Source organism: Aulonocara sp. 'chitande type north' Nkhata Bay, linkage group LG1 (genome assembly GCF_057382095.1).
Source record: "Aulonocara sp. 'chitande type north' Nkhata Bay isolate Kocher_YH1m ecotype deep benthic linkage group LG1, A_spYH_male_GT1.1, whole genome shotgun sequence".
NCBI classification, from domain to species: domain Eukaryota; kingdom Metazoa; phylum Chordata; class Actinopteri; order Cichliformes; family Cichlidae; genus Aulonocara; species Aulonocara sp. 'chitande type north' Nkhata Bay.
This window is the reverse complement of record NC_141344.1, coordinates 29,230,623-29,518,980: the sequence shown is the minus strand read 5'-3', so window position 1 is coordinate 29,518,980 and position 288,358 is coordinate 29,230,623. Positions and strand designations below refer to the sequence as shown.

Sequence of the window (288,358 nt, the reverse complement as noted above, 5' to 3'; positions counted from 1 at the left end):
GTTGAGAAGCAGCTCGTGGTCTTCTGAGGCCGAGGCAGCCGCCGCTGCTGCCATAACCATGTTGTAATGCTGAAAGGAGGCAGAAACAGAAGCAGGGAGGGGGTGTTAGTGAGGCACAAAGTCCTGAAAGACCCAGATGTGGGTCAGTTTAAGTCTGAGAGTAGTTCAAATATCATTCACCCATCTGCATATCCTGCTTTTATGTTTCTCATTTACTAACAACACATTCAAACAGCGAGAACATAACAGAAGAATAAGAGAAACATAAGAGATTACTAAACTATCCCAGACAAACAGACAGAACTCTAACAGGCAATCATTGTGCATTTCACGCAGGTGAGCTGTTCTGCATAAGATACAGTTTAATAACAGACAATGTAGTGCTCTGTCATGGTGAAGAGAGAGGTGAGTGTAAAAGCAAAGATGTGCCTACGCTCAAATATGGTCACAAGCTCTGGGTAGCGACCGAAAGAATGAGATCATGGATACACGTGGTGGAAAAGAGATTTCTCAGAAGACCTCCCTTAGAGATAGGGTGAGGAGTTTAGCCATTTGGGCAGGGCTCACAGTAGAGCCACTGTTCATCCACATCAAAAGCAGCCAGCTGAGGTGGCTTAGGTGTCTGACAAGGATGCCTCCTTGGCATGGTGTTCCAGGCATGTCCCATTGGGAGGAGGCCTCAGGGTTGCCCCAAGACACGTCAGAGAGATTCCATCTCTTGGCAGGCCTCCGCTGGCCTTGCTGTTTCCTCAGATAAGCTGGAGGAGGTTTAGAGGGAGGCTGCTGGCTCCGTGACCCAGCCCCGGATCAGCAGAAGACAATAGATGGATGGCGTTCCATTTTACTAAAGTGTGTATAGTGTGATCTTGTTAGTTTCACTTCACAACAACAGTCATCTATCTCAAGGTTCTTTGTAAGGTAAGGTAATACCTAGGTATGGTAAGATAAGACTTAGGTATACCTAAGGGGGGGCACATACGGCGAGCTCTCCAAAAACTCTTTAACTCAAATCTCACGTATTATACTGCATGTACAGTCGCTGTCACAGGTATGGATACATGCAGTTGTGAAGAATGTGTAAAACTGACCTACGCCTGTAAGTCATTACAGGTGACCACTGAAGCACAGGTGTATTTAAAACTTTCAGGAAGCAACGAAACCGCTCTCCAACAAAAACTCCTCACTGTGAAGTCTGTGGATTCATGCAAAGCAATACTGACTCTTGATGTGCAGTTGCTGTTGAATTTTAATACTATTTTAGACACATATGGCATCCCATTCATCCTCACTGGCAGAAGAAATCCCAGATGCAGATAACAGCTGGATATTGCACTACTGAAGCTATGCAAGACACTCTCATTTGGCAAACCTTCATCTCTCCTTAAATAACCAGTACAGACTACAGCCCAGAGGCAGAAGAAATAAGAACACTCGGTAACAGACACATTTTATGAGAAATAACACAAAGAGGGCAGCTTGTTTCTGAGGAGGGCTAAAAACAAAGCTTTTGCTTTCTTTTTTTTCCATAAGCACGTTTTGAACATTTTGTTCTCACAGGCTTCCAGGATTTTACTGAAAACAACAAAGTGTTTCAGCTGCTAAATTCAGCCACGTTTACACAATATCAAACACTGCTGTACGTACCGGATGATTGTCCCCTTGAAGAAAAGAGAAAAAATTCAACTCTGGAAATAAAGTAGAGAAAAAGTCAGTGATGAATATCACAAATGCAAATACATATTGTATGGTTTGTTTGTTTTTTAAGTTAAGAGAAGTCAGAAGCACAAATCTGTGAAATAGGCAAGGTCGATTCATTAAAAGTTAAAGAGTTAAGTTCAGTTGCAATTTTAAGCTTTTTGCCTTTTCCATTGTGTTTTCTTTCAGAATTTACTGTGCAAAAGTCTTGAGCCACCTCCTTGTCAGAAAAATGGGAAATAGGCACAACAATATATTGAAACACCTGCAATCATACATGAAATACAGTGCTGTTATTGTTAGAGTTTATGACCATAGCACCCTGAGCATGCCCAGTCTCAGCTGAAGTCAGAAGCTAAGCAGGGTAGGGGATGGTTAGCACTTGGATGAAAGACCGTCTGGGAATACCAGCTGCTGTAAGCTTTGGGGTGGCTGTAGCTCAGGAAGTAGAGCAGGTTATCTACTATTCTGTTGGTGGTTTGATCCCTGGCTGCTCCAGTCTGCATGCCAAATATCACTGGGCAAGACAGGTTGACCCAAGTTACTCTCCGAACATCCATCGCAGTATGAAAGTTTGTCCTTTTAATGCATTTGTAATGTTTGGGATCATTTTCAGCATGAAGTTGTTGTAAATGAGACGCTTTCCACATGTTATTGCATAATGAATCAATGTCTTTTCTGCATTAATCAAAGCGAGGCTACAGTTTGTTTGTTTTTTTTTTAAGCCTGACATTTTTTGGTCTTATCACTTCTTTTGTCCTCCACTTATGCAGTTTCTTCAGTGTTTTTAAGGACACATTGCACACTACACTGAGATCAGTTAACTAATAGCTCTTTAGGAATCACTGTGTTAGAGCAAAAATACTATTTTATATCTGTCAAACTGTGTTAGCTCTGGCATTTTTCATCTGATTCAACTAAAGAAAGTATGAAAATGGCAAACTTTTGTGTCAGGCTACTACTAACAAAGTGCTAAAGATAGAATTTAAAATGCGTTGCTAAATTGTCTGTTATGTGTAAACACAACACTGCTTCTTCTCTTGAGTTAGGAGCATTTATTATTAATTATTACTTCTACTGAATGAGCCACGATGAGCCAAAGACCTTCAGAAAGCCTGGAGAACTGCTGCACTTTGAAAAATGACAACAAAGCGTGGCTCACTGGAAGATAAACAGGAAGAAATGAGAGGTGACTCAAGACTTTTGCACAATACTTTTGTTATGTTAGAACAGTGTGGCTCTTTGGCAGAATTTTACATAAAGTTAGCACAATTTTAACAAAATTTGGCTACACACTGTGAATGATATAGGTTATAGTTAGGTTTACATAAATGCACTGTACACAACAGTATCTTTACTAATGCACATGTATTCATGAATACTTGCAAAGCATCCTGTATGTGTGTCATTACCTGAAAGGTCATTGGGGGTGTGGTAGTAGGGCCTGTAGTCCTGGATGAGAGGGGGGACAGGAGGGATGTAGCTGGTGTCTATCCCGGGCATGCTGGGGGTACGGCTCACAGGAGAGGCCTGATGGTGCAGGTTCAACACGCTAAAGGCAAACACAGAGGAAGAAGACGAAGAGATAAAGAACTAAAGAAGCCACGTAACTTCTAATAAGGCTTTTATGATGTGTCACGTGTACTGGGATAAACCACAGGGCCGTCCTGTCACCTTCAATTAGAAAAGTAACACTCACAGGATTCATTAAAGAGAAATGGGAGCAGCAGATGCACCTAATGAATTTTGGATTGGTAGAAAAGGCAGCTGTTTAAATTTCATAGCCATACTAAAGCTGGATTCAAGACTTCAGTCGGGTCTGTTTGTCGGCAGTGTTGAAATTTTGCGACAAACTATGATTGGCTGAACTTTGATTCCTGTTTGCAAAAAAGGCAAGCGAGGCGAGTTATGGAAAGTCAATCGGGTCATCAGACACAAATGTTTCGTCGACACGCTCGGGCACCGACTGCGAGCGCCGATGTGAAATGTCAAGAAGATGCTGTGCTCATGAATCATTTAAGCAGAGAGACAAAACTGCCCACGCGAGCGGCTAAAACGAGCATCAATTTCACATTTAATCAAATTCAACCTGCCTGCGGAGATTAAATCAGCATCTAGGGTGTGTGCTCGCCTCACCCTTTGTTGATGACGGGTGGCGAGGTCGGGGACATCGAAGGGCACGCTCTTTTGATAGGAGGAGGCAGCGTTGGGGGCGGCGGCGGCGGCGAATCCGGTCCTTCATCGTCTGAGGAGCTGTCCAGTGTCAAGTCGATCACTTCCACTTTCTTGCCGTTGCTGCTGTCGCTGCCTCCGTGGCTGGATGCCGAGGAGCTCCGCTGATCTGAGCCTGCGGCGGTCCGGCATGAGCCTGTAGAGCGGCGGTGATGTATCAGTTTGTGCAAATGTTTTTGCTTTTCAGAGACTGAACAGTTAAAAAAAACAAAACACAACTTCTCCCAACAGATGCCTCGCCTAATTAAAGCTGGGATCACTAAAGGCAGGCTTTCAGGCTAGCATTCCCCTTCCCTCCCTCCTTGTTTATCCCTCATCTCACCATCCAGCCCATTGTTATAGGAAGCAGAGGACACCTCCTGCACTTCCTTCTTAGACCTCATGGGGGCCCAGCTGCCATCCTCCTTAAACTGGATCTCATCACAGTCCGTGCAGCTATTGAGGATCTCTACAAAAAGCCTGAGAACAAACACACATGTCATACAGCAACCAAGAGAAAAAGACTTCACATCCACTTTACAGTTTCTCTCTAAAAATCATTCCACAAACGGTTCTTTTATATTGAGCAAGTGTTTGGAAGATAAACCCCCCCCACTACATTTATTAGAGTAAATCCCTTATGCTGTATCATTTTATTTGTATCCCATCATATATATATATATATATATATATATATATATATATATGTGTGAAGAAGAACCACATAGCAAGCATTGAGTAACAGAGTAAATAAAGAAAACAATACAACGCTCCACAGAGCAACAACAAACAAACAACAACAAGAAAAGGAGAGACGAGGTAAATTGTTACAGTGTTCTGGGACTTTAAACATAAAGGCTGTTTTTTGCTGCAAAAAATATAGTGTGGCACATACACTGACCAGCCACTTTATTGGGTACACCTGTTCAACTGATTGTTAACACACATATCTAATTGGCCAATCACATGGGACCAACTCAGTGGATTTTTGGAATGTAGACAGGGACAAGACGACCTGCTGAATTTCAAAACGACGCATCAGAATGAGGAAGAAAAGTGATTTAAGTGACTTTGAACGTGGCATTGCTGTTAGTGTCAGACGGGCTGGTCTGAGCGTTTCACAAACTGCTGGTCTGCTGGGATTTTCCTCTATAATCATCTCTAAAGTTTACAGAAAATTGCCTGAAAAAAACCAAAGAGAGAAAAAAATCCAATATCCAGTTCTCTCTGCAAAAACAACCCATTGATGTCAGCGATCAGAGGAGAACGGCCGGGCTGCTTTGAGCTGATAGAAAGGCAACAATAACTGAAATAAGCATTTGTTACAACCACGGTATTTAGAAGAGGACCACTCTTGGCACTATTTGATCAAAGGTCACCGGCAGGCCACAGCGACCTACCCATCAATGATGAGATGCTCGTACGGCGCCTTCTTGTCGCAGACGGGACACACCCAGGTGGGCTTCTTCTCATTCATTTGGATGTAAAGTGTGGCGTCGAAGCACTGCAGGTGGGAACATGTCAGCGCCCGGCACGGGATCATCAGCCGCATCTTCCCCAGCTGCGCGGTGAGCACATACGTAGTCAGGCCACGAAGGAAGTATAAGTGACACACAAATGTCACAAACACAACAAACCCATATAGCAAAACAGGATAGGGGCCAGAAGACAATAAGACAGGTGGTTCATGTTCACATACATAAGTTATGTGCGAGGGCATGTCGAGTCACATACAAAGTAAAATGAGAGGAAAAAGAAAAGTAAAAAGTGGAGCAACGTGTTTGGGCATGACTGAACCTCGAAGAAGGGCCTTAAATTCATGAGGAGCAGGGAGCATGTTTACCGGGCAGAGGAGCGACACTCGAAGGCTGGTTGTGGCTATTTCGCTGTCTGGGTCGGCTGTTAGCTTCTCTTTTACTGCAGGGTAGAGGAGAAGGACAAACACGTGTCAGTGTCAGAACCAAAGTCCTGACTTCTCCTACCAGATGAGCCTCCTGAATCACTGCCTGACTGCACCTAAATCTTTTTATGCAACTTGCAAAACAGCATGCAAGAAATATACAGACAGCTCCCATCTGACTGGATGAAAACATTTCAAAACAAGAGTTCAGTCTTAAGCCTTTTGCCCTGTCCCACACCACAAATTCAGCCTTTGATACATTAAATTACAGTGGAAACAGAAGAACAGCATTAGCTGATACACTGGATAGGTGCTTCTTTTAACAAGAGGTCCTTACTGAGTGCTCTGGAGTGGTCTGGGTTTCTGATGCCTTTAGCTCGCAGTCTCTGTAACAGCACTGTGGACGACTGCTGCTTCACCAAGTACACCGCCATCGAGTAACTCTGAACACACGGGAAGACACGACAGAGAGTGACAGCACGTCCTTGAACATGTTACTCAGTATAACTTTCAATGTTTGCCTCCACAGTCTCAGTGAAATCGATCCATCTGCTGTGACACTAATGTAAGTTGTGCAACAGTCAGCAAGCTCTTCTGTTCTCAGACCTTTCCTTTACCGCCCTCTACTGTCCGTCTGCGGAACGTCGCGCTCCACCCACCTCGATAAAAGCCAGCAAATATAAAGACAGAATTTTCTTAATCACATTTATGACGCGTTTATCCTGAAATCCTTCATCAAACGCCTCTGAATCCATGTATTTTAAAGGGAAATCTTCCCCTGAAGTTGTAGTTTTTATCCAATTTTGGTTTTCTTTTACAACGTTTGGCTGTAAAAAGGGAACACTGTGCCCCTTCCTGGGCTTCGCACCAATTTGAAAGCCTCTTTATATAATCAAAGTATTCTTTAAGTCTTTTTTAAAATAGGCTCTTCTCTGCTTCTTCTTTTTTTGTCTGTCATCTATGTGAACACAGTAAGTTAAGAACACCGTGTGATGTGATCATACACTGAGGAATGCGCCAGCACCTCGTTGCATAAATGGGGACATACATTAATCAAGATTAATGCAGATTTTCAGGACCTCTATTTAAGACAGAAAATTCACATTAATAACACCTGCGGATCAGCTCCAACACCAGATTAATTAACCGTGTTGTATCTGGATAGAGCACACAATAGAATTTATTAAATTTTTTTAATGATCATGATGCCATTAAAAAAAAAGTCAAACCGTAACTTGTCTCTAGTCCCTTATGTTGTGTTACTAAAAATAAAAAAAGACTATATTGTGATTCAAGTGCTTGGAAGTATAAGGAGTGAAAAAGTCTGCAGAGGAAGTAAAGGAGCAAGAGTGCAATGAGTTGAACACAAGACATTCACACATAATATTTCTATGTCATTTCTTTGTAAAGCCAGAATTAGCTTCGTCTTATTTGTATTAAGCTTGTTTACGTGTTTGTCTGATGGAAGAGGCTTAGACGAGGGTGGGGGAGCTGCAGGAAGTCAGATATCTGCTTTCAACTTCAGAACGACACCAAAGCTGAGAAAAGCAAAAAGTAAGCCTTCGTATTTGAGCAGCTGCAAACCAGCAAATGTTTAAATTCATTCATTACGCATCTAAAGTGTCAGTTATTCACACACACTGCAAAAAGCTTTGGCTCCTACCCTTCCGATCTCAGCGGTCCACGACACCACGATGGTATTGGGGACTGTGGTGGACAATCTGACCAGTGAGGTAATGTTGATTGGGCGGCTGGGCCGCTTGGGCTCGACACCGTTTTTGGTTGGAGGAAGATAACCCTAGAAATGAGAAGCGAATATCATTAATGTCGTTTTCCAGGTGGCATTCTAACATTCTTTATTAAACGGCTGAGCGCTTCTCACCGGCAGGTTGCACGGCTTCCCGTTTACTTTCACACACAGATTGGGGGGGAAATGGTCTTCCTGAGGACAGCTGGTCTCCGACAGGCAAAACCGCAACTGAACCTGAACTGAGAAGTCACATTTGGTCCCCGAGATGTCCCTTTGAGAGCAGAAACACATTTATCAATGCGCAGCCGCGCAAACCCTGTACATTTCTGAATTATTCATGAACAATTCAGCATCCTGCGTTGACGGAGCGGCGTTAAATTTTACATTGAGCTGCTGATCTGCTGAACTTGCTGCGGCGTTAAAGCGAAGGCGAAACATGTCTCCTGAAACCGCTGGCTGTTGTCTGACGCTGCAGAGAGACAGAGAGAAAGCGGGAAAGGACATGTTTAATAGTTGAGGACATTACATATAAACCTGAATTAATAGTGCCTGCTTTCTCACATTACATGCATCTACTTTTAAACCCTCAGACATAAATATAATAAAAAACAACGTCTGAACAAATAACACGCCCCATACATGAAGCAGGTGAGGAAATATGTGCACAGCTGTGTAGCAGAGGGGCTCTCCTTCATAAACATCTGCATTATCAGGCAGGGCTCGCACGCATGAAATGACTAACTGAGAAACACCTGGACGCCAAAACCAAACCTCACACTAAGGTGAAAACGAAGGAGAAAATGTGTGCGTGCTATTTATAGGCCCACCCACAGGTGCGAGCTCGAGAAAAGTTTGAGCTGGATTTGTGTAGGAGGTCAACATGAAACTACGAGTCACGAGGGTTCAAACCGAGCCCTGTTTTGCATTTGGACTTTAACGATGTTTCAGCTTCTTAGGAAACTTGCTTAAATATCTTCTGTCATAAAGTGAAAGACAGACACCGACAGTTAGTTTCTCTTGGCACAGATGGGTATCCCATCGAACCAGTGGCAGTTCAGGGGTTTAAAAAAGAGTTTATATATTCTATCATCCCTGTGAAAAATTCATTAATATGTTTGAACATGTTCGTTTGATGATTTCAGATGGAAATGTAAAAATAGCAAATTATCATTTTAGGGTTATTACATTTTAAACTGCAACTACACAAAAAATAGCAGCCACAGAGGTCGTAGTGAAACTCCAAACGTGACAGTTTCTCAGGTCCTTCTGTTTGCACTAATATTTATACTCTCACATCTTTGGGAGCTCACCTTTGACACTACCTTCAAGTCTTTCGTTCGGCAAGATAAAAGCCCCGTGGGTCATAAAAAATGTGGTATGGGAGTTACAGACATTTAAGTATTATATTCAGTACTGTGCAAAAGTCTCGTTTCTTTATGTTGTGCTTCTGAGGATGGCATCTCTCAGTGCAGTACGTTCTATATATTTGAGAAAACTGATCTGAATGTTGTTGTTAAGAAATACAAACATTCAACAACGACCTGACAAGGGACATGTGGGATACATCTGCACTTGGTTTAAAGAACGATCATGGATTGGCCTCCCCAGAGTCTGGGCCTCGACTTTATTGAAGATCATCTGAACTGAGAACAGGAAAAAAAAGGCAGCCAACATCCAAAGAAGAGCTTTGAATGTCCTTCAAGAAGCCTAGAGAACTATTCCTGAAGACTACAAGACAGCTTCCTAAGGCTGTGTTGAACCATAAAGTTAGAATAATAATGGATTGCATTTTATATAGCGCTTTTTGAGACCCTCAAAACACTTTACAATTAAACTATTCATTCACTCTCACATTCACACACTGGCAAGTTACAGTTGTAGCCACAGCTGGGGCAGACTGACAGAAGCCCCTCTGGCCATCACCAGTAGGTGAAGTGTCTTGTCCAAGGACACAACGACCAAGACAGAGAGAGCAGGGGATCGAACCGGCAACCTTCCGGTTACAAGATGAGCTTCCCAACCCCCTGAACCACGGTCGTCCCCTGACTGACTGTGCAAAGTCAGTTTTTATCTATATGTTGCATTCCCGTGTCACGCCTACATGTTTCAGTAAATCACTGAACCTACTACACCTGTATTCATGTGTTCTGTACACACATGAAATCAAACTACACTTTAAATTGGGTTGAGATGAACAAACAGGTAAAAAAAAAAAACAAAAAAAAAAACAACAACAACCAAAAAAACAAAAAAACAAAAAACATATTTAAAAAGAAATTCCAGCTGAGATGTAGAACAGGTGATGAACTTCTTAGTTGGAATGAAACTGAAAAATGAAAGCAACTAAAATCTCCACTGAAAAAGATTTTCTTAAAAAAATCTTCATTACAAGTTTTCCTTACGCAGACCACTATAATCAGTGTTAAAACACTGTTGATGTTTTACTCCCTCTGCGTGGATGTTGTGAAACAGATAAATCTCAGTGGGAATGTTTTGGTCTGCAGGTTGTGTAAGTGAGGAGCGAGGAGGAGTTGTTGCTTTAGCTACATAAAATAATGCTGAACTGTGAGTGTGTGAGTTAAAATGTGTCTCTGTACACACACACACACACACACACACACACACACACACACACACACACACCAGCTTTAAGAACACAAAAATGCTTTCCATATATGGCGCGTGCGTGTGTGATAGGGGGGTGGGGGGCAGTACAGTTCCTATGGATGATTACTGGACCAATCATGTACCTCCTCTCGGCATACCAAACAGCCATTAAATTTTCCAGTGATGACCCGTCTCATCACCAGCGTGGTATATAATTTGTTTGACATGTGCAGTGTTTGCTGTATGTTCCTGTGTGTTTTAAGCAGCAGCCTGTGCACTGCGGAACAAAATCATGCGCGAGTGTGCTTTCGAACAACCATCTCCCTCCTCTCCGGGCACACAGGTTATAAATAGAAAAAGCTCTCTCACTCCCTCACTCTTGCTCTGCCTATCTCCTATCACTCTATAACTCCCTCTCTCTCTCTCTCTGGTGCTGGATTTGTTTCTGGTGTTTCAAAGTGAGTGGTTGGGAGAGATATGAAAGAGGTTGAAATGGCCTTTGATTGATGTCTTCCTCACTCTCACTAACACAAGGCTGTATTTTTACCCAAGCACAGTGTTGGACATCAACTTTAACATATTTTCTTTGTTTTTCTCACTAACTGGTCTAAAGTAGCAAAATATATATCTGCTTATATCTGAAAGCAGATGCAAGCTGCTCATTAGCCCTTTACCATTAATCTTCCTTGGGATTTCTGTCCTGCTTATACACAAAATTAAAAGTAGCAGTTTGAAACTAAACTTAGTCTTCTCACCACAGATCATATTTCTCATTCAAATCTACAATAGTCAACTTTTGGTATTATAGCGGGCACTGCTGCCAAGACACGTGTTGTGCCATATCTCATCACTCTCCTGTTTCCTTGGTAACCAAGCAACTACCATTAACACAGCACATGGAGCCCAGAGTCGATGAATGGAAGAGTCGCGTCATCTCCGTTCACTCCAATGATCCTGATAATGCAGATCTTTAGCAACATATGCTAGCTGCACCATAGAGATATAGCACAGCGTGGAAGTTTGAGATGCATTTTTACAAGGTAATAAATTAAAAAAAAAAAACAACAAGTCTGTAATGTTATCAGCACACAATCCAACTGCCCACTAAGCACTTGTCAGAACTATTCCAAACTCCCGCTGATAGGACTCTGATTTAGTCAAGGGCTCTGATGAGCCTAGCCTAGCGCTAGCCACAACCGGGTTTCTTTACTTTGTTTTTACTGAAAATCAAAAGCAACACATCTATGGATGTTACACAGAACAAATACAGTTGATTTATTAACAAAAAATAAAGGAAAATCTAAAATCTCACTGGAAACAGGGGAAACGGTTAGCCTGAGTTTCACCAAAAGTACAAAATGCTACCTCAGGAGGCGCTAAATCCCACGAAACTATGCAGACTTCCATTGTTTACAGAAGAACAAGAATAAGAAGCATAACAGCTGCTTAAAACAAACTCAGAGATTTGTTACTGTGGTGATGCAGCAGTTTGGCCCACTGATATCTGCTGTTGCGATCACTCATGTAAGGAAGGCAAAAGATATAAATAAATAAATCTTTTTTTAAATCATAGTTTTACTTCTGATTGCAGCCCAGTTATTGGCTGCAATCAGAACATGTGTTCAGTGTGTGTGTGTGTGTGTGTGTGTGTGTGTGTGTGTGTGTGTGTGTGTGTAATAATATACATGTAAGTGGTAAAAATCTTTTCACAGAAGTCTGTTTAGTACTTGGGACAAACTAAATATAACCAATGATTCAATAGCTTCCAAAACCAGCTTCAGCAGCAATATTTCAATGAAATTATTTTCTGTGTGACTTTATCAGTCTCTAACATCACTGGGGAGGAATTTTGGCTTACTATTCAGTTCAGTGAGGTATGTAAACATTTGTTTATGCACAGCTTTCGGTCCCACCTCGACATTTCAGCACTAGGTTGAGGATCTGGACTTGGACACCTTGATTCTTTTCTTTTTCAGCCATTCTGTTCTCTGCTGTACTTGAGATCACTGGCCTGTTACATGACCCAATTTCAGCCAAGCTTTAGCTGTCAAACAGATGGCTTCAGATTTGACTAGAATACTAGAGTGGCACAGTCTTCTGTGGTTAGCACTTTTGCAAGCAAGAAGGTCCTGAGTTTGCATTTTGTGCAGAGTCTGCATTTTCTGCTGTGTTTCTGTGGGTTATGGCTTCCTCCCACAGTCCAAAGAGAACCAATGGGCAATGTTAACTGGTGATTCTAAATGGGCCGTAGGTGTGAATGCGAGTGTGAATGGTTGTCTTAATGTGTTAGCCCTGCGACGGATTCCCCTATGACAGCTGGGACAGTGGACAAACAGTTTGGCATACAGAGGACTTGACTCAATGACTGTAAGGTGCTCAGGTGGTCCTGTAGCTTTAAAATGAACCCAAACCATCACCCTCCACTACCATGCTTTGAAATTGCTTTTGACGTACTGTACTGCTCAGTGTCTGACCTTGAGATGAAGTTCCTGGGATGTACACTCGTAATAAACTGTAAAATGCCAAAATAGCTGCTTTCATAGAGGTGCTCACACTTGCTGATGATCAGTTACTGACCCTCTTAATTCCGATGGAGTGAGTAAGGGTGGACTTGGGTTTTCAAAGGACTGCAGTGAAAAGTCTCCTTTTCACATGACTGCAAGTCGCTGGCATGGTGGGTCTGTCAATATGTAACTTGGTGATTAATCAAAACCCTCAACCTTTATTTGTAACTCAGCAGGTCAAAGTTACATGCAATAATGCTAGACTGAGTGAGATTTTCCACTTCAGCAGAGTGAAGACTCTTACTTTATTGCCAGTCAGCCGGCTCCTGTTGGTTCAGATGCTTTTGGTCTTGATAGCAAGATTAGGTGTATGCTGGCTTGACATGGGTGGACAGTACAACTGCTGGTTTATATTTAAGAGGAGATTTTATATTTGTTTGCAGAGTGGACTCAGATCCTAACAGAATTTAATGCAACAGCATCCTCTAATTACCCCTTAAAGCGACAGATTCTGCTGTTTAGCAAAAGTTATAAGCTCATAAAATTGACTACATCATATGCAGCAGAATTTCTATAAACTGAGCTTCTACTTATTCTCACTGAAAGAAGCAACAGAGAGCAATGATCAAGAGCTGGAATTACAGTTCCCGGCATAGCATGAAATCTTATTTCTGACTAATGGTGCTTAATAAACATAAATAAATCACCGGGACATTAATTTTGAGGCGCAAGCATAATCACAATAAATAAATAAAAGCTTCTATTAATACAAATCTCCAACCATGTGTCTCAGAGTACCAGGAGATTATTCTGAGTAAATGCAGAAGAAGAGAGGAGGACAGCTGAGGTGAAATTTCTAAAGGTCTAACATGGGTATTACAGATAGCACAGGCTAAAGGATTTTTTGCAGTTTGTGATAGACTGTGTGCTTAATGTCGAGCTTTTGAAATCAGTTCAGCACTTCTGAAGGCAAAAACCTGCAGACTTTCTGTCCTTCATGGTACGCGGTTTGAGACCCTTGCTGTACCTGGCACTGCGCTGCATTTTAAACTGTTTCTAAACTGTAAACTGTATCTAAGGCAGATGGTGGGAGGAGTGACAGATGGGAGAATGACCTCCAATAGGTTGATGTTTACAGTACAGAGGAAATAAACCAAGCGGGAACCAAAATATACAGTCAGCTGCAGTTTTTCTGAGTATATAGAATCACTCAGAGATGTATTTCTATTTTTTCCCCGTGCATGCCTAATAACAGAAGAGGCTGAAATGACACTAACCTAGCTGTAGACCTAGTTTCTACTGAGCCTGAACTGCAGCGGCTATATTAAGAATTTGCTCTAATATTTTGTTGTGCACTTATTAATATAAATGTGGTGGACAAAAACAGCAAAGGTTCAAGGAGATCCAAAATAACTAACAACTACTTAGCCACTGTGGGAGTGTGCACAGTGCCCACAACAATGAATATGCACATACACACTGGTCTCTAAAAATACATAGGTTATCTGATTAATGAGCTCTAAAGGGAGGTGAAAAAGGGATGTGACTGGGTTGGGATTCCCACACGCCAACGAGCCAGCCTTCCCAAAAAGGAAACGTCTGTAAACCTTTCGACAAGCACACAACTGTGAAGAAAGAAAAAAAGTTTTGCGGCTGACATATTTATGTTTGAACTAAATTTATGTTCCAGTGTGACCACATCTGTTTTAAACCATGCGATTTAGCTGTTATCGGCCCATTTAATGGCTGTTATCAGTTGTTATCAGTACAATACATATTGCCAGTAGGCGCACTCCCCTCTACCTTCGAGCTGGCTCGGTAAGCCTCTACCATCCATTGTAATGAGAGATAAACAGAGAGCAACACAGACGTCTACTGTCCGTGTATAATCTCTGCTCCTAAGTGCTGTGCTAAGCTAGCAAATGTACACTCTTTACATGGTAAAAAGTGGGTTAAATAAAGGAAGTGCCAACGTCTAACCTTTTGTTCCAAAACAAAGCTAAAGACTGAGTAAAAACAAGAGTTTGCTCGCTTTTGGTGGCAAATTCATCTGTTGTGGTTGAGAGCTGACTTGATTATACGTCAGCCACTTTTAATGCCGTTTTAACCTGTGAACCTCCACTCAGAAGGGCAGAATGAGGTATAACTACCCACTAGTTGAAAGCGGAGGCCACCTACTTGGGATTGATACCAAGAGATAACTGCCATTCAGCAGGCTCATAACAACTGAAATCAACGTCTAAAAAGGTGTTAAAATTGGCAGCTGATAAAATAGAGTGAAATAATAAATTATATTTCACATTAAAAATAGGGGTGTAACTATTACCAGGCTCTTTACAGCAAGAAAACGTAAAATCTGGGTTCGGCTCTGCTTTGAAAAGAAGAAATGTGAGCTAAACATCAGAGAATGTGCTCGAGCTTCATAGCCACTCTTCAGCACAACAAAGCCCAGCTGGAGTTTATTAACTTGTTAGTGGCCTTGCTACTTTTTCTCTGGTGCACCGCATGCACGGGCGCACCGCGCACACAGAATCAAAGGCAGTGCCACATGTGCGTGCACAAACACAACATGCAGCAGCGTTCACAGACAGAACAAAGACAAAAATCCTTCCAGCGTCACTCAAACTACAACGCCAGAATGATCGGCGACAAAAAGGTCGGCTCTAAATGTCACACTCACATTCATGCACAATGACAACTTTCCAGAAGTGTTTCTTGCCCCCCCTGCAGTTATTACCTTTTATTATCCACATGTTGTAAAGTTACATACTGACAGAGCTCATTTAAGCATTCCAGCGTGCACACAGCACTGCTCAGGCTGGCATTAAAGTTTCTTTCTGGTCCTGCAATCCTTGTCAGCGTGCACACTGGAGCACGCGTGTTGCTGTGTTTTCAGAGCTTGGCCTCTTGCCATCACCCACCACGCCCATGTTAGTATAGAATCAAAGACACCCAAAGATACGACACTGTTCCTCCTCTCTGAGACCAGCTTAAAAAAACAAAGAGGAGGAGAGGAGGAAGCTACAGATGTTTAGGTTTCTTATGAGTTGGGTCTGTCTAATCAGGCAGTTTGTCGAGATGATGATGCACCAACTCAGACAGAAGAGGAAAATAATGCTGCTTTAATAGGCTCTGAGAGATGGAAGCCATTTTCTGCTGCGTGTTTATAGCCGAGTGCAGCCAAGGCTCCTTTTGTTGATGTTCGTTCGCTGTGAGAAGTCTGAGTTGTTTACAGAGAAATAAAGATTTCGCACGGGATCACACGGAGGTCAGAGTACGAGCTGGCAAATCTCTGGTTGTGTTTTGATGCTGGGCGACGAGGTCGGCTCGCGCTTGTTGGATGTTTTGGAACATTGCCGCCATATTCTTCCACGTATAGCTGATAGTGTGTGCGTGATACAGTATCTTTACTGATTCTTAGAGTTCTTGATTTGCTCAGCAGAAACAAGACGTACGGAACATTTGATTTGTGGCGATTAAATGTGCTTGCTCGAGGACACTCCAGTAGGGCGGATAACTGTGACAAGAACCTGAACGCACTGATTTGCAGACATCAAGTGTTTCATTCCGATTTTATTAAATTCAAGTTGTACAACTCTTTGTGCTTTCAAACTTTCTTTCGTAGGGACTAAACTCAGCACTTTCTACTGATGTTTCAAAATTAAATCTTTTAACAGACATGAACGCATCTGATTTGAAGGAAGTTTTTCACTTTAAAACAGTACCATCAGTTAATTAAGACATTAAAAAGGAGCCAATCAAGGAACATACAAATCCTGTGTGAAACACAAAAACATGAAGCCAACAAGCTAACAAGAGCCTTCTATTGGATAATCACTGCAGAGAATAATATGTTTGACCTGGCTACAGGTTATTTCCCCCAAACTGATGCAGTGAGCAGCTTTTCATTTCTTGAACTGTGTTAGAAGAAACATCCTATGGTTTTGGAAAAGATGTCATTCCCTTCTGAAGGGACAAATTATTGACCAGCATCAAGCAAAGAAATCAACTCAGGAGATTGCTGATAGCAATAAAACTGGATTAAGGTTAACGGATTATTAAAATCCATAAGGATAGTGGTGAACCATTATCGTGGAGAAGAAATGTGTGAGAGAATGATCGTAATCAGCAATCACTTAGACATTTGGTGAAGTCACATCATATCAGAAGACCCCCTGTGAGCAAGCACTAGGCGACAGTGGGAAAAAGAAACCCTCCCTTTTAACAGGAAGAAACCTCCCCCAGAACAAGGCTCATGGAGAGGCGGTCATTTGCAACAACTGGTTGGTGTTGAGGGGAGGAAGACAGGACAAAAAAAAAAAAAACACATTGTGGAAAAGATGCCCAGATTAATATTAACAATAATAAATAGTATAAATCACAGCCATGGTTAATATTGAAAGTAAGAGCATTTTCTCATGCACAATGCAAAGAGAACTCAAGGGACTGGGATTAAACAGCGGTGACGTGAAATCCACTTATCAGTGAAGCTAATAAGAAAACAAAGATTCAGTTTGCAAGGGAGCAGAAAGCTTGGACTCCAGTGCAAGGGAAAAGGTCACGTGGTCTGACGAGCACAAACTTCCCCTGTTGCAGAGTGATGGACGCATCAGGGTAAGAAGAGACAAGCGGATGAAGTGATGCACCCATCATGCCTAGTGCCTTCTATACAGGCCTGTGAGGGCAATGCTAAGGTCTGGGGTTGCTTCCAATGGTCACGTCTAGCTTCAGCAAAGTTATGTGTCCAAAAATGAGGTCAGCTGACTACCTGAATATACTGAATGACCAGGTTCTTTCCATCAGTAAATGTTGATGGCACAGACAGGTTTCAAGATGACAATGCCAGGATTCATCAGGATCAAATTGCGAAAGTGTTGTTCAGGAAGCATGACATCATTTTCACACATGGATAGAGTCCAAACCTTAACATCACTCAGAACCTTTGGGACGTGCGGGAGAAGGCTTTACGCAGAACTACAACAACACAAGATCTTGGTGAAAAATTCATGCATCTGTGGATGAAAATAAACGTTGTGACATTTGAGTCTCTAATGACGTACACTACCCAGCTGTTTTCTTTTCATTTTTTGGTTAGTGACTAAATTATAAAATACCACACATCAAACAGCCGCTGTGATAGAGTACTTGTCTTCCCTTGGGGCTTCCCACCAGCTCTTATCAAAATTAAAACTGGGATTTCATAAAACTGCTTTATTCGCAAGGGGTCGCCAAAGCAGATGGATCCATATACTTGGAACACATATGGCATTGGAAAAAAAAGGAAAGGACTAAAAGGACTTTAGCACTGGAAAAATATTAGTGTCTCAAGGCTACAGTCACAATGTAGTGCTAAATACTGCTTAACAGCACACTAAACAAAGGAAAAAACACTTAATGTGTCAGGCTAACACAGAAATATTTTTGGGAGAATCTTATCACAAAAAAGCAGAAATTCAACATTTCGATAGAAGTTTCTAAAGAAACAAGCACTGTGTGAACAATGTGCTGTGCATTACTGGGTGATTGTTGCAGGGATTGCTCAAATATTGTTGCTACCACCTAAGGTAAAAGGTATGACTGCAGACCCAGAGGTTTGGAGGAGTAAGTCTAGGAGCATTGCGAGTAAGTCTAGAAATACCAGCAATGCTGCTATGACATACCTATCCATATGCTTCAAAACCTCCAATATATAAAATGCCTTTCTCTTATTTTATACAAATGCATTCTCATATACATCACAGTCCATTTACTGACAAACTGAGACTCAATATAAAAAGGAAAAAAGCAATAAAACAATGAGCAGCCCTTACTTGCGCACTGCAACCTGAATGCAGAAACAAATCAACTCAGCAGGTGAGTAAGTGAGGGAGCAGGTGAGTAAGTGACGGAAGTGAGGACAAGGTAAGCGACTCATGTTGTAACTGACGTCAGACGCCGGAGATTTTGGCGGAAAATTAAAGCAAATGGTAGTTTAGATTTGAACAAATTCATTTAAGCTTCAGCATTACCAAATACACTTATCAATTGTCTTATAACTAACACTATTTGTCTAAATAATCTCCAACACCCTGGAGAACAACGAGGAGAGTTTAGAGACTCTCCAAGATTACATCGATCAGTGCTTTCAGGATCTCGTGATGAAGAAGACCCCGTGTGCAGCTTCCCCGGCCAAAGCTGAGACGCCGTCGTCGAAAAGACAACGCCCGGCAGATTCCCCCGGCTCAACATCGCCAGCCGGCAAAGATATTGCCGACATATTGGAGTCAATCGACAAGCGATTGTCCAGTTTCGACGCAAGGCTGTCCTTGGTGGAGATTCTTCACCGAGAATTTAAATGCTTGCGAGAATCCCTGGAGTACAGCCAGCAGCAGGTGGAAACGCTTGCTGTTGAAAATGCCACGCTAAGGGAGTCGGTGAAATGTCTCACAGATAATGTTACCCAGCTCAATAGAGAAAATAAAAAAATAAAAGAAACAGTTATCGATCTACAAGCTCGTAGCATGCGTGATAATCTGGTATTTTCTGGTATTCCAGAAGCCGCTGGAGAGGACGCGGAGACCACGGTAAAAAGCTTCATCAAAACCCACCTGAAGCTGCCGGAGGACACTGTGAAGAACATCGTCTTCGATCGGGTACATCGCCTCGGCCCCATTCGGGCTACGGCCGGGAGACCACGTCCTATCGTGGCCAAATTCGGCCACTTCAAAAGCAACATGTGAAAAGCCGCGGCAGGGAATTAAAAGGAACGGACTTCAGCGTGAACGACCAGTTCCCCAAAGAGATCTTGGAACGACGCAGGGTCCTCTTCCCAATCCGACGCGGCTTCATCCAGAAGGGCTCCCGCGCTGTCATCGCTGTGGACCGGCTGTACGTGGACGGACAGCTCCACCGCGACCCCAACATCACTCCGTGGCTGTATTAACCTCACACCAGATAAGAATCAGCTACACCATTTCCCTATCCACTCACACTAACTTGCATTAACATCTGTTTAACTTACCAGTATCAAATCGCATCTTAAAGTGTGATTTCATAGCAGAATTAACACCGTCACTCTCCGTCAGTGATTTAATTGGAATGTTTACGTTTTGTTTTTGTTTTTTTTTCTTCTCGTTTTTTTTTTTTCCCCCTCTCTTTTCCCCCTCTTGGTTTTATGCTGCTCACCCCTGTCCTTGGTTTCTTTCTTTATTCCTTTCACTGCCTCGATCACCTGCTTCGACACTCATCCACAAACATCCTTTATTTCGACACATACGCACCATGCGCTCAACGGCAGCACATTTACATCAGTCAGACAGCGCACACAGTCATATAAGATACACACACACTTAAGCCAAGCCTACTCATATTAGTAACTATGCATACACAAAGTCAGACTCAGAGAGCATCTCGCCACACATTTTTTCTCTCTCTCCTTCTCTTTATTTATGAACAAGTGACGTATTCTCTCCACCTGTCTAAGCGACGCACACAGCATACATCCCTAGTTATACACAAACATCTATGGGTACACTGAGGTTCATTACATGGAATATAAATGGAGCTGGCTCCAGAGAAAAGAGGTTAAAAATATTTAACCAACTCAAAAAACTACAGGCAGATGTTGTCCTATTACAAGAGACCCACAGACCTCTTAGAGGTTCGAATGAACTTAAAACACCTGAGTTTCCCAATGTGTTCTCAGCTTGTTATAATTCTAGACAAAGGGGAGCAGCAATTTTAATACATAAAAATATTAATTTCACAGTACTCGATACAGTTATAGATCCAGAGGGCAGATTCTTAATCATTAAACTATCTATACGTGATAAAAAGCTATGTATTGCAAGTGTATATGGTCCAAATGTTGATGATCCCTCATTCTTTCACGGTTTTTTCAGTGCACTCTCTGAACACTTAGATGGCACACTTGTTCTTGGAGGTGACCTCAACCTTGGACTAAATGAAGACATGGATAGGCTCAATACAGCGGGAACTCAGCGTAATTGGCAGTCCACAAATATAATCAAACAGTATATGAGCGACTTTGGTCTTTGCGATACATGGCGCTCCCTTCACCCCACCAGTAAGGAATATACTTTTTTCTCACATGTCCATCACTCCTACTCTCGTCTGGATTATTTTTTGGTCAGCAGCTCACTGCTGAACGACATTTCAGACACTGAGATTCACCCTATAGCTGTCAGCGATCATGGTCCTGTATCTTTAACACTAATGCACAAGAATAATACTACGCCAAGAAAAAACTGGAGATTTAATATATCACTACTTAAAGATGAAGACTTTATTAAATATTTTAAAAAAGAGTGGACTTCATATTTGAACTATAATGACACTCCCGAAACATCAGCTTCTGTTCTATGGGAAGCAGGGAAAGCTGTGATGAGAGGTAAAATAATTTCTTTCTCATCACATAAAAAGAAAAAAGAAAACCAAAATATTCAGGAATTAGAAAAAAACATCAAATCACTAGAAGAAGCCTACGCGTCCCACCAAGATCAGGAAACATTGAACAAAATACGCAAAACAAAACTAGAATTAAATGAGATAATTGATAAAAAAACAAAATTCTTAGTACAAAGACTACGCCTACAAAATTATGAACATGGTAATAAATCCGGTCAATTTCTAGCAAACCAGCTAAAAATAAATAAAGAAAAAACAACTATATGTGCTGTTCAAGATTCATCTGGGAACACAATATATGAACAGATACAAATAAACAACATTTTCAGGGATTTCTATAAAACGTTGTATTCACCACAAATAAACCCATCTAAAAAAAAAAGAAATTGATCAGTTTTTGGACAACATAACTCTTCCAAAATTATTGGACACTCAAGCAATGGCACTGGATTCACCACTGACACCAGGTGAACTCCAGGAAGCCCTGATAAGTATGCACAATAATAAGGCTCCAGGTCCAGATGGCTTTCCTGCAGAATTCTACAAAGAATTCTGGTCGATTCTAGCACCAGTTTTCTACAGAACGTTGTTGGAAATTAAAGAAAAGGGCAGACTTCCATCAAATATGAATTCTGCAAACATTAATCTCCTGCTAAAACCAGGCAAAGACCCTGTATATCCCTCAAGCTATCGTCCAATATCCCTTATAAATGTAGACCTTAAAATAATCTGCAAAGCTCTCTCAAGGAGACTGGAGAAAATAACCCCCCTCTTAATTCATCCTGACCAAACTGGTTTCATAAAAGGTCGGCACTCATCAACAAATACACGTAGATTACTTAATTTGATAGACTACTCATACAGTAAAAACCTAGAAACTACAATATTCTCTTTAAACGCAGAAAAAGCATTTGACAGAGTTAACTGGAAATTTCTATTTGCAACTTTACACAAATTTGGTTTTGGATCCTCTTTCATAAACTGGTTAAAAATATTATATAATTCCCCAACAGCTTGTGTTAGAACAAATGACCAGACATCCTCCAGCTTCTGTCTCTTGAGGGGCACCAGGCAGGGATGCCCACTCTCCCCTTCACTATTTGCAATTTTTATTGAACCACTAGCAGCAGCAATTAGACAGAATTCAGTAATTAAGGGCATAAAATGCAAGAACGTGGAACATAAAATCAGCCTTTATGCGGATGATGTGTTACTCTTTCTCCAAAATTCACAAACCAATATCTCTGGGGTGATTGAATTGATAAACTCTTTTGCAAGAATATCAGATTACTCAATTAACTGGTCAAAATCTACAGTCCTACCAATTAATTGCTCCTTCCATAATTCCTCTTCTACACCACTGCAATCGGGAAATATAAAATATTTAGGTATTAATGTTTCTCCCAAGCTTGCAGATCTAACTAAATTAAACCATATCCCACTTTTAAAGAAGGTAGAAGATGATCTGGCTAGATGGAAATGTCTACCCATATCACTCATGGGAAGGGTTGCCGCTATAAAAATGATGGTCTTACCAAAAATAAATTATTTATTCTCAATGATCCCAACTAAACCGCCACAAGATTGGTTCAGATCTCTAGATTCATGTATGTCCAAATTCCTTTGGAAAAATAAACCCCCACGTATAAGCTTAAAAACACTACAAAAGACCAAGGATAAAGGAGGACTAGAACTACCTAACTTTCAGCACTACTTCTTAGCCAACAGGCTTCAGTTTATCTCAGGATGGCTAAAACACACCCTCTTAGATGAACCTTGGCTAGATGTAGAACAAGCACTCTGCAATAATCTAGAGATCTCAGACCTACCATTTATCAGCTCAAACATCCAACAACATGAATGCTTTAAAAGCATCAACATCAGCTCTTCTCTGACAGCATGGTGGGAGTTTCTAAAATTCACGGAGTCTTCATTAATCCCATGCAAACGTACACCTATCTGGAACAACCCTGACATATTACAAAACAATAATATGATAAACTTTTCAGATTGGAGTGATAAAGGAATCAAATATTTAGAACATATACTAGAAGGAACAGAATTTATTTCATTTGACGGACTAGTTACACAATATGGGATCAACAAGAAAAGATTTTTAGAATATCAACAAATTAAATCCATAGTAAAAAAGAAATTTAAACCGGGTCAAGTTGAACTACAAACACCACCAAGTGTGGTTCAATTTCTTACTCTTAAACCCCCCAAATTACTATCCAAAATATACAGAATGCTTTCTAAAACAGATGAATCAATATCACTTCCTATTGCAAAATGGGAAGCGGATTTATCAGTTAACTTAGACCTAAACTTCTGGTCTCAGATTTGCTTAAAAACCTTTCATCTAATTAGAAATCCCAGTCTTCAATTAATTCAATACAAAATATTACATAGAGTGCACTATACAGGTCATCGGATGTTCAAGATGGGCTTTACGTCTACCAACAACTGCTCACACTGCCAAACCAATTCACCGGACAATTATATCCACGCTCTTTGGTTCTGTCCACCAGTTCAGAAGTTTTGGCGCAAGATATGTGAAGACTTATCGAAGTGTCTGAAATGTAACATTCCAACTTCCCCCTTAGTGTGTTTGTTGGGCAGCTTAGATAATGTCACTTCAGAAAAGAATATCGCCCATATGGTTTTCACTGCCCTATGCATAGCCAAGAAAACAGTCCTCATGAACTGGAAAAATAAAAATAATCTTAATTCTTACCAATATAGAAATTATCTATTAGATTACATTAGTCTTGATACAGCCTCTGCCACCACATCAGATCAATTGCTCTGGGCTCCTTTGATCAGCTCCATCACCTAGTGGGGGTGGGGGGTCATAGTTTGGTCCCGCCTTCACTGTTGTGATTGGTGTGGGGGTAGAGACAGGCTTAGGGCGTCGGGGGGTTCCCCGGAGGCATCTTCCTTGGGGGGCTCAACCCGGGGTAGCGGTCATGTCCGGTTAGGGGCTCTGTTGGCTCTCCGGTGACTGTTTCCTCGCGGCTGCGTGCAGCGGGGCTAGGGGAGGGTCTGTGCTGACGGACGTGGGTTACTGACCTGGTAGCCTGGCTGCCCCTGGGTGGGTCCGGGACAGGCGTGAGGTTCTGGGGGCGCTCCGTCTCTGGGCTGGGGCCTGGCTGGGCCTCGGGGACTGGGTCCTGGTTGGTATGTTGCTGGGGTTGTGGGCGGGTGGGTGTATGGGGGCCCGGCCCTGGCGCAGGGTGCCGCCAGTGCATCGAGACACCTGGGGGGCTCTTCAACTGGTGGGGGGGGGGGGTTGTTACATCTTGCAGGAGCTCTTCTCTCTTCAGGAACTCACTCTGCAGGAGGGGGAGATACAGGAGAGGTGGAGGAAGATCTCAGCCTGGGTGTTTATTGTCTTATGTAGTCTGGAAGATGAGTGGATGGTGGGGTGGGTGCAGTTTTCTCTGTGGTGGGGTTGGGTGGACTGTCCCGGGCTCTGTGGGGCCGGGCGGCGCTGCTGCACTGGGCCCGGTCTGGATGGGCCTGGGCCCCCTTTCCCTGGCGGGTCGCGGAGTATGGGGGTGCCTACTGGGGTCAGCGGGGGAGCTGGCCCCAGGGAGGGGTCACTTGCCCCTCCCTTCCTTCCCTCCCCATCTCCAGCTGCCTCCCTCTTCCCGCTCCACCACAACCACCCACACATGCAGGGCCTTGGAGTAGGGGTATGTCACCAGGGTGCAGAGGAGGCTACCCCCCCCTCTGTCCCCTTCTGGCTGCCTCTGCCTCAATTTTATCCCACAACTTAGACATTCACATTACTCACACTCTCATTACACATACATATAGGATCTTGGGGGTGGGCACGATACACGGAGTCCAAAGTACCATCAGGGTGTACACCCCACCCCTGGCATTGTTGCCCACCTCTCAATTTTAAATACACGTAGACATTGAGGGCTAGCAGGAGGGACCATGCGCTTACCTGCTGCTCTCTGGCAGGTAGCTCCATGCCCTCCTGGGTTTTAAATGCACCTTAGAACACACATGCATCAACATTACAATGAGCGGGTGGAGGGAGGTTTGGAGTCTTCTCTCACCCCCGTTCTCTGCGACCTGCTGGAGCAGGGGGGCTAGGACTAGGAGGAGGAGTTGGCCGTCCGACTGCGGTCTGGAGTGTGGAGCCTTCCTGCTGCTGCGGAGTCGGGGCGGTCTGCCTCCCCCCACCGCAGGGAAAAGGGAAACACCACCTGGGTCTGGGTGCAGTCCCCCCCTCCAGGGGCGGGGGCACCTAGACCCGGTTTGTAGAGTACGTTTGGGGAGTGTGATCGTGTGTACAACGTCTCTTTATGTCTGTCTCCACGTTGGTTGAGTGTGGAGTAAGTGTATATGAGAACATGAGGGTGGGAATGGATGTTTGTATCTGTGTGTGCCTGTATGTCTGTGTCTATATGTCAGGTTGGGTGTCAGGCGCCACCTCTCTGGGGACATCTCAGGCCCTCCAAGGTTTGGAGGCCTATCTCCCCCTACCACCACTTCCCCTGCCAGTGGCGGACCCCCTCAGACATCGGTGCGTTGGTGGTTCTTTGTGTCCGGGGATGGGCGTCCAGGCTCACTCCTTGGCGGCCGCTTATCGGGGCCTGGAGCCTGGGGCTCGCTCGGGCCACTTCGGAGGTGGGGTGCCCCCGGCCTCTCGGCCTGGGGCTCGGTCACTCAGGCGCAGCTGGCTGCCGGCGGAGCTCACGGGCGCGTCACTGCAACTCCCCTTGGCTTCTGCTCCGCGGCTGCTGAGTGAGCCCTCATCTGGGACTCTCCTCAGCTCTTTCCGGGACAGTGGCGCAGCTGCCCCTCTGTTGGTCTTCCTTGGTCTCTTGTGTTCTGGGGGCCTCTGGATGTCTGGAGTTTTGATCTCCTCCACACCTGCTTCACGCCCTGGAGGACGGGGCTGTGGCCCCCCCACACCCTCTAGCAGATTATTACATGAAGGAACCTTTTAAAAAAACAAAAAACAATCGCGTCCATGCTCACAGGTGTACACACGGGTGATCACACCCACAAACTACACCCTTTTTGGCTCCTACCTCAAAGCACACTGTGTTCTGTTGATCTTATGTGCTGCACAATAATGTTTAACATTTAGTATTTACTGTCATATTCCCATATATCATTGTGATGTTGTTTATTCTATTACTCTTGTTCTCTTCTGCTTGCTTTCTTTTTTCTTTCTCAGCAGGTGATCCAGGTGATTGATATATGCATTTTTTTTTCTCTGCCCGTTCTGTTGGTTTTTGTCTTTTGCCCTTCTCCCCCGTCCCTCTTCTCAGCTGTTTCTCTTTCCCTCTTTCTTTCTCCCCTTCCTGCTGCTGTGTTCACACAGTGTTCCCGTATTCAGTAAGTGAAAATAAAATAAACAATAAAAGGTGAATCAAATGGACCATTACGGCAAGGCTGGGATGGTCAGTTTGGTAAAGTAAATCCGTTGGGCATCTTTCTTTGCCTTTAGACAACAATTCTGATGGCAAAAGAGCCAAACGGGACAGGCCGAAAAAAAAAAAAAAAAAAAAAAAAGAGGTTATACACACACAATAAAAAAAAAAAAAAAATAAAAAAAAATTAAAAAAAAAAAAAAAAAAAGAAACAAATCAACTTTTCTGTGGCTGTATTTATGCCACACTACTTTGCGTTATATGTGAAGATTATGATAATCTAAATACAGAAGAAGGAACAAAAATGAATGTAGGTACTGGAATGTAGGAAATGTTTAAAAACTCTGTAAACATGCGCAGTCACTTCATTCAATCATTTTGTGGCTTTTAAAAAGCCTCCAAAGCTGCATAATATCAACTATCACCATAAACATGACATACTGAGCAATGCTAGTTATCTAAATGCCATTACCGTTACTAAAGAAGATACTGATAAACAACTTTAAAGCAAAGAAACTGTTTTTTCCATTTCCACTATAAATACTGTAGGTGGATCTTTGCATCTAAAAGCTCCTCTCTAACAGAAAGTTAGAGGATAAGGCATTTTACAGGATGAGTCAGATAAAACCAAGGAAACTACAGTACTGTGCAAAAGCAGTTGCCAATCTAACACTTTCCAGATGGTACTGCATGGTGGATTCAAATCTGACAGACAGCCCTAAACCAGGACAGAGCCTCCACTATGTTTTACAGATGGCTATAGACCAGGGGTGTCCAACTCCAGGCCTCAAGGGCCGGTGTCATGCAGGTTTTAGATATCACCCTGAGTGAACACTCCTGAATCAAATGATTAGTTCATTACCAGGCCTCTGGAGAACTTCAAGACATGTTGAGGAGGTAATTTAGCCATTTAAATCAGCTGTGTTGGCTACCTCTCTCCAGACCTCTTCCTTGCATAGAAGAGGTCAGGTAGGCTGATGGATTCATCACTTCATAAGACCGGCTGCCACCGATTTTCAGTTCACTTCTTGTGTAATTTGACAATTTGGCATACTTACATACTGTACACCATGCTGAGATATACCAAGTAAAAATGAGTGAAGAAGCAGCCAATGTCTAAAGAAACACCTCTAGAAAGCCTGAAGCGCTATTACTCAACAGCACTTAAAAAAATTACATCTGGTTGCTTAGAAGCAAAAGGGGTGACTCAAGACTTTTGCACAGCATTGTACACGCAGATGAATAAACTGCGTAAACATGTATTAGACCCTTCCATCCTTCAAAATGTGCTGAATCGTTTTTGGTAAAGAAGTAACTGTTTAAGTATAGAGTTCATCAGCCATCATTATCCACGGTTTAAATTGGTCTCATCAGTATGATGATAGGCGTGATGGGTTGCAGGAAATGTTGAATGCACAATGCAGTGGCTGCAGAATAATGATCAGTTTCACTTTACTGTGCAACCCTGACTGCCGCTGGGCACAAAAATCTTGCCGGAAAATGGGGGCTCAATTGCACAATCAAACCAGGAAGAGAACAGTGATTTAATTTTCCTTAGAATTTGTAGCTTTCCGTAGGTAGCTGAAATGGTTGATTCGGGAAACTCTCTCCGCCAGTAGAGTTATAAGAAAAACGAAAAAAGTCCTGTTGCTGGAGGAAGCAAAGAAGATGATGAGGAGGAGAAAAAGAGGGAATGTTGGACGGGCATTCACTCGAAGGAGAGAGCTCTGGGGAGTTGTCTATTGCCACTTTAATTGACAGGCAGATGGCACCATGCAGACGTGATTCATGTCCTGGCACCTGGAGTCCTGCTGAACTGTGTGCAATGCTGAAGGTTGACTTCTTTTCCCCCTTCCCCTCGTGACCTTAGGAAATGTACTGAAGGTAAGTATGACAGCGACCTCCTAACAGATAATAAAAAAATAATCTTAACAATAAAATAAGTTTTCCAAAGGGGGTTTCAGGATTCAGTATGCAAAGATATAATCATGGGCTGACTCATTTCTAAAGGAAGCCATCCAAAAGAAAAAAACAAAAAAAAACCTTATTAGATATTTTTTTCCACATGCTTTTCCTCTACTGCAATCTTCTCATGTAACAAACCATTATGCACAAAGTCCTCATCAAACGCCGAATAGGTTTGCATCCCTTTTTTCCCCCAAAGATATGGTAATTAAATCATGTATAATGCATGTGCTATGATATCCATAATGAGCTGTGATGTATAGTTCTCCGCGCAGCACGGTCAATGATGGAGCACAACCAGTGGGGTAAGATGGGAGATGCTGGTGCAAGCCTCAGTGTTGACCAGTAGGCTCTCAGGTCTACACTGTGGGCCAACCAACCTTTATTCTCCACGCTGACAAAAGTCAGCAGAGAGCACAAGGCTCCACAGGAGGGAGGGTGGGGGCTCCGGGTGAAACGATAAGGAGTGAGGCCGAAGGAGGGGAGAGGATGGCGAGAGCGTGATAATAACTACATTTACATGCGCACAAGAAACCCGGTTACTGAAAGAAATCAGGTTAAGGCCGGAAATCGGAGAAGACGTCGACACGCACCGCAGTTCCTCGGATACTGTAGAGACGAACATAATTATGCAGCTGATCGGCTGCCATATTCCTCACCAGTCTCTCTCCCGTATGCGTGAACCACGGATGTCATATTTTAATCTTATTAGGGATACATATTCGACTGCAGCAGAGTTTTTAGCATTTGGACTGATTTTGCAAAGAGAGATTTGGTTATGGAGCGTAAGGCAGCACCGTCTCCATCTCGCTACGCATACAAACTGTTTCTGAAATCAAGCTTCATCAGAAACGTGACGTTTATGGTGTTATATACTTCCATATAGGATGAGATGAGTGCTGCAAATGCGTAATTCCTTAAATCCAGTTCAACTTCAAAAGAAAGCCAGAAGAATTCGAAATGAACCCCACTGCCTGCTAAAACTTAAGACTTAAATTTGAAAATAGCACACATCCCATGGAAAGTCAAAAATAAATTGCTGCCTTAAAGCGTCCAAAAGTTGTTAAAAATGAAAGGAAGCCAACAAGTTTAATTAATTCTAGTGGAAGAGGTGACTTTGTTGGAGCAGTCGCAGATGGAGACAGAGAAAGAGCAGCATCGATTTTTTAAATTAATTTTTTTTAAAGAAATGCTTAAAAAGAATCGAGATCTGCAAGTTATTTAATCAGTCTGCTGCATATTAACACAAAAAAACAGCTGCTACATGGTCTGGAGGCAGTTTGAAGAAAAACATAATCGGGGAAATTTATCGAGGCACTTTGATAAATAGTGACAATATTTTTATCAGTTATTTTTGTACATGGACATGATTTGTGGTGCTTCCAGCACATCAGTTAGGACATTTTTAGACATTTGTTTTGCTTTTCCTTCCCCGTTTACTCTTCTATTTGCCTGTTTGGTTTCCCCATAAGAACTAGCTCATCATTTTCTGTATTTTTTAGTACATTATTGCAATTTTGTGCAATTTAATCTTGGTTTCACTCGTGGTTATTATGTACAGGTAAAAAAAATATATATATAAACTGTGTCTGAACTTCCTAAAAACCTCAACCCTGGCTATGACAATAGACTCATTCGAACTTTAGAAACAAGTACATAGCAAATGAGTAAAAATCCTGCCTTTCACTCTACTGTCTTAAGTCTGTCTGCACATGTGCTCTTGTAAAAAACAAAAACAAAAAAACAAAAACTGTCAGAATCCTGGTTGAGCACATAAATGGCCAAAAAAAAAAAAAAAATCTGGCAAAGCAGAAGAAGCAAGCAAACAAGTGGGGGAAGGGAGGGAAAAAATGAGAGGGGAACGGGAGGCGAGGCGAGAGGAGACGCAGCAACAATAGGAAGGAGAGAGGGAGAGAGGGAGCGAGCAGTAATCAGCAGATCAGAGAGGAGTACACAAGCGGAGAGGAGGGAGATTATGTGGAAGAGTGTGATCAGTGAGTGAAGAGGGAAAGGCTGTCTCAAGGCACGAGGGGGAAAAAAATTAAAGAAATTCTCCCAGTAAGAATCAGAGATCCTCCAGTGAGAGGGCAATTAAAATGAATCGATTGCTTTCCTTTCTGCCTCCGATTATTACAAAGAGGGTCGTCACCTCAAAGCTGCAGCTTAGTTTCACTTTCGGAGGCAAATTCAAATCTTCAGCTTCACCTAACGATGCCAGACACCCTCCTCCGGGTTTCTGCTCCTATCACTCAGGCTTTTGGCTCTCTCAGTTTCCCCAGAACAATGAGGGACTGAGCATTTATTATTTATTGGAAAAGATGTTTGTGTTCTTTCGAAAGCAGTCTGTGCGCGAGAGCAATGTGAACGTACGATTCGGAGTCGAATGGAGGGAGGGTGTGTGGCACAGGTGTAGGCCTGTGCGATTTCATCACTCTGCATGCAAATTTTGACCGAGGACGGCAGCGGCGACAGAAGACGGAGAGGGACACAGAGCGGGAGGAGAGGGATGAGGCGTGTGCAGGAAATGGATCGAGTGAGGAAGCGAGAGGGAAGAAGAGGGAGAGTGGGATGATAGAGCTGTAGGCTCGCTGTTTGTGCATGCATCTGCAGGCAAATTAATCACGAGATGGTCTTCTACTCCATTAAAATGCTAATGTAGGAAAATCTAGACATTTCCATATATTTGCAATATATCCCAGAGCCCAAAGAGTCTTATTATGCTAAGTGCAGACTGGGTGCTGGAGGTAGATGTAATGCAACGACAAATCTAAGCGAGATAAAGGCGAGATTAAAAGTTGGGTATGTAGAGAATTAAAGGGACGACAGGGCACATAACACTGGGCATTATGAATGTTGGAGAACATTCTGGATATTTGAACCTGAAGGGCTTAAAAAAGCTGTTTTGTTTTCTGTCACAGTTGAAATAAATATTATTTTATATAAGTGACTAATGAACTTGTACTTTACTTACTAATCTAAGAGAGCCATTATCTTATAATGTCACACAGACACACAAACGCATATTCAAATTCTGACAGTTGGCGGGTTTGTTATCGCAGCCAGTGTCAACAAAGAAGTGATCAAGCCACACCAGCACAGCCCGATGAAGCCGAACGGGGATGTTGCTGTCCGCTACATCTGTAAATAATCCTTCAGAATGATTCATTTCCAAGCTTGCATACTTATTCCACCACTGTGATCTCCTCTGTGCACAGAATTAGCTGCTATGCAAACTAAGAACAAAAAGATTTGATTCGAAGCTCTCTTACACGTTAACGATCCTCAACGCTCGAGAGCTGCGTGTCGTCACATGGCAAACAAGCTGAGTTTTGTTAGGAAGCCCGAGATGTGACGGTGTGAAGCGCGCCGTGTGCAGGACCGTTTTCACAGCAGTGCAACAGAGCGACGGCTCGGCTGAGCAAACACGGTGCGGCCGACATACAGCGCTGCGGTGTTGATTGTTTATATCCACATTAGTGCTACAGTTAGAAATATAAATGTACAAAATGAATAAAAGTGCAATTCATAATGTGGCAGCGTCGCTGGAGCCACCTGACACAAATTCCAACAGAGTGGCCTATGTGACAATATAATAATAATAAAGAGAACTGGACTGACATTTATACAGCCGCACACATTCAACACATATTTTATCATCAGGTATGCCCATTTAAATGCTTGTAAACTCAAATATCCCACCAGCCGATCACATGGCAGTAATTCTATGCATTGAGGCAGTTCTGAAGGCAAAAGGAGCTCCAACCCTGTACTGGGCAGGTGGCCAGTGAATGTGTGTGCATCTATTCTTCTTTTTTTATCTCGTGTTAGTCACCAGTCACAGTGTTTTCAACTATATAGTATCATCAACATTTAAGACTCCATGGCAAACCTCTCAGCAAATAGGTGCTTTACTTGTGGTCTCGATTATGGACTGTATATCAAAGATGGGTGTGGCCTCCAGGTCTAAAAAGGTATGTGAGGAAGTGCATTAAACCTGTGGTCTTTGTTTGCTCCACATGGTTTACAGTGTCTTATTTTCCTTGACATCAAGTGTGATTGGATCATTTCTAAACTGGTCCTGCCTTTCCAAACAACTTCCCCCCGGAGGAGAAGTTGTTTTTCTTTGTTGACAAAGACATCAATACATTTCATCGTATGTTTTTATCTTCGTGCTTAGTTTTATCTAGTTGTTATCTTGTTTTTGTCACAAAAAGGAAAGTTGTCCATGAAACCTATGATTAAAAGCTATTGATCAATGAAATTAACACTGCTAAATCATGCTGTACACCATGGATGAACTCTGGAGCCTGATGAGTTCATCGTCAGTCGCTGGTTTTTAAGTCTTAATTCAGCAGCAGCTTAATTCAAGCTCACTTTGTAAATTTAATAAAGCAGGGTATGATTTTCACTATTGTATGGCCGTGCTTTGACCGTGATTTACAATACAACTTTATTTGTATACCACATTTGATTTGTCAGCTGGATCCACCCACAAAGGAGGATTTCAGCCAAAATGCTCAACCCATGACCCCATAAACTAATGACGTAAATAGTGGCTATGTTCATCTTCCATAAGCTTTCTGTGGTCTCTACCAGCTACTGAGAGTAGTAACTGGTTCACTGGGCTGCTGAATGCTTTACCATCTCCCCAGCTAGTTACCAGTTTGGTTTGCCTGTTATTTAGAGCTGAGCCGCCTGTGTACAGTGGATTTATATGGCTTTGTTTGTTGAAAACAGATGCCTGAGTGTTTGGGCCAAAACAGTAAAGCGGAGGGCCAGAAAGATAAACTGCTCCTGTAGATTCTAAAAGGTTTGCTTTCATATTGTCAGCTGATACAAAAATAAAAACATATAGAAAATTAACACAAAACGTATTATTTGATTCATGTTGCAGTCACGTGTCACACAAAAGCCACACGTACACATGTCCTCACCTAGACTCGTGGGCTTGATGAGTTCGTCCAGCATGTCGTAGAAGGGCAGCCTCTGGAGCTTAACATCTGGATGCACCGGATGCAGTGTCGCTGAGGAGGCCAGGTGGTGCGTCAGCCCGGTCAGCTCGTGTTTCCCAGGACCGAGTAGCGAGAGCGGCAGTAACGCAGCGGGCGATGGGGCTCCACCGTGACCGGCGTGACCCTCGTAAGCCAGCTGCGTCAGGCCAGCAGGCAGCGCCGCGCCCCCTCCCCCGACCACTCCAGCTGTGGCCGGGTGGTGCGGCCCAGGCAAGGCCAGCTCTGAGTGAGAGACCATTTTGGCCGGGAAACGTCTTCGGTAGAGCTCTTTGATCTTCATGTGCACGGCGGGGCTGCAGCCGGCTTTCAGCAGATGCAGCGCCTTGGTCAGCAGCTCGTGCTTGCGTCCGTGCTTGTTGCGCCCGGCGTAGCCCAGCAGTACCTGGAGCTCCGACACCCGCAGGCTCATCACCATTTGCTGTGGTGGAGGAAGGGGTGAGAAAGACGATGAGCAATCAACTTTCAAGTTTCAATACCAAATATCTAAAGTAAGTAGTTAAAGCATGTTGTCATTTTTTGCCTGTGGCTTTACAAAAAGTAACAAAAACTGAGCTGCTGTGCAGCATTTAGCGTCAAACGCTCCATCGACCCTTTGAATTCAGCTTAACTGACTGGACTCTCGCTAACACGGTTGCCTTACATAAAAAAGATCCCGGTTTGAGGCTGTGAGGAGACACAAACCCAGCCTTAGAGGCTTACAAGCCGGTCTAATCCTTGTGCTCGACCCAAGCCAGGATAAATGGATGGATTCTGTCGGGAAAGGCAACTGCCAAATCAAATATCTGGATCTATCCGCTGAGGCGACCCCTTGGGAAATAAGGGAGAAGCCTAACCTTAAATTGAATTGCCTAGATCACAGTTTGTTGTCTCATGATTACTTAACTTAAAAACAAAACAAAAAAATCTCCACAGAGAAGAGGATATCTAAATAAACCCTCTGCCAGTTTAACACTGACGCATTCCCACAGCAGCAGAGTTGTTACTGTGTCCGGTGCTGGAGTTGGGGACTGTTTTTAACATGAGAGCAGTGTTACTCTCATTTTGCCTTGGATCGCTCGGGACTGCCCACGGAGAGAGGCGGACGAGGAAGCTGCTGCGGACGAAGACTTCTGGCTGATTTATATTTCTACGTGTTTACATTTTTTTAAATACAGATCCAAATTTGAGCTGAGTCTGCACGCTGATGTACTGTAGCTTAGCACAGCTAACACTTTGCCTCACAGATGTTTAGAAAGAACACACACACACACACACACCATACAGTTTCCCTCCTGGCACTGAGGTGCATACAATAAGTCAGAGCAGCTTAATTTCTAACCTGTGCATGAGAACAGCACCTGTCCAAGCGCTGCAGAAAACACTCACCCTGGGAAGCAGTGCACTGTACTGTCCATTTTTTTTAATAAAAGAGAAATATAAGCATTAACCAACAAAGGAGTCTTTTACTAGCTCACAATGTGAGACTGAGGCTGTACCTCCCAGGGGGTAGTGGGATGGAGTAGGTGCAGGAAAGCATGGGGGAAAAAGTGCCATTCAGTTTAGCTTCAGAGCCAGCAGCACTAGCAGTTCGTCATCTAGCAAAACCGACTGTACAAATACTGAATAAGATTCTCACTGCCTTATAAATCCACGGGCTTTAACTTAAACTCTCAGCAAGTGTAACGAGTACATCCATAACCTGAGATAAATCCATCTTAAGTATCTGCAACTAGCAACAACTTCCTCGATGTGACAACCAGTAAGCTTTGGAGGAACCTCAGTCACTTCAGTCTTTGTGTGTTTGAGGCTTCGGCTCCTTCACACGAAACTCGAAGACACAAAGCAAGACTTTGTCAGATTGTTAAGAGCAAACAATGATCGGGGCAAAAGAGCTGAGCGCGTGCTCTTTAATCTAAAGATAAGGAGTGGGCGGATGAAGACGTTTAAATGAAACATCAGCTCATTAAGCAGCATCCATTATACATGAGGAAACCATATAGCACAATCGTAGCACAATCCTTAAAGACACGCACACCTACAGGGTACACTAAGAGTGCCTTGGATAAACTTCCTCCCTTCATCTCCTTTAATGACAGAGGAGCTAAAAATGCACAAACACACACCCCTTAAATGACAAAGCGCACAGATCTGCTGGTGCCCAGTCTGTCAGCTTTGATTAAAGTAATCCACACACACACGCACACAGAGTCATTTTTAGTTTTATGTACAGAATCTGCATGCGTCTGCAAAGGTTTTGACACTTCAATATACAAGATTTAAATGAGCTTTTTATACTGATGCATATATATCGATGCAAACTTACCCCATGGTTCCACATTTAATAGACATTTAAAATGTCATACATGATCACTTTAGGCTACTTTTAAAACCTAACCACAGAGGGGACTTTTTACACATGAAAAACAAACAACAAACCTCAATTTGTACTGCGGAAATAGATTTTCTGTCCTTCCACCTAACCCACACAATCTAATTTATCTCCTCCACAGTAGTCCATCAGGAGGATTCGGAGACATGTTTCAACAACAAAGTAAATTCCATTAATAAAATCTGCTAATTGCATTTCGCAATCATCAGGAGGGGAACTGCCCCGTACCTAGAAAATTTTTGTTTCGCTTCCTCCGTGCAATCCTTCCCGACTTGACCAGAACGCTGCCAAAGTCGTGGCGTGAATGTTGAAGGTGAAAGAAGTGAAATCGGATTGCTCTTGAATATTATGTACATGTTAATCTCACTTCGTTTTTAGCACGGGGTGGCCCAGGTGTGAAAGCAACCTCTGGCTCTCATTCGACCACAGGACTGTAGTGCGTAATTAAAACAGACGCGCTATATTAACGGGAGTTTTGAACGGAACTGAAACCCCTGAAGTGTGACAGTTTACAGTAAATCTTCTTCCACTATTGCACACGAAGGTTTCAGAGCCTGCAAAAGGCAGCAAATCTAATTTCTACTTCAAACAGCAGGATGACACTATTTGAAACCAAACAAACATTTTCTGATAAAATGAGAGGCAAAACAAGTCAGGAGTTGTGTTGTGCAAAATCTTCGTCTAAATCAAATCCTTTCTAGTATAAAAGCAGCAGCAGCTAATGAGAGCTGGACTTCAACCTATGACCCACTAACTCAAAGCCCTCAAGGTAGACATCAGTTCAGATCCTTTGTTAATTTGTCCCTCAGTGTCAGGAATTCAAGGCTGCAGTTCTGCTGTAACGTCCATAGATGTCTGAGGGACAGCATCTACTTGAGGTGACTGCTGTTGTCATCTGGCACTATATGAATAAAAGTGAATTGAATCTGCTGCAAATGATCTCAGTGGTGGCACAGTTTTGTTGCCCAAAACAATGCAATCGCTGCTCACCATCTGCCCTGCTCGCCAGGTTTGCTTTTTGCTTTTGTCCTCTTTCCGAAAGTAAAAATTGAACTTGATTTCCACGAAACTGGGCAGCAGCACTTCCAGGAAGCTAAAAATCTAAAAATAGCAAAAGAACTAGAAGTGGAGCAGAGACTAATGACAAATCGGATATGGTTTGCCTTTTTTTCCCCCTTTCAGGTGTGCAGAAACTTTTTGAATAAGCACTATGCCGGATATCTATGAACAACTACATCAATATTTATACTACTCGATAATGTATTTGGCCTGTAATATGTCAGTTAGTATATTAAAAAAATGCACCAGTATGTCTTTTAATGTTGTTTGTAATTTAAACAAACACATATCCAGCCACTTTATTAGGTATACCTGCTCAACTGCTCTTTAATCTCAATGTCTAATCAGCGAGTCACATGGAAGCATTTGGAAGCTGGCAAATCTGCAGCAACTGTGTGATGCTGTCATCTCAATATGCAGCCAAATCTCTGTTTCCAGCACCTTGTTGATTCTGGTACAAGGAAGGTGTACTTAATGAAGTGGTTGGTTAGTGCATTTCACGTAGTGCCAGAAGTTACCAAATATTTAGATTTAAAACTACTGAATTAGAACTTTGAGCGAATCCTGATTAGGAATTTACTGAAACAACAAACTGATTATCAATTTTGTTACAAGTGAATTGAAGTTGACTGTCACAAGGTTCTTAAAAGTTAGTGTTTTGCGATGACCCAGTTTATGGGGGTTGTTTAGTGCCTGCAGGAAAAGGAAACCATTTTACACAACCTGGGCTCCAAAGTGACAGAGCACAGGCTGCTGTTTACAGACCAAACACTGCATCTTGTGTACAGCTGCCACATATGCATAACCATGCACATCCGCATTCATTTGTGTTTCGCGAGCACTGATTTACATTCGTTTCTTTCTTCCCTTAACTCTAACCACTGCTTGCCTAACGCTAACCACACAGCAGGTCTGCACCCTAAATCGGATGATTTACGTTACGGGGACTTTCTTTTTGTTCCCCAAAATAAAAGGTGAGTCCCCACCGTGTAAATAAGGCGTGCAAACAAATTTTACCAGTCAGAATATAGATCTGTCCTTTGTTGCTGCACAGAGTCAAGGCAGAAAACAGAAGGCAGACGACCATATGTGAATGTAATTCTGATGCCTCTGGTCTGAAGTGCACTGCAGTTATAAAAACACATCAGTCAAAGACAGACAGCTACTACAGCAGAAAGCTCAATCACAGGTGCAGCACACAGCCAGCAGCTGTCTCTTGATGGATTTTTCAAAATCTAGATGTCTTTAAAAAAAACAAAAAAAAAAAACACACAAAAAAAATCCAGGAACAACCATTTGGATTTTAATCCAGTATCATTTCTTTCAGTATCCTGAGACAGACAGATATCGGGAGACCCACAGTTTATTGGTTCGATCCAGCAGCTCTCCTGCTGGCGACACAAACGACCACTTCAATGAAATATGCATGTGCACGACAAGTGGGGGGAGGGGGGAGGTGGAAAAAAAGGACACCGGCCTCCCACTATTTCATACCCACATGCTAAGCCCCCTACCGCCACTAAGCCCCGCCTCCACCCTCTCTCACTTCAACGCAAACACACACAAAAGACAGGCAAATACGGACAAGAACAAACATCACCTAACATAAACTGACACACACACACAAACTTCCAACACACTGCGGATGTGTAGCATTCCTCTAGCTCCCAAAAGAGAGTGAGAGGGAAAGAGAGAGAGACAGAGAGAAAGAGAACAAACAGAGGAGAGAAAACACTGGCTGTGGAGGTGTTGGAGGAGCGACAGATGAACAGATCACAGCCCTCACTCTCTTCCCTCTGTCAATCACTCTTCTTCCAGGACAGGTGGCCTCCATCGGGCTCCATCTCTTTGGGTCAACAACAGATGATCGGCATTTGCGAGTGATTTATAAGACTTTTTTTTTTCTTTTTTACCTGCAAATCTACTAAATTAAAAAAAAAAAAAAATCTACTGCATCAGCTTATGGCTCTAATCTGAAGGAGCCTTGTGTTCTTCTCACACAAACAAAGCTAAACCAAGCGGAGTTTCAAGCAGAAGGAGAACAGCTCAAAGAGTAACATCAAAAAATCTGTGTGTCTGTGTGATTTTTCTTCAGGTGAAACTCTAATTTTGTGACTCTTACAGATAGTGCCGTACAATACTGCAAAATTTGGTGCTGAATTGATACCAATAAATACAGGGCCAGTACTGCCGATACCAATACTTTTAACATTTAATGAGCACTAAATCACTCAGATTTTCAACAATAATTCGTTAATACGATAAAACACACCGTTCAGCTTTTCGTGTATTTTAGAACATTTTCTTTTTTTTTTTGGAGATGTTGAATATAAACGCGCCTGTCTCTAAAGCAGTTGAGGTTCGGGTGTGAAATTCATGGTTTTCAGGGTCTTTATCGTTAACTCGGTTTTCCTGGGTCTTTTCCCGTGTTGCAGTTGTGTGTCTTATTTTGAAAGAAATGTTTACGCGTTACCATAGCGACCAGAGAGCATAAAAGGGAAGAGAGGAGGATGTTACTCTCAGCATTGTTGGCGCATTTCAGGAGGACGCTGCTAATAGAGATACACAGTTACACAGTGAATTTGCGTTTATTAATATAATTACAAAATACCACAGTTTTTGTCTTGGTCGTATCACTTTATTTTGTTGTATTTATCCACGACACCTTGACAGCCGGTCCGTGAAAATATTGGTTAAACCAGTTTGTGGCGCAAAAAAGGTTGGGGACTACTGCACTAAAGAAGTTTGGGTCAACTTATGTTGTTTAAATGTGATGTATCTGGAACCTAGAATAGGTTCATAGTGCTGAACTGGACTTTTAAAATATTTCAAAGGGTGGAATCGTCGAATGTTGGGTGCTTTTGCTGGAAAAACGCCTTTAAATAGTTGAAGATAAGGTTTGTATTCGACAGCTGATGAATGAAAATAGATTAATCCTTCGAGGACTACCCTGTTAGGATATTACAGACAGCTATAAACAAAGCATTATTTGCCTGTTAATTTGTGAAAAACTCTAATGCACGCACACACACACACACACACACACACACACACACACACACACACACACTTCACAGAGAAGCAGTGGCCTGACGAAACAGCTAACCTGTGCCTGCTTTATTCATGACCCAGATCAAAGCCTCAGAAAAACAATGTACTGCTTTAAAGTGATATCAAAGAGGTATTTTGACATTTAGTGTCACAACATTAACAACCAGTGTGACATATGTTGCTTGCTGCTCTCCTGACGACATGAAAGCAGAAAAACATTCTCACTTTATTAGTCAGAATAAGTCTGAAATGCGGCGTTCAGCCGTGCGTCGTCGCTGCTTCGGCTGCGGCGAAAAGCCGCCGGTTAAACAAAGCTCGTTTGTGGGAGAATGTGCTCCATTGTCTTATTTCGGTGAAACAACTTGACATGTAGGTGCGAAAGGAAGCTGCAACAAAGAAAGGAGAGCAAAAGACGGAGAGAGGATACAACACAAAGAGAGTAGCTAGTGGTGACAGGGGAGTTCTTACACACACAAAAACACACAAACACACGCACACACACACACACACACACACACACACTGGTGACCAGAGCAGAGACGTTTCATTTACCAGTCTGTGGCATTTTCAGCAAAGCATGCTGGAATTGAAGTGCACAGTTTTGAACTGAAGTAAAGAAATAAGATTTTGATTGTTTTATTAAATTTGCTAATCTTGAGCTCGCTCATAATTGGTTACATAATCAGACTCCCCTGTGAACTCATGTTTCCACTTTGCACTGAACAACATGCAGCATCCAGTGGGAGCTGTAAGATGTGTATACTTAAGTTATTAAATTTGGAAAACCAGATTTTACCTATGTAGATGATCTTTTTACCTGCAGAGCTCGAACCGGATCCTGATCGGGGTCCTTTAAATGTAAACCATGCCATGTAGTCATAAATGGTCTGCTGCTTCTCGTCTAAGGCTCCAGCAACACAAGTCCAGTTTTCCTCAACCATTTAGCAACCAGCTGTGAGTTAGTGGGGGAAATTGGCCGCGTTGGTGGTGCACTGAAAACCTTTGTGAGATTGCTCAGGTCACAAGCAGACTGGCAGTCTGGTAGTTTGCACGGAAGACACCAACGTGAATGCAAATACTGGCTGAAGGGTAGAGAACCTGCAAGAAATCTGACGTAGAGCGGAAACAAATACAGTTGCCTTCAAAAAAAGATGTGCCTTTTAAAACATGCTGATTTACTTTGAAGGCAAACACTCTTCCGGTTTGTGAAGCCCTTTTCAGATTTTACTCCGTGAGATGTAGCAAGTGTTTGCAAAGAAGTCAACATCTTCCAAGCAAGCCACAGACGACTGTGGCAGTCTGCTGGTGACTGAAGCAAATCTCATAGAGGGCTGTGGTCCAGCCCCCTCTTTGGGACTTTTGGTTAGCAATAGCCAGCAACCTCATGCAACCACTTGCCAAATGGTTGGGAAACACAAGGAGGTCGCCAGGAGGTTGTTAACCAGTCAACCTTGTACTGCTTTGTGATTTTAGTCTATGTATTTATTGTGACCAACTCATGTTGCTGGGTTTTATGTATTTTAATATCTATTTATGGATGGACCTTGCAGATGAACTCGGGTTTAGCGTACTGTGGTGTGTTGTTATTGCAACAACCTCTTGCTTATATAAACAAACAATACAATAAAAATCAAACAGAAAAGCCTCTAAATCTGTCTGCTCAAAACATGGTGTTAAAACTGAATCTCACAATAACCTAGGATGATGAAATTCCTTCAGGTGAGTTAGCAAGAAACAGCATTAAAAATCTTTTCAGAGTCCGCTGACCTAGGGCTGTTCGATATAACAATATATATCGGATGATGATATAAAAACATCTATCGTTTCATTTTACGCTATCGTTTGTTTTGTGATGTCACAAAATAAACTGTTCGCGGCAATATTTTTTCATCGTTTTGATGGTCACTGTAGTGGCTATATTAATTTCTTAAAGTTCTCTCTTTCTCTTATATTTAATATAACCACACTAGCGACTGTTTTTATGCGTTGTCGTTAGCAACAACGACGGTAAAACCATCGCGTGTCCGCTTGTTTATGTTCCACATAAACCTTTCACAATAAAGCTCAAGATCCTGTTGAGACTTTTCAAAATAAACTGTGAAAAAGTGAAAGAGTATGCAGCGTATTTACGGATCAGAAGCAAAAAAAAAAGAGCCGTCAGGTCCTAAAAAATAAACCTTAGACTCAAACGTTAGAACAGGCTTTTCCCCGCAGCACGCTGCGTAATAAATACTCACAAAGAAAACGGCGTCCGTTACAACTTATGTCTAAAAATATATCGTTTTATGCGTCGGTTAAAACACTCGACTCCAGGTACACGACGCCGAGCTGGAAACACTTCACTCAAGTTGAGCTGCAAGAGATTCACAGAATTTACAGAAAATATAACATTTTTGTGATTTATATCGTTATCGGGACAATAGATGTCTTATATCGGGATATGAGATTTTAGTCATATCACACAGCCCTACACTGACCATCACTCGTACAATTCAACTCATAATCTTTCAAAGAGAATCAATAGAGACATGGTGCAAACCACTGAAGAACCCACAGAAGGCAGCTAAGATTAAATTTGCAGCTTTTGGATAAGCGTTATTTTTGGATACATCTGACTTGAGCCTCCCTGGATCTGTCGGTTCATGTGCAAAAATCAAACCAAACTGGACTGATGCAAAGTGAAGCATGACGGTAGGAAAACAAAGTCAGGCTCTTTTTCTTACAATTGTGCACGAGTACTATAAACCTTTAAATGTACAGAATGAATTTCTAAGTTAGTATGATTACAGCAGTTTCTAAACGAGCTATTATCAAGAGATAATGGAGCAGCTTTTATATGGACAATGATCCAAAGCATAAATGGTAAATCAACTGGTTCTTACATAGTGGTTTTCTACTTGACCAATCAAAGCACTCACTTCATTCACCCTGTTCATACAAGCACTTCTTTCTACAGCTGAGTGCCATCCAACATTCACGTGTTCATACTCTGATAAAGGCACTGGAGACCAACTTGGGGTTTAGTATGTTGCCCAAGAAGACTTAGCCATGCACACTGCAGAACCTCCAACTTTCTGATAAGTAGATGACCCGCTCTACCTCCTAAGGTACAGCCACCAGTATCTGTTATGATTAAAGTCTTAGAATCCTGACCTCAGTGCCATGGAGTCCCTTACTTAAATTCAAAGTCTGCAGCTCCAGAGGACATTAAGAGGTTCTGCCAGTGAAAACATTGTGAACATGATCCTCACTGCTTGGTCTCCACACACTTCTTTGCCTTCATTAGAGCTGTCTATCTATTGTTTTACCTACAGAAGAAACAACGTCACAGTCAGCAAAGGAGCCTCAAAAATGTTGCTTTTCCACCAAAAGTCAACACGGTCGAAGATTCCACGAATTTTAAGAACAGATGGAACCATGCGAAAATTAATCTGCCTGTTTAACTCCACTGGCAGAGAACAAACACTGAAACATCAAGGTTCAGCTCGCAGATTTATTTTTCAGGTGCAGAACAGAGGCGTGCTGAGCAACAGGTCTCACAGACCAGCGTGAGATCTGTTCCCAGGACTTGAGAAAACAACTGGACAAAGAGTTCAATTAGATCTACACCTCCTTTCAACCTCTTTTATCACAGAACACACAGATGAAGGCATACTTTCCGACTCACCAATGACCAACTAATCTCTATAAACCACGTATATAAACATGCGGATTCGAGGCCAAATAAAGGACAAAATTTTAAGTAGACTTTTCTGTCAGTGGTCTGCTTCCAATCTGACTGCTCTTGGCCAATCAATCAAGGTTTTTTTGTTGTTGCTTTGTTTTTTTTCTTAGATTTCCACAATCATAACCAATGACAAGCAAAGCACGGTAAGGTTTGTCCCGGATATCCACTGGCTTTACAGAGAGCCCTGAAAGATGGAGGCCAGTATTGCAAAAGGCTGACAGGATCCTGAAGAATAGTTAAATCAAATGCCAATCATCAGACTAGCCAGGCTTCCCGCATTAAATAGAAAAAAATATATATAACGCATAACCTAACAACCGAAAAAAACAACAAAAAAAGAGATAAGAATAAATTGAGAGTCTCTGTGTTTTTGGAGACAGTACCAGTGATCACAGAGAATAGGAGGGAGGTTTAATGAGCTGAGACTCAGCAGAATAACTGAGCTGATGTTCCCTGTGATGTACAGTTTTGTTTTTGTTGACCAAAGGGGAGCAAGATGGCATTCAGCCATACCCCACTGTTTCATCATTTCAGTGTGGATGATGAGCTGTGCAAATTGGGCACTGATAAATGGCTTTTAAAAGGATTTGTTTTTGCGTACACCTCTTTAGTGTTCACTCGGAGCTTGACTTAAAACATAAAAAAGAGAACGCACTGACATCATCTCTCCCAATAGGTCTTCAGGGCTGGGGGAACAAGAACTTCATGACCTTTTCAGGGTTTACACACAATGAAATTTAATTCCTGTATTGCTTTCTTAGCTGCGATGTAACAATTATTTATCATTATATCATATTTAAGTATTTTTCTATCATTCTGCAGTCCCAAATTCTGCGCTATTTAATTAAAGCGACATGAAATGGATGTTCTTACAAATTAAAAATGCTTCGTTTCATTTTGATTAAACTGGTCTATTATGAGCCAGTGAACTTATTTGATTTAGTAGCAACACTTCTAAAAGATCTAATGCGCAGACTAATACTCTGCAAAAAGGATTTAACCGCCTCCTGCAGCACAGTCCCACATTTAATTTATCTAATGTCTCCTGACAGCCAGCAATCACATACAAAAACACTTTACAAATAACGTTACTGCCAATGCCTGTGAGAGAAAATACTCACGACTTTTGCTAATTTAATTGCAGACTTTTTTATACCATCAGAGGCCTTTCTGAGGACACTGCGTTCAAAGCTTTTTTAGACTTTTCATACCTGCAGACACCCAGCAGATTCCTGTCAGACTGGAAAGCAGTTTGTGCGGGGGTAATAATTTGCTGTGTCCAGAGCTGTGGAGAATGATGGATAGAGGGATGATGGGGGATGGGGAAGAGAAAGCAGCTGAGCCTCCAAACCGAATGAAATTCTCCACAGCTCCAGTAAAAACACAGCGGGGAGGGGCGGGAGGGAGGAGGGTGGCCATGCTGGAGGTACATGGACGCATTAGCTGAACAGATTCACATTTACTGGTCACCACGCTGATATTGCACTGCTGAAACCCCAGCTAAGCTCTTTTGTTGGGGACATGGAAACATGTTCAAATGTTGTTGTTCTTTTGTGATTTTTAGAATATGGGTTTATTTTGCAATATTTGTAACAGATTTCAGGATGCAGCTTCTCCCTTTTGGTATGGATAGTAACATTCTTTGGGTGCAATAAGTAAAATAAAACTCATTTTATTTCTTCTCATTAATCATCATCTTCTTCTGCCTTTGGAGCCGATCCACCTAAACCTCTACGGTGAAAAATGTTAAAATTGAGCCCCTGACTGGAGACTGCCTCCTGATTCTTTTCATCATGCCTGTCCCTCAAGAACTCTAGGTGATCAAGGTTGGAGGTGTGGTCATGCACATGACTTATGAACCATACGCCTAATTTTTTAAAGCAAGTAATTTATCGAATTAAGCCAATTTCAAAGCGCCTCATCATGCAACTTCCTGCCATATTAGGTTATTTTAAAACCTTTTCACAGGAAAGAAATTTCCTCCACACAAAATTGCTCTACATGGCCTCCAGAACACACTCCACAAAAACGACCAACTGGATTCACGACTTCCAAAAGTATTTGTTGAAATCTTGCAGACATGAGAAAAATGAGTTAATGGTTTTACAATGATCATGAAATAATTTGTTCAAATACTCACACTGAAAAAAGATTTTTCTCTTCGCACTATTCAATCATTTCATGTAACCATTGTTAACTGTTGCAGTTTTGGAGTAGTTTAGTCATTTTTTTCACTAATATGCACCTGGGAGGTTGTAGTTACCATCCCTCAAGCTTTATGTGCACACAGCGCTCCCCACAGATATACTCAAGGTTACTCAGATGATTCAACTTTCAAGCCTTTCAAGCCTTGAAATAGATCCAAATGCCAGTCATCTTACACTTAAAACCACCAGGACTTTAACATCCAGGACACCTGAAATAACACCTCCTGCTTTTTAACTCCACTGCAGCATCAGTTTAAAAACACAGCTCTAAACTGAAAATAGCATATTCTAATGCCTGCATGCAGCATACATGGTACACGCTTTGCTCACACACCTGTTGGTGCTGCTGAGCTGCAGTAAATGCAGCGGAGCTATTATGAAAGGAAACAGGCAGCACGGGGGTCTGTCTGATGAGGTGTTGGAAAGTGGTCAGTGCCCGAGCTGCCCTAAATAGGCTGTTCTGTCAGGAGAGCCACCGGCCTCGAAAACTGCCGACTTTGACAGGCAGTGAGTTCTGGTTACTGAGAAACTCCTAATCGGTACTAGTTATCAGCTCCACGTATGTTTGAATTTGCTATTTTGGTGATAGTACTGACGTCAACTGCGTTTTCACATCATCTTGATAAAAGCTCGCTTGCCTTTTGTCTTGCTCTGTCGTCTGCGCTTTTATTTTTCTACCCAAGGTGAGAGCAAAGCAGAGGTTCTGAGTCAGAATGATTACTCAAAAACTACCGATTGAAGGAAGCATGATGGTGAAGTAGAGTGCTGGCAATCAATAAATAAGATTTTTAAAGAAACAATATATTCAACTGTTTCTAGATTCGCTCTTACTTCAGACTGCTAAAAAGTGGGCAAGCAGGGCTGTCAGACTTTCCCTAAAACAAAGAAATAACAGAATAAAGACACAAAACTCATTAAAATCACCGTTTTCTTTTATACAAAAAGGTACACCTACTGAGACCTGAGCTAGGATGCAATTTTAATTTTGCCCAGCTATCTGGGATTATTTAGACCTGAAAAGGATGCAAACTAAGCATCAAAGTAATTTTTTAAATGAAGTGCTGTATTTCAAAGTGGAGGCGTTTATTTTACAGGACAGTACAATAAAATCACCATTGCCCACTAAAGTATAGAACACAATGACAAAAATCCACAATGTAATGTCTCCATATGATTATGCAAGAGGAGACGCGCCATTCTTACTGGAAGCGTTGACATCATCGAGGCTTGTCTCGACCAGTGTGTAACATTTGTTCTGTGAGGGATTTTAAATAATGTTAATATCTTTTTGGCACTTAAAAGCCTAAAGCTCATTAATGTCTCTTCACGTTATTTGAACTATAATAATCTTCTTTTGGATTTAAACCAAACAGAACCAGCTTTGGGACTAGCTGAAGTCAACTTTTCCCCAAATTTTTCAATCATTCGGCACTGCTACATACATTTGTAGCACTCATATTTATGGCTGCCATTAGGTATAAATTGCATCACAGTAAAGCTCAGCATTTAAATGTACAGTTACACATTTTCATCCTATTCAGATGTCCCAGGTGTCATGACAGTGTAACAATGAGCACGCATATGCAACACCAGAACAAAGTGTAATTCAGCCATCATAACTTTTCACCTGCAGCTGTGGTTTTCCTCCTGTGAAACGTCTACGTGTAATTGTCTTTTTTTTCTCAGCGTGCTTTTATCTTAATTTTAATCACACAATGCTAAAAGAGAAAGTAAGAACAGGTGCAAACAGGAAATTAGAAAACAAACACACACACACTCATTTCAGTTGTCATGCAAAGTACTTCAGTTCAATTGAGCACACACGCAAAGGGCAACCACAAAGACGGGAAAAGCACACCGCAGAACTGGCACACAAAGAGTTAGCATGTGGTGTGATGAGAAATGATGCATGGGAACTCAAACACACACTCACACACACACACACACAACATCAGGAGCTATGCACAGCATGCTGATGCAAACCTCAAATGCACTCTTCAGCCGCATGACCGTCATATGACATGCACACACCGACACTTTGCTCATGTGTACTAGACCAAACCTACACAGCAGCTGAAAAGCCACAACCGGCTCAAAAACCAACATTTCCCAGGAGCTGATCAAAGACTCAGAGATTTGTGATACCACTGATTAACTCCACTTGGGCTTAAGAAAAGATTGGGTGCGAGATTGAAATAGCCTGCTACAAATTTAGCCTGCACAGGAGGACAAATTTAGGCTCGCTTTTTTTCCATTGCCTGAGGTGACACAGAACACCATAAATATTTTCCTTCCCGCATGACGACACCGAGACTCAAGTCGCCAGACCACACCTTGATACTGAGTTAAACTTGAAGCTTGCAGCATTGGCATTAATCACTTCACACTTTGAAGCTTCGGATTAAATGTTTTATGGAAAAACTGCCTCCCAACTGAAGACGAGCTGATGTACAAGAAAAAATCTTAAATCTGCCAAATTAATATTCAAATCAGACACATTTGATGCAAGCTTGCACATTTTGATAAGCAGCAAAAATCCCAAGCGCTACTCATAGGTTTCCTCAGGCTCTGCATTACACACAGGTGAGTTCCCCATGAAAGCACCAAATAAAATCATTGAGAAGAATAAACTGTAACGCCCACACGTCCCCTTCTTTCTCTCTTCCCCTCTCATTGCTGTGCGTTTGGTTAAATAACATTTAAATGTCAATATGATCAAATGAAATTTCCATCCCCCAACAAAGATGCCGTGTTCACCGAAGACGAGCGATGCCCGACAAAAATTCAACCCAGAGTCACGACCAAAGGTCAGCTGACAGCCACAGACCCATTCATGCTGCCTTAAACCTCTCCGTGCAGGGTTGACTGGGGATAACAGCTTTTATTTAAAGAAAATTGAACATAGAAACAAACAGAAACAGTACAGTGAAACAGCAAAGTGCATAAGGTGGGTTGTATGTACCACTCGTGATCGGCAGTCTTAGCATGTGATTTTTTCTAATTGCATGTTGGGTATGATAAGAGGAACTGACTCTCTCTTTTCTTAAAAAAAAAAAACTGTCACTTTGTTGTTTAATATTGAAGTTAATTTCTCTAAATCTGCATGATCTGTTAGCAAACTGAGTCATTTATTTATTGATGACTCATTTTGTTCTGTCTTTCCAGTTAGGTCACATTGGGTTTTTTTCGTGGGTTTTTTGGGCAGTGGCTATTAAGGATATTAAGTTTGGGTCAATGCCTTGTTTTTACATCCAAATCTTAATTATCAATGAAAAAGTGCGTGAAGTAATTTCGATAAATGTCGAGAAAAACAAAGAATATGCAGACAATCAATCACTGATTTATGAGGTCTACAGTACAGTGGTTTGTACATTTGCCTCTCAAGTGAAAGATCCCTGGTTCGATCTCAGGAGGAGATGCAAAAATCTCTATAGGGTTGCTTCAAGAAGGGCATCTGGTGTTAAAAGAACAAAGAAAAATCAAACATGTGGATCGACCTGCTGTGGTTGCCCCATGTGAATAAGGAGGCAGCCAAAACTAGATGCTTCTTCTTCACTATCGCAGCATATAATCACCCACAACACAGACTGCATTCATATGTGGCTTTCAAAATAAAAGACACCACCAGATTAAGCCGAAGCTGCTAATGATCAAACTGACCACTTTAAGCTTTTCTCATTCAGATCTTGGTAAGAATGATTTCAGCGTGTGTATCACTGTACGCCGTTTCATCTCTAGCCTTTATACGACACCAGACCGGCGTTAGAAGCCTTGAGCAGCCAAAATTGTTTCCCTTTGAGCTCTGTTTGCTGGCAGAGCTAAAAAATTCACTGCAATATACTTGGTTTTGAGGAGGTGAACAGTAATGCAGTGCTTTGGAGTCCCTGGAGACTGGGAGATGGTGAGGCTAATAATGTTGTGCCAAGCAGTTTCTGCAAAGGTTTCTGCAGGATGTGTGTGTTTGCGAGTGGTTGTGTGGAGGCTGTGTAGGTGGATTTGGTGGTGGTGGGGTGGGGAGCGAAGGATTTTTTTTTTTTTTTTTTGGGGGGGGGGAGAGAACTTGCACACTACCTGGCCATTATATAAAGCTCCCACTCTCGGCATGAGGGCTCTATACTGAGTGCCAGCTCCCTCCCCATCCTCCACGCCTCTTTGTCCTCCCATCCCCCCACCTCTTAGCCTTCCAGCTTCTCTGACTCAGGCTTTAACTCTGAAATACCTCCGCCCTTTGTTTTCTCTCCCTCCTGCCTCTGTAGTATCAAAACCACTGTGTGCTATATGGATCAAACAAAAGATGGTATTTGGGTCAAAAATATGGATGAGGCTATTCCTTTACCCCCGTAGCAGGATCAGATGAAGCCGCCCAGCTGGACCGACTTCAGTAATACTTCTCTTCTAATCATTAGCGCATTAAACGCTGTGCCACCATACCTGAGGCTACTGAGGTCTAGTCCCAGCATGCCATGGGCAGATAGCGGATCTAAATACCAGTCCCCTTCCACGCTCAATGGCACAAGTTGTAATGGGAGGCCGTTTGTGATCTGCTGCCAGAACGTTGCAGGTACATGGTGCTGGTAGCAACCAAAGCACACAGTTAAACTGTAGCTGTAGGTGGACGCAGACAGCTGGCACGAAAAAACTGACAAAGCCGAGGGACGGCAAAGCAATCCAAACAGCTGAGCGGGAGGGAAACGCCTGTTGATTTTATTGCTGGCCTCACTTCTGTGTTAAAGAAATAAGGACGCAACTAACACTGTAAGGCTGAGAACGACAGCACCGAGTCCCGATGTGTTGCTCTGGTGAGAAAATGAAGAGCGGAGCTACGAGGAGTTTCCTCTGGCCCTCTAGTTCACCGTTTTAATCCTGTGGAGTTGGCAGAAGTCGGCGCGCATCGAGATGAAGGGGAATAGTAGAAACGGTAGCAGGAGACAGCAGGCCGTGCAGAAAACATGTTGCTGGCAAAGAGCACAATGTCTTTTTCTTATTACGGTGGCTTCTCCAGTGTTGGGAATCCAATCCCGAGATTCATTCAGAGAAACCCAGCAGCTTTAACGGGTGCAAGGGCCACGTCTGCACCGAATGAAGCCTCCCGATTCAATTTCTCCACGGCCTTACATCTCAAAAGATACATCGCACCGATGATTTTAAACGAGCTGTCAGTTCAAAATGAGAAAGACAACACACATCAAACCTGAGCTCGCTTTAATCCCTACACGTGCGCTCCTATTGTTCCAGCCTGTCGTCTAATTGAATTTGCTTATTCACACTTGATAGTACGGGGCGTCCCAAAAGCCCAATTCCTAAGTAACATGTTTTTGAAATTACGGCTGTGGTGTCATCAGTAACAACCTGTTTGACAAATGAAGCGGCTGCAGAGCTCGCAACAGTCCCGCCAGCCTCACTGAAAACTGTAAAAGCAATTTCTGTAAATACTTTGCCTCTGAGGTAATACTGAGCCACACTTTTACCATCATGATACAAGACTGCGACGCGAGACAAGTGAAGGAGCACCGGACATTGAGTGCCCGTGAGTATGTGCCATTTTTCTATCTTTAGGTGACTGCATGATGAAGTACTGTGGAACTCCCTTGTGGAACTTTCCAAAATAACCATTTGGCAACCAAATAACTGCCACTACATCCTCACATTTTCAATCTTTCAGAAGAGAAGGGGTGTTTATTCTAAGTCTAAGTGCATCACCTAGAAAAAAGAAAATCATCTTTCACTCTGTTCATTGCACCTTCACGATGGACGCGAGTTAAACTCTCAGCTAGCTACTCGTCAGCTGTGAGATCCCTCTCTGTTGCCCCCGGGCCATTTTGCATAAAGTGCACGCTTTGCCGTTTTAAAAATAACTGTGCGAGAGAATAGCATATCTTTTGTCCAGTACGTTCCCATGATTTTGTTCTCACCGTCTTTAGTGGACACACAAATGCGTTGGCGATTCCAAGACGTGACCGTGAGCTGCTAAGCTAGGCCTGGCAGTTAGAAATGACAGCTGAGCAACTCAGGTGAGATGGAAAAGTGAGAAGCAGAGACAGAAATGTTAGTATACGCACAACTCAGCATGCATCCTCTCATTGCCCTGAAGCTAGTTAGAAAAGATGCTAACGAAGGAAAACGTCAAAGTACCAACTGCTTTTCTCGACCAACAACTGCATCCGTCTCTCCGTCTCTAGCATTAAACATCAGAGTTAGAGTAAAGAAGAAGAAGAGTGTAAGCGTATCACACCAGCTGATATAGAGTTACAACTTCACTTCAACATTAGAGGCCGTTTGTGTATTCTAGCAGGAGTTTCTGAGCACAGGGAGCCTGAAGTCATGTAGAGAGAGGGGGAGGGAGTGCACCAGGTGCTATCCAGGTTGGGTGTATGTTTACCTTCCAGCGCAGAGCTTCTAGACAGCTGTTCTGCACTGGGCCAAATCATTAAATCGTTGTGCCGCATGTGAGAATTTGCAGAAATCTATTCCTTTATGGGCAATAACTGTAATCCCAACCCAGAAATCCCAGCCCTCATTCTAGAGGTAAGAGGTGATCCACTGGATCATCACTGCAAGTTCACTGATTCAGTCCTTCAAGCAAAGAATGATTGATTGGGAGAATGACAGCGAAACCCTGATGAATATTATAAAAACCCAGAATTATTACCGCCTGGAGGTTATGCGCCTCTGGCAATGAAAGGATTTAATAGGAAGGCACCACAGATTAATGTTATCAATTCTGAATATCTGGAATATCTGAAATATGTCAGCAATAAAGGCCCCAAAACAACCAAAAAAACAACAACAACAAAAAAAAAAAACATGCATTAATTAAACAAAAAAACTTGTTTTTAAGGTCACAGTGTCCTTAGACCAAGAACGAATCTCAAACATTATGCCTCTAGCCATGTTGAGCGCTGGCACAGATGAATTAAAAACTTGTGCCACACTGCAGCAAATCATGGGTGAATTATGAATCACAAATTGCAAAGTGACAGCATAACAAACTCGGCGCACAAGTTGCACAAAGCTGCGGCTGGAGAGATTTATTAACTCCAAGGCGAGGGTCTAAAAAGCACACATGACTCCAAAAAGCCTGCAGCGGGATAACAAATAAATTCTCGCTGGAGACAAAATTCATTCATCCTCTTGATTCACACCAAAACATCTCTAATACTCAAAGATATTTAAAAAAAAGAGAGCGATATCTGCCTCTGTCTCTCTTCCAGTTGGAAACACACAATCGAGCTCCAAACTGCTGCCTACCCATGTCCATCTCAAATGTGACATGTTTCCACGGCAACAGGACTATGTAACAGATCACCACAGGAGTAATGAAAAGCTCAGTCTCGGCAGAGCAGCACAAAAAATAAAAAATATTAAGAAAACAAAACGGGGGACAAAAACAAAATCGATAACCGCATGACGGCGTGTTCTCATTGGTGGCAACATATCAGACAATAATTGAGCTTAAACGCAGGTTTTATTGGACTGAACGATCAGTCCGCGCCTCACGACAAAGTACGCTTGTTATCTGGGAGTAAAAACACCTAAACTTCACCGAATTCAGAGAAGCAGCAAAAAAATAAATAAATAAATAAAATAATTGTCCTTCTGCAGCCGTCTGTTCCTGCTGGTTCACTGCAAAGCACCTCTGACATCTCTGTAAAAGATGAGACGTGCAACATCTGGCGCACGTTTCACACTGTGAGATTTACGCCATCTGCTCTGAGCTGTCGTGCGTCTTCACCTATCACAGCTTTTGTTCTTTTTTACATTTTTGCATCTGGGATGATGCTATGAAAAGTTTTCTGGCGTAAGAACGCAACTGCGAATACCCGAACACGCGAGAGCAGTCATCACTCACACTTAGCCCCTTCCACGTTTACGTCTGCTCCTCTTTAAACTGGAAATCAGCTGCAGTGATAATGACAGTGACAATGAGAGAAATAGGCAGGTGCTGAAAGGATGTAAGGGAGCAGAGAAGAGTGCCTGTATCATTAGGGATTAACCTAGCCACAGGCTCTACAAATAGACTGTCTCCACCTATAAGCCGCCAGCGCACAGACAGTTATTTGTATTGCCAGGTTGCTGCTGCTGCTGCAGCTCCTGAGAAGAGAGAAGACAGTTCAAAGAAGCCGAGGAGGATCGGGACTCCTGTGAAACAAAATGCAACGCAACAGGACACGTTTCTTTTTTCCTTTTTGTGTGTGTGAGTGTGTGTGTGTGGGGGGGGTGTCTGGCAACATCAGAGGCTTTCACAAGCGTGGATTGCGTCTGAGAGTAGATGCGTTGCAGATTCGTGCGGCAGTTTGCCACACAAAGTATGATAATAAACAGCCTGAGGCCTCCTGAAGGTAACGCGCAGCAGTGCAAACCAATATACAGTGACGTGCCAGAACAGCATGTCCCACCTCTAATGCTGTTGGTCTTTTGCCAAGGCTTGGACAAGACCTCTGAAGGTGGCTGTGATATCTGGCACTCAGACGTCAGCTGCGGATCCTTTCAGGTCCAAAACAATCGCACGGCAATAACGAGCTGGCCCTCAGGTCTTTGCACCTGCCCATTTCTCCCATACACTACACGTCCACTCGAAGATGTTCGCTGCATGTGCATGATAACTATAACATGCACTTCATCTGTAGATTAGCTGTAATACTGTGGCTCACGGGTGTGTAGCAGAACTAAAAATGACAGTTCTGGGGGGGTTTCTTAGAGCAACCCAAAACAAATGCATTTCTTCAGCACACTGTATCGGAGACTGGGTTTTCATCTGAAGAAGTCACCTTGACATTTAGGAACACTGCAATAGATATTTCTCATTATTTGGTGACATTCAAAACAATCCAGCAGACACGTCCAAACTGTGGCTGCCGTTACAGCTCGATCCACTAACTCATTAAGGAGCAAAAATAACCAGCGACTCATTTGGAAATAAATTTAAAACTTTTAATCTCTTTTTTTGGTCATTTTTTTTCCACAGGAAAAAAGCCAATTACTTTCTTTTTCAAGTTCCCTCATAAAAGAATCTGATTATTTCCCTTCTTTTTTGAACCAGCTCAATTTGTCCTCATTCAAAGACACTGTGACAGTTATTCATTAATAATGAATATTTGTCTCCCCGGCATAAAAATAAAAGACAATAAATATTCACACTGTTAGAGCACTGGCTATCAACCAGATTCTTATTTTAAACATCAGAAAGTTCACATTTGTTGCTCGACTGCGACGATGGGAAACCATTTGCTGCAGCGGTACGTCTCGTACAGCAGAGAGCTGTGCTTAAAGATTGCCAGAGCGCCGATTTTAACACACTTTCCTTTTCATTAATGCCGTTCGCTTCTTTCACACACTGTGACAGTTCCACACTTGCACAAAAAGCTCAGAAGTAGGACCAGCCAACCCAGTGCACAACATCTCAGCTATCTGATGCCACCCAAAGTGACAAAACCACAACGTGGTGTATAAGAACAGAAGAGACCCTCAATTCGTTAAAATAACACTTAAAAAGAAAATCTCAGGTGTGAAGGAGCTGCTGGAATTAAAATGGTGATGTCCTGGAGCTCATCTGATCTGCTCACATCCCCGTGAGCGACTGGAACTTTCTGACATAAACACTAAAAATCACTCAATGAAACATAAAACAAATCACAGCACATCATCCTGCAAAAATGAGTTTAAGTGAAGCCTTAAAGTGCTGAAAAGCGTATAAGCTTAATTAAAAAAACAACAACTTCAAATCCAGAAAATGAAACATAGACGCCTGTCTGTTAGAAAAGCAGCCGTTTTGTGCTTTGCCACTTTTCAATTAAAGATTTGAAACATCATCAAATCTGAATTGCAGCTTGGCCTAAACAGAAAAATAAATAAACAAATAAATAAATAAAGATAAAATTACTTTGGTTTTATTTTTAGCTGTGTTAAAATTATCATGGGTGCACTGTGAATCATCCCCAACTGTGAGCTGACTCTATTTTCACACCCGTCTTATAAAGTGTTTTTCAGTGTCTATGTCACTTGTTTAAGGCAGGGGTAGGGTATGATTTTGGCTCTGTAACCTTTCAGCAAACTGTAATTCCTGAAAAGGAGCTGAACCTGCACCTCCTCTGGGCTTTGTTGGCCAATTACAGGTCTATGATGCATGCCCACACTCTGCAGAGAGCTGTGTGGGAGCTCCAGGAGCAGAGATGCCTGCTTTATTATTGTTTTTGTTTTCCCTTTGCCCAATTTCTGCCTAATTGCATTCATTTTTGATGGGTGCTGAAATCTTACAGCGTTAAAGCAGCTGTTAAAAAGTTGCCACAGGTCTGAGATGTGATATTAAGAATAATAATAATGGTTTGCATTTATATAGCGCTTTTTTAGGCACCCAAAGCACTTTACAATTCCACTATTCATTCACTCTCACATTCACACACTGGTGGAGGCAAGCTACAGCTGTAGCCACAGCTGCCCTGGGGCAGACTGACAGAAGCGAGGCTGTCATATCGAGCCATCGGCCCCTCTGTCCAACACCAGTAGGCAACGGGTGAAGTGTCTTGCCCAAGGACACAACGACCGAGACTGTCCGAGCCGGGGCTCGAACCGGCAACCTTCCGGTTACAAGACGAACTGCCAACTCTTGAGCCACAATCGCTCCGGGCTTCACTTTTTTTTTTTAAATTGTTTTTCATTTTTTGGACATACTTTGGATTAATAGCAAATTCCAAAACTGCAGAATCTGCGCTGCTCAGCAAGAAAGTGCATCTTTCGGAAAACTCTTTGTTCACGAGCCATTTGATTAAAATGCTTCAGGAATGGAAGGAATGCACTCTGAAATTTGCACTAGAATGATTCACTCTTACCTCGGCATCTTCTAAGAAAGACGCAATTAAAGCCCCTCAAAGTGATCAAACGCTTCCTTTCACGCAGGAGGTTTGGCAAGCAACTACTCGTTTAACAGGTGAAGTGCACCTTTTTTTAGGTTTACCAAGTGTAACAGCATACTGGGCTGTTATACTGAGCTCAGGTCGAGCATTTCAAACAAGTTCACTGCCTTACTTGTTTGAGCAGAGCTCTAGAAACACACACTTAGGACAAAAAGCAACCATACAGTTCAAGAAGTAGGGGGCAAAGAAAAAAGTGTTGTTTCTTTTTGTTTTTTTAATGCCATTGCTGCATAAACCCTTTTTCCAATTTTATTTGAATTTCTGAATACCACAGATCAGCTGAGTTGTCACTGATCTGACACTGTCCACGGGAAATCGTAAGTGCATGACCACTGTAAGTTTAACACTTTCAAAGACCTGAAACTGTAACCAATAAATCACTTTCTCAGATTCTCCTCAGCACCTTTTATGGCTCCTGTATGATGCTGCAAATCTATAAATACTCGGTGTGAAGTTTCATCAGCATTTCATCATTACTGAACAGTCAGCAGCGATCAATGCAAGAAATCCTCACCATTCTTTTCGTGCATATCAGCAGGTGCAGCATTGCACAAATCTGTTACCCCGTTCCAAACATGATGCTAAACACGCTCATCACATCGTGCTAGAGCTCAAATTTTATTTGAAGTACAATCCAAAAAAATCCACAAGGAGGGCTAGAGCCATGTTTGTGGGCTGACAGGTAATCATAAAGGCAAATCTAAAGAAAAAAGCTGATCATCAGTTCACTGCCTGGGTCTCTATGTTTTAGACAGTCTGTTTGCAGGTGATTTCTTAGATTAGGCTTTCGCACTCTTTCCCACTGGGAGATCTAGAAAACTATTTGCTGATTAAATGACAATGAAAATAAACAGCAGCTGCTGCCCTACTGCAAGCACTTAAGAAAATAAAAATGTGGAGAAAACACGTGTCTCAAAAAAAAGAGCTGCACACACACATTCATACATATCTGAAATATGAACTGCAAAGCTTTATATTAAGACCACACGTGTGTTTTCAATATAGGCAGAGGATGTATCTACAAACCTGTTCATTATAGTGAGTGCAGCTGAGCAGCAGCTGGCACAAAGGAGCATGTATAGATCCACAGATCCCGGACAGGCAGTGGAAACACACCGGAGGGGGGAGGGATCTAAAAATAGCCCAAGACTCTGATCAATAACTGTTAGATATGTTCAAACTGGGCTCTGCCACGCTGCCAAGGCAATACAGCGCATAAGGTGCGCGTCGGATGCCCTGGCGAGGAAGCCGCACCTGGTGCTGATATAACGGCAACCAGCTGCAGGAGCACCGTTAGGCGAAGCGGTGCGTCTTATTGTGCGTGTATCAACAGGTACGGAGGAGTCGCTGGTATTACTGAGCAGGCGGGATAGTGTTACTCCGCCCGCGGCCACACTCGGCCTCTGCCCGGACACCACGCACGACAGTTTCTAATTATTAATAAGTGCTCATTAATCCGGAGGGGACTTATTTCTAACGTAAACCAACAGGCGTGCAGCCGCTGTCATGTCCACACACACACTGACAGTCTGGAGGCTGTCGGCACGTCAAAGCCTGCAAACCGACATTATATTCTCCGAATTTACGAGCCGAGCGTCGGCACGGAGACAACTGCCACTGCCGCGAGGAGAAGAACCGTCTCTTTCGGGGTTAAAGAGGAGGCAGAGACTGGTTGTGAAGTGAATACCGCCCTGCCAGCATCTGGTGTGCCGAAGAAAACAGTCAGTTCAGCCAAACCAGCGCGTCTCAATATCAACATAAACATGCTCGTGCGAGCTTTGGCGCTCGCGGGTTCAATAAAGTTCCGGCAGTTTTTGCCCAATAAACACAAAATCTGACAGGATCTCTGCCCCATGAGACTTAAACCCCTGAAGAACTGTGTGACCCAACAATCGATCGCTTCGCAACCGAGTAAATTTATAATGATTTCAGGCTGCGCCTTACCTTCAGTTCCGCACTCTCCGCCATCTTGTATTTCTTTGCGCAGGCGTGGTGAGGTGTTGTCACATGACTGGGACGCGCAGAGAATCCGCAGGAGCGCGCACAGCGGTGCGTTTAGGTGCACAAATTTAAAAAAAGGAAAAACAGGAGCAAAATGAGTCTATAGAATAGACTAGAATAGTCTACAAAAGAATCGAATAGGGCAGAAATCAAGTTAGCAAATTTAAAAACAACACAGGATGACCAAAGTGCTGTACAAACTGAGAAAAAAAGAAAAGAAAAATAATAAGATAAGACACAAAATCAAAAATAACTCAATCATAAGCTAGGGAGTAAGATGTGCCTTCAGATGGGTTTTAAAAATGTTGAGTGTTGCAGAGGTAATAGTGTAAAAAGGCAGACTGTTTCAAAGTTTAGGTAACCGCAAAGGCCTGGTCTCCTCTGTGTTTTAGTCTGCTTCTAGGAACAACCACAAGCAACTGATCAGCTGACCTTAGACTGGAGTATGTTAAACTCAAGTTGAAGATAGTAGAGCAGAATGTCTGTTTCAAAACATTGCAATCAGTAATAAAACTGCTTTAATCTTTTTAAGTTAAAGATTTCAACAAAACTCACTGCAAACCTCCTTTGTGCATGTAACAGCTCGTGTCAGTCAAGTAAAAACAAAAAAACACTGCTCTAAAATGTTCAACATTTTAAAAAAAAAGTTTGGACCTTTTTCAAATTTAAATGTTGAAACAAATGAGGATTCTTTTTCTTTTCCTTTCTTTCTTTTTTTGAATATATACTAATTTCATATACAATACATAATTTCATGCCAGCAAGATATTTTTATCTTGACATATTATCTTGATATATAAGATATTTGTTTATAAAAGCTGGGGTTGCCTGGGAGAAGGGGTCTGATTATTGAAAGACCCGAAACCCCAATGACCCCAGGTTACATCACTGATGATTTGTCCAGGGGCACCAGATGATGTATCATCAGCTGTTTTCTGGAATTACCAGTGACCACCAGGTTGACCACCAAGAATAGATTGGTGACAGTTGGAAAGACAGCAGACAGCTCGGAAAGACGGCACAGGGGCAGCAAGGGGTGGCATCCCAAGTTGCATCTTGCAAGAGGAAGATCCCACTAAAGCTACAAGTCAACCTACCGGGGGGTGGAAGAGAATCCTACCAGATGGATCAAAGAAATACGACTCTTGGCAATGGAAATATGAGCAAAATCTTGGTCTGTGTCAAGCCCTGATTAACCCATCTGCACCAGAGCAGGAATTTGATTGGGAGGAGTACCTTGCAAAGTTTATAAGAACTGTCCAAAGCTACTGAGTAGTGATTTGGAGGAGGGGCAAGGTAGCAAAACAGTGGAGACAAGCGGAGGGGGGTGTGGATCCCAAAGGAGGATAAGTCCAAATACACTGATCAGTGCACGAACTCGCCCATCCTTTTTGCTCTTGCCATGAACATAACGATAACCTTTATTAGTCCAACGCGTGGGAAATTTGTTGGGTTAAGGCTGCCGACCTTTGCCAACCCTTCCGACCATTCATACATTACAACATCACATGGGGAAGACAGGTCAGAGAGGTATAACAATGGAAAATGCACAACATGAGGAAAGACGGAGAAAATAGAACTCCCCCAGACTGAGCTCCAACAGGGAGATCAGTTTGAGGACAGAAAAAAAACCCACCTCAGCACATAGCACTTGAATCAGCACATCTCACTACATCTCTACAATCAAGAATTTTTTTGTCAGGTGAATAAAACAGAACAGCTTCTATTTATCTTTATACACTACATAGAAGACATAAGCTTCGAAGGCGTTTGGAGGGGGTGAGTGTAGGTCTGTGTCAGTGTACGTGCGTATATGCGCGTGTGAGTGTGTTCCATGTTCAGCCGAGAGAAAGGTCATGTCCAACTTCATGGGCTGCATCCTCCTGAGGACCCGGCCTTCACGGTCTACATGGGCCGGGTCCTCAGAAGGTCGGGTAGGCCGGAAGTAAACGGCTGGGGAAATTGGACTAGCCTTCTGATTAGCGTCACCGCTGCACAGTTCAGAATAAATGTTTTTCAAAAACCATTGCGTCTTTTTAGTAAATGTTTTTTTCCAAAAGAAATTTCTAGAAGTTCAGAACAGTAAAATTCCCGCTTTTTAGAATGAATTAGAAGATAACTCTTACGTAGTTAAACTAAAATACTCTTTGAGAGTTAATATATAAACTCTTAACACCAAGTGTTAAATTATCAACTCCAGACAGATTTGGTGTTTAACACTAAATCAGAGTTAACGTACCAACTCTCCAAAAAGAGTTAAATTAACACTCTCTGGTGTGGACCCATATAGACACTTTAATAGTGTTGAAATCAAATCCGACAGTGTTAATTTGGACATGCTGGATTTGCTGTGTAGCTGAAGTCCGGGACAAACTGTGTTCCTTTTCACCTCAATACAAAACGCGTAATATTTTCTCTGAATACGAGACGATTCCGTTTTTTACGGGATGGTTCGCAACTCTACTAACTAACCTTATGAATAAAATAAAGTTCAACATCAGTAACATAGCACCCACCCAGCTGTATAAAACCCCGTCATGCTAGCTAGCACGCAGTACGAAAAAGTCAGCATAAAGAAAACAAACTACACCTAAACTTGGTTTATATCTGATCCAGATAGACTGCAGGTCATAACTTCTTACCTGAAGTTCAGTTCTCCTGACACTCAGACTGGCGACCCGCCTCGGGTCTCTGCTCCTCCTGCGTCCCCTTTCCCTCATCCACCTGCTGGCCTCCACCACTTGCTAATGTTACTGAATCTGTGGAAGCTCCACGATAGCCACCGCACGGAGTAACGAATAACGACCCTATCTAAATCCCAGTAATGGTTAACGCCAGGGGTGTCACTAGGTTTTAAGGACAGGGGGGGCTTAGCCCCCAAGAGATGCACACGACATGAACGAACGTAGTGAATGAGCACAAAATTTCACAAACAGAAAACAAAGACTGAGAAATTGTTTTCCTACTTTTTTGGACAGATTAAACATCCTAGGCCACCAATAGATCTATTGTTTTATTTCAGTCTGCTTTATAATACAGTACAACAAAAAAACAGAGGAAATGTGTTTGCTGCATCAATAACAAGAAAAAAACTGAAAATAAAAAAGTACATTTTTCTGGCTGCAATCACCAGTTACTTGGTGGGTGGAAGCATCAAAGAATGACGTCTGTTTTTAAGAGTGGCAAATCGGTCAATCACTCTGTTGTGACTCAGATGCTGAAGCGTGTCTTTTTCAATAGACATGACTGCAAGACTGTGAAGTCTTTTCTGACCCATTGTTTGACGCAGCCAGGAGTGCAGCCGACGCAGTGCACTAAAGGACCATTCGCACGAGCAGCTGCTGACAGGCACTGTTAGGGCAACTTGGATGGTTGCCTTCAGAGAGGGAAACATGTCTGAATCAAGGAGGTTGTACACAGACAACATATTTTTGGGTGGACATCCAGCCTCTGTTTTCCGGGTAAGAAAGTTTCTGGCCACCAGAACCTCCTCTTTTTTCAGGTCAAGTCTGTAGTGCTTTGCAAGTTCATTCAAGTGTGGTTCACTCAAGAAGTTCTCAGATTCAGGACTGCATGCCTGGACGCCTTTTAGCAGCCCTGCATCTACACTGCAAAATCTTTGATCAAGCTCGCCAACCATCCGATCCACACAAGGGAAAAGTAACTCTCTTTTCAATGTGTCTGAGTTGTTCAATTCAGTGCGTGAACCCACAGTTGCCTCCAGGACAAAATCCTCCATTTTCCTCTGTTTGTGCCTTGTCTTGGCACCTGGTTCAGGGATACTGTGGGTGTTACACAGGGCCTTGGTTTTCTCATACAGCTCTGTAGCAAATGCATCTGAGTGTTTGCCCTTAAGTGTGTCACACACAGCTTGTTTGCAGATAAAAGCTTCTGCCAGGTCTAAAGTCTCTTTCTGCAGGAATTTGTGGAGTCCTTCGGTTACAGACAGAATCGACTGAAACATCAGTAGTGCATAGACTGCTGAGAACTTGTAGAGCTTTGCTCTGAGACCAACAGCTATGGGGGATCCAATTGCAGATAGGCACTCCAAAATGGCAGGCAATGTCTCAAGAACTGCACTGATTGATCGCAACTGACATGCCCAGCGAGTGTTTGAAAGTTGCACAAGCTCAGTTTTTGTCAATCCAAGCTTTGCCTGAGTCTCCATGAACTTATGATGATTGACTAGGGAGGTGCTGAAGAAAGAATACACACACTCCAACAAGCTGAAAAGCTCCACAGCCTCTGGGACAGCCTTGCAAGTATTGCACAAAACCAGGTTGAGTTGATGAGCATAACAATGCACATCGATAGCCTCAGGATGGAGCCTTCTAAAATGTGCTTGTACACCTCCAGTGGAGCCACTCATAACGGCTGCACCATCATATGTTTGTGCTACACACTTAAGCTCTGCAAGACCATAGTTTTGGATCTGCTGCTGAATCTCATTTGCAATGGACTGGGCATCAAATGATTTTATCTCTGCAAGTGCAAGGAAACGCTCCTTCACTGCCCCCTCTGACACGTACCTGACACAAACAGCTAACTGCTCTGCCTTTTTATCCCTTGCCTCATCCACCATGATGGAATAGACTTTAGACTTTGTCATTTCAGATACAATGACACTAGTAACTTCCTGGGCACAACAGTCAATCATGTCATTCTGGGATGTTGGTGAGATATACTGTGCATTTGATGGGGGATTATGTTTTTGAAGAAAAGGATCAAACTCCTTCAAAAGCTCCATGCACGCAAGAAAATTCCCTGTTTGGGCTGTCTTCACCTTCATCATGACCACGAAAAGGGAGTCCCTGTCTCCCTAACATAGAGGTGACTGCAACAATTCGTCTGAGATACTCTCTTCTTTCGACTATCTCACTCACATTTGCAGTTGCTATCATCTGTGCAACGTTTCCCTGTTTGCTAGTTCCCTGGTAGCTTTTCCATGTAACAACACTGTCCTTATGTGTTTGTGCCATCTCATGCTTGCCAAAGATGACTAAAGCTTTCTTCCAGTTCTTGCAACCGTTACTGACCAAACTATCATGTTTGATGTTTTTGCCAAACACTCTACATGGGAAGCAGAAAGCTGCATTCTGGTTGACTGAATATTCTAACCAGTTGTGCTTTTCAAACCAGCTGTGGTTAAATGCTCGCTTCTGTGTACCAAAAGTATCATGTGGATAGCTCTTCAGCTTCACCTGTCTGGGCCCTGTGTCTTTGTCACCTAAATCAAACCCTGTAGTAGAATGAGTTGCTGCAGCTGCTTCATCATTTTCCCTCTCTTGGCCTGTTTGCTCTCCTCTCTCTGTAATAACTTGATCTTCCTCTGCCTCTCGATCTATTTGCTGCAGCTCCTCTGTCTCTCCTTGCTCTCTCTGACTTGAACTTGCCTGTTGACCTTTTTCTCCCTCAGCCACTCCTTCTGCCTCACCCTTCAAGATACATTAAAACATACTGAATTGTAGTGTAAATTGCTAATATCATGACTTCTGCTCCCGCTCCACAGTAATTTGTTGCTCCCAAATATTTTGAAGTTACAAACATTATATTTTGAGCACGCATGTGACTAAAATGGTTGCAATTTAAAGCCCTGAAAAATATTACTAAATTACTTGAATTGAAGTAATATTAAAATAGAACCCTCAAAAATATGTGAGTCAGGCTAATTTGACTTATATACATATCTCTCTCTTTGCTCTCTCCACTTTCTAACCTTGACTCTCCTAAATAAAAGCTCAAGTTAAACAGGTCTTATATGTTGTACCGTGACTGAAATGTTTCATATTTCATATCCATATTGAGTCCCATAAAATTCTAATCAGACTGTCTGCATCACAAATGACTCCATCCTTTGACTCACCTCTCCAGCAGACGTCTCTCCCCTCTGCCTCTCTGTGCTCCTCTGCCCTGACTCCTACAGGTTAATGGGGATGGAGTGATTATTATTATTTCCACTGATGATAACCATACCTGAATGAGCTCAGCTGGATTTTTCAGAGCTAAAACGAGTGACAGAAATTAACATTATGCTAACAATTTAACTTAGTGCGCTAGCCAGGTTTTTATTTACAAAATGGGGAGCACCTGGTTCATTATTTACATGGGATTCTCTGCTGTTAGCTGGAGCTAACTAATTGTTACTACCAGCCAGTGATGAAGACTTACTTTCTTGAAAAACTTGCGTATATCCATGATTTCTTGCCGTTTGCCACATGCACGCTAGTGTTTCTGCAGGTGTATACGAGCGGAGTGTAAAGTAGCAGTGAAAACGAGGACTGGATTTTCAGTCATGTGGATGTCCCCTGTGAACAACTGGAAGGGATTGGATAACGAAGCACTGACGCTACCTTAACAATGTAAAGCGAAAGGGACCAACCGAGTTATGATCATATTTGTGTGAATAGCGACAGGTTTATATTATTATTTCTTTAAACTCATATTCCTGCATCTTTATATTGAATTTGTCTGCAAGTTCTGTAAAAAAAAAATCGAATAAGTTAAAAAAAAAAAAAAAAAAAAAAACACCAAATTATTTAGGGGGGCTTAAGAATATTTTAGGGAGGCTTCAGCACCCCTAAAATAGGCCTAACGACGCCACTGGTTAACGCATTCCTGATTTTGGCATAATAACTAGTTACTGTGCTCGTTACTACAATAATAATGTAGTTACTGTAACCCGTTACTTAATAACGCGTTAGTCCCAACACTGCCTGAATCAGCCTTCTGGGATTTCACCTGGATTATTGATCTTGAATCAAGACATGTGACACCAGTGTTGCTAATTAATTCAGTTAATAGGTAAATGCTCCACCTGGAACCAGAACCAGCACTGGTGTGTTTTCCTGTTCCAGTGTTTTTGAAACATCCTGCCAGCATCAAATTCAAAATGAAGATATAGTTTTCCAGATTCTGTTTTTTTTTTGTTTTGTTTTTTTGTATTTGTTTGTATTTAAAATTTTACACAGCATCCTGACTGTGTTGGAAACAAATGTCAAAGAGATTGACTTTAAATTCAACCTAAATTCAACAGAGTTTATCCATATGTGCTTCATATTCAAGTCAAATCACGTGTAAATCAAATTAGTATAAAGAATGAGAAATGTAGCTTGAGTAATGAGAATAACCCTAATGTCTGGATTTGTTTGCGTTGGTGTGAGTCACCTTCGACTTTGGCAGATTAGCGTCTGTGTGTGTGAGACTGGCTGCAGGAATGTGGAAGATAAGAAATGTGTCTCCAGTCCATCATTCATACGATGCATGGTGCAACTGATAAACACAGAATCATAATTTACATGTGATTTTGCTGATAGTTATAAATCAGACTCATATGTCATACTCTATACTAATCAGAATATAGCCACGTATGAGTTTAACCGATATAAAGAATAAGATCAGAGTAATGAAGTGATTCTAATAACAGGCCTCTCACTGAGATTAGGTATGGAGTGGCTTGCTTGTGCTAAAGATGACCTCGGCTCTTTGCGAGAAGGATGGGAGGGGGGAGTGAGTGACACACTAAGGAGACGCTCATCTCAGAGAATCTCAGACTTTGACGTTTATAATTTAAAAAATAAAATGATATTGAATATATTGTGATTGACAAACAGAGTCATGAAGAGAACAAGTGAGAAAAAGTATTCTTATGTTACTGAGTTAAAAAGAAATTATGTCTGAATCATAAAGAGTCATGATATTCATTTGAGACTGGGCTATTGATAAATCATGAATGGAAGTAAAACAACATGTAAACTGAATCAGACATAAAGGAAACTATATTCATGTGATGGAGTTAATGACAGATCATGTTGAGTACAACACAGAAAATAAAAAAAATGTAACCACTGTAATGAAGTGATTTTAATGTTTGAACTTTAGTTTAAATCATGTTTGTGAAAGGAGAGAGAGAGAGAGAGAAGCAACAGGGTGTGATTTAAAATAGGGCGATGTAGATGTCAAAATCTTATGATCATGGACATCAAGGAGGGGATGAGAGAGAGGAGGAGGTCTATATGAGAAAATCAGTACAAAATGTGGCTCCTATGAACACTCAGGGTTGATCTTCCTCCAGATCTTTGCATAAGTAAGAGGTCATCATCCAAAGATCCGGCCCTGGGAGTTCACAGTTGGAAAATACAGCAAGATTGGCTTTTTTGCTGCCGCGTTGGAATACAACTTCCAAGTATTAGGCTCCCTTTCTATGGGAGTACATCAACACAAACAGAGATAAGTGCATCTTCAGGCCTGGATGTGCCCATTCTCTCCTCTAAATTCTCTCTTCTCAAGATCAGAAGAGGAAGATTAGAAACCAGCATTAGTTCAGAGTACATTAATTAGATAAGTATAATTCAAGTGATTTGATTATGTGATTATTATTATTTGATTTGGCTTTTGCTTTGCTCTAAAATGCTTTAATAAAATATCCTGCATTCGAAAAGTCTAAATTCACCTTTTGACCCTTTGTGAAACAGTAAAGGTAAAAAACGGTGTATTATTATAACATCACCCAGAGGGTTCTTCCAGGTTACTCTAGCCTTAAAAATGAATGAATTTTAACCCAGTTAGTTACTAAAGGCACAAATTTAGAGGTGAGCTGCTGATAACGGGTGTGACTGATTCATGTTTAACCACAAGGCCACCCTGGCAAACACACGTCAGAGGGAGCAGGATGAGGATGAGGACCAGAAAGCAGTTAGAGCTGGGTGAATCTCCTCCCCAGCTCTATCCAAGCACCATTTGTCTACTGCGTAATGCTCATAGGATGAGAGACTCTGACTTTTTAAACAAAGAGCCGGTTCCACCCCTCTGTGTATCAGGGGTGCCCTGGTTGTGATTTATCAGACTGTTACCAATTCCCAAAACTGGTCACATTAAAAATGTAAAGATTTTACACTTAAAAAGCTTGTAAAACGTGATAGAAATATAGATGATGTAGAACCACACATTGCAGAGTACATTATTGAAAAACTGTTTCTTCTCTGGGAATAACATGCTTCTAATCATCCAGAGTATCTTTTAGATTTTTTGCACACTGTTACAAAAGTCATTACTGGCAGCTCATTTTGAGGAAATTATATCCGTGTCATCAATTGGAAGGTAATTCTTAAAATTTTGATGCATACAGACTCAGATGGTACAGTGATGAGGAAGAAGTGAGTTTGCTGCATGTATAAAACTATAAAACTCCATGCAGTGAAAAAGCTTAGTTTTACTGGTAAAGCATGGGTTTTCTACTGGGGCTTTAATGTCAGCATTAGTTCTCAAAACAGGTTATCTCTTGCTAGAAAAGGTGGTCCAAACAATCAGATCTCATCTCATATGTAGAAACTTGTATCTTGTTACCATCTGTAAAACTGTGCTATCAGTGCCAGTGAACTAGAGCTGATTAAATTCCAGTAGAAGCAACTTGATTACAGATCTGGTCTAAACTGGTCTGCTATGTGGGTATATATATATATATATATATATATACCTACCGCAGACATGAGCGAGACAGATAAATATGAAGGCATGCCGGCTCGGACGTCGCCCGGATCAACAAGGTCCACGTCAGGTGTTGAGGAACCAGGGCACCCTGACGAAAAGTGGGCTACTGGAACAAGAAGGCATCGGTGGGCAAGAGACGAAAACAGGGCGTTGTTGGAATGCTACTACGCAAGTAACCCCAGCGGAAGGGGCTACATGAATAGGATGAGGGACCTATGGATTCTTCGATACCCAACATCCACAATGACGGCGAAACAACTAGTAGCTCAGTGTTCCAACATTCGAAAGAAGGGACTGCTCTCACAGCTAGAGATTGACGAGGTACAACACAAATGCTACGGCAAGGAGGAGTCAGGACGCTAGGTCAGGGGGGCGATATCATCACCCCCACCCGAGATTGGGTACATAGCCCCAAGTGCGATAGGAGAAGGATCGTTGAGTGCGAGAGGAACTGACCTGAAAAATAGGATCATGGCCAAGCTTGAAACCTGGATCCCCCGTAGCCGGTTACCAAGATTACGTGAAATACCCTCAAAAGGTCTGCTAGATGATGTTAATGCAGCACTACGGACAATACCTACAACCACGATTACCGACACTAACAAGCTGATCTACAATACGGCAGCAGTGATCAGTGAGATGCTTGGCTACAAGTTGAACAGCGACAAGGGGCAGTACCCTCCATGGAGAAGGCGGCTAGAGGGCAAGATCAAAGTAGCACGGAGGGAGGTTAGCCAACTAACGGAGTTGCAGAAAGGTGCGACAAATAAGGTGCCTAAGAAATACAGCAAGCTGTCCATACCTGAGGCCTTGGAAACTGCCAAGCAAAGACTCACAGCCTTGGCCAGCCGCTTGAGGAGGTACACCAGAGAGATAGAAGGCAGGAGAATAAACCAGCTGTTCTCCACAGAACCAGCAAAGGTGTACTCTCAGTGGCAAGGGAACAATAAGAGAACAGCACCACCAAGGCTGGAGACGGAGCAATACTGGAAGAGCATATGGGAGAAGGATGCAACCCATAACGGCAATGCTCAGTGGCTAGAGGATCTGAGGGCAGACCACAGCGACCTCCCTGAACAGGGTCCAGTAACCATCACAGTGGCAGATATCCAAGAAAGGGTCTCCAGTATGAAGAGTTGGACAGCACCAGGGCCCGACATGGTTCACGCCTACTGGCTGAAGAAGCTGACTGCACTCCACGAGCGTCTGGCAGCACAAATGAACCAGCTGCTAGTTAACGAGAGACACCCGGAATGGCTAACTGAAGGCCGGACGGTCCTGATCCCCAAGGACCCCAAGAAGGGACCGGTCCCCTCCAACTACCGACCAATAACCTGCCTCAGTACTACATGGAAGCTCCTGTCAGGCATCATATCGGCTAAGATGAACAGGCACATGGGTCAATACATGAGCGGGACACAGAAAGGAATTGGCAAGAATACCAGAGGCGCAAAACACCAGCTACTGGTAGACAGAACAATCAGCCGAGACTGCAAGACCAGACTGACCAACCTGTGCACTGCCTGGATTGATTACAAGAAGGCCTATGACTCAATGCCCCACAGCTGGATACTGGAATGCCTAGAATTGTACAAGATCAATGGGACCCTAAGAGCCTTCATCAGGAACTCAATGGGGATGTGGCGTACAACACTAGAGGCCAACTCCAAGCCCATAGCACAAGTCACCATCAAGTGCGGTATCTACCACTGCTGTTCTGCATAGGCCTGAACCCCCTCAGTGAGATCATTAACAAGACTGGCTACGGATACCGACTACGGAACGGAGCAGTTGTCAGCCACCTCCTGTACATGGATGACATCAAGCTGTATGCCAAGAGTGAACGAGACATCGATTCACTGATCCACACTACCAGGCTATACAGCAATGACATTGGAATGTCGTTCGGACTGGAGAAGTGTAGTCGGATGGTATCAAAGAGAGGGAAGGTAGTCAGAACTGAGGGGATTGAACTACCAGAAGGCAACATTGCAGACATAGAGGACAGTTACAAGTACTTGGGGATCCCGCAGGCGAATGGGAACCATGAAGAGGCCGCTAGAAAAGCTGCAACCACCAAGTACCTGCAGAGGGTCAGGCAAGTCCTGAGGAGTCAGCTGAATGGTAAGAACAAGATCCGGGCCATCAACACGTACGCCCTGCCCGTGATCAGGTACCCTGCTGGGGTAATAGGCTGGCCAAAGGAGGAGATAGAAGCCACTGACATAAAGACAAGAAAGCTCCTTACCATGCATGGAGGGTTTCACCCCAAGTCCAGCACCCTGAGGCTGTACGCTAAGCGGAAGGAAGGGGGCCGGGGACTGGTGAGTGTCAGCACCACAGTCCAGGATGAGACAATGAACATCCAAGAATACATTGGGAAGATGGCCCCAACTGACCGAGTGCTCAGTGAATACCTCAGGCAGCAGAAACCCAAGAAAGAGGAGGGAGACGAGGAACCGTCATGGAAGGACAGGCCCCTGCACGGTATGTACCACCGGCAGATAGAGGAGGTGGCTGATATCCAGAAATCCTACCAGTGGCTGGACAAAGCTGGACTGAAAGACAGCACAGAGGCACTAATCATGGCAGCACAGGAACAAGCTCTGAGCACAAGATCCATAAAGGCTGGGGTCTATCACACCAGGCAAGACCCCAGGCGCAGGCTGTGTAAAGATGCCCCAGAGACAATCCAGCACATAACAGCAGGGTGCAAGATGCTAGCAGGCAAGGCATACATGGAATGCCATAACCAAGTGGCCGGCATAGTGTACAGGAACATCTGTGCCGAGTATAACCTGGAAGTCCCGAGGTCAAAATGGGAGATGCCCCCAAGGGTGGTGGAGAATGACCGAGCTAAGATCCTGTGGGACTTCCAGATACAGATGGACAAAATGGTGGTGGCTAACCAACCGGACATAGTGGTGGTAGACAAACAGAAGAAGACGGCCGTAGTGATCGATGTAGCGGTTCCGAATGACAGCAATATCAAGAAGAAGGAACACGAGAAGCTGGAGAAATACCAAGGGCTCAGAGAAGAGCTTGAGAGGATGTGGAGGGTGAAGGTAACGGTGGTCCCCGTGGTAATCGGAGCACTAGGTGCGGTGACTCCCAAGCTAGGCGAGTGGCTCCAGCAGATCCCAGGAACAACATCGGAGATCTCTGTCCAGAAGAGCGCAGTCCTGGGAACAGCTAAGATACTGCGCAGGACCCTCATATATATGACATGACCCCGGGTCATGTCATATATATATATATGACATGACCCGGATGTCACCTGAGGTTTCGGCATGGACGCATTAACATAGGGCTGCTCAATTAATCGAATTTTAATCACGATTACGATCTGGGCTTTCAACGATCATTAAAAATGACTGAGCCGATTATTAGCCCCTCCCTCATTTATCCGTGACACCTTAAAGGCCGGTCCGTGAAAATATTGTCGGGCATAAACCGGTCCGTGGCGCAAAAAAGGTTGAGACCGCTGATTAAGACGACCCGAGGGAAGCTCGGAAAGCTAAGCAGAAGTTATTTGGAGAGGAGAGTGACTGCCGTTGGTTGAAAAGGGAGGTAAAAAAAAACAAAAACAAACCTTCAGTGGTGTTGCACACTATTTTATATTATTTTTTAAAGTCATTATTCAATACATTGTTATTGTTAACCCTTTAAAGCCGGTCAGAGCAGCACGCTCTGTTTTGTGTAACTATTTTTAAATCCCTGTAGAACCTGAACCGTGTAAGCTAGCGCAATAATTTGTTTTGCATATGAAAATTACATCTTATGCCATCAGCTTGTCCTCGGTCACGGTTTCCTTCCACATAAATTGCATAAAAAGCGCTTGCAGGAACAAAAACATAATATTCCAGAAACACGCTTTGCCGATCCGATCAGCTGTTCGTAACACTTTGCACATTGAAACAGACGTCACCGCTAACTATCACATGTCCGCCATTTCCTGCCCGAAACCGGAAGTGATGTCATTTTCGCGGAAAATGTAGTTTTTGTAGGCCTTAAAAGCCTATACTGATCATGTTTGACTTTTCTGAATAGTTTCTGGGATGCTTAGAACTCGAATTGCACTGCTGGAAATAGTTTATTTTGATGCACCTGCTGTTTTCTTTGCAAATCTGCATCATAGGATTGTTTTTGTTTTTCCTGCAGTATATAAAAATTGCTGTATCTCCAAAATAAAACTATGAAGACACTCAAAATAAATTTCCTGTTGTTGTAAACTATTTTTTGCAACTTTTTTGTATTTAACGTTTTGAGGGATAAACCTCTTAAATTTCTCCAAGTAGAAATATATGTTAAAAAACAAAAACAATTTTCAATTTTTTGTAGTTTATTGCACTTTTTTGCAATTAATGTAGTTACTATGGACTTAATGCATACATATTATTAAAATATGGGCTATAACAGTTGTATAGCAACTTGAAATGCTCCCACAAATGGCACTACAACATGTAAAAAAATAATATAAGCTCTGGCGGACTTGGTTCTATAGTAGGTCTGAAAGGGTTAAATAAATATCGTCAAATAATCGAGATCTCAATTTCAGTGAAAATAATCGTGATTATCATTTTTGCCATAATCGAGCAGCCCTACATTAACACACCGAAAACAAGTTTAAAACACACTGAAAGACGTATTATCTAAATACATGAACTACAAAAGAAGACCAGGTGACCAGAAGACAAGTTATAATAGGACAGTTTGCTTGTCTCATTGAGTGACACACACACAAACATTTTAACAACACAGGACAAATATGCCGCTGGTAAACTATTTATAAGGCTGATTCTTAATTTCCTCCTGTGAACATTTTAGTGTCACATGTAAAGTAATAAAAAACCCACACAGAATAAAAAGGCAGATCACAGTTAATAGAAATATTTTTACAAATATCTTTAACAAATGTACATAACAAATCGCAAAGGTGTCTTTTATGGCAGCAACTTTTTTTTAAACATACATTTTTGTTTATGTTTTGTTTATTTTTGTGCACACTTCTTCTGTATGCCACCACATAAAAACACTGCTTAGTTAAGTAATACAGGGAGTGCAGAATTATTAGGCAAGTTGTATTTTTGAGGAATAATTTTATTATTGAACAACAACCATGTTCTCAATGAACCCAAAAAACTCATTAATATCAAAGCTGAATGTTTTTGGAAGTAGTTTTTAGTTTGTTTTTAGTTTTAGCTATTTTAGGGGGATATCTGTGTGTGCAGGTGACTATTACTGTGCATAATTATTAGGCAACTTAACAAAAAAACAAATATATACCCATTTCAATTATTTATTTTTACCAGTGAAACCAATATAACATCTCCACATTCACAAATATACATTTCTGACATTCAAAAACAAAACAAAAACAAATCAGCGACCAATATAGCCACCTTTCTTTGCAAGGACACTCAAAAGCCTGCCATCCATGGATTCTGTCAGTGTTTTGATCTGTTCACCATCAACATTGCATGCAGCAGCAACCACAGCCTCCCAGACACTGTTCAGAGAGGTGTACTGTTTTCCCTCCTTGTAAATCTCACATTTGATGATGGACCACAGGTTCTCAATGGGGTTCAGATCAGGTGAACAAGGTGGCCATGTCATTAGTTTTTCTTCTTTTATACCCTTTCTTGCCAGCCACGCTGTGGAGTACTTGGACGCGTGTGATGGAGCATTGTCCCGCATGAAAATCATGTTTTTCTTGAAGGATGCAGACTTCTTCCTGTACCACTGCTTGAAGAAGGTGTCTTCCAGAAACTGGCAGTAGGACTGGGAGTTGAGCTTGACTCCATCCTCAACCCGAAAAGGCCCCACAAGCTCATCTTTGATGATACCAGCCCAAACCAGTACTCCACCTCCACCTTGCTGGCGTCTGAGTCGGACTGGAGCTCTCTGCCCTTTACCAATCCAGCCACGGGCCCATCCATCTGGCCCATCAAGACTCACTCTCATGTCATCAGTCCATAAAACCTTAGAAAAATCAGTCTTGAGATATTTCTTGGCCCAGTCTTGACGTTTCAGCTTGTGTGTCTTGTTCAGTGGTGGTTGTCTTTCAGCCTTTCTTACCTTGGCCATGTCTCTGAGTATTGCACACCTTGTGCTTTTGGGCACTCCAGTGATGTTGCAGCTCTGAAATATGGCCAAACTGGTGGCAAGTGGCATCTTGGCAGCTGCACGCTTGACTTTTCTCAGTTCATGGGCAGTTATTTTGCGCCTTGGTTTTTCCACACGCTTCTTGCGACCCTGTTGATTATTTTGAATGAAACACTTGATTGTTCGATGATCACGCTTCAGAAGCTTTGCAATTTTGAGACTGCTGCATCCCTCTGCAAGATATCTCACTATTTTTGACTTTTCTGAGCCTGTCAAGTCCTTCTTTTGACCCATTTTGCCAAAGGAAAGGACGTTGCCTAATAATTATGCACACCTGATATAGGGTGTTGATGTCATTAGACCACACCCCTTCTCATCATTACAGAGATGCACATCACCTAATATGCTTAATTGGTAGTAGGCTTTCGAGCCTATACAGCTTGGAGTAAGACAACATGCATGAAGAGGATGATGTGGACAAAATACTCATTTGCCTAATAATTCTGCACTCCCTGTAAATGTAATATATAATATGAAATATATAATATAAAATGTGTACACACATTCACGATTTAGACTATTCTTACTTAATTCGATCACGTTTACCAAGAGCATTATATCTTAATCACAGTTTTTGTTCCTTTCTTCTCTAATTTCATAGTTTAAGGAAGTCCAGGATCCAGTCTGAGCACATGTGGACATGTGATACCATATTTTGTCTAGCTTTTTCTTTTGCTTCCATAACTTCCAATGACCTGCATGCAACGCTACAAAATAACTTGGATTACAGTGTTCCTGAATGGGATCTGTGTTTTATATGATTCAGTTTAAGAACAAACCCAAATGCACACCAGGACAAGGAGGGGGTAAGTAAACTCACAGCAAGGCCCGAGAGTCAACTAACTTTCAAAGTAAAACAGGAAATGAGAAAATGATAAAAAATAAAAAATAAAAAAAAAACTGAAGGGAGGAAGTATGAAACCACTGAGAGAACTCCATAAAACACTAAACAGCTACTAAAACTCAAATATGACAAGAGTCAGAGCTCAAGATGGAAATGAAACAGGTATTAAAGCCTCAGTTAATGTTCACTGTGCTGGTCGCATCTCCATCACAATCAGCTCTGTGATTTATTGCCCATGTTAGGTGAAGACTGCACAGCAACAAAGACCTGTGAGAAGGGCTAAAATGAAGAAAGGCCAGTTTCATGAACCTGAAATGAATTTAGTCTGCATTTATTGCAGTGCTGTCATGTTTAAAAAGACTCACTGTGATTTCAAATATTTTGTCACCGTTTCAAATACAGATGGCTCCAGCTCGTGTCTGTCACAGACCTTCCTCCTGAACTGAGTTCTCCTTTTTTAATGGAAACTCTCAGCAGACCAGAATTTTCTTGAAGAAACATCAGACAGTACTGGATTGCTCCATGGAGTCTAAAAATTGCCCTGCAAAATAGTCGAGTTCAAGGGACATGACTCACAGCCCTTCAAGGTAAGCAGTCAAATGTTACCATTTATAGACTTTTATGTACAGATCTGCCGGATTATGAGAAGTGTGCTATCATATGAGCAGCAGCATTTTGAGGGTAAGTTGAGGGAAGGATGTTGGTAAAAGCAATGGAGAAAAAAAAACAAGGATCAAGGATCAGGAAGAGGCCAAGGAAACAGCGTGTTATACCCAAAGGGTGCTGTTTTTCTGGAAATGTAAGAAATGTAAGAGGTCTGTGGATAAAAAATTGCAATACCAAGGCAAGATTTTTTTCTAAATGTGTAGAGGTTTTTGGGATCAGGAAAGTGGCACAGGACAAAAGTCTGAAATTAGTTTCTATTTACTGACTGTGTGTAACAAATATATAAGATATTGTACTTAAAATACCTAAAGTACAAGTACCAGATGATAAATATTAATTACCATAAACTCATATGTGTCTCCAATGATGCATGCAGCCATCGTGCAACAGAGACAACTCATCTCACAAAGTTTCACTCAGGAATGCCATGCTTCTTGTTAGACTTTTGGAGGATGCACTGTGTGTGTTTATTTATCACTGTGTTTTAGCTGATTGGAGATTTTCAGACTCTGTGTGGTTGTTGTGTGGAGTAACTGTGCATTACGTCCTGCTTCCATGGCCCAAAGGGTCTATACCTGAGAGACGGAGCATACTACATGAACCAGCGCCTCTGAGGATTCGTGGTTTAAAGAGAGAAACCGCTACTGCAAAGAGGAAAGAAATGGAGAAAAGGTATAAAAAATGGCTGAGAGGTATGAAAAAAAAACAAAGTGAAAAGGAAGGGGAGAAAAAGTATAACGAACTGGGAAAAATAAGGACTCTGATGAGGTAAAGGAATGAATCTGGAAAGAAAATAAAACAAAGTTTCAAGAGCTCTGTCTGAAAAAGAAACAAAGATGAAAGCTGTTCCAGACAAAAGAGAAAAAAGAGAAGAAAAAATAGTATAGTAATAGAGTTTCTGTAGCTCGGTGCGCCGGTGCAATAGGAAGTGTGCTGGTTACATGAGGGTGGGGGCGGCTGCTGGGTGCTCAGCTACACTTTTCCGCTCACCCCTTTCACTCTGTTCCCTGTAATATTGCTCTGCCTTTCATCTTTCTCCCAGACCCTCTCCCGATTCCCTCTCATCCCTCTCTATATCATGTTCCTCCTTCCTTCACCCTTACCTTCTTTCTTGCCACTCCCCTCAGACATTGCTCTACTTTTCCTCTTTCCTCTTCCTCAGATAAAAACAATCAGTCGTATCATAAAAATCAGGCACCGCATGGACAGCAGAAAGAGCAAAAATACAAGTTCACGTTCTTAAGGGTTCCTACTTCCTTGTCTTGGTCGTACTTCTGCCATCCATTATAAGCAACCTGGACACACCACCACTTCTCTGTCAGTCTGAGACTGATCCTCTCGCAGAGACCCTGCAGGATTTAAACAACAGGTCTTCTGCCATTCTCTCCACATGCTATTCTCACTAAGGCCCAGTTCAGCCCATTTTTGTGTTACCCTGTGAATTGAACTTGAGCCTCTCACACACTTTAGCAAGTGCATTATTGAAGCGGACATTAAACTTTCTGAAACTGACAGCAAAACGCACATTAACCCACATTTACCAGTGAGAAAATCAAGCTGTATATGCAAGTATTGATTCAAAGCAGGGGTGTCAAACTCATTTTCCATTGTGGGTCACACTTTGATCTTATTGGGCCGATCTAGCAAAACTCCCCTCTCTGTCAGCGTAAAGATGTTTAACTACACGTATATCCCATTTAATGTAGAAGAAGTGCAACTTCAGCAGTACATCAAAGTTTTTCTACATGATAAAGAAACACTGCTATAGTAAACGCAAGAAATCTGTCAGTACAAATAAATAAACACGTAAAATTACAGAGAAAAAACAGGTAGTTCACTGCCCAGAAAATGTCCTTTTCCCCCCACCCCTTTTTTAACACTTCTTTATTGATAGCTAATAGAATAGAAGCTTTTTGCTGACTTAACCATTTGTGTGAATGGTACTGGTGGATTTCTTTATCAGCAGGAAATGCTATGGAAACACAGTTAAAAGTCCTCCTTCACATCTTAAAAAGCCATCCAGAGGCCCAGATTGGGTTCTTTGACAGGCCAATTATGGCCCCCAGGCCTTGTGTTTGACACCCTTCATTTAAAGCCTTTTGCCAAGTTGGTTAAAAAGAAGAAAAAAAAAGCCCTCCCCTCCCCCAAATACTAGAAACACTTCTCCAAAAATCTTAATTTACCATTTTTAAACTAAAATAATTTTTTCTACTTTTTGGTTGGTTGCAGAAATTATGATTTAAACTTTATCTGAAGAACTTTAATATTTATACCCTGAAACAACCAAGCCTTTTATCACTGATGAGAAAGCCAGTAGGTGGCGCCCTATCATTTGAAATGAAGCTGAAACTGAAACAACCTGATCTAAATAGTGAACCCGCCTCTGTGGCCCTCCTGTGTGTGCTGTAATGGTTCTGTATTTCCATCATGAACAAAACAAGAAAAAAAATCAGTATTACATCAAAGCCATTAAGCTTTGAGCCCAAATCCATTATCACAAATGGCTCTTTTCCACATACAAAGAATCTATTGACCAAACTAGTTCCGCTGCTTGTTTCATATAGGAGAGAATAAGCAGAGGTTTCATTATATTACTATGGATTGCTGCCATCTGTTGCATTGTTTCCAGCCGGGGATGGGACAGGTGTCCCCTGACCACACATGTTTATACAGGCAAATGATTAATAAGCAGACCAGACTGCAAATACTGCGAGACAACCGTCCCACAGGAGGATAACACGTCAATCTCCTTTTAAAGTCTTTGACTGGATGGATCTAAAGTGGAGCCTCGTGAGCACATGACAGTGACATCCTGTATGACGGCACCAGGTATGAAACATATCAGCATTCTCCACTCGCCAAAATCAACGTGCTTCTCTATGAGAAATCAGGTGGATACAAATGTATACATATTATACTTTTCACCCTCCTGCATTAAATGTTACTACTTACTTTTCAGACTAAAGGTTAAAATGTTACAGATTAAATTGTCCGGCCGATGTAGCTATGACACTGAAATGCTGATTACATAATGTAACACGCACACCTTTCACATTTTAAGTGCATTCAAACATACCAGTAGTTTTCATTTCCTGCTTTATGCATGTGTTGATCTTCCACTGATGACCATTGCAGTTAATTAAATGTACAGCAAATAAATATACTTTATCACTTTGATGCAAAAGTCATATAAGCAAGCGCTACAGCCACACATGGCTCCTGCTTGTTAGCTGGCATTGCTTGAGCGGGAGGGATGCCTTTGGTTAGCCTTTTTATTTTAGTTAATTTTCCATGAAATAATCTCTCAGATTCAATCTTTGTCATATTATTGTATCATTTACAGTATTAGCCTACGATTGATAATTTAAGCTGTGTGAAAGTTCCGTGTTTTCCCCCGTTTTATTTGAATGTGATTTATTTTCAAATATAACACGCATCAGAAACAATGAAGTTCTTCAATAAATGTTACTGCTAATTGAACATTTCTGCAACAACTCGGTCTTCACAATCACAGCAAGTGCAGTTTACAGTTTAGAAATATCCTTGATAGTAGGATATGTTAGTAGGATTTTCCCAACCTGTTATCATGGATGATGTCCCGATGAATCCGACTACCCTGCACAACCCAGAGAGGTCAAGAGGTCAGGGAGAGAGAGCGATGGCAGAAAAGAGGTGCAAAGACTCCCCAAAGAGACACAAAACAACCACAAAGGGATGCACAAGGACTCCACAGAGATACAAACCAACAATAAAGAAGCACAAAAAGACCACAAGGAGATGAAAAACACCCAATGAGACAAAATGACCATGACGAGACATAAAATGACCAAAAAACAGATGCAACATAATGGCCGAGAGGAACAAATCCATGGCAAAGAGATGTAAAATGCCTTAAAAAATGATACAAAATAACAATAAAGAGACAGAAGAAATAGAAACCTTCAACAAAGAGCTACAAAATGACCACGAGGACATGAAAAATAACTAGACGGAGCAAAACGTGGCTAAATAGATGCCACACGTTAACAGAGAGGAGAAGAGAAAACACGCTGCTGTGTCATTTGTAGTTATTTTGTGCCCAGGTTCCCGCTGTCGCATAATCCATCCATTCATATCAGACTCAATGAGCTTTTGCTTAATATTACAGCGGCTGGATAACACTACAGTAAAGCAGCCAATCGTTCCCGCCGTAGTTGTGCTCAGCTCTGCGGGCCTCGTTAGTATTCAGAGGGAATGAGCTTTGCCACGCAGGGCAATTACGTTCACAGAAAATTAACATTCATTGTGTCTCAGTGACATTATGTGAGTATCTCTCTCAGCATCCAGGGACCGAGAGCTGTGTAATCAATATCTATTAGTCCTCCCATCAGAAGAATTAGATTTCACTATTAGATCAGCCTGCTCCCCTGACTCGACGTCAAACATTATAAGTTGACTGGACATGTCATGCACCGATGTAGCTGCCTAATGAAAGAGATCATGTTGAACTCAAATACAATAAGGCGAAATATGAGCCACCTCACGAGGAGTTATTCTGCGCGGAGGCCAGCAGGTGTCAGGCTCGCACCGGTGAAAGAAACCAATGGAGTAAAAGGCTACAGAGCAGAAAGTGGCTTCACATTTTATTCATATGGACATGAGTGCATACAGAAACTGGTAAATTGTGAGTAAATCAAGTCAGAAACTGGCATTTGTTTCTATTTCCCACAGTGTCTTCTCCATATAAAAAAGACAGTCACGTGGACAAGAAAGGATTTTTTGGTTGTGTCTCACAGATGAATGTCACCATGGAAAACCCTGGCACAGAGAAAGTGATGGATTTGTGTCTAAAATGCACATGAGATTACAAAAAAAGACTTCAGAGCTGGCGTGACGCGACACTCGGTGAAAGAAAAGTCTTTTATTGTTTGATGTGAAACCTGAAGGGCTGCTGAGTTAAGTGCTCGTAATAACAATAATAATGTGCTCTATTCAAACCATAAACATACTCGTAGTTCTGATGAGAGAATTTGGTCAAATTCATGACTTGTGCCCATTTAAAGTGCTTAACCACGTACAGTGTTACAAATCATCTAAACAATAAGTTAAATCCAGTACAGATAAATAACAAACATATGTAAAAATCCAACATATTCAAACAAGCAACAGAATCTAAACAATGAGATACATTTTGAACTTAATATCACAAATGTACATTGCACATCGTCACATGATATATATACTGTATGTATATAGTGTTGGGTTTTTTTCTTCTTCTCTTTCTTTTCAGAATAGCTCAAGAGCAGACAGCTTTACTCGGGGACACTCCTTGGTTTGAGCTTTGCAGCTTCACGTCTACAATCCTGTGATTCCCAACATAAACTCTGTGTGTAAGCAAACCCTGATCTCTCTAATACAAGAGTTCAGTTTTATTCGTTTTCTTTTATTATTTTGAGGAGGCGTCAAATCCCTCTCCTCTGAGTCTCGATGGGTTTGCTCAAGTCAGGTGCTAAAATCAGCAGTGCATCTGTACAGCAGGTTGGTGCTCCTTGGTGGGAGGTGAGAGCTCTTGAGGCGGGCCTGTGTGTTCATATCTATGTATGTGCGTGTGTGTATATATGTGTTGCTTTTTTTTATTATTATTATTATTATTTTTTTTGGGCTGTGCTGGGGTCAGGTGCTGTGTTGTGCCAGGCACTAGGGAGGCAGCAGCGGGGGTTTGAAGGTGCAGGCTCCGGTGCACTGACGGGGGGTGAGCATCTTGCAGGAGAAATGGTGAAGGGCGTCGTGAGCTTCTGGGGAGGAACGAGTCCATCAGTGAGAACATGCAGTGGAAATGCAGACAATGCAACCTCACAAACTACCGATGACACAATGAAGTGTGAGTTGGATCTATGCCTCCTCTGATCTTGTAAAGAGTAACAATACTCACATATTCAACCCTTATTTTCTTTCTACTTGTTGTAAATGTTCCTCGTGTCCTAAGATGACTTCAGTGTAAGTGACAGGGGGGAAAAAAAATCCCTTCGCCCCCGCCTCCCAAGTCCTATTTACTCTTTGTTTCCACAAATTTGAACTTTCCCACCAAATGTTGTTCAAATTTGAAGAGAATTAATTAACATTTCTGTTAATTAAATGAAACAGTTGGTGGAGCTAACTCCCCGTTCGCCGCCATTAAACCACTGCAGAAGAAGAGGAAGCAGCAAGGAGACATAATCAGAAAATCAGCAGTAAAACCTCAAAACGTTGGACAACGATGTGAAAAGGAATAGAAAGAAGACAGGAAATAAAGCGCATTTCCACTCATTTTTGGGGTTTGCTTGAATTTGGCCACATTCTCCTTATTTCTTTTTGCAAATTGGGCCATAATTTTTATTATCTTCACTGGGTGTTAAAGTCATATGACTTACAAATGCTCTTTCCAGCTCACCTTTATTAATAAGCATTTTCCATTACGTACAAATTCATGCAAAATGCATTTGCAGCTGGGGTATTTTTTTGGGGTTTTTTTGCACAGATTAAGTATACAGACAATCAGATGGATGGAAAGGTTGTAAAAACACAATGTTTCTGTGCTGAGCTGTGGTGGAGGACCAGTAAAAAAAAAAGAGGGAAAATAAGCTGTAAATAAGTGCCAGTTTGGAAGATGGGCACTTTATTTGAGTGCTGCCTGCTGTGGCTTTTTGGTCACTTACACTGAAATCGCTTGAAGAGCCACCAGGAGGAACACAGCGGTGCTTTCAGTGTTTTAATGTGTGCATGTGAGCACTGCCTTGAGACTGTTTTGAAAATTGTAAACCTACCCCTTATTGCTTTTTGTTGTTGTTGGTGGTGGTAATTTAAATATTGTCTATTGATCACTGATCACAGGAGATGTTTAATAAAAAGTTCCACTTGCATATTTAGAATTGAAGGCAAAGATTACACGTATTCCTTCTTGGACCAGATAAAATTACCTTTTAGCTTCTGTTGTATTGCATAACGAGCCTTTCTCTCTTGGTCCAACTCGCTGCACAAAGTGTCTATCGAAAAAAAATGAAATGAATACAAAAAATAAATAAATAAAATAAGTAAAAATGTAAACTGCTGTTGGAGGATGTGAGGTGGAGGAGTGTAATGTATGTTGTTTGCCCCTGTGGTATTTAGAGTGACCCCTCTGTGTACTTGAACCCTGTATTTAAACTACTGTAACACTAAACCAATCCTTTAACGGGCGGCATTAGTTGCTGTCTACTGCATGTAACCGATACAGCACTACATAATGGTCTGTCTATTCAATTTTCCAGAGCATGATTTAGGAGAAAATAACCTTTGGTAACAAAACAATGCGGTTTCAATTTCACCTTTTGATACCTAATAATTTACTGAACTGCTGGACACAAAAAAAAAAAGTATGAAATTTACAGGAAAAAGCCTGGACACAAATTGCCAATATTTCAATATGCAAGTGTCACTTTTCCTTTCTTTTTCTTTTTTCCTTTTTAGTTCAGTGCATGGTTTTTTTGTTTTCAGATGGATTACAATGCTTTATGATATTTAAACGTTTTTGTGGCTCCATTTTTCCCCCTCATAAACTTAAAGAGCATTGATCTACATCTGCTTTACAGTCAGAGTCTATGGAGGCGCACAATATATGTGTATATATATAGAGAGAGAAGGAGAGAGACAAACCTCGAACAATCTGCAGCTGCTGGACCATTTCCTCTCTGTAGGACAGCTCACGCTTCATTTGATCCTGAAAATTATCTGAAGAGTACCGAAGGCCACATCAGATGGAAACTCTGACTTTGTGGGGATACATTTAAAGACACAATCCAGGATTCAAAGGAGAAAAAAAGAATAAAAACTCCCTCTCCTGCAAATAGTTTGGCTGTAAAGCACGGCCTGTTTTTAAAAATCCAGACAGAGATGTAAAATGCGTGTCTCTCTCTCTCTGTCTGTGTCACTTTCACTCACAAAAACACGCTCGTGATGCTCCCACCTTTTAAATGCTGGAATTCTCTCTCCAACTTCTTCCTCAGCTCCACTTGTTCCACGAGCTGCTTCTGTAATTCCTCTGCACAAAAACAAAAAAACATCACCAATCACCACAAATCAGCAGCTTTTCCTAAAGCGCACACACACACACACTTCCACTTACAATGATATATTCTTGAATTTTCAGCACATAAAGATTTATGCGAGCCGCACTCTCAGGTGCGTTCACAGCCTCGATAACAACCATTTTCACTGTTTTCCTTTCTCGCTGCCACAGTAATTGCCATGCATTGCCTGGAGGTGGAGACGATAATAATGGAGTCCCAGGGTTTTTCCAAGCGTTGTAAAATAATTAGCTGCCGTGCCTCGGGGTTATGGCTCTGTTCGTTAAAATATTAATAGCCTCTAAACGATTTCCTCTTATAATAATAAGTCAAAACTCCTACATCTTGTGATTAAGTGGTTAACAACTATGGAAACACTTTAGGCCTAAAAAAAAATTTAAATAAATAAAAATGGAAATGCACATTTGGATTCTGGCACGCCATCTTTAACAGGCTGGGGGTATTTAGCTCTGTTTAAAATGAGGTGGAACTCGATATTTAATGTTCATTTAATAAAAAATACTATATTTGAAAATGTTTGCGGTCTTGTTAGATTTAATGCAATCCAAACTGCTTAAGCAAACTCGTTAATATTTAAAATAACACTTAAATTTAGTCCTGATTAGATGCAGTGACCAGCACAGCTTTTAACACACCCTGTGTGTACTCAAATAAAAAAAAATGGAGTAACAATTACTGGCACTTTATATCACCTCCTTCTCAATTCTAATCCATATTCGGGCTTGAAAAGGGCCTCCTACCTTTAGCCATGTTCTGCAGGTCTCTTTCGTGCACGCTGATGTCGATGCGTAAAGCTCCATCGGCTGCGCACAAATAAAAAAAACTAACAATAAAAACCTGATTAACTGTAACACTATAAAAAGCTGCTGAATAAAAGTATCGAACCAGCCCAAAGTCGTCAGATGTGGCGATAATTAAAAGTAAAGACGATTTTTAAAACAGCAGATAACAGAATGATTAACGACCTTGTCTGTCCTGCTCCTGGTAGGACGTTGCAGTGCGCTGGGTCTGTATTTCAGACACGTGGTGAACACCTAGAAGCGAACAAGCCACAAACATTTTCAGGTAAAGGACGAGGAGACGCTCCCGCTCGCATTAATAACCCGGATCGGTAATTACCGTTGGATCTGCTCGATTGTTTGGACCCAAACGTGGAAGGCTCGTTCAGAAGCACGTGGCCGTCCTTTTCATGAGCATACACCTGTAAAAGGAACAATCGTCTTTAATAGCGGCACAGCAATTATTGGTCATTTGGTGCACGCAATTTACGCTCTTTTATTTTTTTAAGAAAATAAAAGGAATGGCTTGATGTGAAGATGGTGAAAGAAGCGGGGTTATTAAAGTATTTTGATTTTAATTAATATTTCTGCAGATTTGTGCAAATTGGGATACAGTGGTTTAATTAACATTGAATACGGGAAAAAACAGTGTGTGTGTGTGTGTGTGTGTGTGTGTGTGTGTGTGTGTGTGTGTGTGTGTGTGTGTGTGTGTGTGTGTTATGTTGTATCTATTAAAAAATGTTGCTGTAACTGAATTTGGGAGAAAATCGTGGACTCAGGCAGTTTCACTGCAGGTGGTCCAAACACTCCCCACTAACCACTCTTACGACTAATATCTATAATAAATAATAAACACATATCTACATCTGGAATTTCCTTTCTCAAAGTCTGAATGAGGCTAATATGTTAATGCACTCTCTAATTCTCTAATCTTATTTTCTACAACTGTGACAATTCAACTCGCCCCAAGGGGATCATTAAAGTTTCATTTAATCTAATCTTACTTCATGAAGAGGGGAGCCATTACGCATCTGTCTGTCCTCATCCGATGACCCAGTGTGAGCGGAATCCTCCGGTGATGCTGCGACCGCCTCGGGGCTTGAGGCTGCATCGGCCTGCTCCTGACTCTCCTCAGCACCCGAGCACACCCGCTCCGGTACAGGGGAGTCGCGGTGGTCTCCTCCCGGTGATATCCGGATCGGATCCTCTTCGCCTTGTCCCCGGTTGGACTCCACGTCCACGTCCAGGTCGTCGTCGTCGTCGTCGTCCACCACGCTGTCTCTGTCCGGTGATATCGATCTGTAGCTGGAGCTCTCGCTGATAAAATCCGGGGACAGGTAGCCGGGGCGTATCCCGTAGGAGTCCCGGTTGCCGTACAGTTTGGCAATGGTCTCTGCGTCTTTGACGACGGGTCTAAAGGCGGAGATATAGCTGATTTTCCTCTGAGAGGTCTCGTCCCCGGACTTGTCCTCGTCGTTCCGGGTGGAGGAGGACTGGGAGCTGGGGCAGCGCTCTCCGCCGTCCTGCTGGTGGTGAGGGTGGTGGTTGGTGTCTTTTGGTGTGTTTGCGCCCCTCTCGCTCTGGTCCGACAGGTCGAGTTCGGCCGGCCGGACGCTTAGCAGCTCTGGGGGAGGTTTGGGTGGGGAGCCCGGGTAGGGCGGCATCGGTAGGCCTCCAGCTGCAGGCCAAAACATGGGGAAGGCCGGGTAGATCGGATCCTTTGTGCCGGGCCAAAACACACCGGGGATGTTGTTTTTGTTCACGTCAGGCACCCCGTCGCTCTTTTTCTGACACAGCCCATAACTAGGGAAGCCGTAGGGGTGGTGAGGGAACAGAGGTGGGGGGATTTTCTGAAGCATGCCAAAGCTCTTGCTGGGCACCGGGATGACCGGGTAACTCCGTTCGCCCCTCGCCAGACTCAGGTTGTTGCTCCCCTGATCCTCGTCGCAGCGCAATGTTTTGTGGGGGATCTCCGGGGAGCTGCTTTGAACCAGGCTGGACGAGGCCTGTGATTTCATGGACGAGGACATCCCCGAGCCGCTCATGGGCAGAGTCCTCTTTCTGCTCCCCCCGTTGAACATGGCCTTCACATCCTCCCACGCGTGGCAAATATCATCATTGGATTTTTTTTCCGTCAGTTTCAAATGGCGTCTCCACGAATTGAAGTTGGCCGCGTCCGGCTGCAGATACTTGGACTCTGGGGTGCGGTGGGAGTGGAAAATGAATTTATTGGGAGAGAAATACATGTTGCAAAAGCTGCACTTGATGCACTTCGCTCTGGAGCTGTTGTATCTCGCGGGTATAAAGCTGCCCCTGCTGCCCCATGCGCACTCGTGAGACACGTCAAATGCAAAATTTTCTGGTAGCTTTGGCGGGCTGTGCGCTCCCAGGAAGGACTTGCAGAGCCTCTCGGCCTCCCTTTTGGTGATCATGCCGCAGCGCCTGGAGGAAATGGGCATAGCCCCGGCCCGGCGCAGGAGTTCCAGCTGCACCGGCGTGCACTGCACACAGGTGATGCCCAGAGCCACCCGGCGGTTGTGTATCTCGTTGTAGCTGTAGTTTTTCAGCAAGGTGTTGGAAATCTGCGCCAGACACAGTCTCTCCTTGCCGTCTATGACAAGAGACACGATGGGCACCCCGTACAGGGATGTCTCACTCACTTGGTTCGGTTTGAGAGAGCCGGGGCTGGAAAAGCTCTGCGCGCCCTGCTTTAAACTTGGGGAAGAGCTAGCGTCTCGTCCCGCGTCTCGAAGCTGTCCGGGCATCGACTCCATCCCTGGAAGCCTGTGAGTCAAACAGAAGACAAGACAGTGAACCGGAGGCCCGTGGGGTTGTTTACGCAAGCACTATATGTTTACCGTGTTCTGAATCTTCGCATGACTCAAGTCTGCGAGAAAAATGAAAAACATCACAGAAAACGAATAAAAATACTTTAAAACGCCTAAATAATAACCATTTGAAAGGCAAATATTAAATATATATTATTTCCGTATTATTATAATCGGCATTGACCAAAAATTATATATATAAAAGTAATTATTACAATTGTGTCATAATTAAAATGAAGCAATAGCAGAGGGTCTTTTAACTGTTTGAATAATAATAATAATAATAATAATAATAATAATAATAATAATAATAATAATAATAATAATAATACTTTTTAAGTGAAATTAATTAGACGTATTTATTATTTCAGCATGATTTCCGTGCTCTCTGCCTCCTCTCCTGTCCTACAGGCTCCTGCGCGTTGGTGGATCTACTTCTACCGCTACTCTTTATCCTGAAATCGGCTCAGCCGTTAAGGGGGAACTACTTAAGGGTCACATAAGAATCTTATAGGTGGATAAGGACAGAAGGAAAATGCAGCCTGAGCTGCGTCAATGCGCTTAGCGGAGAGGAAAAGAACAACTATAAGCCGCTTTCCCGCGAGCTAATTACACAGGTCCAAGCGTGCGTCTTTGCATTGTTAATAAAAGACCAGGCCCATATATAATTAAAGCTTCTGCGCAGATTAGCCGCAGACGACTGCTCGAAATTTGGTTGAAGCGGGCCTATCTCACGTTCCCCTGCGCGTACTTAACTTTCGGCGTCTCTTGTGCCAAAACGCACGCAAACCCCTGCTTTTATTTTGTTACTATTTTGAAGTATTACGAAGCCACTGATACAGCCGAGTTACGGTCAAATCGCGAGAAATTAAATTAAATTAGCTGTTGTAAATTGTTGTTGTAATTTTAGGATGAATTTGGTGATAAGGAAAACAAAAACAGAGACATACCTTTCTCTCCTGTAAAAGCAACACACCGTAGGGGAAGTCAGGCTGGGAAATCAATATTAACAATAAATAAAATGAAAATAAACAGACAAAAATTGAGAGAGTCCAGAGAGGGAGAGAGGATGGAGAAAAGAAGGCGCACTGGCAGTGAAAGCGCTGAGGAGGAGCCTTTATTTCAGTGCATTTCAGGGCAGGCAGCAGCACGCGGGACCTCCATCCTGTCGGAGCAAGGGGAGGTGACTGGCGCGCAGACAGGAAACACATGGCACCTCTCTCTCTCTCTCTCTCTCTCTCTCTCTCTCTCCCCCCCCCCCCCCCCCCCCCTCTCTGTGTCTTGTCATGCTGGTGTGTAATGGCTCTCTCTCTCTGAGTCTCACCCTCTCTCTCTCTCTGCAGCTCAAACATGATCAGAAACAAAAATATCAATTAGGCCCCTGCTGACCCCAGATGGAAAATCATTTTGGCCCTCAGACTCGTGATTATATATTTATTTATTTGCTATTATATATAAATTAAGAAGGAGACATCGTGACATCATCGGAGATATCTGCACAAAGATACCAAAAATAAAGGAAAAATATAACGCCACAGTCGTGACCCTTTTCTGAACCCAGTCAAGGACCCTCTAGGGGGCCTCCACCCGGATCCCATAATGTTGTCGGGGAGGTAATCACCGCTGGTCTTAACAGATCGGGCTCGGTGTGTATTAATGATAAGCTCCGATCTAATCACGCAGATCTTGTATTATTTCCGCCGAAGTTGGAGCTCACCGACAAACCGGAGTGGCACAGTGGAGGGCACCAGGAATGACTAAAGGCCCGGGCTCATCAAGTTACACGGCCATCTGTTCGGCTTCCACGCCGGCCACACAAATCAATCCCAGGCTTTGGCGATTAAAAAAGAAACAGAAAGGGGGGGGGGGGAGTCAGAAAGGAGAAAATGATTTGAAAGACAGAAAGCAGAGAAAGACGCTTGGACCTGGAAGTGACTGTGTTTAGAGTCTTTGCGTGTAATCTGGAGTGAGCTCATGATGATGATGCCTCAGGCTGTCTCACACACACACACACACACACACACACACACACACACACACACACACACACACACACACACACACACACACACACACACACACACGCGCGGATCAACAGAATATTTGATTCAGTCCTGTAATAACCGGATCGATGGATAATAGTGTCACTGAGATAATGCCGTGCCGTTTTAGAGCAATATTTGGAAATCAAGTAAATAATACAAAGTCAGATTTGCTTTCCTACATCAGCCACACTTTTGTCTCAGGACTACACCCTTTCGGAGGCTAAATTAAAGTAAAAAACAAAACACATCTTCTACATCCAGCATTGTGATGTCACATAAAGACGGCCATAAAACATCTCACTCAATACACCTTTAGTCCCAGTTTCACTCACACAGAGAGAGACATGCTGACGCATTATTTCTCATGTTTATTGCTCTCACTAATCAGTATCAGGACTCCATTATTTACACTGTCTAAAAAAAACAGAAGTTCATCTAAAAGTTCACTTGTGGAAGATGAAACATTAACTTATAATCAACAATCAGAGAGGAGTCAGATTTGACTCATTATGTTCGATACAAATAATTTCTCTGATGCTGTTTGAGGAACATTCGCAGAAAAAAGTCAGAAAGGTCTCACAGCTCCTGCGTGACCTGTTCTTTAGATCAGCTCAGATGTTTCCTCTGAAAATGATGACGTGTTAAAAGCCGGTGCTTTGGCTCATTTCACAGACAAACCAGCTGCAGAACATCCCCAGAGTGCCCCGCGCATGACAACTTTACTGGGCACTTATGGAGGGCGAGCAAAGCCCGGCTCTGCCATCGCACCGACCGCTGCACAAACACGCACTGACAGCAGGTAGGAAGCGGAGCAGCTCGTGGCGAATAAAACCGGGACATGCTTCACACTCTCGAGCCGAGTGCCTGCGCGTGGAGAGTGTATGAAGTGTGGCTTGGAGTGCAGAGCGAGTGACGAGCGTGTATGAAGTATCATCAGCCCGCGTGCAGCCTGAGCTCCCCAGCTTTACCTCCCTGCAATATTGATGCTGAACCTGATCCTAAGCGCATCCTCTCCTCTTTCACCATCAAGAGCCCCCCCTCCACACACACACCACCGCCCCACCCCCCAGCAGCCCCCCGCCAATAATTACAATTTTATACTGTAATTATTCCTGTCTTTTTAATTATTTAGACCGCCGACTTGAATGCAGCCATTGTCGCCGCGTATTCCGGGGGAAACGTGAGCTGACGTGGCTGGCTCAGCAGCGAGGGGGGTTTTTAATTAGACATTTCAGCGGTAATTTTAGGCGAGCTCTTACTGCTGGATGGCCTACAAATTAGCGGGCCTCATTGATATGCGCCCAATTGTTTAAACAAACCTTTAACCTGAAATATTAATGCGCCTCAGCTCACCACAGGTGAACTGCTGGGACTATTTGGCCTAAACACAACAGCGTTTTATTATTTATTTATTTATCGACTGGTTGATTTACTGATTGTTCTGTCTAATCATCTTTTGGTTCTCACTTTGTACTCTTGATTTTTTTTTCTTTTTGCTAATTTATAACCGGAACATTTGAGACTTTGGCGCAAAAGTCCAGGGGCACGAAACACCACGTGGGCAAATCCTGGTCCTCGGCTCTCTCCCTTTTCTCTTTACTGTCTTCTGTCTTTCTCACACTTATTATCTACTCCAGTTTATTCAGAGTTTAAAGTGGTGACGAAGAATGTAACCTTTCCCACTCTGCACTGGGAGAGTTTCCATCCTCTTTGTTTTGGCTCATTATGGTTTTTTTTTTGTATTTAGGCGCTTAAAAAGCGTCTCTCTGCTTTATGTCGAGCACTTTGAAATAAAAAAAAATTACACAGACAAAAACCTCGCTTCGTCATCCTCCTTTAAACTCTGTGCTGAAGAAATGTGACAGTGATTTCTATCATTTTCAGCTAGGACACAATTTATGTCTGTTTTTTTTTTTCTTTTAAGCTTGATTAATTTTATTGATTTATTGCCTTATTAACAACCTCCCATTTAATCGTCTGTTTTTTCTTTCTTTCTTTTTTTTTTTTTTACCACTTTTTGCAATGTCCAGTGCAAAAAAGCAAAAAAGCAAATGAAATGTCTGAAGGCTCCTGTCAAAAACACCCACTGTGGGGAAACAAATGTGTCTAAAAAGAAAAAAGAAAAAAAGTGCATTAGAAAAAACTGCAGTGTTCAAACACTGCGGGGTTTTTTCTGCCTTTGTGGGACTGAAGCTGAAGCATATTCATACTTTTATGCTTGAATCCTGTCACGTGATTGAAAGAGATAAATCAAGCCCACCTCAGTCAGGACAGATTTAATAAGAGGCCAAATGTTTTATAATTAACAGTTGTATCAGCACCCTATAAAAGCGTGACCCCTATAAATCCCATTTTAGAGACCAATCAATCCTCCTCTCGGACTAAAGGGCCTATTGATCCCTCCCTGCTCGGCTCACTTAAACACTTTCTCCGCATCCTTTTTTTTTGGTTTCCAGTGAAAAGAGCATTTCGATCGCACTTTTTTATTGGAGGAATGAGTGCGGGGAAGCGATGCCTCGAAAATTAAACGGTGACATTTTAATTACAGGACATTGATAAAGGGATCTGGGTAATGGCTGTGTACATGGCGGCCACTCATTGTCCCGCCTGATGTGCTAATCAAGTCGGACTGCTCTGGGGAAAAAAGGTCACCGGCCGGTACAAAAGCGGAGAGGCAGCTCGGTGGGATTTTGGGAATATGAAGGTCCGGGAGTGGCAGAAATGAAGACGCATCTCCAAACAAAAGCGCGGTCAATATCCCGGAGAGAGGCCCGCCAGATGAGATCATGGAGCGTCCAAATATTAATCCCAGACATATTATCGCTATAGGTCACACGAAGCAGCAGCCATAGATCATCTGATGCTACAATTTACATGTGACAGAAAGCGTCTGTGACAGGCAGAGCTGCTGCAACACTGCTGGACTGGCTGATCACCGTCAGAGCTCCCTGCAAGCTGAAGACTGCGGAAATACAGTGATGTGACAGCACGTGTGCGTTAGAAGTTCATGTAACATCACAGTTTTAAATACTCCGGAGTTAATCGTTGCATGGGTTGAGCCCATGCAGGTGCAAACAGTGGTTTGGGGCCCTTTGTGGGTCAGGGTGACAACTTTTTACCACTCAGAACAGTATTTATGTGCTCATATCTGAAACAAAAAGTCAAGAGTTCACCAAAGTGTTGAACAGTTCACTGATGTTTCCACCAAATTTTACAGCATTTTAAGGAATAGCTGTGCTGGGAGAATAGTGTAGGAGTCATCAGAGTGTCTGCGATGTGTGCGTCTACACAGCCATCTTCTCTAGACTGTCCATCCAAATGTTGTTGCATATTTCAAGTTGGGACCAGCTAACAATCCGAGACAGCCTTCCCTCAGCCTAATCCCCAGACTTAATGAACGGCTCATTAACATGGCTTACAACTAACAAGGACACTCAGCTGGGATTCATGGTACTGCACTCGTGTCCTTTTGTGTAGGTATTTGCTTATGCAGAGTTAAGGATTATGGGTATGCAACTTACAAAGGTGGGCTCGCGTGCAGGTCTCCAGAGTAGAACATGTCTGACGCAGTAGATCACAGAAGCTTAAAGTTTCACTAGAGTCTGACCAGTATTCTCCGAGGAGTAGTGATTCTTGTGAATTGCAGAGGGACAGATGAGCCATGAGATAAGATTTTCAGTGCTTTGGCTGGATGAGGGTCCGATCATGAATGACACCATGTGTTGGCTGGATGATGATGAGCCGAAAAAGTGAGCCTCAGGAGGAAAGAGAGCAACAAGTGAGTTCATGATGAAGGGGAAAAGATCACAGAGAGTGGCTGCAGTAGACGCTTTTCATTGTTGTTTAACGCTCAGTTTCACTTCAGCTCTATGTACTTTAGAGCTTCGACCTTCTTCTCAGTGTTTGAGTACCCAGAGGGAACTGACACAAGCACAAGGAGAACATACAAATCCCACTCGGAAAGACCAAGCTGGAGTTGGAACCATGAACTTTTTTGCTGGGTGGCAGGAAAACTTAACCACAGCACCACTGTACAAACCCACCACAATGTAAAATGTCAAACAGGTTAAAAATGACACCAGAACTTTAAAGTGCTCTGGAAGACTGACATTGGCAAGTGTTTTTCAGCCATTTCCATCAATTTCATTTCTTATTATTTAATTTCAAAGAGCATAAAAGCCAAGTGTCTGCTGATTTTCAACAGTGCTGTTGGATTACCATTTGAAGCCTTGAGTTCGGGATTTTGGCAGTTGCTATTGTGGCCTTTTTGAAAACAGATGTCATGAGCAAGGATGTGATGAGAAACTGAGGGTGGAGCACACTTATGCTAGAGCCACAGTAAAGAAAACAGTTGTCCACAGCATGACCAAAATTACTGCGATCAATGAACTTGCAATGAATTTGCCTTTGAAATGATTTCTTTGAAAACGGGGACCAGGTCTGCAATCCCTCACAGTCAGTTTCTGTCCTCAAAGCAGCTTTGTTGCATCAAGATGGTGAAAAATGGCAATAAGGCAGAATCAGTCAGCTATCACTTTGTGACTGAATGGGGTCAAGTTGGCATTTAGGGTATTTGTGATAAAGCTGCAACTAACTGAGATAAAATGTTGAAAATCACATTCTATTCCTATCTCCAAACACATACAATATAGTCACAATAATTACTAGCCTTCAGATATCCAGGCAGAATTTCATAGATGAGAAGCAGAATTTCAAAATTTACCCCTTAAATAGTCACGTAGTTGCTGCAGGAGGGGGATTTAACTGCAATGACATCGATGCTTGGCAACCTGGCTTTAGGAACACAACTAGTTGGCAAGCAGTTGAGTGGATTGCCCCATTGCAGAGATGCATCACAGACTAGCTGCGCCCATCAGCGCAGATTGAATCAGATTAGTCAAAAATGCTGGTAATCTGTCTGTGATTATAAATGAGATCCTTTACAAACCTTCACCAGTTTGTCTCAGAGTGATTGTAGTCAGTCTGAGTCGGACTGCAACTGTTTGGTGACAGGTTGCCTCCACCAGGCAATTCACTCAAACACCTTGGGATCGAAAGGGTTGCCTAAAAGTTGAGGGTCCTTTAGGGAACCAGTTGATCTTCCAAACTACTTACAATTGGTCTCCAACAACAAAATAATTTACTGGAATCACTGGGCAACCTTCCAAGTCTTACTAGCTGCCCTGAAGCTGAAGCTATTTATTTGTGACTGAGCTATTTTACAGTAGGGAAATCTCAGATAGTTAAGCACAACATGCTTTATCTTCTGTTTCACTAAATAAGTCCATAGTTTCCAGAACTTGACATCATGTTGTGTTTAACAGGACTTGAAACTAACGACTGAGGCCATGACTTCATCAGGAAAGCATTTACTGACGTATCAAATTAAGAAAGAAGTTGTTTTTTTGTTTTTTTCATTGACTTTTATACAATTTGACTGCTTTAGGCAAACAAAAGATTTGCCCCCTGCTGGACATAAGACAGATTGCAGGTTCAAGGCACTTGCACACTGGCTTCACCTTTCAGCTACTTCCATCATTTATAAAATCTATATCGGCTGTTTGATACTGACCTTTTGTTTGAAAAACATGTTCCACTTATGTTCACTCATCGTTCAACTTAAACAGATAATTGTAATGTGTTACACTTACTATAATTACAAATTCGATTGAGTCCAAAATGCATTTCATGCCTTTAGCAGAGCCTTGACTTGATACCAGAGGACAAGGCCATATCTCCATTAGTCACTGGGTTTTATTTTGGCCACATTAATTCTGATTTTGACTAATTGAATTCAATTGTCCGTGTGAGCCGTGAGAGGAGGTCAAACCCTTTCCCGGAATGCATTTATTTAAAAATGCCATTTATTAATAAAACATGCATGTCTTCTCATCTTTTGTTTCAAGAATCTTTGTTCTATTTTCTAGTCTAGCTACAGTACACAGTATTGAGTATTAGTAGCATTTAGTCAGTATAGTTGTTATTTTAAATTTCTTATCACTGGGCTTATAAAATTCATCACAGTAAAGTGTTTTCCTTTTTTTTTATTGCTGCATATTTAGAGTTTATTAACTACATTATAAGAAACTTTGAAGTTTCTTCATTGGCACCATGCGTCCCATATTTTAGGACATCTCTCTCATTGATCTTATAGCAATGTGTCCAAGGTTGTTTTTTCTAAAGATACCATTGTAGGTATAGTATCTCTCACCTCCTGAGGATCGGGTAACCTCAATCAGAAAATCATTGTGCTGAGGAAAGATTTCATTAAATGACCAAATAAAGCTGGGAAAGAATTTCTGCATAATCAGATCATGCCAAATTATAGACGGGTTTTAAAATTCTCACTGTCCTTTTCCTTTCTGGGACTTCTTTCAAAGGGCTGTTATACATTCAATACAACACAGCACTGACTGACAGCGTGCTGCTTAGACCTATGTCAGGATATGCTTTCATAGCTCTGCTGCATTACACACAGCTGCATAATTCTTAAATTAAGCTGCCTGCCAATAGTTGTAGAGCTGCTTTGAAACAGAAACTTTTATGAAAAGCATCGTACAAGGTCTCTGACCGAGGAGCAAAGTATCACTTAGATTAAGTGCCACAACAGAGCTGTGAAGGCCACAGCTCTGTTGAGGATATGAATAATCAGACTGTTTATTTAATATAACAGTGACAGCGAAAATAATGCTTATGTGATCTTTACAAGTTACATTAGTCCACAAGGTAAAGCAAAAATTACAATTTTACTTACAAATGTTATAAAACCAGAAGAGATGGCAAACAGGAGGTGCAGGAAGAGACTGAATGCAGAGCAGCAGAGAGGTAAGTCAGGGGAACTTAGGTGTGCAAGCTGGCAGTGGGTGCATAGAGGTCCTGAGGCGGGGGGGTTGTGTTCTGCACTGCAGGGCAGGATGGGAACAGGATGACTGGATAACTCTGTACACGGCAACAGGTTAGCCGCGTGAGGTGGAAGTAGCCTCCTGTGGACAGGTGTGGCATTGCCTGACTCAGGAACAGATTTACAAGCTAAGCTGTGGAGAAGCGCAATTTATCCAAAGCCAAACTTCCTTCTGAAGGACATTTAAAAAGGCAGCTGTCTTTTAAAGCCAGGATTAGGTGGGAAGGTGTTAGCTGAAAGTTGGGGCAGGAAGGAGGTAGTTTGATTGGTTGCTAGCTTAGCAGAAAGTTGGTTGGGGGCCTACTGGGGGCTAGCTAAATTTAGGGATAGCATCAGGGAGAGGGCGGGGTTGCGAAAACATACACATACACATTTCAATTACATATTTAAATAGAGAAAAATATTGTAGTCATTGGACATCTGGATCTGGAATTAACCAAATAGACCGCCTATGTGCTAGCTTGACTGCTCACTGGGCTAATCCCTTTTTACAGAGTTATTAGCTGTTTTAGTAGTTATTGGTGGATTTGAAATTTATATTTCCATATGAATTGAGCCCTTCTGGATTCAGAAACTCTCTGCTTCACTGGCTTTTGTTCCAGTGGTTTTGTTAATTCCCACTGTGGAGATGTACAAGATTTTAAACATGGCAAAAAGATGCAAACACAGTGTCAGGCTGCACGTCTTATTGGCGGTATTCATGTTTTAAAGTCATTTCCTTCGTCAATACTGTCAGTCCAACTCAAGTCTACAGGCAGGATAGCCTTGTAAGACCATTTCTTCTTTCTTTTCTCTAGGGTCAAATAAATGGAAGATATTTTGTCAATAAGTCCTTTATTAATAATAATTTTGTTGTTTTGAATGATTTGGACTTTTTAGAATTGATTTTTATGTGCATTAAGCCTCTAACTGAGGCTTATCTCTGCCTGTTTTTGTATTTTTTTGTATTTATATATCTAGTTCTAACATTCATAACACTTATTTTGCACTTAAAAGCTATGATTTGTTTCATTTACCATCCTTCAAATTGCACTTGAGTTCAGATACACTGTTTAACAGTCAGTACATATCCACCTTCAACCAAACTGCAAAAGAAACAAAAATTCAATAAATTCCCGAGACTGAAAGACTAGAATTAAACCTTTAAATGAAGAAATTATGAAGCGCGACGAGTTAAAACACAGCACAAGTTACTGTTAAAAACTCATCAGACTGATGTTAAATACACAAGATTGGTTTACTTTTCTAACCTCAATCAAAAAGTAGTTGTTAAAGTAACTGATTCTGTTACTGGTGGACCCTCATCCTCTTTTCCTCAGTGCAAAGCTATCTGAAAACTTTCTCACTAATTCTGTAAACGAGGTGGAGAAACAGTTACCGCATCCAGCCTGATCTTTGAGTTCTATTCCCCGTGTTAATTCTGCTTCGTTTAAACAGTTTCATCCAATTACATTTTCAGTGAGAGTGGAGTCTAACAAAGAACTGCTCCTCCTGCTTCCAAGACATCATCACACCGGCCTGCTCAAAGCATTTCCCACCTTTAACCTGGCAAATTTTAAATAAATTCTCTTTAAAATATGCAGTTATTCACCCCCTGCTAAATTCACCTAATTTGCACCCTGTAATTATACACCAATCTCAAAATTGTCTCATTTATTTGAGGTTCTGGATAAAGCAATGTAATCTCAAACTGTACCTTTCATGAATAATAACACTGTTTGCACTCTTATTTGAGCACTTCATTGAGACAACCTTGTCTACTGTTTCAGTGATCACAGGAGTTGTCTCATCTTCCATTCAATTTTGCCGCTAGTCTTTAGCTCAGAGGTCTGGGAGGGGGTTACTGACTTAAACCCTGACAGGGTTTAAGTTAACTTTGCATCACAATAGAAATGAGGAAACATCTCGTCTGGCACAGTTCAACTGTCAGCAAAGATGGAGGAAAAACAAATCAGATTTTGACCTTTCGTGGCACCAGATGGACACTCAGATAATTAACAGTTTTTTTTTGTATTCACTTAGAAACTAAAATAAATGTGTGTACACAATTAGATAGTTTTAATAGTTTTCAGAAGGCTGCGACCACAATTGAAGAAAAAAAAAGTTGGGATCCTGTATAAAAGGTAAATAAGAAAGGAATGCAATGACTTTTGAATGATTTATTCACAAAATAACAAACGCTTAAACTGAGACTTTTTAATATATCATTAAAAATATTAACTGAATTTGTATTTGATTGGAGCTACGTGTCTTAGAAAAGTTGGAATGAAACTTCAACTTTGCATTATTCATTATCTGCAGTGCATAATATGACAAAAAGGTTCAGAGAATCTGGAGAAATCTCTGCGCGCAAAGGACGAGGCTGAAAATCAGCATCGGACACCTGTGATCTTCAGTCCTTTGTGCATTAAAAACAGGCATTTAGATGACTGCATGGGCTCAGCACTGCGCCATCATAAATGTTAAGGGTTAGACATCCCTGACATATATAGACTGTTATTAAAAAGAAGGGGGATGGTACACAGTGGTCAGCATGGCCCTGTCCCAACCTTTGTTTTTTGAGAATTGTGCTACATCAAATTCACCATGAGATAAATATTATTTAAATGAGATGTTTTTGCTTTTTTTATTGGGAATAAAATATGAGTTTATTGAGTACACTGGAGAGACCAAACAGCCACTTCATAAACGCATGGCACAGCATAAAAGAGCCACCTCCACGGGACAAGACCCAGCTGTCCAGCTGCATCTAAAGGACAACGGTCACTCTTTTAAGGATGCCAATGTTCATATTTTAGAAGAGAAGACAGATGGTTTGAAAGAGGAGTGAAAGAAGCCATCTATGTCCACTGTGAACAACTATCTTTGAACAGAGGCGGTGGCTTACGACACCAACCGTCTGCCATCTATAAACCAGTTTTGAGATCCCTTCCCAGACACCTTAAAGCCCACTTACATCCTGGGCCGTCTGACCTCAGGAAATCACATGATAGGGTTGGGCTAGGTTTCACAATGGGTCCACCTGAAACCTTGGCTGATTGTGACCTACACCCGTTTTCACACCTTGGCTTGTGTGATTAGGTAGGGGATCAATAGGGTGTCCATGTCCCTCTTGCGTACACTCCCATTGGGTTTAAATCTGGGACTCTCCACCATTCGACCTTAGAACTGAAGAAGCTTCTCGGATGAGAGGTGAAACATCTTAAAGAAAACTTAAAGAAGACTTTCCAAGCTCCTTAGACTATGAGTTTATTGAGATTTTCAAATCATTGCATTCTGTTTTTGACATTTTACACAGCGCCCTAGCTTTTGTTAGAACTGGGGTTGCACATTATAAACAACACATGCCAACTTTACAGTGGCACTGGCAGAAAAGTCCAAGGGTTTGTCCACCTGCAAACATAAAAATGTATAAATGTAGTTGCTGAGATGTTTCACTTTCAGATTTTTCAGGCTGTTAAAAGGAAATACAAATTCTTATGTCATAAAAGGTTTTTGTCTAAGTGAAGACTGCTCTTCGTTCAGTCACTACATGAAGACGACATACCACAGAAATAAAACACACTAACACCACTGGCATTGCATTTATCTGAGCTCTGGGTTGCATTAGTATATTTTAAATTCTGTGACATTCTTGTTTGGAGGTCTTTCATGACCGCATTCTTCAGATCCAGAGTCTTCACATCTAAGCATTTGTATCATTATAAGGCAGAAGTGATGTATTTATGAATGCACTGTACCATAGAAATTTCCCGGCTTTTGTTTTTACTGGTGTGCTTTATGAAAACATTATGAATTAATTAATATCATCGTTCTATCAGGATCAGTTGGAAGTCTTGACTTCTGTCGGCAAACATCCATGTTTTTACTTTTCCTCATCAAATAAACTACAAAGGGATTACAGCAGAGATAAGAACTTTTTGTTTTGGAGGTAATGAAGTTTAACATCAGAAGCAGAAGGTGTGCCGGGTTATCCAAAGGTCTCCTTCGTGAATGTGGTTTTTTTTTTTTAAGTTGAGGAAAAGGAAAGTCGAGGATGTCCTTGATGCTTTAAGAGGAAAAATAAAAACGTTATCTAAATACAGTCATTCTGTGGGATTGCGTTTGTCTGCACCGAGCTGCTTTTCCCAGGCTATGGCACAAATTAATAACCAAGAATAAAGCAGATGTTAATTAAAGGTTGACTGAGATTAATTATGAAATGCAAATTATAAATGAACTTAGGAGAGATGGGTGCTTTCAGGTTTGGGTCACTCTATGGCAAGACGTGTAAATGTCAAACTCCTAATGAAGAAAGCCTCATTTTCTTACATACTTTACACCGCGTGAAGAGTTTGGGCCGCGTCCTAAAGACTTTTAATGTCTAGGTATTATAATTGGAATAAAAAACACAATCAGGCCAGTTATGCTTTATCATCTGTTGACAGTTTATTAGGGACGTCAGGCTGTCTAATGGCTCGATCACATTAGAGTAATAATGCGATGACCGGGTCTTTGCATTGCATTGAAATTTTTTTTCTTGCACGTAGTTGCGGTGAACGGCTGGTTGCTCAGAGGTGGAGTTGCATTGCATAGTTTGCCTGGTGGGAGGCAACCTGTCTCCAAACAGCTGTGGTCCAACTCGGAGTGACTGCAGTCACTCTGGGACAGATTGGCAAATAATTGTCGTCCAATTTATAAATACAAGCAGGTTGCCAATAAGCACAACTGCTACGTGTCTCTTCTGATTCTATTCTCTTATAAAAGCAAGGTTTCTGAACTTTGTGCATCCTGCACCAAAGCACCAAATCTGCTTTGTAGACAACAACAGACTGCGAGTGATTGCAGGCCTAGTCCCTGAGATGCTCATTGCATGCAGTCGGACTAATTTTCATTGTGCCATGTTGTCCAACCAGGTGACGGTAGCGTGATGAAACAGTCTTGCAGCCTTTGTAAAGGTATGTGTTGAGGTGTTTGCTTAAATTCAACAAGAGACACTCAGTGTACTTAATGTTTCACACATCATGAAGATGGACCACTGCTGTAGCTTTTTAGCTGCACAAATTAACTTTATGATCAGCTTGTTCGTTCATATTTCATAGCCAGACTTGAAAAGATCTACAATTCCTCCACAGAAACAGAAAAGTAAAAAACCAAAAAAAAAACAAGCTGCCAAAAATAATTGCTGGATAAAAGTCAGAAGGATATTTATATTAAAGCGTTAAATCATCAAAGTACACAGAACTACACCTTTAAACTGATGCACCTCGTTTTTCCTTCAAAATAGAACCCTGACTGAGAAGCAGCAGCCTTCAACAGTCAAATGTCAAGTGCAAATAAAAAGTCTCATGTAGCCAAGTTACCGTTTAAATACATTTTATTTATTATGGCTGGAATATGTGCCAACATGGATAATTACAGAAAGGCCATAGTCAGACAGCAACATCACAGCACGAGTGTCTCTGCTGGGCTCATCACTGACTTTATGTTCTGAAGTTTAGGAGGAAACAAGAGAAACGGAGCGAGAGAGGAGCTTTTTTTTCCTTCTTCTTAATTTATGACATATTCTTGCTTAAAAGTCTGTGAGACCATTTCTGAATCATCACAGTGCACATCTGTTCAGAAATATGAAATGTTGCCATCTTCATGGTTTCATTTGCTTTGCAAGAAATGCCACAACAATGTTCATGAGCAACAGGGCAGCCTAGTATCACGTGGATGTCCCACCAATGTACAGTATTAAGTGCTGATTTAAAAACAGACTATAATGCAGAGAACATATACTACTCCTTGTGAAACCATTGAAGAATCTCCATTGATGACATTTCAGCAACTGGAACATCTTCATATTATACTTTTCACCACTTACAAGAGTGGTGAGGACTTTAGGAAAATAAATGGCATCTTGCACAGACATTCCTTCTAAAAAACTAAGCTAGACAAAAAACCAACATCAATAACAACAACAATAAACTTGTAAAAGGTTGGACTTCCTTTTGCAGGCTTTTCAGGCAAATAGTGGCAATAAATGATTTATGGTGGGAGGAGTCGTGAAGTTCATGATGGTGACAAAATAACTGAGCAGTACTCTGACCGCAGCTGTTTCATATCATTCCTCAACTGTTCTGTCTCAACTGTTTCCATTTAATAAAGGCAGAAAAATGTCTTAAAAAAAGATTTACCTGCTGTAACATAATAATAATAATAAAAACCACACTGTGATGTCATGTTTTTCATACCAGATCATTTAAACTGATATTAAACATAATTTAAGGTGTGACCACACAAAATTCAAGGGAATCAGAAGAGAGCGCAATCACAACTTCCACTCCATAAACGTCCAGTGTTTGTCTGATGTTCACAGCTGGAACATCGGCTGCGGTACAGCGACTGTACCGAAAGCATGGAGTACATAGCTTACACTGTATTTCAAGACATTTTTGGTTTTTTCTAGAGATGGACTGATCCCATATTACGTATCGGTCCGATACTGACCTAAATTACTGGATCAGATATTGGAGAGAAATAAAAAATGTAATCCGGTCCATTAACTATCACAAAAGCACCTCACAAAACTTGCGACATGGCGTAACCCAGCTCATAACCGTAGCACGTCGGAGGAATATGCGTCACGTGATAGAGCGGCTGTGGCGTGCGAGACCTGGAGGCGGTCTGGTTGAGCATTTGGAGCCTCGCTATGTGCTTCCAAACCGGCATTTAATCTCCGAGAAAGGTATCCCAGAGAAGTAAAGCAAGCATCTCTGAGTGTTTGTAAAGCATTCCCACGGTGAGTTTAACTTAAAATGCAGCAAGATATTAAAAAAAAAACGTTTTATTGATTATAAAATATGCTATATCGGATTTATATCGGTATCGACAGATATCGGACATAAAAAAGTGGTATCGTGCCATCTCTAGCTTTTTCATTCTTTTTGTGTGTGAGAAATACTCAAATATGAATATTAATTAAATTGTAGTTTAAATGCACCAGTATGGATTTCTGCACATTTTCACCAAACTTACAAAATCATCAGTCACATGGGTTTAAAAACCTGTTGTACTTGGACTTGTTGTGATTGACCTCACCTACTCTTATCTCCACATGATGGACTCAAACCTTAAACTGTGCATGTCCACAGCGTTTGTGCTGTGGACACAAACGCCATGAGTGAGAAAGAGCAGTATTAGCCTAATTTTGTTACACGAGGAGGTTCAATCAGACGCAGGTCTCATGCAGGCTGTGCAGCTGCTCTAACGTGGGTGCTGAAATAAAAAGGAGGATTCGTGAATGCCACGCACAGGTAAGCAGCCTGTTCGGAGCTTTGCGGTCGCTAATTGTTTGTCCATTTTTGACATGAAGTGCAAACAGATCAAAACTAAATAACACAGCAACCTTCAGCATTTCCCACATTAAGAACAACACGATTACCCATCTGTGACGCTTCAGTAAACATGTACTTTCAGTTTCTGATCATTCATAAAGGTTGTTGATTTACAACTTAAAGGATGAAACCGCGTTGAACTGATAAAAAAATTAACCACTGGCTCATGTTTTGCTTGTTTTTTCCCATTGCATTTGTTTCCATCGATTCACACGCTGTGCAGGTTGCGCCACTGTAAGCTACGTTCACTGTGAATACGGGGAAGCAATGCAGGTTAATTGCACTTAAGCATTACACATTTCATAAAAACCTTTCTGAAACAATTCATTTTAGTCACTCGGCCTCTTACATTTGCCTCATTCATGAAAAATCAATATAATTCACCGTCTATATTGTCTTTGGTGTCAAGTACACTGCATTAACATTTTCCCTTTACAGCAAAATAAAGCGATCTCTTAGGCAACCCAGTGAAATGTCTAATTCTGAATAATACATGACATTTTATTCTAAAGTAACTTAGTGGTCACAATGTGACTAAAAGAGCATTTTAAACAGTGGTGCTTTATAAGGGGAGATTATGCTTTTAGCTGCATTTTCCTTCAGTCTTAATGGCTTCTAGAATATAGCAGATAACACTCAGCCTCACCAGTTCAGGAAAAACTCTATGCAGATGTTCAACTCCAGGAGCTAAAAGTAAGTACATTTTCGGGGGTAGGGGTGGGGTGTCTTGATATTGCAGTGACAAATCAAGTTTGCTGAGGTAAGAAATTATAGCACTGGAAAAATAGGCACACAGATGGGTAGTTACTCACAGGCAAAAAACCTTAACATTCATGGGAGGGCTGTCAACAGTAAAGCACAAGACGGCTATTTGGGATGCCATCATCGACGCAGAGCGTAACTCTGCCCGCGCCCGAGTCTTGTGCTTTGAAGTTTCTTTTCGTCTCTGATGCTTTAAAATCAGCCGACTTTAATGGTCACTGCTTTTTGGGATTCCCTTGAAATGGAAAGGATCTCCAGGTGCAGACCCGTCGATGCAGAGATTAATATTCAGTTTAAAGGACGCGAGCGCGCTCCTGGGTGTCTGTTACATCAAGAATCGTTCAGATAAAGTAACATCTAGTGATTTCGGTCCATTCATAATAAGGTACTTGTCCAGTGTGCGTGGACGTATTTGACCCTGAATCCTTTGATGTGTGTTTGGGATCAAACGTTCGGGTCCACCACAGTTTGCCGACAGGAAGAAGTCACATGCGTCCCTGAGCCAGCTGAGCTCGCCTCTCCTCCAGACAGCGGCACACCCACATCGACACCACCTCCGCATTTCCATCGTTATACTGTACGATGAAGGGATGATCCTGTATGAAGGAAAAACACAAGCGCTTAATGATTCTATTTAGAATATCTAAGAAAAGGTTGTGGAGAACAAAGCGAGCACATTTAAAGACTCAAAGTTAAATTTTAAAAAATAAAAAGGTATTTGTAAGTAAATAAAGGCTGCTGGGAATCAAAATGAGACAATTAAATTAAGGTTCTAGTAATAATTTACTTTTTTTTTGCAACAAAATTTACTGGATTATATCGTAAATCATACTTTTCACTTTTTTAACAAACATAAAAATAAATACAACATATATGACCTTCATAATAACTGCTATGTGGTAAAAAATGAACTAAAGTGGCTGTAAAAACACAAGTAATGAGCTTTCTCATAAAAAAAAGAAAAGAAAACTCAAATGTTTCCACCCATTCTACAATATTATTTTATTATCAAACAGATTGGAGCCACAAACATTATTACATCTTTATGCGAAGTGTACGGTGTAGCAGCTACTTGCATCTGAGTCATGATTCACAAAATGATAAAATGCAAACAACTTAAACGGGAACATCATAAAACCCTCTTAAATATTAATGTCCAACAGATTTGGTTTTAAAGACAGAACGTTTAAGTAATGGCTTGTCAGAGCATTTCAAACAAATATCTTTTAAGTTTAATGAGCTACGTGAGTCATAACGGGATGTGGGATGAGCTTTGTAATAAAAGACAGCCATGGCAGAAACACAGCCCAATCATGAACGCTCCTTCTGAACACATTTTCCAAAAAAAAATAAAGACTAATTCTGAAGCCTTCTTGTGCTTCGGGAAACCCACCAACACGACCCTGTAGCCCATCGAGCCGTCAGACTCCAGCACCATTCACTTGTTACTGCTGCAGGACTTAAACAGAGATGTCACATGTCCGCGGTCCCAGTAACCAGACTCATCTGGAGGACTGTGGACCAGAGGTTGCAGAGGTCACAGAGGGTCAAGAGGTGAGAGGGGAGGAGGCTGCAAATGAGACAAATCAACTCGGACTAACCAGGAATTTTATTTGAGTGTCTAGATGTCCAATTAGGTAAACAGCGCTCTGGCCGGCCGGTTTAAATGAACTTGTCAACACTGATCTCAGTGATTTCCGTCGTGAACAACAAGAAGCTGTCAGTGTTGCACGCCGTTTGGAGGAGTTCAAAGTAAGAAGATCAATCTCAGCAAAAAAACAAAGACACACGCTCAGCTTTTTTTCACGGAGCTACGTCAATGAATCTGGGATAACAGGAGACAATAACGTATATCAGCCAATGATTAACACAAAACAACAGAAAAAAAAGATATATTTAACGTCACTTAAATATAGTACCACTACTGAAGAGTTTGATTTCAGCCATGTTAGCAGCATGTTGTCTGTATAAACATCTATTCACCTTTCAATCCTTCCCCCATAAAGACCACATCTGATGCCCTGAGTACTGTATATATCAATAAAGGCACGATTTGATGAACATTCGAATAGTTTCCGGGTTTCCAAGAGTAACTGCATAGGCAGAGACCACACTCACTAACTTCTGATGGAAACCAAGTCATTTTGTTCAATAAACAGGCCTGAAATATGACAGAAACCAATTTAGAAGTTCAAATTCAAATTCAGAAGAGCTTCAAGGGTTAATCTCAACAGTCTTTACAGGGTTGAAGAGTTAATGCAACTATGATGCTTTCATCTATGTTTCTAAGGGCTGACAAGAGACTTCTGCCCATTCATATATGAGGAAATTAAACAGGATTGATCTCCACCTGTCTCTGTGGCCAACATCAAGTCAAATTGGATTTCTAGCATAAATACCTACACAGGAAAACATGACCCAGTCTGCCTCAAGCATCAGTCCCACAGACTCAGAGGCCTACTGGCACCAATCTGGCAATCACCAACCAAGAGGGATAAACCTGCATTCTCAAGTCATGCACATCTAGAGCCCAGTCAGCAATCCCCTTAGCAACCTTTGGTTGCTAGAGAAAAGTATGAATCCCACAACTGGTTTGCAGCACCCCGATCTGTGACCAATCTCAGATCCAAGAAACAGTGAATACACACCTTTCACTAGTGACCAGGAGCTGCTAAGTGGTTGCCAACGAGTCTCTATGGTTGTGTTATTGAGTCCTTAACTGCACTTTGTGACCATCACAAACCCACAAACTTTGTATCCAAATCTACGTAAAATGTTACATAAACAGAACACATTGCCAGCTACAGTGATTTTATTTTAATCTGCCACTTATTAATTTTGACCTTAAAACATCAAGGTGAGTTCTACCTTCTTTGCCAACCTGAACATTTTTTTTAAAAAATAAAACTTTAACATTTATATTTCCTTGATCTGCAGGGCTGCAGGTCAAAAGCAAAATGCAAATCTTGTCAATATGAAAAGAACATGACTAGTGTGATTCAAATTGGAGGCAGAAAGTGACTCCAAGGTGAGTAATGTTGTTGTCAGCTGTTTCTTCTGGGGTCTTTAATACCCGCCAGCAACACCCAAACTGGTGCAGACAATATAAGATTAGTGATAAAGTAGGACAGGCTGGTCCACTTTTTTCCTCCTGAGAGCCTTCTTGTCTATTTGTGGTTACACGGGGAAATATGTGACAATTATGTTCATAAAAATAAAAATCACACCGAGGGGGAATAAAGTGATAACTTAAAAAAAAGACAGTATCAGGATTTGTTTGATTTTTGACTTTTCTGCTTTCTCTGCTCGCTGCGGTTTCCTTTGTGAACACTTCAAAGAAAATGGAAACACTTTGCAGTGTGTTTTAATCATGCACAAAATGTAGAGATTGTTAAAGACTAGGGGGGAGTCCCATCAATCCTGTTGTCCTTCTAATGGCCAGCTGGGGTTAACACAGTCTGAGGTTAATTACTCTCATATCATTGTAAGCGTGCGTGTGTGTGTGTGTGTGTCAGTATGAGACGGGCGGAGTGGACGCTCCTGGGTGCCCCTATGTGCTGAATACCCATCTCATCAATCATTCTTCCTTCCCTCAGTAGAGAGGGAGTGATACAGAAATAAAGAAGGAAGTCCTGAGTAATGTTTTTAAAATCAGGCTCCAACCTCCACTCTAGAAATTAACCCTAAAGGCCAGAGACATCTGCTGGAATTTGACCTCGATGAAGGTACTTCTCACAGTGCTCTTTTAGCCTCTTTTCTGTCATCACATCCCATCACACCCAAGAAATAGATGAATTATGATTAAAATGAGGAAAAAAAGAACTGAACAGTGTATACAAGACATCACAGGAAGTCCAGAAAATAAAACTAAACATCAAAAGTTCAAGGAGAGCGAGTAAACTGTTTCCATGGTCAAGTTTGAACCTAAATCTGAATATTTAATCCTACACAAAAAAACAGCTGACAAATGTCCTGATCAGGTCATCCGCCCAACACTGGGCTAACACACACAGAGACAGACAACCACGAACTCCCACATTCACACCTACACCAATTAACCTAACATACATGTCTTTGAACTGGGCACCTAGTGAGAATCTGATGCTTTCCTGAAAACGTTTAAATTTAGAATAAGGAGCAGACCAGCTACCTGAACGCTACTCCCATAGAAGTCGATTATCTTGTTAAAAATTCTACTTCTTTATTACATATGACTCTCGATACTGTAGCTCCTGTTAAAAAGAGACCTTCAAATAGGAAGTACTTGAAACAGATAACGCTTAAGCAGGAGAGGAAATGGCGTATCACAAATTTAGAAGATCATCATTTAGCCTGGAAAATTAATTTGCTGCTTGATTAAAAAAAAAAAAAAAAAAAAACCTCTGTAAAGCTAGAACATCTTTGTATTCCTCATTAATTGAAGAAAATAAGAACAACCATAGGTTTCTCTTCAGCGCTGTAGCCAGGCTGACAAAAAGCCATTCATTCTAACATTATGGTACATGCAGTACCACTGATATTTATTTAGAATCTTTTTCTCCAATTGATCTTTCGGAGTTAACTTCAGTAATGACTTCCTCCAAATCATCAACGTGTCTTTTACACCCCATTCCTACAAGACTGCTCAAAGAAATCCTGCCATTAATTAATCCTTCAATCTTAAATATGATCAACCTGTGAACTGAACAATCTGTGAACTCATTGTTTGTTTATTTTATCTTGTGTTTTTTTTAAATTGTTCTTTGTTTTATCATTGTTCTACGATGTGTCTTATTCTACTATTTACTGTCTTTGGGTTTCTTGAAAGGCGCTTTTAAATAAAATTTCTTCTTCTGATCTATAATAATTGGCCATGTACCACTGTCTTCCAAGCTGGTGTTACTTAAAAAGTCATCTCTTGACCCAGCGGTCTTAGCTAATTATAGACCTATCTCCAACCTTCCTTTCATATCAAAAATCCTTGAAAGAGTAGTTGTAAAACAGACAACAGATCATCTGCAGAGGAATGGTTTATTTGAAGAGTTTCAGTCAGGTTTCGGAGCTCATCACAGCACAGAAACAGCTTGAGTGAAGGTTACAAATGATCTTCTCATGGCCTCTGACAGTGGACTCATCTCTGTGCTTGTCCTGCTAGACCTTAGGCAGCGTTCAATACTGTAAACCAGGGGTGTCAAACTCAAATACACAGTGGGCCAAAATTCAAAACTGGAACAAAGTTGCGGGCTAACATTAATATTTATTGAAAAAAAAAAAATCTTCCTCCAGATATAAGAACGAATCTCTTCTTATGGACTCAAACACGTTTTGCTGAAAAACTGAATATGGAACAAGCAAAGCTTAATACTAAACATTATATATATTGCCTGTATACTACCAGTAGGCCAGCTCTAATAGTAATTTGGTATGGCTTTGCGGGCCAAATGTAATTAGGCTGCGGGCCAAATCTGGCCCGCGGGCCAGAGTTTGACACCTATGCTGTAAACCATAATATTTTTATTATTAGAGCAATTAGAGCATACTGTAGGCATTACAGGTACTGCACTGTAATGGTTTGAATCTATCTAATAGAGCCCAATTTGTACATGTAAATGGAGAGTCCTCTTTACACAATAAGGTTAATTATGGAGTTCAGTGCTAGGACCAATTCTGTTTACATTATACATGCTCCCCTTAGGCAGCATCATCAGAAGACATAGCATACATTTTCACTGCTATGCAGATGACACCCAACTTTATCTATCCTTGCAGCCAGATAACACACACCAATTAGTTAAACTGCAGGAATGTCTTAAAGACATAAAGACCTGGATGGCCACTAACTTTCTGCTTCTTAATTCAGATAAAACTGAGGTTATTGTACTCGGCCCTAAAAATCTCAGAAATATGATATCTAACCAGATTCTTGGATCATTACCTTGGCCTCCAGTAACACTGTGAGAAATATTGGAGTCATTTTTGACCAGGATATGTTCTTCAATCCACATATTAAACAAATATGTAGGACTGCTTTCTTCCATTTGCACAATATCTCTAAAATTTGAAATATTCTGTCTCAGATTGACGCTGACAAACTAGTCATGCATTTATTACTGCTACGCTGGAGTACTGTGATTTGTTATAATCAGTATGTCCTAAAAACTCCCTGAAAAGCCTTCAGTTCATCCAAAATGCTGCAGAAAGAGTACTGACAGGGACTAGAAAGAGAGAGCATATTTCTCCTGTACTGGCTTTCCTTCATTGGCTTCCTGTGTCCATGTAAATCCCACGTCGCTCTTGGACTGCGGGCTTACATGTGGTTCCTAGAGTATTTTAAAGTAGAACGGGAGGCAGACCCTTCAGCTTTCAGGCCCCTCTTATATGGAACCAGCTTCCAGTTTGGATTTGGGAGACAACTTAAAACTTTCCTTTTTGCTAAAGCATATAGTTAGGGCTGGATCAGGTGACCCTGAATCCTCCCTTAGTTATGCTGCAATAGACGTAGGTTACTGTGGGAATCCCATGACGCATTGAGGTGTTTCTTCTTCAGTCACCTTTATCACTCTTGTGTTAATAGACCTCTCTGCATTGAATCGTACTTGTTATCAATCTCAAGCTCCCTTCCATGGCATGTCTTCTGTCCCGTCTACTTCCCCTCACCCCAACCAGCAGATGGCCGCCCCTCCCTGAGCCTGGTTCTGCTGTAGGTTTCTTCCTGTTAAAAGGAAGTTTTTCCTTCCCACTGTTGCCAAAGCGTTTCTCAAAAGGGGGTCATATGATTTTTGGGATTTTCTCTGTTGTATTATTGTAGAGTCTAACTTACAATATAAAGCTCCTTGAGGCGACTGTTGTTGTGTTTTGGTGCTGTATAAATAACACTGAATTGAACTGAAACCACAAAGACAAAGCAAGAACATGCAAACTTCACACAGACAGGCCCCAGCCCTGCAGCAGGATCCATCATGGATAAGAGTATTGGGCCACACCTCTTAACCTTATATTTCAGGTGTTTTCAGTCCCATTGCCACGGGTGTATAAAATCAAACAGGCAGATATGGTTGGGTGCTTGATTGCATCCTTTGAAAATAAGAAGTCTTGTTTTGAAGAGCTTACTGAATTTGAGTGTGTTTACTGTAATAGAAAGTCGCTGCAAATCAATTTGTGAATTTTTTTCCGTTAGACATCCCATGATCGGCTGTATGTTGCGTTATTGCAAAATGGAAGTATTTAGGAACCACAGCAACTCAGACACAAAGTGGCACATCATGTAGCACAAAGCATGTTGCAGGGTGCTGAGGCACATAGTGTGTTAAAGTCAGAAATGCTTGGCATTAACATCAGCACAAATACTGTGCAGCAGGAGCTTCATAGCATGGGTCTCTATGGCTGAGCCGTTACCGTAGGCATGATTTGTATGTGGACCAGAACTTTTGCCCATATAGTCTAGAACCTTCTTACGGTGAGGGAACAACGTTAACCACTGTACCAACATACTCGTTGGCTTTATTATATTTAAAAACAGCAATAATCCAAAAAATAAGTACTCCGAGTACACTTCACACTGTAAAGCAGGGGAGTCAAACGTACAGCCTGCTGGCTGGATACAATTATATCCTGCCTGAGGATACGTTTGAGTCAGGCAATTGCGATTTAAATGCAAGCGTGTCAGGAAAAAGTGAACAAATGAAAAAGCGAAATGTAAAACGAGCAGCATCTGGTTGCATTTCAATGACACTGGAGACTCCAAAGCTGAGTGCAGAATTTACAAAATTAGGAGCCGGATAAATGATACATGGTTTTTGTTTTTTGTCCTCCACAGTTTTACATTGTGGTTTCAAACTTGCCCAGGCCTTAAACCTTATGTTCTCCCCAGTCGTATTAAATCTATAAAAATGAGGCTTTTATGGAAACTGAACAAAAATTGCTTCCTTGAAAAAGACTTAAGTTATTGTTCAGTATTGAATATTACATGCAGTAGCATTGTTTAAATGCTGAAGTGCTCAGTCTATTATGAGATATTTCTCATTATCTTAGGCCTAAAGCATCAAAATTAAGTCACTGGCACTTGAGATCATCAGAGGCAGCCTAAATAAATATAATAGCATTTTTGAGTGACTAGACCCCTCCAATCAAATTTAAAGGATCTGAACCAATAGGAACCACAGCAGTCTAATTAAAAAGCCTTTAGTGAGTTCTTTGTCACATGCAGCATATCTATGAGCTGTGAGCAGAAGTAAAAATAAAGCACAAGACTTCAAGAAGTTCAATATAATATTTTTGGAGACAAAATGTTTATTGCCAGACTGCTCACATGCCTAAGAAAATAAACAAACCCTACATTAACCTAATGACCGTTATATCAATCTGGCATATGTCATTTTGAATGTACTGCACGTGCACTTGGTCTGGTGCACTTCTACACGGCTGTCTAATAATTAAAACTCTGCAGCTTAAACGAAGTATGAAACCTGTGAGGGAAGAGTTTCTAAACACAGAGTGAACAAGTGCTTCTTAGTCAGGTCACTGAAGGTGTCTGACTTTCTGCTGTAGCAGAGCATGGACAGAGGTGAGCTGGGGGAAGGACTCATTTAAAAGTTGCATTAATCACCGTCTGGCCATATCAAACTGGGATAATCACCTGCAACTGCTCCGCTCAAAAAGAAATGGCCTACACCCAGGGGAAATACTACCTAACTCTTTAATTGTTTGAAGCCTTTGAAGGGTCTGTTTAATCTAAGATTAATTTATGCGATTTTAAATAACTCAATGTATGATTAATACGCTCAGAAGAAATTAAAAGGAGTTTGAGGCAATTATAACAAGAGACTGGTCATCACCTCATTAGAATAGTGTTGGAAAAAACACTGTGTGTGTGTGTGTGTGTGTGTGTGTGTGTGTGTGTGTGTGTGTGAGTAAGAGAGAAGGGTAAAGAGGTAGGTAGAATAACTGGGACTTTACAGATTTGCATGCTAATCACTAGCTCCCTTTGGAAACTGCCTGGGTGAGTGTATGAATGGCCAGTGTGTGGGCATGTGTGCACCAATTTTAGTTCCCAGAGAAAGCTACACTGTTACAGTGGCATGTGACCTCAAAACACAATAATATACATATTTAATGTTACTGTCAAGAGAACCTGCTGTTCTTCAAATATCCACCAAATAATGTTTAAAAAAAAAAAAAAAAAAAAGAGTGACAGTGTCAGTCTCATGTCTGAGTTTCCAACTAAGTAACCAAATCAGTAGCCAGGATTCACACTCAGAGCTAGTAACCCGTTAGTGCCGTTAAGTACAACAGGCAGATACAACTGAAGGTGCATGGGAAATGAAGTACTATGACTTACAAACCAGAGTGGTCTCTCTAGGATATTTCTCATACAATCTAATAATAAGAGTCCAGTACAAATCAACATGTTATAATAAAGCACAGGTACTTTCATGAATAAACTGGATTATGAGACATTATATACAGAGTTTTTATATATATATATATATATATATATATATATATATATATATATATATATATATAAAAAGTATAAATGTCCACTACTGGAGAAAATGAGGGGAAAAATCTATTACTTTCCCAGAACGTTTGAAGTATTCTGGGATATATTGAAAAGGGAGAAAAAGAATGAAGAATGACTAACTTTACATTTTGAACTGATAGCTTGCTCTCTAATCCTCACATCAATGATGCAAACGTCCATTTAACTTTCAATTAAGTTAAACAATAGCATTCACTATTATCTAACTTATTTTTACACCTAAACAAAAAGGTCAAATCAGGAAATGTTATATTAAAAAGGATAATGTTTTGTTTTTATTATACAAGCTCCAAATATTGATTTATATGTTACTCTGACTTCAGCCACCATTTAAAATGACTTGGCTGACGTCTGAATGACTTGAGTTGAAGCACTGTAGTCCGAGTATGTGTAAATGGAGTTTACATCAGTGAACACCCAAGGGGGAAATGCGAAAACATTTGGAGGGGAAGGTGGAGACAGAAAAGTTTAGGGAGGAGGAGACACTGGTGGCATGGTCTCAAAAGAGGTGCTTTGATACACAAGCGGGCATGTGAAAATCCTTTTTGCACATGCAACAATGTAAACATTAACAGGCCAATTCCTCGGAGGATAAAACTGTTTCCAAAGTTTTAACACACATGATAAGTGCAAGGCATGCAACTACAGTTAACACATTTTCCCAGCTGTCTAACCTGAGTTAAAATAGAGTGAAATCAATGAGAAAACCGAGGGAAGTGGACCTAAAAAGCAAAGTAGATGTAGGCAGATTACCATTAATTAGTCACAGTAAATCACAAACATCCACTGTTTTTGATTCAAATGGTCAAACTGTGATTTTAACGTAGTTTATTTAGTGTCTTCCTGTCTTTGTGGTGCGTTTGTGGTGCGTTTGTGGTTCTGTGTGAGTGTGTGTGTGAGTGTGTGTGTGTGTAAGTTCAAACCAGATTTGAGGATGGTCAGAGACAAGAGGGGGTTTTCTTTGTGAAAAAAATTGAGGGGCTCATCTGGTGTCTCTGGGGTTGAAAGGGGGCTATGAAATTTGTGTGCGTGTGTGTGTGTGCATCTATGAATAGAGAAGCAGAATAGGAGGACTGCTTTGACAAGGGTGCTAAAAGGCTGCGTGAAGGCTGCTGGCTGGGGAACGAGGGACAACGAAGGAGTGGGAGAAGGGGGAGGGAGAAATGAAATGTCCATCAAATCCCGAAAAAACAACATAAGGTTGTCCGGATCATCGCTCTAGTTTTTCTTCACTCATATGCACAAATTAACCACATAAAACAAGGAAACAGATACGCATGATGATATTGTGTCCATGTAAATCCCAGAAATAAGCAAATGCTTAAAACCCTCACCAACTCTTTCTTGCCCCACAGCTTAATAGCCAGGCCAGAACCAAAAGCAAGAAACCCCAGACCGGCACAGGTCATCACCAAATACCGGCAGCCAAAGTCCTGGGAGCGAGCCAATGGAAAGTCTCCTTAACTAACTCAGCTTATGACGACAGGGTTGGGTGTCCACAATGAAAGATGCATCAGTATGAGGACAGAAAAAACACACACACTTGCCTCTCTGATGGCTCATCGTGTGATTTTCTAACTAAAGAACAAAGATTCCTCAGCCCGAGTTTATTAAATCAAGTCCATTAGTCTTAATTAATAAATAAATGTATCAAATTACAACCCACTGATGTCACTGGGTAGACTGATATTGTTTAGTATTTATCTTATTGTTCAACATACACCCACCGGGCACTACATTAGTTACACTTTGCTAGTGTTGGGTTGGACCCAGTTTTAACTTCAGAGCTGCTTTAATTGTTCACAGCATAGATCCAACAAGGTAATGGAAACATTCCTCACAGATTTTGGTCCATACTGACATGCCAGCCTGAACCGTTGATACAAGGCAGGTTGGCGCTATGCTTTTATGTTGTTCAAGCCAAGTCCTACCATACTAACATAGCAACAGAAAGTGAGACTGTTGCCAAACCAGGCAACAGTTTTCCAATCTTTTATTGACTAATTTTGGTGAATTATATCCTCAGTTTCCTGTTCTTAGCTAACGTGTCTCCTGGTACAGTATTCTATTACTGTAGCTTATCTGCTTCAAAGTTTCATGTGTTTATTGTTTATGTTCTTCTGCATGCCTTTGAAACAAATGGATATTTAAGTTGTTGTAGCCTATCAGCTTGAAGCACGCTGGCCATTCTTCTCTGACATCAATGAAGCATTTTTACCCAGAGAACTGTAGCTTACTGGATGCTTTATGTTTTTCAAACCTTAGTCTAAATACTGCCATCTCTAAATCTTGAGAAGGAAGTGCTGAAAATCCCAGCAGATTTCCAGAATATGCAGACGATCCTGTCTGGCACTACCAGCCAGGTCACTTAAAAACAAGTTTCTTGCCCATTGTGATGGACAGTAGAGCAGTTATCCAGTATTCAGTCTGCATGCTAAGTATCCTTTGGCAAGATCTCTGATCCTTTCATCAGAGAATGAGCGTGTGTGAATATTAGATAGAAAGCACTTACATGCTGGAAAAAAAGTGGTTGTATGAGTGGATGTGAATGGGTGAATGAGGCACGCTATATGAAGCGCTTTGAGTCCTCAAGCAGAGTAGAGAAGCGCTATATAAGAACGAGTCCATTTACCATCTACACGATTCTGATGCTCAGTTTGAACTTTAGCGGGTCGCCTTGACCATGTCTACATGTCTGAATGCATGAGTTTCTGCAGAGTGGTTGGCTGATTAGATACTTGCATTAATGAGCAGTCGAACACAAAGTGACCAGTGATTAATTGGATTGATGTTTAAAACATGCCCTACGGTTCACCAGATAATAATAAAAATGAGGGACACACTTATACTACTTCTGTTCCCATTAGCTTCTGTTAACTTCGCCTTTTTTCTTTGGTAGTGTAATCAAAACACTGCGCTTCCTTTGGTCACGTTGGGATCATAGCATGAACCATTTAAAAAGCTTTTTTCTTACACTGTGCAATGATAAAGCTGCCTAATAGAAGAAGACAGTTTCATGCGCAAAGCGTCAAGTATATAACAGACATAACCCGAGCTTCAGGGATGTAACCTACGAGCAGGCACACAATCAAACGGCAGCCTTTTTAAGAACATCTAATAGGATAAAATCCCAGTGACAATAATGTCAGTAAAAGCTACACCAGTGATTAGAGAAACCACATGCTGAAACCTGATGAGCAAACTGGAGCTACTATGTCACTTTGTATGGTCACAAAACATTATTTGTTCAGTGTCTACACTATTGTGTGCATTTCCTGCATTACCTTCCACAGATAAGAAGTGAGAGTAAATAGTGGAGCAGAGAAAAGAGAAAGGGGGGACCGATGGCTGGGTGCATTAACATACAGATAGAATAGGCAAAGAGTTTTAATGCACTCAGGAGGCTTGGGGAATGGAGAGGCAGCATGAGAGATGGGGAGGAAAAAGGGACTAAAGAAGAGAAAAGAGAAAGACAATCAGCAGGCTGGTGTCACAAAGGCAGGCAACCATGACCTTATATCTCAGTTCATCATGGGCACAGAAAGAAGGCCTACAGGAGGACAAAATATAGGTAAAGGAAAGATGAGTGGGATGGAGCGAGACAAATATAGAAAACGGAGAACTGTGAAAATTTGAAAAAGAGCACAAGGATCACAGTATGAATATGAAAGAAGTGGGGCACAGTAGGAATATAGGAGGAGTGACAAAAAAGAAACACTGATGGGAAAAGGGATGAAAGTGAGTTACAACCACCACCTCCAAAAAAAAAAACACAGGATGGGGAAAAAAAGTGACCGAGAAAGGAAATCATAAAATAGAAAAATGTGTTAAAAAGCAAAATATTAAAAAGAAAAAACTGAAATTAAAAATCAGAAAAGCACTTCAACCTCACGGGTGGAGAGAATCTCGTTAAACTAGGAAACAAATAATATTTTTCTTAAAGACACGCCGCATGCATAAATACACGACTGAACAAAGAGCCGTTTAGTTTTTCCTCTAAACAGTAAAGAATACAGACACAGGGCATCTTCCTTGGAGCTCCAGTTCATTCTTAATGGCCCAAATCAAACCCCCCCTCACCAAGCAAAACATTATTATACTTTGACTAGTTTAATTATTACACAGAAAAATACAACAGGTAAACTGAGGTAAACTGAAAATATTAAAAAGGAAAATATACAAAGGAACTGGCTCTTTAATTCCAGCATTGTGTTGCTATTGCTACACTTATCCACTTAATGACTGAGCCAGCAAGAGACAGTTTCACTAACAGCTACTGAGGGTGTACTCATAGAGAGCGATGGGCGCCTTGCAGCGTCTCCGAGCACGACTGACCCGCCTCCCCGCTCCACTGCTAGCCTGTGCTCACGCTGTCCGACAATTGAAAGGCACGCTTGGAAAACATGACTCAATTAATCGCACCTGGGCAAGACACAGCGATCACACTAGTCAAATTAACTACACTTTGACAGTCAAACCTGCGACTACACCTTCAGTAGGCGTCTTTTTATCAAAGATTAACGGACGCCCTGTAGCGAATGAAAACCGAGTGTTCAGCCAGGCAGGTTGTAAAGTAACGTAAAGGTAATGTCTGACAAGAATCTGATATTTAATGCAACCCCTGTCAGAAAACCACAAAGACTGTAAAATACTTATAATCTTCCTTATGTGAATGAGAAATGACATATCAAAGGATGAGCCAACTATGCATTCAGGTAAAGAGAAAAAATAAATCAAAAACATACAATTACATCTGCCTTTGCGCCAGAAAAACCATAAAAGTTTGGTTCACATAACAAAATGTTCTGAGCAGAAGATCACAAAAACATCAAGTTGAGCTTCATTTTTGGATGGAAGCATGAAGTCCCTGTACAGCCAACACTTCCCAATATTCCTTCTTTCTAGTGTGAGACTGAGAACATGCAATCTGTTAGCAGCTCTGCATTTACCCTCTCCAGCTCACCATCCCCACAACACAAACCTTTAGGCCTCACCTCTCTCGGGACATAACTGTCAGTGTCCTTGATCCGAGCACACAGAAAACCCCGAGTGTTAAAACTCTTAAAAGGCAGTCTTTACAAACTGACAGTTTTGTGTGCTGATGCTAGAACTAAAGACAATCGTCAGGTTCACAAATGGAAGGAGCCATTTGACTTGGCTTGTATGCCTGTCCCTTATTTATATACTACAGCAGGGTCACTGCCCTTTCAGCATTAAATTTAAATGCCATTAACTAATTTGTTGCTGCTGTTATTCACCGCCAAGCTTGATTCCTGGATTATGTCAATTATTTCTAAAAGAATTCAAGAAATTTCAACATTTTAGAGTAAAAATATTAGCTACAATGTGCCAAAGGCAAGTTAAGCAGCCAGAAAAAAAGTTACCTTTACCTACTCCCTTATTCATAAGTGGGTAGCTCAAAGTCTTCAATTTAGCACATTTTCATGCCGGATGCCTGCCTTATGAAACCCCAACGGGATCTGTGTCCTAATGTAGCCTGAATGAGCAGCGATAATATTGCAGAAAATGGTAAGTGTACATGTAGATGACTGAAAGAAAAATTTAATTTATAAAAACATGTGAAACTGACCAAGTGATTTGTTTTTAATTTTGGAAAATGGTTGAGCTGATAATTCTACAAGGTGTTGGAGTCCTAATGATTTATGCGCGCGCACACACACGCACGCACACTTAGTTTCTTTTGTCAGCTGGTCAAATTTAAAACTTGATTTTGAACCTGAATGATGTGACTCTTGAACAACAGCCTGATTTATTCATGCTGACTCCAGTGGAGTGAAATGAATGAATTATTCCTGGAGTAGGTCTCAATCCTTCCTCAAGGTTTCTGGCTGACCTCTTTCTGACACTGTTTATCCGAAGCAAAAAGTTCATTACTGCCGTTTCCACACATCAATGCCAAGTTGGAGGTTCCTTGACCTGAAACACCTCAATCACTGCGGAAAATACAACTGCATATTCCAAAAGCTACAAAGATAATAAAATTATCTTTAATTGAATTTTTCTTGGAATGCATGAATATGATCATTCTCTGTACACATTTATTCAAAACCTATATTTTTGAAGTCCTTGGAAGTGTTCAATAGGAGGTTTGGTTTAATTTACCATGAGGTTATTGGGTGCAGGTCGCTCCTTGGGGTTCCGCCTCATGCTGAAAAGAGAAATACAACAGCTTAAAGCCAGACACTATTAAAACTGAGTTTCTAAGTGCCCAAGAGATGGTTTTTAGTTCTAACTTACAATTCATGCCTAATTTTATTTATAAACGAATATTAAAAAAGGAGGGAGGCTTGAAACTAAACTCTTCGCTCTACAGAAATTAAAAGCAAGAGTTTAATTCCCTTACAACCCAGTACATTTCTTTCAGACAGATATGGGGAGTATTGTGTGTTTTTTTGCAAGCGTCCTTCATATTGTGAGGTGTGCAGTCAGGTAACTTGTTAAAGCATCGCTTTGAAAGCATTATGAACATCCAGGAACAGATTGGGAGAGGATAGTACCACCACTGAACGCAGGCAGGGCGGAGTACCTCGGTCCTGAGAGAGAAATGCCCTGTTTAAGTAAATGCAACACCCATCGGGGACAAACAGCAGCTGGTATAATCAGCTTGTGAGTGCTGAACACACACACATATACACATGTGGTTAGGGTGTGTATGTAGATGTTTGTCTAACTGTAAAGGTTACAAGAGGCAAATTAATCACAAGCAAATGCAGGGTAAACGTTTTCTGTGTCCTCACGCATTAGATAAATCAATCACTCCTCATAAATAAAGAAAAGCTTTCTATTCAAACACACAGGAGAACAGAGCTAATAGCTATTTCAACCACAACGCATTAACACTAATGCAGTTTATTTCCATTACGCTATTATACCATTATACTTCATATTCATCTACAGTAATCTGAATGAAACAAAAAGTCCTTCGATATTTGACCACGACAAACATTTAAAGATCGTACAAACCAAATTTACAAATTAAAGGACTACACAGTCAATAGCTGTTGAATACACATAAAGTTTCTCTTTTATTTAAATAATTAATCTAGTGCTTCAATTTCTATAAACGGGTCATTTAAACAAATAACTCACCATTGAGTGATGAAGTGAACAAACTTTTCGCTAAACTGGCTGACAGGAAGAACTGGAGGATCCTGTAAAAAGAGGAGGACAGTTTTTGACCTACTGGAGAAAAAAAACCCGAACATTTACCTCACATCAGCAGGGATACATTAAAACTAAGACGAGGGTTGTCATAGTCAAGGTTGGCTGAAATTACTAAAGCAAGAAAAAACTGACCAAATTTAAGGCTGGAGATGAAAGTTGAAAATTGTCAAAGGAAATTTTTAAAATCCTGAAATGTGACTTGTGTTATGACTGACGATTACACATCAACCAAGTGATGACACGTACCCACAGAAACATTGGCTAGATTAAAGTTTTGTTTTGTGAGGTTATTTTTTTCATTTTTGAAATATGTAAAAAACAGTAATCAAACTCGGGGTGATGATGTCACACTGCTCTGTATTTATTACCAAACTTTTACTGGCAAGCCCCCGACCTCAGAAGGTTCGTGCCCTACACTTCACAATGTTTTAAACATTTGTGACGTTAAAAGACAATCCAAGTTGAATTGAACTTAAATAAAAACTATATACAATAGCATCAGGAAACTGAACTTTGGTTCAACTCAACACATATTTTACACTTTGATGACGTGCCCCATTTTTTGAAAAGCACTGCTGACACAGAGATCAACCTTGATTTTATTGTGCTATTGTTATTCTCTAACAATGTGTGACGCAGAAAATATTCACACACTTAATGCTTGCAGTCTGAGTTTAGAAATAAGATTGGATTTTTTTTTTTCTATTTCTCTCCTGAAATTCTGGCGAGGGGACTAGTTACGGTCTAAGGTTTTAGCAGAAATGTTTTGTCTACCAGAACAAAAACACACAACACAGAGAAAAAAAAGAAATAATTTGACCGTGTCCGGCATATATAGCATAACCAACAACAGCATAACAACACTAAATCTGCCACGTGGGCGAAAGTGCTGGTGCTGCTAGAAAAAGGTTTCCACACGCTTTCGTCTCAAAGATGCTCAAGCTCAGCCTTCCCCAACCTTTTTTGCGGCATGGACCGGTGTATGTCCGACAATATTTTCAGACAATATTTTATTACCTGAAGGTGTCACAGATAAATACAACAAAATAAAACCGGTACCGGTACCAAAAAAAGAAGATTTATTCATAACACACGGGAAAAGACCCAGGGAGACCGAGTTAACGATAAAAACGTTAAAAAGTAACATTAAAAAAACCGTAAAAACAATAAATTTCACACCCGAGCCTCAACTCTTGCGGCCCGGAACCAAATGGGTCCGTGGCCCGGGGGTTGGGCACCGCTGCTCTAGCTGAATGAGATCAAGTCATCATACTTAGGACTACAAGATTATTGAGATTGTTTGTCATCATTATTCACTGATTTTAGTACCAAAAATGTTTTCGTGCAGATTCATGTTAACACAACACTGCTTTCAAAACAAATCAGATCCTATTCATGAACCTAAACTCAGGGCTTCTCTTCAACAGAAAATAAAAGATCTAATTAAAAAAAAAAAAACTATTACCAAAAAGTAATTAAAAATTAAATCAACATGGCACTGCTGCATTCATGAATAAGATCTGCCAGATATTTTTCACCTAAGTGCATCTCCTAGAAGCAAAATATAAATTCTTTCACGCCATTCACTGCGTCTGCATGATGGAGGTGACACTTGATGCCGCTTCATTTCTCCTGTGGCTCGTTGCATTTACTGCAGGTTTTGAGAGGATAACGTGTCTCTTGTCCAGTAAATTGGCCCTTTTTCTGCTTTGAGGGACAAGCTCTTCTGCTGGGCCAAACATCTGAAAGTAGTTGTACATCTGTGTTTAATGCAATGCTACTCATCCAGACTAGTCTGGGAAACTTTAAGCTGCACAGTGCAAGGACCAGCTGTGATTGGCAGGCACATGGTCAGGTGTCGATGCAGGGAGCGCTTATTAGATGCCAACATCCCTGGATCATGTGCTTTAATTGTAAGCAGTCCAGCAGAGAAAGAGGTGGAATAAGACAAGATTTGGATGTCAATGAAAAGATCATCAGACCAAAGGGAAAAACCTTTAAAGGAAACAGCTGTATATTTGGTGTGGAGCCCTCAGCACAACGCACACAACTAATTAAGAGTCACCTTTTGAAAACGAGTGCTCTTAACAGGACAGAAATTCTGTTTGATGGTTACTAAAACAACCAAATGATGCAAAGCAAAAACTTTTTCTACTTTTTATTTTCCTTGTGCCTGCCAGGTGAACAGCTGTGGAGGTACCTGGTGGCACACAGTATGTTTAAAGTCAGCCTGGTGGGGAAAATGGACTATTTAAACCCACTTTAAAGTATAAGAGTAAAAGGAGTGTGTTACGGTGCTGATAGAATACAAAAATGTTATTATATTTTATTATATTAGCAGATATCTAAAGGTGCACACAGACACAAAGATGTTATGGTAACGAAGCTCTTTGAAGCTACCAGGATGAATGTTAAATTTGTAGCATTCAATTTATGTAGGAGAAATATCTGAAAGATTATTCAGTATTTTTGACATTGTGGTTTTTTGCACTCCTTTACTTTAGAGAAAGTGTACACAAATCTTTTGTGCAGTTCACCTCACTTTTATCATTGCAGGTTTTTGTTCCAGGGAAATATGTAACTTAAAAGATAAATAAGAAGCTAAAATAAAGACAAATAGAAAAAAAGTGGCCAAGTAGTCCCTGAACTCATTTTACTTTGTTCTTAAATACAAAATATGAATGTGGATTTTGTTGTATAGACCTGGGAAGTGTTATTATTGCTATTTAATAAAAAAAAAAAACCACTCTGGTTATTACTCATGTCATCTAACATCTTTGAATCTTTTAACTTCAAACATTTTCTAAAACTTCTTTTGATGTTTTGACATCCCTTTTAATTTAATTCTTAGATATTAAACACACCTTTGAAAGCAGTAAGCTCCAAGGCTGGAAAATGGAACAAACACATAAGTGTCCTAAACTGCAGCTGTTACAAAACTGAATCAGTCCACACAGGCTGATAAAACAGTCGTCTTTAAAGCAGCCTGGTTTCTATAGCCAAGTTACCTCTTCATCACAACTGTATAGTGGTGATTTCTTTTTTCTCAATAACACACATGTTTAATCAAGGACTAAAGTTAGGAGAACACCACTTTCACTGACAGGTGGATGATGACACAAAGTCAGCAGAGATGAAGCCTCTTCAAGGTGCGTGTGGCGTTTTTCGTTACTTGGGAGTATTTTAATGGTGCTATCTGGGAAATATTATGGCTTGCTGTGTGGGTTTCGGAGGTGAAACTAGTAGTGCACGAATAATTAGCAAATATGTGTGTTTGTGCATTGCAGCCGATAGATGCAGTTTCCTAACTAAACCCGATCAAGCTTGAAAAAAAGCAACACAGTGGTGAGAAAAATGCTAAGCCTAAGGCTACAAAACAAAACTTAACAAACCAATAGGTCACGTAAGGTGGCTACATTAGTCTTTAATAAAGAGTCTGAGCTTTATTTACCCATTTTTCAAACATATCATTTCCTATGAATCTTTTACCTACACTGAGATAATCAATAGCAAAAGCAAAGACATGCTTTAGGATTAGTATAAGGATGCATTTAAGATCGAGTTAACGTTATGTTAATGTTACTGGGTGTCAAAAACTTTGAAGTCATCTAAGTGTGTATCCCTCTGTGTGTGTGTCTGAGTGTGTCAGGCCCGCTGCCTGTTGTCAATCGAAGTTCTATGAACCGTGTCATGTAGAACAGCTGTGCCCGACTGACCCTCCATTACAGCCCTTCACCTCATTACTCCATCCACTTTCCCACTCTTGCTTTATCCCTGCCTTTGGCTGCTGGCACGAAAACCTCCCAACACAGTATATTATTATTTTTACACATGAAATACTTGGAGGAAAAGTCTAAACCACTTTACAGCAGCAACCCTACTAAATTAACATCTGTATTTACTTTGTTTCCAACAATACCAGCAAGCAGTTGTTGTATATACATTTGGAAGATGCTGTTATCTGTAACTCTAAAATTTTACATACACAAAATGTGTTGTGCTTGGATATAATAAGATCGGTAGATGCCGCAGGTGTAGGTCAAGTTTTAAAAACATGTAGTGCGGCGTCATACAGAGATGATGCAAAGAGGTCTTAAAAAGTGAAATAAAGCAACTACTCAGATATGCACAAAACTCATACAGCCCAGGTTCAAGACCACGCATTCATTCAAATGCAAAGAATTAAACCTCTTTACATCCGAGACCCTGCTGTGCCATTAAAAACACCTCTGGGCAGTGTTCGCCATTCCTTAATGCTCTGATCGGCAGGCTCCCGCAAAGCATGATGCATGAACCCATTTAAATTAACAAAGGAATGGATTCCTTCTAATCTCAGTGCACTTCACAGTTCTGCCGCTGCTTGGATGAGCAATATATCATAGCGCACACACAAAAACACACGTGCACAAACAAATGCCCTTGAGCACGAAAACCCACAAACGTTAGTATACACTGTTTACAGAGACAGAGCACCAAATAATTTGCTATCGCTATATTTTGGTGTACACACAAACACAAAGCAACAATCAATTAGGTGCACCGCACACATAAAGTCTTGACTATACAACTAATGTATGTGTCATGTAGGCTAAATCTGATGCAAAATTCCTGTCTGCACTTTTCAAACAAATCTGCATGCAGATATAAACATGCACATTTATGCATGTATTCATGTTTCCACCTGAGAGGAACACTGCTGCAGCTTTGATGTGGCAGCAGGCGATGGCACAAAAGACAGGCAGGCTGATGAAAGTGGCTAGTCTGCGTGAATTAGTCCTCTGGTTGTCAATGTGCACCACTAGGAGACAGAACACACACTACGAGGGTACAAGGGTACAAGTAAATATACATGTCATTGCCATGAAGCAATTATTAGGCAAAATTAGATCAGTAATTACAGGCTTGAAAATAAAGTGGGAGTTCTTTATTAGTGGAGCCACTTGCTATTCAACAAACAGAGGAGAGAGGCGCATTAATGAGGGAGGACAGCTTACAGATGGTGGAAACAACTGCAGAGAACTTCTAATTCAAGACCCTGCCTGAGCAGGGTGAGCATGCCGTTTCTCTAGCATGCACTCATAACAAGGATTTCCAAAGATGCAAGTACGATGCATTTAAGTGGAGGACTGGCATGTTAAAATAAAAATTAAGGGAACACTTAAAACACATGTTCTAGTTGAATATCTTTACTAACATGCATTGTGCAATCCGATCAGCATGAAGTGATGAAACATCAGTGGAAAACAAAATCATCACAGCTCTGAGGGCTGGATTCAGAAATCAGATCAAACATCAAAGTTAAGATTTTTCAAGTGTTCCTTTGATTCCTCTTTGAGCAGTATACACGTATATAGAACCACTCTTCAGGATCAATATGAATTATACCCAATTTTATAATTTACTTATACTGGTATTTATACTTTTGCTGATGATCGGAAAGGTTTGTATTTATGGCATGAATGCAGCATAGATTCAGTGCAGAAGTGCAAATGCCCCTTTAAGTGTCTTACATACAAATGTGTCATTTTGAGAGTGAACACAAACAGTCCTTAGAAAGAGATATTCAGTGTGTTACTAATGAGATTCAGCCTCGAGTGTTTTATAGCTGTTGGGTTATGGAAAATTTTGGCGTTTTCCAAATATTGACCAAAATCAACCAAATTTTTTTTTTAAAGCATTAAAACAACCTTATAAATAAAATCAAGATAAAGTGGAGGTGATGTAATGTTACGTTAGGCAAGTCAAAAATGTGTTTTCTCTAATGCTGGCAAATTAACTGTGTAAGCTGTCAACAACGACTACATGTTCTTTGTTCATGAATGTCAAAACCATTTTCTTGTCTAAATAAATAAACTCCTTTACTTGAGCTGAAACCACAGTTCTTACTACCTCTACTATTCTGTGTAAGTAAATCCTTCTTTCAGCTGCTCCCTTATTCAGACAGCAGATTTATGATCTGGAAAATGTTTATGCCGCATGCTACTTCCTCACGCAACCTTCTCAGAGATTTGCATCTCCTCCTGGGGAGCAAATCTTTTGTGTGTTGGATAAATGTGTAAACCACCACACTACAGAATCAGCGGTAATCAGCAATTTGAATTTTGATCATTTGTTTATTTGGCCTATATGTTGAGGGCATACCTCAATTTAGGTTCAAAATGAAAGAAATGGAAGCCAAACCACACACATTTGTACCTAATATTAAAAGCTCCACTCACAAGAGCACATTCATTCAGCCAATAAAGCAACTTTCAATTTCCCAGTGGGTTAAGTCACATACAATATCCAAAAAAGGTTCACATGTACAGTACAGTATATAGTAATGAGCAATATTTACAAAATGCCAGGGAGTCAGGTGTAATTTATCACACCTGCCATAGTGTTGAGTCAGGTGTGTCTAAACTAATTAAAAATACCTTTGTATTAGAGTAGCTGCTCCATGTGACGTGTCCCAGCCCAGTTATTTGGGTTTAAACAAAAATAAAAAAGGGTTTATACAAGTTATGCCAGACTCTGAACATCCAAGTGGGAATTTATGCTTCAGTGGGAGATCTACACTGTAGGTAAACCGTAACCGCGAATAGCTCTAAAACTCTACAACGTAACCTACAGTGTAACCTGATGTGCACCTGGCCTGTTCACAACCGTCGAGTCCTCTCCCCTGTTCATTTCTGGTGAGTTTTTTGGCAGTTTTTGAACAGGACAGGGAGAGAATTACAATCATTGCCTCAATATAAGAAACAATAATGATAGTAACAACATAAGCACTCAAAAAAAATCTGTAAATTCCTGGAGGGAGAGGGAGCTGAAACTATCTGAATGTACAAACTTGATGCATAAATGTGTTTTCCTTTGGAAAAAAAAGAAAAAAGAAAACAACAAAGAGCGAGGACCCCGGAGGGAAGAAAGTCGAGGCATTTCATTTGTTTCTATCGGCTGGCACTGCATGTAAAACACATAATTAACACATAATGCACCACATACAGCCATAAACGCTGGCAACAATGTCAGCCACTTTACGTAGCTTATGTCATCGGCTCTGCCGAGACTCAATGCACAAGTCTAAATCGGGCGTAAGTGGGAACAGATAGATTTCATCAATGCAGCGTCAACTGTCCAGAGAGAGGTTATCCTCTTGTCTCTTCCTCCAAAGCACTGCACTAGCTGGGACGGTACGGCACGGACAACAATGAGAGCTCTCTTGCCTCAAGGGGGAGACGAGAAAGGGCACAGAAAAATAGTTTGAGTGATGGCTACGTCTAGCTGACTAATGAACAGTTCAGCCCAGGTCAATCCATTACAACCGAAAGCATTTAATTATTAATTACGGCCAATCTATAGGCAGTTAAGGACAAGTGACATTGTATGTTTAATGTGCGATATAGCTGGTGATGGGGGCATTGCAGGAATGCTTTATGCTGTGTAGCCATTTTGACTGTTCAGCAAAGAAGCCAGCTTAAAAGAAGAAGAGGGGAGGGGAGATTATTATTCCTGCTTATGATGTAAATGCACACAGAGTGAGCTTCTATATAATGCATATTTTTGTGCACAGCAGCATCTCAATGTATCAAGAAACTGTTCAAGATTGACTTGAACAAGGTTTGGTTTCACTATGATATTTTGTCCAAGCTTGCATTTTGTATTAGAAAATGGAAAGTCTTAGAGCATAAAGAAATTAGATGAGAACGGGTACCTGAACGCTGTCACTGAGGAGATTGATCCGTTGGCTTAAATAAATTCTTATAAAGTCATTATTATGTCTTTTTCATCTTTGACATCCTTTTGCTTCTACGCAAATTACAAAATTAAATAAAACTTTATTGGATGGCTAATCAGTCGCTGTGGTCTGCAGTGTGCGCGCATCGTTATCAGTCCTATGAGTCTTTGGTTTGATGCTCCTGTGAGTCTTCTCTGACTTTTTTTTTTAAGACACAATAATAAAACCCAGTGCAGTAAGGAGAGAAAGCCTGGTTAAACACATTTTTGCATACACTAGTACACAGAATTGAGAGCTGCGCTTTGTGTGTACGTGTTACTCATGACAGGTCCAACCTCTACAGTAATGTGCATGTGCATATGTGTATTGCCTGAGGCAGTCGCGTAGGGTGAAGGGTTGAGTGAATGGGGAGCAAAGCCGCCTGAGTGGTTTGCTTCATTAGGAAACAAAATATAAGCTTTCCGGGCCATTAGGGCTGACTTTAGATGCAAAAGCACATAAGACGACGACTCACCTCATCAACAATGCATTGCAGTAACTGGAGAGGCTGGAAAAGGAGAAGCACAGGGAGAAAAAAACATGTTAGCTTACATGGAATTTCTTGGCAATGGAGAAAATCAATAGTGTGATATAAAAAAAAAAAAAGTATCTACCTAGATTAATCAAATTCAGTGAGCTCAGGCAAACCACCATTCAGCTTCTGAATGTTTTTATTATTCCATAATGGCACCTAATGTAATACTAGCAGTTTAAGCATGATCCAATATTTTTCTGCAAAAATGGAATTTGATGGGCTTTTTTTTATTATTATTTCAAATGAGAGAGTCAACCAAGAGTAACAGACTTCAGAGTTGTAGACCTCTAGCTTCTTATTCCACTGCAATAAAACTTACCATTAAAGATCCTTGGTTTTTCTGAATCTGTAGGGTGAGAGAGGGAGAGAGAGAGAGAGAGAGAGAGAGAGAGACTAGGCAATATGTAATTAGCGTGTCATAATCAAGACGATGCACTTGGACACATTATGATCACTGGGAGAAAATTATTGCTTTCCTGTTGGCAATTTGTGAGTATGTGTTAACACCATTTACATAATGAAAACACACAAATGTTAATGGCCTCGCTCTCATTTGAGGAGAATGGGGGTAAAAGATCCACTAATGCTAATTTTCAGAGCTGCACTTCATTCCTGCCCTCCAGGTGATCGAGATGTGCTGGGATGCAAAGTGACTGTCGCAAACAGTGTTGAGGTTTTAGAAGAGCGTGCTCGCTGTGGCGGTTTCCCAGGTGACACTCCGACACTGAACGAGCTAAACACACGATGACAACAACAAGGCGGATCTTGAAAAGGAGGAAAAAAAACACAAATCCAATTTTTTGACTTACTAACACGCCACCTCATTTGATCGGGATCAAAAATAAAGAAACTTTTCTTCAAAATAAAAGCCTTCGTCTTAAAATGTACGACACTGCAGTAACAAAACTCTAGACAGGATTTAGTTTTTTTATTTAAACACCCCCCGAGGCTGAATTCATGAGGAAACCCATGCTTTTATTTCTAAAGATCTAAATTTATAACTTCATCACACAGACTAAATGATACAAGGCTCAAAAACTAGGCTCAGCTAAATGTCTAACAATGTTTGGTGAATAAATTGCTCATTTCTCCAGGCCTTCTGACAGTGCATTAGAGCACTTATTGATCCACTCGATTAAATACAGGTTTTTACACTCTGTAAATACCAAGAGACTCCTAAACTGCCTCTATATCCAGTTTTGCCTGATTCAGACACATTAAAGGCAACTATGGAAAACTAATTTGTTCAGAAATAATTACTAGAACAAAATTGCGTGCTGCTCCAGGAGTTGGAATTGGATAGTGGGAGACCAACTTATTCAAGCATAAATGAGCGCATGTTCCTCTTGTACCGTGTGGCTTGACCACACATCAAAAAAAAGATTTTTTATTTTAAAATACCTCCCTGTTATTCCCCATGAAGTGAACCTTTGGATGGGCCGCATTTCTCAATGAATTTCATCATGAAATGAGTCGAATCTTCTCCTAAGTCATAAACACAATCTGACTAAACTACTAGCGGAAGATGTAAATGAATCTCTGTGCCGGTGACTCATAGTGAATTAATACGAGACTGGATGTGTGCTGAAGACTGTAGATGTATCCCACCCTAAAAATAAAAATAATAATAAAAAGATAAAATAGAACCCATAAAAAGAATAATCAAAAAGCTAGATCCCAAAGGCATAAAAAAAATGCATGTTTGCTTAAGTGTGCACAGAAATAAACTCTCTTGGTAAGCAGCGTGACACAGACCAGTGACCTGCCTGGGGTGTACCCCACCTTTTACCCAATGACAGCTGGGATAGACTCCAGCCACCCCATGACCCTGAACTAGATAAACAGAAGAAAATAGATGGACTCAGACTTTTATTTGTATGTTAGCTATGAACAAACACCTGTATTGTGTATGTAAGTGCATAAAGCTGTCTCTGTGTGTGTGTATGCAAATGTAGCTGTGTAGGAAATAAACACCAGCTTCTCGCGTCTTTGAGGTGGAGAGCCCACTCAAGTTTTTGAGCTTCTCTCATTACTTCAAACCATCACAGTCTGCTCAGCATGAAAAGAAGAAGTCACAAAATCAATTTTTAGATGTCAAATGATTTCTGTCCCTTTCAAGAGCCGCTCAATAAACACGTCTAAAAGATCAGATGGCTTTTCCCCTCTTGAAAGAAGACATTTCTTCAAGGGTAATGAATCTAAAAAACTCTCTTTTAGCTAGATAATAAAAGAAAAAAAGACATCACTTTCAAAAACTGACAGGCATGTTTTCATTATGATTAAGGGCCCAAATGAAGATATGCTTTTATATATATATATATATATATATATATATATAAATGAGAGGTCTGCACCTCTGTTTTCGTAGCTGTTAGGTCAACAACAAGCATGCTGTTGCATTAGCTTGAGATGCGTTTCCCTGAAAATGAAGGCTATGAAACATCATGCAATGAAAGCAGCTCATCTCTGATCTCCTTCAGCTGCCAGCCTTTCATCCTTAGCCACAGGAATACTGCTCAAATTAGATTCTCTAAGTGTTAAATTTAGATTTGCAACATGATTGATTAAAGGAAGCGCTATCAAGTCAAGACAACAGATCATTAAAATCAGTTTTCGGCTGCACAGATGAGCCAAAATGAGTTGTAAGCGAAACGTCCAAAAATGTGCAAGCGACAATAATTAGCACTGCAATAAACAAAAGGTCCTGTAATATGTTAAGACTTCACATATTGATTACTTATCTATTGAAACAAAATGTTAACTAGCTTGCTGACGGAGGACACGTGATCGAACAAAGTATGCAGCAGTTTGGATTTGTTGTAGCGAGCTAAAAAATTACAGCAAACATTGTTTACAACACACACTACACTGTGGGAACAGATACCATTTCCTCTCCGTTTCATTTCAGAGTGAAAAAACAAAGCAACAAAAGGAAAGCATCTATATTCTCTGATGGATGCGCTGACGTGTAATGAAAGTTCCTGAAACAGACACACTAAAGATTGACACGGCATTTCATCCACAAATCCATTCAAATTTGAGGGGGGGAGAAAAAAAAACATGACAAAATGAAGAGAAACAAAAGCAAGCATAAAGCAAGCAAAAAAGACAACAAATCAATCAGATACAATACTGCTGGCGGCTGTATACACATCACATCAGGTCTGGTGTCTTCAAAGACTTTCAGAGCGAGCCGTGCAAAACTCCATTAACTCCTGACAAAGAATGCAAATGAATCCCGACATGTGGTGAAGTGGAATTAAAGAGACAATCTCTAATCATGACAAACATGAGGTGATGACTCCACTGTGCATGCATACACAATCACACAACAATGAATGGAGGATAATCCATTAACTAAACAACGTCCGACAAATAAAAGCAAGTGGAACGCGCACACGCTCCCTTCCTTTAGTTCCTTCAAATCTAAACGCCACACCGCTTTAATAAGTCATCCAGCATTTTTCACTAAGTAAAAATTCAGACGCCACAGATTTTCTTCTAATTTTTCCTCCCTCTTTTAATCTTCTACAACTTCTTTCTGAGCCTGTGCTAAAATGTTCTCTGTGAAGTGTAGCAGGGGGTTTTGCACAGACAGCTGTGCCAGCGTCTGCAAAAATGACAGCTTAGGCCCGAGGACTTTGGCAGGCTGCGCCTGACGAGCTGGATCCGAGCGCTCTCGCCACACTGCTCTGCTACAGCCTGCAGGTGAACTGTCTGCAGTGCCATATGGAGTTAGGGGAAAATTAACACCGAGATGAGGAAAGCTGCGTGATGGTAGAGAGCCTTACCAAAAACAGAGAGGTGTTTTTATTTTGTCCACCCCTTTTATATCTACGAGGGAGGACTAAAGTGCCTCTCGTACATTAGCGATTAACATGATAATGACGGAATCAAATGAAGAGAGGAGAGCGCGCAAATCAGACACACCCAAGGCTACAGGCGCACAGATCGATCACTGTATGACATTTACGTTACTACACGATCTACACCTTTGCTTTCCTGCACTTGCTTTTCATCGTACTTAAGAATTAACGATCGACGCCAAAAACAAGTCAAGAGCTACATCGCGACTCTAATCAGTCTCGCAGACAGATGTTTACTGTGAAAGCACAAAAAGAGGTGCTGAATAAATTCCTGTCAAAACACATGACAAATGGCTTTTACTGGAGAACATCATTAAACAGAGGCAATGGACATTATCAGCCAAAAGACCAATGGCATACAAGAGCACATTTTCATGCATACATCCTGAGATTTTTAAGCCTTATAAAAGCTGTCCGGCTCGTTCATTTATTGAATGTCTGCTCTCCTCGGGAAGGATAACTGGCGTTCCTGAAAATAATCAGTAACTCGCCAATCCATGGGCAGATGGTGCAGCAGTTACCAAACAGTCTGCCTTTTAAATCACTTATTTTCAAGCGCGTTTTGACTAACAGAGCAGTCCAACTGTTGCACACAACAAACCATTAAAAAAATAAAATAACTGATTCACCGTGTAAGACTTTTTGTCAAATGCACTGACGGGCAGAAATGGAAAATCCCAGCTCATCTATAAATAACTAATACTCTCACACAATCAGTCTAACTTCAGAAACAAATTTTCCTAAATAAGACCTGCCCCTTCAAATTTTGTAAAGGTGGACAGCCAGGAGGTAACCTGAGGTAACCAGATTGAGATTGCTCAGCTAGGGATTAGTGAGATAAACCCATCTTAAAAGGGCTAATTAAGACTTGATGGGATTGGGAAGCCACTTCTATAGCAATTACATTTGAGCAGGATTTTAACTTAGTGTAATGAGGGGAAAAAAATAAGCCCAAAAAGCAGTTCATACACTTGAAACTGTAAATCAAAAACTGATCTAGATGAATTGATAACAAGAGGAAATCAGTTTCCCGGGGGTTATGATTCCAGTTTTCTCCTATAAATAGAAAACTACAATTAAAAAAATAAAGAGAAAATTATCCAGCAGTTTAGAATTGGGTGGGAGAAGCTGGCCAACAAAAAGCCTAATCAGCACAGTGCTGAGCGGTCTTCAGGTTGTTTGCAATTTTTCTTTGTTTCTTATTTTGTCTTAACATACTAAATTATTTCAAGAAGAGAAACTGTTATCTATCAAGAAAAGTATTACAAGAATAAACATCCAACAGGAACTCCTTCCAGAAAAATTATTTGAAGCAGATCAAAACTCCCAGCATTTATTCATCAGTGCCATAATCCATTAAAAAAAAAAAAAGCCCTTACCTGTGGATACGGGAACATGCCAAGCGCCAGCTGTATAGACAAGATGATAACAATTAATTCTCAAGTATATCTGACAATAAACAAATTTAGTTTTATCCATCCATCTAAGAAGTCCTGCGTGAGAGTCTCAGATTAAAATGCAACCAAAAACACACAGCAATACTTTTTCTGACAAATGAAACTTCACAAAGGTAAAACTTCCTGTATGACCACAGGACTGCATTCAGATAGACTGTAAAGGGCAATGATAGGGTATCCATCATTATGTGTTACTGTACAAACACCTTGCCATCAGCAGTGTCTTAATAGCATAAAATCTCAAGTGTAGACAAGGAAGCAAAATGCAGCTGAAGCTACTCGAGCGTGCAGAACTTGAGACTTTCAGTCTTTGAGGTAAGCTTAGTGCCCACCTGCTGATAACACTTCCTCATCAAACAACATCAGCCATTAGTTAATAACCCCCCCACACGCACAATTACCACCTGCAGAGAACAGAATAGAGGGATAAAGAGAAGGGGGACACCATTGGAGGGCAGTTGCGTATAATATGTGTGTGTGTTGTTTTCACTGGGGTGTTGGGTGTCAGCTCTCCCTGACATTTTGCAATTCACTTGGGGGTGGACATTTTTCATCTTGGTCAAGGGCAGCTTATTGGCAACATTACTTTATTAAATTGTCAAAATGCTCAGCTCTTTCCTTCAACATAAACAGACTAACTAGTAAAGATGGGAGCAGGACTGCAACCCAATTCATTTGGCTTAATGTGCACGCCCACAGCTAGAAACAAAGAGACCAGACTCTTATAAAACGACTATATGTCTTAATCACGCAAACTTACGTCAATAAGTTTGACATCACTGCAAACTCCATTATAGTTATAATTGTAATGATATCAAATTTATTGACCAACAAAGGTGAGGCAGAAGCCACAATCGTTTATTATAGTGCTGAAGGAGAGCTGGAGACAGAAACAGATGGAGAATCAATAATGTCAGCAGGAGGACAAAAGACCGGGGAGGTGGATGCTGAAATTAAAATGTTATTTGAACACACACTGTCAGTTAAGCACTTTATCGATGCTATGTGGAGAGAAGAACAGTGACACTGATAAACCTCCACACACAATGAGCAACAGACAAGACTTAACACATGCGATACCACCCATTACATTTTAATTACACTGCAGCTAAATCTGCCATTAAATGGACCGCTCATGTAACAGTTAAGTGTATCATAAAGTCACTTAAAAACTGTTATACCTCCATGAAAGAGATGCCCGCACTCCAGACATCTGCATGGATCCCATACTGTTCTCCTGATATCCTTTCCGGCTATGAAGCAAAAACAAACAAGTGTAAAAACAAAGTCAGAGACCAACGTATAACTGCATTAAAACAAATTCAAAAGTATCAGAGAATAAAATCAAGTGGTGTCTCACCGCCATGTATGCATTAGTTCCCACGTATGTTTTGGCGATGGAATTCACCAGCTGCAAATAAAACAGCATTTAAGTGAGTAAACGTTAAAAAGTATTAAAATGATCACAGCATAAATAACTTGATATAACTAAGGTCATGTCAAGGAATAAAGAAAAACAAGGGGGATTAAGTTTCTTTACGTAAACCTACTGACATGTCAGGTCGATATCTTGGGCTGCACTAAACCATCGCACAAAGGAACAGGAGTGAGACAAGGAGACATTAGTGAGTTTGTGCATGTGGACACAATGGCACATGCCATCAATGACAGGACTGTGATAATGAGTGTCTGTTCCCTTAAGGCTGTTTTTCTCTCTCCTTTTTTTGTGAGCATGCCCTCTGGAGCGTGAAAGAGTGAGGAAGCATGTACATGAGTGGAAAAGACTTTAACAGAAAAATATAGTTAAAAAGACAAGTCAGTGAGGGTGTAAATTCACCTTGGAGTTGAGCAAGGAAGTGGAGGTTAAAAATGAATAACAATTTACCACAGAAGCGATGTGTGTTAAAAAAGCAGACCTCGGGTTGATGTTTTGGGGAGCGGTGAAGGTCTGTCCCTGATGATTACACTACAAAACGCACACTGATGCACACACAGACTTGCACACACGCACTCCATTGTCCGTCACCCACGCTTTCCCCCAATCTACTGAATACATATCAATGAGGCTTGGCGTTGTGTGTGTGGGTCATAATTATAACAAGTGATTTTTCTGAGAGGCTGCAGAACAATGGAGGTGGGGGGTTAATGTGAGAGGAAGACCCCTGGGACAGCGCTGATGTCTTGAGTTGGAAAATGAATGTGGTGATTGACAAGCTGACCATATGCACGCGCACACAGACACGCCGAGAGCACAGGACTGAGGTTTTTGAAGCCACAGACAACTGTTCTTTTTCTTCTCTCCTCTATCTCCCATTCTCTTTTCCTCTCTCACTCATGCTCGCACAAACAAATCAGTGTACCTGTGTGCTGACACCAAAGTCACAGAGCTTGACTCGTCCTCGGGTGTTCACCAGCATATTGGAAGGCTTGACATCTGTGGAGACAAACTGCTTCATAGAACTGCAACATCAGCACACCGCGGCTTGTCTTTATCAACCCTGCTCTTTTTTAATAACACGGAGGCCGTGCACTACCTTACTCACCTCTGTGAAGTATCTTCAGGCTCCACAGATACGTCAGGCCTTTGACTACCTAGAGACACAAGCGGCAGAGAACAACTATCAATTCTGACAGCATGAGGCGTGTAACCAGCACACCCTGGTGAATAACAACTACTTCACATTAACTCAGGTTTATCGCCACCTCTGTTTTGAAAGAGTTCAGTTATAAAGTGACACATTTTAAAGAACAAAATTTAGCAGCAGGTGAACAGGCTCCAGGATCCCAGCATGCGGCATGATGGAAGGACTCCTTCAGAGTAACTGTCGCTGTATAATAAAGGGGTGATTACAGGAGATTCAACTAAGACCAGCTTGCACAATCTGTCACGTTTGTACCAGACTAACCTCAAGGAGTAGTATGGCGTGATGGTATTAGCCAAACAACTTGTGAATTACATCATTTTAAAGACAAGTATGGAGTTGCTGCCTTGTTTCAGTGAATATTAGTTCCCATATTTAAGTAACAGAGCATTTAAATTATAGACCTGCAGGTGAATAAGGCAGTGAAATATCTGTCTCCCTAGTCTATGGGCTTTTAGATCTGTAAAACGGCTTAAAAGCGTGTTGCTCAAAGGCTCATTGAGTGCTTTCAGTCCATTCCTATGAGTGAATGGGACGAGAGCCGTGGTTTCACTTTTCACAGAATTCGTCAAATAATTAAACTGTGAGGAACAGAGCTGCCCAAAAGTACTTATCTACTTCTGCTTCGGCTTGATTCTTGTGACAGAGTCACTATCATGACTCATCCAGTGACATCACTTCCTGGAAGTCTGTTGATATCACATTTTTGGCTAGACTCGGCTCGCTTGCAACCCCAGCCAACTTTGTACTTTAAAAACGAGCACCTAATGAAAAACCCTAAAAACCAAGTAGAATCCAGTAGAGTCGAGCTGAGTAGATGCAAGTGGAAAAGAGGTTTCGGAGAGTTCAGGCTGTGGTTAAGAGTAAAGGTGTTCGCACAAAATACTGACTTTTAACTCTTTCTAATTTTACAAACTCCAGTTTATGCTTGCACACATTTCAATAAACTGTTATTTCCCAATACACAGAGAAATGGGAGAAGACTTCTGCACAATACTGTAGGCAAGTTCTACAGTCTATCCCAACAACAATGTTAAGCTATGAAGTCATTTGAGGAAACATGGACATCAAATTGGCTAAAATTATGAGGTGCATTCGAGTAAAATGTCTACAAGTCTCTGGTGACAAACGGCGAATCAGGAAGCAACCAACAGGAAGTGAATACGGACACAAGAAACTCTTTCTGAACAAGCTGACTTTCTCTCTAGAGAAAAGAGAAAATAACTGAAGAATTAGGAAGGAGGCAGTTTAGGGCACCTAGAAAAGTAAGAAGTAAGTATTAAAGTCATTTGCAAACGTGTAATGTTGCTTTGTGGTGGTTTCTTCATTTACGGGGTGTGACAGCAGATTTTAGCTTCAAGGCTCCCGTCATCCAGCACTCGTGCAAAACAACCTCTGTGATAAATTAAGAAATCACAAAAGCTCTCTGAAGTCCTGCTGCTTTGAAAGGTTGTGGTGCAAGCGCAACAACTGGCATCTGCAGCTCCACTCGCACCCTCTTGGGTGCTTTTCCTTCTGTGATAATTAACAACTGTGACAGTGGAAAGGAAGGAAAGCTGTGAATTAGAATTAACACTGACTAAATAGCTGTCATTGTTTGATTACGGACAAAGTTAAAGGAGAGAGACAGAAAAGAGGAGGTGGAGACAGGAGAAGGGTAATGAGTGTGGAACAGAGGCATGCATTAATCAACATCAAGGCCAAATACGATCAGAATGTGAGTTTTAACTGAGAGGAGAACATGAGGGAGAAATGGGCACGGGGCGAGTACGAGGAAAACAACACTCACTTTGTCCATCATTCACCTAATAAGGGCTAATTGAAAAATTCACACCTGTGGTTCTCCTGTCTTTATTTCTTTAATACATTAAATGAGTTTTTGTCTCAGGTCTGTTTTGTTTGCAGCAAACAAATAACAGGTCACACTGAAACTGTGACTGCCACGCACGCATGGGCAATTAAATTCAAGAGGTAAAACCACCGACTAGAAAAGGGAATCGAGAGCCAGGTGGGACTGAGAAACAGTTACAAAATGTCCAATTCATTGTAACGGTAAGCCTCCAAGCTTTTAGCGATGGTTTCATGTTTACAAGCAGAATTTTATATTATTTATTCATTTGGCATTGATATAAAAATGTTATCAATACCCAATCCTGATGAATGACGATGATCCCAGACATCAACAGTGGTCAGAAAACCATTTTTTTTAAACATTTTTTCATAATAATGCATTAAAATAATATGAATATTTAATTATACTGAGTGACATCACTTAAGTTTCATGCTCTGGTACGCATGCACAAACAAGTTCATGTTTGATCTCTATGCAATATCTACCTTAAGTGCAAAATACAATAGTTAAAATACCTCTATAATATCCATCTATTCAACTGCCTACCTGAGCCATTAAAGCTGCAATCCGCAGCATTATTATCTATTTATTTATTATTTCTATTGATGATAGTACAGAGAATATTTTTATTACTCTTTTATTTGAAAAGTATGATTATTTATGTTTGTCTGTCTGTATACACCAACATCAGCAGTGCCTCCAATTTTGTTGTTTATTTGTGCTTACAATGATAATAAAGCTTATCTTAACCTTTTAGCAGTTATATGAATGGGGATGTAGAAAGCAGCTAGAGCTAGGCAAATGCTACAATTTGTCAGTAGTCTATATCTGCTGACAAATTAGTAACCAAGGGTTTCCTGCTGTTATAGTCTGCCCATGGAGGAAGTGGGACCACTGTTGTATTTGGGCCACAACTTTGAAACATATGTGCTATAGAGGGTCGACAGCGCTATCTTAAAAAGTACAAGAAGTTCTTGACAATGACAATAAAATAAATACTACTACTATACTAAGTACAAATTAACCGTCTCCCTAGGGCTTTGCCATAACATATTATATATGCTTAGATATGTATATACACAATTTGTTGATGCTATACTTTTTATACATGTCAACATATATAACTCCTTTAGTATTGGTAGTATAACTGTAATTTTGTAATTTGCTTCAGTTCAGTTTTATTCATGTAGTGCCAAATCACAACAACAACAGTCACTTCAAAGCACTTTATACTTTACGATAAAACCCCTACAATAATACAAAGAAAACCCAGCAATCAGAGCAATCACTTGGCAACAGCGGGAAGGAAAAACTCCCTTTTAACAGGTAGAAACCTCTGGAAGAACCAGGCTAACAGAGGGGCAATAAAAAGTCCTGAATTTTGACTTCACTATTTAAAATATTGTATATTTATATTATATTAGACAATTGTTTAGCCTCTATTCATCGGCAATTTGAAAAAATGTTTTTAATGCTGCACCAAATCCCTTTAAACCAACTTTTATCTGATTGGCTGATTTCTTGCAAACAGAAAGTTTGAATAGCAGGTAGGTGGGGTCTGTTGTGCTCGCAGCTAGAGCTCTGTATATGGAGTAAAAAAAGGTTTTAACTTTACAGCAGGGAAACTCTGCAAACTTTATGAACACTTACCGCCACAGCAATCCTTCCAAGCACGTGCTCTGGAATTCTTTTGTAGACGTCCAATGAGCCACCTGCACAACACAGATTTCCCCATTGACACAGGTTAGTCAGTGTCAATGTATGCATGTATAAGTGTATGTGCGTATGTATATTTAGAGCGTTACAGTAATACAGACATGTTGCACAATTCAGATTAAAAAAAAAATGAAGAAATGCTCATTTCATCTTAATCCAGGTTTTATATTACTTATCTAGCCCACAGATCCTGAACTGACATCATTGCCAAGAGAGCAATGCTGATCTACATATACACTGCAAAAAGTACACAAAACTAATTTAAATACATAAATAATCAATAAATAAAAATGAAATAATAAAAGTAATAATAATAATAGTAGTAGTAATAATACAAATAAAAGTCTAATCAGTCATTTTTTTATAACATCATCAAAACGCTACCCAGTTAATTTAAGATAAAGTGATACTGAGGATATCATCCAAGTATTCTGCAAAATTATAGCGACTATACACAATTATACCCAATCATCATTCAGTGTTTGCTATATGTGAACCGGTTTACATTTGTACACATACGTCCAGAAATTTCATGATGTTTCATGAACTAACAGAGTACTCAGAAGTTATACAGACTGCTGACAAGCTAGAAAATGTGTGAATCGAGGGAAATCACTGCATTAACACACATTTTGACAAACATATACAGCTTTCCCCCACCTCCCCCCAAAAAACAAAAAAACCCCACAGTTCTCCATCTCACACCAGTAAAGGCACACACAAATACACCTACAACTGCACTTAAGTCAAGATTTATCACGCCCTTGTAGCTTTTAGCACACAGGCATGCTAAACAACTTACAGCGATCAGACATTCTCTTGATCTGCAGAAGTGTAAATGGGTACACGGCAGAGAGAAAGAGGACTTTTCCCCCAAAGTCTCTTTTATACAACTGTAGCTAGCAAAGGGAAAAAAACAAGCTACTTGCTTAAGTCGCAAAGAAACTCACCGTCCATAAATTCTGTGCATATTGATATCCTGTTCTCTACAAAAAAGGCACTGAAGAAAGTGATGATGTAGGGAGAATCACACTGCAATTTAAGAGCACAGAAAATGTGATCATATAAGAGCATGCCAAAAATATTTATTCAGGATTACGAAAAAAATAAATAAAAATAAATAAATTTGAAAAGAAAAAAAGAAAAATTATCAGGAATGAACTGCACAAAAGCTTTTTGTGATCAGATTTTAAGATTTCAGTCCATGATTCAAAAGCATCACTGAAGCATCCATTGCAAGTCTAACTGCTGAAAGAAGTACTACATTTATCATTTAATTACACAAACACACACACACAGACTATGTATATATTCTTTCTCAGATCACACACACATTTGTGTGCCTGTTCATTCATGTATCACTGATCCCTGGCTTAGTAAGTAAGACCAGAGGTGATAAATGGCATTTCATTAGTTAGACTCATGATTAATTAAAAATGTAGGTGCGGTACGACATCAGACATCAGTGGAGAAAAAAATGTTTTGGTGAAGAACAGGAGGCGAATTAGTCGTTCAAAACTAACCTTGTAGAGAATTTCTAATTCTGACATGATTTGCTTCTGTAACTCCACCGTGATATCCAGGGGAATGACCTGCAATCAGACAAGGGCGAGACAAAAGGGGCAGCAAAATTATAAACTCGACACCAACAAATTCCGCTGATGTTTCAAAGGGACGGACTAAATGAAAAAGTAAGCACTATGATCGTCATGTAAATGGAAGGAATTCTCACCTTGACAGCTAAAACCCGTTTGCCGTGAACGTGGTACGCTCTGGATGGGTCAAAAGAGAAGACAATAAGGTTAAAACAAAACTGAAAAAAGGGAATGCCGTCTCAGACAGTAATATGTTGTTACTTTTTATTTAATGAACTTACAAAATGAAAGAAATATGGCATTTATACAAGTTTGAGCACCCTCGTTACTCAGTATTTAATAAACCTGCCTCATACAAATAGTCCCATATTCACCCCTTATGAATAAGGGAGCAGCTGAAAGTAGCTTCTTATTCTTCTACAGCATTTTTCATAGAGTCTCAATGATGTTCATATCTGGTGAATGTGAGGGCCATACTTTGCTCATAAATTCATATTTTGCCATTAAAGTTTACTCCCTTTAACACTTCTATTACATGAAGCTGCTCTAGACTCTGTTCTGAAACAAAAACATGCAACACTATCTGATTAAAACCACCACAAGCTGTGATGATGCAAGTAATGCTACAGTTAGTTCAATAATGTTTTATTGACCAAAAGAACTGACTATAAATCATCCACATCGGACTTTTTGAGCAGAGTCTAAACCAGACTGACAAAATCCTGCTGTTATTTCTCTTCAAGGTCAGAGAGCATCACGCAAAACCTGATGCAGTCAGCCTCTGTCTAGTTGCTCCAGACAGAGTTTTGAGTTGCAAGTAAAGCAGCAGCCACCGACCTGGCCCCATAATGATTTAATTATCAAACTCCTTAATGCCAAACATCGGCTTTAGTTACAGCCCTTGAAGGTTAGTTTACGGGACCGGTGACCTCTCAGCATACAATCCTCAAGGACAAATACTGTCCAACAGCTGTCAGGTGATGGGGATGAGCTGGCTTCAGTGTACGTCACACAGGCTGGTTAGCTCACAAACAGGCTTAGTAAATGTGATACCTGGCTACTCAACCGTCTGTGGGTCATCCAGAGAGAATGTGCATTGCACAAGGTGTGATTAATGTGTCTAAGATTGGAGGATCGCATTTCTCTTCGGACAGATACCTCTAAACTGTCCCAGGCCTTTAATTAATGGTACCTATTAGTGCCTTTCAGGTTTTTACCCACAGTTAGAGCTAACTTTGGCTCTGGCTTTCTGACTACAGCCATGCCACATTTCTCTTTTTCCCCTAATTAAAGACAAACTTCAGACATTTAAGTGATTGTCATTTATTTCAAGGTGTCCAGAGAAGAAACAGTAACCTCACATATTAAACAATTTATTAAATTCACTGATAGCTACAGGGTCTCAGCTTCTATGCCCTCCTTGAATCTACAGGTAGTAGAGTGAGTATTGCTTAAATAATCCTCTGAATTACTTGCAACTTCAATTTGTGTCAGAACCCATGACAAAGGTCTGCCATGAGCCAAATTTTACAGATAAAACAAGAAGGCCAGATTTTTTTTGTTGTTTTTTGTTAAATATTTTTTCCATTAGCTTCTTCTGATTTCACACTGTCATTTCTTTTTGCCTCAAGACGGATACAGTGTTTAAGAATTTAAGCGTCATCTTTCTAGACCAGAGCTCTTTGAACACGAAGGCTGATAGCCTTGTTTTCATTTTGATGTCTCGGTCTTCCTTTAAGCTACAATCAATATCAGTTAAGCATGACTGCTGCTTCTTAATTAAGACAAAGATGTTAATTGAGGCAAGATTGCAGGGGTAGACATGTTAAATACTGACTGGGCAGGCTGTGTAAGTGTGGCAGCCTGAAAGGAGATTAAACCACGTCTTCACCGTGCTAAACAACTTATTGTTCTCACTGAGGAGGCTAAGAATGTTGAAAAACTGAACACTGCTTTTCAGGAATAAAGGAAGTACAAATTCTACAATGATCTTAACCTCAGCCAATTATGAAGCATAGCAAGCTATAAGCTGTTCTATGAAGTCTGGAAATATTGATGGACTTGCATGGTTTTGGAGGAAGAGCGGTCCTCTGCAAGTTATTTCCTTGTCATGCAAGTCTCAAGTTACAAACATCTCAACTATAGGAAACATCTGATGGCGGGTTCTGCAGCTAAAGGAGGCCACAAAAGAAACAGTGACTAGCTTCTTAATCTCCAAGTTTAAAGAAATGCATGTTCAGGGCATGTTTTAGGGGTGGAGATGCAATAGGACCTCTACTGCACTGAAGCTTTATTCTGAGGTTGTCCTTGACTGCCTCAGGGCCGAACATCCCTGTATGAGTTACAGTGACAGGCTTGTGACAGCAGGAGACATGGGGACAAGGTTACATAGCCACCCCCTGCCACTTCCCCCTGATCTGACCCCAGTAAACGTGCCCCATTGCCTGGATCTTATTTACACTCTAGCTCGCTCTGTAATAAAAGCTTCATCATGCAGTATTCATAGGGCCTCTCTCTATGTCTCTGAAGTTGGGGCCGTGGGTTAGAGATCGGCCTCCTGGATCAGGGCTAATGTGCTATGCTTACACTGCCACATGGACGACGAGCTGCCTTTCTCTCTCCCTGACTCCCTCACCTGATACTGCTTTCACCGGTCACCCAAGTGCCACAGACTGACAGAAACCCAAACACAGAGACATAAAAGGCTCCCTAATAATCCAAAACATTATGAGCAGAAATCCAGAGTTCAAATAAAAAGCGTTTAAAGGTTTCTTTACCACTGTATGAAAAACGCTCAATATTTTTGTGAACAGGCCTCTTGTGGATGAAACAGATATAGATGTGCATTAATGAGACCCAAGTTAGCTTAACAGGTCTTCATATACAAATATCAAAAACCATAACTCATCTAAATTATATTCACCACTTCAAAATCAGCCTTGTACATTGCTCCATAGAAGTCCTGGGCTGAGCACATGCACAAAGTACGCAGGCAACCCATTAAGTTGAATTTGATTTTAGGACAGAGGATGTGATGATAGGAAGCTAAACCTGAAGGAAGGTTAGGCGATGAGTGAGAAATGTATTGGTATAGTCAAAAAGTACGCCTGTGCTTTTAATGTGCAGTAGGTCCGGGTATGATTGCAGGCACTAAAGTTGAGGTCAAATGCGGGAAATTATCCGATTTAGATGATTCAGGAAGTTATAGCACGACCAACAGTCTGATCCTCACCTTGAATGCTTAAAAAGAGTGTTGAGCACACTTTATGAGCCACTGTTGACTCCTCCAATGGATACTGCCATTTGGTCTTTGGATCAACATCCTCAACATTAAGATTGGTGCAAAAGGTGCTATTTATTCTCAAGCAGAGATGGGCAGTAACGCGTAATCCAATTACTTTTTTCAAGTAACGAGTAAAGTAAGAGATTACTATTGCAAAAAAAGGCAATTCGATTATCGTTACTTTCCCGTAAGCACGCTGCGTTAGGGCGTTACTAAAACCGTGATTTTTTTTGCAAGAGTGTCTCGTGACAGTGACGTAAGCGAGTGCGACGTTCGTGGCAACAGATCAACAATGGATAATATAACGAGTGCGGGAGAGCATATGACCGTGCAGCGTTTAAAGCGAGGAAATACTGACGTTACTTTGAGTTTGATTCCGTAAAAAGTGACAAAAACATTAGCGTCCGCTGCTAACTGTGTGGGAAGAAAACTTCTTTTTACAACGAAAAACCCCCTAAACGTCCGAGCAAGCACCGAGTACACTACCACGGAAATGTGAAATTCACAGAGAAACTGCTGGATCCTTCCACTGTCCGCTGCGACACACCTGCACCAGGGCAAACCTCCGCCTTTTATTTTATATGCTGGAATATGCAGAAAATAGGTTTAAATAGCTTTATTTGACCAACACTGTTCTCAAGTTTGGTAAAAATGCAGATCAAGTGTTTAGAGTGGGACATCCATGTATCACACCAAACACTGCAGCATAGCTGGAAACAGTTTCACTCAGAGAAGGCTTGAGCATTTATGGGTGAAGTTATCCATCCCCAAAATGTATACCTGTTAAGGCTCTAGTTCTTACCCATCACTGCACAAATTCATATATTGGACCAAATTTAATAAAGGAAACAAAAAATTGAAAAAAAAAAAAGACACATATATGGAAACACAATGCCTCTGGTTCTTCAGACAACTAGAAAATCTAAGAGCAATCAACCAGTGAAGCACAGCCATTTGAAACGCAATGATCAATATAAAGGAAAAATAAAATCAATGGAGAAAATGGGCTGAGACACTAAAGGAGCAGCCGTGGATGTCTAAGTAGATGTCACCACAGCCAGGCAAATGTGCTTCTTTTAATTGCACCGCCACGAGTCACAAGTACAGCCTGTGTGTCCTTGTTATTGTATTTATAAGGCGTAGAGTCAGTAGGAGTGGCGGACAAGATGGACTTCTGAAAGAGTGTGTAATAAAAAACAAAGGCTGACATTGATGGATGGTTAGGTCAGTATGTGGCTATGGAGAGCTGAGATGTTGGTAACATCCAATTGAGTCTAAATGGCTCTAGGTCATAAATGGGCTAAGAGGTTAAAAGGTGGGGAGCTTATCGTAGTGCTCTTCACAAGTGATAGGCCCAATATAAGCTGGAATGAACAGCAGGTCCTGAAGAGGGCACAGCATCGCCTCATTTCTATGTCACAAAATTTGCTAAATGGAATTAGCATCACACATAGTAAAGATGGCATGAGAGTGAGCGGTCAACATGCACATTTTTCAGTACACTTGGTTTCCTTTGCTTGTCTAAATGATTCTGACCTGCAAAAGTATCTGTCAAATAATTAAAGCATGTTCATTAAATACTAATAAAAGCCAAATTAAAATTAGATAAACACATAAATAGAACACAAATAACAAACATTACTTGTTTTGTTTTTTTCAAAATCGTCTCCTTTCAACCTTAGAAAGTTCAGCAGCATTGCATATAGATTTTTTGCTGGGCTAAATTGACTGAAAAGTTGTTGGGTTTGCAGTATTGGCCTTCCCCTGTGCAGTGTAACCACTTCTGGTGCCAAACTGATGAACAATCTTATTCTATGACAACTATAAGAAACTGCAGCTTTATAAATATATATATTAAAAAAAAAAACCTCAGAAAAATCATAAAAGAGTAAAAGGTGTTTGGAAAGAAAAGGATGAAGAAATAAAAAAGATAGACGTTTGGATTTGTTGGACTATCAGAAGCAGAGCACTCCGTCAAGCCAAGGTTAGTCTGAGCAGTGATCAATACTTCAATCTCAATAAAACAGCTCAATAGCTGAGGATTGATGGGAAAGAGAAAGCACAAGGTAGGGGAAAGAAAGATAGAAGGAGCGACACAAATGCCAACCTTGTCACAACGTTATCAGGTCAGTCATACATTTGTCTAGCCAGAAAGGATGGAAGTCTTCTTGGTGGTAGGTTATGTGCTTTACTATAGGCCAATTAAGTCAATAGCTGTCATACCTTACAGCCCCAAATCGATATCATATATGTTTGCAACCTTCAACCCAGAATAAAAAAAAAAAAATGAAGGTACAGATGAAAATCAGCCTGACAGATGCCCCACCAAACAGTGAGTGATAGATGGAGACACAATTGAACAGAAAGAGTGCTGTGAGGAATGAAACCCCTTCACACAAAATGCAGTTTTGAGTCCTATTTTGTTAGAAAAAGTGGACAGAAAAATGATAGAAGTCACACTCAATCTAAAAGTACCCACTCTTGTTGAATATCTGCCAGGTACAGTTTTTTCAGGCTTACTGAATGCACCATAATCTCTTCAGTGTCACTATCCATTACAGTGCTTTGGCCTTGCAATGCTGGTGCCTCATCGTGAGAGCCAACAAACACTTACTTGTAAACTGTGCCTCCATTTCCATGGCCAAGTTGCTCCTGATAGTGGATATCTTGGGCATTTATCTGCAGAGAAGGAAACACACCCAGGATTACACTGATTGTAAGTGGATGTTATAACATGAGAAGCAATACAACCGCTGAATTACATGTGTAACTAAACTGGCAGAGAGACAGAGATGTGAGCACGTGAGGGAGATGGGACTGCACTGTAATTGAAGGCTATAAACAAGACAAGAATTCAGGTCAGTCCAAGTTCAGCGACGTAAGGAGTGAAAAACAAAATAAGAGAAGGAGGAGAAGAGATCAATACAAGGTTTTGCTGTCCAATTTAAAACAAAGAAACAATACTGTGTTTGGGCGAGTGGGACGCTGAATGTTGTAGGATTTAATGATGAGTTGTTTTCAATCATTTCATAATTTATTCATTTTTTTAAGTCAGGGTGTGATCATGTAGCTTCCTCCTCTTGTACATTTTGTAGATTTTTCCAACCAGGACGATGAAATAATTGATTGAGGCAAAGCTTATGTAAATATAAATATCAACTAAGCATTGAAGAAGGCAGAATAAAATCCATGAAAAAAAAGTAAGAGTTGTATGTTGTTGTTTTGTATAATATCAGCATACTTTTATGTAAGACAGCCATCATGTATTCAATTCATAAATACATTTTACAGTTCATTATGTAACGTTTGTCCTGGTCTAAGATTTTAGGGTGAAAATTACTCAAAACATCACTATTCAATATTAAAATATGTCCCTTAATAATGCAAAATAAAAATATAAAAGCAAAATAAATCCACTACACGTTTTGGTAACTACACAACTTAAAATTTGTGCCAAAAATACATTTTTTTATTTGTCATTATTTTTAAAAGTACTTTTATTTGCGTGTATAATTTTTTAATTAACAAAATAAAGTGAATATTTTTAATTTCTAATTATTGCCTCTGTTCAACATGACCTCAGTGTGTGTGATGTTCACTGAGGCTGCAGACTAACAATACATTAGTTTAAAAAGTTCCTTTATTTTGATATTTAGACTGTGGATGAGTACTGATAAGGGTCAGGCTGTGCAGTAAACATGTAAACATGCCTGCACACAACACGTGATAATGGACCCTCCCTAATTTAACCACAACTAATGTGATAGCAAGGTGAGAAGATGGAGGTAAAGAGAAATGATGGTTTCAATTCCAATTTTATTCATGCAGTGCCAAATCACAACAACTGTCACCTCAAGGCACTGTATATTTTAAGATAAAGACCCCACAGTAATACAGTGAAACCCCAACAATCAGGTAGAAACCAGGAAGGCTGTATGTCTAATTTTCTTCCTACATGATAGCCACTGTGTCTGAATGCATACACTAGTTACAGAGTCAGAGTGCGTGTGAGTGAGAAAGGAGAGAGCAAGTCTATATATTGGGTGCAGTCAGCGTGACGAGACAACATCCAAATACACACCCTGTATGACATGCCCACAGCCCCTCAGTAGGTCTCAGAGCAACAGCAGTAAGATTACAGGCTGGAATCGTACAGAAACCCCAAAGCACACACTAACCTGGCCATTTGTCAAGATCCTCTTCAGCTCTGCAGATGACTTTTTTAAGCTGGAGGACAGAAAACAGTATATCAGACTTCACCACATTTACCAACCAGAGGTTTAGTTGTTTATTCCAGGTAGTGTAACATGATCCTTGTGCCCCAGAAAGCTCACCTGTTGTTAGCTATAGAGTCTGGGACAGCGTGACTGCAGTCATTTGCTGGATTAGGCCTTGTATTAACCTGAAGGTGTGCAAAGACAGGCATAAGAATGTAAAAAAAACACACACACACACACAAAAAACAGCACATGGTCACATGGACAATAAAACACAAGCCTCTCGTTTCAGCTTGTGAAGTCAATTGACTGTTTAAAAAAAAAAGAAGAAAAAAAAGAGCCAAATGAAGAAGAAGAAAATTTTTATTTGCATAAAAGCACAGGAAGAAAGACAGCAAAAATCAGCTGGGAGAGTCCAGACGAAAACTTAAGACATTCCCATTTTCGTGCCTCGTGGGAGACTTTTTCTTTACATCTATTCATCTGCATCTATGTTTACTCCAAAGACCTCCAGGCTCAACCTAGATATGAACACAAAAGGAGAGACAAGACCCTTTAAAGGAGATACTAAAAATAGCATATTAATTGAGATCAAAAGGCCAATGCGTTGGGTCCACTAAAGCACAGGGAATGTCTCTTTAATTAGTGCCCAAGAAAACCTCATTTAAAAAGGCACACAGGGCTTCCCTCGGCCAATTACTTTTGTATTAAAGCAGGAGAAAAGCAGGGAAAGATTAGCAAAAGACTAAAGGTTTTCTGGAAAGAACATCGTATTCTCAAAACAGACTCTTGACCTTTAAAAAAAAAAAACTGACTCGGTTCAGTAGCACTTCTCAAAGCTCCTCAGAGGATACATAAAGTAGTATTTGTGAGTGTGTGTGTGTGTGTGTGTGTGTGTGTGTGTGTGTGTGGGGGGGGGGGGGGGGGGGGGGTGATTTTATCATTGAAATGCAGATGGATATAATATGGATCATCTGGAGAGATGGAGGAGGTGTCAAGTCATTTAACCCATGGTAATTAGCAGTGAGTTTCAATAGCAACATATGCCTAACATAAAATGGGAAGGTCTGCGAGAGGCCATTTGGGGGCTTGTAATGACAATTTCATGGTTGAACAATGACATCTTCTTATTGCCCGATTTAGTTTTTTCTCTAACCAACGCTGACACTCTTTCTATCATAGGGAATGAGAGGATCATAATACTCTGGAGGGGAGATAACACCTTGTTCTTAAATGACTATCGCAGCATGAGAATCAAGAATACAGAGAGACGGATGGAAAAGCAGAGAGACAGGCCCTGCTACAGCCGCAGCCAGATATGCTAATGCATAAACATAGTCGAGGGGAGCAAGACAATGAGTGAAAGAGAAGGAGAGCCTTGACTTCAATTGACATTTCAATAAGTGGAACACAGCATTATCAATCCATTTGACTTAACTTCTCACCCTCCCCTCATTCTCTGTGTAAGGCAGCCGAAACAATTATTGAGATAGGTACCTTCAGGCCATGTATGTTCCGGATCCCTGGAGTCTTGCCGGCTGAAACAGTAATTGACTAGATTGTAGAACACATCACTGGGCCATTTACAAATGTGGTGAAAAGGAATCAGTTCTTCATGAAGGAAAAAAATGATGAAATGAGAGTTACTAAAAAATTAGTTGTGGACAAGAGAGTGATTGAGCTGTTGGTCTCTTGAGATGGTTGGTTGGTAGTTAGGTAGAAAGAAAACAATCACAGCGTTAGAGGAAAGAGGGGCAGATAGAGAGAGAAACAGAGTGAGCCAGAGAGCTAAAGGGAGACAATAAAATGTTTCATCACATCTCCCCTAGGGCCTGTTAGAGATTATGTATGTCTTTGAGCGTTGTGAAAACTAGCTGAAAATATAGAAAAACTATGTTATGAAAAGGCCCTCATTATGAAAACCAGTTTAGGAACAGAAACTGCACAATGCCAGAGATGCAGGCAAGGCTTAGCCTGAGCTGAACACAAGCATGCACTTTGAATGCCCTTGGAGCAAAAGAAATGTAGATTTATGAATGACATCCAACAACAAAGCCAGCCGCTGAATTTTAATGTTATCCAGAGGCTCCACTGTTACTCCTACTCACCAAATGCTCACATTTTTGTGAAAACAGAGCAGGTCATGTACACTAATTTTAGTAAAATAGGCGTTTACAAATAAAGTGTGAATATTTTTATATATTTAAATGGTGCTGGTGATTAATTGTCACCACGTTAATTACAAAGCAGCCGTTAGCATCGCCTAGCCCGTGATAAAAATAGAACATCTCACTTTTGTACCTCTTGGAAAAATCTGCAGAGGGTCCGGCAGCAGTCCATTCATGCGTTGTTCATTCATTGTGTTGCAGTACTAAAAGGGGAAAAGCAAATGACAAACAGTCGAGTGTGACACTAAATTGAAATGACTTTACATGCATTTAAGTTCACAGATAATATCTGTACAAGAATGTTATCAGCACACGACAGAGGTAGAAAAACCTTAAATTTGAAGATCTGACCCTACACTACATGGCCTAATTTTAGAGTATTACACACACACAAAATGTTTATTTAACTGCCACCAGAATTAATCCACAGTCTTTTGTAAAAAAACGTGAGCATGCTGTGCGGAAATCTGTTGCAGACGAGGACCAATGCCCTGTGGGCTTGTTCTGAAGGAGTGTAGCATTAACCCTTTTCTCCTCCAGGTCAACAGCTCACCAAACACTCATATCCTACAGGACTAACACGTGCATGCACGCACTCTGGAGCCTCTCGGTTGCTTGCCAAGGCAATGCAATAATTGATGTTTCAGTTAACCAAACCATCTGTTAAACCGCAAGTGTGTGTGAGCATGGGAGAGAGAGAGAGTGTGTGTGTGTGTTTACTTATGTGCGTTTTGTTAATGTCTTCTGCTTTTGCAGGGGTTGAGTTTGAGACGATGTCTTTATATTGTGCACACATACACAAGTTTATTGTAATTCATTTACAAACTAGTACTGAGTGATCGCAGCAAAATGTAAATGCTCTTTCACTGAGGAGGCAGGAGGGAGGACGATGGGCACGGCTTGGATTGGAATGGATCAGAATGGCTACCCATGTGGCACAGCTGTTATTAAAAGGCCTATTTATCACTGTCAGATCCCCTCCTCGCTCCTAGCCCTCTGCTTTCGCCCTCCAGCATTCTCAATAGGCCGCATCTGAACAATGGGTCTTAATAGCAAAAAAACATGGTGTGTGTGTGTGTTTGTGTGTGTGTTGGGGGGGGGGGGGGGGGGGGGGGAATTGGGGGTGTTCGGGCTTCACGTACCTTTAATTTTCCGCTCAGCTAGCTTATTGATTAAGGCTGCAATTACCACCTAATCTGTAGTAGGTGTGTTATTAAAAGACATTCTCCATTGTTGGCCAATAACTAAACAGTGTCCGATCCCAAATACCATCGCTCAGCCTTAAGGGACAAGCCAGAGTGCAAGAGAGAGAAAGTGTGAGTCTCATCATCATTAGCAGACCAAGAGCAAATGGGAATGGTGGAATTAGCGCCACTACCTCCAGGGGGAGCTGAGTGAGGAAGGGATGAGGTCACATGTTTTTTTGTTTTTTTTAAGCACCTGACATAGGCTGGTCTTTAACTTTGAACAGGGGGCGTCTGTCTTTCAAGGTGTCGAACAATGATTAGAAATGCCTGGAAGTCTAGCGGGTCTCGCAGGAGCATGTAGCAATCAATGTTCTTAGTGCTGGGGGATACTTCTCACAATAAATGCCCTCTGTAGACTGATGTTAATTAAGTGCTGAATTTGAGCATTAATTTTGCTCAGTAATCACGAGCGTGAATTTTTCGCAGGGCAATGTTAAAGCAAAGATCTTGAACAAGACAAAAAAAAAAAAAAGAAGAAGAAAGAAAGAAAGCAAACATCGTGCACTGACAGCGTATTTAAAAGCCTGATTATACATTTCCTAATAAAAATATACACACCCTCCCAAACGCACACACACAGACACACACAAAGCAACCGTGAAGAAACTGAATTATCCCACATTTCACCTAACATGCTGCTTCCCTTAATTCCTATTAATTTCATATAATGGCTGTCTGCTCACCTGGAATTAATAACACTCAAGCAAAAACCCACTAGTCTCCACGGAGGCCAAAAGGCAGCAAACAACAGGGAAAAAAAAACCCTAAATACAAATGCAATCCAGAGCTGAAATGCATAACACTTGCATAAAACATTCAAAGTACACGGCTAGCGTAAATTATAGTCTAGTGAGCCCAGTATTTCCAGGTGATCAGCAGCTTTTTGTACAGCTGGCAGTCCCATGAGTAGAAAGCCATTATGAGGCTCCGAGATTTGTTTGCCAAAAATTCACTGAACAAATGGGGTCTGAAATCTGTGGGAAAAGCTGTGCACTGTTGTGGATACTTAATATTTCTATTGGGCGCTGTAGAAAGAGGCAGGGGTCAGTCATAAATTTATATACACCTAAGGCATGTCAGAATAAAGACAAAAAGTGTAACTGCCAGCAAAAACAATACACGTTTCAATGTTTCTTTAACAAAATATCAATTTTTTCATTTCATTTTCATTTCATCTGCAACAAATTACAAGGAACTCAAGGTTTTTGGACATGCATTTTTTCAGACAAATAAAAATGCAATAAAAACAAACCACAGTGTCGGCCTAATTTTATCTAACAAGTAAAACAAGTCTGCACGGTTCTGTAATTAATTGCGATATTTTCCATGTAACATACAACTAAACATTTAGCCCATGATAAATGACAACTTTTCTTTTTTGTTGAAATCACAGACGTATGACTTCTTGGGCTGACATCAAAATAGAAACAACCAAAATTTACATAGAAATTAAGAGTCTCTAATGTTAATGCAAGTTCGTGGTTTTAATGGAGCAAGACAGAATTATTACAAAAAAGTATTTAATCCCCTTCAACCCAGCCAGAATTACACCTCCTACAGACTGGCTGTGTGCACACACAGACATATAATGAAAGAAATATAAAAAATGACCATCAAGTCAACGTTGGTCAGCATCATGGAAGTCTGAAGCTGCTGTGGAATTTTGTGGAAACCAAAATTGAGCTCTTTGGCATCGACCTACCGTGTCTGAAGAAAGAGAAATGTTGGGTATGACCCAAAGAACGACATCCCCAATGTCAAGCACGGTGGAAACATTATGTCTTGGGGCTGTTTTTTTGTTAAGGGTAAAAGACAACTTCATCGCATCAAGATGACAACGGACGGGGCCATGCACCCTTAAACTCCTGGACGAGAATCTACTTCCCTGAAAACTGAAGATGGGTAGTGGGTGCTGGATGGGTCTTCCAGCATGACGATGACCACCAAGGCAACACATGAGTGGCTAAAGAAGAACCACATTATGGTCATGGAGTGACCTCGTCAATCTTCACACCTCAGTCCTACAGAAAATCTGTGGAGCGAGCTGAAGTTTTGAGTTGCCAGGAGGCAGCCAAGAAACCTACAGGATTTAGAGAGTTTCTGTAAAGAGGAGTGGGCAAAAGTCCCTCCTGAGATGTGTGCAAACCTGAAGACCAGCTACAAGAAACCTCTTACTGCTCTACTCTCCAACAAGGGTTTTTCTACCAAGTACTAAGTCCTGTTTTGCTTGGAGATCAAATGGTTTTTTCATTCAATGACATGCAAATCAGTTTAGAAGTTTTATGCAACAGGATTTTTTTTCTGGATTTTGGTAGAATTTTGGTCTCTCTCCATTAAAATTAAACTGCCATAAAAATTAGAGACTGTTGATTTCACTGTAAGTGAGCAAACGTACAAATTCAGCAGGAGATCAAATCATAATTTGTCCCACTGTAAACACTGCCCCTTTCTCAACCATTACTCCAGCTTTAACAGGACAGTGCACAGAACAACATCCACTGGATCTGTGGAAAACAAAACTTGCTTAGGTCAAAGCCTTTTCCACGTCTGTCTAACAACACTTCTTGGCACAACATCTGTCTCTTTTTGCTTAATCACCCTGCTACCCTATGCTACTTAATGATTAAAAAGCAACCACAAGTGAATGCATGACAAAAATGGACAAAAAAAAAAAAAGAAGCAGGGAGTGTAAATTGTGCCTGTGGCTCTAGTAGCATCATTGTGAGCTGATGGGGGGTAAAAGACATCCACAGATGAAAGTAGATTTTGAACAACTCTGCAGCCCAGGGGGGCTGCTCTTTAATGAGGCAAAACTTTAAGTACTGAATAATAAATAATAAAAATTGACAGTTCATTTAGTTTACAGTGTACTTCATACAGAAAACCCATTACACGCCATTACTCTTACTGTCCGCGGCATGAACAGTAAGTATGGTCGAATATGAAAATATACTGCAGTATTTGAGGGAGCTGAAGGGGATGTGGGACGTGTCTGCATGTGTGCTGCTGAATATTGCCATAGGTTAACTGCTACTAGATGAGGCTATATGGCTTCAATTTCTTCATGTTATATTATAAATAACTACGTCAGTGGAGATTGCCATCAAATCAGCATCTTGCCGTCTCATGTTTTGCTACCTGAAGAATTGTGCTTCTCGTTCTAGGCCAAGTATTTTATAGTATTTGATGTAACTCACCAGATTGATGAGGTCATTTTGAATTCAACCAAGGCTTTGGTGGCTATCGAAGAACGCCTTTTAATTTAACATTAAAAACTTTGGTGTAGCATATTTAATACTAAAGGTTTTTTCAAACCATTCTTAAAATGACTTATTTACACCTTAAGTCCATGCGAGCTAGAAAGGTAAACACTCAAACTGAGAGTTCAGGATTGTTGAGGATTGACTGGGTCTAAGGTTTTGCTTAATAAAAAGAGAGGTGAGTGGCTTTATTATGGCGCTGAGCAAAGCACTTAAAAAAATACAGAAAATCTGAACAACGTCCTTGTTACTGTGTCATGTCAATTTGACGTGCCTCAAAAGCTTTCCAAACGATACAATATACAAAACCCCAGACACTTAAATGGCTCTAAAAAGCTGCACAAAAAAAATTAACCAAAATAGTGCAGAACACATAAAGGAGGAGGACCTTTCAAAATGCTCAAATGTAGTTCAGACATGCTCTTGGCCATGTCATCTAAACTGCACAAAGGATTGAATGTGAACAGTTTCTGTCAGAACTACTTTCCAATGAGGAATCGGCACACAGTAAGAATGCTACAATGCAGCAGCATAACTGGAAAACATAACCCTGGCATGTACAGTGCTGTGCAAAAGCCTTGATCAACCCCTCATTTCTTTATATTTTGCTAGGAAATTAGGAAATAGGTGCAGTGATTTATTGACACATGTGCAGACATACTTAGAAATACAGCATATGTATAGAGCTTGTATAATTCTAACAAGTCTGAAATTCAATATTTGGTGTGACCATATTTATTCTTAAACAGTGTGAATTCTCTTACACCAGGGGTCAGCAACCTTTAACACCCAAAAAGACATTTGGACGCAATTTCCATGCAAAAGAAAACACTGGAGCCGCAAGTACTTTTTGACATCTAAAATGAAGATAACACTGTATATATTGTTTTTTTTTACCTTTATGCTTTGTGTAAACAACTACGGTGTTGCTTAAATCCATGAAGTGCTACAGAGAAAATTACATTTTATTCATGTAATTAACACATTTTGAACTCTTAAAGAAATATAACAAAAGGAAAGACACCCAGCTGAACTAAAATGACCCATGTAGCAAAGAAAAACTGTTGTGAGCCGCCGCCCTTAAATCACCTTTGGGCTTTTGGAGCCTTGACCTGACTTTTAAAAAAAAAATAATTGGAAAAAAAAGCACTACGCTGCTGAAAAATGAAAAATAGATATTTGCAAAATTCTGCCTAAATATGTATTTTACCTGGTTAATGTGTGTGGCGGGGCGTGGTCTGCAGCGACGCTGCACCTGAGCGGCACCCGCAATCGCGCCTCGCCGCCTTAACGTCTGTGCTATCTGTGCTGTTGTGTTGGTGTGTGTCGGGCTGTGAGCTGAAAAGCTACAGACGTCTGGGCTCTGGGGAGGCCAATCCATGACTGACTGTGTTCAATTGTGTGTTTTTCTGCGCAGTGGCAGTGTGTTTAGGATCATTGTCATGCTGAATAATAAAGCTGTTGCCAGGCACACACTTTCCAGATGAGATTGCATGGTGTATCAAAGTCTGGCCACACTTTTCTGCACTCAGAATCCATCAGCTTTGACAAGACCTCCAACACCACAGGCTTAACTGCAGCCCCAAACCATGACGGAGCCTTCACAGTGTTTAACAGATAGCTGTAGACACTCACTGTTCTACCTTTAACCTAAACTCAACAAACTTTAAACAAATTTAGCTTCATCACTCCATAAGACCTGTTGCCACATATTTTCAGTCCATTTCTTGTGTAATTTAGGTTGTCACCTCTGGCTACCAGTGGCTGTTGTTGTTGTTTATCAAACTCATAATCAAGTAACTTTCATGAAAACCACACAATCACACTCTGTGTGTATGAGTGTTATTACTCATACACACAGAAAGACTGTACGTTTGCGTATCTATCCTCTATCAGGTGCTTTTTATTTGCTGAATGCGTTTTGTTACAGATGCAGCAGTTGGTGACCTATTGTCCTTTGTGTCTTTTTTCCCACCCTTTTAAAAAAAATTCTCTGTCTCTTTTTTGCTTTACCTTTCTTCATGTTAATCTGACCCTCGCTTTCCCATGCCTTAATGACTTTCTGTGGACTTTCAGGTACTTTTCATCTACTGTAAATAATACTTTTAGGCCTACCACATCTTCTTTTGTTCTCCACTTGTTTAGTTTCTTCAGATTTCTTGACACACCTTGCTGAGATATGTGATTTTTGACTAATAGCTCAAAACAACAAACATCAGTCCTCTTAAAATGGTCAGGTAGGAAGACTGAACTGAAAACTAGTTAAAAAAAATAAAAAATCAGCCAATATCCTGACCTTCAGATAGCCTAGAGAATTATGCTCAAGAGCACTTTAAAGACTTACAAAGTCCAGCTTGTTGGAAACAAAATATAAAGAGGAAGCAAGGGTCGCTCAAGACTTTCGCACAGTATTCTAATTTGTGGATATTATGCCTGACTTGGTCAAAGTACTGCATGCAACATTTATGTACTCACATATGACAACATGGCTTTGAGTTCTTCATCACTTCTTACTGTGATTCTGTCTCCCACCTCATCTTCGTCTAAAAAAAACAAAAAACAAAAAACAACAACAAAAACAAAAACAGTACAACTGTAAAAAATAAAATACTAATAATGGGGAAGGGGGGAAATCACAGAGAAAATTCAAAACAGATTTTTTTTGCAGTAACAAGTGTGGTATAATAAATATAAACAGAAGACACTGTAAAACAACACTTTTACGTATAATAAACATTTAATAGAATCAAGGCATGCAAACAAAAAAGCATATCATTTAGGGCTGAACGATATATCGCATTTGCGATAATATCGCGACATGATCAAGTGCAATTTTCTAACCGCAAAGGCTGCGATTATACTCTGGACATGTCCAAATTCATGGGCTGCATCCTCCTGAGGCCGCATTTGTAGACCGATTACGTCACAGCGACGTGCCGAAGGCTGTCCAAATTACTACCATATCCCAGAATTCATAGCGCGGCCCAGCCAAACTCCAGTTTCCAGCAATGGCGGCCGCTACTAAGTTTTAAAATTACTCATACTAATCTTTCTGGGTCACAAAATAAACTTTTAACATATTTTCAGGCGAGAAAGTAGTTGTGTAAACATCAAATATCTGCTCGGTTTATCAAGATATCCCATATTTGCAAAAGTGCTTCGACGTTTTCAGAGGCGTCTGCTACCCACCAGCTCGACAGCTAGCCGGGAGCTCGAGGGTTACTGATGCGGCCGAGAACGGCACAACTCCCGGCACATCATTTTCAGATCATCGCTGCTCGGGTTAAACGTAATATATAAGTCACTTAGACAACCTAAAAATGTTATTGTTGGGCTTTTTTCAGTGTTTTGTTTGTTCGTGAGTAAATCGGTTTGGCTGAGATTAAAGTTATTAGATTAGATAAAATAAAACTTTATTAATCCCCCGGGTGGGTTCCTCCTTGGTTTTCACACAGCTGACTAAACGTCAAACAGAAAACTTATTAAACAGAAGTATGAGACAGTCGAGAATTTACACCAGTGTCTGGTTATATTTTAGATAGCAAGAAGCAGACGGCCGAGTTTATTAAACTCCACCGAGACAGCGGTGACGCTAATCAGAAGGCTAGACCGTCCAATTTCACGCCTTTAAATTTTAAAGGCGTGTTTGTGTGTGTGTTTATACAATTGCTATTATGTTTGCACTTTATGTGTAATGTTACTGACTGCAGAGATCAGTAAGACGTGTGTATTTTTTATTTATTAGTTTTATTTATTTAATATTATTTTTTAATTGAATGACTGTCTAGTAGTTCACAGATGTCGAAAAACTGAGTGTGGTAAAGCCACTGATTTTTTTTTTATGTATATTTCTGCAATCTGCACATTGTACTGACTTTCATTTTAATGTTTACACCAGGGTTCCTTGTCAGCACTTTATGCTCAGATGTTTGTAAGCTAAAAATAAACTATTGTGTATGTTCAAATATACTGTTGTGATTGAAGAAGTTAAATAAAAATGTCAGTCATCAATTCATGCATCACCTCATGTCATCATAACAGAGGTCTGTCTTCCAGGAAAGAACAGTTTAAAATTAATGTAATATAGTATTGGCCATACTATATGATGTATTGCTTGTCTTTGTTTAATAATACAGAAGACAAAGACCTTAAAAAATAATCGCATCGCAATCGCAATATTGGGGCAAAAAATCGCAATTAGATTATTTTCCATAATCGTTCAGCCCTAATATCATTCCATATTAAGTATTAATGCAATAGCAAAATTTGGGGAGCCAAAACATACAATCAAAATCATACAATAAAATATAATGTATAAAAGCACTCAGTAAGCAGTATTTATGTTTGTATGTCAATCAAACTCTTTGCACTCTACCCGTAAACAGGCTTGAATGGTGCCTATACCAAGAGGCTAAATCTTAATTTGATTGAATGAGAGAAACTTCAACTGTTCCTGTCAATCAATCAGTTAGTACAGTAGCTATGGCATGTCTGGATAAAACGCATGCTAGAGGTTAACACGAGTAGTAAAAAAAGGGAACAGAGAAGAGAGAAGCTAACACAATGAAAATGTGTGAAGCTTTTTACTCTCTCAGATAGATGAAGCCCGTTCAAGAGGGCTAGAGTCTAGCCCATGACAGCAGGGATCGGTTCTTACTCTCACACAGCTGCATGAGATCTCCTCTCCTTCAGACCAATTTGATAACTGATTACAAGTCCCTACATTACAGGGCTATTGTTTTGGTGTGTAAACACAGTCATTCAAAGCTTCCTCTTGCAGCATTACAGCAGTTCAACTCTAAAGCAGGTACTTACATTCAAAGGCCGTGACAGTGGCTTCAGGCATGACATCTCTGATTGCGACCTGTAATGTTTGACAGGGTGAATTAGGACCAGACAGCTAAGGATGGTTATTAGACTGACAGATATTAATGAGGCAGGGTTACGACACGCTGAGTCAGAAACAGTCCGTGTGTTTTTGACTTGTGCAGTGTGTCTGTGAGTGAAAAGTGATAGTTGGCATGAGGCAGACTCACGAGCAAGTCATTGAAGTTCAGAAGAGACGGACAGTCCACGGACGAGTCCATGTCTCCTGTCGGCGTTTTTATTCGGATCACTATCGCCTCGGTGTTCATTGCGCTGTCAGTATTTAACCTAAGTGAGAGCAATAAGAGGGAAGCTTCAGCCTCATAATAGTTGACTGGATGTGGAAGCTAACCAGCTAATTCCCTGCAGCAGTTTGCTAACGATACATGCTAGCATCCTGCTCAGTCCGGATTCTTGATTTAAGTGATGCGGAGCCTTTTTAAAAAAACAAAAAGGTTTTGAGGTCGGTCGCCGCCGACACCACAGTCAAGTCATAACCGTATGAAAGGCTTATCCCGAAGTGTGAACGTGTACACCACTGCTCCACGAGACAAAGTTTACACTGTACTAACGTAGGTGTTTAGCTGTATAGCTAGTTTTGAGGAAACTGCTACAACAGCGCTTCCGAATCAACATCCGCTCGTTGCCTTTTCAAAATAAAAGACTTGCACTATCTATATCAATCTGTCAAATTCTAAAAGGCGAAGTTTGAGAGAACGCTGCTATTCTTATGGATCTTATTTTGGTTTTTTTTTTCCTATGTTATAAAATGAAATATACATACGGTTTAAAAAGTTTTTGTTTCTGCACTGAAAAGGAATTATTACCGCTTTTGCTGTAGATAACACTGACCTGAGATCAAGGTTGATAAGTTGAGTACAATACTGAGAATACAATAGATTTCTGAGGTATTATGGATAAATATTCCTTTAAAAACATGACCTTAGATCACAATTGTAAATGTTTCGTAAATGGCCCTCACTTACACGGAAATGTACTGCTGTTGAGACGAAAACCACCACAGTTTTTTAAAAAGTGTTTTTTTTTTCCCCTCTTTCACTTGACATTAAAACAGCATTAGTATTTAAAGGTTTCCACTCTGCGCTCGCCATTAGCATATAATTGAGTGTAAAACAAAAGGGCTCTTAAAACCTGTGTTGATCACGGCCCTGGGAGTGAACAGCTGCTCTGTCCACTCTATAAACAGCTCTGATTGCAGTTCATGGAAAAAAGACATTGATCCCTGAGTAAAGTGAAGTCTCTATCCTGTTCATTTACATTGCTCTACCCACAGACCTGATACCTAAGTCTGTTCACCTGGGTTCTGTGTAATGATAAGAAGTTGTTAAAGCCTGCTCTGTCTCCCCATGGCTCAAATTTGGCTATACAATACATGTGCCAGTTGAAAACAATTTCAGTGGTGGTGTGTGTGCTGTGCCGGCCATTGCACTAGGCTGGGTTTCATTGGCTCTTACAAAAAATGTCTCCATCCCATATTGGCCTGAGGATGAACTCCTCTATCAGTGATTACCATCTCACTTAAAAAGAAAAGGAAATGTAAAACATTGAATCTACCATATATTTATTTAATTGTCTGTACTTGAACCTTTAAAAAACACTCCCAGAGGGATGTTACGAGTTCATTGCATTGATCCTTCCTGATCTTACACCTGTACCAACAATTAGGTTAAAGACCCACTGATTTCCATGCAATGCTTGAAATTATTACTCCGCCTAATTGCAACTGGATACAAAAGGGGAAACACAAGCAAGGCCATCAAGCACTCGGATTAATGCCTCGACCAGCACTGACTTCTGATGAAAAGCAGAGGATCTATATGGCACTTTGTCAGACGTGCTCTCCCAGGACGTGACGTTAGATCCTTCTGCTTTAGGGACAACTAGGATGAAGCCCAGTCAGCAATCCGCATTATCAGAAATCAAACTCCTGGCTTAGCTGGGAGGGGAAAGTGGACGAGGAAGGCCAACATTCACTGTCTGGTAATTAAAAGCCGTTTTATCAGGCCTCCTCTTTCGCTCCATGCCTCTTTTCTTGCTATTGACAAGCTGCTTAGCGCAAAGAGAGCTCAGTTTGACTCTAAATATATGAAGCACACTTATTTAACTTTCTCAGCAAAGAGGGAAAAGCAAGTAAACAAGACAGCAACAAAACTGCCTGGCAGGACCGCCAAATTCCTTTCACTTTAGTTTTGTTTTCTTCTGTTTATTAAGAAATGCAGCCTTTGTTCACATCCTCTTTTTCTCTTGATGATTATTATTTCATTAGTCCGTGTCAAACATATTGGGCGGCTCGTTGTGTTTATTGATTAACGAGCCAAAGTCAGCACCGTCGTCTCTCGCTGTAATGCTGATATAGAAGATCTTGAAATGCTATTTGTCTACCCGTTAAGCATTGATCGTTCTCTGCTATATTGGCTGCTACTTGGTATCTTTCTATATCTAATGTGCCCCTTAAACTTAATTCGTAATTATTTAGAGTAAAAAATGTGAGCTTGTAGTTTGGGGCCTTATTTACCTTCATAGATCCAGGAGGGGGTGGGCTAAATATCACTGGCTTGGTCTCACAAATGTGAGCTGTGAGCTCAGCAAGAAAAACATGTCCCACCATCTGTTCCAGGGCCACGTCCCAACTCAGGTATCCAGATGCAAACCCTCCAGCTGAAATAGAGATGTGTCTCCTCAGCCTTGAAGCCTGAAGCCTGTTGTTTATTGATGCTGCCAGAGCCCCCGCTCAGATCGATACCATCTCACTCAGATGGGCCTTCACAACACGCAACCTCCAAATTGAGGTCAGGATACGTAGACGGTTATGGCACTTCAGCAGATATGAATTGCCCGAGAGGCTGTGATCATTTGTTACCTCTTCCTTTAAAGTTCATCTCCAAGTTGACCTGTGATGAAGCACGAGGACTTTGTGAGTCACTGGTGGAAGAGTTATGAGGAAATGCACCAAGATGCGTATGAACTGACTGGAGAGAAATGGGTTGTGTGACTACCTTTCAGCTCCTCGAACTGCATACTTTTCTTGCCATTTCCAGTCTTTCAGATTCACCTCAGAGGGCCCCTTTTATGGCTGTATGTTGTTTCTGTTGTTTCTAATAAAGAGGAAATATTGGTGCCTTCCTGACCTGCTCATAGTGGCCACAGAAAAATTTATGGGGTATGTCTCCTTTAGTGAGGTAGCATCTGAGCTGAGCCCCACATAAATAACACATCACTAGTTCATCCAAGCTCTCTTGGCTTTTCTTTCATGCTGTGGTCAAATCATTATATTGAATGCAAAATATGACTTTTCTTTTTTTAATTAAAAATGCTCAAAGTGGTGAATCGTTTCCCTTTCATGTAACATTCTTGTAGTGAGCTGGCAGTTTCATCCTAGGAATTTGATTGTCCCAAAATTTTAGATGAAAATATCCTGAGTGTTCCCTGTGCAAACTCACCAGGAAACCCATCACTATTTTACTCTGTTCTTCAGTAAACCTCAAAATAAAATATCAGCATGGATTACCTATAATGTTATTTTATTTACAATGATCAGTATCTTCCTTCAAGCAAAGAGATATCTGTGTTCTGCATTGAATAATAAAGCAGTGGTTGGTGAAGTCTAAAATAAAAGTCCATATGGATGGGAATGCCGTTTGAACTGGAGAAGTGTGATCGGAAAGTAACAAAAAGAGGGAAGGTAGTCAGAGGGGACACTGAGGACAGCTACGAATATCTGGGAATTACGAGGAGGCCGCTAGGAAAGCTGCAACTACCAAGTACCTGCAGAGATTAAGGCAAGTCCTGAGAAATCAGCAGAATGGAAACAACAAGACCTGATCAATCAACACAGATACCCCGATGGGATAAGAAGCTGACCAAAGGAAGAGATAGAAGCCACTAATGTCAAGACAAGGAAGCTCCTTACCATGCATGGAGGGTTTCACCGAAAATCCAGCACCCTGAGACCGTACCCTAAGCAGAAAGGTGGCCGGGGACTAGTGAGTGTCAGAGCCAGTAGAAGAGGAGCAAGAGAAGAAGCATCATGGAAGGACAGGCTCCTGCACAGTGTGTACAGTGTGATCAGCAGACAGAAGACGTGGCTGACATCCAGAAGTCCTACCAGTGGCTGGACAAAGCTGGACTGAAAGACAACACAGAGGAACAAATCATGGCAGAACAAGCTCTCAGCACAAGATCCATAGAGGCTGGGGTCTATCACACCTGGCAGGCTGTGTAAAGATGCCCCTGAGTCAATCCACTATATAACAGCAGGGTGCAAGATGCTAGCAGGAAGGGCATACATGGAATGCCATAACCAAATGGCCGGCATCGGAACATTTGTGCCAAGTATGGCCTGGAAGAACAACCTGACGTGGTAGTGGTAGACAAGCAGAGGCAGACAGCCATATCAGATGCAGATATACCAAGTGATAGCAAAATTAACAAGAAAAAACAAGAAAAGCTGGAAAAATACCAAGGGCTGAGAGAGGAACTTGAGGATGGATGGATATCGTCTGATAATGATGATAATATTGGCCAATATTAGCTGTTTGCCAGTCTAGATGACACCCTTCATCATGTTAAGTGTCGACATTGCATAAAGTTTACTTTGCATAGTTAGTCCACCGGAGTACATTGTACATTGAAACTTTCCTTTTGGGAATGCTAAAAAATAACTAGCTGATTCAAGCAGAGTCGAGGGGAGTGTGAAAAAGTAAATAAATATTTGCAAATGTTGGTATCGGGCCGAAAAATCCTATATCGTTCAGGCTATAGTAGCATTTTCCTCCAACGTGTAGTGTCCACATATATATTAAGGAAACATGTTATTTTTGTTTGTTTGTAGTCAACACAGATACCACCACAGAGAGTTCTGGGGGGAAAGTAATGTAAACAAACAGTAACTAAAAGCATTCACAATAGAATAGCAACAACAGCTACACTGTAACTGTATATACATGTGCATGCACATGTGCATGACTGTGGCCAGAACGCGTGACCTCTCTCTAACCACACATTGCTCTGGTGAGGAGTGTCAGGTGGCCGGTTTGTCAGCTGAAATATTCATCAAACAGATCAACGGAAAGTCTGGCTGGCTTTTCAACTGACAACTGCGGCTCAATAATTGATAGAGGAGCAACTGAGTGTTTGTGGGGGTCCTTCTCTTTCTGTAAGTGATGCCTCTGACCTTTGTTGTGTGAAAGAACTCATCACGGCGAGCGAGCATGTGTCATATAAAGACCGACGCATTGAACTAAGCAATGAAAGTAACAAAGGAAATAAATGCTACGATGAAAATGATAAATTCATTGGTTTGGTTTTGTGCTCACACTGAATAATATCTCTAAGTGCCTTTACTGTCTGTGTATGAGCAATTGAAAGCTCAGTAATTAATTTAATTTTCAAAAATAGTCTCTAACCTGACTTATGACCTGCCACGATTGGAAAACATTTCTTGGTAGAATCAAATCAAATTCATATTAACATGTTATTGTGCTAACAGTATGTGCACTGACAACATGTCAAGTGGGCCATTGTCACTCACTTAATACTAGTCGTTCACAGCAGATGACAAACCCAATACTGTGGTGAATCAGTGGAAAGCTGTAGTGACATTGGTGTGTGTGCTGGCCCTTCCTGCCAGGTGACTAATGCATTACTGCCTGTAACATAAAAATTAATAAACATCTTTAACATTATTTGACTGGGGACAAAGTAGCATGCATTAACTGTGCTACAGGTGGTTAAATATGTTATATCTGAATGTAGCTTCATAATTCTTTTGCTAAGTAAATACAATAAGAATACAATGAAGCTGAAGTTTGTTCTCATGGTTTTATTAGTCTTCATATTTTCTCATTTCACTATCGTTTTTATTGACAGTCTTTGTGTTTCATCCAGATGTTAGTACAACTTTTATGAACCATATCTGATTATTTTATGAATTCTATTGTTCTACTAATTCTACGCAATAACTATGACCATAAATATCAGGTTATAGTTGTGGCACACATGCACTGTCTGTCACACATTTTTTTCCTGTGCAAAACTGAAAAATAACAAATAAAAATAACTAGCAAAAAAAGAGAAAAACATTATTACTATGCACATATACTGCTGAGTTATTTTCTTTGTGGTAATTTTCATCATATTTGCCAAAATCTGCAAAGCTTGTGATTCTTTGGTAACTCTTAAATTTCACAAATGGTCATAGCATTACACAGGCTAATAAAAAGCCGTCCCTTTGCATGCATTTGATGCAATCCAGACTTTAGAAAAGTGCACGTCCTTGAGAGCCGGCAAAAATGTGGGACATAGTCTCTAGAAGTGGGACGGAAGGGACAAGCAATACAAATGCTGTGCTGTCCCACATAAAGAGGGACGTCTGCTCTGTTATTGTGAGTGAAAGTGTTCAGTGTTACCATCCTTAAAAACATTTCTGTGTGTTTTCTGGCCCATCGTGGCTTCCGATGTGCAAAGGGGAGATTCATGTGTAAAAATAAATATGTACGATTGCTGTCTTGCACAATCGTACATATACTAGTTATGCATTTATTGCTTCTGGATTACTGTAATTCCTTAGTATCAGGATGTCCAAAAAACTCCCTGAAAAACATTCAATTGATCCAAAATGCTGCAGCAGGAGTCCTGACAGGGACTAGAAAGATCTTTCTCCTCATGTAAAAGGTCCTCAATAACTAGAGAGCTTCTCGTCCCTGAGCCTGGTTCTGTCAGAGGTTTCTTCCTGTTAAAAGGACGTTTTTTCTTTCCACTGTCACCAAACTTGCTCATACGGGGTTGTTTGATTGTTGGGGGTTTCTCTCTATTATAGTAGAGTCTTTATCTTACAATGTAAAGTGCTTTGGGTGATTGTTGTTGTGATTTGGCATTGTGTGAGTAAAACTGCATTGAAATGAAATGAAGTGAACAAAAGAGGATAGCATTCACACTCTTAATTATTTATCACTTACATCTTTTTTTTTTAAACTATATCCTGCTAGTACATTTTGTAATAGGTCTCTGATGACTGTTAGCTTGCTGCCTGCTGTCCTTACTGTAAACTGATTTGCAATGTTTTTTTAATCATATTTATAGTTTGATAGGTATAACACCAGGTACAGTACGCCCTGTGGTACTACTGCTAACAGCAGATTTGTGTTTGTTTGTTTGGGGGGGAGTTGGCTCATGATAGGAATATAATCTTTCTGCTGAGATAAGATCTGTGTTTGTTTCTGTGTGTTTCTGTGTGTGTGTGTAAGTCCCGCATGGTAATAAACAGCTGGCTGGAAACAAGAGCACAGATTTGAGCTCAGTTTCTTATAAGACGCAAGACAGATTATACCACTGCTATGCTTGCCAGTAATTTGCACTTTTTTTTTCCAGGCAGACTATTTCAGGCCGTTAGGATCAGCCGTCCAGTTGAACAGCTGAGCAAACACTTTCAATGGCTCATTGACTGATGAGCTTCCTTGCATTTTTTTTTTCTATTGCAGGTGAAACTCAGAGATGCGTCTTGGATACATGTGATCGCATACATACGGTAAAGTACGTCTATCTGTAAGCTTAAATCAGTGCTCAGTAACACAGATTCATTTTGTACCATTCACCATAACAGATGAAATCCACTGAAGATGTTTGAACTAAGCCTAAATGAGTACAAAAAATGACTATAATTATGCCACTGAGAAAATATTTAAATATTTTATAGGTAATAGCAATAAGACTGTCCTTGATCTGCAAAGAATGCCCACAAAGAACCTTAAAATATCTGACTGCCTGTTTCATGTTTTCACCAAAAAAATAAAAAATACAGCGATTCTTTCATTTCTAAAGTTGTATTTGGTGGGCATTTAATAACCTCAGCTGTTTCCTCATATACTTAATGAAAGTTTGGAGACATTTAATATTTAATGTCTGATAGAGTCTTTCAGATGATCAAGGATACATCCAAAATGTGCTTTTTTTCAGGGAAATACATGAGTGTTTATCAGCCACTGCTGTAGCCATCATCATTGTTGCGTTAAATCTGCGTGCGTGAGCGCGAACGCGTGTGTCTGTGTGTGTACATGCTTGCGCTCGTCCACACAGCCTCATTGTGGGTTACAACAAAGCCCTGGAAATACAACCTCCAGGGGTCTTACCTGGATGTGGGGGGCCCCCACTTTTTCATTAAAAATTGCAATCCTGCAGCTGAGGCTCCGTTACACCACAATGTGCCAGAACTATGCAAGGGCAAACATATGCGACCTGGACCCAACCTTCAAATGTGCCCCAATAGATAGATCTTTTGCTCTTCTCTATTTTACAACAAGTTTGAATGCAAATTGATGCAGACCGCTTCCAAAGAATCTGTGGGACATGTGGGGGGTATTGTTGTTGGCCTTGCCGTGCTGTTTTCACAAGCGCTTCTTTAAGTATTGAAAAGTCTTCCTGTTTAAATGGATACTAGAATTTACAAATCTGTGAAGACGGGTTACAGGTCTTTTTTCCCCCCTGAAAATCATGCTTAACAATAACTAGGAAAACCGTACAATAAGAATAACACCTATATCCTTTTTTTTCTTTGCTGTTTAATTGCAACATATCTTTTGTCTCTTTCTCTCCATGTTATGTGCAATAAACTTTGGATCAGTCCATTCCCTGGATTATCATTATGATTTTGCTGGGAATGTGAGAGCAAGGTATTGAGGACTGGTAATTGAAGTGTCTGAGACCAACCTGCTCTATTGAGATTTGAGAGCAAAGTAGCAATGTAATTACAGGTCATAAGTTGAGCACCTCGGAACCGCAGCGGGTACGGGCAGAGCTGAGCCTGTCAACCACTCTGACACTGACACACACACACACACACACACACACACACACACACACACACACACACACACACACACACACACACACACACACACACTTTTTTCACTCAAAATCGAGTAACATTACAGCGCGTGTTGTACGACCATCCACAGAGCATGGCTGCATAGTCCCAAAGCAGGAATTAGAGTTTTTCAATGGTTGCAGCCTTCAAGTTCATCCATATAATACTGCCCCCCAGTGGCAAAATGAGAAACTACTAATGCACAGAGTGTTATGAGGTTCAACTGAAAGGGTGCTTGCTAATTAGTAGGACCTTACCCAAGAGTTACCCAAGAAAATAAAATGGTTCAATAATCATTTAAAAATAATAATAATAATAATAAAAAGGCATTTTACATTCTGTAGATTAACCAAATTGTAGGATGAGTGATTCTGAAAGAGTAAGTGGTTTGTAATTGATTCGGACACATCCTCTCTTTGGCGAGACCGGCCCGGGGTGAGTCCAGCATTGCGCACCGTGCACCCCCCTCCATCCCCCTTCGCTTGAGTCATTTGTTATCACCTCATGGCTGCACTGGGCAATTGGCCGAGCTCCTCCAGGGTCGAAGGGTCAAGCCTTTAAAAGGGAATTACTTCATTGACACAATAAGAGATGACATTTTATTTGACATCTTACCACCACTTCACCCTCCCCCTCACCCCTCACTAACATCCAGCCCCCATCCTGCATCCCAACTGCTCCCCGGGGAGCACTGGATCTGTGTGAATGTGTGCAGGCTGGCTGGTGCATCCTTGTTCAGTCATTTTTTGCTTGTTTTTACTCTTCCAACAGAATCCATTGGATCTTTTTTTTTTTTACTGAAAAGCCTCTGATATTCTGACCTAATTTTAATCATAATCTGAACATCCCAATAGAAATTAATAGTAACATGTATCTGTGATTTCAGGTATCATACCTGTATCTAGTGTTTTCAATCCATTCTGCTATGCCTGCGCTTGTGTCACTGCATCCCTGTCAGGTGTATTTAGAATGAATAGACTGCAGATGTTACTTAGGATTCAGGCAGAGACCCGAGGCCTCGGTTTGTGTGTGTTTATGTGAAAGAGCGAGAGAGACAGTGAGTGAGCGAGTGAATGATTGACACCAGACACGTGTGTTGCACTCAGGGGGACCGGTAGGGGCCACGCAGCCAGTCTGGCAGGTCATTATCAGTGTGTCATGCAGTGGCATGACGGCTACTTCCTCTGAGACAAAACACACAACACACACCAACTCCTTTCCCTGAGTCACTGAGGAGTGCCTATCCAAGCCAATCGATTGGGCGATCAATTGGGGACCAACTGGCAATCCCCTGCAATCAATATGCCCCTTGTTGCATGGCTCCAGAAATGCCACAATGGCTGTGGCACTTAATTAAGTTGTTAATTGCTGTGTTAAGCTTTCTCAGGTACCTTCCCCAGACAGTAATTGAGAGTGGCTGGACAATTCGGCTATCGGCAGCACTTTGCTAAATTTAATCACAAATCCAAGTAACGACAGAGGGTGTAATAGAAAGAGCCAAACAGCAGCAATGGTGTCAGTGCAGCCTGTTGCAGTCTGACTTCTGTAGGGAAAACATAATGCGGGACTGTTTCCATTGAACATGCTGTTAATTGCACAATGCAGACATCTGGATGATATCATGCAGCTGTGTCGGCACACGCCAGTCAGCATTCTTAGGGATGATTTGGTTTGTTGTGCGCAAAAAAGGCAGTCTCTCCACAGGGTAGATAAAATGTAGGTTATTTCAAACATTTTTAAAAGCTAAGCCTCAATAAAACTTCTATCTCTGATGTTTAATTTTAAGATGCCTCCCAGGTAATATGATCAAGAGTGAAAGATCCAGCGCGATTCGAGCTCTCAAAACACAGTCGGTCTCCTCACACTCTCATGTTAATATTGCAAGCATGTTTACAGCCTGGTTACAAAAAATGTTGTTGTTTTTTTTACCTCTACGTAAACTCTGTTAGTTTATCCTATTATTGAAATTATATGGGGGTAAATCCTTAAAGACTTAAAGCTGGGATATCAAACTCATTTAACATCATGGGCCACATACAGCACACCGCTCTGAGGTGAGCCAGAACAGTGAAACTCTCCTTTTCTGTCCGCATGAAGACATTTACATTTAACAGAAAAGAGTAGAGTTAGAGTTAAAAGTCAAAAGTCCTCCTTGCCCTCCTTCACATTTTCCAAAGTGGTGCACTGGGTTGGATTGGAGTCTTTGCCGGGCCGATTCTGGCCCCCAGGCCATGTGTTTGGCATCCCTGTCTTAAAGTAAAAGGCTGCCAGTTTCTTAACTTAACTTTCAACTTGTGACCTCATCATCTACATGTAAACAGGGTCTCAGTTACCCACACCAATGGAATCAGTTTTAAGCTAAAATGTTGTTAATGCATCTCCCACCAACGCAGTTTTGGAAAGTTGAATAGGTGTTTTTGCCACAAACACCTCCCCTTGTTGCAGTCTCTTTTGTTGCTGCAGAGGAAACGTGTTGACAGCTGAACAGGATCCAGGCTCTACATGTTTTTGCTGCCATTTTCAAAAGTTTGGAGTCATTAGTGTGATTCCCTTTCATGAGTTTACAACGTTAAAACAAAATAAACTGACAACCAGTGTTGGTCAAGTTACTTGAAAACAGTAATTAGTTACTAATTAATGATTACTTCTCCAGTTACTTTACTGATTACTTATTTTCAAAAGTAATTAGTTACTTTATTACTTAGTTACTTTTTAACAACATGATACACAAGCTGAATAGTTACAAATCAATATTGTATTTTTTCTGCATAATCCATCATATAAAATCAAATAATCAAATGAAAAAGTCTCTTTTTAAAAACTTGTTTTATTAGTTTTAATCTTTTAACTGTATGCACATTACATCAAGCAAAAATTAAATTATGTGCAACAGTCTTTGATTGAAGAAATTGTTTAACATTTAAACCTATTTTCTGCATATTCCAGCATATAAAATAAAATAACATTTTTTTTTGTTTACACTCACAAATAGATGCAAGTAAAACACAGCAAAAAATAAAATCAAATCAAAGATTCAGCAGCACTAAGTCCTGTCAGTTATCTAATTTCTCTTTTTAATAGTAATCTGTTACTTTACTCATTACCTGATTTAAGTGATTATATTACAGTAACGCGACATTATATTTGAAAAAAAGAAATCTAACCCGACCAGTTTACTGACCAGCTGAGGTTTTCTAGACTCCAGTATTATGCAGGGATATATGCTGAAGTGTGGAGTTGCTCAGCTCAAACAGAGGGAATCTGCATTTGAATGTCCTTTACAGTAATTATACAATATCAGATGCTCCTGGTAACACACTGGGTCTACTTTAGAGAAACACCTTTCACCTGTTTTCTGTGTGTGCTGGGGTTTTGTTTTGTTTTTTCACAAAAGTGAACTAATTTAATACAATATTGATGTTCCTGCAAGAGTTCTGTAATAAAATAAAACACTCAACCCCCCACGCAGGCCTTTATCCCTCACCACGTGCTTAAACTGCCTCCAACCAGTGTGGGGTTTCAAGGGAGCCAGCCCACTGCTGACTGGCACTTTTATGGCGTTATTAGCACATATCCCACTGTCTCGCCGCCTTTTGTAGCCTAATCCCATTATGTTCAGCACTCAAATGGAATTCAGATGGAATGGTGTCGTCCATTTTAAGAAACGACTCCAAGCGCAGCGGGCGTCTCCGTTCTTATCCCGCTTTGCTGGGAAATTAGAGCTGCACAGGCAGGAGCCTAAAGCGTATCAAATCATCATTACCAAAGAGGAGCTTTAACCTCACACAAAGTGCAAACATTTCTCACTTCTGGAGAGAGAGAGAGACCTGGAAAGTGCTGCCGCACAGCTCCTCTGAGATTTGGTAAGGCATGCTGGGGCGTAGTGGAGCAGGAAAAGTGGAAGCAGTGCTATGACAATGAGAAACAACCACTGCAGCTTTAGGCTCTGTGAACAGGCTTGCCATTGATTAAAACAGCAAGGTGTGCAATAAAGTGCAAGGCAAAGTGTTGCCTTCCATATGGACCCCCAGACCCTTAGGCTCTGGCCACCAATTGGGCCTTTCTGTCTGCTGCTGTTCCCACTTTCCTCCTTTCTGCTTCCCCTTCTCTATCCCTCGGTCCCCAGATGGTAAAAACAATTTTCCAGCCCTCTGTCTCTCTCCTCTGCTGCCCGCCACTCTGCAGCCACAAAGGGCCCTGGCCGTGATTCAACCGTTTACTCCAGTAATTAACAGCACCCATACCACAACAATTACAGTCACTAGGCTACTACACTCCAGATATACACTCTCTCACTCACACACACACACACACACACACACACACACACAGTCTTAACTGTGTCACAGTGAAGGGAAGGTAATAGCTGGAAGCTGTAAAAATAAAATCAAAATAGTATTAACAAAAAAAAAAAAAGGTGAGAACAACATGCTGGCACTACAGCAATGATTACCTCATAATTAGACGAGACAAAGCTCTCCCCCTGTCTAGTGGCAAAATGCTGTAATTACTGGCATGACAGAAAATCAAAGGCTACTTTGTAAGCAGCAGGAAAAATTAACATTTTAGGCCCCGGAGCTGCATGTCCTGATTAGAAACGTATTAAATCAATGCATTGCTAACTGCCGGACATAAATACGTCCCCTCCTGAAGGGGCCTATAATTGCGAGAGGAGGAATAAAAAAAGAAAAAAAAGTGGGGTTCAATTTCACAGGGATGTGGCATTAATTGTAATGGCAGTATTATGTGGCAAATGTACACCGCCTTTGTTATGAGATGCTGCACTAAAAGCAGCGATTTTCTCAAATGTGTTTTTAGGTTGAAGATCAAAGTGTGTTTTACATAAATTGGTGGAGGGCCCCCACCCGACCCCAGATGCGGTGCCCCGTTCACAATATTACAGCGCACCAAAGCAATAGCATTTTTCCTCTAAATCCAATCTGTTCAGGGCCATCAGGATACTGTACTTTGCTTCATTCTTGGAATCTAATTGATTACAGCCTTTGTTTGACTTTATAGAAATGCCATACGTAGGCTGGGTACAGGTCCATATCTTTCTCTTTGCAATGACATTTCCTAGAGTTTGACGCGTTTTAATGTGTTTTGTTCCTTTCTGTCAGGCCCTGCAGGATGACTCTGTTAAAAAAAAAAAATTAAATATAAGAGTCTGTCTCATATTATTTGAATCAAGGTTAAATGTAGCCATCAGTGAAAAAAACTCAATATAAAGCCAGGTTTAGCAATACAATACTAATTCGTGAGCTGTAGTTATGCTTTTATACTTTTTCCATAACAAACTTTTTGATTTGTTAACATAATGTTTGCTTAATATGACAAATTTGAAAGCCCGTTCGTTGCTAACCAGTGCTGTGCTACTCTAAATTATGATCTCGGGGTATATTTTGTCATTTTCAATAATTATTTTAACACAGTTCATTGGGCTAAAGATTGAAATTAGAGGATAAAAACAGTATTGATCCTATCGCGTTATTATTATCGATTCAGTACCAATAGCAGCATTAGTATCGATAATAGGATGGATCCGCCCACCTCTATTGCTCAACCCTCCAACATAAAAGTCAGCTCCTGGGCTGTGACCCAGTTAGTTCCTGCTCCTGTTTAAACTGATAAAAGCTACCATGGTGGGAATGCTGATCCCTACCATCTTTAACATCCCCGCGATGGTCTTCTTGGGAATACATCTAATTACTTCACATCTGTATTTATTTGATCCACGTGGAATTCTTCCTTCTGTCACCAGTGCTGAGCTGTGCCAGCTTGGGCTAACAGTGATTCATCTAAGTGACACTTCTGGCGCGGAGTCACATCAACCAAGCTCCAAAATCAATAGGGGGAAACACGGGGGTGACGGGGAGGAGGAACATTTTCCCTTCTTCCTCTTCTTCTTCTTCTTCTCAGCAAAACTGTCATACATAAAAATCAAGCATCGTAAATAAAGCAGTCTTGCGCTTGCAGGTTTGCTGAATCAGAATGGTAGCTGAAGGGGGAAAAAACCCCACACACTACACAACAAACAAACACAACTGCGACACATTTTGGGAACTTCGGTTCACAGCTCAAGACGTAGCAGATGTGCCGGTTTCACGTGCAGGAGCAGCCTCTGGTGACCTCTGTTGTACACAGACAGCAAGTGAACTGCAAACAGTTGGAGTCTGAGCAATGAAGCAGCTACTCTAAAGCACTCCGAAACAAAGCTGCATAATTAAGATATCCGAATGTTTAGAAAATACGAAGTGCTCCATATGGCTCCACAAAACATGTGTGCACATAATCCAAATTAACGATTAAAAATGGCCCGTTTTAAGTTAATTGATAATTGCTCTCATTAATAGGTTGAATGCAGTCTGAAGTCCACTAGCAGCCTCTAGAGTTTGCAGTGTTCTTTACACCGCATAAGATAAGGCCAACCCTGAGAGTTCCACATAAAGGAGCAAAATGAGCATGCATTTGTCTAACTTGTCGTTATATTAAATGTTAGCAGTGCCCATTGTGTGACAGTGTTTTATATGCGCCACAAAGAGGCCACAAAGCAGAAAGTGATATGTGACTCGATTGATGAGTTGCTTTCTCCTCCCCAGTGAGTCCTCAGGTATCAGGAAGCATCTCCTGCATGGGGCACCACAACTTTAACACACTGCTTTCCTCCAAAACAAATAAACACACTGAAGTCTCAGAAAATAAATATATAAATAGAATAAAAATCTATATCTTCTCAGTAAAGGCTTGAAGGTGAGGGCTGCTCCAGGCCAAGCATTAATATACTGTTAATTTAAAACAAATGTACATCGTAGTGTTGATATTTAAACACAACTTGGGGAAAAACCCCCACAAAAAAAACAAAAACAGGACTTTAACTTCTTAATTATTCTTGTTCACACTGCATTTCCCATGCACACCACCGCCTTAAGTGCAAATAAAGCCTCCCATCTGTTTGTAATTACAACTACATAATTTCAGTCGTTGTGGCTGATCATTTTGACTGCACATTCGATTAAAACTAGTGCAGCGATGGGCAGATAGTAGGAAATGTAGAGGACCGAGGCTCTGGGTGTAAAAGAGGGACCGAAAATCTACAGAACTGATCTTTGCACGCGCCAACAGGGTCAACAACATCAAATCCTTTATAGTCCACTTTCCATAAGCACCCTCAGAAATTACAGCATTGCAGTAAAAGCTTTTTCCACGAGCTTGTGTGACCCCGTTTGTTTGCCAAATCCACCACCCCCACCCCAAAAAATAGATTTGATGCAGGAAATTTTAAACCTCGCGTCTGTGCGCTCTCGTCATGTCTTATTTCCCTGTGGTGTCCGTGGAATAGGACAAGCAGGCTGCATAGCAGGCTTCTTCAATAAAAGGAGCTGGGAAACGCCATGTAACGCCACTTTTCTGCATCTCTAACGACATTATGAACCCTGGGGCAATGGTGAAAGCTAATGATGGGAGGATGATGGCAACGCAGTGTTGCCATAGAAGCCACTTTCCAGTGGCTTGCCAGATGTTAAACATCTAAATGTGCATTGATCAGTGACAGGATGGCCCATAGAGATTTCTTCATTTGCCCCAAAGAAAAGCGAGGTTCGAGTGCTACCAGTTTAACAGGAACCGAGCGAAGCATAAATGATACGAGTTCATTTAATTACATATGTAACATCTAGTCTCAATTAATTCTGTGAGCCTGCAACATGATTCCACTGGCAAGGGTTACATCAGACGAAGCAATTAACAGGAAATGCACTGCAGAACGGCACACCCAGGCACAAAAGGGAACAGAATTGTGTTTTTGTTACTTCAGAAGGCATTGAGTTGAAACTAGCCATACATTTCGACCAATTCTTCAACCTGAAATTTGGTTGTTTGCATATAGAGCTTGCTAATGTCCAAACACATGCAGATATAAACTTGTTTGAACCTCTAATAAGGTTTCAGAGGCCTCTTTTTCATTGCAGGTAGATTCCTGAGCATACAACTGTGCGGTTGGTGAAGAGATATTCCCGAGTTTTCCGAGGAGGTGAGCAGCATCTGATCAGTGCTCAGTCACACCCATGTCCCCCTAACATCTTCATTTGATTTGGTGGCAAAGAGGACTGTGTGCTTTTTAGGACACACAGTGACACGTCCTCCATCAAAACTCAGACAATAGTCATTCATAATGGCAGCTCCCCCGAAAGTAAGTCAATAGCATCGGGTTTATCTGCTCCCAGCTGACTCCGGACCAAAGAGCCCGACAACAGCAGCTCGGGTTACCATCAAACTAATTTTCCCAGCTACATACAAGATGACAACAAAGTGGCAGGGCATCGCCCAGTAGACACGAAACAAGCAATTAACCCAACTATCACCCTACAATCATGAACTGACTGTGGAGTTAGCTGGTTTCCGTACCCATTTTGGCAGCAGAGCCTTTTGGAAGGAAAGCAGGGAACATCTGGTGGAAGCAGACAGGGGCTGGTGCTACACGATGGGAGAACAAGTGCCTGAAAGCTTCATTATGTCCCAGCTGTTGGGCTTGCTGTTACCCTCAGCAAAGAAACAGCCTCGGCAGGATGATGTTCCTGGCAAGTATGCTGCAGATTATTTGAAGCGAAGACCCTTTTTATGTGGCATTTTTTAAGAGGAGAACAGGGAGGTAGCTACGGCTACTTTCACTTCCCAAGTCCTAATCCTCACTTAATGCCTTCAGACAAAATGCAGAAATGGAACAGTCCCAGTGCTTTGTTCAAAAACATTACACTGTAGGGGTGGCAGTGGCATCATACCCCACATAATAGTACTGACTGAAATACTCCCCTATTTCCTAAAAACAGTAAATGCAACCCCATTACCTCATATTACTGTAAAAATTTCAAAAATATCTTTAAAAAAAATACTATAAGCTCAATTTAAATTTCATGACACTAACCCATATCAAGTCCTTAAACCCTAATCATGGTGAGACACCTCACAACAGCTGGTTAGATTAACAGGCAACAGGTTTAATGACAGGTCAAACAATCAACATGTAACCGAAGTGCAGATTTTGGTTTTAATTAAAGGGATTGACAAAAATATCACATTGACTGTTTAGGATTTGTGTATTATGTAATTTAACATTCCTTCTTCTTCCACTTCCATCTCCTCGTTGGCTGTGGAAGTGGACCTGCTGCTGAATGCTCACCTGTTCCCACAACCTCATAATCTGGACCCTCACTGAATACTCACTACTCCAGTCATAACCCTGTGGACCCAAACCGCTCCTGGACATCTGCTTCTATAAAATCAAGCAATCTGGACCAGTCGCTTCTCATCTTTGTGGACAATTCTCCACGACCCATGCATTCTCCCAGAGCTCTGTTAATGCCCTTTGTTAAGTTACCTTTGTGTGAAATACTTCTTTGTGGAAAAAATCAGGAGCGGTCTGCACTGGTTCTGGGTTTGGGGTCAAAGATCTGGCCACAGTCATGCCTCATATAGTACTGCGTTACCTTACACTGTAATCTAACGTTCAAATCAGACTTCAACAATGGTGATGGATCAGTTTGATAGTAATATAGGACTAAACAAACATAAATTGATTGTAACTGTAACCAGCTCACTTATTTTCCTCATATAATAGCTCAGCTGCCGTTTTTCTCATTTCCGCAGCTCTTAGAGCCCGTGCACAGACTCTGATTCGGTTCTCAAGTCTTCTGTTCCTGCTTCTCAGCAAAAGAAACTCCAAGACCAACATGAACAGTTCAATTTCACACAGCACACAAGTAGAAATGCAAACATGGCAGTGATTCAACATAGTAAATCTAAGGATGAAAAAGAACAGAAGATCCTCAAATAAAAGCTGAAGGTACTAAAATCCCATGCAGATTGTTTGACCTAAAATACTCTGTGGTGCTGTCATTGTTCAAAACACATCGATCTAACTGTAAAATAATATCCCTGCAAGGCTGAGATTGAATTTAAATAGCCCCCCCCCCCCCAAAAAAACAAAACAAAACAAACAAACAATGATTGCATTCTCTGTCTTTTCCTAAACACTCCACATTGTATGTTACTCGCTGAGGTCAAGGAAAGAGAATTCAGGACTGCAACTGCAGGAAAATACATTGTAGCCTTTGTAACTAAGAGAATACAAGTACAGTATTTGTTAGTCTGGCAAACTTAATTATCTCCTTTTCTTTCTTAAAGGATGACCCATTCATCAGGATCTTAAGGACATAAGAAAGGAAGCAATGAAGCACAATTTCTCAGCATTTAGAGAATTCAACCAGGACACAGCTGCTACTTTCACGTCATTTCAATTGGTAGGGAATCTTCTCAAGCAAAAAGACTGTCACGGGGAGGGGGTTTGTCAGTCTGAAGATTGTGAGGGCAAATTGTTTAGCAAATTAAGAATAATATGTCTCAACATGAAAGAGCTGAGAGTTAGAGGATTTCATTATATACGGTACATAACAGCATTAAAAGAATCAAAAGAAGAGAAATTTCAAGGCCAAAAAAACCACGACTAATGAATCGCTGTGACCCTTCAGGGAGCACTGCATTAAAATCAGATACAATTCTGTAGTGGGAGTTACTGTAATGCTGAAAAACGCATCCAAAATATAAGTTAAAAATCGACAATGCAAAACAAACAAACAAAAAAGCCCAGATATTAGTATGATCCATTTAGGATGGATGGCACAGGTCTGAACCATGTATGCAGATGATGTAACCTTGCTTAAATAAAGCCTCGCTTATTTAAGCAAGACAACCCACATTCTACTTTCATGTCAACAGCATACAAAAGAGCCCTCGTGGCCAAAGTCAAAGTCGTGGCTTAACCAAAATTGGATGTCTAATCACATAACTGGAAAAGTTAAAACTCACTTTTTTCATTTCTTCCACGATGTCTTTTGTCCTGTCCCCTCACCCCCAAGCAGTTCTGGCTGATGACTCCCCCTCCCTGAGCCTAGTCCTGCTGAAGGTTTCTTCCTTTCAAAAGAGAGTTTTTCCTTCCCACAGTCACCAATTGCTTGCTCATAGGTGTCCTCTGATTGCGTGGGACTTTCTCTGTATTATTGTATGGTCTTTATCTTAGTGTATAAAGCTCATTAAGGCCATTGTTGTTGTGATTTGGGGCTAAATAAATAATAAAAGAATTGACTTGATGTGAATCAACGTGAATCAACATTTAAGCACCATGTCTCAATACAGCCTATCTGTGAAACTGTGAACTTAATGTATTTTTGCCGTGCAATAAAAAGTATAGTTCTCAACTAATCTTGTATACTGGTTCTCAGAATCAGGCTTTACACGTTTACATGTTATTGCATTTAAACCACCTTTTCTTTCAGCCTCAGATGGTGTCTAATGATTAATTCCCAAGTATCCCAAATTTTTATTTGTTGCTCAAAACTTGAGGAACTATTCCTCATGTATTAAGTTAGGACCAAAGTGAGGCCAGGCACGCGCCATTGAGGCCAGCTGTTCCAAGTTCAAAGGCTGCAGTGTAAACTTAGATGCAGTGTCTACCCCCTCCACATTTCTGACTTTTGTTATTTCAGCTTCTTTGCAGCGCACACTGGCAGCAGCAGAAACTCACTCTCTCAGGTTGGACAGCTTGTTCAAGTCGAATGCTATTAGTTCTGGGTCAGAGCCCGGGCTTTCTCTACACCCCAACAACACCTTTTCACCAGGCAGGGATTCCAGCCACCATTAATCAGAGCGGTGACAGCCCATGGATGTCAGTAAATATGTTTCCCTCACCGCCTCCTTTTCCGCCACTTTTCTTCCCCACTCTCTCCCCTGCGCTTTTCCGCTGTGTAACATTGACTTTTTATTAATTATAACAAAGGGTTTAACAAAGAAACTTCCCCGCACGAGACAGAAAAACAGATATTTGTGCTCTTAAGTGCAAAGTTTGGCTTCGGGAGACAAACTGAAGCATATTGGCAGAAAAAGCAAGTAGTGCCAAGGAGCAGAAAATTGCTTCGAGGCACAAAATTAAACTTTTTTCGCTCGTTTCCTTCTACACCAAACATTCTCTCACAGCTAGCTTGCATCTGAACATTTTATATGCATGTTTTTTTCTTCACTGAACATAAGTGTTGGCCAGGTGCTTTTGAATGAACCGTCTACTCAGTTGAGGGAGTGTGACAGTTTCCTCTCCTGCATAGGGTGGCACAGCTGACGGGGGAGCGGGGGATGAGTGCTGGCTAGCTTTGCACGCAGGGTGACGAGCAGGCAGAGGGCCAACAGCAGCCAGTTGGAGAAATGGGTGCCCATCTCTGCTGGCATGCAGTTCTGGGTACCTGCTGCTGTCCAGAGACAGCTGTAGCGTAGCCACCCATGGAAGTGCAATCAGGTTGGAGGCGTCTGAGCGCTGATAATAGCGCGGTCTGCGCTTTTCTTTACAGAGAGAGGCAGACAATGAACGTGTGGAAAGAAGTCGGGCAGGAGCCAGAGATGGGAGAGAGTGAGTACATGACAGTGAAGGGGATGAAAGTAGGGCTGCACGATTTTTTTAAATCGTTGTCATTTGGAAATGAGATCGCACATAAGTATGAATCGAGATCGCGATTTTCTAACGATTAATCGTGCAGCCCTACACTCAGAAAAATAAAGGTGCCAACTGGAACCAAAAGTGGTTCTTTAGACTGATGCCATAGAAGAACCTTTTTTGGTGCCACAAAGAACCTTTCAAACAATGGTTCTTTGAAGAACCATTTCTTTCAGTGGTTCATTGAAGAACCTTTAAAAGGTGCCCCAAAGAACCATCAAGAAATGGTTCTTTGGGGCACCTTTAATGGTTTTTCAAAGAACCTTTTTAAAAATGGTTCTTTAAAGAACCATTTTTAAAAAGTTCCTTCAAATGGTTCTTTAAAAGAACCATTTTAAAGAACCTTTTTTGAGTGGTTCTTTAAAAAACCATTTTAAATCTTTCAAAATAAAATGCATCATAAATTGAATTTGAGCAGGGTAAAATAAATACGAGCACAGCATAGACATATATTAATGGTTTATTGTCATTTTGTAGTATACCAAAAGACAAAAAGGCATTTTAGCCCTCAGCACAACATCAATACTAATACATGTCACATATTAGTGTTTTAAACAGTAATAATTAAATATATTTGCTATACTATAAATAAATATATATAAATACTATAGCTACAGATAACACAACAAATAATACATGTATTGTTTAATTAATAAAACATCAGAAAGTGATAAAACACATTAGAAATAGCAATAGCTTCATAACAGACCAATAAATCAACACATTTTCATCAGCAGATGTTTGCATGTTCAATAAAAATATTTCAACAAGTTTATGAATAAAATGATCAATGAACTTTAGCATTACACCATGTAATGTACGTTTCATGTTGTACTCATGGTCCTTTATTAGTCCAGTTTAGGACAATGTCTCTGACGTATGTTTCATATCAAACATATGTCATATCAAAACAAGCCCACACCTGCAGTTGTTTCAGTTTTTCACTGGTGTTTCCTGTCAGCTGGTCAACCTCTCAGGCGGACATCCATATCAGCCAACCAAACGACAAGCTCCTCCCTTTGTGCTTCAAATCCCTCCCACTCTGAGACAAGGAGCTGAAAGAGAGAGAAAAGAGTCAATTATAAAGAAGAGAGAAAAGTGAAACCCTCCTCAGAAGGTCTGACTCGCATACCTGCAGTTGACCTGTGATGGACTCCAGTTTGGCGTTCACGTCATCCCTCGCCGATGCCAGCAGCCGAGTCTGCAGGGTGCCCTGGAAGAGCTGAGTTAATGTTCGACTCCTCCTGGTCAGGCTCTCCAGCTGGATGAGCCGAGGTCTCCCCTCTCGCCGCTGCCTCTGAACACAGAAACACAAATTGCATCTGAAGCAGGAGGTGCAGATTTTTTGTGCTATTCTTTTCTAAATCCAGGCTAGATCACGTGGAGGTATTTGGAAAACTTTTTTGGCCAGTGGACGACTGTTGTCTTGCAGAAAGTCAAATCAAACATATGCGATACACAATCAATTCACAAGAACACATTATAAAAAATAAGTCCAGTTCTTGCCTGATTTCAAATGAATTCTGCATCAAAACAGGGTGACAGAAGTAAAACGAGTGCACAAAGCCTCACTTTGTACAAGCCTGCTATTACAGTTCTCCTCTATGCAGACGACTTTCCTGTTTTCAAGGCACAACTTGGATCTGCTGTACGAATCTTATGGATACACACTAAATGAAACAATAGTGTGCATGACTCCAGATTCTGATCCCTCATCCTAATATGGTCCCAACATAGCAACAGCAATAAAGCAGATGCTGAGGCTAAAAAAATACAAAGTCCATAAACCAATGGCTGACGTGGGTTTTATCATAAGGGTGATAAATATACAGATTTCAGTCTGTCTTAGAGATTTGATGTTCATTTACCTGTAGATGCACTATACGTGCCTGCTCTATGGTTTTTCACAACATTTTGCACATCACTATTTAATACAGGAAGTACGTGAACTAAAACAAGTCATCTTTCTTTGTGAGAGGACCATATTAATGAAACAAACCTCAATGACATCATAGGGAGCCCTAAAGATGCTCCTGCTGCTTCTCTTCCTCCTCATCCTAAGCTTCCTTCTCCTTGTCCTCAACTTCCATCCAATTGTAATTCAACCTAATTGTGTTTCTCCCCCTCCTCTTCCTCATTTTGTTGGAGCTGTGAACACAATTAATGTGAATCTGGATTAATTTGTGCAAACAAGAAAAATCTACAGCTTTTTGGTCAGAGGTGCTCTTGTGATTTAAGCCGGGTAGAGTAGATTTATGTGTTGATGCTACCTGCTTCAGCTCTGGCTGCTGAGTGATATTTACACCCTGGCTGGATTACAAACTTTAACCATGTGCTGAACTTTGGCCCAGCGCTGATACCTCTTGTTAGTATAACGACCTCTTCTTAGCTTGTATGTATGATGGTGGATAAATGAAATATACAAAAAAATGAACTATATTACAAAAGAACATCTATCTTGGAAACATCAAATGACCGGAGCATAACTTGTCAACTAGTCCGAAACTAAGTTATGCAGGAACAGTCAAAGACACACCTTCTCATGTCACATTTCTATTCATTTCTATATAATTCGATTAGACAATAAAGAGTTATCTAATCTAATTATTCATTCAAAACACTTATGCATAGCTGCATTTTATACAGCTCATACAGAATTCAAAGTACAGGTTCATGTGAGTATTTAATGTACGGCTCAGATCTACAGAATTTCAGAGTTTCTAGAGCAGACACAGAGCTCACGTCACAACAGGCTTCAGGCGCCATTTTAGTGACTTTAACAATATATTAAATTTTAATTTCGGTCTAGCTGACATTAGGTTATGTACGCAGCACGCAATTGAACCACATATTTTAGAAGCCAAAGGTTCAAATTAGCTGGGAGCACCTTCACTTAATTATAACAGTGGTTTTGTTAGGAAAACAGTTGGATACTAAATTGCGCTGACCTCAACGGCTAACTTATCTAGCTAATCGCTACTGTTAGCACAACATTAACAGCAAGCTACAATGACGAGTAACAAAAACAAAACAGTAATAAGGTTTTAATGAAAATGTTTTACCTTTTCTAACAGTCCCAGAATCCACAGCTTCAAAGTCCAGCAGGTACTGAAGACTGTTATCCGTTTCGCTGTCACCGTCCGTGAGTTTTTTCCCCGAAAGGTCAAGGCCCGCCGCTCGCACACTCTGTCTGCGCATGCGCATCCCAACGACTGACCCCCTCCGTCCGCTCCCGGGAGGTTATAGTATGACGTGTTCTGACGTCACTCTCTCTCTCCCTGTCATTTATTTGGCTCGAAACACATATCAACAAATTGCTCAGTGATGAACAACTACTCAGATCATTTACCTAAGCAGTGCGCTTTGTCAAAACGAAGTGTGTGTTCATTACACTGACATTCTGTTCTGCAATTGTTATTTACTTGTATTTTATAATTTGACTTTACATACTGCTGGGTGGTTTGTAAAGTTTACAATAACTAGTATTATCATTATACTATATTTTCAAAAATATATAATAATCTCAAAAGTAATGCCTTGGAGTAGAAAATAGTAATGCTTTATTAAAATTTAAAACTAAAGTACAGTACTTGAATGTGTGTATTGTGTCTACTGTTTGCAAATATTTCTAACTTTTATTTGAATATTCAGTTTCCTACCATCTTCTCTTAAAGGGTAATTGCCAGGTATCCCGCCCTCCCCCTTTGCACACACATGCACACAAAGAAAACACACAGTATAATTCACAGCCTCATTATAGTGAATAAATATTTATGCTATTTACACCATCAAACTTAGATTGCTAAGGATGAAGAACCTTTTGTTCTTTAAAGAACCATTTGTAATAGCTGAAGAACCATCCACAAAATAAAAAGGTTCTTTGACGTATGATGGTTCTTTAAAGAACCATGAAGACATCTGAAGAACCATTTAAGAACCATAATTTTTCTGAGTGTAGATGAAAGATTAAAAAATAATAATACAGGGTTCATACGCCTTTTTCAGGGTCAAATTCAAGCACTTTTAGGCACTTTCAAGGTCCCCTTTCAAGCTTTTCCAGCACATGCCCCCCCCCCCCAAAAAAAGAATGCATGTTTCAATTCGCATCACCTCAGTAAGACCATGTGAAAATTAAAACAAATCATCCTAGGTGAACTTAAACACCTTTGTTCGCCTTTTGTTAAGAAATAGAAAAACGAACTACCCCCCCAAAAAAGAAATAAATAAGTCTTCTCCTCAGAAATTGATGCTTTTTTCCTGTGTGACAAAAAATAGGAGACAGATGTTTGTTTGTTTTTTAAGTTAATTCCCAATAAAACTGTTTTATTGCTAACTACATTGCTGTCTGTATTATTGTTGAAGTAAATCACCTTTAAAGTGTTTGTGCTAATAACATCATGTACAGTCAGACAGGCATGGAGAACAGCACTGACTGGGAGGCTTTGAATAGATCACATAGTTCAATTCAACATATAAGACTTTAAGAATGCACAAGCATCTACTTAAAATCTATTGAATTCATCATCTGTGATATTATTATGTACAATTCCAATGTATTTTGTTCATCTCCCTTAAATAAACAGGCAGCCTTAAAGTATGAAATATTCATATACAAATACACATATAAATGTGTGTACCGTTTGAGCGGCTGATAGTGCCCCACAGGCCTCAGTGTGAGCTTGAAGACATTTATGAGTTTTAAGTAGTTTAATGTGCAGATGCTGAAGATAAACACATTTTGAATGAAAGCCGGGGAACTTTGGTAGCACAGAAACAAGTGGCTATTCTTTGTGACCATATGGATCACTCATATTACCATTATTTCAAATACTCCAAAAAGCTGGGGTCCAGGGTATAATTGGCCGTTTTTGACTACTTTTGATTTGGCCTCTATATTTCACCTTTAAAAACTGTTTATCTTGCCAATCTGTTATTTTCTCATTTTGACATACTGTATCAGCACAATTTATCTAAATTCAGACAAAATTTAAAATACGAGTAGAAAGTGATATTTTTGACTGTAAAAACCACAGGCATGTTTAACGAATCATTTTCATAACTTGAAATGCAAATAGAAATTGTACATTTTTAAAAATATGCACAAGCTTTGCAAACAACAAAGTTATATGGTACTATTTACCTAAAAATGCTCAGACGTTTTTTACATAACCATTTAAAACTATTTACAGAACAATCAGGTGTTCTGCATCAAATAAGAAGGCACACAAATTATTGATGCAACTCCAAAAAATAGTTTGTGTCCACTCTAACACAGATGAGAACAGCACAGGGATAAACCTGCAGGTCTGACAGCAGGTGTGTCACTCAGCGTTTACACTGCAATCTGCCTTTGGTGGCTTTTTTGCAGCAACTGTCACATTCACTAGTAGAACTGACACACAAAACAAAACAAAACAATGACTACACTACACACTAACTACACAAGACAACACACTAACTTGAGACTCCAAACACGGTAAACCTCACAAATTTCTCATATATCAAAACCGCCTCTCTCTCTCTCTCTCTCGCCGGTCACTCCTAAAACGTCCCTCTCTTCCCAAACAACCAAATGCCACATGTTGCCATATCATTTTTTTGATTGGTCGACATGGTACATTTTTCCACCAATAGGGAAGGAGTGTTTTTTTCTTTTTTCACCAATGACTGTTGTCACTACCCGATCCGTACCGGAAACCCGATCGGTACCCCGCATGCGCAAATCTTACGTCACTTCCTCTCTTTGTGACATTCAATATATTTGAATGATGCGGTTAGCGCCCAGTTAGCTCCTAGCATTTCTCAACAGCTCTGCCTCCTTTTCGACTGCCCGGGACATTTAAACAATGGATAATCCGTATACAAAGAAATTCATGCTTTTCTCCTCAACAGAGAGCGTCCCCAGATTGAGCAACAGCGCCGTAAAATAAGAAGAATGGCACAGACAAGCATAAACACACTCGACTATCGCTAAATCAAATTTAACACACGTTTGTAATGACGCTAATTCAGTTTATAATAGGGTTTATTCGCTCGGTCAGCAGGTGGCGGTATCCTCGTACACTGGGGAGTACACTGCCATTAAACGAACAGAAGAAGAAGAAAACATCTGCACATGCGCAGTACGGATCGGGTAGACCCGATTTGTAGAGAAGGGTCTTTTTTTTTCTTTTTTTTTTTTTTTAACTTTATTTATCACATTATAGACATACAGTCAGGTAAAACAGGGATCACATAAAAGATAACATTGTGGTAGTACAATGAGGAACAGAAAGAGTGACAAAGACAGTGAGACAAAAGTGAGTACAAAAAATAAAATAAATTAAGGGGAACATAAATAAACAAAAGTTTGCAAGAGCCAAAATCAAGTTAGCAGTTTCAATCGGTTACAGATGTTAACAGTCTTGAGAGCCTTCGTGTTTTTTGATGAGGAGATTGTCCTTATATATTGTGCAAGTTGCATTTTTAATACAAGAAGTTCAGGCTTTCTGCCGAGGACTTTGCTTTTGTGTATATGAAATTTTGCCAAAAATAAAACCAAATTTATAAAAAAGAAAGCATCATTGTCCTTGTCTTTAAAATTATAATAGCCAAAGATAACATCCTTATAGTACAGTTGAAGATTAGGGAGAACAAAGTCAGTAATAAACTTGTGGAAATCCTTCCAGAATTTACACGTAAATTTACATGACCAAAACAGATGAGAAACTGTTTCAGGTTGCTCTTGACAGAAAGTACAATTTACATTTATTTCAGCCATAAATTTGGACAAATATTGTTTGGTAGGGTAAAACTTATGAATCAACTTAAAAGAAATCTCTTTAATTTTGTTTGTCAAGAAAAACCTTTGTGGTAAAGTCCAAACTTTTTTCCATTCAATATCTGTTACAAAATTGGCCCAATAAAATATGGCTGATGGAACAGAGACCATTGCATCCTGAAAGAGAGATCTTATTTTGGTATTTATAGACTTATGAGAGGAAAAGCAAACATTGCCAAGAGAAGAATGTAACACATCCGGGGGAGTGACCTGTAGTGGAGCAAGCTCCACAGTGGCTGCAGCCAGGTGCTCTTGGATTTGTACGGTCAGACTTTACACATGCGCAGTAAGGATCGGGGAGTCCTGATCCGTAACTATCTTTTTATTTTTGTCTACATTGTACTGAAATGCTTCATTATTGCAAACATTTTAAGATATACTTGTTATTCTTAACATCTTAACAGATACTCTAACCTGTAACTATCGTAAAACACTACGACCGGAAGTAGAAACCTTTCGCGCATGCGGGGTACCGATCGGGTTTCCGGTACGGATCGGGTAGTGACAACTGTTGTTTTTCACTCAAGCGTGTTTGCTAGCGCTCTCCTTAGAAAATGCCGTTTTAACAGTTTCTTCCCGGAGTAAACACCACTGTTTTATTAAAAACAAAAATCACTGGTTTTAGGTGGCCTATCAACACAATTTAAACACTGGTGTATAGTTTGAAGTCCGCACGTTTCACCCAAGTTGAAATGGAGACTCTGGGTCCGTTGACCCCAGAGGGTTAATCAGAAAGCCTTAAGTTAGCTAGTTATGTATCAGGCTAATGTTTAAAGCTTTCACTTGAGCAAAGTAACTGATATCACTGCTAAGTAATGTTAGCTAAGTTCACAGCATATTCCATAATAGCGCTGCCATACTGCATCACACTCAGTGCATTTCAGTCATTTCTCCAGCGAGTTTGATAGCTAGCAAAATAATCATAATTTTTTAAAAATAGCATGTGTAACGTACACGTACTGGAAAATTATTTACTAGGACTCACCTATCATGCGACTGGAGAGCGCAAACTCCGCCATTGTTGTTTTCCATCAAATACTCATTAAAACAGCACCCTACAGGTATGTTAGCCACTCATACCTATACAAATTTTGCCTCTACATTTTGCGACTCATTTTATTTCTCTATCTGATAAGAAAACTATTCAATCAGATAGTTATTTGTGGTGAATGAAATACAGTTACACTTTCAAGCACTTTGAAGCACAACATCTGAAATCCAAGCACTTTTCAAACCTTCAAAAGGCAACATTAAAATTCAAGCATTTTTCAAGGATTTCAAGCACACGTACGAACCCTGATAATAGTAATAAAAAAGGAGAGTAGGAAACAAATGGTGACCTTTGTCAAGATGGATTTGTTTACCAACAAACATTCACACTGTCGAAACCTGCGTCACGGTGACCTTCACACAGAGACGGAGCTGATGCCACTCATCTGTTCCCATCTTTGCGCCCTAAATCACTGGGACACCTCATTTCTGCTGTGCTGGGCGATGTACCGAGCCCTTTCTCTCTGCTGAACGTATTCATCTTCATTTAATCATTGTTATCTGTAAGCAGGCAGCCCCAAACGATCCATTTCCCTAACAACATCTGAAGTCTTAATTTTATCACATGCAAAGTAAGTGCCCTTTGTTTTCCCGCCTGATAAAGTCACGTGGTTTGCCGTGCCCCGCGAGCAGACTGCGTCCAGCTGTTTTAAGTTCAAAGGTTTAATAGTTAAGTGCAAAATCTCCTGATCAGTTTTATATAAATCGAGACAAAAATATTATTTCTACATTGCGTGTGATGTTTTTGTGCACACTCCACCTCTTTGATGGAAAATAAAGGCGAAAAGATTGAAATAAATCAATAGAACAATGTATCTGGCCTGCTATTATTCTGTGCGAGCAATAGGTGGCAGTGTTGAGCTAAAACTGTTTATTATTACCGACCCGAGAGTACGTCTTAAAATATTCCAGTCTGTGACCGCTTATTATATCTGTTAGGGTACTCATTTCATTGCGGGTGCACTTCTTCTGTGTGTGTGATGAAATCATATAAACTCATTTTGGCCCGCTCTTCTTTGCAGCGTCGCTCATTCAGGTTTGTGGGCACAGCTCTCTTAACGTCCCACCACAACCTTGGTGGCTACAGGTAACATTTCTTTGTGGTTTGTTCAGATGCTCTTTTGTAAACTGAAACCGTGCTACCACGAGACTCAAAGAAGCAGTAGTTTTAATTCCATTAACTTTAACCTTTTAACACAGCCCTGTAGAGTCTGAGATGCAGCTCTTGGGTATTGTAGTTTCGCTGAACATGGTCTGACCTTGGGGTGAATTTGTTTGGATAGTCACTCTTCACTCCTGGGATAACTGTGGTAACACATCTGAATGTTTACACCAGCAGACTGACAGATCTTCAGGGTTTTTATTTTTATTGAGGTGCTTGGTTAGCAAGCCCTGTGAAGACTTTATTTTTTTACACATTAAAAAAATGTAAATTTCCCTGTCAGGTGCTCTACCAGTGGCCTGGGAGCTTGAGGGTCCTGCGCAGTATCTTTGCTATTCCTAGGACTGCGCTCCTCTGGACAGAGATCTCGGATGTTGTTCCTGGGATCTGCTGGAGCCACTCGCCCAGCTTGGTAGTCACATTTTCACCTTCCCGGCCATACTCTGCACAGATGTTCAAGTATACTTGGTCATGATGTTCATTCTATGTCCTGTCTGCTAGCATCTTACACCCTGCTGTTACGTGCTGGATTGTCTCAGGGGCATCTTTACACAGCCTGCACCTGAGGTCTTGCCTGGTGTGGAAAACCCCAGCCTCCATGGATCTTGTGTTGATGGCTTGCTCCTATAACACACTACCACAACTCTGTGTTAGCTGGTTCCACACAAGGACCCAATACATTCAAATCTTTTAATGCTGCCGACTGTTTTTGGCATTTTGCTACAAGCATTCGCACCACTGTCCATGTACATGTCACAAACTGCTCTATTTATATCTATATTATATGCCCATGTCTTACTATATTTGCAATACTGCCTCTATTGTACATACCTTTGATTTTTATATCGTCTCTTGAATGTCCTTTCAATGTCTTTCCATTCAACTGTATGTTCTGTACAATCAGCAAATTTACTATTAAAAACAAACAAAAAAGCTTTCTAAGTTACGCTCACACATATTCATTTCTTTTTAAATGACTTGTTCCAGAATCAGATCATGACGAAAAGTGATTATCAGTGCTCAGACACAAGCAGCACTCTCTAGTTTCTATATTAATCCATTCAAGTTTTTCATGTGGTTTGACCTGAAACTAGTTTATAATTATCTGCCTTCAGGTATAGTTCAGATAAATGTGAAACAGGATGTTTAACAGAGGGCTTAATTGTCTGCACAAATTCATTTTGTATCACATACTTTGCTCTCCTGCTCAGGTAGAAGGTTATGGTGGAGACAGACATCCACTCAGCTCTTTGTCTGTCTCCTCTTATACAATCGCGAAGAAACAATTAATAATGAAGCCTCACTGCTGCGCTGACTGCCTTTCAAATGCATGCACATACAGCAGACTTTTGTGAGCCAGCTTTGGTCCTTCCACACAAACTATTCGTCACCACAGCAGCAAGGTCTCTGCAGCGACAAGCAGCTTGTTCCGGCCCTTTTCCCCTTGAGGGCATCAACAACAAAGCCTGCCTTCATGTTCAAAGCCGCGCCGCGCCTCTGTGACGGCACAAATGTTTATGGTTTGAATTAGCTCGTAACGTAGCAGTAAGTAAAGAAACAAGAGAGGGCTGCTGTGGGCCTGTAATTACCGTCTCTGTCTGCTTCTGAAGACAGTATGAAATTATCCACCGCAGACAAGGAATTCCCCACACTGAAGGAAATGTTAATAAAGGGCTTTAAGTACATTTCATGCGAGCAAATCTCGTTTAACTACAAAACTCAGCTAACTGTGATTCATAATGTTGATTTGTTCCGATGTTTGAATAATTATGCACAGTCAAGAAATAAAGATGCAGTTTGTCATGTAAGATTAGTTCCACCCAGCCTCAGTTTCTTTCGTACTTAGCACATAGGCTCACGTATCACCACAAGATATATATTTTATTTTCGAAACAACAATAATACACAGAAATATAAAGCATCACATCAACTCTTCATAAGCAGAGAAAAATAAAAGGGTTTTGTACAAGACATCTAAAAAGACCAATTCAGAGCACAGAAGCAGAAATCACAACTAATAATAGCGATTACAGGGTGAGATTTAAACAAAGGGGATAAAAAAACAAACAAAACTAAACTAAACACAAGCAGAATGTATAAAAATGACAAATTTGCTTTAAAAATAATCCCTACCGGGTAAATACAATGACTATGAGCCCATCAGAATCAGGACTACTGCATTCGAGGACACTAGAAGCTCTACAAAGAGCTGGCTCGTCTCAGATTGGTAGATGCTACTGTTTCTGAAACCATCCCACTAAAGTTTGCAGGTTTAAAAGTCATCATCATTCCAAAGAGATCAAAATCTACCAGCGTTGATGGTAAACTCTCGGGCCTTTGTTGTTTACTCTTCAGTCCCTAAAATGTTAAAGACTAGCACCACTGGGCTGCTGTTAACATCAAGAGCCTGGACAATGTAAATAAGCACAGTACAAAGATTTAAAATATTTTTCATGCTCACCCACTGAGTCTTTGTCTAGTGTTAGAGAACAAGAAGGAAATGGTTCCACTTCCATCACAGTGGGTGGCTGAAAGGAAACGGGACTAAAGCTTTGACTGTCTTTCTATTTCTGCCATCGCTTTTCCCAACATTTGTTTTTCTTCAGTTTTTGATCTTTTTTTCTTCTTCTGTTTCCAAAACGATCAACATTATAAAGGCTAATGGCCACATTATTAAAACACACGTATATACTATATGTACAGGCCTAAAAAGAAAAGACAAAAAAAAAGAAAAAGGGAATTTTGAGAAGCTATTGGTATTTACATGCCTCTTATTTATCTCAACAAGTCCCTTTGTTAAAAGCTGTGCTTTGTACTTAAACTGTCTTATCCTCACAGATTATTAAGAAAAAATATATATATATTTAAAGGGCTACTACCCCCCCCCAGACCTGCCAGCAGTTATTTTCCACTGTATCATGTTACAAACCTAATTGATAGCAAAATAGACTAAAAAGTCTCAAAGGTCATACATCTCCTCTTTTCATTGGTTTCTGTATATTATTCTGTTTTTTTTTTTGTTCTTTTACAGTCCTGAGTGCACAAAGTCAGCATGGCTAATTTTAAGACCAATATTATGTATGGCTGAGAATATCAGCGAAAGCAAAGGCATCCCTTTGCTCCCCTTGCACTTCAAAGCGTTCTGCAGATACATAAACAAGTCTGTTCAATCTGCAGTTCAAAGGGGACCTTTTATATTTTTGTTATACACACGTACCTTTACAGTGCTGCATGCTGTTATTAAACATGGCCATTACTTCAGATCCTGTAATAGCACACAATAGGTAATCTCAAGCAGAAAGCTCTTAAGCGCCTCCTATTCAAACCTTCAGTTTGCAAAGGTCAGCCAATCAGAAGAAAGGTGACCTCGAGAGTAGAGGAGGTAACAGTCTGCTCCTGACAAAGCATAACCAGAGCTGCTGGATGCAGGATCAGAGTGACAAAAATGAGGATTATTTTGACCACTGAGCTCAACAATAAAAACCTGGAAGCAGAAATAAGCATAACCGGTCCCCTTTAACAATGCAGAAATGTACAGTATGTGAGATGTTTTCAAGTCTGCATGTGTGACACACTACAATATAAATTGGCAAAGCTTCCAGAAATGAGTGCAGAATACATTTCACTGATAAAGCACCACCTCAGCTGCTGCAACAACACTTTACCGGAGAATCAACATTTTATAAAAGTGCACCACCCTGAATGATCCCACATGTGAGATATGTAACTGTGATTCAGGTAGTAGTTCAAATCAGCACTTGATTAAGAACCACCTGAATGGCAGCAAGTTTGACTGAAGCTTTGCTTTCCTTTGTTTCCGTTTGAAGTTTGACTGTGAAGCTAAAACATCCTGTTATTCACCCAGACAGAAATATATTCCCATTCCTTCACGCTGTATTTTTTATAAATGTTGGTTGACTATTCCCACTATACAATTCTTTTTCAAGCCATCTGACTGGGTCACATTTTCATAAAGTATTAAATGCCCAAAAACAGAAACAAAATCATGTAAAATGCATTTAACATGCACATACACATGCATTACAAATTCAAAAGTAATGGTTAAAAATTAAATCTTTTTTTAAAATGTTTTTTTGGATCAGCCGTTTTCTTTAACATCTGTACAAAACAGGTAAAAACTATGAGACTAATGTTTAAACAAACACGACCAGACAGGAAGAAGCTCGTGTAGCAATAACTTCAGTCCTTTAGGTAACAAAGGATAATTACAGACGTCAAATTTAGAGATCCTTCTAACATTTAACTGTTTTAATGCACTCGGCCCCTTTCAAAACAGACAAGTAAATAAAAAGTGCTACTGACAGCTGGTGGGGAGGAAGAACAAAGTAACAGTGGCTGAATGAGGGGGTTCGTCATCTTTCAGTACTTGTGTAGCCGTTCTCGTCCGTGTGCAGTTTGTGTGTTTCTAGTCATTGACAGGAAATGAGCAGGTGAATGGTCTCCCTAAGAGACGCTGGAGCAGCGGAGACTCGGGGAGCCCATTTGTGTGAGCACCTTGTCCAGCCACTGCAGGGGCCCGTTCAAGTGCAGCTCGATCCAGCAGGGGGTGCTGGTCACTGTCTGTCGCCTGGGAGAGACCAAAGAGGCACAAAGGGATGTGAGGTAAACAGACACAGCTGTTAAAGAGTGTGGGCAAACTTACAAAGTCACATTGCTCTGCTTTCATTACAGTGTTGATGTAAGACAGACAACTTTCACAGCTTCTTTGAGTTACACTTTAACACACTGTGTCACTAAAGATAGAATGCAAAAATTCTACTGACTGAAAAACCAACAACGGCAACTATTGATTTTGACCTCTTAAGATATGTATTTGTAGTTCTAATCAATGACACATACTTCTTGAATTTGTACAGTTCAAATAAAGAAATCATTTGGAAGACTTGCAGCAACTGCAAAAAAAAACCTAAAACTACAAAATGATGCAGTTTCTTAAACTTTTTCTTTAGTTTTTTTTTCTCACTAAAGACAAAAAAGGGGCCATAACATTTTTTCCTTTACTGCTTTTCTCACAGCAGAGAGAAGTGAACAGACTCAAGGGACTAAAGAGTTAAACAGACACAGCCAACAATGGAAACAGGCAGTGAGAGTGAGGTGAAGGTGGAGGTAGAGAAGGAGGGCCTGGCTACTCCAGTAACCTGAATCCTGTGTTTAAGTGTCTCCACATGTGAGCATTTGGTCTGGACAGGACTGCTGAGCAGTCACTCCCAGCTCAAAGGTTTCTCCCTTGTGGAAACCGCCTGAGCACGGCCAACTTTCAGCCAATCATCTGCTTGCCTTTAATTCCATCTCTTCCTTTCTTACTATCAGTGAGTCAGACTGTGTGGAAAAAGGGGAGGGAATGGAAGAGGGAAAGTCTGACATCTCTTTTTGACACACCACATGTGTGTTTGCTTAAAAATAGTCTGGTTTGCCAACTGGGGCCCGTTTCTATAGACGAGAGCTCTGTGACATCATTGACCGGATTCACCAGTGTGTGCACATGCCAGCGAGCGGGGGCGGGTGGATTGTGGGACGTAATTCACAGTCTGTTTGTGTCTATTGTCTTCGTTTACATGCAGACCTCGTATGGATTTTACACTGCTACACTGTTGCAGAAACAGGAGACGAGAAAGTGGCTAGCATTAACTCAGAGCTGCAGCTTACCTGTACTCGGCTCCCCAGCCCTTCACAAAGCTCATGCGGATGGTGCACATCCTGGTGAGCTGGTACACAGCCTCGAAGCCCTGGTTTACTGACTGTGCGAGCAGTGCAGCAAACTCCTGGTTGTTGAAGATCTTTAGGTTACATCCTGATGAGAACAACAAACAATAGATCAATTAGAGGTGCTAGAAAAAAAAAAACAAGATGAAGCTGATCTCTAGCTTCTACAAAACAAACAATTTAAATTTATCTTACATGAGAGTAGTCAAACTAACATTATTAATCTGATGGCTTTCCACACAGACTTGTGTTAAAAGTGGAGAAATATCTTTCGTGGTCCTACCGAATCAGATTGCAGTGACTTGGATGAAAACAGCCAAATTAAAGGAATGCGTACTTGAATGCGTCACTGACTCAACTAAATGCTGCAATGATTGTATAAACATCTTGTTTCAGACAACAAACTGTTAACATTTACAGATGTGCTTGGGGAAAGCTTTTAACAATCCAAACCGATTATGTGGTAAAAATAAAGAGACCAGTGAGGAAAGGAAAAAAACCTTATTTTTAACCCGACCACAGTTTAGCCAAAGGAGACATTGACAGGCTGGCTGGTGATGAGGTACGCGATGTGTTGTAGCCTCATTTGATGATTGAGCCTCAGGGAATCATTTCTGAATCATCAATCAATTTGTTTTTGTGTATATTGGCCTCTGCCTCTCTTTGGAAAACTGAATGGAATCATATAGCACTTCAATCCCAAATTACTTTACATTCAACCATTTACACACACACACACACACACACACACACACACAAGTTTTGGGGATCGAACTGCCAATTCTGTGAAAAGTAAACTTTGGTCTTTCTATTGCACTGTCTTCCGTCCTACTCATTTGTCTTACTCCCTTTCCCTGTCCTGTATGTCTCTCGATGCTCCCAGTGTTAGCTGGACACATACCTGGAGGGATCTTGCAGACTGTAGCAGGATGCCAACCATAACGTTGATTACAGTTGGGGCTCTGGACAAAGATTGCACTGTCACTGAGACATTCTGCAAACACTTCTCCACCAATGTAATACAGTCTTACGCCACGACCTTGAGGTAAAGAGTGAGAGGCAGAGAGCCGAAACAAGTCAGCAACAACAATAATTAAAAGTATAATGTTGAATAACAGGTCTAAAGCAATACGTAATCATGTTTGTTAATAAGCCAATAGTCTTTCAAGAAATCAAGTGAATAAAAGTGTTCTGAGAAGGCAAAGGAGATATTATCCAAATGGAGTCATAAGGCCTACCAATGTGTCTGCGTGTCAGCTCCACAGCTGCGTTGCGGTTGACATTGGACAGAAGACCCAGGCAGAATCTCTCTGAGTTGGACGGGTCCGTAAAGCCGTCCACTGTCAGCGAGGGCTGCGAGGCGTGGAAGGTCTCCCCGACTCGCTGATTCAGCTCATAGTAAGAAATAGAGCACCAGAAGGCCGGCTCACAATACGTCACTGGCTGGAGGTCTGAGACAGAGGAGGACCCCAAAAAGGAAAGAACTGAGTTCAATACTGTTGCTAATACAGTGCAGAACAATTAAACTAATGCAATGTTTGAATGTATTCTCAAAGTCAAAGTAGTAGAATAGTAAGACAGAAATCACAGAATTAATAGACAGAAAATTATTCAGATGGTAAAGAAAACATACATTAAGAGCAGTGATAACAAAGAAGAGGCAAATATATGGAGAAAAGGGCTGAGAGGCTGCAGACAGAGGAAAAAAAAAAAAGAGAAAACCAACAAAAACACGGAGAGAGCCTGCGTCACAAAATGTCAAACCCATACACTGTTTCCCAGAAGCTTTAACCAGACAAAATGTGGAAACTCAACCCTCACTTGAAGGATTCTGCAGCCCAGTTGGACTTGTCCATGGTACTCTTCAGTAAATTCAACTGTTTCTAGTAATTTGCTCCTTTTTGTCCCCCTCTACCAGCTGAGAAACATTCTGTCCTTTGCTTTGAAGTCCAGAACACAACCGGACAGCACTGCCAAATGAAACTGTTGTTGCTTTATTATTTCACCAACTGCGTTCCAGCCAAGCCTCCTGGCGCTTTTCCGTCTTGATAGAATAAACCTAGGATATTGTTATTGATGTTAGTGTGGGCTGCGTGGTGTCTTGACCTGTTCAAAAGTTCACATGGTGAGCGGGGAACACAAAGGCTTCTTTCATCATCTGGTTTCCTCTTACAGAAATGAGTTAAACCAAACAGAGAATTCCCACTGGGGAGATACGCTGCTGAAACATTTGTTTGCAAATCAAGGCAGACAAACAGAAAAGTACACAAACAGACACACGCATTTCTTACCCAAGTTATTGTGTGTGGGTGAAACTGGGTTAGGTGACAGATTTGGGGAGCTTGTGTCCATGCTATGAGTCATCTGGTGATCACTGGTTTCTCCATCCTCACTGAGGTAGCCTGGTGGAGGTGTTTCTGAGACAAGCAAAGACACAAACACTCACTCATACTGAAATGTTGGTGGCCCCTGATCACTAACCAAGCATTGTAGCTGCACTGAGGGAAAAATAACAGATAGAGATGAGGAATGAGAGTAGCCCAAAAGTACTTGTATTTAATAATTTGATTAAATCCAGTATGTGTTACTACTATTATTACAGTTGGCCTGCTGTGCTTTAATTATTCTGAAGTACAACATAATTAACGACGCAAAGAGTGACCGTACAATCACCTACACAGAACTTCCTAAATAGTGAGAAGGTTCTAGTCGGTGAGTGAATGAGTGAAAGTGTTTAAAATTTAATAATCGTTAACCTGTTGAAAAACAGCTTATGTAAGTAAATCCCTTCCTAAATTCATAGTCAAAAGGCCATTTTCTCAATTCTCTCACAATACATCAGAACTCGACTTTTGAACAGAAAAGCCAAAAGAAAAGTAAATCAAAAGGATCAATAACACTTCAACAGCTACCGGTTGACAATAAACATACAGCCACATTATAAATGTGGCTGTATGTTTATTTATAATGTTAAAAGCTTAATCTTGAAACAGAAACACCAAACTTATTGTACATTGTGGCCCACATGAAGCACGCTTTGACCTTATGTGGGCCAGTCATGCAGCTGCCCGATCTCTCCATATAAAGAGAAGGGGAGGCCCTAAACAGTATGAAAAAGTGTAAAAAGTATGAAAATGCAGTTAGGAAGTCCAATGTTTGTGCCCTTCTTCACATATTCCAAGCTTTCCATAGGACCAGATTGGAGTCTTTGTCAGGCCAATTCTGACCCCACGTCCTATGTTTGATGGTCCTGTCCTGGGACGATGTTGTAAAAGCTTTTCATCCAACTCAAGATTCAAAAGGAAAATTATAGTAAAACTAGTTTAATTACACACACACACACACACACACACACACACACACACCTTTGCAATCACAAACTAGGTAGGTCTCTTCCAAGAGCTGTACTTCCGCCTTTTTTGTGACAAACAACCCACAAGCGTGCACCATCATCCTCATATTTTAAGTACTTTACTACTACTCCTTCTCTGTTACAGTCAGTTTTCACCAAACTCTTCAGTACAGCATAAACAGCCCACCTTACAAACTAGTTCTCACAAAGCATAAACCATAAGGAGGTACTTTGTGTGAGTCATGCTAGGAGGCACGCTGGTACCTGGTATATAGTTGCTCTGGGGCTCGATGCCAGCAGGGAAGTTGGTGTTTTCAGGGATTGAATGGCTGTAGTCATCCAGAGGTGGGAACTCAGTGGGGATTTCTGTGTGTCTGGGGACCAGCACTGGTGGGAGTACTGCATAACAGACACAAACACACAGAAAGTATTTTTCTCAGAATATAGTAATAAAGCAATGACTGATTTCATGTATGGATAAAGTAAATATTTATTGGAACAGAAATTAATAAACCGTTGATCAGCTGATAAGAGGAAAGGTGTTTCACAAACCCTGTGGATACAAATAAACCTATAAAAACATCCAGTGGGAGAAAAACAAAAAACAAAAAAACAAAACCTATTCCACTAACCAAGACCCATTAGAACACACTGGAAATGTACGTAACTATTTTCTTCAAACAACACAACAGTGAACAAAGAAAGAACTCTGTTTGTCCGAGCTGTCATACCTGGTGTCTCTACTCTCTGATAGTGGTATGGGTTGACACACACTTCATCCTTCTTCGTGTGGAAGGCGTACTCGCACAGCTCCACCGCCCGCAGCTCGTGGTGGGACTGCAGGTCGGGCCAGCGCCACAGACGGCAGTAGATGACGTGGGGCAGACCTTTTCTGTGGGAAACTTGAAGACGGCCATCCAAAGATCTGTAAATACACGAAGAGGAAGAAGCATAAGTTTGAGACATTTGGTTTGACTTTCCAGTTATCCAACGCTTTTTTTTTTTCTTTTTGTGTAGGCTTATATTGTTTTCTGCTGCGTGTCAGAGTGTGTGTTGTGACTAAAATGAGAGGGAAGTGTGCCTGGGCACGACCTTATACTTGCCAGCAGAAAAATATCTGAAACCTCCAACTGAAAACAGAAAATAGAATAGTTACTAAAAAGAAGAACTGCTGAATTTGTTTCTTGATAGCATCTGGCTCTGATGTCATTTTTCTGAAAGGGCTATGTCGGTACTACCACTCTGAGGCTGGTTACGGTTTGATCCACCTGTCCCTTCCCCTGCTGTGACCTTTTGTTTATAAAAACAAATTCATGAACCTAAAATTAAATATTCTCATCCATTGTTGTCATCAAGTAGTAATTGTGTGACACCGCTCCTTTTGATTAATTGTTACAGTATTTTTGGTACTTGATGATATCCAAATTATGGGTATACAGTCTTTGCCTTGACAGTCCTGAACAACTAAAATATATTTCTTCTTTTTTTAAACTGGTTTTCAAGCAAAAATTCACTGTACGCTGCTCTGTCCTCTAAATGTTATCAAATGCTGGATTTGGTGCTCACTACTGTGCTATGCAACTACTTCCCCATGACGAGGGTCCCAGCTGTTAGTGCAGAGGCGATATGAGGTCATGTCTAATAATAAACAATCGGCAATGACATTACAGTATGTTTAAAAGGAATTTCATTGTGTTGTATAACATCTGCACTCATCTGGCATGCTTCTGGCAGGATGATGATTTAGGCCGGCAGATAGTAATGAGCGACAGTTTGACATTGTGGACTGTCATAATAAGGTTAAAGGCTGTAATCTTGGAGCACAATAACCCTTGACAGAGGGGAAAAAAACAAACAAACAAAAAAACCTCCAAAACAAAACTAAAAAACCCTGCACAACATCTTACGCAAGAGGCAGCAGTCACATACGTCCCCTCATTTTCTGTGTCCCACCCACTCACTCTCTCACACAGAGTAAGGGTCAAAGGCTTAAGATAAAGCCCTTTAGAAGGACAAATATGACTCTCTAAATAAAAACAAGGCCACGCCCAACTGCGGAAAGCTCAGTTGAGCCTCATCTAGGTCAACCACGGCACATCGGGCAAGTGAATGGTGTATGGTGTGATGTGGTGTGTATTGGCAGATACCCAAAACCAAGATACTGGTATCATACTGGAACTGGGAAAGCAACGACAGAAGCTTTTATTGTTTCCCATGCAGAAGTCGAGAGCTATGAAACGAAGCAAATGTCTGATCAAATAACTTCTAAAACTTTATTTTTAAAAAGTGTTGAGAATTAAACATAGAAAATTACAAAGACCTGGCAATTTAAACAGCAAACAAAGATCTCTGGGTTACTATGCAAATTGAATAGAAAACCATTTGTTCAATATTGCTTTCTGAATATACCAGTTTTCATTTAGTCAACAAGATCTATAGTGGGTGACTCCACAGTGCACTGTTTAACACCCAACATGTAAAAGATCCCCTTTTTGGAGGAATCTATCCCCGGCAGGATTGTGACCAGAAAAGCATCCGATGTAAAGATCTGCCAATTCAAGTGTGCTGGAGCAACCCCTGAACAAGAGAGCAGCTGAAAGAACCTGTTTATCAAAGCTATATAGCAATCTATAGTAATGTTAAGCCAGATTTTGCATAATCTTGATTCTATGGGGGTCTGCTTGCAAACACAGTATCTCTTTTCTTTTGCGGTTTTCCTGTGTTGGCATTTATTGTCATGACTTATTGTGGCTGCTTCCTTTTACCATACTGCATAAAGCCACGCATCAAGAAATCACTTAGACTGCTGTTAGACCTCTATTAAACAACTTAACCACGCACCCTCATTCAATAAACAACTTGGGAAAAACTTAATGTTACACAGAGCTTATGCTGAAATAGTGAATCACTGTAAATTAACCAACAGTGATGATGACATGAAGGAAATGCATGGAAAGTGCATCTACAAGGAAACCACATTCACATGTAGGCACGTGAATGTGACATTTTTCACTGTGGATGTGTTGAATCGTGAGAGAGGGCTGATGTGATGTCACTGGTATGTCTGCTACTGGGTGGGTGGGACTGTGTGGGCTCAGACAGACATACAAAATCTACTGGTCATTTGGTGCCCTACTTACTGTCCCCGTTTCCATTCAGTTTTGTTTGGGTTTTTTTAAATAAGAAAATAGTTATAATGTATAATAATATATCAGCCACAGTAATAACTTCAACCAGGAAAAGGGTATATGACTTTATACTGCAGTAATTACAAGTGACATCACCTATGTATAGGCAGGCATTAACTAATAGTCAGTTGAAGTTATTTGATTTATAGTATATATGTGCTGAACAATGTCTCAGTGACATGGACATTGTGAGTCCATGGACACGGTTTATAAACAGTTACAAAAGCAACAGTTTATAAACCAGAAAGAAAAAAGGAGTGAAGTAATAAAAGTCAGGACAAGAAGAAAATGTCAAGCAGGCTTTTAGTCATTACTGAGAGACATAATGAAAAACTTAGCATGCCAGCTCATAGTTTAATTCTATGTCTTTTGTGAAAAAACACTAGTGCTCACATCTGGCCAATAAGCATGCCGAACATTTTCAGGCGGTCTGTAGTGACACATTTTGGTTTGCTTGGAGTCCACTTGGAATTTTCTTGTGTGAAAACAAACCAAATCATAAGGAAAAGCTACAAGTTCACAAACTCATCAACTAATTAAAACCAGAGTAAACAAACTATAGCTGTGAAAACACCCTTAATATAACTTTTAACACTGGCTTCTACTCTATATTTAAAGTGCGCATGGCTTTTGGTGTAGGAATAACACTTTTTTATGGCTCTACGTCATCCTGATTTAGCACCCTGAAGTTAAAAGGCTGGATGATACAATGTTGTATAAACTAACCAGTTTTATTTAGACGTGTAACATAGATTTTCCTACTGCTATAGACAGTGCAATTGCTGATTTGTGTTGAGATGATGATCTTGTGGTTGTTACATGTGCCACTAAATAACTTTTCTCCCAGCACTGACCACCAGTAGGAGGCATCCTACCAGAGGCCCATACCACCTCAACTGGGTTCTTTTAATGTGGAGGAGCAGCTGTTTTACGCTGAGCCGAATGACCGAGCTCTTCAATGGGTCACTAAGGGAGAGCCCTGTCACCTTTAAAGGACACCCATTTCTGAAGCTTGGATCCACGACCTTGTTCTTTCAGTTACTAAGAGCTTGTGACCACAGTTGAGGCATAGACTGACCAGTAAATCAACAGGTTCATTTTTATGCTCATCTTTCTCTTCACCATAACGAAACTGATACAGCATCGCTCCAATCTTTCTGTCAATCTCAAGCACCACTCTCCCCTCTTTTGTGAACAAGACCCTAAGATACCCCAACTCCTCCATCTGTAGTAGTAACTCATCCCTGACCTGGAGTGGGCACATATGTACTAGAAATGTGTAATCACAACTTACATTCACAGAGGCCGGAGAAAGAGATTCATATTGAACTCTCCTCTGCTCAATAAGACACAGGGCAAATCAGCCTGGATAACCAGGACAATTATCTCCCACCTAGGCCCGAGACCTCTCATTTAAAAATGCACGATTTGTTGACAGGAGCCTCAACACCTCCCAACCAAGAACTGAAATCAGATGCAGATCAAAGTTTGTGCCAAATCCATCCTGGTCTAAGTTGACCTCCTACTCAAGCATACTCAGGCACTGGGGAATTTTTTTTCCTAATACAGAAGCTACAACTGTTTAGTTAGTAACTGAAATGTATGAACCTACTACTGCTGCCAGCTGTTTTACAAATACATACAAATACACCTCAAAGAAAAATGAAGCAAGAGATTTAAAAGAGTAATACTAAACCATATCTGGCAGTAGTTGTGAGTTGATGCTGTTTCACTTGTCAAGTTTCTGCCCACCTACACTGCCAGTCAAAAGCTTTGATTACTGCTTTGCACACTCTTGGCATTCTCTCGATGAGCTTCATGAGGTAGTCACCTGAAATGGCTGATTGGTTCTGGCCATAACAGGGATTCTTGCACTTGTCAAATAGGGCTGTCAGCTGTTTACCAACCTGACTTCTGCACAACACACAACTGATGTTCCCAACTCCATTAAGAAGGCAAGAAATTCCACAAATAAACCCTGACAAGGCACACCTGTGAAGTGAAAACCCATTTCAGGTGACTACATCATGAAGGTCATTGAGAGTCCGCCAAAGGTTTGCAGCACTGTCAACAAAGCAAAGGGCTGCTACTTTGAAGATATAAAATATACGGCATTTTTAGAGTTAATCAATTTTTTCTTTGCTACATAATTCCATATATCTTGCTTCATACATTTGGTGTCTTTAGTACGCATCTATAATGTAGAAACTAATAAAAATAAATAAAAAAAACATTAAATGAGAAGGCGTGTCCAGACTTTTGACTGATAGTGTATATCCACTAATCACGTTAGTTTGCATCAATCTTTGCTACCCATCAACAACATTAACTGAGACTTGATGCCCTCTTGCTGTTACAGGCTGTAAATTAAGAAATAAACTCCCCAGTGTTTTTTCTCTTTGCCACAAACAGTCTATGCAGAGCTGCACCTCAGCCAAACACCACACTCACCACATCATTATAGTCCATTACATCATAAATGATTATATCTATGTCTAACATCAATTTCCACATAAAAGAAAGTAATTTCTTTGTCACCTGATCTGCTGTTTAATTACCAAATTAATCAGTGAATTACTTATATGGGCACAGCTCTCACTATCTCTATTACTACACCAGAGAGTTTATCACCCAGTTTCTGCATGAAGAGTAAGTCAGATAGGTTATACATGTGGGAGAGCACCAAATCACAGTCAGTGTACTTCAAACTGTGATGAATCATTTAGTCCACGATAGCTACTGAGCTCAACTCTGTGGTTCTCAACCCTTTCGCTTCTTCTAAACCCGGAACAAAAAGCTCACATTCCACAGTTTTTATATAAATTATTAACAATAAACAAGGGATCCAGGTTGAATTTTACTTGAACAAAGGTCAGCGAATAGGATCAGCAAACTCTTCTTTAGCAGATGAACAACTGAGGGTAAACAAGCATTAGATCATTACTCTGCACTGCTGACAGGCAAGGTCAACTAACTCTCCTACAAAGGTGTTTGTATGATTTAAACGTAAACCAACGCTATCAGCAACAGACAGTATTGCGTATGAGACAAGTCAAGACACATTATATCCTGCTCAATGAGAGTGACTCACTTCAGAGATTTACGATGGCCCACTGAATGAGACAAATGAGAAACCCTGCTCTGACAGCAAAAACCACTCCTGTGAAACCATCAAGCCTCAGTTTGTTGTTTAGTGGCAGTAGTAGCTCTATTTAAACAGCCAACCTCAGATATTGAAGAAAAAAAAAATGATCTGGACCTCAAAATACTCCAGACATGAGGCAGGAGGTAGCTGAGGGGAGAATAATCATGACCCCAAATTCCCAGCTGGGCTGACCTCTGCGTGTGTGTTCCAAACTGAAGATCTGAAGTCCATGGGTGGGGCCTTCAAGACTTTATACAGGACATTTTTCACTCTTCAGCTTCTCTCTACAGGATCAGAAACTAATCAAATCAGCACTGACTGATTTTATCTACAAAACCAAAATGTGAATTGAAAAAGTGAACATGGGCACTTAAAATGAATGAATAGCATTATTGACAGTGAATGCATCCAAAGCTAGGGGAGTCACATTTAACAATATATCACAACATAATTCTATTTTTACAGTATATCCAATACCATAATGCTATAAACCAGGGGTAGGCAACGCCAGGCCTCGAGTGCCGGTGTCCTGCAGGTTTTAGATCTCACCCTGTGTCAACACACCTGAATCAAATGATTAGTTCATTACCAGCCCCCTGGAGAACTTCAAGACATGTTGAGGAGGTAATTTAGCCATTTGAATCAGCTGTGTTTGATCAAGGACACATCTAAAACCTGCAGGACACCGGCACTTGAGGCCTGGAGTTGCCTACCCCTAAAAAGCCATGATTGATTGGCCTGGTTATCAAGTTCTAGCTCTACAGGTTAATTTGACCTTAAATTTTAAATAAAATTTTGTTAAAAATGGCTAAGATTTCTTAAATCTATCAACTACATTAAGTATTAGATAACTCTTTTTAAAAAATCAAATAAAACCAGTGGGTGTATATTTTGCTGTTACATAACATAATCAAGAAAATCCTCAAATCAGGTTTCTATTGAAGGAAGTACAATGAAAAAATTATAATGGATTTTTGGTTCTTTAAAAAAAACAAAAAAACAAAAACAAAACATTGGCTGTGTAATAATTCAATTATCTAAAAAGAAAACTAAATTCAGCTGAAAGTTAACTTCAGAGGGGGAGCATTTCCTTCAGCAAGGCCAATCCTGGAGCACAAAATTTAAAATAAAGTGATTCAGATCCATATGTATTCTTCCTTTGCCTACAGTTCGCCTGCCCCAAATATTGCCCCATGAAATCTGGGGCAATATTTGTGTTTTTTCATGCAAGCTGATGTTGATCTCAGAATATAGACCGGAACTGATGTCTAAAAATAAAGGGATAAATAGGTATAGATTTTTGCCAGAGGGGTAAATGTGTCAACATCGTTTTGGCTCATGATCCAAAGCTGAGACTGAACATGAGCTTTACATCCATCCAGCATGTATGTTTGCGTGAATGGTAGAGCTCCACAGATGGACACACGTACAGAGAAATGTAAGAACAGAAGGGATATAAAATAATTAAGGTAACTTTACATTTGAAGTATGCATTAATTTAGCATTTGCCAGTGTAGCAAAAGTAGTGAAATAAAAAAAAAATATAAGCAGATGTTAGTGGCTGTGAAGGTTAGTACATACATAAATTTTGAATATGTGCGCTTTTGGCTGACTCAGACAGAGCAGATTGAGCTTCACTAAGCTGGGGAAGGGGGAGGGGGCAAAACAAACACCCTGAGGCATACCCAGTTACGCTCAGAGACACAAACATATACACTGTGTGTGTGTCCAGGCTGGCAACAGTCCGAGAAGTGTTGAACACACACACGCCTTCCTTGTGGGCTTAACATGGACTTTTTTTTACTCTCTTACTGAAAGCCTTACCTCGCTAAGAAGATGCCAGCACATACAGTTAGAAACTGAAGGCCTTGGAGAAAAAATTGTTCTCATCCAATGCTGGTTATTAACTATGTAACTAAACTTGCATGTTTAACTTTAAAAGTAGAATATTTTCACCATTTTAAGGTGCCTGCAAACACATCACAAAGATCAGGATCAGTCACAGTCTGTCCTTTAAAAGCATGCAAGGGTAGAGGACAAAGTGGGTGATGGATAAAGAAAGGAGGGCTGCAGCTGCACAACAGGTCTGCCAGACCATCTCAACAGCTCAGGGTAGCTCAGAGTGTCTGTGACTGAACCCCTAAACCCCCCCTTTCCTTCTCCTCCGTCTGTCCCACTATCCTGATCTCACAGCCTCCATTGCAGTGCTGAGTGCGGGATGAGGGCGGTGGGGGTGAGGGGCTATTGGGCTGATATGGCCTTTGTGCCTTTCATAAAGTCTGTGGCCAGTCTGTTGAACCCCGACCAACAGGGCTACAATCTGGTGACATTTAGCAGAGGCTGGTGCCTTCCAACAACAACAACAACAACATGTAAAGAGACAAATCATTCACCAATTCTACCTTCGGTTAGACACGACTAACTCAGCAGTCTGTGACCTTTAAATAATTTTTTGTTAGCCCTGTGATGAAGCGAAAAATTGTTTAATTTGCTTTTCCCTGTAGTAGCTGTTTCTGTGCAAGCGTCATCACAGATTAATCCTTCACTATCCCAACAGTTTAAGGATCTGAAACTGCAGAATCACACAGAGTCAACAACATAACACAACTGGGAAAATAAAGTTGGTTACAATCTGGACTGTCTCTGCAACCAACCTCTTTGTAAAGTCTCTTTGTCTTCCTTGGCCAATGCCAGCCGATACGAGGGAGAATGCAGCATTATCTTTTAGATAACTGAAAGAAAATTAAATAATCCACGAAGGATCATCCAGAATAACAAATTTCTAAATTGCTAGTTCACCCGAAACTCTGGCTGATTGGGACCCACACCCAGTTTCACACCTTGGCTCAGACGATTAGATGATCATCAGGGGGTCCTTTGTCCCTCTGTGGGGGATACTCCCACTAGGTTTATATCTGGGACTCTCCACCATTTGACCTTAGAACTGAAGAAGCTTCTCGGATGAGAGGTGAAACATCTTCAAGTAACTTAAAGAAGTCCAGACGCTTTTCTTTGCAAGCTCCTTTGACTACGATGACCTGGATGACTGAGAACCTTCACAGACATATTGCTAGTTCACTAATATACTTGTTTGAACTACAAGCCCACATGTGCACAATGGTATTCCTTGAGAGTGTGGTTACTAATGTCCTGAAAAACTTATGCCAACTGCTAAAAATACAGCTCACAACATGACCGGGGCAGGCAATATTATAAAGTAAGAAAAGCAGCGATTCTGGATCACTGTAGAGTTTGGAAGAGAAGTTCATGTATAACTGAGATGCCCAGTTTCTCTGCCACCATCTCCACATCAGCAATAATGCAACAACCTCCAGTGTTCACATGGAAGATATTTCAAATTTGGACTGGGATAATTAAGTCCCAATCTCTCCAGTAGTGGATATGCTCTAATCATCCAGATAAACACAATATATGCAACCATGTGAACTGTGTCGACATTAGAGGTATTGCAACACTTCTGCAAAAAGTTTTCCTTATTTTACTTTACATATCCTGATATCATCTGACCCTACTTGCCACATAATACTTTCTGTGGTTGGTTAATCTATTCTGGTTTGCTAAAACAACTGTCAGCTGCAAATTAAAAAAAAAAAAAACTACAGAAACAGATTTCACCATGGTTTTTTTTTGTTTTTTTTAAATCAAGACTAAATCTGTTATTAACCTCTGTCTCCCTTCCACAGCATGTCTTTTATCCTGTCTTCCTTCTCTCACCCCAACCGGTCGCAGCAGATGGCCGCCCCTCCCTGAGCCTGGTACTGCCGGAGGTTTCTTCCTGTTAAAAGGGAGTTTTTCCTTCCCACTGTTGCCAAAGTGCTTGCTCATAGGGGGTCATATGATTGTTGGGTTTTTCTCTGCATCTATGAAGCGCCTTGAGGCGACTTATGTTGTGATTTGGCGCTATATAAATAAAATTGAATTGAATTAAATAGTGTACTTAGTACAGCTGAAATAATAATTTTTTAGTCAACAAATAGAAATGTGTTAGCTAACTAATTTCATAGCTGACCAGTTATTTCAGTTTCAAGCTAAGTCTCTGAACATTCATGGGTTGTAAAGTCTGGTAACTTTCATGTTTTGCAAAGTGGTTTGAGCTACAAAACAAGACATTTTATAGCCTAAACAATTAAGTGAACAATCAGAAATTGCTGTAAATGACCTTTTTCTTGAGTTGAGTTTGTCTTCATCCAAATGCTTTAGTTTACATACATTTAATCACTGATGTCTAAACATATATGGACTTGCAGCAGTCCAGCAGTGATGAGGCTCGGGCGGAAAAACACACAAAGACACACACCAACCTCCCACTCTCTCTGGAAAAGCCATCAGACTTCTCTATTTCTAACAAAGGTGGAGGAAGGAGGAAAGGAGGGGGTGTCTGGCCCATAGGTGATATCATAGGGCTGAAGTGTGCTGGGACCAGTGAAGGAGGGCCTAAAGTGAAATACAAAACCAGCAGACAAACGACTGGCAGGGCTAGACGACAAATAACAGAGTCTGGACTCCAAAAATCTGGGGAGACAATGGAGGACTGGGAGCCATTAGTTTTACTGCAAACAGTCAATGAGCAGAGCAGTATGTCTCTCTCTTTCTGAAGCATGATGATGAATTACAGAGAATATTCCAGATGCAAGTCATCAATAAATTTCTCTCTACAGTCTAGTTGCATTTTTTCGTAGGGAAGGGCAGAGTGTAGGCTGGTTTACCTCTCATGAAAAATTAATGTTTATTCTTAAAAACATACCCCCATGCTGTGTCAGCCTGATATCCCTCAAAGAGAAATTTCCACTATAAAAAAAATTCACAAATTTCACAACTGACCTTAACTTGTTGATTCTTCAGTGGCAAAAATCCAAATGATGATATAATTAAAGCTCAGAACTGGGTAACTAAGATAAATTAAGGTCATTACGGTGCATGTGTGTGCCGTGAACCCTGGATGCTTTCCTCGCCAAAGTTAGAAACCTGTGTGCTCGAATTCATACATGTCAGAATTGTTTAAAAGATGCTGGATATTTGTCTGTTATCCTGACTGCTTATTCTTTATTAGGCTTTCGATTAGAATTCATTGTAAGATGGCAAAAGATGTACCCTTAGGCCCCCTCCTCGATTCAGAGATGGTCTTTCCCTTTTCACGTAAATGGCCTCCTTGACTCCGTGCTCAAACCAGCGTTCCTCCCTGTCCAAGATGTGTACATCCTCATCCTTGAAAGAGTGCCCGCTGGCCTGTAGATGTAAACAGACTGCAGAGTCCTGGCCTGACGAGGTAGCTCTTCTGTGTTGTGCCATCCGCTTCGCCAGAGGTTGTTTGGTTTCCCCGATGTATAAATCCTGGCAATCCTCTTGGCACTTAACAGCGTACACTATGTTACTCAGTTTGTGTCGGGGGATCCGATCCTTGGGGTGGACCAGTTTTTGGCGCAGCGTGTTTTGGGGGTTTAAAAGCCACAGAGACTTTTAGAAAAAATGCGTCTCAACTGCTCTGATACTCCTGATACATACAGGATCACTACAGGTTTTCGCTTGGGCAGCGGTTGTCCTTCTCTCCTGGATCGGCTGGAGCTTTCTTTAGGTGCCTTTCCAGCTTTGACAAATGTCCAGCTGGGATAACCACATTTACTCAGGGCCTTCTTGATGTGGTGTTCTTCTGCCTCCCTGGCCGCTGTGTCAGTGGGGATGGTGTTCGCTCTGTATTGTAGCGTCGTAATGACACCCAGTTTGTACGCCAGTGGATGATGAGAGTCAAACCTTAGATACCGATCCGTATGTGTAGGTTTACGGTACACATCAGCTTTTAGATGTCCCCCATTACTGATGGAAATCTCACAGTCTAAGAAGGCTAACCTGCCACTTTTCATATCCTCCCTGGTGAATTTGATGCGTAGATTTGATTTTCACCCAGGTGTCATCCACATATCTGAACCAATGGCTTGGTGGTGTTCCAGGGTAGGATAGCAAAGCCCTCTTTCCCACTTCTTCCATGTACAAATTGGCCACAATGGGTGAAACTGGGGAGCCCATGGCACACTCATGTTTCTGCCTGTAGAACTGACCCTTGTATGTGAAGTAGGTGAAATGAAGACACAGTTCCAAAAGCAAACACACTTGGTCGATGCTAAGAGTGGTCCTGTTGCTGAGGTTGGTGTCATCCTGTAATCTCTTACAGACTACCTCCAACGCTTCCGTGACTGGGATGCAAGTGAAGAGAGATGTAACGTCGTACAAGACCATGGTTTCATCTGCCTCCATGATGACATCTCTCACCTTCTCAACAAAATCCAGGTTGTTCTGGATTTGGTGTTCAGAGCTGCCCACCAGCGGGTTGAGGATGGAAGGCAGAAACTTGGAGATGTTATAGGTGACAGAGTCGATCATGCAGACAGTCGGTCTTAAAGGTGCACCCTGTTTATGTATTTTCAGTAAACCATACAGACTTGGTGTGGACTCCCCTGGGTATCCGGTTGTTCAGTGATGACGCGACGAATCTTACTTCCGGGTCTAAAGTAGTCTGGTTTAATATGGCTTTTGTGTTGTTAACATGTTTAATGTTATGTATTTTCTTCTATTTAATCTCAAAAAGCTCCTAAAACAGTCAGTGATCCCTGTTGACCTCCCTCGGCTTTTATTACCGCTAATCATTTATTTAAGCTCAGTTTTTAAAACCTTGGGATGTAACTACAGCCCAGCCCATGCAGCAGTATATGAATGACTAACCTCGTATTGTGGATGGATTATCTCAGTTGTTCTCCTGGCTGAAGTTTGGTCCTTTTAAAGCATCCTGCCATGCGATTACATTTGTTTCTGACCACCGAGAACACTCACGGTAACTTTTATCGAGTGGAAAAAAAGTTAGCTTGTTTATATTATGCTAACATTATGCTGTGTCGCTAGCAGTCACGTAGCACATCATTATATACCAGCTAGCCCAACTTCAGTAACCCTACAAACGTCACTGCTGTTTAGTTTTCTGTCTTCATTTATGCTGGAAGTGATAACAGAGCTGTACGTTTTAATTTGTTTCCAAAACCCCACAGTCAGGACATGCTATATTGTATTTAGATAGAAGCTAGCGAGCTAACTCCCTGCTAACTTCTAACTCCGTTAAATGTCATAAATTCCGTTTTCATGGATGCCTGGATGTTAAACTCAATTGTTACACCTGGTAGAGCAGAACGCTGATCATTTTATTAAAGATGAAAGACTTTAGACAGTTTTTCGACTCTCAGTAATGCCATAGTGATCGTTTGATATATGGACCTGCAGCGGAGTTTAGACCCAGACACGGCTAGTGACGTCAGACTGAACAACCGGATAGCCTGTGGTATGAGGTCCGGTCAATAGCCTTGTCTTGTTCCAACTGCTTCAGATAGTCTATCACCCTCTTCCTGTAGCCACTTCCTGGGTCTCGTTTCAGGGGCTCATAAGTATTTTCATCACTGAGTAGTGACAAAATTTTCTCATGATAGTCTTTCTGGTTTAGCAATACTGTGCACCTACCCTTGTCTGCCGGAAGGATGATAATGTTGTTGTCATCACTAAGTGATGTGAATGCCTTCCTCTCCTCCATGGTGATGTTGGATGCTGGGGGCTTTGCATTGCTGAGACAGGCCGAAACTTTCCATAGTTGCTCTGCTTCCACTTCTGCAATATTGTTGTTGCAAATTGCTGTTTCTGTGGCTGTGATCAGCTCCACTAGCGGGATTTGTCTCAGTGTGACAGCAAAATTCCCTTTAGAAAGGATGTTTTGTCTCTGTTTGGGTGAGCTGTCTGTCAGACAAATTCTTCACCCACACAGAAGAGCTACCTCGTCAGGCCAGGACTCTGCAGTCTATTTACACCTACAGGCCAGTGGACACTATTTCAAGGATGAGGATGTACACATCTTGGACAGGGAGGAACGCTGGTTTGAGCACAGAGTCAAGGAGGCCATTTACGTGAAAAGGGAAAGTCCATCTCTGAATTGAGGAGGGGCCCTAAGGGTACATCTTTCGCCATCTCACAATGCTGTGATTGCAGCCATTCCCCAACTCTCTGTGAATGGTACTCATGGCCATTGATCAGTGGGTTTTGGTCAGTGGTTGTTGATCAATGGTCATGAGAATTTGCATAATTAAGATTAAGGAACTGACCTCCCAGCCCATTGTTCCATCAGTGGACTGGTTTCAGTCATTATGCAAATGTACTGTTTATAAGATTGGGGAAAACTGCAGTCAGCTGAGACTGAAGAAGTCACTTGGATGAGTGACGAAATATTTCTCCCACAAAACGCTACAGATGAACAGAACCAACTTTTGGAGATTTACTTTCCTGGATGATTGAGAATGCATCAAGACATATAATCATTTCCCAACACTTGGTACAATTATAGCATAATATATCCATCTAGACACACGATACAATATCTAAAGCATTTCTTATCATGTTTCTGCCCAAAGTTTCTCGTGTCACTATTTCAGGTGTCATTGACAGTAAAGTGTAAGAAGACCTCACAGTCACCGCTTATCGTGATAAAATGTTTCAGCCTATCAAACCTTACAAATTGTGGCCCTGTGGCCAAGAAAGACTCATGTTTCTTTCCTGTTTCTTGTGTTTTCAGCAAGTCCTGAACGACTATGGCAACTTCAGTAAGAAACACTTATCACACAACCTCCTTGAAAAGTCATTGCGTAATTTCTGTATTTTATGACTTTCACCTGTACTTCCTCTCCCTGCTTAAAAACCCCTACTCCTTCCAATCAGCTGACCTTCCCCCACATACCCAGCTTTACCCTAGCACCTGAAGCAGCAGCAGCGGCAGCAGTGGTGGTGGCAGTGGCCAGTGGAGCACAAAGGCGCATTTGTTGTCTGGAGAACACGTCTGTGTGTGTGTGTGTGTGTGTGTTTCTGCATGTGCACTCCCCCGCAGATAGTGAGACAGGCTAGGGCCAAGTCGAGGCAGAGCTGTGTCTCTAACCCTTCCACCCGTGGTGCAAGCCACAAACCAAACAGCAGCCCACACCCTCCTCAAGGCCCCAGCAGTCTGAAAGAGCATTCCTCTAAGCTGACTAACTACATGCACACACGCACACAGAGTCATGTACAATGGCATAAATATATTTATATCTATTAACGTATGGTTAAGTAGCCTGAATTCTACAGTCAGTATTCTGTTTATTTCCTTTGAAGGAACAGAAAACAGAAGCACGATGAACACCAAGCTTCAGGCATGGCATATACACTAGACTTATAATTGATCAGGATCTTAAATAAATTCTGTTATTGTTTGTACAACCAATGATACCCTCAACAAAAATGCAACAATATTAGGATGACATCACCATGTGACTTAACTAAGAAATTACTGTCCAACAGTAGCGAGGACACTAAACTCTTTTGTTTTTAAGGTCCAAACAAAGTAAGCACAACAACACAGTTACTACTGTCTACAAACAGACTTCAGTCATGACTCACAGCAGCAATCCCTTTCAGTCAAGTAAATCAAACAATGACAGGAATCCTGAACCCAATCCTGAAGAAGCAGACTTGTCACTGTCATTAGAGACGCCAACCACACACAGACAGACAACACACATAAACTCTCTGTGACCCGTCTTGAACAGAGTCCTGTTGAACATCACTGTCTCGGGTGACCCAGGTGTGATACTTGACATGAAAGTGAATGACAAAGTGTGTGTGCTCATTTAACAAAGTGATGACGCATTTTGTTAAATCACGCCTACAATATCAATCTAATGTTTTACATTCATTTGTCATTTTAGCTTTCAGCTTCCTACCTTGAAAACTTGGTGTTCTTCATTCTCATAACTTTCTAAAAAGTTTGATTTCCTTGAGGCGGGGTTGGATTTTTAATTGCATAAAAAAAGATGAACTTCTTACAGTTCTGAAATTATACAAACCACACAGTTGATTTGATTATGTGAGAATATAAGTAGCTAAATAAACAGAAAATTACAAAATTATTATTTGAGAACGAGAGGAATCAGAACGGAACTACCAAAACAAAAGTTTAGCAGGCACAAACCTCTGTGGGTGCTTTCACACTCATGCCCTTTAGTTAGGGTTTCCCCTGTGCTGCGATTTCATTGAGCAGGCAATCACACTAAAGTGCAGAATAGAACAACCAGAACCTTCATAAGAGGCTCAAGTCCATTCAGCTTTAGTTATTTTAGCTGTCTTACTTAATCCAGTCCCAAAGAACTCTGGACAGGTTGTTTGTAGGAGGGAAAAATGTACTGCACAATTCTGTAGCCTGGCGTGCTTTGTATTCTGGAAGGTAGCTGTGCACTCAAAATTTTATTATGAAGCAACATACTGACTGCTAATTTCATGAAAAGATCTCCCTGGTTCTGCTCAGGTGTCTGGCAGCTCCATATCATCTTTGCAAAGTGTGCAGCAGTAAAGTTGTTTAAGACACGTCCATAAAGTGCTTTTAGCACGCTTCTAGAGTAGTTTTACCTGCTCTGCTCATATAATTAGCACAAGAATGAGCAAATACCAGCTCTGTTGTTGTTTCACTTTAAAACTGCACCACATCTCTCTCTAACAGACAAGATCCCAAACCACGAAGGCTCATTATGTTTTCACTTTTGTGCTCCCACCTCAGACACATCGGACTGATCATCAACATGCTTGCTCCTCTGTAGTGACACTGGCCTACGCTTACAAAATCACCAGATGATTTGAATGAGACAAAATTAACTCTGAATATGACAACAGCACAATGACATGACAGGGCCGAGGTGCACACTGTATGAGTTTGGCAGTGTGTGTCAGTGTGCATTTAATGAAGTCTAGTCTGTCATCCAGACACATGCAGACATCTCTTTTGATGTTCAAATGCTGTCTAGAAGGTAAACAAACCAGTTCTATTTCATCTATTAGCCGGTATATTTTTTGTGTGTGTGTGTGTGAATCCCACTAACCACTGTCTCCCTCTGATAAGCCTGAGAATTCAAGACGCTGCAGCTTGCCAAAGAGACTGCTTCCTCAGTGTCTTTCATCTCAACCCTTGACTTTCTGTTACCTTCTACTTTTATACTTTTCTCATTTGTCAACTGTGTTTTTGTTCACCCATTAATGTCTCATCTTCCCTCATTAAAGCACATTTTCCCCATTATAACAACAACTTCCTTGCAACACTGGGAATTCCATACTTCTCTTCTGCACTTTTTTTTCCCTCTACATCTCTCTTTCAGTGCAAGTGTCCACAGCTTTTATAATGAGGCAAAAAATAAATACTGCTTTAATTCTATTGACTAACCGGAAGGACTATTAACCAAAAGTAGCAAATATAAAAAGACACCAAGTATACAGCAAAAGTAAATCTGTTTGTTTTCAGTCTACATTTCAGGATTAAATTCTGCTGATGTGGATCACAAAGCCATCTTTACATAACTGCTGCACACTGATAAGGTGGAAAACATGATGGTCTGACAAAAGTCAACAAAATGAATTTCCTTAATCAAGAACTGTATTGTTGAAGTACTTTCAACAGTGATGTATAAAGAAACAGCAGTGTGGATGCAGTCCTTCTCACTCTTGGTCCAGTCCCTGTCTTTCTCATTTTATCCCATCTTTTACATCTGAACTTGAAGATCCTACACTCCCTCCTGCCCCAACATGCAGTGTGAGTCAGACTGTAACCTTAGTGCCAGGAGAGATGTGTGTACATAAGACAAACCCTCTCACCACCCCTTGCACAAAGTCAGAGAAGATTAAGATAAAAGGTGAGGAATCCACTTCCCCAGGCTCTGTGAATATAAAACTCACTGTCCACAGTACACGTATCACACATGATATTAAGACAATGGAAAATGTCTCAATGTCTTTTTGATGCCAGTGTGCAACTGTTGGAACTCATTAACCCCAAATATATATTTTTAAGCACACACACAGAAGACGCAACTTTGATGAGTGTGTCTTTCTAAGGAATATTTAACTCCCATTAAGTTTTGTCATTGAAAAGTTACCTCTGTTCACACATGACAGACCCTATATGCACAGGTGCATGATTGTGTCATAATTATTAAACATTTGGCACAAACAACTAGACAACAGATTGAGTTAGTGTGATGTTGTCTACCTATTGTCACAACAACTATCATACACAAAGTACAATCAGGTCAAAAGCAGCACAGTATCTTCTACAAGTTTTGTTTGTGATTAGTTCACACATTATACTGTACTTACAGGAACTACTGATTCCTCCAATGACAACTTGTATAATTGGTCATTTCAAAAAACTTCAAGCCGATATCTGATTCCAGCTTCCCAAAAACCAACACTTTTTGTCTTAATTTCATTTATTTTATTATAATCTATATGCTATACGCTTCTAAACAAAACCTATCTGAAAGTGTCAACTCGGACTGCACAAACAAAGTGTATCTTTGTTATTTCTATCATTTTAAAAATCATCTTAATTACTTGAGTAACCAAAACATTAAGAGATTGATCAACACGGCAACAGTTATTAGTGGTTGCCCTAACTGACAGTCACACATTAGTATTTACAGAAGACAGTCCATCTCTAAGGTCTGTCTCAGAGATCCTCCTATTCACAACAGCAAAAATGGTGTGTGGTGAAGGTCAACTGTTTGCTTGTAGACTAATCTATGCAATCCATAAAAAACACAAATAAAACAAATTAAAAAAAAAGGACGCTGTAGTAATAATAAATTTCAAAGTAACAGCTAGTTTAGGGTATGGAATTATATACATTGGTGTTCTCTAGTTTATGAATGGATTCCCAGTCATAGATGACAAGAACAGAGTTTTCTATACTTCACCATGATTTATGCAAAGTAGCCTGTGAGTGTGTAGTACCATAGTTAGACCCCCTGTCCTCATCACATCTGTTTTGTTTTGTTTTGCAACCAAGATAGCAATGAAGGAAACACTCAAAAGGCTTCAAAAAGGGTTTAAAGCAACCAATAGGTGACCTTATGGTAGCAATGTCCTTTTTTATACCTTCTATAAATATATATCTCTAAAGGAGGTACAGGAAGAGATTATATTGTTTTTAATCAATATGGCATTTTTTGTTACACTGTTTGCAACTGTTTGACTTGCTCAACCACTGCCTCCCAATTACCTGCACCTAAAATTCACCCTCAAAAACTTTAAGTTTAAATGTTTACACTAAGTTTGACTGTGTGGCAATGGTTGACAAAGTTTTTTCATTTGGGGGGGGGGGGGGGGGGGGGGGTGAAATGTGGTAGTGTCTCCCAAAACAGTTACAAAACAAGTCACTTCTCTGAACAGAAAACCACTCAAGAATGGACACCCCTATGGTTGGAGTTTGAGAGAAAAAAACGTGACCTGGTTAGGGTTGGCAAAAGGTCAGGGATTTAGGTTAAAATGTGAAATGTAATAGTTTGCTTTAAAAATGTGGTCTGGGTAAAGTAACTACTTCCTTAAGGCTAAAAAGCCTATGTAATCTTGGTTGACGTTAGGAAACAATCATGGCCATAACTCAGGAAAAGAAAAAAGAAAAACGACATTTACTACGCTTAGGAAACAGGAAGCATACGTACATGTTTGGTCTCAAAGCCTGAGGTTTTGTTGACCTATCCAACCAACCTGACCTCCTCCCAATACTGACTTTGTAACTATATTTAACTCTGCTCCCAGTTTATCCTGGTATAACGGAAACACAACTTGGCTCCTGTTTATAGATACAGGTCTTGGTAAACAACAGGACACACATCTGTTAGTCATCTTGTCACACTCACACAGCAGGCTGTCACACTACACATCCTTCCCTCATGCATTAGAAACTCATAGTGGCTTGACGCACTTTACACACTAGTGTTTTCGGCTAACCCAAGTTTACAGCTCACAGGAAGACAGGACTTTAATAGGGCCAATGGAGAAAAGAAGAGGGTAGGTCAGTACCACAGCTGCTCGTTGCTGAATGAGTCAGGCTTGAACTTGGACAGAGGTTTAAACTTTTACTTACGTCTTAAATGAGTAAAGCTGCTCATTGTCAAAAACCACTAAAAGGCAAGTAGAGCAATGGCACTCTCTGAGTAACAGTCAAAGCCTGCAATACTTTGTTTTGACCTCAACTGGGAACATGACTAATGTTTTTTTCATAAGATAAAGGCACACCTACACCTACATGCAGCCCCACTGACCACGTCAATGACCTCCAACCCAAAAATAACTTAACCACCAAACTCACCAAGCTGTTATACAGTTTCCACAGATAGTCCTGTAATTGTGTGCTAGTGTTATCTAGCAGATTGCAGCCATTCAAAAACAACTAGTCTTTCCCAAAGCTCCCCAGCTGATTCGAAGATTCATCTGACAGACCAAACTCACATACACAAAAAGAAATAAGTGTGCTTGACACGACAGGAAAAAAAAAATAGCCTTGAGATTTCAATATAATATTCTGTCACTTGGCCCGCTGAGATCTGATCCTTTCTTTCCCCATAACTCTATCTCAATGTACACCACTGAGATGTGATATAATTTTCCTGCTATTCCCCCACCATATACAACTATTGATTCAATCAATATACACAGAGCCCGCTTCCTTCGACTCAGCATCACTGCAAACCACCATTAAGACGGGTAGCAATGAGCTTGAACAGGGAGTTCATGTGTCAGAGAGATAGAAGCTGACCTCCCTGTGGACAGGCCTGAACATGCAAGCAGCTGCTGTCAGCAAGCCAAAACGTGGGGGAATTAATAGAAACAGCAGCTCTCCAGGGACTCTGTTAGCCAACACTGACAGCCAGCTCTGATCTGGGGTCATCTTAATGCACTCCACCTCTTCCCTTCTGCATTAGTGGTGGGAAATATGAAACCTGGATCATGACAAACATTATTTAACTTTCTGGGTAGGCTTAATTCTGAACGCTGGCCCAGGCCTGTGCAAGCCGTGATATGCACACTTGTGGCAATGAAGAATGTGGGAGTGCCCCACTGAGGCTCAATTTTCATCTGACAGTATGCTATTAAATCTGATTAGCCCACAAACACTAGTGAGATTTTGCAGATGCAAGCAAAGGTCTGGAGAGTTTAGTTGTAAAAGTGGAGAAAGCAGAAGAAGTAAAATACATGTGAGCACACACTGTACTTTTAATACAAGTTCCACCTGTCCATCCATCCATTTTCTTTCGCTGCAGTTGGACCTGGTTAAAACTAATTCAATTTGATATGACATCTCCAAAGCAAAATGTATCATGTTCAGTTTTTAGAACTGTTATAGGGACGTGTAACAGGCTCTTTATAGCTATTTTGGAGGCTGCAGACTACTCGCTTCTTCTGCACAACAGACTGGAGGCATTCTCCATCTGTAGATACTGACAAAGCTTTTTATTACTGACACGGGTGTTAATTATATGCCAAGTATCTTATCTTAAAGGGATGCCCCTTAAAAACCACATCACGTAAGCTGACACATGTGAGTATGCAAAATGACTCAAATTGATTATCCATGTAACGGACAAGAACTTTCAAGTTGACGAATCAGTTAATCTCTGCTCATTGGGTGGATTAAGGTGTACTAAAACAACCGGCAACTGAGAGTTACTTGAAAAATCAACACTGCAGTAATACCACACATACATTTTAAAGAGTGGCAGGGGTAAAATCCATGATTTGTGTTTACATTGTGCACCTCAGAGGCTTTTACAAGCACAGCCTCTCATCGAGGGAGGAGAATGACTGCTCAGGAGAGAAGTGACTCACAGAAGCTACCAGCTGTGATTTACTGACAAATGCCACTGTTGGTTATTTGTTCTAAATAATGTGTTGATGGACAAATGGCTGTGCAGACTGAGAGCAAGAAGAAGCCAGCTCCACGGGCTCGCCTACGCACTAAGAACGCTAGAAAGCGTCCCAGATTAAGGCCAAGTTATATAACTTGGACTCCATTAATGCTTTTGCACTGCATGTGCTCTGCTGGCTAGTTAATGCATGGACTGTACCCTTTTTATTCTCAGCAAAACACCCTCAGCTGAATGCTGATGTGATAATAAGAAAGTGCTGAAGGCTGCTCGCTTAAAGTGAAGTGTGCACACGATGACAGCATGATGCCCCAGCAGCTCGCCACCGAGATGTTTCAGACATGATCTGCTAGCTCTGCTCATGGTCCAACGCTAGCTCGTTAAGCAGCACCTTAGCCACCATGTTGCTGCACAATAAACACGTAAAGGAAATCAACAGTTTGAAATATTGACGCCAGAAAGGAAGTGGAAATGTCAACTTCTCAAGTCGAGCAATGATGCCATACATGTGCAAGGCGCCGAGGATGACAGAAACCAGGGAAGAAACCTTTTTGAGTTTTCTGTAACAAAGCTGTAATGAAATCAGATGAAGTAATAACCCCCCGGGGAAGCTACTAAGTGTACAGCTAGCTAGGATGCTGATTTCACGGTCAACGCTCAAACTCTCCTTACCGCGGTATAGTGATGCATTTCGTGTTGATATTCTGGGTGGTGATGGCTTTCTCCAGTTCGTCCAGTTGTCCCGTCTTCTTCAGCTTCTTCACCAGGCTCTTCACCGCTTTTTCACACCACTTCTCCTCCTGGCCGTTCTGCTCTCCCTTCTTCCAGCCCAAAAGTCGTTTGACAATGGGGGGAGTGAAAGGCAAAATTGACATCTTTTGAGTTCAGCTGAAGTCAGTCCAGTGTCGAGAAGTCCGTCAGTTTGGAAAAAACACGGAGGAACAGTTGTCCCTAAAGCGCTCCGAGTAGTGGAGACGACGGGAGTAAAGACAAACTGCTGCTGTTGTTGTTGTTTTTAATGTCACACAAAACACATCTCGGAGTCGCACCGACCACTTTTAGCGGACTCGCTCCGTCTGTCTCGAGCTCAGCCGTGAACTGTGCACCGGTAGTCTGTTGCGCTGTGGATTTAGTGCTACTCCGCCAGAAAACCTAGTTCCGTCTGCACTCTTTCAGGCCAGAGCTAGTCTAAACACACCTCACTTGACTCACACCCAAAACTGCGTCGCTAGCTCTAAGGCAGAAACGAAAGCGTCGTGATAGGTTTTTTACGTCTCTGAATGCTCTAGCCTTCCACGAGCAAAGTTTTTGGTTAAGTTCAGAGTCATCCGCGGGTGCTGGAGCCTCCGACTGAAGTCTGCTAAGAGTCTGCATCAAATGCAAATGCATGAGCTGCTGCTGAGAGTCTCAATTCAGACTTTAGACTGCACAGCAGACCCATGAAAGGCCAGTGTGAGCAGCTGGCCAAATGTGTTTCGCTGATATTGCGCAATCTCCATCCTTTTCCCTGTTATTGCTGATAAACCTCCACGTGGCTGTGTCTAAATAAGCAGTCACAACAGATCACTTGATTTAGTTATGTAACACTGGGCAGTTTTTGTTCTTTTGCATGTGACTTCACTTCAAAATTTCTGATGAAATTAGGTCCTTGTTTTCCTTCTGTTTTTCTTTTGTTTCAGTAGGCTGTATAGGACAGTGGAGCTGTCTAAATAAAATAAAAAAAACGTTGGCTCTGTTGTGTTTCAGTTTAGACTGTGAGACATAATTATAATCAAAAGAGCTGTTCTTTTTAAAAATAAGTGTAGGTTTCCAACTTCAGCAGGAAAACATACTCTATGCTTCTTTTTCCATTTTACTTTTAGAAATCCACATATGCTTAATTGCCTGGCTGTCAGCCACATAACCAAGGTTGCATAAGAATACAGCCGTGCCTATGTTTTTGTTGAATAAAGGCTTGAGGTTTGACATTCAGCATCTCTAGCGCAAAGGGTTTCCAGTAATTGCTACTGGCTTGTTTTGTCTCCAGATGGGTGAATAACTCTGGAGCTGCTGTAAAGATGGAAGGTGATAGGAGTCGTACATGAATGCAAGAGATGAGCCACTAACTTGCCTCAGCTTGTTTTACATGTGAACACAGGAATCAACGAGGTGGCAGTTTGGCTTTGCAGCTTGGCTCAGCTCCACTAAAGCACAAGTACAGCTTGACACATGCACATGTAGGCCTAAACACCTCCACCACACCACCTTTCACACACACTCCCTGTTTCAGTGTCAAGGAGTCAAGTGGCAGATGTACAATGGGCCGTGCAGTGCCGCTGAGCTCACCGCAGAGAGAGTGATAGCGGGACTGTTTAGGGTGTGAAGCTGCCTTTGTTCCTGCAGCTTCAAAAGAAAGACTTTACTGCTTTCAAGCACAGTTTCCAAAGTCGGGTATCTTATTAGCAGGCACTTGAAAGAGTCGTAAAATGTGAACGCTCTGCACAAAGAAGCCGGTGCACTTGCTTGGATTTAGTTTACAAATTTTCTATAGTCACACAGAAGAAGAACTTACACAGCTGGAATTCAAATGGCCCACAGTGGACGCATATATGAGGATAGTGATGGTAGTGAGGTGCCAATATTTGCTCACTGCCTCCACTGACTGTTCAGAATTATACAACTATAGTGGCATTGACCTGCTGTTACCATTTTGGTATGTGTGTACAGGCGCATTGACCTGCATTCAGCCAGCAAGCCCCCTCCTCCACTCCTATGCACAGTGTGAAGTTTGTGCTAAAAATACAGCTGGCTTTAAGCTCAGCAGGACATACCCGTCTCCTTTCATCTATTTTGGTTGCACAGCAGTGTGTATTTTTATATCTGCTACAGGCATGTCAAGGTTTCTTCATACATGATATCTTTGTTAAATGAATTCTCACCCTTGAGCAAAGATTTTCTAAAAAATAAACAAAGGACTTCTCAGATCAATGAATGTGAGGAAACTATCACAAGCACTTAGTGTGAGCAGCTGCTTTGACCTGTAGAGATTAGGTTTTATGTGCAGTCCCAGATATCAACAGCTCCTTGTCTGTAGTAACAATCAAGTCCACAAAAGTGTAAAACACACCACTCTCTCGCTCTGTGGTGGGTTGGCAGGTTGGAGGAGAAGGCTGGAGGAGCGTGTGGCCGTGTGTCACACGCTGAGGCCCCGCGGCCCTCTCGACACCTGTTTACGCCCCCAGGGACACGACCGGCCAAGACAGCTGGTTTGTTTTGGAGAAGTGCAGGCCGAGACGGAGCGGATATGGGGGTGCGGGGCGGGGGGATGGGATTACAGATGGGCCGCAGTAGACAGGCGGGAGGACGGGTGTACGGGTGGGGGTTGGGGGTGGAGTTGTGGGCTTCTGTGAGAAGAATTACTGAGCACAAAAGGAACGTCAGCGAGACTCAATGGGCAGTGGCCACTGCAGTCCGATGGATGATAATGACATTGTGCTGGCAGCAACCTCAGGGGACTTGGTCCAGTGTGTGTGTGTGGGTGTGGGTGGGTCTTTGACGTCATAATGTCCCAGTGGAGAGGCATTCAAACTGTGGGAGTCTGGATGGATGTGATAAGGAAGCAGATGACCAGTTATTAGCCAATTTTAAAAAGACAGATGCTGAAGATTATCATTTGAACTTAGATGTAAATAACTGCTTAAATACAGTCAGCATCCCCTAGAAAGTTTAATTCATCGCTCATGTGTACCAACCCCAACTACATCTAAAATTATCGCACACTTTTATTTCAGTAAATTAAAAAAATCAATTTAAAAGTTATATATTGGACACAATAAACACAGATCTTTTTCTGTTGGTTATGTTCTGCAGATTTTTGTAACATATACTGTTTAGAGTTTTTTCAGAAGGTCCTGGTTTTGGATAATCACATATAAAATTTTGTATTTGACAGTTGCTACAGATGTTTGAAAAGCAACAAAAATACACAAAAAAATGTAGGTAAATGTCACAAATCCTGCTTAAAAACCCCTCACAGAAGTGTTGCAGCTCGAACGCAATGGATTACTAATAAAACTAGTAAAACCAGACCATGAAATAGAGTGATTGCTCCAAATGTTACATATTTTACTGTTCATAGTTTGTCAAAGGAGATCACTTTATAACAACCCTGTGTATGATTTTACAATAAAATCCACAATTATTATGTCAGAAGATTACACATTTTTAGGTGTTAAAAACGAAATAAATAATTTTAAAAGACAATATTTTACCTGGCCATGAAGATTATACACATCTTTCTCAAACTAAATGCGCAAAATCTACCATTCACCATTGTTTCACCACAGACTCTCAAAGTTTTTTTGGCATGCCCTGCTAGAGAGAAAAAAAACGTATATAATCTTCCAAAAACCTTTTTTTCTGTTATTAAAAATGAAAAAGGAACAAGTTTAATTTTAGTTTTAAAAATGGTGCAATATTCTTTGACTTCTTTTTTTTTTAATTCCTTCTCCTGATCCGTCACACCAGCTTCTCCCCCTGAGAATCACTAACATATACAAAGTTGGCGTGACTGCCTGCATGTGTTTGTTTGTGCGTGTTTGACATATACCAGTTCATGAGTGAACAGAGCTCAGGGGTGCCATATAAAAGTGTTAACACTGATCCTCTTGGCAATAACAGGACACTGTGTTTTCCCTCTGAGAGAGCCATCAATCGTTCAACAGCTTATGACAGCTCCTCCAGGGATGGTAGAGCGAGCACATGGTGTACCAATCAACACCATAACTATCACGCACACACAGGCAAACCCACACACACCCTTCCACATGCAGTAGGCCCTTCCTTTCTCACTTCACTACTCTATAAATGACAGTTCGTTGTGCCTGCTTGTGCTTTCACTTTTGTATGCAGACCCATCAAAAGTGACTCTGTTTCCACATTGGTATACAGATTGTTTTGTTCCGGCACTTATTTTGTGTGTGACGTCACTCTTTTTACCAGCTCATCTACTCAAACACAGGAAATGGTGTTCGGTCCAAATCCCTTGTGACAGATCTTTTGAAACTTTGTGCTGTTGCGCAAGTCACTCTGCTATGAATAACAGGAAGGCAGCTATTTTTCATCTCAGTCTAATTGCCAGTCACTCGGCTAAATCTTCATAGTCAGTCTTCATAAGCATGCCCTTATTGGTTGTTTGCAGTTACTAGAATCACACAATTGCAAGAAAAACTTGAGAGTACATTCTTTTTAAAATATTTGCAGCGTTCAATCTGACTGAACTAACACACAATGCAGGTTAATAAACAATCACACAAGTGAACTCTCGCCAATATAACTCATAGAAAGCGGCAACAACCTCCATTTCCTGTAGCTGCTTATGAGAATTGCACACTGATGATGATTAAATTAGGAAGGTTCATTTTTGCAGAGCTGTTTCAATTCACTATTTCTGCAATGCCTTAATAGAGCAGCTGTCTTCAGGTCCGGCAATAGTATTTTAGTTGGGCTAAGGGGTCAGAATTTAGTCTTGAGTTGATAATTCAAAAACATGCGGGTTTTGTTTTTTGGGGGGACGGGGGGTCATTTACTATGGTTCTCCTCATATACTCCTAAATAAAATCTGGACACAATTTTGAATGTATGCTGATCCGTCCATTGTGTGCAGACCCACTTTTCCTCCAAATAAAGTCATGTTAAACTTTAAACTTGGTCGTAGGACTTTTTTAGTGAGCACGCTTTGTAGTGACACCTTTTTATAACGACACTTCTGCAATCCTAACGTCTGATCTCATCTCCTTAAATTAGAGAAACTGCCAAGTAGCTCTAGGGACATTTGTTGCGACAATGACTGTCTTTTTTTTAAACATCTTGTACTGTAAGTTATTACTCAATATGTTCAACAAGACTGCTTGCCTATTCTCTTCTGTTTATCCAATTTAGGCTCACGGGAGGGCTGGAGCCTATCCCAGGCATGAGGCAGGGTACACCCTGGCTAGGTTGCCAGTCTGTCGCAGGGCTTACACAGAGAGAGACAACCATTCACGCTCCCATTCACGCCTACGGGTGATTTAGAATCACTAATTAACTTGCTCACACTAACTGCATGTCTATGGACTGTGTGAGGACGCTCGAGTACCTGGAAAGAATATGCAACCCCCACACAGAAAGGTAACGGCCAGAACGTGGATTCAAACCCAGGACCTTCTAATGAGGCAACATGCTCCACATAACATCCAAAACCTATGAGATTGTGTTGCCTTTCTTTATTTTTGCATTGCTAGAGAAGCAGTTTTTTATTATACAGAATGTTTACATTAGATGACAAATAAACCCCAGAACAACCCAATATTGCTGCTATGAATTTAAAAAATCAAATTAATAAATTAAAGTCATTGTAATGTCTCTTTTTGCCAGCCACGGCATTTTGAATGCATGTTATTTGTTTGAAATGGGCAATAGGAATAAAACTTCACTGTCTGATGGCACGATGACTCAAATTGGTAAAATAAAGCAGAAGCAAAGAACATTTCCCATAAAGCCAAGCTTCCTGAGATAGATTTCCTCTCAGCGCAAATGTAAAATGGTAATAACTGCTTATATTACCCCCTACACCCGCTGAATTATGAACTTTACTGCCCAATAGTAGCTGCTGTTGTTTTTCTCAAAATAAAAGTTCAGTATATTTAATTTTAAACTATTTGTTAGATATTCCCAGAAAAACAAAGGATAGGAACTCAGTAATAAATATTTCCTTTTAGTTTTTCAAGTAGGATTGACAGGATGACCCTGCAGGGAAATGGGTCCGTGTGAGTGTCCTGACTGGTACCACAGACTCATGTTTGTTGCTCATCAGCACTGTGTGACTCTGCTCATACGACTTCTCCCTGGTACTACATAAACACACATGACTCACAGTCCAGGTGGGTCTTTTCTCTTTCCTTATATAGCTGTGGTAAACCTAGTCTTTGTATCTGCAGTGAAAAGTTTATCTCCACTTGAGCTATGACTCACCGTATAGCCCTGGTGATAACCCGTTGTTCCTACTATGACTTATTATAAAATGCAAGCTTGTACAGTGTCGTCTGAGGCAGCGCTGCCATGACTTACCTCTGAGTCATGAGTCACTATAAATGGCTGTTGGTCAATCCCTGTGAGAGCAAATTTCCTTTTGTTAGCATGCCTGCATAATCTCATTGATAGCAGACAGGATATTGAGTTAAGGTCACTCAGTTTGAGACACTGTTTGGAGGCAAAGAGTACTGAATACTGTGCCATATGACACACGGAGTCATTAGGTATCCTCTAACAGCCTTATTAGAGTACTTTCACTTGTAATTCGGGATGTGCTAAACTTGATAAGTAGCAGAGTATGTGGCCAAATATAATTGGAAGAATAATCCACTGAACGTAGACATATTTGATGACAGAAAGTCAGATAAAATAAGCTTTACAACCGATTTCTCATCATATTGACATACCCACAGTGTAACACATATACTTGATATTCAATGAAGGAACTAATCAGTTCTCTTAATTAAGTCTAAAAGTATTACTTTGAGCAAAATCAGATTAATCTAGAATTCTGACTTATTTTCATACTCCTTTACAACGTATAAAGCTCAGTTATCCTTAAACTCATTTTTCTCAGATAACTATACTGTTTCAAAAGAAACATGATGATTATATTACCAGATGTGTATTTTGAGGGTTCAGAAAACTTCAAAAGGGATGAAGGGAACATGATATTCTCCATTTAGTCAGTTTCCTGCAGGAACTTTTCACCTATAAGTAATAGTAAATAGGTAGTACTTACTATAAAGTAGTTTAAAAAAGAATAGGCAGTAGGTACTTTGTAGCAAATGTAAAAGTAGGTCATTAAACTGATATAATAACAGGAAGTAAATGGCATTTTATGTTTCTCAGAGTAAAGCGAACAATTTTTCAGTCATCATTCACTTTATTGAACTTGTTTATTCACATTAAATGAACTTAACTCTGTGACTCATGAGGTGATTTGAAGTGACTCAGTCAGCGAATTCCCATTGTTTAAACAGCTTTCAATGATCTATGTGTCTAAAATGACTGCTGCATATAGTATAACAGCATGATTCTGGTCCTCCTATCATCAGCTCCTTTCACTAATGACTCTAAATTTACTCCAGTGTAAAGCAACTGTTGAGCCCTTAGCACAGCAATCTTAATAATTAACACTTGAACAGCTGTTGCTTCAACCAAGTCTCTTTTTTCAACTTTACTCAACAGTGACACCTCAGTGAGGTATATGTGGACATCATATGCGGACACCACAAACCAGAAATAAGGTACCAGGAGACCAAGAGTGTAGCGCTGAAATGGGAAAATACAATGCAGTAAATGATCAAACTAACTGGCTTTGCCAGGAAAAAATTCTGTTTTTACAGACTTTGGGACTTACATTCAACGACCATTTGAACGCTAGTGGCACAGATTCAACAACATTTCCTCAGACATTTTTCTTCATATTGACAGCATGACAGAGTTGCTACAGATTTGTGGGTTGGAAGTGAACCTGTCACTCCACCACAACTCAAAGCTCCCTACTGAACTGAGATGCAGTAACAAGTGAACAGAAATCGAGACTCATCACATCAGATAACATTTTTCTAGTCTCCTGCTGTCCAATGTTGGTGAGTCTGTGTAAATTAATGGGGGCACAAAGAAAGATCCAAGAATTAATTTCAGTAACCATGACTCCTTCAGTCAGCACCACTGCTCTTGGACTTAAACCCAGGGTTGGCCTTTTAAGGGTCTGACAAAATCAAACCATCGAATTCCATCCAACCATTTTCCTCAGCTTATATAGGACCAGGTCGCAGGGAGCCTAAGCAGAGAAGGCCAGACCACTTCTCTCCCTAGTTCCCTTCTCGGGCTTGTCTGGAGCAACACCAAGGCGTTCCCAGGCCAGCCGAGAGATATAATCTCTCCTGAGTCTGCCTAGGGGCCTCCTCCCAGTGGGACATCACCCTATCTCTAAGAAAGTGGCCAGTCATCCTTCGCAGAAAGCTCATTTCCGCCGCTTGTATCCCTGATCTTGTTCTTTCCGTCACTACCCAGAGCTCATGGCCATTTGTGACGGCCGGGACACAGACTGACCGCTAAATTAAGAGCTTTGCGCTCTCTTTACCATGACGGACTGGTACAGGATTCGTGTCACTGCAGCCATAGCACCAATCGGTCTGTCGATCTCCCGCTCCCCTCTTACTTAAAGTTCCCCACTTCGGGCATCAACTCATCCCTGACACAGAGTAGGATCTGAGTATTCTAACCAGAGGGTGGAAAAAGGTGAAATTGCACCACCCAGAGGTTATTTTCCGTTATTACAATCATATATACCTAATAAATCATCTTTCTGACAATGTAGGCTACTTACTCAACCAAACAGAATATTATATATCTCATGATTCAGTAAAAGGACTAGATGTTATAGTCCCTGATATTGCATTGCTTTATATGGAGAGAATCTTGAGGGATGGCTTTTATGAGGAAAGGCAGCCCAGAAACTTTACCAGCAGCACACATCGTCAGTATTTTATCTCATAAAATAATTAAAGCTCATTAATCCTGGACATAGGGTCTTAATCTTTCTTTCTCCTCCTAAAGACGATCAGCCATCTTTATGTCTAAAGTCCTGCTACTCTGTGGGATTTTAGTATGCTCCAGTATGCACATCAGCAAACAGAAAAGTGGATGAGACTGAGTAAAATCCCAATTTGACTCATAATTGCACATTATGTCAAATATACCAGCCTGCTATTTGCATTTATATGGCAACTAAAGCCCTCAATCTCAGAGAACATATGCATAGAAGAGCAAGCATTTGGTCACAGACCATTGCTTTTCTTTGTGGCTGATATCATTTCTCAATCGCCTAAGCCCCATTCACACACCCCATGACAATATGCAAAGAATGTCCCTGGGCTAACACTGTATTGCTGCAGCTGAGCAATGCGAGAGGAAGGAGCACTCTGGTTGTTGGAGTTGTTATCAGACTCCATAAGCCTTTAAAAATGTGTAACGTATAAGTCATGGACACGAACAAACGAGGTCTGCTTAATAAGGGTTCTGCATTACCGAAAAACATGCAAAAAAGAAGACATTAAACTAAAATTTTCCTCGAGATGGATGTTTAACCAATTTAAGATAAATAAGATTAATAGTAGCAGCTTTTTTTGGGTGCTTACTTGTAAAACTGGAGTCAGTCTACGTGCTTGACTGGATACTTTTGTGCCTCCAGCAAGAATGGAAGCAGGAACATTTCAGTGTCAAGCAGTTGCATTCCCCACTACACTGAGCAGGCAAAAACATTCAACAGACTGACTGAAGAGTCTGCCAAGAACAGGGAAGAATATTGACATGTGACCTGCTTGTAAAGAGAGGGTCAACTAGTGAACTGGAGCCTTGGGATTCTGCAAGGGACCAGCTGGCAGCTACATAAGGATGTGTGAGGAGCAAATAGCTTCCAGTGTGTATGAAGCTTAATGGTAATTAGTATCGAATCACATCAAAGAGATTAAAGCTGGAACATCTGAAGAGCATTTCAACCCAACCCAGATACTGTACCTTCAGTTAGCGAACGCAGTCATCTGTTCACACCTGATGCATTTGTTTACCTCCTGCGCACATGCGCTTGAAATACGTGTACATCATACGTTTGCCTTTGATGTATCAAAGACTTCTGGGCTATGATGTCAGTGCAAAGTTCGGTCAGCTGTAAGTAGCAGCAGGAGCACTGACTACAACAAATCCATGTTTTTCTGTATTTATTTGATTGATTATTTTTTATTATTTGGCGAAAGTAAGTACTAAATGCCCCTAAAGCAGCAAGGGTGGAGTGTTAGGTGCTACAAGCAGTGTTTAAGGTTGGCTGTACCTAACATTGTAGCCACTAACCCAGCAGAGGTTATCACTGACCTCTCTGCGGTTCACACTGAATACCATGTTCTCTCCCAAGTGTTTAGTAAGGATCGGGCCTTGCCGCTTCCGCCTCACCATCCCTATTACTTTTGTATAGGTCTTCTCCCTAGCGCTTCCTTTCCAAACAGTTGCTTGTACAGTTTCTCAAAGCCTGAGCACGGGGCTATGGAGCACTATATAACGGACTCACTTGCAGCAGGCATTATTCGGCAATCCACATCTCCCCTCGGGGCGGGATTCTTCTTTGTTGATAAGAAGGATAAAACCCTGCGCTCCTGCATTGATTTTCGGGGGTTAAATTAAAAACTGTTAAGAATAAGTGCTAGCTGATAGCATACGCCTTTGAGCTACAGCAGGTGCCACAATCTTTTCTAAACTCGACCTCCACAATGCCTATCATCTGGTCTGCCTTCGAGAAGGGGATAAATGGAAAACTGCTTTCAACACTCACCTGGGACACTTTAAGTACCTCGTTATGACGTTTGGCCTCACCAACCCCCCCAGCTGTGTTTCAGGCCTCTTAAAATATGTTTAATAATTGTTTGTTTATACCACACAGGTCTGCTGTTGAGGCTGAAACATTACATGTCTTATTTCACTTCAGCTACATGATGACAGCAAAAATGTTATGTGACGGCTGTGTGCAGGCAGGAGAAGGACCCAAAGTGCAGACTCCGGAGGCAGAAAGTAATTCAAAACAGCTTTAATGCTGAACTCAAAAGGGTAACAAAAACTAAGACTACAAAATACACCTATGCAGCCAAAACACACAGCAAGATAAAGGTAGATCACAACAATGACAAACTGAAACACAGGGCTTAAATACATAGAGGGAGCAATCAGGGAATGGACAACAGGAGGGAAACACAGCTGCGGCAAATCAGAACTGACAAGACAAGGAAGCGTAAAGTGAACACACTGAGATAAGACAGAGACCTTCAAAGTAAAACAGGAAACACATAACACAGACTGAACAAAGACACAGACTCACATGCAGGCACTACAACAGAGGGAACAGAGACGTGGGACCAGGGCAGACACAGACACTGACTGGACACGGGGATATAGCGGACAGGGGAGACAGCAACTAAGGATTACACAGAGACAAACCATAAGACATAACTCTAACAAAAACCCAAAGACTAGAAATTATAAATAACATAATAAACTAAAAAACCCTGGGTCAACGACCCAGGCATCCTAACAAAAAAAGCCCATACATAAATGTAAAGAGCTCAGCCAAAGCTGTTCTGATCAGTTTTTAGTTTAATGTTAGTATCTTGGTCACATTTTTAATTTGTTTCTCATAAAATAAAATTATACTGGCACAAATTACGTTTTTCTATGTCTTGTCTGTTATGGTAACTCTGTCCATCACAAGCTGTTTAATTTTGTCATGTGACCTGGCGTAAATGGTAAATGGCCTGTATTTGTATAGCGCTTTGCTTAGTCCCTATGGACCCCAAAGCACTTTACACTACATTTCGTCATCCACCTATTCACACATACACTGGTGATGGCAAGCTACATTGTAGCCACAGCTGCCCTGGGGCGCACTGACAGAGGCGTAGAAAGAGATTGAAGTCCCCGCCCATCCACATCACAGCTAAGAGACAGTAAAAGGTCTCAATATTCAGCCTTATGTGAGTAAAAATGATCAGAGTGCTAAAATAGAGCTTTTCTCTATTTCCAAATAGTGAAAATTTTTTATTCATAAGGATATAAATCAAAATATGTTTGATCAGTATGAGAAAAGCAGTTTGAATAGTAGACATAGCTGTTGTAATGTCTGAGTGTTTGAGGGTGTGTGTGTGTATGAGTACATGTGCCAGCTTCAACCTTGGCAGTTTTGTGTGTTTTTGGAGAAATGCAGGAAGATAAGAACTGTGTCGCCAACTCATCATCCAAATAATCCTAAATCAGAAGAATAGCATAAGCGTTGCAATTCTTAAACACAGAGCGGTTTATATGTGGTTTTGCTGATGGTTAACACCGTTGCACAATCAGGGGGAACCGCAGCCCAAATTGTGAACCTGTGAATAGATTTCAAATTCAAATTCAAATTTTATTTGTCACGTACACAGTCATACACAGTACGATATGCAGTGAAATGCTTACACAACTGCTCGTGACCTAAAGAAAAAAAGAAAAGGCTATGAATAAGATAGGAAATAAATATGAAAATTAAAAAGGGTAAATTTAACTAGGAAGGAATAAAATAAAATAAAATAAAATATAAAAATTTAAGTTAAAAATGAAATAACTGTACAACACAAATTAGAATGAAGAGTAAATTTAACTGGGAAAGAATAAGATAAAATATATAAGTTAAAGTTGAAAATAAAATAACTGTACAACAAAATACACAATACACAGTATAGAAGTATATAAGAATGTGTGAAGAAATATAAATATATATATATACAATAACAACAGCTGTACAAGTATTAAATGGAAATGAAGAAATATAATGTCCAGTGTTGTGCAATCCACATTTGTGTCTTGATTTAAGTGATGAAGTGAAAACAAAGTCCAGAATGTCCAGTGTGTGTGTAAGAACCATATGTGTGGGTCAGTACTGTGTGGTGGTGTGATTGAGAGACCGTATCGCCTGCGGGAAGAAGCTCCTCCTCAGTCTCTCTGTGTTGGTCTTCAGGGAGCGGAATCGCTTTCCTGACCTCAACAGAGAGAACAGTCCGTTGTTGGGATGGCTGAGGTCCTTCACGATCTTCCTGGCCTTGGTCCAGCACCGCCTGCTGGAATTTTTGGCTTTTCATCTGCTCATTTTTGCCGTGTTAGATGGTTAATTCAGAAGGATTTGATTAACATCATATTTCTGAATGCCCAGCTGCTTTCCTGTTGGGTGATTTTCATCAACTTGGAACACTGGGATAAGTGCTTTTTTAGATCCAGTTGTGCTTAAATGCTTATATTGTCAATAATTTTATGAACATATATATATTTTATTAGAAAGTGGGTCTGTTTGCCATACCTTTGTTATAGTGGTGGTGGAGATGCACGCACACATGCACAGTGACATTTTATGCCTGCTCCAGAACACAGTCAATACTCTGACCACAAGTTTGCATCATGGTGCTGATCCAGATCCAGAATCCTTATCTTATTGTTTATTCCTAGTGCTATAATAAAAAAGTAATAAAAACAAAAAATAAAGTAATAAATTGTTGAGAAGCACTAATGCAGCAAAGTGTTCGCAGGTTGCCTCTGTGGTGGCCATCTTATTTTCCCTGCCTTGGTTGAAGCTCTTTTATAGGCCAGTCTGAATTGAGAAGGCGTGGCCTCAGATTATTTAAAACTGGCAGCTTCATAACATAAATATAACTTTGTATAAAATGTATTTATGATTAGTCAGTTTGTTTGACTATCCACTCTGTGCAAGGAAGAAAGGCTATTAAATGTTTAAAGTGCAGAGATAGAATAATTTTACTGCTGTAAAATCAGCATTTTGTCATATTTGAAATAAAAATCTAATATAATGTGTTTCTTCACGTATTTTCTTTTAAAATACAGTCTGTCTTTTTGCATAATATTATATATATATGATAATAATCCATAATTATGTGGATATACATATCAAATATCAGTTTTTAGTGATATATACATCTATAAATTCTTATTGTTTAGAATAAATCTGCAGCAAAAGTTATGATGGTAACAGTGGTACCCAGGGTAAGTAGTAAGCCACCTTTGTACACCTGAAAACCCATTCAAACCTCAAGTCTCCTCATTAATCCTTAAATCCTATTTCACAGTATAAGTCTGTCATATCAGAGCACATTCAACATAGACTTGAATTTTATTAAGGGGAAAACCGTGTGGCTCTAGTGCTTTTCATCTGTCTTACTGTTCAGTACGTGAAATCTAAACAGATTGTTCGAGGTGTTTTGTAATTAGTAATTTTGTATCATAATATACACAGTCATTTAAGAACTTTCAAAGGACACACATGATTTTTTTTAAAGCAATGCTTTAATAAATTAAATTAAATAAATGAAATGAAATGAAATGAAAAATATTTAATTAAAAAAGAAAAAGGAAAGAGAGAAAACCCCAACAATATGACGACCGGCTGGGTGTGAGGCGCATCAGACTACAAACTGTTAACTAGAGTTACATGGAGGACGGATGTTTCTCTCTTTTTCCATTTATACTTAACTCCACCACAGTCCTGCATGTCTCCACAGTTTTAGTGTTCATGCCATGCTAGTTTGCCATGAACTCTAAAACTGTAGATACACGAGTACTGGGAGTTGCCCCAGTTGTCATGAATCCGTAGTGTCACGTACTTCACCACACTGATGTTAGATTCCTGTGAGACAAGAAAGATAAATAACAGTTAGTTGAACAAAACCAATGTGACTGTTAAAAAGGTGACAAGATGGTAAAATCAGAGATATTATCATTACTACAAGAGGATATAGGGGATAATCTACAATTATTATTTTCTAAAAAGTTGGTAAAAAAAAAAGTGTATGTGCATGTGAACAATGACACAGTGGACTCACGGCTATCTTAAATGTTTGAAGCGGCCCTCCCTTTGGGTCATATTGAAAGGTACCCAGATAAATGACTGGATCCTCAGCATGTTGATTTCCCTGAGACACAAAGAGATGCATATCAAGTTTTTCTATAACACACTGTAATGTATGCAGAAGTTCAATCGTGTGGTACTGAGGAATCTGTGACTTACAAATACTGAAAACTTCCTGGGCGCACTTGACACGGTCAGATATGGAGATAGCATCTGTGGTATGTGCCCCAGTGACACGTGGCTGATCGTGATGTATTGGGCCAGGCCAATTGAAATCTGTCCCTGGCTACCACCAAATGCCCAGCACTGACCTGGAAGCATTGGTGCCCGGCCCTAAAGAGGGGAACCAAAAGGAAAATAGAGTTGAGTAAAGGGCAAAGCAGTCGGGCTGTTATATCATGACATATTTTGCTTTGTGGAATACGTTTTTTTTTACCTCAAGAAGGATTCTTGGGCTTCTGTATGGTCGCTGGTTGGGACAAATCAACGTGAAACCAAAGATTCGTAGCACCGGTTTATCAGGGGGATAGCTTTCTGACGTCTTATCGTAAATTATTCTAGCTCCTATAGATAAAAAACAGTGAGAAAGAAATTCCAAAACAACAACATATTTTCTTTGGACCTAACTGACAGTTTGAGTTTCTGACTTACCGAGTGACTCCAGGGCAAAGTTTGGCATCCTGTCTGCCACCGGAACTAGAAAGTCTATTTTCTCTTTCAGACTGGCCAGTTCACTTTGAAGCTCCTCGAGTTGTTTCCAAGCCTGCTTGGAGCTTGTAGTGAATATCTATAATTGCAAAAAAGAATTTGTTTATGTTTAATGTAAACACCTTTACAATATTACTTTCTGTTCAGGATTGTTTTCCTTTTATTGTTCTTCTAAACTGCATAAGTACGCCATACCTTTGTCATGATGACAGAGGGGATGCCGGTGAAAACTGCCAGACTGAAGAGTAGACCTGGTGGATGAAGAGAAATCATGTGATAAGACGTTAATTCAAAAGAAAATCACATATTGCTACTGGAGAGGATGTAATGGTTTGTGGAAAGGGATCATTTACCAAAAGAGAAGACCAGAAAGATGAGGAGAAATGTCTTTCTTTTTGTTGAGCCACATCCAGGCTCCGCGTCACTTGTGCAAATTTTATGCTCCAAGTCATGTTCAAAGTGACGTTCTTCGCCGTTTCGGAAATGAAATCGACGCCTTTTGAAAACTCTGAATGAAATAAAACCAAATGAGAACAAAAGTCTGCTTGAGAACTGCTGACTGTTTAATGAAAGCATACATGACATGGGTGTATACACACGTTTGACAGCAAAAAAATATGCATACAAACACTTACCTATACAGTCTCTCCTTATAGGAGATGACTGGTTCGCCGGTGCTATTATAATAGCCATTAGACTGTAACCGACTGCTTCTTTTCAGCATAGCTGTGAAAGACAAATATGGAAAGAATTGTTTTTTTAAATACAAATATAGAACATATATTGTGCAACAAAATCTTACAGACCTTGTTGCCTTCTTTGGGAAATCATATTTTAAAGATTTGGTACTTACTTTCACCAAATAATCAGAATAATCAGTAAAGTCAGATAAACGGGATTCGTTGCAGTTAATGCTGTCCTATCGAGACTTCTTGCTGCTAAGTTAATCTTGCGAATTTTTGACGTCATACGAAATGCTTTGCTCTTTCCACCTTATGACGTACACGTGTTCCTAGCGCATGCGCACAGAAGGTAAACAACTCCGCTAACGGTAGGTACAATATCTGGGTTGGGTTGAAATGCTCTTCAAATGTTCCAGCTTTAATCTCTCTTATGTTGACGTGATTCGACACTACTTACCATTAAGCTGCGTACACACTGGAAGCTATTTGGTCCTCGCACATCGCTATGCAGCTGCCAGCCGGTCCCATGCGGATGTCCGAGGCTCCGGTTGCCTAGGTGACCGTTTGTTTACGAGCAGGAAAGAGGAAAAAAAGTTGGAATAAATTGCGATGAGCTGTGAAATCAATTTAGTGTCCTCTTTTTTCCATGCAGAACCCTTATGAGGCAGATCTCTTTTGTTTGTGTCCATGATTTATATAGTCTGATAACAACTCCAACAACCAGAGTGCTCATACCTCTCGCATTGCTCAACTGCAGCAATACAGTGGTTTGCATATTGTCATGAGTGTGTGAATGGGGCTCAGGCGAGTGAGAATTGATATCAGCCACTAAGAAATGCTTGCTCTTCTATGCATATGTTCTCTGAGGGTTTTAGTTGCCCTGTAAATGCAAATAGCAGGCTGGTATATTTGACATAATGTGCAATTATGAGTCACATTGGAATTTTACTCTCAGTCTCATCCACTTTTCTGTTTGCAGCGTATGATGTGCAGCAGACATGCTCATAAAATCCCACAGAGTAGGAGGACTTTAGACATAAAGTATGTTGTTCGTCTTTAGGAGAAGAAAAAAGATTAAGATTTTTCAGGATTAATGAGCTTTAATTACTTTATGAGATATATAATATTTTATTTGGTTGAGTAAGCAACCTACATTGTCAGAAAGATAAATTGTTAGGTCTATATGATTGTAATAAAGGAAAATAGCCGCTGGTAGTGCAATTGTACCTTTTTCTCTTTATTCACAAAGGCTGTCGATTTGGTTGGAATACTCAGATCTGTGGCTGCTGACATGCCTCAGTGTGAGTGCACTCTTAGCACTCTGTGTTTGTCAAACACCAATTAATTATTTATATTTATTTTTTGCAACTTCCTTTTATTAAATCATACATTTCATAAGTCAGACATTCTCTGAGATTAGTGGCTCCAGTATATTGCTCTGACCAACCAAACACAGCAAGATCAGACTGTGAACAAGCTCTGAGCGAGGCCTGTTATCAGAATCACCGTTCCATTTCTGATTCATTATACTGGTTAACTGAAACATATTTATTTTTCTTTATTTTTTTATTTAACATGCCAATATTGAGCAATTGAGCATGCCTAACTCTCATTAAAACCAAATATAAGTTATGCTAACTGGTACATATTCATGTTTAATATGTTTTGTTATATTTTGATTTGTTTTTAAAAAAAAAAAATGATTTATGAAATGCTGAACAGGTCACTTCAAGTATGTGTCATATTTGTGTGACACTGTTGAGCGAATGTGATTAAATAATAATGATATCTTGATTAAAGTATGATGTAAGCCCAGTGTGCAGGGCTGTTATATGCCTAATGGGGAAGGTGGTGACATATTATTAATTGTTATGTTCATATCAAGGTTTTAGCTGTTAATTTAATTATAATCTCAGCTGTGGGTTAAGGTTTATCTGGGAAATTCTGTAAGAGGTTGAAAATGGATATACACTTAAACAATGTTTTGTTTTGTTTTTGTGTACCACACAGGTCTGCTGTTGAGACGGAAACATTACATGCCTTATTACACTCGTGCCACATGGTGGCAGCAAAAACTCGCCAGTTGCACAGTGAGCAGCAAGTGCCTGCTGAACAAAGATAAAAACTCACTAACAGTGTCTGTTTACATGAATCAACATTTCTTAGACAGCATTTTGATATGAAACAGTAGAGGTAAACATAAGTATTACTAACAACACTATTAAAGGTTGGATTGTGTTTAGTTTATACAACAAGTGAAACTATTTCTAAATAGAGACATTATAAAGTTTAACAAGAATTAAATTTTTTTAAAATTCATTTCTTTTGCTCCTTTTAGAAAAATCTATTTCCAGTGGATACACTAGTATAAATGCCTTCTGTGGGCTGTAGCAGCGTTGTTTGCATGTTTCTTTTGTTATTTTCTCACTACAGGGAGTGCAGAATTATTAGGCAAGTTGTATTTTTGAGGAATAATTTTATTATTGAACAACAACCATGTTCTCAATGAACCCAAAAAACTCATTAACAGCAAAGCTGAATGTTTTTGGAAGTAGTTTGTAGTTTGTTTGTAGTTTTAGCTATTTTAGGGGGATATCTGTGTGCAGGTGACTATTACTGTGCATAATTATTAGGCAACTTAACAAAAAAACAAATATATACCCATTTCAATTATTTATTTTTACCAGTGAAACCAATATAACATCTCCACATTCACAAATATACATTTCTGACATTCAAAAACAAAACAAAACAAATCAGCGACCAATATAGCCACCTTTCTTTGCAAGGACACTCAAAAGCCTGCCATCCATGGATTCTGTCAGTGTTTTGATCTGTTCACCATCAACATTGCGTGCAGCAGCAACCACAGCCTCCCAGACACTGTTCAGAGAGGTGTACTGTTTTCCCTCCTTGTAAATCTCACATTTGATGATGGACCACAGGTTCTCAATGGGGTTCAGATCAGGTGAACAAGGTGGCCATGTCATTAGTTTTTCTTCTTTTATACCCTTTCTTGCCAGCCACGCTGTGGAGTACTTGGACGCGTGTGATGGAGCATTGTCCTGCATGAAAATCATGTTTTTCTTAAAGGATGCAGACTTCTTCCTGTACCACTGCTTGAAGAAGGTGTCTTCCAGAAACTGGCAGTAGGACTGGGAGTTGAGCTTGACGCCATCCTCAACCCGAAAAGGCCCCACAAACTCATCTTTGATGATACCAGCCCAAACCAGTACTCCACCTCCACCTTGCTGGCGTCTGAGTCGGACTGGAGCTCTCTGCCCTTTACCAATCCAGCCACGGGCCCATCAAGACTCACTCTCATTTCATCAGTCCATAAAACCTTAGAAAAACCAGTCTTGAGATATTTCTTGGCCCAGTCTTGACGTTTCAGCTTGTGTGTCTTGTTCAGTGGTGGTCGTCTTTCACCCTTTCTTACCTTGGCCATGTCTCTGAGTATTGCACACCTTGTGCTTTTGGGCACTCCAGTGATGTTGCAGCTCTGAAATATGGCCAAACTGGTGGCAAGTGGCATCTTGGCAGCTGCACGCTTGACTTTTCTCAGTTCATGGGCAGTTATTTTGCGCCTTGGTTTTTCCACACGCTTCTTGCGACCCTGTTGACTATTTTGAATGAAACGCTTGATTGTTCAATGATCACGCTTCAGAAGCTTTGCAATTTTGAGACTGCTGCATCCCTCTGCAAGATATCTCACTATCTTTGACTTTTCTGAGCCTGTCAAGTCCTTCTTTTGACCCATTTTGCCAAAGGAAAGGAAGTTGCCTAATAATTATGCACACCTGATATAGGGTGTTGATGTCATTAGACCACACCCCTTCTCATCATTACAGAGATGCACATCACCTAATATGCTTAATTGGTAGTAGGCTTTCGAGCCTATACAGCTTGGAGTAAGACAACATGCATGAAGAGGATGATGTGGACAAAATACTCATTTGCCTAATAATTCTGCACTCCCTGTATATGCTGCAACTTCTCAGTGGTTACCCAGCATGGCCCCTGCAGCGTTGGTGGCTGTTCCTTATACTGCCTCCTCCTGGTCCCGGCGCAGTACTGCAAGAGAAGGAGAATTATAAAATACTCCCCAGCTTTACCAGCCCAGCTTCTTCTGGTATTGCCCTCCACCCTGAACCCTCCAGCTTCAACTCTCACCATGCTGTTGAGCCACAGCCACATCCCACAGCCGCGGGTGATATTCACATTTTACTTTTAATTAAAATCACAGATGTTTTAAAATTACTTTTCAAACTCTTGTCAAATGTCCTTGCTCTACTGGATGTCATGAGTATGATGGATTTCCTTACTGCTCTGAAGATCTGCCTCAGAGACAGGAAACCAAATAACTAAACTGATTACAGTGTGCCTGTGTCAGGGTGTTTTAAAGGGTGAAATGGGTCATGCTTGAATTTTAGGCGTGATTTTAAAGGCCTCTGAAAAATAATTGTTCTAGTAAAGTCAGAATTGCACTGTAGATGCAAGGATAACTGGCATGTAATATCTGCAATATGCACAGTATTCCATTGTTTTTTAGGTGCAATGCAATGCAAACCCTGGTGCCAACATTTCTGTGGTTTGAGTTTTAGTTAAAAAGAAAAAAAAAAGTTCTCCTTAGGTTTTGAAGATGTCTTGATTTTCAGGACTTTCCAGCACATTATAGATGAAAATGTAATAGCACAAAGAAACACAGAGAGGGAGAAATCAGATTTGAACGTAGCACTGCAGGGCATGTGTTGACAACTCCTTCAGTTATCTCAAGAACATCAGTAGCGATGGTTGTGTTGCCTTTAGGGCTCAGGCTAGTACTTGTAACACTAGCACCCTGACAGGCCAACATAGTTTTCTCACCTCCACCTCGGTTTGATTGACAGTAGAGGAGTTATCTTCTCTTGTCAGTTCGATGGGTTGAAAATGATTTCTTCAGTTTCCAACATGTTACCCTTAGAGCTGCAGGGGCTCTCTCAATTCCACCTTTTTATTTTTGTTTTTAACACCTTCCTTGAGACAAAGGGTGAGAGAAGAAAAATGGATGTTATACCTCTGACTGGCTCAAATGGGGTCGGACAACGAGGCTTTGTGGCTTTAGATGGCTGCTGCAGTTCAGTAACATGCTTTGATATGAGGGATAATGTCTTTGAAAGAAAAGAAGAAAGGAAAAGAGATGAAAGAGTCACGTTTAATGTCTCCAGCCGTTTGGGGCTGTCTGATGCAGCCCTGCACTTTCTTGTGTTCAGGTTCAGTTTAGTCTTGCTCACAAATGAAGCCGTTACCACAGATTGCAGATGTCACGAATGCAGCCAGTTAGAGCATTAAACATAATAATTATACTGAGAAGGATGAAAGGCCTATGGGCAGGTCCATTATATTATTATTTTCAGTGTATAATTAATGAGTTCTTTAAATGCTTTTATTTAAAAGGTGAATGGGAAGACAAAAGGAAGAAAATGTAAAAAGAAAATCTCTATATTGGGATTTACTTCCATTTTTAAACTGCACAATGTATAGAAATCTGAAAGCTCTGGACAGGACTTTAAAGGGGACGTCATTAAATGTGTAAAATAACTAAGTCCACTCTTACTGCTTCCAAAGGAATAAAGAGGGTCAGTAAGCAGCTAGATCCTGCTAGTCGAATGCACTTGATTAACTGATCGTCATAATTTGTTTTCATTTTTATTTTTATATATGTATCATGTAACAATGCCAAAGCTGAGAGGCAGAGAAAAGAGAAGGAAAAAAGGAGAAAAAATAGGTGAATCGATAAGACTAAAAGGTCAAAGCACAAATAAAGTGGAACGGGTCATCAACTGCTGCATCTGCAACAAAGACAAACAGCACCTGAAAGGGGAAAAAATAGATACACAAACGTGTGTGTGTGTGTGTGTGTGTGTGTGTGTGTGTGTGTGTGTGTGTGTGTGTGTGTGGTGAGCGTGAGACAAACAATGAGGGTGGGAAACTGCAATAACGGCCCCTGGGGCCCAAAGGCTGACAGAGCAAAGTCCAGGAGGCCCGGCCAGTTCACGGACCCCCAAAAGAGCTGAAGACCCGAGGACACATGTCCTGATCTACCACGGTCTACCATCGCATGTCTAGAGCCCCAAAAGACCAGAAGCAACAGGCAGCCGACTCTGCCAGAGGCCGGGTGTCGGAGTATGAGCTGAGGGCAGGGCGCCAACGTTCTTTTTCACATCTGGGGTGTAGCTGTAGGATGGGAATAACAGTGCGCTGGTTGGTCCAGCACTATGGGCGAGACTTTAATGTATTGCATTAGATGAAGGGCTAAAATAATGTTCAACAATTAATGGTCGCAAGTAGAAATCTGTGATTCAATTCAGACTACTTTTAAATGTCCTGATAAAGATAAACTGTATTTCCTTAACCTTTAATCTGTTTTCTCATCTTCCCTCATTTACCTTCCTGATTATGCACTGCCTTGGTATCATAATATCCTCGACATGATAAATATTGATAAAGTAGCATGCATGATCGTTTAGCTTTTAAATCCAACAACAACAACGAGAACAGCAGAGCTGCTAGCATGGCTGCAGAGCCATTGAATAGTAACAGTTCAGTTTCTCAATGTGTATTGGAAGAATTTTATATTTAATACATTTTATTCACATTTTGTGACATTTATTCGTTTTTCAGAAATGCACAAACTTCTGAGGAGTAGATAAACTGCGGCTTTATGAATGTTCACTTACAAGCGTGTAGCGACAGGCTCATTCTTCAAGCTAATTGCTGTCAGTTTTAAATGCTGTTCATGCAAATTAAAAAAACCCCCCAACAACTCCTGACAAGACTAGGTCAGCATTAAACATGCTGCTATGCATACTGAAATTTATCTACATCTACATTTTCACATGCTTCTCACTATGTCACAGCATTTATATGTGCTTTCCGTTGTGCTTGCACAGCACATCAGGGCATCTGCTATGATCTAGACACTTTATGGTACAGGAGGAGAAAAAACGGGCACGGTCAGCTGTGCTTAAATGATGCCTTTTGGGTCTGTTCAGAAATTTTCTGTTTAGAAAAGTCACGCAAACACATTTGTACAGGATTTAAAATCAGCTCAATCGCTAACAAAGGCAAAACACAGTGTGCACAACAGAGAAATGAGACTTCCCCCAGCGAAACGAAACCTGAGCAGGGTCGGTCGGTTCTGAAATCTACCACACTGGCATCTACCAGAGCCAAAACCTCACTGTGGAAGTTTGGAAAGCAGAGTGGAGTGACAGCATTTCCTGCATCCATTTAGAATACCGCAATATGGAAAACATTTAAACCTCTTAAAGAAGAAAAGTCAAGTCGTACAGTGGTTGCGCAGTGATTGTTTTTTAAATTTATTTGTGTGTGTGTGTGTGTGTGTGTGTGTGTGTGTGTGTGTGTGGGGGGGGGGCACTGGTATTTTGGATAAATGCAAGTTTTGTAAGTGGAATCTTTTATCTGTGAACAATAAGAAATTGAAAACAGGACTGGTTTTGATATTTGATGGTGTGGTCTCGTGCTGTAGCTATCGTCCGGGTGGTGTGGCTCTACTCCAGCATAACCAGCCATGATATTTTCACTAACCACTATTGAACCACTATTTGACAACCATATGTTGTGTGCTTTTTCATTGTTTTCAGATACATGCCTTTCAAAAAGATGGAGGAAAGAAGCAAGCTAGCCCCGATCTAGTTGTTATTTGATGTCTGGCAGATTTATGCAACATGTAAGAATAAGACATCATATGCATTCAGCTTTTATGAACACTAATAGTGCCATGGATTTGGTTTTTTCCCCAATCTCTAGTCTAGGCTGGGTTAAGCACATATTGCTTCCTAGTGTTCCCCGTGTGGCTGAAGAGTGTCCCCACCGAGCTGCTCACCCTGCTACAACTGTACAACCAGCATAAAACAGACCAGTGCCCCCCAAGTATCCTTCCCAGACCGAGCAAGTAAGCAGTCACATATATTTTGTGCAACTCTCGTGAATTAACCAGGGGTGACCAACCTCTCCTCTCCACTAGTGGCTCCAGTCCCTGTGATCCAAATTGTCCCCAATAGTTTCCGTGGCTGTGTCTGTTTGCCTCAGCTCAATAAACCTTTTGAATTTTGAACTTGTCTTTATTGGGTCCTGCTTTAGAAGCCACTTAGCTTTATTGCCACTTTGGCATTTGACAAATAGGTCTATAATTGGGTTGTGCATAGCTTGTAAAGTGGAAAAATCCAATATTGGTATGTTTGCATTTATGTCCACAGTGCGTTTTGTTAAGAAACAGCTGAAGAGAAAAACTTAAAAACGAAGAAAGTGGGGGATGATATACAGTTGGCTAACAGGCCTCTAGTCAGGTGAACAGGTGAGAATGATGCCGTTTTTTCCCTGTATGCATTTTTTTTATGTCGTTCCATATTGAGTGTGAACGGCTTTTTTATTAACATTTGCTTCTACTTGTACAGCCAGAAGGAGTTCCAGGGTCTCAGGTGCTCGTCAGGGGGATGCAGCTGTAACATCTGGCCAAGACTAACCTCCCTGCTATCAGCGCATTTTGTGGCACTTAGAGTAACATAACGACTTGCAGCCAGCTCAGGTAATCTCATCTTCTCCCGGCTGCTCTGCTCTGCTTCTAGTCACCTGTAAAACGCACACACACATGGAGATAGAGCACAGGAGATGTACGTCTGTGAATGACAGCAAAGTGCATTGAACACTCTGACACTGAGGTGGAAATGCTGCATTAGGTCAAATAAAAAAGTAAATAAACAAAACAATGTAGATAAAATAGGGACTAGCTAGTCATTTTCAACAGGAAGAGGAGGTGGGCTGCCCCTTGATGCCGGTAGGGCAAACACCATAATACTAAATAGGCAGCAAAGATTAAAGTCAGCAATTGAGATCACTGAGAAGCCAAGATTTTTTAAAAGTTTGATGCTTAACATAAATTTTCACATCACACTCGGTGGCTGTGTTGGTGCAGAAAATCCTTAACTTCTTTACTTCTACACCTACAGGTGCTGCCTCAGTCTGGATTAGACCTAATGAATGATAAATGAGTCTTGTAAAAACAAACGAGAATCTCCCCTCTCTGTGTTTTTCAGTACCTGGCAGTGGTTAATAAACCAACCTGTGGATCACAACCGTTTTAAAGGGTAAAAAACTTCACTTTCTACGTTTGCCGATTGGTCAGAACTATTTTCTGAGACACAGGTGAACTGATAAAAACCAAAAACCTGTTCGGGTGATCTAAGGGGTTAAACCCGAGTTGGAGTATCTCTTGGCTGTTGTTCAAAAGGCGAGCAGCTTCAGGCCGAACTGGTCGCGGCTCACAGCAGCTGAAAGAGAAGGCTGTCTCCACTCCCCCCGGTCTCCATATAATTACACTATGGCTGACAGACACGGTGCTTAAGGTAACAAAACAAAGACGAACTGGAAAATAAACAGCACCTCAGTCATTCATTGAAAGGGTGAGCGAGAGATGAGTGCGGTGCGGAGTTTTGTATAGACAATAGTTTTACTGCGAGCTGGATGTGGTTTACAGTGAAAACAAAGACATTTCCTTATAACTCCTAAAAGTGACAGTTATTACTCATTTTCATTTATTACTGATGTAAAACAAAGCTCCAACACAACTGTTGTTTTATTTCTAATAGCAAAAATGAGTCATGTTCCCTTCAGTTTGTAATTTGCTGACAGAGACGTCACACACTAAATATAAGTGACATAAGTGTATGTGTGTGTTTGACTTTGAGACTGGGTTTGTTCATTTGTCACGAATACAAGGAGTGTATGATACAAAGTATCAGGAAAAAACGAAGAAATGTGTCTTTAGTGTAAATTGTACTTAAGAGCAAAAAAGAGGAAACAATAATTCCCTAATAAATTTAATTAAACTCTGCGACAGTTTAATTAAAGGTGTAAAAAGTGCAATATGGGCAGCATGGTTGGAGAGTAAATTTGACCAGTATATTATTCACTCTCTAATATAAACCTCCAGCATTTTGGCTGGTGATCATAAACAATTAAAAAAGAAAGCAGTGGTGCACATGGATGGACTATGGCCGCAGGTCTAATAAAACTAATGGAGCTTGAATTCCAGTAACACCTGTGCTCTAACTAAACTGATCTTTTTCATTAGCCTTTGTTCAGTCATCCATCCATGTTCCTAACCAGCAAGCTAATTTAAGATTGCGGGGGGTGGGGCGGTGGGTGGAGTCTATTCAGCTGCAGTAGGGTGAGAGGGAGGCTGTCTGAGCTGTCTGCGGTTTCACACACAAGAGGGCTCTCTAACAGCTGAGATATTGATCCACGGGCCCACTCAATAGCAAAGTGACAAAACACTGTCAAGGTGATGATGACGCGATGGAGAGTGAAGATTATGGATTCTGAGGTTTGAGCTTTTGGCTCCGGATATTTTTTTAGATTTTTGTACTCGGATCATTTGGAGCCTTTGCTTTTAAAAGTATACTGACATATTTATGTAGATTTAACAATACTGATATTTTCAGTGGTGCTAGTACCAAATTTTGATTGATCACACCACAGGACAGTTTTCCACAGAGTGGTTCAAACCTCAACAGTGAAACTCAGCCTTACTGTGATGCTCTTTTTATGCCCATCATTGTTGCATTAGCTGAATTTGTTGAAAATGTCAAAACTAGTGTGTTTTTTTTACTTGTCTAATATTTGTCTAGTCTAAGAACTAGTTTAATTTTTGGTTTCCCGATACAACTTTGTTTTTTCATGCAAAATTTTTTTATATATCTGGTATCAAATTCTAACAGAGCAGGAAAAACAATGATATTTCTCAGTTTTAGTACTTAATATAATTTTTAAATATGTATGCATGCAATCAAATATGTAATTAGATACATTTCTAGTACACATATTTGAAAATCCAAATTTCTTTGGGTAAAGTGTTGAATTAGACTGGGCCCTGTGACTGACTTATCTTCTACCAGTAGCTGATACAGTATATGAAATCATCTTTAATTCCATCGCATTTTCCTGCTACACTGGTCAAGGCGATATTGTAGCTTCCTGTGTAAGCTGGTAGTTCCCAGCCTCAGGACTCCTTTCAAAGCATCACATGATAAATCTGTGGGGGAGATTTGATAACAAAGATAGAAAAACCCCCCACAAACAACACACAATTGTGTTAATGTCTGCTATTTTTTTCTGGAATATGTGTTTCATTTTCAGTGAAATGCGTCATTGGATTTCAAACAGTGACCTGCATAAAACCTGAAAAGCTGGGAGGTGTAGCAACCCACAGACATCTGATATGTTGCTTTTCTTTAAGGGTCAGAAGGTGAAAAGATCCGATTTTACAGTGTTGTCTGCAATCATTGGAGCCTAATAGGACCCGAAGCGCTTTAAAAACAACGCCACACACTGACATTGTTTAGCCCTTTCAACACTTTCTGTGCACATTTGTTCAGATTTTTGTGTGTGAAATTTTAATCAACACAATACTGCATTTAAAGCAGCACATGTTTGTATTTTCCACACAATATACAAGATGGATGTTGTATATTGTATAACTCCATCTTTTAACTGATATTAGCAACAGTATTTGAGAGGGATTCAGCAGTGTGAAGGTAAAAATGCCTTGTAAAATGGTAAATGGTGTCATGGTTGGCTGTGTGGCAGGCGGGCAAGCAGGAGTGGTGGATCCAAAATGCAGGACTCAGACACAGAAGTTCAACTTAAAGCGCAGCTTTATTGCTGGAAAACCTCTTACTAACTAAACTCACCAAAAGACAAACAAAAACGCTGGTGGACTAAAACACTGAAGCAGAAATACTGAACTGGAGCTAGAGCTGGAAACAAAACACTGGTAACACGGAGGCAAAACACACACAGCTTGTTGAGGGTACGACACAACACTGACTCAGAGAAACACAGGGACTAAATACACTGGGAAGTAACGAGGAGAATGAGACACAGAAGGAGGGCACAGCTGGGGGAAATTAGAACTGACAAGACAAGCAAAGCAGGACACATTCACATAAGACACGGACCTACAAAGTAAAACAGGAAGGATCACACAGAGACGCGAACTTGACACAGTGGAGACAGCAACTAAGAAAAACAGAGACATAAACCATAAGGCAGAGGACTCTAAGAACCGAGAGACACAGAGGGGAACTCAAACATGCAGACACAGACTTACACAGAACAGAGGGGACACAGAGAAACATGAAGGGCAAGGGATCGAAACTAGAAACCATAGAAACTCACACCAAGTACAATAATACAAAAATCACAATGAACTAAAACGCTGGGTCAGGAGACCCAGGACCCTGACAGTACCCTCCCCCCAAGGGCTGGCTCCCGACAGCCCAACACAAGAAAATGAAAAAAAAAAAAAAAAAAAAAAAAAAAAAAAAAAAAAAAAAAAAAAACCAAAAACCGCCCAAAACAGGAAACAACCCGACCAGGGCGGGCGGCGGGGGCCCAGGAAGGAGGGCACGAAACAAAAACACCGAAGCAAATGGAGTCCAAAACAGAAGAGTTCAGGGGGCCGGCCCGGGGGCCGACAGCACAGGAGTCCAAAACAGAAGAGCTCAGGGGGCCGGCCCGGGGGCCGACAGCACAGGAGTCCAAAACAGAAGAGCTCAGGGGGCCGGCCCGGGGGCCGACAGCACAGGAGTCCAAACAGTTCAGGGGGCCGGCCGCGCGGAAGGCAGCGGCGGCGACGAAGGAGACGACGGAGCAGTTCAGGGGGCCGGCCGCGCGGAAGGCAGCGGCGGCGCTCCAGTGTCAAGCGTACTGGCTGAGGCCCGGTGGGCACAGGACCAGACGAGGCAGGACCAGGCGATGACAGGGCCGGACCAGGCGATGACAAGGCAGGAACAGACGGACCAGGCGAAGCACAGGCGGAGGCTGGGCCTGGCGAGGCCGAAGACACGGAGGCTGGGCCTGGCGAGGCCGAAGGCTCTGATGAGGCTGGGCCTGGCGAGGCCGAAGGCTCTGATGAGGCTGGACCAGGCGAAGCACAGGCTGAAGCCGGACCAGGCGAGGACGAAGACTCGGATGAAGCTGGACCAGGCGAAGCACAGGCTGAAGCCGGACCAGGCGAGGACGAAGACTCGGATGAAGCCGAACCAGACGAGGACGAAGACGAAGACTCGGATGAAGCCGGACCAGACGAGGACGAAGACTCGGATGAAGCTGAACCAGATGAGGACGAAGACTCGGATGAAGCTGGACCAGGCGACGCCGAAGCGGCCGCAGGTGGCGGCTGGACAGGCTCCTCGGGCCCTCCAGCGGAGACGGGAGGCTGAACGGGCCCCTCGGACCCTCCAGCGGAGACGGGAGGCTGAACGGGCCCCTCGGACCCTCCAGCCGACGAGGCATGAGGCCGGTGTGGTTCTCCGGAACCACCAGCTGACGAGGAAGGCTGCTGGACGGGCTCCTCGGGCCCCCCAGCTGAAACAGGAGACAAAGGCCGGAGCGGTCCCTCGGACCCTCCAGCGGAAACAGGAAACGAAGGCCGGAGCGGTCCCTCGGACCCTCCAGCGGAGACAAGAGATGAAGGCCGGAGCAGTCCCTCGGACCCTCCAGCAGAAACAGGACACGAAGGCCGGAGCGGTCCCTCGGGTGGCTGCTTAAACTCCAGGGGTCCAGAATCAGCTGAGGACTGGGACCTAGCCTCTGGGGAAGCCCTGGAGCGGCAAACTGTGCCAAAGGCGGCTGAACTACAAAAAGCACCTTGAGGTAAAATTATACTTTCTCCCTGCATGGAGTGAGTGTGTGAGACCACTATTACTGGAGCCAGAGTTACGGGTAGCGGGGGCACTGGAGCTACTGGGGCCTGCGCTACAGGCAGCACTGGAGCTACTGGGGCCTGCGCTACAGGCGGCACTGGAGCTACTGGGGCCTGCGCTACAGGCGGCACTGGAGCTACTGGGGCCTGCGCTACAGGCGGCACTGGAGCTACTGGGGCTACTGGGGCCTGCGCTACAGGCGGCACTGGAGCTACTGGGGCCTGCGCTACAGGCGGCACTGGAGCTACTGGGGCCTGCGCTACAGGCGGCACTGGAGCTACTGGGGGAGGCTGCGGGGCAGCTAACCGAGCTGAGGGAGGCTGCGGGGCAGGTGACACTGGGAGCTGAGCTGCTGGAGACACAGGTGACGCTGGTGTACTGGGGTGAAGGCAACGAGGATGCAGTCCCTCTCTTAAGGGAGGATGGAATGATTTAGTGATAAGGCTTGATGGGAACAGATGCTGATGCTGAGAATACCAGGCAGCGAGGGCTTCCAGGAGGGTAGCTGACTCTACCGTGCCTGGACCGCCCATGCCAAACAGTTCGAAGCAAATCCTGGCTCTCAGAGCTGTTATTAGTTGTTTTAATCTGTTAATGTCCAAAAAACCAGCTGTGCAGAGGGTGGAAGACAAAAAGTTGTCAAAAAAGACCACCTGAAGGAGTCTCTTGGGGGTGTCCTCAGCGTGGATTACTTCCCGGCAGTAATTCCACAACTGCGCGAGATACTGAGACCGTGAGTCCGCCGGATCCATTTGATGGTTGCGTCGTTCTATCATGGTTGGCTGTGTGGCAGGCGGGCAAGCAGGAGTGGTGGATCCAAAATGCAGGACTCAGACACAGAAGTTCAACTTAAAGCGCAGCTTTATTGCTGGAAAACCTCTTACTAACTAAACTCACCAAAAGACAAACAAAAACGCTGGTGGACTAAAACACTGAAGCAGAAATACTGAACTGGAGCTAGAGCTGGAAACAAAACACTGGTAACACGGAGGCAAAACACACACAGCTTGTTGAGGGTACGACACAACACTGACTCAGAGAAACACAGGGACTAAATACACTGGGAAGTAACGAGGAGAATGAGACACAGAAGGAGGGCACAGCTGGGGGAAATTAGAACTGACAAGACAAGCAAAGCAGGACACATTCACATAAGACACGGACCTACAAAGTAAAACAGGAAGGATCACACAGAGACGCGAACTTGACACAGTGGAGACAGCAACTAAGAAAAACAGAGACATAAACCATAAGGCAGAGGACTCTAAGAACCGAGAGACACAGAGGGGAACTCAAACATGCAGACACAGACTTACACAGAACAGAGGGGACACAGAGAAACATGAAGGGCAAGGGATCGAAACTAGAAACCATAGAAACTCACACCAAGTACAATAATACAAAAATCACAATGAACTAAAACGCTGGGTCAGGAGACCCAGGACCCTGACAATGGCCTGTATTTGTATAGCGCTTTACTAGTCCCTAAGGACCCCAAAGCGCTTTACACATCCAGTCACCCACCCATTCACACACTGGTGATGGCAGCTATATTGTAGCCATAGCTGCCCTGGGGCGCACTGACAGAGGCGAGGCTACCGGACACTGGTGCCACCGGGCCCTCTGACCACCATCAGTAGGCAACGGGTGAAGTGTCTTGCCCAAGGACACAACGACCGAGACTGTCCAAGCCGGGGCTCAAACCGGCAACCTTCCGATTACAAGGCGAACTCCCAACTCTTGAGCCACAATCGAAAATGTATCTCAACTCCTAAACGAGATACATGGATACAGACAGAACAAAGTTTTCCACCCACCCCTGTATCCATTATTTACTATTCCGATGTCCTGGCTAAACTGGGAGCCCTGATGCGAGTACAACGCATGTGAAATTAGAAAATGTGAAGTAGGACATACATTTTGGACTTTTAAGTCTTACAGCTTGTCCTACTGATAAAGACCTCCCCCATGGCCATCCACAATACACCAAAGTAATTAAATTACACATTTCTGTAATTTTATACATTTACTTCATACAGTTTAAAAAAAGAAATTTACTACAGCAGCATTTCTTTATCATGTAGAGAAACTAAGACAAACAGTGGATGTTGCTCTTCTTTGTCTTTGTCCAGCTGACATAAGATCAAAGTGTGCTGCGATAGATTATCAGATCGTGTTGTTAACCTTTTTGATTAAACTGCTGTTAAAATAGTTACCATTCAATATTACACCAACAAAACTGATACTGACTCACAGTTCAGAGCAACTGACCGCTGAGCTCTAACAAGCTGCAAGTATTGAATAACTCACAGCGATATCAGAGATATTAGAAGAAAGAAACATGACACTTGAGCAAGATAGCAAGATCGCGGCAGTCCCAACCCTGGTGCCAAAAGAAAAAAATAACACCTTTACAATAATCGAGCTAGGAAGCCTGTGAGCCCAGTCATGCTGCTGCACTGGCACTGCACAGGTTAGTAGTTTTGATGATGAGCATTACTGCACTGGAGAGGTAGGTGAGAGTAGGTATCATTTTTCTTGGATTAATTGCATCCACTGTGTCATTAAGTGAATTTAGCACGGCATTTGTTTGGTGCTCTAGTGAAGTAAGCAAGAGCACTGATCATGTTGGCAACATGAATGGAGTAGCACTCTGCACACGAGCAAACTATAATAGACTGGAAAAAACAAATGCTTTTAGAGGTCCAGCATGAGGGCAGCATGGTGGCATGGGCGTTAGCACTGTTGCCCCACAGCAGGAAAGCCCTGGGTTTAAATCTGCCTATCTGTCTGGAGTTTATATGTTCTACCCATGTTTGTGTGGGTTTTTTCTATAGGTAATCTGGCTTCCACCCACTTAGGGACTTAGATCAATTGGTGGGAGTTTGAGCCTGAGTAGCTGTCTATTGCTCTGTGATAGGCTGGTACTGCGTGTCCCGCCTCTTGCCCAATGGATAAGCAGAAGAGGATAACTGGCTGGGTTTTGGAACAAAGTCAACAAATGTTTGAGCATCTTTTTAATCAGATTTCTCTGATGATTCTGCACCTGCATATTTTATGTCCTGATGACCGTGGATCTCGCTTTAGGGCTTTAAAATAAATGCCCAAATAAGTGCCTGAAGATGTTACCAACATAGCTGAAGAGTGGTGAGGCGAGCTTCTACTTCTGTTTAAAACATGTTTTTTTGTGACCCTTAATAAATGAAACATTACCTACATGAGACTCAAAGCTAAAAGGTAGACGGTGTTTGCAGTTAAGGAGCTCAAACTTATATGCATCCATTTGTCACTTATCTTGTTTGTAGCAAAAACAGAGAACGCCTTCCATTAATTACACATCCCTGATGTATTCATTAACATAATTATAACATGACAGTTCGTACAGGGATAATTATACAGTGAAGGGGTGGAGCTCAAGAGCCAGGGGCAGAATTAGCCCGTTTTCCTTCAGTTCACAGTGAGGTCAGCAGCCACCGCAGCCCCGAAGTCAAGGGCCAAAAGAAAAAAGAAAATACCATCCTCCGCTGCTCGCTGTGCATAGGATCCTTTCATTGTCTTCATGACTCTGAATCGGGACAAAGGAAAACAATTAGAACAGGAGGCTGTGCCTGGCTGTTTTCAGATGGGAAAACCAAAAAAGAGGTGGAAGAGAAACATGGTAGGTTTCTGGACTAGTCCTGCCAGCAGCAACTCTCCCACCCCAACCCCTGCACTGAATCCTTCCATTGTATCCAAACCACAAATCCCACACTTTGCCTGGAAAAGCAGAGAGGAGCCTTGACTGAAATATACATTGGAATTTTTTTTAGGAGGGGTGTATGGGAATGCCCAAAACTTTTACAAAGCCTTTATTCAGTTAAACAAATAAAAGTTTAAAACTAAGATACTGTTACTGTGTTTTTGTGCTAAGATATCTATTTCAAACTTCCAACACTGGAGAAGTTTTTAAGTGGTGCGGTGCTTCTTCTTCTTCTGTTTCCTCAGGAGTGTTGCAACTTTGTAATCAACCCCTCTTTACTTTTCAGGCTAAAGTTAATTACAGGTTTCAGCAAGCAGCCTGAAGAGGTTCAGGGTCAAAACAAAAATGCCTGACTGCCTGAGCCGAGCGATGTCCCGCTGCTGCTTCTGCTTCTTCGACCGAAACTCGGGAAAGGTTATCGTTTTTTAACACCCTTCTGATGTATACGTTACTTTTTCATCTCACTTCTCCAGCTCTTTGACCTTTTCTCAGATATGAGTTTCCATAAATAATTGTGTTGTTGGAAGTCTCAAACAGGATGCCGTTACGCTATAAACACAAAACTTTCGCCTACCAGAGTCGGTTGGGGCCTGAGTGCCCTGCTGTGGTTTGTTGTGTAATCTCTCAGTTATGCACTTTATTTTCTTACCACTGGCACTGTGACGCCTTTCACTGTTTTCCATTGCTGCTGGTGCTTTCAAAGCGAGAAGATAGCTGAAACTTGGATATGATTTACACAGTCTGAACGCATTTTTAAAGAACATGTTGCGTATGTGTAATGGGACTGTATGTACGCATGGAGACGCACGATCTGATATCCTCGTGTCGGTGTTGGAGACATAACAAAACAAGCATTTCAGTATGGTTACAATGAGCCGAGGTACATTGATCCACCAGCTTTTTAGATCATTTACCATCTCTTTAGCAAATGGAGTTGGTTCACATGTCTCTGTATGATCTACAGCAACTAGAGCCTAGAGTTACTTGAATAAAGGTTTGGTGGATTTTCCATACTACCAAAAAGCAACTGTATTTACATTGCTCTGCCAAAGTCTTGAGCTACTGCTCATTTCTTTACATTTTTAAAGGAAAATGGGCAATTTATTAAAACATTTGCCAACATAACTGGAAATACAGTGTATAAGTAACATTTATTCAGGAACAGTTCTCGTGTTTCTTGAAGGACATTCAAAGCTCTTCTTTGGATGTTTCTGCCTTTTGTTCTGTTCTCTGTCAAGATGATCCCACACTGCTTCAATAATCTTGAGGTCCAGCTCTGGGGAGGCCTGTCCATGACTCATAGTGTTCCTCTGTGTGTTTTTCTATCCAGGTTCACTTTTACTGCATTGGCGGTGCGTTTGGGGTCCCTTCATGATTCCATCAACTTTCAAATGAAATGACAGAGCCTCCACAGTGTTTTTCAGATGGTTGTAGACGCTCACTGTTGTACCTCTCTCCTGACCTCCTTTGTACATATTGGTGATGAAATGAACCAGTCATTTTAGATTTGTATTCATTTCTATGAGGTCCTGTGTCAAGTTTTTGCTGGATTTTTCCCTGGTTGGACACAATAGTTACTGTTCATCTGCTGTTTTTAGGCCACTTCTTCTTTTGTCCTACACTTGTCCAGTTTCTGTAAGTTTTTAAGGACACACTGCACACCATGCTAAGATAAGTCAAGTTTTCAAGACATTTATAATCTGGACAAAATATAATATCTGCTGACAAATGAATGGAGTTTTAAACCACGGCAGCTAAAAGATCAGACATACAGTACAAATCACCAATCATTGGAGTGGGTACGTATCTGTCTTGATGCATGCTCAATCATCCAGGTAAGGAAATCCCAAAAGTTGATCTGGATGTAACGCTTTCAGGGGGAGAAACGTTTCGTCACTCATCCAAGTGACTTCTTCAGTCTCAGCTGACTGCAGGTTTCCCCAATCCTATAAACAGTACATTTACAGAATGACTGAAACTAGTCCACTGGCGAACAACGTGCTGTGAGATCAGTTTCTTGATCATTAATATGCAAATTTTCATGACCATTGATCAGCAACACTGATCAAAGAATCAACTTTTTGGGAGTGTGAACTATCTGTTCTGCTCTGGTTAAAAACAAACAAAAAAACAGACGAAATATCTGCCACTGTAAAATCTAATTAGTTCCCAGAACTTAAAAAAAAAACTATGCAAAATCGTTGCCTCCAAAAAACGAAAACTTATATAAGGTTTATCTGGTATGCTTATACATTTATTAATAGTCCCCTTTTTCTTCTCAGCGGACTTCTCTATTGTGTTTGTGCATACTTACATTATTAGTATGATTACATTGTATGTGTTCAGCTTCCTCCATGAAAACAAGAAACTACAAACCTGGAATGTTTCTCCATTGTTAGCTTGCTGAGTTTTTAGCATCACTTGAAATGTATGCAGGAAGCAGACCTGTGGTTTTGAGGGCAAGACCTTTTGATGAGTTACTTACCATCGCGTGAAGACAGAAGCTGATGTGGAAGTCTCTTAAATGTCAATTGTTTCTAATATTCAACAGGGGGTGGAGGACTACCATGGCTCCGCAGAGAAGTCTGATGGTATTGAAGTCTATGGGATAATGACCTCATGCCAAAGCAGGGTGTGCATTAGGTTGGGCTACCTTGTAGTTAACAGTTCACATCGTATGAGTGTGGCGTGTCTTCAGTATGAAGGTCAGGTCCACAGCTCCTTCATCAGACCTCAATTCAAAACACCAAGATGGAAATGACAATGACTAACAAGCTCAGAGGCTTCAAGACAGAATTTTACTTACCAGTCGATGGTGTTTCAGTGGCTCTGTGCATCTTTTATGTAAAGTCGATTGCACTGAAGGAAGAGGCGTGCTTGTTTGGTTGTTGAGTTCAAACATTAACAACCTTTCTCAGGAATGAGTTACTCACCTTTAATGGATCCTATTAATGACAATGTTATAAACCTGCATGTGCATACAAGTCAAGCAAGCCAGCCAAAGCTCAGGTACAAGCACTCAAGAACATGACGGAAACATTCACTTCATACAAAGACTTTATTGACAATGTGTGTGTGGCATACTTTTCAATGGAATTGCTAAATCATGAGAGTTTCATATTTATGTTTGCGAAACAACGCTGAGAATCTGTAATGTATATATAGAGGCAAAAGTGCATATTCTTGTTCCTTTTTATTTTGTTCATGTACACATTACACTATACATAAATAATTGCATTGTAAAAATGACTCAAATATTTACAAGTATAATATATTTTATATAATATATAAATTTTATATTAAATCTAGGTAGATTACAATTAGGATACTGGACCAGGACGCTTCCTGTGAGTCTATGAGCGTGTGTGTGCGTGCTATCTGTGGTTATTGAGCAGCACCTCCAGCCAGCAGGGGCAGGAAGTGATGAACTGTCTGGAGTAGCAGGGCCCCCATCCTTTTGCAAAACTGATGCGAACACTGTGGGGGTCCCAGGGCCCCTCCTGGCTCTCGGGCTTTACGCTGTGCTCTGCCATCCAGCTGGAGCACTCATAATCGAACACCTTGAGAGAAAAGCCCGGCATCACCCTCTTCACGTTTAGCCTTCGAGCACTGGGCGGGTCCAGAGTGGGCGAGTGAACAAACACCGGGTGCTGGCTGCGATTGTACACCCAAACTCCGTCCGGCTCGCGACTCAGAACGATGCCGAAACCAATTTTACTGCGTATCTGCTGCACACTGCTGCTGCTGCTCCCTCCGTGCCTGTGATGTCCGTGATGACCTAACAAGCTGTGGCTCCCTGGGTCGTCACGCCGGCTATGGTAGGCGTTGGCTTGGAGTTGGCTAAGACAGAGGCCAGTGCCCTGAGGTAGGTCATAGAAGATGCTGAGTGAGGGCTCGTAGGCTGGATAAAGGCGACCCACGCGTGTGCGCTGCTCCCAGTAAGCAACACTACACCAGTGAGAGCGATGTCCACCAGAGGTCACCGAGCCGATGGAGGTACCAGTGTCTGAAGAGGAAAGGAAAGGAAGTGAATGAGGTAATGGTCGTAGCAGTAAAGTGTATTTAATTTTTCTATCAGTGTGAGATGATATAAAAGACATTTTAGCTGCTGAGCACAAGTAAACAACATCAGAACATCATAAATGGATCTTTATATTGCTATCCCTGAAATCTGTTCTGACTCATCAATAAAAGGAATAATGGGAAGTAGCTATCAGTCGATCTACTTCACTTTTTAAGTTGATGGTCGTCAATTTGTGTGAACCTTGTGTGTTAAAATCTTGTTTAAGTACAACCTCTTCACTCAAAATATATCAGACTAACACAACTACAGCAGGTTTCACGCGGCCACAGAAAACATGCCTGTTTTGAAAGCAGGAAATCACTTTCTAGGAAGTGGAGAAAGGCTTTATTTTAGCACAGTTTGATGTGTGAAAATGCACCCACAGTTCATTAGACTGGACTTCTTCTGGAAATCTACATTGTAACTCACGATGCAACTTCCCGAGAAATGTTACCACACTTCGGGTCAATGCAGCCCGCAATTGCTGAATGGCGTGAATGGTTACAGCATACGGTTAAAAGGGGCTTACCTAAGTTACCACATCTCAGTACTATAGAACATTTATTTGCTTTGACTGAGCTCTAGAGGAAGGACCGGGATGATAGAGGGGACCATCTCAAATTCCTTGTGCTTCCTTGAATGCTGTTATTTTGTTTCTAGTTTGTCTTTCATGTAAAATTAGCATTCTCTGGATGTCCTAAATGCATCTCTTGGATTGTTTCCTCTTTTGTAACAATTAAAAAAAAGAACACATGGACATGAGTGTTGACCACGGTCTCCCTCCCCTGATAAATGATAAACAAAATGTCCCAATACTCGATGCTGTAAATGATTCACATCATTTTTATACCCATTCAGCTGCATGGATGCATGCTCTTCCCTTTAGTTAGTCGCCTGTTGCGGTATTTTGAAAAGGGGGTTAAAACTGTTAACTCCACTGACATCTCCTCACTGTCACCCTCTGCAAGCCTCTTTCAGGCCCGGAGTTAAAGAGGAGGTTTTAGAGCGGGGTGTCTGGGGTGGAAAGCATTCAGCTCTCTGTCAACCTAGCGCAAGCCCATGAACCCTTGACCCCCCAGCCCTCATGCTATCAGCTCACATTAACTCCCACACAGAGTGATGCCATTATTTTGCTCCAGAGACTCTATTGACACAGAAGATTTAAAGACCCATGTGCCTGTGGCCCCATTCCTTTCATATTCCAGCGAAAAAACCCTCGACTTCATTTACCAGGGGCCAAAATGGCGGCAGCCTTTCTCCCAATGGCGGGTTGCTTTAAAAGAAGAAAGTGAAACGAGGGCCGAGATCTTTTTTGTGTTTATGCCCCGGCCATTTTCATTTCAGGGGTTTCAGAGAAGAAGGGTTGGTAAATGTAGAAGAGATGTGAGTGGTTGCACACGAGCACAAACACACACAGAAAATGATGAGACAGGGCCTCACACATGCCCACGTACGCACACAAATTGAGCCCTCTGATCCAAACAGTATGACTGTAACACACACACACAAAATTGCACTTCTCATCTGAGGCCCACGTGTGTCATTAGTGAATTCCAGGCTGGCAACTCCTGCGGACTGCAGTTTTTACAGCTCTCCAATAAGAGAGCGGGCTGCACGGCTAGCTAGGATCTCTCTCTTTCTCCCACTCTATCTCTTCGTGGCTCGCTCACGCACACACAAACACACACTTTTACAAGCCATGCTCTTCCCTGTAATAAGGCAACGCAAACATGTCTGGGGAAACACAGGGAGACTTTATGAGCTCACGATCAACTTAATTCCCAAAGAAGACTTAAAGCAAACTGGAACTTTTAAGGTTTTCTTTCAAAAGGCACGGCACACTTTAATTTCAATCATATGATGAATGATGGGGCAAATAATATGGTTTTAAAGGCTGGCTTTTTTACGTTTCAGACACCCTCAGTATTCATAGCTGGATAGTATATTGGAAATAGAAACATAAGAGGCAGCAGCTAGAAGACATGAGCACTCATAAGAATTTAGATCTTCTCCTGCTCTCTTTATTTATGGTCTCATGCACGCCTGAAGTGTGCTTGTGCAGACTTTATTAAATTTAAGAATGACTGACCTGCTGTAAAGTTCAAAACACTAGATCAAAATTTCCACCAGCATTTTGACAGCGAGGCATGTTTAATGTTTCTGGCAGAGTCCTCGGTGTCATCACGCTCGGCCTGGCTATCATCCAAGTAAAGGTGTAACCAGCTTGTGTGAGAACGATGAAGGAGGGAGGGAGGAGGAGGAGGGCAACTGACTTCTTCAATGGAATTTTTAAAGAGGGGTTGAAGCTGGAGGTTATCAGCATGTTTATATTCAACTGGAGGAAGTCAAAAAGCTGTGTGTGTGTGTGTGTCTGTGGGACTTTGTTGGTGTGCATGCATGCCCGCATCTGTACGTGGGCTGGCAGCAATTACAAAGTCCTGCAAGCATTTAAGCCAACCTCTATTTAACAGCCCTGTTTACCAATTAGATAAGTAGCTTTTGTTATTTCATTTCAAAATCGCTGTCTCTTAGTGCCAATCTCACCGAGACGCCCACTGAACTTTAGGGGTTGAACAAAGGTGGGAATATACACGACAACAAGCTGCAACTTTACTGCACAAACAAAGTAAAAGGCAGTGGCAATCAAAGTTCAGAGGTCAGACAGTCAGTTTCCTGCCGGATGCTCACAGATTGTTAAACCTGGACTTCAAACGAGGACGCCAGCACTCATCTTTTATCTCACATTTCCGCATCTCTCTGTTTTCCCTCCTGTAACAATGTTGGGAATATGATGTGACGCTCCCTCAGCAGACAAAATGATGCATAAAAGCTTAATTGGTTATGAACATATTTTGGGTCTTGCATATGTGAAGCAAACACGCTAATAAGCTGGCTGTTTACATGTCTATAGCTGTAAAGCTACTTTAACTTCCTCCAAACTTCCTGCTTTGTTTTCTCTTACTCCAGTCTGAACAGTGGAGGCTTCCTCCTCCAAACTGTAACCTGGAGAGAAGAGAGGAATAAAGCTGTGCAGGAAAAGACGGGAAGCAGAGGAGTAAAAAAGAGAGAGACAGAGGAAAAGGGAGACTGGGTAGACTGAAAGAGGGAGCGGGGGAACGAGAGGGAGCGAGAACCTGCCAAGCATAACCAGCATCCAAGGAAAAAATGAAGAGAGAGAAAGAGACTGTGAGAAAGAGAGGGAGGGAGGGAGACCCTCGTCTTTCATCCAGTGCCAAGGATTAGATTCCCCTCCAGTTATTAGACTCTTCCACTGTGCTGAAAGAAGTGGGTGGGTTGGGAAGGGGGCGGGCAGGGATGAGGAGGGAGTGTGAGGGGGACAGAGGGACGAGAAGGGAGGATAGAATTTATCTACTGACCATCGTCGGTTGCCTTTAAAATGCTTTGTTTTGATTCAACTTAATGCCAAAGATCCTAAAAGAGTAGAAATAAAATCAAATAAGGTGGGGGAAAAACAGAAAAAGTGAGAGGGAGAAAGAGAGAGAGACACCCCTCCCTGCCTACAAATGGTAGATTCTATGTTGTTTGAGACAACTATCATTACAGGGAAAAAACTTCAATCCAGCAAGCCACATTTAAGCTGGCGTCTCGACTATCTCTACCATCAGCGGGCTGCCTTATCGCCAGACGTGGCCTTTACAGTCGAACACAGTGGGGCTCTTGCTCACACACGCGCACAAACACGCATTCCTGCACACACACACTCATTCCTTCTCCCTCTTTTTTTTTCCATTGTGAAGTGGATCTGTGTGATGGAGCGGTGTGTGACTGGAGATGTCTCGTGTTTAACGGCACAAGAGACACAAACCTGGCCTCGCCAGCTGGAGACGTCCTTTGGACCGACCCGACTGAGCTGAAGTAAAGTTACAGTGTGTCCCTGTAAAATTCCTAGGGAGAAGTGCTCGGAGGCGGTTTAGAAAGGAAGAGCGAAAGTAACGAGCTTCCTGCATTTCTGCTGCTACTTCAAAGTGCCAAACAACTCGAGCCAAGGAATGTCTCAGGTTTTGCATACAACTCGCATCCTGGACAACTCCACTGTCGCGTTTATGCCATCACCTTGGCCATAAAAAAAAAAATTGTGAAAGTAAATGGCTTACACACAGTTGGCTTTGCAAGATGATCTCATCTGTGGTCAGTTTTTACCTTTTTATTCCCATTGTGCTTCTCCTATACATGCAACTGTGCGTGCACCTACAGAGCCACCAGAGATACATACGCAGGTGTCATCACCACTAAAGACTTAGAGTCTTAAATCTGGCTTGCTTAAGACAATGCATAGTTTAAAGTGCACAAATGACTCAAAGAAAGATGATTAACGTCTGAACGGAGGCACGAAAAGCAGACGCAGGGCTGCTTCAGAGCTCGGTAGTTGACAACTCTCCCCTCCCAACACATTCCTGGACAGGCCCTCTTCCTCAACACTTCCTCCCCCCCACCCACCCTCCCCTCAGCCAGTCACAGGGGTCAAGTTGACAAGTCTCTCATTGAGCCTCACGTGGTCCGACTATATGGCCTTCACTCCTCACAACATAATTACACGCGTTTATTGGTGGAATAGATCCATTTGTTCCACTATGAAGAATTAGTTATGGAATTCCACTAAAATGTAATTTGGGAGAATTATCAGAATGTGAAACTCCAGCTCAGACGTGCACGCGGGAGTGTGGACCGAAAGCGAGGTGACACGAGGGCCTGCAGTCGTTTAGCGGAGGGCGACATGTGCAAGAGCACATTTATTATTTCTCGTCATTCGGTCATCAAAATCAAATGATGACAAATGCTGTCAAAAGTGATTTCCAAAGCGGGGTGAACAGGCGGCTACAAGTCCTGAAAATACCTACAAATATTAATTAACCTGCGTCTTAGCTCAGGGTTGCCTTTGGAGCTCACGGTGCTGCCGACAGTTTCTTACATTTCATAGAGTCAGAGTCTGTCGACATCTGCAAAGAATCTTTAGGTTCAGCAGCATGGCAGGATTCCATTAAAAGCCAAATTGCGAGTTGGCAAAAACTCTGAGGGAACAACGGAAAGCCACAGCCAGTCCTGTAATTTAAACCTTATTTTAAATTGTGATTGCCTGACAACATGGGCTGAAAGAGAGGAGAGCAAGACTACGAGAGCAAAAAGCAAGCAGAAGAACTGTGGAGAAGCAACAGCAGAGATGGATCTTCAGTAAGGGCAGGAAGGGAGCAAGAGCAGAAGAGATAATGAAAGCGAGGAGAAAAGGTTTTTGTGAACAATGAAACAACAACCTTTGCTTAATCACCAGGATGGCTACAAATATGTAACGTCTTCTTAGTGTATGAACTTGGAAGCCTGCTGATTCACTTTGCTTCATTTAGAAATGTCTGCGAGATGCATCTGCACGCGGCGTTTAAACATATGCACACTACTGCCGCATCTATCATAATGAAAAAGAAAATCAAGAAAACACAACCCGCTCAAGCAATCTATTCTAGGCGCAGGGACCTCAGATGCTCACATACGCTATAATTCATGTTGGCTGCTTTTGGGGGGCATCTTCGCCCCAACAGGCGATGTGACGCACGTGACGTGTCAAAACTAGAGCTTCGGACACTCAGTGAGTACAGATTTTACAGCTTTTTGATTACATTTGAGACAGAGCCAGAAGAAATGAAATCTTTTTTAAAAGTTGGAAAGTATTAAACCCCTCTATTTTTTTTCTATAGGGAAATAAAATAAGGGAACCTGGAGGGTTTGGTAAGTGTGGCTGACATGTTCTGGGTCTGCTATCAGAAAGTCCATCTATACAAAGCATTAACCCTTTATAGCCCTTATATATATATATATATATATATATATATATATATATATATATATATATATATATATATATATATATATATATATGTACACAAGAATTTCACTCGCATGTGCTGTACCAATGTACCTGCACATGTGATGTGACAATAAAAAGTGATTTGATTTGATTTGATATATATATATATTTTTTTTTTCTGTTGCTTTTTAAGATTTGTTTGCTATCCTGAAAAATCTGAAATCTAACTTTACTCTTATTTGTTACTTTTCTTTCAGATGTTAACCTGGTCTGTGCTTTGGTTTAAGCCACAAAAGGTCAAAGTTATGGGAAGAGCACTGCAGAATTAAACTGCAAAATAAAAACCACGAAAAGTTTAATGATGGTGCTCTCCAACTGAGAGAAATGCCACATCCAGAACTTGTCAGCTCTTCCAGATATTCCCTTCACTGCTGTATTTTCTCTGGGAGCAGGGCTGTAATAACATGGCATTCAGTCCAAAATGTGTTAAAAAAAAAAGAAAAAAAAAGGTCACAAACACAATAAACTGAGCGAGTTGTGTGCTGCGTCCTCACCCATGCGGCTGCTTGTAGTGAAAAAGAGGCGCAGTGGAAAATATTTGAGGAAATGACAAATGGTTAATGGGCCGGCACTTGATGTTGAATTCCATAGTCTAATGTGTCTCAGTCAGGCATAGGAGCAAGTGCTGTACGCGTGCCAGCAAACAGACTGGAGATTCAGGTCACCGGGAGGACCCATTCAGGCGGAGGCAGAGGGATTCTCACCGGACACGGCAGAATGCGGGTGTTTATTTTGTGTCTTTGAACAATTCATCAAGCATCTGAAAGTGATAACATTTTTTGTTTTGTTTAATCTAGGTATCTAATTTAATATTCTACTTCTGAGAGTAAAGCCTTTACTTGAGAGTAGCATCGCTTTGGTGGGCGAATTCCCCAAAACCTTCTGAGCTAAACGTAGCATGGGAGCACTGTCAAAACTCTTAAAACTGCCTGCTTCCAAACTTCCAAGAATGTCAGTTCCACTCCACGTTTCTTAAGTATTAACGGCGATATGTTCAAACATGTATCACATGTCACTCCCAAGAGTCAGACCCCCTCCTCCCCTTATCCCCCACCTACTCCTTTTACTCGGAGACCCCGCTCCCCCTCACCTTCCCAATTTCCCAACATTCCTAGGCCGTGCCACATCAGTCAAAGGGCCAATTCATGGGGTTAATGCTGCTGTGAGTGCAGACAGGGCTTTGAGACAGGATGTTTGGCTGATACCTCGCTCTGCTTAACCAAACAAGCCCCCAAAATATGATTACTGAGGGCAAAAAGGGACCAGTCCTCTTGTCTTACCTCATTTCATCCAGGCCATACTAATGTCCTCTAAGTATCATTGCCTTACTTGTTTCCACATGTTCAAAAGCCAAGGGGCTAATGACAAGAAGACGAGCAAATGTTTGACATGCACAAGAATGTCATATGGTGAAAGATGGCAAAGAAATCACAAACTCTTGGCACTGTTTAGCTACACTCTCAGTTGCGTCAAATGTACATGAATCTGCATATGGCACACTTGACAATGTGGTGAGTAACATACACAGTGCTCACTGAAATGCTAGTAAAACGAGCTTGTTATACTCATTACACACCAGGAGGACAAGAAAGCAGCTGAAACACAACATCTATGCCAAAAATATAACATTTATCCCAAGGCTGAATGTAAGTATTTACATTTTATGATACATTTTATGTTACGTGCTGAAAATGTGAGTAAGATGCATCTGCACGCAGTGTTTAAACATGCGCGTGAAGCAGCACGAAATAAACTAAAGAAAGAGTCGACAACAGTCAGCCTAAATAAAATTATGAGAATTGAGATAATCGCAAATTCAGTTAATTTCAATTCAATTGTATCTATATAGCACAAAATCACACCAACAGTCTCCTTAAGGTACGTCATATTGTAGGGTAAAGACTCTACAATAAGACAGAGAAAAACCCAACAATCAAACAGTCTCCTCTGACCAAGCACTTGGCGACAGTGGGGAGGAAAAATACATTTGTTTGTATTTTAACTTACTAATAAAGGTTTTCCAAATGAGCTACACCTATAAAATCCTTACTTTTTTTGGCTATGTGATGGTGTGATGACAGGGGACCGCTTATTAATAATATGAAACCTCATTCTGCAATTCTGCATGACTTTAGTGCATCAGAATTAGCTGCTAACACCAAATGCTAGAGTTTATGTGCTAGAGTCAACATGGTAACAGTTAGCATGTTGTTACGCTGCGAGTTTTAACATGATGGCCAGAAACTGTCTTGATGTCATCTGATTCGTGTTTGGATGGGAATGTCACTTAGCTCTGTTTTTATCCAGTAAATGGCACGTCCTGACTGCTGATTGACGCCGGAGAAGCTACACTCAGCTCTCTATTTATTGCCTTTCTCAGTATTTAAAAAGCAGGTTTGCAAGTTGTTATTCGATGTATGGAAATCTGCAACTAGTGTTGGGATTATCATAGTTATACAATTATATTACACCATGAATTAAATTTAATCAGATGCATTTACCTTTGGCGAGAAAAATGAAACTCTTTGTACAGCGTTACTACATTAGAGTTTACAAAAGACTTACATACAGTGCAGGAGCACATTTTATTTTTGTTTTTAAACTAAAGCCAGACAACAAATGTGTTCCAACTAATTTGCAACACCATCAAGTGTAGGTCTTTGTTTCTAGATGTACTACATTAGTTTGGGAGTATACGTTTAACTGCTTCCCCCCTCAGATAGATTTATTGTTTTCCAGTTTTACAAGAAAAGGATGGATGCATTGTGAAATCAGCACTTTTAAACAAACCACAAACAGAACTCATTGCCCAGGGTTCTCACATACAATAGCGAAGATTACGACAATAATGTACAATCAGCCCTCTGTTATCGAGACCTTTCAAAAAAAATTGTTTTTTTAACTGCTACAGTAATTCAAATAAGTTATACGTTTAAATTTTGATAGCTGTTTTTGATTGGCCGCTCATCTTGCCTATGAAACCAATGAGCACTGCTCTAAGAAACCATGAATCTGTCCAGCCAACTATGCCAAAGCAGGTAACCATCAGGTACCAAGTCTATTATTGTTAGAAATCAAACAATATTTTTTCCCTGAAATCAGAAAAGGCTCTAACATTTCTGTGCAGATGCTGTCAATACTAAATTCCTCCATATCAAACTTTAGAACACAGCTACAGCTTGTAGAAGCTAACCTGTACAGCTGACACAAATGTGCTAATGTAATCGGGTCATAAATTACATATTGTTATAATTACATAAAATGTGTTCGAAACCCCAAACTGTTCCTGGTATATCTGACTTTTAGGACTTCCAAGCCTGTAGTTATCTTCATTATTCTTATCCTTTTCTTCTTCTTTGGTGCAACCCTATAAATTTGGGGTACCCCTTTGGGCTTTTCCCCTTTTCTTCGATTCCCCTGTGGGAGAGGTCAGTTTCATTTCTTTTCCAACACTAATTATATTTTTATCCACCCTGATGTTTCTGATTGTGTGTTTTTGGTTCATTATTGTCATAATTACGCCTGTCTTTTTTAGATGCTGTGAATATGTGGTACGTGTGTGCGGCGTATGTGTATAGGCAATGCTAATGCTAGCATGAACAGATAAGCCTTGCTAGCTTGTTAGTTGGCGTGGGTTGAGCTAACTCTCGTCCTATTTATATTTGGTTATAGGAGCTGAAGTGGGCACGTTTTTTACTTGGAGGTCTTTCAGTGTCAGACACAATGCAGGAACAGACCGGTTACACTACCACCTTAACTTTTAATGTCAGCTCAGGCTAATAAGACCTCTTTGTTTTTTAGTTTGACCCATTGGCTATGCTAAGTGGAAGCCATTTATTAGTCTCATCCACATTAGGACCAAATTTCATTACGTTTCCAAACTGACAGCCACAACACTGTCCGTGCGTGAAAAAGCAAATTTCATTCCAAGCTACAAGAGAAAAACTTACAGTCAGAAGAATCAGAGAAAAGCCAGCACACACCTTCAAGTACAGTACTCAGCAGGCCTGTTCAGTTATACATCGATTTTAAAGGTACAAAGAGGAAAAATCCCCTCCAACAAATCGCGTGATTGGTGAAAGCGTGTGTGTGTGTTTGCCCTGATAGAACCCCTATGCAAGTATTTTGAGACGATCTTATCACCGAGTCAGACAGAAATTCCTCCCTGTCTCTCTCCCTGTCATACACACACAACACACACAAGCAGCTGAACGGCACATTTCGTTGGAGTCACAGGGGGACGATCCCAGCAGATATAAGTCTACTAAACCTCCAGCAGAAACACTCTTTTTCAAGGCAGATCTGTTTGTTGTGGTTTAAAGGGAACGTTAACTGATTGAATGATAAAAGAGGCCAGGGCAAAGGTATGTATGGACCACACCCTGCTGTTGCACTTTTTTTTAAAGCTGTGAGTACACAGCTGGTTTTTAAAGGAATGAAAAAAGATGCTAAAGTGCCAAAGCACATGTCCAATGCTTGTTTTTGTCCTAAAAAAAACACTGCAAGCTTTAGATGATATGCCAAAGGATTGCCTGCACAATAAAAGAGATTAATTTGCACTCTTGAAAGATCTTACCAACATCAAGGGGTTTTTTCGGGGGGAGGTTGTGACAGCTACGCTCATTCTGATACATGTTTAAGTAGGCTTCGCGTTCAGCTCACTTCCTGTTATTCACCCAGCTTGTAGCTCAAAACAGGAGTCCTCTAACCTGTCAGAGCTAACAACAAAAGCTACATGCAGATTTCTTGGCTGCCTCTGTTTACCCAAGTCTCACTCCTACTCATGCCTCTTGGCCTCCGCTCTGGTTCTCGGCTCCAGAGTGCTGGGGTGGGGGGCAGGGGATCAGAGACCACACACACACACACACACACACACACACACACACACACACACAAGCTAACTTGTCTATACACTCGACACACCACATGTTGTAAGGAAGCTGATACACTTCCATTCATATAGACAGGCAAACAATAGATGGTTCCCCCTCACTCATTACTCAGAAAGTCAAAAACTTGACATTTGATGGACTTCTGACCGAGTGTGGATGATTTGGGACACAGTCTGCTAAAATAAGTACACTTTCACAAATCAGATAAATTGTTTGAACTCAGAAAGTGTGCAGTGACTGTTAGTCATTGATAAACAACTGTGGATGACTTCTCCAAAACTATCCAAAAAGCAATCTTACACATTCATGATGGTGTTCAACAGAAAACTGATTTGTAGGGTGAATGCAGGTGGACAGTTTATATTATTTGCAATTAAAGCATCTTCTTGCTCGCATTTCAGCTCAAACTCTTCTGAGAGGGGTGACGTGTGCTTTGGGAGGACTGCCGACCTCAGTATTGCTAAAAAAGCTGGCTAAGGCTCTGCCCCTGGAAAACGCGCATAACAACTCAATATACTGCTTCTGCTTCCAACATCAACTTTAACTAAAGGTCTCCAGTTAACTTCTGGGCACAACAACCCCCTCCTCCAAAAAGAAAATCCTCAGTGACTCCTCATAAAGGTCAACGATACCATGGCTACACTACGCAGACTTCATAGGTTGCCCATTCACCTTTCAACACCGTCCACAAGCGAGCTCGGGGAGGCTTGATCGAGTAGGTTTGTGGGTTTCTTCTAACACTGTGAGGACCTCTCCACCCGACCCCAGCACGTAAACAAATAAAGCTCCAGTTTCATCATCTAGAGGGGGCTGTTTCCTGTCCAAAGCAGCCCTGAGCCCCTTCTCCCCCTTTACCGCATACACACACGCGCGTCCGCACACACACACAGAGCTCTACATCGCCGCCTCATCAGAGCCGCTCGGCTCCCCCGCCCCCAAAGTGCCAGCCTCTTTCCACTGCTCAATTGCAGAGAGGAATGAAGGGATTTGAGGGAAGAAAGAGGGAAAGAGGGGGATGGGTGGTTAGAGAGGCAAAAGGGGATTGAGAGTATGCACAGGGATCTTATTGCAGCTTCGTCGCAGTGAAATATTTTGCTGTGCAGAAAGCATAGACGGGGGAAAGAGAGACAGAAAGCCTACACTGCTGTGGCATCTAGATAGCGAGACCCCAGACCCCCACCGAGCCCTCCGTGCCTCTCTGACAATAGAAGCTTTATGCAGCGGAGTTTTCTGTTGCCTTTGCGGCCTTTGAAAACAGGGGAAAAGCACAACATAACACCACCAGCAAATATAATTTGGCTTTTATGTAAACATTCAGACGGGATGCCTGTCTCAAAAACTTTTTCCCCATTTGTGCTTCCAAACTTCATTGTGAGAACTTTTCCTTTCTTCAGAATCAGCTTTCTTCACCATGCACTGCAGGAAAAGCAAAAAAGCCAGCAGTTATTATGCAAGTTACTCACCTGTGTAGTCTCTTGGCATATTGAGAGGCGGATTGGAGAAGAGGGGTGGCGCAGTTTCAGTGTAAGACAGAGATGAGTCTGGGAAATGTAAGAAAAAGCAAAGGCATACAGGAGAAGTGTGAGATCCAGGTTAATTTTTTTCCCCCAACTATGATTTTGGTAATCAAGCACTCCTTGAATCCTTTATCAAACAATAAAAATCTTCTCGTCATTAAAGCTCAAGCTTCGCTGATTGTTAGACTGTCGATAGGACACCTTGGACTTTCTTTGACAGTGCACAAAATGATTAATCAATCCGTTAATCTGAAAGCATAATTGTCAGATCAATGAAACAGGGGACTGTTTTATCATAACACAACACCATCATGTGTCTCTTTCAGCACAAGTGTCTTATATCAAATAAAGTCTGTATTTTCAGATGAAAGATATAATGAACTCCTTTCCTACTTTGTTTTGTGGTGGCCATTTTTTTTCCAAACTCACCCAGTGGCTTGTGTTCATCTGAACGGGACAGAGAGTATGGAGGTGGAGGCGATTCTGTAAGAACAGCCAAAAAACATGAGGTTAAACTAAAGGTTCAATGAAGACTGCCACGCACAGTATGCACGGTTAGTTCATTACTGTTTTATTAATCATATCGTAAAGATGCATGAAGTCCACGAGGTTTTACGAGATGCACAATTATGCAAGGAGGCACACAAGAATGTAACATGTCGAACTCTGTCTGTCAGTTCAAAATTGAAGACATTTTGCTTAACACCCCCCCCTAAAAAGAAAAAAATCTAGAGCCTACACTCACATAAAAAGTATTTTCTCCTCAGGGAAGTCTTTAAACATACCTGTTGTTATATCAAATGGTAACACATGCAAGACCTGAATGCAGCACTGCAGATCAACTTTACACTGTGTTATTTTTCATGGGAAAATATGTTCATAAGGCTGTGTGTGTCTGTAATTTCACTTTGTATCGACATACCTTCTACCCTAGATCAAGGAAAAAACTTAAAGCGTGGGGAATATTTGCACAGCTCATATCTTGGAATTCCTTTGGAGCTTTTTAAATAAATATGCTTAATCAACACGAGTCACATTGCATCAGACCCCCAGTTAAGTATTTCACCCTAGACAATATATTTGCGTCTTTATCTGATGCACTTTTAAAAGCCTTTGCTTCGTTTTTACCCCCTGTTACTTCTTCATTATCTTTCCGTTCTTTCATACAAGCTCTCATTATGACTTTTGTGTTAAAGCGGCTTTGAAAGCTCCATAATTCTGCTGCTGCTGGAATAAATCCTTCACTCCAAAGTGGACACAAGTTTGTGGCTGCGGCCCCTTTAAGAGCAGAGCCAGTAATTGCCGGAGTCCTCAGTCAGTCAGATACCCAGCGAGTCAGTCTGGCGCCAGCACTATGCAAACTGTATATTATCGGCACTCCTTAACCTAAATAACAAGAGGAGGACCTCCTTGTCAGAGGAAAAAGAGCCTAAGTGCAACTTGAGTGCGACCTCCATTTGGATGATGTGAGAAGCGCCAGAGTTTTTGCGAAAATTGAAATAAGCGTGTAACGTAATTGGAATGTGCAGAAGGACCAAAGTAATGGTTGCCCAAAGTTAAAAAAAAAAAAGAGTTATGAATAGACCATAAACCTGTAAGACAGACGATAAAACACTAGAAGAAAAAACAGACTCGCACTGTCAGCTGGAAGTGCAGCCAGTTAGACGCCTGCAAATGCATGATGAGTTCATCTGTAATAACTGCAGGAAAAGAAATGCTCGACACTTTAACAATACTGACTTTCTTCTTCAGCTGCAGGCCTCAGGCGAGCGATACATATTTGTTGGAATTCCCCATTATATTATGCTATTCGTTATACTGTAGTTATACAGGTCATCAATCTTTATATAGCATTAAATACACTTTTTTTTATTTGCATGAGACTAACTTTCTGCAAGGCCTATCAGCTTGGAGGGGATTCTGGGGGGAGACCAGGGGCCCTCGTGAAGGTGTGTGTGATGGTTTCAGATAACTCAATCTCGAGGTTGGAATATTGGTGGATATTTCGGTGTTTAAGGCATTTATAATGGTCTTTTCTAAGGGATGATGTCTGATTAATGAGTTTGATCGATGTTCTCTGATTCCACAACCCCTATCTTCCGGTGTCAGTGTCCTTACCTGGCCCGCATAAGCGGCTGTAGTGATGAGGATTGCAGCACACCTTTGCGCTGTCCACCGCACCGAAGCTCTGGCAGTGGCACAGCGATTTGAGTCGCGCTGAGAGCGGCAGGTCGCCCCAGCGGAACAGCTTACAAAGGAGATAGTATGGAGAGATGTGATGAGCACCGAGCCGCAGCTCAGTATTCGGCACCATAACGCACTCGCCGGGTATCCCTCCTTTGGTCTCCACAGCCTTCACCAAGGCGTCCAGAGACCTCTCCTTGAGTCTCTTCAAAAAAGCGTGAGCGGTGCTCGCAAGGTCCTCCTCCAGAACCCCACGCCTCGGTGCGCACTGACAGGGGCCAGCTCCGTCTTTTCTCGCGGCCCAGTAAGAGCTCCGAGGTCTGAAATCCCATTCCCCAAACAAACAACACGTCACCGTCCTGCTGTCGCTCTCCTGTCCTCGCCGGGAGCCTCTGTGCTCCGGGACGCACATGGCACCCCGGTCATCGTCGGGCTGTTCCTCGTCCTCTCTCTCCGCGCCCTCTGTCAGGTCTCCAGCCTCCCCCGTGAGTCCCGGAGCCGTGTCGGTGTGTGTCATCGACCGCTGCTCGTGTCTGTGGAGCTTACCCGAGTGTCTGCCCCACTCACCGTTCCGCTCTCCTTCACCTCGTCTGCTTCCATCCCGCCCGTCGCTCTCGGTGACCACACGGCTTCTCCAGAGTCGCCGTACAAGACCTGGGCGTCTCGACTTGAACATACGATAACCTAAACAGTTTCGGATGAGTCCCGTCGGTCCCGTCCGCTTCTCGGGAGATGCCACATCGATTTACACTCGACGCACAAGACCGTGAGTTTGTGCACGGTGCGCACAGCGTGCGCAGCCGGTGGTCACCGTTTCCAGGCTTCCTCGCAGCATTAGAAGGTAATGATCAATCACGCATCGCGTTAAACATCACCGAACATCTGATGAGGGAGAAGGCTACATGCAGTCACTGCTCAGTGACCTGCTGTCGCCAACTCAATTAAGCCACTTCTTTCGCCTGCCCTCTCACAAAGCCGTTAACTCCCCGACACTCTGAAGGTCCCACACACAATTCACAGAACATAGTCAGACCGCCCAAAGGGCCAGGATCAGCTTACATGAACAGAAAGACCATCACAATCAGAAACTCAGAACTTTTCCAGACTTTCCAGACTAGAGCCTCTTCGATCCCTTCGTGGTTCCTTGGCTTCGAAAAATAAATCCTTGCAACACTAAAATCTCGGTTTCTGTCGCTGTGTGGGATGCAGGAACTCCGCGTCAGTGTCCCGGGACAAAGCAGAGATGATCGGACACTCCGGTGCCAAACTCCAGGACGGAATCCGTGCTGAGAAGTTGTTTTAAAGAGAGCTGGAATTACTCCACTCTCCACTCCCCTGCAGGAACTTTTCGGACGCACACACACAAACACACGCGTTCACACGTGCACACACGCTCCCGCAAACACACATGGACACAAGCTTCAGTCAAGTCAAACGGAATAAAACCTGGATTATCCAATGGTAACTTTTCAAAATAAAACATACAGCAGTTAAAACGAGAAAGTTGGGGGGGGGGGGGATCCAAAAGCGTTTATCCACACTGTAGAGTGAGAAAGGCCAAATCCACTGCCACGGATAAGGTTTAAAAAGCGTGTCGTAGGTAAACAGAATTTTCTGTAAAACTTCCTGAAAGTAACTTGGGAGTTTTTCTTTCTTTCTTGTTTTCATTAAAGAATGCCATTATACATTTAATAGTATTATTTTTGATTGTTTGCTCTTGTGTAGACACATTTCTGGACATATATGTGCACAAATATTTGTGTCCTTTTATATTTATATGTATATTTACATTTATATCTACACCTATATCTCTATACTTATCTTAATATTTATCTGTTAATATCTCTGTTTCTACACTTCCTTTTATATGAGTGTTTGACGTTTGTTGTATATATCTTCAACTCAATTTCCTACTGGGATTAAAAGTTTCTCTGATTCTGATTCTAAAAGATACAATTTTCCGGAACTTTTACGCTTTTATTTTGAAACCAAAGTCACAGCGCCTTGGTTTTCGTTTGGTGTTGACTCTCTCTCTTTCTCTCTCTCTCTCGGGGCCCCAGAGGAAAGCTCTGGAGCCATTGGTTGATTCCCGCCATCATGTGCCAGTCTAGACACTTTGGCGGCTGGGAGCCGCAATGATTGTTGCGCAAACACGGTTTCAAGTTTCTTAACTCTTAAAGACGCAACATCCTGCTCTCCTCTGCTCAGTCCTGAGCAGAGACCAAGAGAAATAGGGTTAACAAGAGTAAGTATTAGCTAATATTAATACATTATTAGTAACATATAGATGACTGTGTGTTTGTATTTATTTATTCATTTATTGTTTAGGTGTGGTACAACATAATTCTTCAGTTAATGCTGAATGTACTCTTTAATTGTTTTACAGGGGATACTGATACAGCAGGTTCTCCATTAATCACACAGTTCAGTTCCTAGCTCCTCTCCTTCACATGTTGAAATGTGAAGCCCACATTCCTTTTGATGGTCAGGATAAACACCTGGAGTGTAAGCAAGGGACTAGGGCATCCCCCAGTGGCATAGCACTAGTCCAGTGCTGGTCTCTGTGACTCCTAACTGGTATTTTAGCAACTCCTTACAATGTGGTGGGGGGAAGTCCACACCTCATAACAGAAGCATTAACCCTGTCTATTCATGGCTTGTCCAGTTATGTGTGCTAGTCCAAGATCAGTGCCTACTGTCTATATGAGAGGAAGTGAGAGTCAAGTTGCAATGGCAGCAGGAGAGAGTTGACAAAGAAGAGGATGCAGTGTCTGTGAGTGGCTACAGCGAGGTTTACTGGGCATCTGTTCAAAATGTGTCCCCCTGTGTAAGTCAATCACAAGCAAATATGCAAAAAGGGAAGAAGGAAGTGATTTGGAAGAGCTTTGTCCTGAGTTTAATGTTTTACAGGTCACTGGAGTCACAGCAGCCATGGAAAACAACAGCCATAAATTATTATTATTATTATCTAAATTTATCACAGACTCCAACAAACCAACAGAAAAATAGAAAAAAATTCAGACGAGCGTTGCTGCAGCCGCTGAGTTAAACACATGAATAAATGTAAAATGTATTCCTGCAAATGCTCAGAAGGGTTTAATAAAACATCAGAGGCAGCAGAAAAACTTTGGGGTCAGGTTTTTGGTATTTTGCATATTAGAAGACAAAAAGCTGTAATGGAAATCCCAAATGAACTCAAACAGTGCTGAACGATCCAAAGTATCGATAGCATCGATATTTGGATATATAATATAAAAAATGTGGATATATAATATATTTCTGATATTGGTTTCAGACTGACACTAGTGTAATAGGAGCAAGATTTTGTTTCTATTGTTTCTATCTTCTAAGTTCACTGTGTAGCTTACTGAATTCTTTAATAAATTATATATATATATATATATATATATATATATATATATATATATACCTCAAACATGCCTGATTTTTAAACCTTGTTGTGTTGATGTATGTGTATATTTTATTTATAGCCTACAGCACATTTAAACAACAGAAGCTGACCCCAAAATAGTGCTCTTTTTGGAGTTATATTAATTTTGTCATGTTATCACAACAAAGCTCAATTACAATACCCGACTCAGTAAATGTGGTACTGTTGAACCTGCAAGGAAAAACAAATTAGATAACAAAAGCTCACTGGAAGATGGCTTTTATAAGAATGATCTATTTTATTCAGTTAATGAAGATTATTAATTACATACAAATCTCTTTTTTCCTTTATTATTATGCATTTGATTTTTTTTATCAAACATTTTTCTTGTTTTATTATTATTGTTATTCTTACTGCTTTGTGCAAACTGATCCTCCAAAAGAATATGTGTCAGTAGCACCGTCATCATTTTTGGCAAAAGTGCACCGGTGTGTGTGTGTTGGCGGTGATTTGCGTTGAGAGCGTGGGAAGAGGAGGGTGGTGGTGTGTTAAGGTTGGTGGGAGAGCAGACAGGGTGTCCGGCACCAAACCACCTCCCAAAATAAACGCCGTCCCTGCGTCTCTGTGTCTGTCCAGCGGCAGACCCACAGGCTCCCTCAGCTCCAGCGGCAGCAGAGTGGAGTCTGGGGCCAGGCGGCCTGTCACAGGAACAACATGTCATCAGCTTCATCGCTCCCCTAATGGCTCTACTCTAGACCAGAGATATGGCAGACAGTATGTTGCCCCACCAAGGCGGCAGTTTACTCTGCAAACACACACACACACACTGTGGCTGTCCACTCCCAGCCATTTACAGGCTAGCAGCGGAGAGACTAGGAGGCCCCCTTATAATAACAGTCAGGGGTGCTGGAGATAATGTCGAGCCAGACCTCTGGACTCAGGCCAGGCTGCCCTCTTAATCAGATGCCCATAGGAAACTCTGCATATGTAAACACTGCCAAGGGTTAGCAACACGGCCAGCGTTTACAGGGTTTACCTGCCAGGATCAGCGATCCTGACTTCAAGGAATATTTCAGCATTTAAAAGATGATTTGCTTTCGTGCAAAGATTTACATGAATACCACTCTGCTGCACACGCTGTTGGACATGATTTCACACCCACGTTATGTGGGAGGAAAAGCAGTGATGGGAATGAGGCCCACTTCATGTCATTTGATGACTCGAGTTGTCTGCCGTCGCTCTGCTGGCGCCGCTGTTTCTTACTCAATACCGGAGGCTAAAGTAGTCTTAATTGGCACCACCATGGATATGCAGTCAGCGCTGTTGTGTTTTTATTCCAGTCTGCTTGCAATACTGTTGTGATTTACAGTTGATTCGATGGGAAGACATAGACATCCATAAAAGCCTTGCATTTCACCATGTTAAATCTATGAAATTGATTGTGGTGCTATTGGGAACACAATTCCTTCTTTTGATCTTCTGCCTTCAAACATCTTGATTTTTGGCACCAGCAGTAAACCTATGCAGACTCAGAGTGGGGCCCTCTCAGTGGAGGATTAAGGTTTACTGTCCTGAGAACTGGCTGCCCTTATTTCCTAGACATTGTTGTCAAAAGTAGCATTACATCAAAAGTAAAAGTAGGAACCTGCACACTTTAGGCAGATTTCATTGAAATGCATACCTGTTATTTAGTTTTGCATTTTGTAATTAGGTTTTGTTTGTTTGTTTCGTTTTGACCTTTTGTTTTTACTTCAGTTTAGTTTCAGGTATTTTCCAGAGTGGGCGTGCGTGTTGACTCACAGTCTACAGTCGCCCTGTAGAGTCTCAATAAAAATACCCATCAAAGCTTCATCGAGGAAGCTGTAATAGCATTTAAAAAACTAACTAACTAACAAATACTGAAATTGAGATTTACTTTATTATTATCTTTTTGAATTTTATGTAGTTTTCCAAGTTCATCAAATCAGCAAGTTTAACTTCTTTTTTTCAAAAGTCAAAAAACTAAAACATTTTTAAATTTTTTTTAAGTTTTACTTTTTATTTTAGTTTTAACTATAACAACCTTGGTGTTCGCCGTGTTGCAGGAAGATGTCACTTAACTGCTAGTACTTACTAGACTTATCTACACTGTACGTCCTAATAACAGCTTGCACAAAAAACTACTGATTTGACCTGTTAACTAACTTGAACAGAGGATTTTACACAAGACATCAACGGTTGTTTGCTTTTGGTTGTACATCTGTACTTTTAGTGCTCCAAGTGTTAGCACCAAAGATTTGCTAAACCTTTAACTTTTCCCGTCATAATTGTGACGAGAACCTTGCGTGAATGTTTGGAATCATCACCTCCTGATGTCGACGTACATTTTTTATCTTAAAAAATAAAAAGTACCATAAAAAGTAAAAAGTAAAATCAGCCTATTAAAAACTCACTAATGAACAATTTCATGTTTTCTGATCTGGCTAGGCTTAGCCAGATCAGAAAAAAAGGGGATTGTAGGGACCCTTTTATTTAGCAGTGTGACCATTTTTTTCTAACTGACTAACACTGAACATTTGAATATCCCAAACCCTGAAAACACAAAAATCATGTGTGTGTGTGCTTGTTATCACTATGTCAGTTAAATAAACAGAGCATTTCTCTACTCAGCTACTCAGCACACACTCATCCCCATGTGCTAGACTCCTGGCACCAGGGAGGATCATAATCAAGCCTCATCCTAAACTCACACAGTTCAGCTCAAACACTACAGCCATCCCTTTGAAACTAAACCGGGTTACCCCTTCCATGCATTTCCATGCACCTTTTTCTGCCTTTCTTTCTTCTTCCAGCAGCCACATATTTATTTTTCTTCCTCTGTCCTCGCTGGTCCGACTCTCAGGCTCCCCACTGGGGCTGGACGAGCTGCTGACTGCACTAGTTAGCTCATTAATCACTCGTCTCCACTCCCCCTCCATTCTGAGAAACAGAGTCCCTAATTAATGGAAAGCACTTTATGACAGAACACAGGAGTTTCCTGGAAATTAACCATTAATCTAGACTTCCATTATATGTCTAATAGCATGAGGTGGGCGGGGATGGATCGGTATGAAATGGTGGAAAAAGGCGATCAGCATCACAATGCTAGCCTCAAACCTCAAACAGCCAAACAAAACAAAACAAAAAACACAAAAATACTCCAGCACCAGCTGTGTGGTCAAAGAAACAATTCATAGGATTTGATAATTTTAACTTAATAAACCAGGATTACATGAAACATGAAGTCTTAAGAGTCTGAGCTCTCACCGAACATTGCAATGACACGCTAAGACCATCAGGATTTTTTAAATTTTATCTCTGGATCAATCTCAATGGAAACTGTTCAGCATAAATTACCCTTGATTTAATATCCTATTACACTTAAAGTGTACAATATCCTTCCTCATCATCCAGTTAAGTATGTATTTCCTCAGAACCCGTGTTGCATATCATGCTCTTCTTTGTTTCTTTCCTTGATGCGTATCTTTACTTTGATTTCTAATCCATGCAGAAAAAGCCAAACATTACATTGTAACCTTAAGAATGCATGAAAGCGCGTATGTTTTCCCAAACAGGGTTTGCGCTGACACAGACCTTTCCCTGCCATCTTGCTTCTTCTGAATCAGCAACCTCTCTTTAGTTGTGTAAACATATGCAAAATTAAAACCATCACAAACAAAATCGAGCATGACATTCTCCTTAACCTATGATGTAAGTACCAAAATGATGAGCCTGAATCTGGTCCTGGGGTTTAGTGAGGCCAAAGGTTGAAGAATATCACATTTGTACATTTGTTTACTTTCACAGTATTGTCGTTTGTTTAGACTTGCATTGGGGAGAATAGTATCTAAGAAAACGTGGAAGGAAACTGAATGAAAACAAAGGAAAAGGAAGGGAGCCCAGTGTGATGGAGACTGTCTCTTACTGATCCTGGTTCAGTGTGAGGCGTTCAGACAGTGGCGCCACTGCCACAGCTAATCCATGATTGCTCACAGAGGGTTGTGTATTTATTTATTTCTGAGAAACAACCAAACAAAATAATAAATGGGGCTCGGAGAACTGCTGTGTTGTTATCGCGACTTAAAATCAGCAAGTGATCCTCGCTGAGGTCATGTTGTTCAAGTACTTGAAAACATCTATTTACAAGGTCATATCACTGGATCAAAGGCTGCAGGGTGCCTTTTTATAAATTTATCAGAGAGAAGCAACAGAAAGATAAAAGAGGCAGGGAGCGATGGAGAGTAGATGCAACAGATATTAACATCCAGATTCTAATCATCATGGCTTTTGGCTGGTGCCTTAGAAAAAGTCCACCAGGCTGGCAGCAAATCAAACAAATCAAACAATTTAATAAATAATAATAAACATAGACTGTAAATTGAAGATGGGTATGAAATGTCACGCTCTAGGTTGTCTCAACGTTAACATCATGGCTGTCCCTGATCCCATAGCATTTAAAAAATCATTACCTCTGTTAAAATGACACAACATTATCTCATATTTCATGATTTTTCCTAAAATTAGCTTATTAATTAAATAGTGAATTGTGGTGTTTGTGCACGATAAAAAGGAAAAACAAATCAGAGATCGAGTCAGAGATTTGATGTTGCGAGCACAGGGGCAGAGACGGGAGGGTGTCACTGAATGCATGGAGAACTGTCTGACTGTTCTGAGCAGCAGAGGAACCGTAGCTGAACTTAGCAGGCAATCCAAAGTGTGGAGATTTCATCTGAGTAAATAAAGACTGAAATCCAAAGCAGAACAACCAAACTGGTCAGGTTTCAGGCCTGGGCAGAGCTGAGGAGGTGATGCTGCACACTGAGGCGGAGCAGTGTGAACTGCAGGTCCGGTGATCTCAGGAAGATATGGACGAGATGAGAAACTTTGACTTACAGTGATGAATTGTAATTGTAATTACAGTAATTAATGTATTTAAAATATGTTTCCTACGTTTTTGTCGCCAGTGAAGTCAATTTTAAAATATAGTTTTTATGCAGCTTTATTTTAGCTCAACTTTATTTTCACTTTCCATAAAGTTCTTTTTATGTAATAATTATGATTAATAAACAAGTAAAGGTTCAAGGTTCTTTATTTGTCACATGCATAGTTATACAAGTATAACACACAGTGAAATGTAGCCTGACACGCTCCTCGACATGTGCAAAAATTGGGGGGGGGGGGGGGGGGTGTAGAGGAAGAACATATATATATATATATATATATATATATATATATATATATATATATATATATATATATATATTATTAACGCCATAACCGCATTAACGCAGAAAATCTCCGTTAGCGAGTTAACACGGATTGCCCTGTGCGTGGGGCTGCATGGCGCTAATGCGTCGACGCGTTAATGTGGTTATGGTGTTAAGATCATTTTAACGAGATTGATGCTGACAGCACTAATAATAATAGCATGCCATATAATTCTTCATAATATTGTATTAAAATTCTTAAAAATGCACTGCATTAGCAATAGGTAAAACTCATACTTCCTGAGATGAAGCCTAGCGGTAAGCTAGTAGCTACAGCTACACGTCATGGCACCCACTAGCCATGCTACTAATAATGCAAACTATAGGGCTTAATATTTAAATTCTAAGAAGAAGAAGAAGAAACACTGTAGAATTTTTATAAAAGGGAAATTGTGGACAGTCTCTGTGGAGACCTGACACGAGCGCACAGTAGTTATGCCCGTCTTCTGCATACAGTCTATAGTTGCTGCTAATTTTGTTTTGTTTTGTTTGTTTTTAGCCACAGATGATTAGATGATCTGTCTGGGGACCTTTAATGCATCTAGCATTAATCTCCATCTGCCTCTTTTATCACTTTTCTGTTGTCTGCTTATATAGACATAGACAAGGCGCTTGGGCATTTTAATACAGGAGTCTCCCTTTTGGAGAGGACCTCAAGAAATTAAAATCTTTGGCACTTTTCCTTTGGCATCATTTTGTAGCCTGGGAGGTTACTGCTAGGTTGTAAATCTTTATAAACAAAGGTGTTCACAGTAAAGCAAACTGTGAATTAGCATATTTTTTCCAAAAAAGCTGAACAATGTAATGAAACTCACAAACAGACCAAGTTGGTGCTTCGAATTTCAGAGTTTTTTATGGTTACATTAATAGATTTTTACATATTACAGAACATTTTTTTTTCAAACTGCTTAAATTGCTTTTTATATTTGTGCTGTTTTATTATCAGCTTGTCAAGCCACGAGGACATTTGCTACAACACGCATCCAGGTAATACACGGTGTCACAAAACATAATTTGGCGAGCATTTTTTTTAACAGCGTGTACAAGTTTTGACAAACTCTGCGTGTAGTTTATTGTACGGTGAATTATTTATGATCAATTTAGCTCCAGAGGAGAACATTCATCACAATCTTGACGTTTCTGCTATTATGCTGATTTGTAGGCCTATCCTCTCATATCCTCCGATACATGTACGTACAAACGAAGTTTCATGGGGTTGCTAAGGCCAGCGAGTGCAAAATACAACCTGAATGCTCTAAAGCATTCATTGTGTGCAATGTGTGATAATTAAATTAGACTATAAACTGATGTTATTAAAAAGCGTGACACATTTAATTTATTAATTTTTTTATTGTTTTTGACCTGCGTCCAAGTATCAGACCATCAAACAAAAATATTGCAAAGCAGGCTACTGTTTTATTGCACTCAATGAATTCCTTGTCAGAGTCTGGCACCTGCTTTGCCCACAGTACAGCTTAACTGCCAGTAATTTGGTTGGTTGATGGTAGCAGCAGGTGTAGCCCCGAGCTATTAGATGAGGTTCAAATTTCAGCCACGCCGTGTTTCAGAGCAATAGAAGGCTTGATAAAGAGGTTTCTTCATATCTAGTAAAAAATAAAACAAAACGAAAGCAAAATCGGGAATTTCCAGGACTTATAAAAAGAAATGTATTCGGTACGTCTGTGGGTTAGTCCAACGTCACATTTTGTGGCCTTATTTTGAAATGTGCGCTTTGAAATATGAGAAAACATCCACTGCGCGGCAGCTCCCTGGACAAAAATACCATGCTGATGTCAGAGGTGAGAGGGAAACAAGCATGAGTACTTCGAGATGATTGGAAGTTAACAGTAACTTAAATAACCACTTGTTACAACTAATGTACGCAGCAGACCATCTCTGACGCCCAACATGTCGAACCTCGAAGCAGATGGGCTACAGCAGCAGAAGACCACACCTGCTGCAACTCCCATTAGCCAAGAACAGGAAACTGAGGCTACAGTTCAGTCAGAATTTAGTGAAAGCAACATAAAAGCATAGATTCATCCTGCCTTGTATCCACAGTTCAGGCTACGTGTGTTGTAATGGTGTGGGGGATATGTTCTTAGCACACTCTGGGCCCCCTGGTACCAAATGAGCACCGTTTAAATACCACAGTCTATCTGAGCAGTGTTGTTGACCACGTCCATCCTTTTTGAGACCCATCTTCTGCTGGATAACGCTCCATGTCACAAAGCTCAGATCATCTCAAACTGGTTTCATGAACATCACAGTAAGTCAGCTGGACTCAATTGACCTCCAAGTCACCTGATCTCAATCCAACAGATGCCGTCACGTTTACATGAAATGTTTCCAGCAACTTGTTGAATCCGTTTCAAACAAGCTGGCAGGGAAATCGGGGGGGGGGGGGGGGGGGGTCATCTCTGATGGGACTCTAATGCTCAAGAACACAGAGTTATGTTTCTCTTTAGAAGACAAGGACACCTTTCTTAGCTGTAAATAAAACTTTTTGGCATAAACCAAAGCGAAGTCACTACCATGATACGTGTTTTTGTGTGTGTAACAGTGTCTGAGACAGATGTATGTCCCCGCAACATGAGCATTAAAAGCACACAAACAAACCGACACACCCACGCAGAGTCAAATGCAGCAGGAATTCTCGACGGCCTTTTAAGGCCACGGCGGGAGACGTTAACGCTGCCTCGCCGGTGACATCTTTATGCTCGAAGATGATTCTTATTAGGAAAAGAAATCACAGCGATCGTGGTCTAAGTGAAAAATTAGCGCCATAAACCTCGAGCCGTCCGTAGTGTGTGGCTCGGTTTAGTCAAAACAGGACTGGACTACACCCACGGCTCTGCCAAACACACTGAGAGCTCTGATTCTGTTTACACAGCGGAGGCTGAATGCTCAAGGAAACACACTCAACATCGCGTGTAATTGCTTTGTAAGTGATTCTCTCGCTTGACTTCAAAGACGAGAAGAGCCGCAGTTCAAGGGTCAGAGGCTCGACTGCTGCCCAAATGCTCCCAATTTCCTGTTTCGTCTAGTGGCGTGAGCCCAAAGGGAGCCACAATGTGATGGCCACCTTCTGCTCAAGGCGAGGAGTCAAGAAGCTCCATTTGTGTCTGCTCATCCTTCTGTTAATCTCATGATTGTTGAGCTCGTGCTTTTTTCCTTTCCTCTCCGAGTTTATGATGGGTTTAAGCCTTTTAAAGGTTATACCATACAAAGTTACACAAGAAGCCTATGGAATGCAGCTTTAACTCCCTTATTTCATCTTGTCAGGATAAACCCT

At 41.2% G+C, this 288,358-nt stretch overlaps 8 protein-coding genes across 21 annotated transcripts in view; all 8 read right to left on the bottom strand.

The window, feature by feature from the left end:
• LOC147339318 (E3 SUMO-protein ligase PIAS1-like) overlaps nt 1–61,493 on the bottom strand; it is a 67,672-nt gene extending 6,179 nt beyond the window's left edge. Inside the window, exons 1-14 of one of the 4 annotated variants that reach the window (XM_086292404.1) lie at nt 61,415–61,491; nt 58,716–58,782; nt 33,372–33,867; nt 7,941–8,025; nt 7,689–7,827; nt 7,470–7,604; nt 6,144–6,249; nt 5,750–5,823; nt 5,307–5,467; nt 4,250–4,386; nt 3,832–4,063; nt 3,108–3,247; nt 1,645–1,685; nt 1–69 (exon numbers count right to left, since the gene is read on the bottom strand). The exon at nt 1–69 is cut by the window's left edge and continues 6,179 nt beyond it. In XM_086292404.1, the coding sequence (XP_086148530.1) occupies nt 1–69; nt 1,645–1,685; nt 3,108–3,247; nt 3,832–4,063; nt 4,250–4,386; nt 5,307–5,467; nt 5,750–5,823; nt 6,144–6,249; nt 7,470–7,604; nt 7,689–7,827; nt 7,941–8,025; nt 33,372–33,867; nt 58,716–58,739 (1,839 nt within the window). In that variant the 5' untranslated portion in view covers nt 58,740–58,782; nt 61,415–61,491. Of the gene's footprint in view, nt 70–1,644; nt 1,686–1,732; nt 2,857–3,107; nt 3,248–3,831; nt 4,064–4,249; nt 4,387–5,306; nt 5,468–5,749; nt 5,824–6,143; nt 6,250–7,469; nt 7,605–7,688; nt 7,828–7,940; nt 8,026–33,371; nt 33,868–40,744; nt 40,823–58,715; nt 58,783–61,414 lie in introns of those variants that run through there. The other 3 variants (XM_086292410.1, XM_086292426.1, XM_086292418.1) reach the window with 3 other exon arrangements.
• A 122-nt stretch (nt 61,494–61,615) lies between these two features.
• On the bottom strand, nt 61,616–63,704 carry LOC147339317 (zinc finger MYM-type protein 1-like). The gene has a single exon (XM_086292392.1). It carries the CDS (start codon nt 63,562–63,564, stop codon nt 61,906–61,908), a length of 1,659 nt encoding a protein of 552 aa, XP_086148518.1. The 5' UTR covers nt 63,565–63,704; the 3' UTR covers nt 61,616–61,905.
• Nucleotides 63,705–80,813: 17,109 nt separating this feature from the next.
• skor1a (SKI family transcriptional corepressor 1a) lies at nt 80,814–88,786 on the bottom strand. Of its 5 annotated transcripts, none has more exons than XM_086292344.1 (9): nt 88,572–88,786; nt 85,798–87,577; nt 85,134–85,215; nt 84,980–85,048; nt 84,755–84,817; nt 83,894–83,968; nt 83,584–83,658; nt 82,869–82,934; nt 80,814–81,707 (listed from the first exon to the last, which is right to left on the bottom strand). In XM_086292344.1, the coding sequence occupies exons 2-9, from the start codon at nt 87,565–87,567 to the stop codon at nt 81,610–81,612; spliced, it is 2,298 nt and encodes a 765-aa protein (XP_086148470.1). In that variant the 5' UTR covers nt 87,568–87,577; nt 88,572–88,786; the 3' UTR covers nt 80,814–81,609. The 5 variants fall into 5 exon arrangements, with proteins under 5 accessions (XP_086148470.1, XP_086148486.1, XP_086148478.1 ...); XM_086292360.1 differs by having other exon boundaries at nt 80,814–81,704; XM_086292352.1 differs by lacking the exon at nt 88,572–88,786 and adding an exon at nt 87,954–88,056.
• A 13,101-nt stretch (nt 88,787–101,887) lies between these two features.
• map2k5 (mitogen-activated protein kinase kinase 5) lies at nt 101,888–162,495 on the bottom strand. 3 transcript variants are annotated; one of them, XM_086292319.1, is made up of 22 exons: nt 162,026–162,495; nt 161,805–161,853; nt 159,465–159,532; nt 152,616–152,685; nt 151,812–151,852; nt 150,432–150,499; nt 150,276–150,324; nt 148,712–148,776; nt 142,952–142,991; nt 142,743–142,811; nt 142,170–142,251; nt 141,154–141,215; nt 137,553–137,601; nt 137,370–137,443; nt 136,370–136,420; nt 136,191–136,262; nt 134,932–134,961; nt 130,006–130,032; nt 129,627–129,659; nt 121,321–121,382; nt 120,334–120,379; nt 101,888–105,286 (listed from the first exon to the last, which is right to left on the bottom strand). In XM_086292319.1, the coding sequence occupies exons 1-22, from the start codon at nt 162,122–162,124 to the stop codon at nt 105,176–105,178; spliced, it is 1,317 nt and encodes a 438-aa protein (XP_086148445.1). In that variant the 5' UTR covers nt 162,125–162,495; the 3' UTR covers nt 101,888–105,175. The 3 variants fall into 3 exon arrangements, with proteins under 3 accessions (XP_086148445.1, XP_086148452.1, XP_086148460.1); XM_086292326.1 differs by lacking the exons at nt 120,334–120,379; nt 121,321–121,382; XM_086292334.1 differs by lacking the exons at nt 120,334–120,379; nt 121,321–121,382; nt 129,627–129,659; nt 130,006–130,032.
• A 21,236-nt stretch (nt 162,496–183,731) lies between these two features.
• On the bottom strand, nt 183,732–186,467 carry LOC147339314 (uncharacterized). 2 transcript variants are annotated; one of them, XM_086299324.1, is made up of 4 exons: nt 186,331–186,467; nt 185,268–185,416; nt 184,401–184,565; nt 183,732–184,323 (listed from the first exon to the last, which is right to left on the bottom strand). In XM_086299324.1, exons 2-4 carry the CDS (start codon nt 185,322–185,324, stop codon nt 184,234–184,236), a joined length of 312 nt encoding a protein of 103 aa, XP_086155450.1. In that variant the 5' UTR covers nt 185,325–185,416; nt 186,331–186,467; the 3' UTR covers nt 183,732–184,233. The 2 variants fall into 2 exon arrangements, with proteins under 2 accessions (XP_086155450.1, XP_086155457.1); XM_086299331.1 differs by lacking the exon at nt 186,331–186,467 and having other exon boundaries at nt 185,268–186,256.
• Nucleotides 186,468–194,160: 7,693 nt separating this feature from the next.
• smad3a (SMAD family member 3a) lies at nt 194,161–224,790 on the bottom strand. The gene is made up of 8 exons (XM_086292314.1): nt 224,143–224,790; nt 202,108–202,301; nt 201,641–201,775; nt 200,316–200,441; nt 199,263–199,475; nt 198,926–199,063; nt 197,968–198,112; nt 194,161–196,888 (listed from the first exon to the last, which is right to left on the bottom strand). The coding sequence occupies exons 1-8, from the start codon at nt 224,343–224,345 to the stop codon at nt 196,765–196,767; spliced, it is 1,278 nt and encodes a 425-aa protein (XP_086148440.1). The 5' UTR covers nt 224,346–224,790; the 3' UTR covers nt 194,161–196,764.
• A 13,583-nt stretch (nt 224,791–238,373) lies between these two features.
• Nucleotides 238,374–240,947, bottom strand: LOC147339312 (SUN domain-containing protein 2-like). Of its 4 annotated transcripts, none has more exons than XM_086299314.1 (9): nt 240,803–240,946; nt 240,298–240,388; nt 240,016–240,170; nt 239,858–239,913; nt 239,606–239,741; nt 239,391–239,518; nt 239,114–239,287; nt 238,929–239,018; nt 238,374–238,732 (listed from the first exon to the last, which is right to left on the bottom strand). In XM_086299314.1, the coding sequence occupies exons 2-9, from the start codon at nt 240,384–240,386 to the stop codon at nt 238,610–238,612; spliced, it is 951 nt and encodes a 316-aa protein (XP_086155440.1). In that variant the 5' UTR covers nt 240,387–240,388; nt 240,803–240,946; the 3' UTR covers nt 238,374–238,609. The 4 variants fall into 4 exon arrangements, with proteins under 4 accessions (XP_086155440.1, XP_086155432.1, XP_086155422.1 ...); XM_086299306.1 differs by lacking the exon at nt 240,803–240,946 and adding an exon at nt 240,516–240,641; XM_086299296.1 differs by having other exon boundaries at nt 240,016–240,388; nt 240,803–240,947.
• A 19,972-nt stretch (nt 240,948–260,919) lies between these two features.
• Nucleotides 260,920–277,757, bottom strand: LOC147339311 (SMAD family member 6-like). The gene is made up of 4 exons (XM_086292299.1): nt 276,322–277,757; nt 274,633–274,686; nt 274,150–274,227; nt 260,920–261,859 (listed from the first exon to the last, which is right to left on the bottom strand). Exons 1-4 carry the CDS (start codon nt 277,061–277,063, stop codon nt 261,228–261,230), a joined length of 1,506 nt encoding a protein of 501 aa, XP_086148425.1. The 5' UTR covers nt 277,064–277,757; the 3' UTR covers nt 260,920–261,227.
• Nucleotides 277,758–288,358: the final 10,601 nt, after the last annotated feature.

Excerpts from the sequence above, each read along its gene's own strand:
- LOC147339317 (XM_086292392.1), bottom strand. The coding sequence starts at position 63,564 with ATGATGAAGGTGAAGACAGCCCAAACAGGGAATTTTCTTGCGTGCATG.
- skor1a (XM_086292344.1), bottom strand. The coding sequence starts at position 87,567 with ATGGAGTCGATGCCCGGACAGCTTCGAGACGCGGGACGAGACGCTAGC. Across the intron at positions 83,969-84,754 it reads CCTGCAGAACATGGCTAAAG|AGGAATTACAGAAGCAGCTC; the intron begins GTAGGAGGCCCT and ends GTTTTTGTGCAG. Across the intron at positions 81,708-82,868 it reads AATACAACAGAAGCTAAAAG|AAGCTCACGACGCCCTTCAC; the intron begins GTAATTTTATCT and ends GTTCCTCCCCAG.
- map2k5 (XM_086292319.1), bottom strand. The coding sequence starts at position 162,124 with ATGAACACCGAGGCGATAGTGATCCGAATAAAAACGCCGACAGGAGAC. Across the intron at positions 150,500-151,811 it reads GGAACATACATGGCCTGAAG|GTTAATACAAGGCCTAATCC; the intron begins GTACCTATCTCA and ends GCACACCTTCAG. Across the intron at positions 134,962-136,190 it reads CGGGCATCTCTTTCATGGAG|CTGGCGCTTGGCATGTTCCC; the intron begins GTATAACAGTTT and ends TTGTCTATACAG.
- LOC147339314 (XM_086299324.1), bottom strand. The coding sequence starts at position 185,324 with ATGAGGAGGAAGAGAAGCAGCAGGAGCATCTTTAGGGCTCCCTATGAT. Across the intron at positions 184,566-185,267 it reads CTCCCTATGATGTCATTGAG|AGGCAGCGGCGAGAGGGGAG; the intron begins GTTTGTTTCATT and ends TTCTGTGTTCAG. Across the intron at positions 184,324-184,400 it reads CCATCACAGGTCAACTGCAG|CTCCTTGTCTCAGAGTGGGA; the intron begins GTATGCGAGTCA and ends TCTCTCTTTCAG.
- smad3a (XM_086292314.1), bottom strand. The coding sequence starts at position 224,345 with ATGTCAATTTTGCCTTTCACTCCCCCCATTGTCAAACGACTTTTGGGC. Across the intron at positions 202,302-224,142 it reads AAATGCATCACTATACCGCG|ATCTTTGGATGGCCGTCTTC; the intron begins GTAAGGAGAGTT and ends GTGTATTTACAG. Across the intron at positions 196,889-197,967 it reads GGCTGGGGAGCCGAGTACAG|GCGACAGACAGTGACCAGCA; the intron begins GTAAGCTGCAGC and ends GGTCTCTCCCAG.
- LOC147339312 (XM_086299296.1), bottom strand. The coding sequence starts at position 240,355 with ATGGCTATTATAATAGCACCGGCGAACCAGTCATCTCCTATAAGGAGA. Across the intron at positions 239,742-239,857 it reads CCTCTGTCATCATGACAAAG|ATATTCACTACAAGCTCCAA; the intron begins GTATGGCGTACT and ends TTGCAATTATAG. Across the intron at positions 239,519-239,605 it reads CTTTGCCCTGGAGTCACTCG|GAGCTAGAATAATTTACGAT; the intron begins GTAAGTCAGAAA and ends TTTTATCTATAG.
- LOC147339311 (XM_086292299.1), bottom strand. The coding sequence starts at position 277,063 with ATGTTCAAGTCGAGACGCCCAGGTCTTGTACGGCGACTCTGGAGAAGC. Across the intron at positions 274,228-274,632 it reads AGATGAACACAAGCCACTGG|ACTCATCTCTGTCTTACACT; the intron begins GTGAGTTTGGAA and ends TACATTTCCCAG. Across the intron at positions 261,860-274,149 it reads TATGCCAAGAGACTACACAG|ACACTGGTACCTCCATCGGC; the intron begins GTGAGTAACTTG and ends TTTCCTCTTCAG.